The sequence below is a fragment of the Heteronotia binoei genome, chromosome 9 (genome assembly GCF_032191835.1).
Source record: "Heteronotia binoei isolate CCM8104 ecotype False Entrance Well chromosome 9, APGP_CSIRO_Hbin_v1, whole genome shotgun sequence".
In the NCBI taxonomy this organism is placed as follows: Eukaryota; Metazoa; Chordata; class Lepidosauria; order Squamata; family Gekkonidae; genus Heteronotia; species Heteronotia binoei.
Window position 1 is genome coordinate 1,035,024 of NC_083231.1, and position 288,358 is coordinate 1,323,381.

Below are 288,358 nucleotides of genomic sequence, written 5' to 3' on the forward strand. Positions count from 1 at the left end.
TGGCATGGTGGGGGGGAGGGATCTAAGCCATGCTTTTCATGCAAGCAGGCAGGTGGGGGTGGGGGGAGGGGGTTTAGACAAGCCTAGAACTGTAGGTGCACATTTAGATTTGAAGCTTTATTGTGTTGACAACATTTTTTTCAACTGTTCCTTGTTTGCTTATTTAAGGACCTGTCCAGACACATTACAGAGGCTCATTACATTAACTCTCCAATCAGCAAAAGTGGTGAGAACCCTGCTGGCCAGCCTGTGGCCCAAGCTTTGGGGTAGGCAGCATGCTTAGACCAAAGCGAGGAGGATTTTGTGGCTCTGGTAGACCCACTTTTCCTCCAGTGCCGTTGCTAATGCCTGGTCCCATTAGCAGGAAACTAGATGCCCCAGCAGGTAGGTGGCCCTGCAAGAACTTCCAGAACACTTGGCCACCACTGAGCTAAAGCACGGAGTTAGGTACTAATCAGCCTTTTGTTCATGTTCTGAATGTGATCTTTCCCAGTGGTCATGTCAAAAGTTTCATTATTTCTGCAGGCACACACTTGACAAAAATAAAAAAAGTCATTTTCTTCTATTTGTAGTAGAACAAACATGGTCAGTTCCACTTTCGGCTCACATTTCATTCAGATATATTTCAACATTGTAGCCTGCTCAGAAATGCCAATTTCCCCGCCCCCCCCCCCCCATTTAGAAACCTTTAATATTGAGCATAGTTCTGTGTCGAAGAAGTCTTTTTAAACAATGCTATCATTGCTGTGTGGAATGCATAAAAAGCAATAAACTATGTGCCAAATTTTTCTTTTGCATTAAAAAATTAGTTCAATCCCATATAAACATGTAAAATGATACCATGTTTGTATTTCCTAGTAGACATGTACCTTATTGAATGTAAACTCACATGTAACTTTTGACATTTTCACTCTAAAATAAAGAACAAGAAATCAGGTGATGCTTCTTAAACTTAGTTTTTTTGCAAGCAGGGTACCTGCAAGAACTTGCGGGGGGGGGGGTCTCATTCTCCCCCACACACTATTTCTTCTTTCCTTTCCCTGAAAGCCCCCATAGCTTCTCCACTTTTCCTGCTTCCTTCTCTCCTTCCCACCCACCAGCCAATCTATCTTTCTCTGCCTCAGCTTTCTTGCTGTTTGTCCTCCAGCATCCTCTACCTGAGAAAACTGCAGCCAAGTTGCAGGGTGCTGGCCACTAGATCAGGCCCAACTGTGTTGGGGAACCTGCAAGGACTTACAGGGAGAGTCTGATTTCCCCCATTATCACCTTCCGCACAATATTTCATCTTTCCCTCCTCCTGGCTGTGCCCATGTCCTCACCTTTCCCTGTTTTTTCCTTCCCATTCACCACCCTGCCTGCCCCAGCTACATTTATTACCTTTCCTCCCTCCACAGTGCAGAGCAGCTGTCATTCTCCATTTTATCATCACCAGAACCCTGTGAAGTGCGCCAAGCTGAGCGAGTGGCAGTGAGCTTCCACAACAGAGTGGGGATTCAGAGCTCGGGCTGACATTTTAACCCCCATAACCACACCGGCTTTTGAACAGCAGCAAGCAGCTGGGTCTGGGTGGGAGAGGGCATCAGGACTGGGCTGGCCCTGTGGCAGAAGGCTCTGTCTGGCTTGCCCAAGGTCCATAGGAGGCAGGGAGGTGTTGCTCCAGCCTCAGGTGAGGTGGCACCTAGCAAATAGGGGGGGTGCTTGGCCTTGGGGGGCAGGGCAGGCAAACTGTCTCTTCCACTCTCCCTCCTTTGGGGGGGGCCATTTTCCAGGACCTTTTTTCATTCCAAGTCTGCCCCGCCTCCTCCTTCAAAGGTCAAAACTGCCTGCACAGGGCCCAGTTCTTTCCTCCTGCATTTGACTTGAAGGCTGGCTATACTGTGTGGTTGCCAACCAAGCAGTGGCTACTCATGGCATTTATTTCTTAAAGCTACAGGTCCTGCTGCTGTTATTGGGGCGGGTGGGTAACACACTGCTGTACTTTTTCTAGATTTCAGATTTTTCTGCAAATTTGGGGTGTTCAAGTTTATAGAAAGGTCTATCTCTGCTCATGGCTCTAATCTCTGGATTTAAGTATCCACAGATTTGGCTGTTAAGAATTAGATATATTGATGTATATTACATGTTAAGATGACAAGTCAGATTGCAGTCCATCACTCTATTAACACCACCCACCCTTCCATTTTTCCAAAGTTTATTTCTAATGATGATGACTGGATTCGAGTACAGTTTACTAGTTCCTTGTGATAAGAGGTTCTTCCTCCTAAAAAAGAGAGGGTGGAGGGAGCACCTTTGGTGTCTGTGGAGCTGCTGCCTGTGAGTTGTCTCTTTCTCAAGGTTCAAGCTTCACACAATGCAAGCTGGGACTGACTCTGCTCCCCTGAGGACTGCCCGCTTGGCTCCCAACTTTAAGCACTGGCAGGCTGGGTCACAGGTCAACACTGATTTTAGTGTGCAACACATTTGGGTTGCACTGCACTACAGCAGTTCAGTCCCTTTCCACTAAAACATTGCAACCCACAATAGGTAACCTTTGCATACAGTTGACTATGCAGCCTCTTGCAACAAATGTCAGTGGAACCAGGGACCACCGCCATGATTTGAGTGCTGCTGTGGAATTACTAGCAGCAGCCATCCCCCTTTGCTTTGAATTGACTGGAAGACTACGGAATTAAAATCGGTTTCACAAAAATGTTGGGAAAAGCTCTTTCTGGTCACACTTTGTGACAGTTTCCTTTGCAAGCTCCCCAATCATCTTCATAGCTCAGCAAGAAAACAGGGATTGCCACTGCATGAACTTCTTGCTGTTCTATCAATCACACAGTTTAACTTTTAAGGGGGTATCTTGCTTTAGCACATTTTTAAGTTGTGTCAAAAATAAACGTGACTCAATTATTCCACACAAGCAAACAAGAATGCATGTCTCTGAACAATATATTTCCATCATCAGGATGCACAAAGTACAATGTGTCTTGCTTTGCAAAGAAAATATCTTCAGCCAGTGGTCAGTCAAAGGTGGCTTCTACTGGCTTCAGCTGTGGTTTACAAGCACAACAAATATGCCCAGGTTAGCTGCCATACCAGTCTAAGAACAGCAGAGAAAACGAACACATCACAAGGAAGAAGAGGATCCACACACGAAACCCGGCATTATTCTTGATGGCCTGTAGACAAAAAAGTTGCTGTTAGCATTTCCCACAGCATCACAAGCAGGCAAAAGAAGCACATGATGAGGATGACCCTGCTTTCTGCTTATGCTCTCTTGGGTTCCCTCAACCCAATCTCCACAGGAAGTAGCTGAAGGCTTCCTGCTTCCGGAAGCCTCTGATCCAATTCCTGTTTGTCCTGAGGTCCCGGGGGGCGGGGCTGGGCAGTCTGGTCTGCAAGTCTTCCCTGCAGTTCAGGATGGGGGGCTTCCAAGAGCACAAATCCCTCAGTCATGCTCAGCAGGAATTAGAGTCCAATGGCTCTTCATATCAGAGTCCGATGCTCTTAACCACTCTATCCACATGGGCTCTCCAGTGGCACCTTTAAAACCAACGAAGTTTAATTCTCAATATAAGCCTTCATCTGCCTGCACGTGAAAGCTTCAACCCAGAATAAAAGGTGCCACCAGACGCAGTCTTTGTTCTGCTGCTTCAGACCAACATGGGAACCTGCCTGAACCTACACATATATCTGTGTGCACATCAATGCTGAAGGTTTCTAGATTGGTTCCTAAGCACTAGTCAACTACAGTGAATGGGGAAGGGACCAAGAGGTCTGTGACGTCCTCCTGAGATGGCATTAATAGTAATGTACAAAATTCTTTTCAAGGAGAATATTCCTATTACAATCAAGAACAGAACATTTTCAAGCTTTTGCCTTCTTAAACATTACATCTAGTTGATTATCCTTTGCATCATCAGGATGCACAAAGTACAATGTGTCTTGCTTTGCAAAGAAAGTATCTTCAGCCAGTGGTCAGTCAAAGGTGGCTTCGAACTCGAGCCAGTGCATTTACATTACAAAATACAACTAGCTGTTTTAGTGTTTATTGCTTATTATGCGATATTTAATTTTACAACAAAGTACATATTTGATTGTTTTAAAGTTCAATGTGGAGTGGGGGAAGTTTTTAGCCATGGACTGATTGTCCCCCCAATTTTTTGAGTTTTAAAAAGTTTGCACTTTTAAAATAAAGTGAATAATAACATATATATGGCTTGCATTTATTTTTTAGACACATGGATATTTTTAATGGATTTAAAAGAGATGTGTCTGAGATGGCTACCAACTCAAACAATAAAAAAGGCACTGCAGACTAGCCAAACCCAACCAGTCCACCTAAGCCAGGGGTTCCCAACCTTTTTAACCCTGTGGGCAACTTTGGAATTCTGACACCGTGTGGTGAACACAGCCACAAAACGGATGCTGCAGGAAGCAGAGCCAGTCGCAAAATGCACCTTCAGTCACACAATGGAAATCTTCATGTTATGATGGCAGCTGATGTCAAAAAAAGTGATTCTAAGAATCTGCATAGCCAATCAAATCTCCAATGGCCAATCAGAAACCTTGTTGGGGAAAAGCCCCATCTTTCTGCTGGTGGGCACCAGGAAAAGTGTTGAACGGTGTGCCATGGTTGGGGACCCCTGATCTAAGCCATCCAAGATGAATGGCTCTACCAGCCTGCAGCTGAAGACTGGCAGCGCAGGTGGGGCCATGCCACCCGTGAAGCCTCCCCACCCCTTCCCCCCCTAGAATGTTTCATATGTCTTCACCTTCGTTTTCCTATTTGGGGCACACTGTAGACATTTGACTCTCACAGAAAACCTACTTGACCAAAGCAGAAAGCCAGACTTGCTTTTATGCAGTGTGCCAAAGGAAGCTACAAAACATAAATACTTGTAAATATTCCCTGAATATTATTATTATCATCCAAGTTGCTTTCTCAGTTGCTGGAACTGTACAGATGTAAACTGTCACATAAAAATGAGAGTTTTTATTTCCTATTGTAGAAAAAGCAGACCAGGCCAGCTAAGGTACAACATGAAGCTGTTTTTAGACACCTAGATAGCAAAACCCAAGAGCACAATATACTTAATACCCTTGTCAGAACTTGTAACTTCTGAGTTCGACGAGGATGGGAAGTGATCCAGGAAAACCTGGAGAGGGCCAAGGAGGAATACAAACGACAGTTTGACAAAAAGCACTCCCCCCAGTGGGAATTCAAGGTGGGGGAGAGGGTCTTTCTATCAACCAAGAACCTCCCCCTACCGCAAGCTTGTCGCAAATTAGCCTACAAATACTTGGGTCCTTTTACAATAAAGAGAGTAATCAACAGCGTGACGGTGGAACTGGAACTGCCAAAACTGTTGAGTAAGATCCACCCTGTTTTTCATTGCAGCCTTCTTCGCAAAGATTTTGGGGCTACATCCTGGCACTCTCGCCCTCCTGAGCCACCTCCCACACGAGTGAAGGGCCAGAGCCACCATGAGGTCCAGGAGATCCTGGACTCCAGGGTCCAACGGGGGGTTCTGTACTATCTGATTCGTTGGAAGTACTTCCCCCCGAACTGCGACGAATGGGTCAAGGCTAGCAATGTGTCTGCCCCGCAACTGCTCAAGAAATTTCACCTGCTGTACCCACACAGCTTAGGGCGAAAAGCTTAGGGGGGGCAGTATGTCAGAACTTGCAACTTTCCTGTGGGCTATTAGCTTAAGCGACTCCATATTGAAACCAAACACTAACCCAGGCAGCTTTGCTCAAGCAACTAACCAGCCTACCTTTTGTGTATGCCTATGCATTTCAAACAAACTGTGATCACTGAAGGGTGACAGATAGCCCAGGGTCAACATCTGCAGATGGCCTTTGAAGCCAGGCCGGCCTGAGCTTTCTCAGCGGGATTCCATCCTCCCTGCCTGATAACAAACCCTGAGAAACACTGTTGTCTCCACCCGTGTGAAAGATCGTTTTATTGTTGTCAACAGAATCGCATAAAGTGTATCCAATGCTAGCTTTCATTATCAGTGTTATTCTGTACCTTCAGCTCTGTAGTTCTCAATAAACGCCTATACTTTTGCAACTAAGTCTTGGGCCTTATTTGAAGTTCTGCCAGTTCTGACAACCCTTTATTCGGACCAATGAAATGACAGGTGTGCACACTGCTGAGTTCTCCAGAACTCTTCTTGGGTCTGGATGTTACATGAAGGGAGAATGCCTCAGAACAGGTGAAGGAGCAGAGCTGGTCCAAACACAGCTGGCTTCAGATTACTTCAGGCAAAAGGTAATAAATTGTTACACTCCATAGGAAAACCAAAGTCCAGCTACAGTTAGATTTGAATCCAGCAGTGCCTTTGAGGCCAACCAGAGTTTCAAGTTGAAAGCTTTCAAGAGTCAAAGCAGAGCCGGAAGCTCTTGTTGGCAGGCCCGGCCTGAGCCCTTCCCCCACCCTTGACAGCACAGCTGCGACAGCCCCGATTCCCTGCGCCTGCCACCTACTCGCAAGTAGCCCTGCGCCTGCTGGCCAAAAGGCAAGCGCCCCCCTGCCCTTCCCCTCCCTTCGCTTGCGGTGAGGAGGCTCAGCCATACCGGTCGGAGGTCTGCGCGTGTTTTGAAAAGACCTCTGGAGGAAGTTTCCCCCCCCCCCCACTTTTTGGAAAGGAGGGGGGAGAAATTTCCTCCAGAGGTCTCTTCAAAATACACACAGACCTCGGAGCCAGTATGCTGCGTGTCCTCGCGGCGAGCTTCTCGAGGCCGGGCGGGAGCTGGCTGCGGCGGCAGGGCAATCTTCAGGGACGGGGTGGGTGACGGCAGGGAGAGCTTCAGAGGGTGGGAGGGAGAGAGCTGGCTGTGTCAGCGGTAGGGGAAATGTCAGGGCGGGGTGAGCTTCTGGGGTGGCGGGCGGGAGCGCGGCAGGCGGGAAGGAACTGGCGGTGGTGATGGCAGCAGGGGGGAGGGAGGCAAATTAGGCCATTGTCTAGGGCACTGGGAGGGAGCCCAATTCGGTGCCCTCTTGCTCTTGGCGCCCTAGGCACCTAGTTTGCCTAGTGTGTGAGCCAGCCCTGCTTGTTGGTGCCTCTAAGGTGCTGCTGGACTCACATCTGAGGGTTCCGCTGCAGCCCAACATGCCTCCCCTCTGGAATTACAGTCCAGCGAAGGTTTCTAACAGCCCTCTAAACTAGGGGTGTGCACCCACACCCACACACAACCATTACTTCTCAGATCTTGGTATACTGAATCCAAAAAACCTGGAATTTCCTGAATCCCAATATCGGTATGGCATTAGTAATGTTTGGGCTTGTGGAACTTTTTTGGCTCCAGTATATTGTATAGCCCCATAGGCTTTAATGGAGAATCAATCTGGGGCTCAGTGACCAGAGGGGATGACTGTTTTTTGAGATAGAGGCATCACATTTGCAGCATAGCTGCTGGTGCCTCTCCTTAAATCTCCCTCCCCCAAAAAATATTTAAAAAGATTGGACCAGGAGGTCCAATCCAATGGGACCTAAAAGAAGATGGCCCCATCCACAATTGTTTCAAATGGAGGGGGGCAATACTCCCTCTAAGCTGTGGAGTCTTATGAGCAAAAATTCTACTTTGTGAGCTACTGGCATTAAAGTTGTGAGCTATTGCATAAATTAGTTTGCTCTGGGGCCATTTTTCCTGAACTAAGACAAAAATGTGTAAGCTGGAGGCTAAAAAACTGGGAGCTAGCTCACACTGACTTAGCTTAGAGTGAACACTGGAGGGGGGGTAAGACGTTTAAAGGGATGTGGCCCCTTTCACACCAAAGGCATTTAAAGGGTCTGAGAGCTCTTTGAATGCCCTGTAACCAAGTATTTTCAGGATTTTTCAGGCCAGCCATTTTCAGATAGCCCAATCACTAGCCCCTTCAGTGATCAGCTGAGAAAATACCTGATAAATACCAATAAGGTATTTATCAGTTTTGGGGGGGTTTTGGCTCAGTTTATACCAAGCACAAATCTCTAATCAAAAGCAGTGAGACTCAAAATCTCTTTCTGGAAGAGAGAGCAGAAATGGCCATTCCTTGCCCAGCACAGAGGCATGTATCTCCCCAGGAAACTCAGAGGCTTTTCGGAGAGATCTTTGTTTCAAAAGAAAAACCCAAAATCTATATGTCTTAGTAGATTAAGAGCTCTTGCAGTAGACATAACCGGCAGTGCCTTTTGAATCTCTTTCTGGGCAGGCTGCTAAGATGTTTCTTCTTTATGAAGACACATTTGATAGTACACACACAAAATACTGTTTCCATTACCTCTCGTATGTCTTCATTGCCTTCCTTGATGTTCTCTGTTGCACCCACAACCAGCTGATGGATAGTATCAATTTCAGCTTCCTGAAATCAGATATGTATATCAAAAAACCGCCCACATTCAAGCTACATAATGTAAAAGACCAAAGACCACAGGAAAAAAATTGTTTTCACTTTCAGCATCTCTCACTAGACCTAAGCTCATATTGACCTTTAGCTTTCCTGACTTTCTCTGTACAAGCACTGGTTATTTGTTTGCAGTCATCCTTGCTTATAAGGCCCTCCTTCCACTTCCTAAAAGCATGTTTTTTATTTCTCAAGTCCTTAGAAAACTGTTTATGGGGCCACCTTGGCTTCTTTAGGATCCTCCCATTTTTTCTTCTCATAGAAATTGTTTGTGATTGTGCCTTCAATATTTCACTTTTAAGGAATTTTCACCCCTCTTCAACACCCTTCTCCTTGAGTATTTCTGGCCAGCATAACTTTTAAGTCTGTCAAAATTTGCTTTCCTGAAGTCCAACCTATATGTCTGACTACATGCAGCTTTTCCTTTCCCAAAGATCATAAATTCCAAAATTACATGGTAACTACTACCCAAGGTGTTCACTACTTCCACCTCATCAACCAGTTTTTCCCTGTTAGTCCAAGATACCTTGTTTCCCTCTCCACCTTTTTGGAAAATGAAGCTGTCACCTGGACAGAGTTGGACTTCCAACAGATACCCAGGTAATTGAAATCTCCCATGACCACTGTGTCACGTCTCTTTGAGAACTTTGTAAACTGTTGTAGGAGTGTCTAATCCAATTCCTCTGCCAGTCTTGGTGGTCTATAGCAGACCCCAACCATAATATCACTGTTATTTCTTGCTCCTTTTATTTTTACCCAGAAACGCTCAACTGAGCTGCCATGCTCACAAGTATACCTCTTTCATATATAATGATATGCCTCTGCCTTTCCTACTTGTCTGTCCCTTTTAAAAAAGTTGCACCCCTCAGTCCTAATATTCCAATTGTAAGTGTCATCCCACCAAGTTTCAGTAAGGCCTATTAGGTCATAGTCCCCTTTCTGTATTAGGACTTCCAGTTCCTCCTGCTTGTTTCCCACACTCTGTGCTTGAGTGTAGAGACATAGGAATCCATGCTTTATGCTCCTTGAGGTTTTCATTTCAAGGAAGAAGAGAAAGTTTTTATATCCCACTTTTCTCTACTGTAAGGAGTCTCAAAGTGGCATACTATCACCTTCCCTTCCTCTCCCAACAAATTGTGAGGTAGGTGGGGCTTAGAGAGTTCTGAGAGAACTGTGACTGGCCCAAGGTCATCCAGCAGGTTTCATTTGGAGCAGTGGGGAATCAAACCCTTTCCCCCCAGTTTAGTGTCCACGGCTCTAAACCACTACACAATGCTGTCCTTCAGTGAGCTCTAGTTCACCAAAGCTTATGTTAGAATAAAATCTATAAATTGAAAGATGCCAAAAACATCTAGCAAGATGTCATCTAAAGATGTTCACTGGGGATGGGCATGAACTGGGAAAATGAGGTTTGGTTCTTGGGTGCACCATGAATGACATTGGGTATTTACCGTGAGGATAGGAGGCCACCTTGTGGGTGATTCCCAAACTATCAGGAGGGAGGCAGGACTAATTTTCACCTTCCTGCTTCCGTTGGGAGTCGCCCACATTTCAGTTCGGTAATTCCTGAAGCAGTAGAAACCTATTCTCTAACTAGAAACATAACTGTCAATAAAGAACAGAAGTTGAACATAATAGAACAGTAAAGATACAGTAAGAACATGGAAACAGGAAGTTTTAGTGATATTTCACAGATCATAATTATTCTGGGTTGGGGTTTTTTTTGCATGCACTGAAAATCGTAAAGGTTCTGTTTGCTTTGATAGTTCTGAAGAATGTCGATGGCGGCATAAGGGGAAGGGTCAAGGTGGCCTCCTATCCTCAGAGGAGGAGGACCCCTCACGGTAAGGACCCAATGGTCGTTCTCCCTCTGAGGCGGAGGCCACCTTGTGGGACATCTTAAAGCAGTGTCCCTAAATTCTGGGAGGGACCTCTCCATCGGCACCCCCCAGAACGTGCTGAAGTACTTTTCTCCCAAAAGCAGCATCAGCCGAGTCGTAAGTGTTAATCTTATAATGTCTTATGAATGTAGGCAAAGATGACCACATAGCAGCTTTACATATTTGTTATACTGAGGCTCTGTTAGAAAAAGCTGCGTTTGTAGCTGTGCTCCTTACTGAATGTGCCATCAAACCTTGAGGAGGGATCATCTTTTGAGCTTTATACGCCTCTGATATGCACAAGCACAAGATTTTGCTGATTGCAGCATTCGACATTTACTTGCCTACCTGAGGAGGAACAACGTTTATAAATAGTGACTCTGTTTTCCGGCAGCCTCTAGTCCTATCAAGATAACATCACAATGCCCGTTTGACGTCCAATTTGTGCCATATCTTTTCCTTGAGATGCGAAGGGTGTGGACAAAAAGACGGAAGATGTAGTTCCTGTGCCCTATGAAAACTAGAGTCCACCTTAGGTCTAAAGGTTGGGTCCGTCCTAAGGACCACTTTGTAAAGACAGTGCTCCCAATTCGGAAACTCTTCTGGCCGAGGTTGTGGCGATCAAAAAGATAACCTTCATCCTAAGGAAAGACAATGGTATCTCCTTTATAGGTTCAAAAGGAGACCTTGTTAGAGCTGTGAGCACTGTATTCAGCTTCCAAGTAGGAAATCTGTGAGTCTGAGGTGGAAGCAACAGTGTAGCTCCTCTTAAAAATCTAGAGACATGTGGATGCCTAGATAAAGAATTCTTCTCTCCTTTTGACAACACTGAAGACAGAGCTGCCACCTGATGACGTAGAATGACTGCCTTGAGGCCCGATGCCAATCCGTCCTGCAAAAATTGAAGAATCTCTTTCATTTCTGGTTTCAACTACCTGTTTTCTCCTGCACCAGCGGACAAATGCTTTCCAAGTTACGTTGTAAATACGTACTGTGGATGGCCTTCTGGAAGCTAGTATCGTCTGTGTCACATGCTCCAAATACCCCATCTTTAACAACTTTGACCTCTCAATTTCCATGTGGTCAGTTGCAACCAATCTGGACGGGGATGAAAGATTGGCCCCTGATGTAGCATGTCCACAGACACTGGTACAGTTAGAGGATGATAGGTCGATAGCTCTTTCAGATCTGCGAACCAGGGTCGTCTGGGCCAATATGGAGCTGCCAGTATTACCTCTGCTTGCAATAGCCTGATTCTTCTTATCACTTTTGGTAAGAGAGGAATCGGTGGGAAGGCAAACAGTAATGTCTTCGGCCACGGTGCTGTCAATGCATTCGTTCCCTCCACCTTCGGGTAAAAAAATCGTGTGAAGAAATGTTGCAGCTTGTTGTTGAGATGAGATGCAAAAAGGTCTACATCTGGCCAGCCAAACTGGTCTACTATTATTTGGAAAACATCCGTGCTCAGCGCCCACTCTCCTTGACGAATCTGTTGGCGACTGAGCCAGTCTGCTTGTACATTGGAAATGCCCTTCACGTGCTCTGCTTTGATGGATGTGATATGAACTTGCGCCCATGTCAGTAGAAGTGAAGCTTCCTTGAGAAGCAGGGTAGATCTGGAGCCCCCTTGCCTGTTGACATGTGCCTTTGCAGAAACTTTGTCCGTCCATGGCATTTGTTGAGTCTGGAGGCCAGTCTGATAGCTCTTAATTCCAGCACACTGATTGGGAGCTTGGATTCCTTCTGGCTCCAGGTGCCCTGGACTGGAATGCTCTGACACATGGCTCCCCAGCCTGATAGATTGGCATCTGTATATATTTGTATCCACTCACTTATCCAAAATTGTTTTCCCTGAATCAAGTTGGTGATCCTTGTCCACCAACGAAGGTTGAATTTCAGCTTCAGTGGAACCTTTAAGGAACAATCTATCTTCTTTGATATACGATACTGAAAGGGACGGAGAAAGTTTTGAAGTGGTCTCGCATGGAACCTTCCCCACTGAATTACATCTATTGTAGAAATCATCAGACCCTGCAGTGTAGTAGCGCCATCAATGACGAAGTCCCGCTCTTGATTATTGAAGAGGCTGCCTCTCTTATCTTTTGAGCTTTCTGAAGAGGAAAGTATAGATGATTTTGACTCGTGTCTATAATGACTCCGAGATGTTCGAGGCGGGGGGAAGGTTTCAGGGAACCCTTTTGTGTGTTCACCAAAAACCCATGGCTCTGAAGTGTGTTGACGGTTTGATTGGTGTCCGTCCAAGCTCTCTCCTGAGAAGGTGCTCTTATTAGGATGTCATCCGAGTAAGGGTGGATGTGTATCCCCTGCTCTCTCAGAAGAACCACTAAGTTTACCAGCACTTTAGAGAACACTCTTGGGGCTGAAGATAGTCCGAAGGGAAGTGCTCTGAATTGGAGGTGCTGATTGAGATAACAAAAATGAAGGAATTTCCTGTGACCAACAAAAATCGGTATGTGGAGGTATGCCTCTGTTAGGTCTGTTGAGGTGAGTAGCTCTCGAGGCTGCAGGGCCTCTGTTATTGACCGAAGTGTTTCCATTCGGAACGTCTTTGGGAGGATAAAGGTATTTAAAAATTTTAAATCTAATACTGCTCTCCAATCTCCTGACCTCTTTGGGACTGTGAAAAATATAGAATAGACTCTCTTCCTCTGCTCCTCCGAGGGAACTGATTCTATTGCCTTTATTTCCAAAAGATGCTGAATGGCTTGAATCGTATGTTCTTTTTTGATTGGATTTGTGTGACTTGGTGAATGCACAAAGTGGTTGGGTGAGATCCATAGGAATTCCAACTTGTAGCTGTCGATGACTATCTCCTTGCACTAAGCGTCTGTTGTTGCGTCCTGCCACTGATCTTGGAAGTGAAAGAGACATGCGCCTACCGGAATTGATTGGAAGTCATGCTTTGTTTGGTTTGTTGTCCCTGTCCGTATTTTCTGATTACGAACATAAGAGAAGCCATGTTGGATCAGGCCAATGGCCCATCCAGTCCAACACTCTGTGTCACACAGTGGCCAAAAAAAAATTATATATATATATATACACATACACTGTGTCTAATAGCCACTGATGGACCTCTGCTCCATATTTTTATCTAAACCCCTCTTGAAGGTGGCTATGCTTGTGGCCGCCACCACCTCCTGTGGCAGTGAATTCCACATGTTAATCACCCTTTGGGTGAAGAAGTACTTCCTTTTATCTGTTTTAACCTGTCTGCTCAGCAATTTCATTGAATGCCCACGAGTTCTTGTATTGTGAGAAAGGGAAAAAAGTACTTCTTTCTCTACTTTCTCCATCCCATGCATTATCCTGTAAACTTCTATCATGTCACCCCGCAGTCGACGTTTCTCCAAGCTAAAGAGTCCCAAGCGTTTCAACCTTTTTTCATAGGGAAAGTGTTCAAACCCTTTAATCATTCTAGTTGCCCTTTTCTGGACTTTCTCCAATGCTATAATATCCTTTTTGAGGTGCAGCGACCAGAACTGCACACAGTACTCCAAATGAGACCACACCATCGATTTATACAGGGGCATTATGATACTGGCTGATTTGTTTTCAATTCCCTTCCTAATAATTCCCAGCATGGCGTTGGCCTTTTTTATTGCAAACGCACACTGTCTTGACATTTTCAGTGAGTTATCTACCACGACCCCAAGATCTCTTGGTCAGTCTCTGCCAGTTCACATCCCATCAACTTGTATTTGTAGCTGGGATTCTTGGCCCCAATGTGCATTACTTTGCACTTGGCCACATTGAACCGCATCTGCCACGTTGACGCCCACTCACCCAGCCTCAACAGATCCCTCTGGAGTGCCTCACAATCCTCTCTGGTTCTCACCACCCTGAACAATTTAGTGTCATCCGCAAACTTGGCCACTTCACTGCTCACTCCCAACTCTAAATCATTTATGAACAAGTTAAAGAGCATGGGACCCAGTACCGAGCCCTGCGGCACCCCACTGCTTACCATCCTCCACTGCGAAGACTGCCCATTTATATTCACTCTCTGCTTCCTATTACTCAGCCAGTTTTTGATCCACAAGAGGACCTGTCCTTTTACTCCATGACTCTCAAGCTTTCTAAGGAGCCTTTGATGAGGAACTTTATCAAAAGCTTTCTGGAAGTCAAGGTAAACAACATCTATCGGGTCTCCTTTGTCCACATGTTTGTTCACCCCCTCAAAGAAATGTAACAGGTTAGTGAGGCAAGATCTTCCAGGACGGTAAGCAGTGGGGTGGGGTTTAGATAAAAATATGGAGCAGAGGTCCATCAGTGGCTATTAGCCACAGTGTGTGTGTATGTATATATATATGTAATATTTTTTGGCCACTGTGTGACACAGAGTGTTGGACTGGATGGGTCATTGGCCTGATCCAACATGGCTTCTCTCATGTTCTTATGTTCCTCATCCAGACGATAGCAGCTTTCGCTATCATGGAACCGATTGCCAATGCCTTGAGAGCCTTGGCAGAAGCCTCATGTGTCTTCCTTAACGCGAATTCTGCCTTCTTGTCAATGTGGTCCTTTAGGTTGCCCTGACCGTCTTCTGAGACCAAGCCATATCTATGCAGCGCTGATACAGGAGCATCAACCAGGGGAATCTGCAAGAAGCTATTGGTAAATGAATAAAGCTGATACAGTTTCTTTAAAAAAACCTGGGTATTGTTTATTGGCAAAGGTTTTCTCCATTCTGCCCTCACTTTCTTTCAAAATATTTAGGAAAGGGAAAGGCTTTTGTATAAGATGCCTTTTTGAGAAAAAAATCTATGACTCCTTCCTTGTGTTTAACTTTTTTGCTTTCTTCCTCCTCATCCTCCACATTTGGATCATCGTGGAGATCTAGTGCTGTAAGTGTTCTAATGAGTAAATATTGAGAATCTTCTGATTTAAAGAACCTCTGTGCAGGTTCTGGTGCAGAATCTTCCTCATTGGTGAGGAACTCCCCCTCTTCCTTATCACTAAACTTATCAGATTGATCATCACCTTCTGAGAGGTCTTGATCTTGTTCCCCACTTAAGAGAGGTGTTTGTGTCAGAACTTGTATCTGTTATGTATACTGAGCTTGGTAATGTTAGCCTAACTGACTCCATATTGTAACTGCCTACTAATCCCATGTCCTTGTAGCTAGGCCTACTAACTAAATACTTTGCATTTCAAACAAACTGTAACCACTGAAGGGTGACAGATAGCCTCTGGAAAACATCTGCAGGTATCCTTTGAAGCTAGCCTGCCAGGGCATCACAGCAGGGCTCCTTCCTCCTCCATGGAGATAAGGGACCTTCGGAACAGACAACTGTCTCCCAGAGTGTGAGAAATGGTTTTATAGTTTCTGTTACAACTGCATAAAGAATGTATCAATCGCTGAGCCCGTTATCAGAGTCAACTTGTGCTTTCCCTGAACACAGTTCTCAATAAACGTCTTATACTTTTGCAACCAAGTAATGAGTCTCGTTTGAAGTTCTTCAAGTTCTGACATTTTGACTCTGATCCATTTTGGAGCTTATCCGAACTGGCAACTTAGCTGAATGGCAGCAAAGGCTCCAGATAACGGAGAGCCCAGCACCCCACCAAGGGAGCGACCGGAGTGACGGTAGTGAGGCGCAAGGTGAAGGAACCGGCGTACTTCTCCACACTCATCTTTACCCCGAGGAGCTGGAGCCCGCAAAAGTCAACTACGCTCATGGACGCAGCAGACGAATGCTACAAGACGAGTGGAAAACGGCGTTTAACACCCCCATGGGACAGTTTGAATACCTGGTGATGCCGTTCGGGCTACAGGGGGCACCGGGGGTGTTTATGAACTTTATAAATGAAGTGCTAAGAGAGTACCTGTACAAGGGGGTGGTGGTGTGTCAGAACTTGTAACTTTATGTGCTTTGCTAAACTGACTCCATGTTGTAACTCTGAGTGCCTGACAGCGGTCATTGACCCAGGCCCCTTTGCTATGCAAAATATTTAGGGTGTTAAGACAGGCGGCAGAAAGTCTCTGCTCAATATCCACAGGTGCCCTTTGAAGCCGGGCCGTTTGGCCTTCGCAATAGGGGGGCATCCTCCTTTGCTGATAACGAAGGCTGGGAAGAAGAGACAAGCTCTGTGAGCCCATGTGAATTATCGTTTTATTATGCTTTGCTGTGGGCATAAAATGTAACCAAGTGCCCAGACTTGCCATTACTGTTATTTCGTTTCTATAGTACTGTTGTTCTTCAATAAAGATCCTAATTTGCAACAAGTATTGGACTCGCTTGAAGTTCCTCCAAGTTCTGACAGTGGTGTACCTGGATGACATCATTATTTACTCAAAGGACTTAGAATCACATGTACCCCTGGTTAGGAAAGTACTAACAACCTTGTACCAGAACAAACTGTATGCTAAGTTGACCAAATGCGAGTTCCACCAAACGGAACTAGATTAACTAGGGTTCCGGGTGTTGGGGGAGGGACTGGCAATGGACCCCGCCAAAATTCAAGCGGTGCTGGATTGGGAAGCACCCCGAACCCGACGGCAGCTACAATCTTTCCTGGGGTTCGCAAATTTCTACCGCAGGTTCATAAAGGGGTTCGCCAGGGTGATGTTGCCCCTCACTGAATTCCTCAAGACCAAGGGGAAGGGGGAGGAGGATAAGAAACTCGGGGCCCGCCTAGACTGGTCGCCCAAATGCCAAGAGGCGTTCGATGAGTTGAAAAGGCTGTTCACGAGTGAGCCCGTGCTAGCCCACCCCAACGAACTTAAGCCGTTCGTGGTACAATGCGACGCCTCCGACGTCGCTGTTGGGGCAATACTGATGCAGAGGGACGAGGAGGGGGGATTGAGGCCCTGCGCGTACATCTCCCGCAAATTTTCCAATGAACAGCGGAATTGGTCAGTATGGGACAAAGAAGCATTCGCCGTCACCTTCGCCCTGAAAACCTGGCGGTCATGGCTAGAAGGCGCGCGGGTCCCATTTGAGATCTGGACCGACCACAAAAACTTAGAAGCGCTGACCGGGCGGCACAAGCTCACAGCCAAGCAGATCCGGTGGGCGGTTTTTTTTTGCCAAATTCGATTTCATGCTGAAGCACATACCCGGAACCAAAAACTTTTTAGCTGACGCCCTCTCCCGCATGCCCCAGCATGAGAGTCAAAAAGAGGAGGTGATACACTCGCTCATTCCGCCCTCCCAGGTTGCGGGAGGGATCACCACCTGGTCCGGGAAGAAAACGGGGGCCCCGGAACCGAGGGAAAAGGAACGCCTAGTGGCCGAGTCAGAAGCCGAGGGAGGAGAAAGACCCGAGGGCATGGAAAAGGGGGAGGGCGGACTTTGGTATTACAACGGGAAGATATATGTACCAAAATGCTTAAGGGGGGAGATCTTGACGCAATGCCACTCCAGCCGCTTGGCGGGGCATTTCGCCTACGTAAAGACATTGCACTTAGTAGCGCGTCAATTCTGGTGGCCACAGATGAAAAAAGACGTTTCAGAGTTTGTGAGCTCCTGCCCCACTTGCATCATGGCCAAACGAAGGGGGAGGGAAACCACCTGGGCTCCTCCAACCATTGCCGACCGCCACGAGACCATGGGCGGTGGTTTCGATGGACTTTATAGTAGAGCTGCCACCCTCCCAGGGAAAAACCGTGATCCTGGTGGTAGTAGACACTTTCTCGAAGCAGGCCCACTTTGTTCCATGTAAGAAGTTGCCCACGGCTAAGAAGTTGGCCTATTTGTTCTTTCACCACGTGGTCCACCTTCACTCATTCCCGGACAAGGTAATTAGTGACCGCGGGCCTCAGTTCGTTGCCAACTTCTGGCGGGAGTTCTGCAAAATCACAGGCATGGAACAGGGGCTCAGCTCTGCCTACCACCCTCAGACTGATGGACAGACAGAGAGGGTGAACGGGTTACTGGAGCAGTACCTCAGGTGCTACATCAACTACCAACAGACTAACTGGGTGGAGCTCTTGCCCTTTGCGGAGTATGGATACAACAACAGCCTGCATAGCTCCACCAAGACCTCCCCTTTCCAGATCGTCAATGGCTACGAGGGGAAACCCTTCCCACTCTTGCCAGCGCCGCCTGGGACCCCGGAACCGACCTCATGCCAGCAATGATGGGAGGGGATTCGGGAGGGATGGAAGGTGATACAGGACAATTTAGAGAGTGCAAAAGAGGACTATAAAAAACACTTCAATCGAAAGCACTCCCCCCAGTGGACCTTTAAAGAGGGGGAAAGCGTATTCCTCTCAACTAAGAACCTTCCCCTCCACCAGACATGTCGGAAACTGGCGTACAAGTACCTAGGCCCCTTCAAAATAAAACGGGTGATCAATGAGGTTACCGTAGAATTGGAGCTACCCAAAATGTTTAGTAAGATCCACCCTGTTTTTCATTGCAGCCTTCTTCGCAAAGATCCTGGAGCTACGTCCTGGCACCCTCGCCCTCCAGAGCCACCACCTACTCAAGTGAAGGGCCAGAGCCACCATGAGGTGCAGGAGATCCTAGACTCCAGGGTCCAACGGGGGGTATTGTACTATCTAATAAGGTGGAAGTACTTTCTCCCTAGCTGCGACGAATGGGTCAAAGCTAGTGATGTGTCTGCTCCGCAACTACTTAAGAAATTCCACCTACTGTACCCGCACAAGCCCCGGGCGAGAGCTTAGGGGGGGCAGTATGTCAGAACTTGTATCTGTTATGTATACTGAGCTTGGTAATGTTAGCCTAACTGACTCCATATTGTAACTGCCTACTAATCCCATGTCCTTGTAGCTAGGCCTACTAACTAAATACTTTGCATTTCAAACAAACTGTAACCACTGAAGGGTGACAGATAGCCTCTGGAAAACATCTGCAGGTGTCCTTTGAAGCTAGCCTGCCAGGGCATCACAGCAGGGCTCCTTCCTCCTCCATGGAGATAAGGGACCCTGGGAACAGACAACTGTCTCCCAGAGTGTGAGAAATGGTTTTATTGTTTCTGTTACAACTGCATAAAGAATGTATCAATCGCTGAGCCCGTTATCAGAGTCAACTTGTGCTTTCCCTGAACACAGTTCTCAATAAACGTCTTATACTTTTGCAACAAAGTAATGAGTCTCGTTTGAAGTTCTTCAAGTTCTGACAGTTTGCTTCTGAGCTGCCTTAGTGGGCCATTTGCCCTTTTCCTTAGGCCTTCTTGGTGGGGATTGCGAGGAAGAGGAAGAGAAATGCGATCTATGCCTCTTTTTGCTGCGTTTTTTACAAAACTGCTGCATCTCCTCTCTCATCAGATCTCTCAGTACTGAGAAAAAAATTTTGAGGCAAAAACATAGGCACCATATCCTCCTGGACATTACCTTGAGCAGCCACCAGGGGGTCTACTCTTGAGGAGGGTGTAAAAGGGGAGCTATGGCCGACCATACATTGGGCCCCTGTACTCATTGTTTTTTCCCTTCTTAAAAGGCCCGGCTTGCATGTCTCACCCTCTCCAGTGCTCAGTGGACAATCCTGTCTGTGTGTGCTCTGCATACTGCTGTGGGCCTGGATGTCGTCAGTGAAGCGGTCTGTTTTTGGCGCGCTTTTTTGTCTGGCCACGAAATGGCGGTTTCATCGGGGAGGTCCATGCAAGCCTCTCATGGGTCTTACCAGCTCCACTGGCGTCCTGGGCACTTAGGGGCTCGCAGTCTCCTGCTGACAGGAACCCGTCATCTTCTGAGTGCCTCATGTGAAGCCCTCGCCTTTATCGGCCCCGGTAAGAAACTGACCCGGGGCAATAAAATGGTGGTCGGGACACCTTCAGGCGATCCCTCACAGCCCAGTAGTGAGGTAGGCCCAAAAGTGATAGAAATAAGAAGAAAACAGACTAAGAGTTGTTAGGAATGACTAATAACAAAGTAGTAATTAATAGAGGTTTAGAATATGTAAAAGAGTAGATATGGCTGGCTGAATCCTAAGTTCGATGCTCTCCCTACAGAGGCAGATAAAGAACTGAAATGTGGGTGACTCCCAATGGAAACAGGAAGTTGAAAATTAGTCCTGCCTCCCTATTGATAGGTTGGTAATCACCCACAAGGTGGCCTCCACCTCAGAAGGAGAACTGAACAAAAACCCAAACCAGGAGGTTTGTTTACAAAGTGAACTGGTTCATGGCCCCTGTGGTGCCCTTCAGTGGGGTTTGCAGAAAGCCCCAAAAACAGCTGAGCGACAAGGAGCAGCTTGCTCTCCACTGCTCAGTCGTTTGGGGCCACATTGTCCCTTTAAACTGAAAAGGGACTGCAGAAGATGCAGCTCCCACTGCAAAGCTTTTTTAAGGGATTGCACAAGACAACTTGAAACAGGTGAGTGGCAAAGAACACTTCCCTGTTTTTGAGGCTGTCATGGGGAACAGAAAGCAGTGGTTTAGAGAGAGTGGGAGTCCCTTTAAATCCCTGCTTTCTGCTCCATCCATGAACTACTTTAAAAATTCATGGAAATTTGTGACAGTGGACCTGTCAGGAGCGAGTTTGATGTAGTTGTTAAGAGTAGCAGACTCTAATCTGGGCGAACCGACTGGGTTTGATTCCCTACTCCTCCACATGGACCTGCTGATGTGATCTTGGGTCAGTCATAACTCTCAGAGCTGTTCTGCTCAAGAGCAGTTATGGGAGAGCTCTCTCAGATCCACCTACCTCACAGGGTGTCTGTTGTGGGGAGGGGAAGAGAAAGGAGATTGGAAGCTACTCTGAGACTCTTTTGGGTAGTGAAGGGCAGGGTATAAATCCAATCTCCTCCTCCTCCTCCTCCTGTCACAGACTTCTGTTCATGAACCACGAACAGGGCAAAATTTGTGACACATTTTGCTTCATGGTTCAGTTTGTGCCCATCCTTAATGTCCACCTGCGTCAGGATAAGACCAGGATACAAATGAAATTTTATTTCAGTAGAATTTCAGTACTCCTATAAATATTTGCCAGAACAATAGGAAAATATAGTATCTAGCTTTGAATAAATCACTGTTCCTTCAAACGTTATGCTGTTCTTATAACTGAAGATAGCATAACTATGTCAACTGAAGCCCTGACCTGGGTGCCTGATGTCATCAGTGCTCAGAAGCCAGGTTAGTATCTGGATGGGAAGGCCAGGGGACACTTGGACTCCTCGCGAAGTGGGTGGGCGGGCAGGAGTGAAAAGGTCAACAAACCACCTCCCCTTGGGGCTTTACCTGCTTCAAGACATTTTCTGTAAATATCTCTTGAAGTCTAGATATTTCAACCACTTTTCCTTCAATTTGCCTACAAAACCAAAAAGAAAGGCCATGGTAAGTTAAGCACAATTCATGCTCCCCCACTTTGTAACAAGATGTGCATAGAATGTGGTACCTGACTAACAAACTGCATATAAAAGAAAATGGTTTAAAATATTTTAATTCAACAATAAATTGTTTCCATAGAGGGAACTCACAATAGCTTATTGTGCCTGTATACAAAGAGGCCATAGCAATGGGGCTGGATTCTGTCCAAGAGCTGCTACAGACTCCTTTCAACAGAAGTCCGAAGTTGATTTTATTTATCCTAAAATATGGGATTTTGGAATGGTCTCTCCCCCCCCCCCCAAAAAATAAATAATACAATGCAAGTCTCGAAGATACCCTAAGCTACCACACAAATAGCAGCAACATAGAGATTTGTAAAAGAAATCCATCCTGAGTTATTCTGCCAACATCACAAAGGACCAAGTCCCATCCTGGACAAGCCTCTCTTACTCTCTCAGTCCCTCCCCCCGCCCCGGTGCACCATTTCACTCTTTTAAGGGGCGGGGTAGAAGTGCAGCATCTGCTTTGCACCAAAAGGATCACAGAGTTGGAAGAGACTTCCAGGGTCATCTAGTCCACTCTAGGCTCAGTCTCCAGATTCTGCAGTTTGAAGAGATCCAGGCAAAAGGAGGCCTTTGGGATCAGTCAGTGAAGAACAACAGTCTTCAACTGACACACTGGAATTTGTGAGCAGGTCCCCCCACCCCCAGCTGCAGAAGGATCACCCTCCAGCACTAGTTTTGTTTTGTGTTTTGTAACCCACACAAGGAAGGGAAAGAGACAGCTAAAGGCAGACCATTACAAATACCAAAGGATCACATTGTGCAGACTGTGGCAAAAAAAAGAATCACTCTCAGTATGGGGGTACCTGACTCTCCATAAAACATTTCTTAAGGACAGCAGCAGCTGCAGGATGGCTCTAGTCCTATGGTGGGAATCTGAGTCGCCTTCACTCTTCTCCCCCATGGAAGAGCAGAGCACTTGGGGCTGCCTGAAGAACTGCAGCCTGTGGAAGGACATCCCTCCCCTCCCCCACGCCCTCTGGGTGGCCTTTGCTGAGGCTTCTGGGAACTGCATCTGGGTGAATCCCGGCAGCACCCGGTGAGGCACCCACTGGGGCAGCATCAGAATCAAGCCCAGGCCTGGCAGGAGCAGCATCATGGAAAGAAGGCCATTTGCATGTCATATCTGGTTGTTTCAAAAGCATGCCAGGCCACCCAGGGTGAAGACAACTGGGAGAAAGATGGGCCATGCAAATGCTTTCCTCCTCAATCACACACACAGAAGATTAAAAAAAAAGAAGGCGGGATTTACTAATTCCAGTTTTTACTCTCACCTGCTGGAAGCAGACAGCAGGAAGGCTAATGCACATTACCTGCACTAACTGAGTGGTCTACCTGCTATGGACCACTGCCTCCAGGAGCACAATTATGTAAAAGTCTCCAGTTTAAAAAACCCAGATCCCATTAGCATTTCCACATATAAGGAGTGGGTGCTCCAATTAAAACAACCCACGAGAGACAAGGAATTAGAAGAAATCTGTACCTGACTTCATCAAACAGGCTGTTCATTTCACCAACCAGGCGCTGGTTTTCTTGCTCAAACTAGAAGAAGAAAGATGGCTTAAGGACCTTAAGAAACATGTATCATCCAGCTTTGTTAAAGCAAAAAGAGGTACCATTCAATATATATCCAGATTGCTTTAAATCAAGCAATATCTATCAAACTTTTCATTTTACCTTTTGAGGAACTCCAGGCGCAGAGAGTTTTTCCAGTTTATCATCAGAACAACCCTCTGAGGCAGATTTACTTACTTATTTAAGCCACTCTCATGGATTTAGCTAGGAATATTAGGGCAATGTTGCTGAATTTGACCAAAAAGGTAACAAAAGATGTTTCTGTACACAGAAACAGAGCTAGCCTCTCAGTTAATCATCCTGAAAAGGCACGGAATAGCTTTGGAAAAGGTCAAGAAACAAAGTAGTAACAGAATCACATGGCCTTGTACAGACTGCAAGCTGCCTGACCTACATCAATAGGTTTTATTTGTGCAGCAGCCTCTGAGAAGAGCAAGAATGTCCAGAAACAATGACATGATTCAAAGATGGCTGAAAGGCCTACAGATATTAATATTACGATAAACCTGTAATCATTATTTTTAAATAGACTTTGTTATGATGAAAAGTAGCAAGAATTAATTAACACTCCTATATTTTAAGAAGACATTTTTAAATGTAGATAATTATGTCAACAAATTTGGAAAGCGCAACAGTGGCCACAGGATTGGAAAAGGTCAGTTTATATTCCAATTCCAAAGACGGGCAATGCCAAAGAATGTTCAAACTATCGCACCAATGCACTCATTTCACATGCCAGCAAGGTCATGTTAAAGATCCTACAAGCTAGGCTTCAGCAGTATGTAGATTGGGAACTACCGGAAGTTCAAGCTGGGTTTCAGAGAGGTAGAGATCAAATTGCCAACATTCACTGGATTATGGAGAAAGCACGGGAGTATCAGAAAAATGTCTATTTCTGCTTGATTGATTACGCTACAGCCTTTGATTGTGTGGATCACAACAAACTGTGGCAAATCCTTAAAGAGATGGGAGTACCAGACCACCTCACATGTCTCCTGAGAAACCTGTATAAGGGTCAAGAAGCAACTGTCAGAACGGGATATGGAACAACTGATTGGTTTAGGAAAAGGAGTTCGACAAGGATGTATATTGTCACCCTGCTTATTTAATTTATATGCAGAGAACATCATGCGGAATACTGGCCTGGATGAAGCAGAAGCCAGAATTAAGATTGCCAGGAAAAACATCAACAACATCAGATATGCAGATGATACCACTCTAATGGCAGAAAGTGAGGAGGAACTAAAGAACCTCTGGTTGAGGGTGAAAGAGGAGAGCACAAAAGTAGCCTTGAAACTCAACATCAAAAAACTAAGATCATAGCATCTGTCCCCATCACACCTTGGCAAATAGAAGGGGAAGACATGGAAGTAGTGACAGACTTCACATTTCTGGGAACCAAGATCACTGCAGATGGTGACTATAGCCATGAAATTAAAAGACATTTGCTCCTTGGGAGGACAACTATGGTGAACCTGGGCAGTATAATAAAAAGTAGAGGCATCACCCTGCCAACAAAAGTCTGTATAGTCAAAGCAACAGTATTCCCAGTAGTAATGTATGGCTGTGAGAGCTGACCATAAGGAAGGCCGAGCGCAGAATCACAGAGTTGGAAGGGACCTCCAGGGTCATCTAGTCCAACCCCCTGCACAATGCAGGAAACCCGCAAATACCAATTCACAGGATCCTCATCTAGCTTCTGTTTAAAAACCTCCAAGGAAGGAGAGCCCACCACCTCCCAAGGAAGCCTGTTCCACTGAGGAATCGCTCTAATGGTCAGGAAGTTCTTCCTAATGTTGAGCCGGAAACTCTTTTGATTTAATTGCAACCCATTGGTTCTGATCCTACCTTTCAGGGCCACAGAAAACAATTCAACACTATGCTCTATATGACAACCCTTCAAGTATCTGAAGATGGTGATCATATCACCTCTCAGCCGCCTCCTCTCCAGGCTAAACATCCTTCAACCTTTCCTCATAGGACTTGGTCTCCAGACCCCTCATCATCTTCGCTGCCCTCCTCTGGACCTGTTCCAGCTTGTCTATATCCTTCTTAAAATATGGTGGCCAAAACTGAACACAATATTCCAGGTGAGGTCTTACCAGAGCAGAGTAAAGCGATACCATCACATCACATGATCTGGACACTATACTTCTGTTGATACAGCCCAAAGTTATTTATTTATTTATTACTTTAAATTTCTATCCAGCCCTCTCCGCAAGTGGACTCAGGGCGGCTAACAACAATTGCATTTGCCTTTTTAGCCACTGCATCACACATTGACTCATGTTCAGCGTATGATCCACTAAGACCCCTAGATCCTTTTCGCACTTACTACTGCTAAGACAAGTCTCTCCCATCCTATAACTATGCATGGGATTTTTCCTACCAAATTGCCGAACTTTACATTTATCCCTGTTAAAAATCATTTTCTTGGTTTTAGCCATTTTCCAGCCTGTCAAGGTTATCCTGTATCCTGTTTCTGTCTTCTATTGTATTTGTAACCCGTCCCAATTTGGTATCATCGGCAAATTTAATAAGCATTCCCTCTGTTCCTTCATCCAAATTGTTTATAAAGATGTTGAACAAAACAGGTCCCAGGACAGATCCTGGAGGCACTCCACTTGTCACTCCTCTCCAAGAGGATGAGGAACCATTCACAAGCACTCTTTGGGTGTGATCTGTCAACCAGTTACAGATTCACCTAACGGTAACAGGATTCAAACCACATTTTATCTACTTGTCAGCAAGGATAGTATGTGGAACCTTATCAAAAGACTTAAGAAATCAAGAAGAACAGATTCTTTTGAGCTGTGGTGCTGGAGAAGGCTTTTGAGAGTCCCTTGGACTACAAGAAGATCCAATCAGTCAGTCCTAAGGGAAATCAACCCAGACTGTTCCCTGGAAGGTCAGATGCTGAAGCTGAAGCTCAAATACTTTGGCCACCAAATGAGAAGGGAGCATTCCCTGGAGAAGATCCTGATGCTGGGAAAGACAGAAGGCAAAAGAAGAAGGGGACGGCAAAAGATGAGATGGTTGGACAGTGTTACTGATGTAACAAACATGAATTTGGAAGACAGGAGGGCCTGGCATGACTTTGTCCATGGGTTCACAAAGAGTCAGACTCAACTGTGCAACTGAACAAAAAACCTTATATGGTGCTTGAAGTTGTAAGAGAATTAGTTAGCTGAGAATGTGTGCCCATCAAGTGGAACAGTTAGCTGTTGTTAGGGAAGGACTTAAAAATCCTATGCTAATGGGAAGCTGAACTGATAAGACGGCTTCTTCTCAGAAGGGGCTTCTTGCTTGTGACCTGCTTAGCTTGGGGCAAGAAGCGTTTATGGGCTCATGCAATTGCTCCCAGTCGGAATCCCCATCTTGCTGTGGAAGTTCACTGGGTGATTTTGGGGCCAGTCAGATACTTTCAGAGTCATCGACCGCACGGGAGTGATTGCTTGTGGAGAGGAGACTGTCAGCTGCTTTAGTCCCCACTGAGGAGAAAAGGGGGGGTATAAATGAAGGAAATAAATAATAAATAGAGCTGAATAATAAATACAGCTGAAGATGGAAGGCAAATAAAAGCTAAGTTGATGAATGGCTAAGGAGGAGAGAATGAGGCAGGTAATGGGGAAGAGCATTTGGTGGCCCTGAGGCATGCAAAACACACACCCCACTAAGCACAGCAGAACAAAATGGAGGGGAAGGTATAGGGAGTTGCATCACAGGGAGTTGGGATTGATCCTGCATCTGGGACGGTTGCCAGCACACACAGTCTCCTGCATCATTCAAAATGTGGATGAAGCACAGAAGCCCATTTGGGCCCACAGTTCTCACTTGATCAAAGCCCAAGTCCAGTCAGGCATCTTTAAGACCAACCAAGTTGAATTTTGGGTAGAAGCTTTCATGTGCACACAAAGTGTGTATGCACATGAAAGCTTCTACCCAGAATTCAACTTGGTTGGTCTTAAAGGTGCCACCAAACTCAAACCTTGTTCAGACCAACATGACTACCCATCTGAAGTTCTCACTTGATAACTGATGGGACTGAAGGGGGGGGGGGGTGTCAAGTCGGCAGATTCAATAACGAGTCCTTGTAGATAACAAAGTAGCTAGTTTATTGATATCATGATTCTCGACTACAGCGAAATTGAAAGACTAAAAATCATACAGTAGAAGGCCATCATATAAGGTGTACTTCAAAGGGATTCTTGAGGGAGGGGTACTATGCAGGGCACATTCACACATTGATGTTACAATTTCTTTCTCAGGCCTGGTTTGGCCTTGAGCGTCTCTCGGCTCCAACCTCCCCCGATGCCCAGCCTGAGAAGGTCCGATAAACTCTTTCACATATTCCCATTTCAAAGCAAAACTACATAACAAAGGAAAGGAGGGGGGTGAGGAGAGTTCAAGCTAGCAGCATTGGAATACATTGGAATACAGTATGGCTTTACCCAGGATGCTTCTCTCCTGAACCAAATATTGAGTGCAGGCCTGACCAAAGTTAAAGCAGACTTGACATACTGCCCCCCCTAAGCCCCCTCCACAGCCTGAGGCAGTGGGAGAGGTTGGTTGGTCTTAGAGTCCTGGACTTCGTGGACTGAATGGCTCTGGTTCCCCCTCGGTGTTGGGAGGGATCCTGGTGGTTGAGGATGCCAATTTGAAGAGCCGAGGTCTCGACGGAGCAGGCTGCAATGAAATACAGGGTGTATTTTACCAAGAGCAGATGGCAGGTCCAACTATACCGTCACTGGATTAATGACCCTTTTGATTCTGAATGGTCCCAGGAATTTATAAGCCAGCTTCCTGGAAGGCTGGGAGAGAGGAAGGTTCTTGGTTGACAGAAACACAGAGTCCCCAACTTTGAAATCCCAAGCAGGGACATGGGATTTATCATAGTATTTTTTGTAAGTCTCTTTGGCAGCTTCTAGGTTTTCTTGGATGATCGGCCAGCTTCTGCTCGGTCCCTGCCACCATTGTTCAAACGCAGAGGGAGTCCCCTGGTTTTCCCCCCCAGGCAGTAAGGGGAGGGGCTTCCCCTCTATCTGAACACGGTTGAGAAGGGGGAGGCTTTGGTGGAGCTATGCACACTATTGTTGTAGCCATATTCGGCGAAGGGGAGAAGATCAGCCCAGTCTGACTGGTGCTGGTTGATGAAGCACCTTAAGTACTGCTCTAGAACCCCGTTCACCCTCTCCGTCTGGCCGTCTGTCTGGGGGTGATAGGCTAAGCTCAAGCCTTGTTCCATCCCCACCAGTTTACAAAACTCCCACCAGAAGGTGGCAACGAACTGTGGCCCGCGGTTGCTAATGACCTTGTCAGGGAATGAGTGTAGTTTTACCACGTGATCAAAGAACAAGGCCACTAATTTCTTAGCCGTGGGTAGCTGTGCACACGGGATGAAGTGGGCTTGCTTTGAGAACGTGTCGACCATCACAAGGATCACTGTTTTCCCCCAGGAGGGGGGTAGTTCTACTATAAAGTCCATAGACACCACCGACCATGGCCGTTTGGCCGTTTCTAGCGGTTGCAGGAGCCCTGGCGGCTCCCCCCCCTCCGTTTAGCCATGATGCACACCGAACAGCCAGCCACGTATTCCGACATGTCCTTCTTGAGGGACGGCCACCAGAACTGCCGGCTGACTAGGTGCAGTGTTTTTACGTAGCCGAAGTGCCCGGCTAGTTTGGAGGAGTGGCAGAGCTGCAGGATTTCCCTTCTTAGCCCTTCAGGGATGTAAAGTTTCCCCCCCTTGTACCAGAGTCCATCTTTTCCTCTTAGCACTCCCTCCGGCCGGGCTCCTCCCTCCCTCTCCATTTCTACTGCAATTCGTTAGCGGCTAACCCCCTCCAGCTTCCGCCTATTCTGTGATCGGGTGGTGACCATGGCCGCCACTTGGGAGGGCGGAATTAAGGAGTCCACCACCTCTTCCCTCTAACTCTCGCGTTGCGGGAGCCGGGAGAGGGCGTCGGCCAGAAAATTCCTAGTTCCCGGGATGTGCCGCAAGGTGAAATCGAATTTAGAGAAGAACCCCGCCAATGAATTTGCTTTTCGCTCAGTTTCCTTTTCCCCGTCAGGGCTTCGAGGTTCTTGTGGTCCGTCCAAATCTCAAACGGCACCTTAGCCCCCTCGAGCCAAGACCTCCAAGTTTTCAGGGCAAACATGACCGCAAAGGCTTCTTTGTCCCACACTGACCAGTTTCTCTGTTCCCCCGAGAATTTCCGGGAGATATAGGCACAGGGTCGCAATTTCCCCTTCCCGTCTTTTTGCATGAGAATGGCTCCTACGGCCACGTTGGAGGCGTCACATTGCACCACGAAGGCCCGCGGCTCATCGGGGTGGCTTAGGACCGGTTCACTAGTGAACAAGCGTTTTAGGTGGTCAAACGCCTCCTGGCACTTCGGGGTCCAGTGTAGTCTGGCTCCCGGCCCCTTCCCTTTGGTCTTTAGGAGTTCGGTCAGGGGCAGGGCAATCTGGGCGAACCCTTCAATGAAGGCCCTATAGAAATTTGCGAAGCCGAGGAAGGATTGGAGCTGTCTACGTGTCCTCGGGGGGGGCCCACTCCAACACTGCCACACTTTGGCTGGGTCCATTGCCAACCCCTGCCCCGATACCCGGAACCCCAGACAGTCTAGCTCGGTTTGGTGAAATTCACATTTAGACAGTTTGGCATACAGCTGGTGCTCCAGCAGGGTGCTGAGCACCTCTTTCACCAACTTCACATGTGATTGCTCGTCCTGGGAATAAATAATGATGTCATCCAGGTACACCACCACCCCCTTGTACAAAAATTTTCTAAGCACATCGTTTATAAAGTTCATGAACACTCCCGGAGCCCCTTGCAACCCGAAAGGCATGACCAGATATTCAAACTGTCCCATGGGGGTGTTGAATGCCGTTTTCCACTCATCCCCCTCCTTGATGAGTACTCGGAAGTACGCGTCCCTCAAGTCCGGCTTAGTGAAAATTCTCCCCCCCCCGAAACTGTGTTCAGTAGGTCCCGGATGAGGGGAATGGGGTAGGCGTTGGACATGGAAATCGCGTTTATCCCGCGAAAAGTCTAAGTGAGCCGTCCTTCTTCTTTTGGAACAGTACTGGGGCAGCGTGGGGGGCCGTCGCCGGTCTAATGAACCCCCGCGCCAGATTCTGATGTAAGAATTTGCGCAGTTCCTTTTTCTCTGCCCACCCCATCTGGTACAGTTTGGCCTTCGGCAAGCTCTCTTCCGGGATCAGTTCTATGGCGCAGTCCGTGCTCCGATGGGGGGGCAGTTGGTTGGCCTCACGCGCACTAAATACCCCCATCAGGTCGCAGTAGACGCTTGGGACGGGGTGCGCCTCCTCCACTGACACGCAAGCCCTTTCTTTAGCCACGGGCGTGCGTGGCCCCCACGCCGGGTCCCATAGGTGGCCTTTGCACAGGGGGTCTAAAAACCGGATGGTCTGGGCCCTCCATCGGATGCTGGGCTCGTGCTTCTCCAACCAGCCTACACCCAGCACTACGGGGTGGGAGCACGAGGAGGCAATGACAAAGATCTCTTGGTCCCAATGTTTCTCGATCCCCAAGGGGCAGGGCTGGGTTGCTAAAGTGCATGGTTCCCCGCACATTACGGACCCGTCCATCTGCTCAAACAGCATCGGGTGCAGTAGCTGTGAGCTCTCAAGCCCCAACGCCTCCACTACCTTGCGGGAAATTAGTTCTCTGTTGCACCCCGAGTCCACTAGAGCCCAGATTTGCAGGAACCTTTTCAGCTTGGGGTTCAGCAACTTCACCGTAACAAAATATAAATGTCCCGTTACTCTCACTGTCAGTGGTGCCTCTTCTCGCTCAACCTGCTGGTTGACACCGTTCAGAGCAGGCTGGCCTCGTTTCCCGCCGGTTCGTCCCCCCAGGCTAGGTCGGCTAGCTCCGCTGACAGCAACACCTCCTCGTCCAGCGGCTCCTTGGCCACTACCGCGCTGCTCTTCGCTGCATCCTTAGGGCAGCTGGTCGCCTTCTTGGGTCCCAGGATGCCGGGCTTGGGGCCCGCCTGGGGGGCTCGGGCAACCGGGGGTTGGGGACAGTTGGAGGCGAGGTGGTTCGGGTCCCCGCACCTGAAGCATCTGTGGGGTCCCACCGGCACCCCCCTGGCGGGCTTCTTGGGCTTCCGGCTTTCTGCTTTCACCGGGGTGGCTTTGGACTGGCCCTTGCCCGACTGGTGTTGGCGTTAAATCGCCACCCTCTTCAGGTTGGTCTCCACTTCCCCCGCCAGCTGGATCCACCCCACCAGGGTGTCCGGGCAGGCTTGAGTGAGAGCCCGGTCCAGGATACTGGCATTGAGCCCTCGGGTGAAATGCTCAATCTTCATCAGCTCGCTCCAGCCCCGGACCTTGGCCGCATTCGCTCTGAACTCAGTCCCATACTCGCGGATGGATCGGGCCCCCTGTTGCATGTCACGGAGGGCCACCAGCGCACGGGTCTCCTAAAGCGGGTCTTCGTACTTGGTCAGCAGGGACTGCAGGAAAGTATGCACATAGTCCAGATCAGGGCTCATCGCCTCGCACAGGCTCACGTACTGCCTCTTGGCCGCCCTTCTTAGCTTCGACCCCAGGTAGTCCACTCTGCTGAACTCATCGGGGAAGGAGTTCCCCCAGTAATAAATGTAGCTGTTCGCTTAGATAGCAAAGTAGTTCACCTCCTCAGGGTCCCCGTCGAAGGTGGCATCCAGTTCTCGCCCCCTTCCTCTGTCGCGAGGGGCCGGTGGAATCGTGGGAGCCGCGCCTCTTGCGGGGGCTGCCGCCTGGACCGGTTGGCTCGGGCGGCCTCGGGTCGTTGGTTGGACTCCGGGACCCGGTCACCCCCAGCTCTCTCCCCAGTTGGACCGTCAGGGTCTGCATCTCGTCCTTCAGGCCCTGCATTGCCCCGTCAACCTCTCGGCGCACCATCGAGCGGAACATTTGGTAGTCCTCATCGTGCATGTCTTTTGGTCGCGGCTCGCCGCTGTCGCCCTCACTGCACTCCGCTCCCTCGCCCTCATCTTCCGGCACGTGGACGACGATGATGCTGTCCACCTCCCCCGGCTCGATGGTGCCCGGGTTGGTGGCCTCTTGCTTGGCCATTCGGACCCTTCGGGTGTGTCGGGTCATGATGGCCTCCCGGTGGATCGGTGCCTAATCCATTGTGGTGGTTGAGGTCCTCGGTTGGTATTGCCGAGCGGTGATCACCAGCTGGAACTGGGGAGGGAACGCTGCGGTTCTCCTAGAGTCGAGGATGTGCCACGGAGTCTTGTTGGGAAACTCCCCGTTGTCTGGAATCTTTTCAGCCATCAGGTTTTAAAGTTGCCGGAACGGTTGAGCTTCGAAGGGGAGTCTTTCAAAATGTCAAGTCGGCAGATTCAATAATGAGTCCTTGTTGATAACAAAGTAGCTAGTTTATTGATATCATGATTCTCGATTACAGCGAAATTGAAAGACTAAAGATCATACAGTAGAAGGCCATCATATAAGGTGTACTTCAAAGGGATTCTTGAGGGAGGGGTACTATGCAGGGCACATTCACACATTGATGTTACAATTTCTTTCTCAGGCCTGGTTTGGCCTTGAGCGTCTCTTGGCTCCAACCTCCCCTGATGCCCAGCCTGAGAAGGCCCGATAAACTCTTTCACATATTCCCATTTCAAAGCAAAACTACCGTATTTTTCGGACGATTAGACGCACCGGACCATAAGACGCACCTTTGTCTACGTGCGCAAATGGCCATCTTCGGTGATGCGGGCGCCATTGCAGCCTTCGGGCCGCCTCGGCCGGGGACCGCACAGCCGGAGAAAGGCACGCAGGCGCAGGAGAAGCATGCCGGCGCCTGTGAAGTGCTGGATTTGTGGTGAGGGCGATCTCACCACTTGTCTCCCAGCCAGGCACGCAGGCGCGGGGGAAGCACGCCTGGCTGGGAGACAAGCGGCGAGATCGCTCCCTCCGCCCCCATCGCAAACCCAGCACTTCGCAGGGAGTGATCTCGCCGCTTGTCTCCCAGCCAGGCGTGCTTCCCCCGCATCTGCGTGCCTGGCTGGGAGACAAGCGGCGAGATCGCTCCCTGCGAAGTGCTGGGTTTGCAATGGGGGCGGAGGGAGCGATCTCGCCGCTTGTCTCCCAGCCAGGCATGCTTCCGCTGCGCCTGCATGCCGGGCTGGGAGACAAGCGGCGAGATCGCTCCCTCCGCCCCCATCGCCAACCCAGCACTTCGCAGGGAGCGATCTCGCCGCTTGTCTCCCAGCCAGGCACGCAGGCGCAGGGGAAGCACGCCTGGCTGGGAGACAAGCGGCGAGATCGCTCCCTGCGAAGTGCTGGGTTGGCGATGGGGGCGGAGGGAGCGATCTCGCCGCTTGTGTCCCGGGGGCTGCAGGCCCCTCCCCCCTCATCTTTTAGTATTCGGACCATAAGACACACGCACTTCCCCCCCCACTTTTTTTTTGGGGGGGGGAGTGCGTCTTATGGTCCGAAAAATATGGTACATAACAAAGGAAAGGAGGGGGGTGAGGAGAGTTCAAGCTAGCAGCATTGGAATACATTGGAATACAGTATGGCTCTACCCAGGATGCTTCTCTCCTGAACCAAAGATTGAGTGCAGGCCTGACCAAAGTTAAAGCAGACTTGACAGGGGGAATCTAGGAATCTATTCCCCAAGAGGGCAGATTTTTAATTGTTTTTTCACAGAAGAGAGGGGTCCTAAAGATTAGCATCACATACATTTAAAAAAACCCTACCAAAAGGTGAAATGTTTTCCCTTCCTTTTTGTATGACGTAGCAGGACCTAGACGAGGCCTCTCCATGGACCCAGTTCCAAATATCTTCAGTCTCTACTACAGTATCCCCAAATGAGGCTTGAAGTCATTTCAGACAAAAAATAAGAACCACACAGAGAACTATTGTGAAAGCAAACTTTATTCACAAATGGCTGTCATTCACTCCCAGGAATGCTTGTGGGCTTCCTTGGGGGTGGGGGAGGAAAAGATATGGAGGAAAGATATGGACCACAGTCTAAGCTGAGCAGAATAAGAAGCTACAATGTCATTATTTTGGAATTATGTTTTGGGATGTTAGTAAACCTTTTGCTGAAGAGGACTGAAATATCAATTCATAAGCAATCCAAAACAATTCCATATCTTGAAGAAAAGTTAGAGTTGTTGTAATGCAGTTTCCTGCAAACATAAATGGCTTATCGTTTGGTGAGGAATTTTAAAGAGTTAATGACAATACAAATTAGGAAAGTGAATGGAAAAGTTTACAGGTGTTTTGCAGCTAACTAGCAGAAAAAGCAAATTGTACAGGATGTTTTGTATTTATTTGGTTCCCCTAGATATGATTAGCAAGGAATGGGGGCAGAAAAGATCATTACCATTTGGATTTCTTCAGGGGAAAGCTCGTCTTCTCCTTTGCCATCTGCCCAAAGGCCAAAATTATCATGGTCTTCCATCACATTCTTATCTGTAAGGAGGAAACCGACCAGTCTCAGCAGAAAACCAAAACTTTCCAGAACTTTTTTAGTCTCATCCTATGTGCATCTCCAGCCCCACTCATTGCACTTCCAAAGCCCCAAGAGGCAGAGGTCTCCCGTGGGGTAGGTGCTCGTGTCTTCAGGTAATATCTGTCAGCAGAGCAACAGGAAGTGTGAGGGACTCCCGTGTCTATTCTGCGCCAGGCTCACAAAAGCCATTCATGCACCAGATTAGGAACTGAAGAATATCAGCAGGAGCCTGAGCTTCTGTTGTGGCATCTTCTGAAAGGCTGGATCTTTGCATCACTTGGAAGTGCATGCTGATAGAGGGCATGGCTCCCTGGATCCTGGTCCTAAAAGAATGGAACAGGGCCCCTTTTTGAAACAATAGGAACATCCCACCCATTCAAAGTAGCCTTGGCGAGCTGCACTGTCAAAGAGCCCTACAAAATCACACTGTGTAGTTTAACGGCGGATACGTTCACATCTGTGTAAATTATACTGACACTTTCTGGTAGAAAAAGTCAATCTGGTTTTAATGTTAGATATACAAGATTTCACCCTCTCCAAAAAAAGAATAAAAGGGAAAACAATCGGCTTACAGACCTAATAAGAAAGAAACTCTGAGCCTTCCATTTATTTTCCCTTAGGAACCAATTACTTTTAAGAACTGCTCTTGTTAATGAGATGCAGCGATTCTGTCAGGGGCTCCCATCGTTAGGCAAATACATCCAGGATAACTGCAGAGGGGGGACCAGAGGGACCTGCTTCTCCTTGACTCCCAACATAGCTTGTGGGTGCCTTTGGGCTTGCAGAAACCAGACCTGGCTCTGCTTTGCAGAAAGGCACCCGTTTGTTTTGAACAGTTCCTTGAAGGCTTAGAATAGTTAACCCCCACCCACCCACCCCATGTCTGATTCAGAAAGAAGGCTCCATATGCAGAGGCTTCAGGGGAGAGGCAATGCCCCTCATCACACAAAGCTCCCTCCCCACTCATGAGGTCTCTTGGAGGAGGCTGCCTAAAGCCTGTTTCCAGGCAATACAGTCTCCGGGGGCAGCACCGGGTTTGCTGATCAGAGTTGACTGCACTTTTGTGGGAAGACAGGAAGTCCTCAGAGTGCTGGGCCTGCCCTCCGCTTCAGCTAAGCATGGTTCCTTGGGGGAAGCAGATTTTACACCTCCTAAGTATGTGGCCCTGACCTGAACAGCTCAGGCTAGCCCGCTCTTGTTAGATGTGGACAGCTAAGCAGGGTCAGTCCTGGCTAGTTCTTGGATGGGAGACCCCCCAGAAAGCCCAGAGTTGCTACGCAGAAACAGGCAAGGCAAAACCACCTCTGACTGGATGCCCAGGCTAGCCTGATCTCAGAAGCTAAGTTGGGTCAGCCCGATGGGAGGCCACCCAAGAAGTCCAGGCAGACAAGGCAAAACCACCCCTCTGTATCTCTTGCCTTGAAAGATCGATGGGGCTGCTGTGATTCGGCTGCAGCACAACCCTTGACAGCTGAGCACAGCCGGCTTGGCTGGAGAAGGAAGGAAGCCAACAAGGCAGAAAGCCGGGGGGGGGGGGGGGAAGGAAGAGGAGGCAAAGGAACACAGAGACTAGCAGATGGGGGCTCTGTGGAGCAAGACAGAGTAGGAAGTGGAGATCCTTTGTCAGCACTTGTGAGGGGGGCATGAAGGAAAATGAGAATAAAACTTCAGCCAAGCAGGAAAAAACTAAACGCAGTTGAAGTTTCAAGTTAGGAGGGATTTGTGCTCCTGATCCTGCTAGAGGTGGATACGGCGCTGCATGGTGATGTCCATGGTCTGGATGTCAGGGCACCAAAAGCCCTAGCTGGACCATTGGGCTTCCCCTAGTTCTGTGCACACTGCCTGTCATGCTCCCTACCTTTCCCTTCTTTTATAGCTTGGCAAAATCCCCCAGTTTAGGACCCACATTTGGAGCAATACACTAAGTTCTAACTAGCTCTCAATCTTGGCCTTTGCTGAAGTTCCACGTTTTGACACCACCTAGTCTGGGTACAAGATAGGAAGAAGTCTATTGAGGATCCCTGTTTCTAAAGTGAGTGGCAGCACAGACCCAGCTTAGCAGGCAGCTACTCCTCAGGGTAAATAACTGGAGGGTGGCGCGGGAGCAGAAGCAAAACGTCACCTTTGTTTTCCTCGCCTGAGAGCCTGCCCTCTTGTTCTTCAGATGCTGTCTGAACAGTTCTTTCCAGAGAAGAGGTTCTGTTGGCTTTTTTGCTCTGCTCAGGCTCAAGTCTGGATCTGAAGAAACAAAGCCGCAACAATAAATTGTCAAATCTCAAGAACAAAAAACATCCTGAAGATCACTTGCAGATCAGCGGCAGTTTCTCTCAATTGAAACTGCCTCGAAAGACACTTTGGTGGGATGAATAACCTCAGTCCATAAAAAGTGCATAAAGCAAAACATGCCCTGGCCCTCTGGAAGGTTCCTGAACAAGGCTATGGGCTTTAATTGCTAAAATCAAATATATTGTGGCTGGTTTGGGGGCTGCACAACTTTATTCTCCTCATCTTTCTCAGTTCATCCCTACATGGGAAGGAATCTCAGCTTGCTTTGTGTGCACTTCTGAGCTTCTGAAGAACTTCTGGAGAAGTGAGCAGTGACTCACAAAAGCTCCTCCCCTGCTACAACTTTTGCTATTCTTTAACGTATTCCTGGACTCTCACTCGTTTCCACAGACAGATTAACATGGCCACCCATCTTGATCTACCATTTTATACTGTCACTCATCTTGCACTGAACAGACAAGGCAGCAGCCCCCAAACATCTGGGTGGGCATAATTACATCCCATACAGCAGGAGAAAGAAGCTGGCCCTTTTCACAGGCAAAAGACATAAAAGAAGTAACATGAAAACTAAAATACAATAATTACACAGCTCTGAGGCTGATGCGAGCCAGCTCTGTAAGACAGTAAATAAATTTTCAAAACGTTCAAAGTTCTCAAACAAAAGCCAAGGAAGAGCTTTTATTAAAAACAAGGAAAGGAAAAAAGCAAAGGTCCCCTGTGCAAGCACCAGTTGTTTCCGACTCTGGGGTGACGTTGCTTTCACAACGTTTTCACGGCAGACTTTTTACGGGGTGGTTTGCCATTGCCTTCCCCAGTCATCTAGGCTTTCCCCCCAGCAAGCTGGGGACTCATTTGACCGACCTCAGAAGGATGGAAGGTTGAGTCGACTTGGAGCCGGCTACCTGAAAACCCAGCTTCTGCTGGGGATCGAACTCAGGTCGTGAGCAGAGCTTAGGACTGCAGTACTGCAGCTTTAACACTCTGTGCCATGGGGCTCTTACCATTAAGAACAAAGTGAGTACCAAAACCAAAAATAGTATGTGAGCTTTCAAGTTTTCCAGAGCTTTTCATCAGACTGAATGTTAAAAAACAAAAGAAAAAAAGCCCCACAATCTTCAGACTTTTTAGCTTTCTCCCTGGGAAGAACCCCAGGTCAGTCTGAATAGAAAAAATGGTGCTTTGTGGAGCAGGCATTATGTTGTACTTTTGGCAAGAAGAATGGGTCATGGCATTTGCCAACTGGAAATACGCATGCCTGTTGGTTTGCCCTATTTTGTTCCACCCTAGCAAAAGGTATTGTGTGGCTTTTGCTTTTGGCTTGGACCAGCGACCTCTGACTTGGTCCTTCTATAATGATGCCATGGCCAATAACACCTACACTTTCTAGTAAACAGGCTTAAAACTAGACATACCATTTTCTTTCTTGAAATGATAGGGAAACAATTAATTTGCACATTAAATTAATACATTTGAAACAAAAATCAAAGTATATGACTTACAATCTTTTCTTATCAATGACTCGTTTGACCCGGATAGCTCTTTGTTCGGAATACAGCTTACACACCCCTGGTCAAACAAAGAAAGGCTAGTCAATAAGAGTCACAAGGAAACATCAAGATTTCCTACATCAGACTGCAAACCTTTGATCTGGGGTCTACTTAATTCAGCGTTCCAACACTGGTCTCCACGGGGAAGCTCCCAAGGCAGGCAGGCGTGGGGGGGGGGAGGAACCAGCAGCTCTTAGCCGAGGGGCTGGAGGCCTCCCCTCACACCAACTTACCCTGATATGTCCCGCTTCAGGATTTCTAACGCTACCACCAGCTGGAGGCCTCCCCTCACACCAACTTACCCTGATATGTCCCGCTTCAGGATTTCTAACGCTACCACCAGCATTCTCTAGACTGTTCTCTATCCCCACCAGTTAAGAAAAAGGCACTCCTTTCAGGAGTATTGGATCTCCTTCATTTTGACTGAGGGGTCTGTACAGATACCTCTCTTGCTTTTAAAATGCATCTTTTATGAAAAATGATAATGCCTGGCTTGACAAACAGGGGAGGCTTCCACCAATCTGGGAGAACCGGGTTTGATTCCCCACTCCTCCACTTGCAGCTGCTGGAATGGCCTTGGGCCAGCCATAGCTCTTGTAGGAGTTGTCCTTGAAAGGGCAGCTTCTGGGAGAGTTCTCTCAGCCCCACCCACCTCACAGGGTGTCTGTTGTGGGGGTAGAAGATAAAGGAGATTGTGAGCCGCTCTGAGACTCTGAGATTCAGAGTGGAGGGCAGCATACAAATCCAATGTCGTCGTCTTCTCCAGGAGAAGACTTTTCCTCCTTCCTCCATTAGCACAACAGATCCCTGGGAGTTAATGCCACCTTCTGGATGACCTCTTCAGTCCTGACCATAGACTTAGGACCCACCCCCCATATTTTCAATGTTCCCGTAAGTTTGTTACATGCTCAGTATCCATCTACTCCTTTCCTCTCCAGCAGCTGAAGAGACCTCTTACTTTCAAGACTGATCATGTTGGCAAAGAAACACGAAGCTCTATAATTTTTAAAGGGAAATGATCCAACAACTAACTCCTGGATCCATTAAGGTCCCAGAAGTCTACCATGGACTGGCACTTGCAACTGGGGGGGCACTTCTGAAAATGCTACATTAGAACAAACTCTTTTCAGGCTTAGTTTGGAAGTATAAAATAGCCACAGCAAGACACCCGCGGTGCTCTTCTCAGCCTAAGCACTGGACTGCACCATGAAAATATTAAGCTCCTCTCATTCCAAAGGGAAAATAAGCAATACTTTTCAAGTAGTCTTCAATGAAATCCAAAACTGCTTCTCGGTGCTGCTTCACTTGTGGGGAATGGATGTCCTTGTGGGCTGAAATGGAAGGACAGGGAGTCAGAGACGGCCCTTCTCCACAAGCTCTTCCAGTGGCCCTGGGCGCCTTGCCCTTGAACAGACTTGCCTTCTGTCCGGAGTTGCTGAATGGCCTCAGCGCAGGTTCGCATGAATATCTGGGCGTCTTGATCAATCTGGTCCCGCTCCGTGTCTGTCATCCGCACATATTCAGACATGACATGGCTGCAGAGAAAAAGCCAAAATGCTATTTATTTGCTGTGAGCTCCACTGAGAAAAAAAAATGCACCTCATCCACTTAGACTTCCTTCCCCTCCCTGAGGGAAACGGCTGGCCTCTGCCGGCACCTCTCCACAAGGTCACTCCCACCTTCTTCCCATCTGTCACTAATGAGGAAGAAAGAGAGATTCGTGGGAATGCAGGAAGATATTTGGACTTATTTGAACTAAAGCAGGGGGGCAACCTTTTAACCCAGTCTCAACCCCCCCCCCCCCCCCTCCAATGAGGCATGGAAAAAGAGACCTGCTGGATCAGACCAATGATCCATCTAGTTCACCATCCTGTTTCAGAATGTGGAGGTGGGCAGAGAGACAGTTCTCCCACTGCATGGGCAGAGCAGCCCAGCTCCTTGCAAACCCCTTCCTAAAGCTCCATTATGCATTACCGGGGGGTGGGGGGCAGAGGTCTGGAGAGGCACACTGAAAATGGGCAGCAAACCAGCACATGGAGGTGGGAGGGAGGCTCGGCATTGCCAATTTGCTGGCTTGCTGCCTGCCAGGAGGGAATTCAACTGAGAGTTCCTGCCTGCACCCTGACACTTTTGCTGCCTCCTCCCTCTGTATAAGGCACAGAAATGGCTCTAGTCACTGCTATCCCCACATAGGCTCCACAGCTATGCTTAGGACAACAAACAACTGCTTGGACTGCCACAGCATCATTGTCGTTCTATCCTACAGAATGGGGGTCCTCAAACCTGTGGGCATTTTGGAGTTCTGGCACAGTGTGGTGGGCGCAGCCAGAAAATGGCTGCCTTAGGTGGAGCCAGCCACAACATGGCTGCAGCAGCTTACCTTCGGTCATGCGGTGAAGATCCTTGGGCTGGGGTGGCACAAAGCAGCATTTTGAAAAATCTGCTCAGCCAATCAAATCTCCAGTGGCCAGTCTTGTGGCCTTGCTGGGCAAAAGCCCCCCCCCTTTCCGCAAACACTTCATGGGTGCCCGGAGAGGTGTCAGTGGGTGCCAGGGCACAATAGCAGGGCCCCCCTCCCCACTACAGAACATGGAAGAAAGTGCTGCCGCCATCACAAGGCACACAAGAGCTGCCTCCAGCCGGGCCCAGCACGCCTGCCTGACACTGGCCTCCCCGATCATCTCGCTCAGCATGCAGGGTTATTGCTCCACCCCCCCACCCCCCAAATGTGCCAGCAATGCGAAAGAAGGTGATGGCTGTGCTTGTGCTTTTCTTCTCCCATGGGATCTGCACAGCCAGCAACTGGCCAGAAGCAAACCTAGACAGGTCTAGCCCCAGTCCTCCTTCTCCCTCCGCCACCTCCCAGCACCCAGGCAGCTTGCCTCTTGAACCAGAGAGCACTCAGGGAAGTTGGTGGGTAACAGGTTCAGGACAGACAAAAGGAAAAACTTCACTCAGTGAGGAAATACATTGTGCAGTTTGCGGCCAGTGGATGTAGTGAAGGCCGTGAGCACAGATGGAGACGAGGGGAGGGTCATTAAGGTGGTGAACCTCTGAAGCCCATTGCTAGGAGGCAGCATCAGAGGATGACCCTCCGGGGCAACTGGCTGGCTGCCGCCTGAAACCGGATGCTGGACTTGATGGGCCTCTTTCCCCACCCACCAGGCCATGGGAGCTCCCTTCGCAGGGGCATCCTCTTCCTGGCTATGCTATACCCAAGTGTGGCAGCAGAGGGCAACAGTAACCTTTGAGGCCCTCTCGCCAGCAGAATCAGGGCCAGGAACTGGGAACACGGAGATGGGTCTTCTCTTTGCATGGTGAGAGCTACAGAAAGAAGCTGCATCTCTCAGCCTGCCAGCAATGCTCCCTCTAAGCTGTGGAGTCTTGTGAGCAAAAATTCTGCTTTGTGAGCATTAAAGTTGTGAGCTCCTGCATAAATCAGTGTGCTCTGGGGCTATTTTTCCTGAGTTAAGGCAAAAATGTGTGAGCAACTTCCGGCCCTCGCGATCAGGAGGAGTAGGATGTCTGGATGGTTTGGCTTTAGTCGCTGAGTGCACGATGATCAAGTTTGGAGCAGGATGGGAGGCTAAAAATTTAGAATCAGGCGCATGTACTCTGTACAGGGAGTTAAAGTGCTTCGAGGTAGGTGGAATCGAAGCAGGTTTGTCCCAGGCCTCACGCAGCCCCTCCAAGTGCACTGGCAACATCGGTAGGAGTGACCCCGCTGGGAAATCTGCCTGAACCAGATCGTGTACTATGTCAGAAACCTTGGGTGAGTCGGAAGGAAGAGTAACATTCCAGGCTTCAGCCATGGTAGTAATCAGGTTAAGGTAGGTCTTGGAACCATCTGATGGAGAAAGACGGGCTGGATGTGTGGAATCTGAGGCAGGAGAGCCAGGAGGATCTTCGGAGTCAGAAGAGCCGGAGCTGTCTCCGTCAGATTGGGATTCCTTGGTTGCGGGAGAGATCAGAGGCTTGGTAGGTGCAGATGTGGAAGCACGTTCCTCGGAAGGTTTAGACTGTACTTGTAAGGCAGTCAAAGTCATGGCCGATGTAGAAATTGTGGCCGGAGCAGAAGATATGGTGGCGGAAGCTGTGCGAGGTATAAAAGATTCTCGGTACCGAGGAGGTTCACGGACTCAAAGGGCTTCACGGTCTTGAGAAGAGAGATACTCTGGGTCTCGGGTTCGAGAAGGCCCACGGTACTGAGGGGATTCGAAGTCACAGATTCGTGGTGTTGATACATCATGGCTGTGGAACGCGACCTCGAATTCACGGTACCGAGAGCAACGGAAACCCTCATTCGAGGGGGAATGGGAGTAGCAATGATAAACCCGGCGTGTCTGGGAGATGGCGATCTGGAGAGTGAAGAATATTCATATCGACCGCTCTGGTAGTAGTCCTGATACTCACGGTAGACTGGAGAGCGTGAGTGGAAATCATGACGTCGAACCGGTGAGCGGGATCGGACATGTTGGGTGGAAACCTGTGTCGACGACTCTCTGTAGAGAGGAGCGACTCCGATGTCTTGAAAGGATCCAGCCTGTAGCAAAGACCAGGGATGCTCCTGAGAGAAAGTAGGATCCGAATGGGGGTTGGGTTCAAGGATGTCAAACAGCACCACGCTATGGACCGAGGGCGAATGAGATCGGACCGGTATAACTTCGACTGCAGCTGGGGAGTGAAGAGTGAGATGAGGCATGTCAGAGATGATGTCAGAAGGCGCCGAAAGCTCTGGTGGAACAAGAGATTGGATCAGAGCTGAGTGTGTGGAAACCAACACCAACGATGTCGCTATAGTGGTCGAAGTGGTAGCCCTCGGGGAAGTCGTCGGAGTCGACCTTGTCAGATCACGAGATTTCTTCGGAGCCGAGGCTGACGGATCGGTATGGCGAGACTTCTTCGAAGCCTTGTGGCTGGTGTTGGAGTGCTTGGATGATCTCTTGTCGGACTTATGCTTTTTATGGAGTTGAGGAGCAGCCGACGCAGCCGAATCTCCCGCTCAGTGTGGGGGAGGCGGCGAATCAGAGCTGGGCATAGCCCGGAGAGATTTTTCGAGCAAGAAACTTTGAAGTCTGGTCGCTCGATTTTTTCGCGCCTGTTTACCGAAGTTGGCGCAATGAGGGCAAGTATCTACCCGATGAGCTTCACCCAAGCAGAAAAGACAGTAGGAATGTCTGTAGGGATTTTAGATCCATACCTCCAACACTTTTTGAAAATAATTTTCCCTTCCATACTCTCTGGACAAGGGAGGGGAAAGGAAAGTGCAGAAACAAGGGCTTTTTTAATTTTATAAGGACGAAAAATGATAGAAGAAAAGAGATAAGAGAAAAAGAGGAATACGATACCAAACAGGAGAAGATGAGCTGAGGAGAGAGGAACGCAGCAAGGTAGGTGTTGTCCGGGTGGCGGAAAGGAAGAAACTGAGTGGGAGGGGCGCCTCCTGCTTGCTCCAGGCATGTGCAGTCGATGCCTGCCCCCCAGGGCGAGCGGAAAGCGCGCCAAAAAACGCTCTAGGTGAGCTATTGGAGACTCCGAGGTATGGATCCGTTGCCTGCGGCAAGACCCATGTGTGGGACTGCACAGAGACCACGATGAAGATCTGTGAGCTAGCTCACACTAACTCAGCTTAGAGGGAACATTGCCTGCCAGCGAGGAGAAGGGCAGGGATGGAAGGAGACAGTCCTTTCCCTTCCATAATGAAAGAAGAGGAGAATTTTATTCCAGCATTTGTGTATGTGTGTGTGTGTGTGTTTATATATTTGGTAACTGAAACATTATAAACATCTCTCATCATTCTTGACTCTCTCTCTCTGCATAGTTATTTGGCGGGGGGGAGGGGGAAGGAGTCTAGATAGGAGTTTTGAGGGTGGGAGGAGCAGGAGGTATTCTGTTGGGGAGTGGGACAAGCCAGGGGAGGGGGTGGAGAGGGTCAGACATTTGAAGGCCAACATTGAAGGCCTTTCTTTTCTCAGCCCTGAGAACTTCTATGGACAGTCAGTTTCCCTCCCTCCTGCAGATTCTGGCCTGTGCCTGGAGGGTCTACAAGAAGCAACTGCTGCTGATCTCAGAGGAGGGGTCAGGCCAGGCCTGGCAGGGCTAACTGGTTCGGCTGCTTCCCACCAGGTCCTTGGTTTCATATCCGCAAAGGAGAGATCCTGCAAGAACTCGTCTTTTCAAAGTACTTTCTTATTCTTTCCTTTCAACAAAATAACCGAAAGTGCCACAGCTGTGCCTCTTGCTCAGTAGCTGCAAGTCCTGTCCTTGAGGTATTACCGTGTTAGGCACCGTGTTTAGGAAATGAAGGCCAGTCTTAATTTCTGGCTTGTGCACACACTGCCACCTAGTGGTACACACAAATCATTCCTGAAAGATATTGTAAGGCAAGTGCTGATCCCATGGTGGCTTCAAAGGAGTGGGAGGGGAGAAGATGGGAAGGGGAATTTGGGTAGACAGGAAGACAAAAATGCTGTCAGAGAACCTGGCTGTTCCCTGGAGCTGGCATTACATGCAGAGCAGCAAAACCAAAGGCCCATCTGGATAGGGATGACCTGAACGAGAGGATGAGATATGAACCTGGGATCCCCTGAACACAACACAGGAGTGTGGCTGCTGACCGATGAGCCCCTCACACTGAGCTGCAGAACATCCACATACCTTCCTCAGCACCTCCCCACTCCCCCACTGTCAAACATACTCAGGCTTTAGCCACAGGCAGATGCAGAAACCAATCTTTTCAATGCTCCTTATCACCACAATTGTTTTAATGTGTCATCCATATGGGCTTCCTATTATGTTCAGTGACCAGACTGGAAATTTGGCAGGTACATGAGTCTCCCTGCCCGCCCGCCCCCCCGCCCCCCATGCCACAAGTTTCCAATTGTCCTCACACAACACTTACCTGTAGGCATTAATGTAGTCTTTCCGGTGCTGCAGAAGAAAATCTTTCAGTTTCCCAATGTTATTGACCTAAGCCAGAAAGGAAAAAGCAAACATTAAGATTTGGACGAAGAGAAGCATTTCTAAGTGTCTGAATGGCAACAGGGAGATCTCAAAAGGGGCATTAGGACAACTGATGAAGACGACTCCCTCTCTCATGACCCACTCACTGCACTGAGGCCTCCCTTCCACTCACTGCTGCACAAGGCCCGGCCCCTTCTCTAGTGTGTCTCTAGCCTGCTCTGCAGACAACTTCCTCTGAAAGCAAGAGGGTGTTCCCTGCAGCCAGAGCCTCCAATGGCCAGCCTGCCCCCTGGTTACAACTGGCACCAGAGCCCCTGCCTTCCAAAGAGAGGGTTTTACCCAGCAGTCTGATTCCATTATGGCAACATGCTTGATGTGGGGCTGCCCCAAGAGCAACATCTGAAGAGCCACTGTCTGCCTTACAATCTCATGCCCCCTGCAATCCCCTTTGGAGGCCCAGCTGATGGAGGCACCCTGGGAGAGCAGGGCCTTCTCAGTTACAACACCAAAACTCTCCACAAGGAGATTCATCTGTTCCCTTCTGCTGCCATTGTCCACCAATGAGTGAAGCATTTTTGGTTTCATTTGGCATGACCTCAGTGACCCCTCCTTCCAGACCAATGCTTTAATTGTTTTAATATATACCCTTGTATTTTAGCTCTGTTTTCAATTGTTTTAATTATGTGTGTGTAGTTTTGGGGGTGGGGGTGTGATTTTACTGGTTTTAAAATGTAATTGCCTCTGTCTTGTCAAGGCCAATTTTAACTTGTTTGCCCTCAGGCATTTTACAACAGCGATTGGGCACTGATTCAGGACCTCTAGAGCATCACTGGGCGACTTGGACAATGAAATACAGACCTGGGTGTCATCAGCATATCACTCACTGCCTACTCCAAAACCATGGAAGATTTCTCCTGCGGGCTTTCCATAGAGATTGAATAACATGGCATATAGTAGTAGTAATAAATGTATTGTGTACAGCCATTGGCCATTACAATTACAGCAACTTACAAATTAAAAACAGTCAGGGTCTCTAAAATTAACACATTCAAATTTAGATTATTCACAATCTTAGTTACACATAGTGTCCCCATGATTCCATAATAAGGTTCTAATTGCCCAGTTAACAACAACATTTTACTGTCAAACTGATTTTGCCCTGATTTTGCTAGCAGCCAAAGCAAAAAGTGCTACCTTATGAGACCGTAGAGTAAGTTTCTGACAACAGAAATATTAGCTTATCCATATCAGAAATCATATACAATTGATCTATTATTTCAGGCAGAAACTTGCGCCTAGGTTCTGAATACAGTGGGCAAACCATAACATAATGGAAGAGGTGTCAGAACTTGAAGAACTTCAAATGAAACTCATTACTTTGTTGCAAAAGTATAAGACTGTATTGAGAACTGTATTGTGTTCAGGGAAAGCACAAGTTGACTCTGATAACGGGTTCAGCTATCGATACATTCTTTATGCAGTTGTAACAGAAACAATAAAACCATTTCTCACACTCTGGGAGACAGTTGTCTGTTCCCAGGGTCCCTTATCTCCATGGAGGAGGAAGGAGCCCTGCTGTGATGCCCTGGCAGGCTAGCTTCAAAGGACACCTGCAGATGTTTTACAGAGGCTATCTGTCACCCTTCAGTGGTTACAGTTTGTTTGAAATGCAAAGCATTTGGTTAGTAGGCCTGACTACAAGGACATAGGATTAGTAGACAGTTACAATATGGAGTCGGTTAGGCTAATATCACCAAGCTCAGCATACATAACAGATACAAGTTCTGACAAGAGGTCCTCCACAGAGGTTTTGCATATATAAACATGCTATTCCTGAGGTTTTAGAGTATCGCCCCAGGAGATATTCTGTTGGCATGGTCTGAAACCGCAGAACTGTAAATGCTGATCTAACTTTGCACACAGTAGTATTTGCCAAATATGCGGATCTTAGGTGGTCCTTCTTTATATTTTTATACCATGGGGCAGATCTTGTCTGAACAGTTAGCAGATACCGTGGGGAATAAGACCAAGCCTTGTGGTACCTCTTCCCCAGCAGCTCTCTGAATCCTCCCCTTCAGGCATGATTTGAATCAATCCAGTGGACAATTTACATTAACCCCTTTTTCTACTTCCTGATGCCTCGGCAAGGTGGGATGGTCCAGAGGATCAAAGATCACTGATCAGTCCAGGTGGAGCCACCAGGAGGCACAGCCATTGTCTACATTCAAGCACTTTCTACCTCCACTGCAGTGGCAGGCAGCAAAGCAGACCTTCAGTGGAATCGGGACATGCTTGTTTGAGTGTTCCTTCTTATTCAGTTTTGAGATTTTAAAAATAGAAATCAAAACAGGCAGCAGCACAAACAGGAATCCATTTCAAAGGAGGAATGCTTCCTGAAGTGATAGGCCTTCCTGGAGTGCTTTGATAACTGGCCATTTTAAGCCTCTGGCTTGAAACAGCCACATCCTAGAGTTCCCTTTTAGGACTTCAGTCCATTGCGAAAGCTTCTGCCATAGGAAAATGCAGGTAATACTGTTAGGATTAGAGTGCTAACCAGTACTTTACAAATGCTACTGCTGGTTTACCAGACCAGCTGTGGGACTTCCCTGCTCAGAACAAATGCCATCCCGCAACAACTACATCCTGAATTCTTGAGATCCGTGGCGGGGAGCAGTTGGGAGTTCAGCCCAGAGATTGTCTCCTCATATGGCAGTAGCCGCACCAGGTCGAAGGCAGTTGTATCCTCTGATAGGAAAGAAGGCACCCCCTGCAGAAGGCCACATGTGTGGCAGAGGCCCCACGCCACCCAGCAACCAGGAGAACCAGAAATCACCGGCCCTGACCTTGCCTTGGAGCCCCGAGCCAGCATGAATGTGGCTGCGGTGGCCACCAGGGAGGCTGCCACTGAAGCAAAGGGTAAACAAGGTTGTTCTGCCATGCTGAAGCCACAATTAGAGGGGCTCCACCCACTTTTATGATTGGCAAGTAACACTCAGGTAGACTTCTCTTTCACAAAGGTGGATGAAGCTTTGTAAGTGATTTGTTACAAGCATTCTCTCCCCTAATAAGGCCTTGCTAGGAATAATGAATGCCAAGCAAACTGTTTTATAATAGCCCCCCACTCCCTCCCCTTGCCTACACCCAACATTCTTGTCAAAGCAACAAAAGACATTATTCTTTAGATCAGGGATATCAATCTCATTTGCTACGAGGGCCAGATCTGACATAAATGAGACCTTGTCTGGCTGGGATATGTGTGTAATAAAACATAATGTGATCTAGAGGAGATATAAGCTTTATAAAGGATACAAACACAATTAAATTTTTTTAAAAAAAATTAAAACAAAATGTGCTAAAAGGATTAGCACTTTCGATATTTTATTCAACAGTTTCTGATAACTGACACCTCTTGCTCTGAATTATTGCATCAAAATCTGGACACAATGTCTGTGCTGTAGCAATCTTGAGTATGCTGTTCAGGTATGTGTCTGTAAGTTGCAAACCTACTTTTGATTTATTGACATTCATTACAGAAATCTCATGGTCAATACGATAAGCCTAACACCCAGGGGAAAATATGAAATGGCTGGGCATGGCGAGCTTTTGTACATATGTTGCCCAAGTTTCATGTGTTGGACTTACTACAGTCTGAGACAAACCCAAGGCTGTCATGGCAGCCACAAAGTCTTGAACTTGACCTGACAAGGTTGCCTTGGAATGTCTGTTGAACTCCCCAAGGATGTTCGTGCTTGAGATCCTTAGCACCAAGTCTGATGCCACCTTGATCGTCTCAGCCAGGGACCTTGCTGGTAAGCTAGGTGAAGGGAACACCAGCAGGGTCCCTGACCTGTCCCTGGTGCTCAAGACAAGGCACACACAGCCAGTCTCTGTCTGTATCAGGTACTTAGTGAAGGGGAGAGGAATGCTACTCAACCCCAGCCCACCATCCTTCCGTTCAAGGTTGGTGAAGGACCCTATACCCAGCTGGCGTGAGCTGTGTCAAAGTGACCATGTCAGCATCATCCAGCCAAATTTCAGCCAAGCAAGTCAGGTGTCAGGAACAAGTCCCTGACAGTTATAGCTTGAGATGGCACTGCTGATTGTTTTGCTGGTATTATTATCCTTGCTCATTAATGATCCATTATTATCATGTTATTGCCACTGCATTTATATGATGTACTAACCACACATTGTAAGTGTATTCATGAATACGAACCCCATTGATTTTTGTAGCCATTTAGTATTTTGTGTGCTGTGGGATATTCCAGATCTGGAGGTGGAAGAGGAGCATGGGGAGACAACTCTAGTCTAGTCTCCCCGGGTAGCACTGATAGGAAATAGCAGTAATGGGAAGGGTGTGTGGAATGTGACCTTGACGGGAGGTAAAACTGAGGCCTTAGAATGGACTTTCTATTAATTCAAAAGACCTTTGGCAGGTGAGGGAAAGAGGGGAGCCGTTATTTTGTAACCTATAATTGCCTGGTAACTTTCAATTCATTTCAGTCTGGCAAGACCTGGTCTTGTGAATGCATGCCATTAATGTTTGCTTCGAGCTTCATCATTAAAAACTCTTTTGAACCAACCTAAGGAGCCTTGTGATTGAACTTGGGCAAAACCTTACACCAGGTCCGCCTGTTTTTCACAGAGCAGGTCACAAGTTGTTGAGATCTGGAAGGCACTCAAGCACATATGTCTGATTTTTTACAGGATAAAGACCTTACTAGCAGCTATGTTTTTTACAGTGAGGAAGGGGGGCTGGCAGGGGGTTGGACAAATAGTCTGTATGGCCCCTTCCAATTTTATGATTCTATGAGTTGATGTTAGAATTCAAGCATTCAGCAACATATATATGTATTTAACTTGCAAATTTATTACGTCACATATTTTTAATCCCAAAGGGAGCCCCCCCTCAAGACTGTAAGATACCTGTGATTTATACCAGATTCATCACTCCTACTTAAACATACAAGTTTGGAGTCTGACAGGCAAACTAAAAAGAAATAAATACCATACCACATGTTCCGGGAGAATAGCAGCTATGAAGAGTATTGCCGAGTCGAGCTGAATGCTTATTCAAAGGTCCTGAAATGTTGCATTATGATGGGTTCAAATAGGATTTATTTCCACTATTTTTTTTAAAGCATTAACCGATAGGGGCTTAGGGAGAAAAAAGCAACGTATGTCATAATGAGAACAAACCTGTTTTTTCAGATGCTTTCTCTCTTGAGGGTATACATTTGGTTTAGGTTTCCACTGCAATATTAATGTTTTAAAGATCAGTCACACAGATCAATTGCTATAGTAACGTGAAACTCTAAAAAGCAAGCAACATCTAAACAAGATAGGGATGGAAGCAGAAAGCAAAGGAGACAGTCAGCCTGGCTGCCCCCGTCTCAGGAAAATGGCTGCCTTCTTCAGCTTCTGGTTTACATCAGCAAATGTGACACAGAAAATGAACATGGATATTCTAGAAGTGGAAGGCAACTTCAGACACTTTTAGTAAGAAAGGCTCATTTGCACACCACACATTCATTCAGCAGAGAGAGAGAGAGAGAGAGAGCGCAAAGTTTAACAACAAGGAAATTCAAGGGCAAATCCTATGGGAGAGGTTTGCAAACTGCATCAAAATTCAGTTTATGGTTCCCTCATTGTCCCATTCTAGTTTCTTCATAGGAATAGAAATATCAAAACGCAGAAATATAGATTGTTGCATTTTTGTATTTCTGGCTTCCTGTTGAATACTGCAATAGATCTGATGTGGGGAAACACAGAAACACAGTTTCAAGACAGAAATGTAAAAAGGTTAAGAGTATTGTAACTATGCCGTTAGGCTAAGGAGCCAACCCAAATCTAAACAAAATGCCTTCATTTGATGTACCCATTGCAGGGATTATATGACCCCATAGACTGTGCAGCAGAGAATGAATTTCCGTGGAGTAAAACAAGTAATCTTTCCCCCAATCACATCACAAGACAACTGACTCCACTGCAAAAAAGCAAAGCACAATCGGCAGGGAGAGCCTATTTCACCTTACTTTTGTTACTGTGCAAAGACTCCCTTGAGAGTAGTTGTGAGGGAGATTGCCTCCTCTGAGGCTACTCTCAGATTTCATAGTTCAAAATGTCCCTCTTACCCCTGTGTGCTTTTCCCAGGACATTTCTCTTTCCACCCCTCACAACCAGTTTCACCAGAGCTCCAAGCAGCGGCACTCGCAGGCCCGAAAGACGACAGCTTGGCTAGCAAGGGAGATGTAGCCACCCATGCATGCCTGCAAGACTGGGTGGAAAAGTAAAAGACAGAAATCCCACTCGACCTGCAAGACCCCCTTCTACCCTTCCTCATTTTGATGCCAGAACAAAAACAAGACCTTCCCAAATCACACTTTAGAGATATGGGACAATCTGGAATGAGGGACACTCCTTAAGATAAAGGGCACTGCGCAAACATTTGTTCACAGTTCTCAATTGTACAGCTCAGGGGAAAACCCCACAATTGCGTTCTTTCATGTTTGAACAGTTTTGAAGTTTCATTCTTCTAAAGTGTAAGGGAGGAGATATTCAAATCCTATTCCTTCCAGGGACATGCAAATCATAATGTTGTCTGAAGGAAAAAAATGTTTGTTTTAATAATGAAACAAAATTGTACAGGTCAGAACATGTGTACACGTCAGTACTCATATTGTGCAGCATGCCTCGTGCCATCTGCCGTCCTACTAATCACCATCTAAAGGCCCATGTTGACAGAGATCATGGGAAGAGTTGTTATCTTGTGCCTGATTGCTGTCTAATGACTTAGCCCGGGGTGGCCGAACTGTGGCTTGGGAGCTACATGTGGCTCTTCCACACATATTGTGTGGCCCTTGAAGCCCCCACCACTCCATTGACTAGCTTGGAGAAGGTATTTGTCTCTTTAAATCACTTCTCCAAGCAAAGCCAGCTGGTAGTTTGGAGAATACATTTAAAGTTAAAGTTGCTTTCTTTCCACCTCAACCCACTCCTTTCATCTATTTGCTTTCTTTCTACATTTCTTTCCACCTTTCTTTCAACCCTCCCTCCCTCCCAGCTCTCAAACATCTGACTAATGTTCATGTCTGTGGGTCTCAAACATCTGATGTTTATTCTATGTGGCTCTTACGTTAAGCATGTTTGGCCAGCTGTGGACTTAGCTATCTGATGGTTGTGTAAACGTTAGTAATAGTGTAATTGTTTTATTATTTTAGAGAGCTCTGTGGCGCAGTGTTAAAGCTGCAGTTCTGCTCACGACCTGAGTTAGATCCCTGGCGGAAGATGGGTTTTCAGGTAGCCGACTCGAGGTTGACTCAGCCTTCCATCCTTCCGAGGTCAGTAAAATGAGTACCCAGCTTGCTGGGGGGAGGGGAGTGTAGATGACTGGGGAAGGCAATGGCAAACCACCCTGTAAAAAGTCTGCCATGAAAACAATGTCACCCCAGAGTCAGAAACGACTGGTGCTTGCACAGGGGACCATTCCTTTTCTTTATTATTTTAACTGTCATACTTATCATTGTAACCCACCCCAAGCCTTGCTGTGCAGAAGAGGGCAGGCTAGAAATCAAATTAATGAATTAATTTTTAAAAACTGCATACGGGTTCAAAGCTTTCTTTACTTTTTTTTAAATAAGACACTATATTATTATAACATCTGATCTCAGCATTCTCCCAACAGTCCTTTGCTATATTATTAAATAAATTATCTTAAATATATTTTATATATATATATATATATATATATATATATATATATATATATATATATATATATATATATATATATATATATTAAATAAATTAAATAAAGAGGTACAAGGACTCCTTGAAGAAATCCCTTGGCACCTGTCGCATCAACCATCACCAGTGGTCTGACCTAGCCTCAGATTGCAAAGCATGGAGACACACCATCCACCAGGCTGTCTCTTCCTTTGAGAACGCACGCATAGCTGGTCTTGAGGACAAAAGGAGACTGAGGAAGAATCGCACTGCTACAGCACCAACCCTAAATCAGACTTTTCCCTGCAGCCACTGTGGCCGGACCTGCCTGTCCCGCATTGGTCTTGTCAGCCACCAGCGAGCCTGCAGCAGACGTGGACTATTGCACCCTTCTTAAATCTTCGTTCGTGAAGCCAAGCCGAGAGAAAGAGAGAGAGAGAAATAAATTATCTGGGATATAAATCATTTGGGGATATTTGGGACTGTTACCCAGTAGTTTGGCTTGGATTGAAAGATCCTGAGAGGGGACTCAAGGGCACTTCTGCTCAAGTGAAGGAGAAGTTGTCCTCCAACTAGCTCCAGAGCACTTCCCAAAGCTGGTCCAGAGAGCCACAGGAGCTGCAGATGAGGAAGGGACTGGCAAACAGCCCCCCCCCCACACACACACACAACTGCCACATGCCATGTGTTTCGTTTGCTGAAACAAAAAGCTTTCATAATGGAGACATTTTCACAGCTTCAGATGAAACACACACTTCTTCGCAAACCAACGGAGCAGGACTTCTAGGCCAGCCTCAGGAAATGGGTTTAAGAGTCTACATAGAGAATTTTGGTAGACTGCTCCAAAGAAGTGAACCAAATATTTTCTTAGCTTTAGCCATATACAAGAAGTCCCTTTTTCTTAGCTATATACAAAATATACTCAACTTGCAAACAAGTTGCTTTTCAGAAGTCTGCTTCTAAGTCAGGTGTCTGGGAGCATGCTGTCCCACACAGAGGCATAGAATAGATGATGCTGAGATTCCCATGTATGTGTGTCTGCAAAACATTTATTTATTTATTTTAACTTATATTCCACTCGATCCCACAAGTGGGCTCAACGCAGCTGACAATATAGCAAAATCTCAATAAAACCAATAAAATCTAACAGTTAAACCATTTAATCAATTTAAAGTAAGACTGCACTAAAATACCAAGTACCCCAAGTCTCCTTCAGTATTTTACAGACAATGGTAAGTAGCCTGAATCATAGCAATGTTTTTGTCGGATGGTGGGGGTACCCTGTGGTACAGCAGTGCAGCGTCTGGGCACTAAGCAGGTACCAGAAAGCAGAGGAAGCTGAGACAGTTCAATGCCCACCGCCTCACCCAAAGGCCTGGCAGAGCACTTCCGTCCTACAGGCCCTGCGGAACTGTTAAGAGATGAGCAAGGAAGTGCTAACTTCAAGATGAATTAATGCAAAAACTAACACCCAAGAGCATTAAAAAAACACAAAAAACCTGGTAGCATCTTTCAGCACACTTAATGCATTATTTTAAAGCAGTAACAGAATTAATGAATTCCTTACCCATCTGAGCGTATTAATAAATCCATGCAGGCTGGAAAGAAGTTGTTTATGTGACTGAACCCCAAAACATGACAGGCCCAACACAATATCTGACTGATCTGTCACACTGACAAAACAGAAACTCCTGTTGCACAAGCCGAACAAAAGCACAGTTCTGCGGGAGTGTACATTTTCTCTTTCAACAAGAGACACAACATCTGACTTTAATAAAAACTTCCCCTTTTTTCTTATTTTTTTGCCAGCCTCTAATCATAACTTGCTTTAATATTTAGATTTTCACACAAACCATCCCAAACTTCTCTGACTACGATACAAAAGCCACAACAAGAGGTGGGGAACATTTCAGCTGGGAAATAAAACCAAATTATTCAAAATACTGAAACTGACCTTTACAATTTTTGCTGATGACAACCCTCTCGACTGCCTTCAGCAGTTTTCCCTTCTCTTTGCTCATCTGGCCTCAGTTAATGATAGCTCTCTTTTTCATTATCCTTTCTCCTCAGTAATTTAAAGATATTTTTTTTTACATTGGTGAACTAACACTGAGAGTGACCGCTTAGTGCAGTGGCCTCCTCAGCAGAGCTTTTTCTCTTTTTTTTTACACAAGCAAGATCCATGTGGGAAGAAGATGACTGGAGCACATAGAGGAACGAGAAAAACACCTCCCCTGCTTGTACCATTTCATGTACAGTATTCTTCACACACACACACACACCCCAGCTCCCCCAGTTTCATAACAGTCATGTTTGACCTAAGAACATAAGAGAAGCCATGTTGGATCAGGCCAACGGCCCATCAAGTCCAACACTCTGTGTCACACAGTGGCAAAAAATTTTATATACACACATACACTGTGGCTAATAGCCACTGATGGACCTGTGCTCCATATTTTTATCTAAACCCTTCTTGAAGGTGGCTATACTTGTGGCCGCCACCACCTCCTGTGGCAGTGAATTCCACATGTTAATCACCCTTTGGGTGAAGAAGTACTTCCTTTTATCCGTTTTAACCTGTCTGCTCAGCAATTTCATCGAATGCCCACGAGTTCTTGTATTGTGAGAAAGGGAGAAAAGTACTTCTTTCTCTACTTTCTCCATCTCATGCATTATCTTGTAAACCTCTATCATGTCACCCCGCAGTCGACGTTTCTCCAAGCTAAAGAGTCCCAAGCGTTTCAACCTTTCTTCATAGGGAAAGTGCTCCAGCTGATTTGTTTTCAATTCCCTTCCTAATAATTCCCAGCATGGCGTCGGCCTTTTTTATTGCAAACGCACACTGTCTTGACATTTTCAGTGAGTTATCTACCACGACCCCAAGATCTCTCTCTTGGTCAGTCTCTGCCAGTTCACACCCCATCAACTTGCATTTGTAGCTGGGATTCTTGGCCCCAATGTGCATTACTTTGCACTTGGCCACATTGAACCGCATCTGCCACGTTGACGCCCACTCACCCAGCCTCAACAGATACCTTTGGAGTTCCTCACAATCCTCTCTGGTTCTCACCACCCTGAACAATTTAGTGTCATCCGCAAACTTGGCCACTTCACTGCTCACTCCCAACTCTAAATCATTTATGAACAAGTTAAAGAGCATGGGACCCAGTACTGAGCCCTGCGGCACCCCACTGCTTACCGTCCTCCACTGCGAAGACTGCCCATTTATACTCACTCTCTGCTTCCTATTACTCAGCCAGTTTTTGATCCACAAGAGGACCTGTCCTTTTACTCCATGACTCTCAAGCTTTCTAAGGAGCCTTTGATGAGGAACTTTATCAAAAGCTTTCTGGAAGTCAAGGTAAACAACATCTATTGGGTCTCCTTTGTCCACATGTTTGTTCACCCCCTCAAAGAAATGTAACAGGTTAGTGAGGCAAGATCTTCCCTTGCAGAAACCATGCTGAGTCTTCCTCAATAACCCGTGTTCATCAATGTGCCTACTCATTCTGTCCTTGATAATGGTTTCTACCAACTTTCCCGGTATTGAAGTCAGACTGACTGGCCTGTAATTTCCCGGGTCTCCTCTGGAACCTTTTTAAAAGATGGGGGTGACATTTGCTACCTTCCAGTCCTCAGGAACGGAGGCAGATTTCAATGAAAACAGCCTGTTTTCACTGAAATCCTTTACATCATCACATGGGAGCAAGTTTCCGCTAAGTCATTGGAGCTGACTCCCAAGTGAGGTTGTTTGGGATGACAACTGGACCACCTAATCCTATAAAGGGACAAGGTGTGTCCAATTCCCCTCCAAAAGCACAACCAGACATGCCTCACAGTTTGCACAGGAACAAGCTGCAAGACAGCCTGTTCTGAGGCGACTTGTGAAACATCTTGAACTGCGTTGCACCACCGAACACCAATTCTACCTCACTTTCAACACATTAAGCTACACTTTTGTCAAATAAGCCTCATACAGATAAGCCTCCCCCTCCCCTCAAGCTTTATACCCCAAGTACAGTATTCCTTGAGCCTATGGAGATACATCAGGGTATAAATAACTTAAATGAGGAATTTATTTATTTGTAAGTGCAAAATTTGGCATAAGGGCCTAAAACATAAGGTGCATATATTTTCCTGTAACAAAACCACTACAACAAACTGTACCCAGACCAAATGAACTTCTAATTTGTTACACTGTTTTGCCATGTGACCCTAGCTTTGTATCAGTTTGCACTCTTAATCCAGCAACTACATGTATTTCAGTCCACTGTACCTTATTCCCTCGTCTGAAGAAGTATGTCTGCATATGAAAGTTTATGTTCTGAATAAAACTTTGTTGGTCTTAATGGTGCAACTTGACTCCTACTTTGTTCTCCTGCTTCAGACCAACACGGCTGCCCACTTGCTGCCCACTGTAGACAAAGGGGCATCTGTATAAAGTTACTTACTCATATACAAAAGTTACACACATGAACCAATATTCTCATTCATCTCCAAGAATCGCTATTTAATACGGCAGAACAAAGTCTGCGTCCAGGGGCACCTTTAAGACCAACGGAGTTTTATTCACAATATAAGCTTTTGTGTGCAAGCGCACACTTCATCAGATACACTGAAACAGTTTCCTCAAGCCTTACTTAGAGGGCCCTGAGGAAACTGTTCAGCGTATCTGATGACTTGTGCTTGCACACAAAAGCTTATACCGTGAATAAAACTTTATTCCTCTTAAAGGTGCCACTGGACTCAAACTTTGTTCTGCTGCTCCAGACCAACATAGAACCATAGAGTTGGAAGGGACCTCCAGGGTGATCTAGTCTGACCCCCCTGCACAATGCAAGAGATTCACAAATACCCCCCCACAAACACAAATACCTCCCCCCACACCCCACTGAGCCCTGCTCCATGGCCCAAAAACAAAACGAAAAACCCCTCTAGAATCCCTAGTCAAACTGGCCTGAAGAAAAATTGCTGACTGACTCCAATGGCAATCAGCATTTCCCTGAGTGTGTAAGAAAGGGCCACAAGAACAAAGCACTGATGCTACCCTTCCTGCCCTCCTTCTCATGACCTTTTCACAGAATCAGCATTGCTGTCAGATGCCAACTAGCCTCTGCTTAAAAACCTCCAAAGAAGGAGAGCCCACCACCTCCCAGAGAACCGCTTTGTCATGGCTACCACACCTGAATCTGTTTAATATGGCATTATACATCTCTTTGCGTGTAGTATATTTTGAGACTCACAGAGAAAGGCAAACTATAAATAAAGTGAATAAATCAATAGATGCTGTCTAAAACCTTCATGTCCTCTAATGTTAAGGAACCTCTCCTTTTCCTAATTTTTCAAAAACCATTTCATAGCAAGGGTTCGTAATAAACTATGTTTTGGAATGATCCAAGAATTTCAACAAAGCTAGGAATTCCTGACATAATAGCAACTATCATTTCCTATGCAGTGTCGTATTATAAAACCGGGGTGGGGGAGGGTGGAATTAATCAAGTTAAAAAGTCCCTTAAAAATAAGACCTACTTAGGAGCCCTCCTGCCAAACAAGTCAAAAAGCAAGTAGGGCCTGGTTCCTCAATTCTGGGGAACACTCCAGGAATAAATTATCTAAACTTCCTTGAGCTGAACTGCTTCCATATCTCTTAACTGACTAGTTTTCTAGGATGGTTTAGCTCATACATCATTGGTTAAAAGTACCCCAAAACATTTTGCTGATAAAAGCATTCTATTGGGAAACAAAACTTGCGGTGGCTTTCATTTCTGGGCTGTGACAAGCAAAACAGAAATGCAAACAATTTTTTTCAAGGAAATCACAAGGAATTTGCCATCTCTGACTATACATTCAAAGATGAGAAATTTAAAGTAAGGCCCTCATTTAGGAGGAAGTTGTCAGTGAACAAGCTTTTCAAAAAGTAAGCTAGAGATTTATATCCATTCGTAACCATAGAAATTAATCTCAAGCTTAGACAAAATAGCAGAAAATACCATTTGTTTAATGAAAATCAGAGACCTGTTAAAGCAAATGAAGCCCTCTATATGCAGTCACAGAACTGTATTTGATGGACCACTTCTTACAACTTAATTACTCTCACTGATCCATTCTCATTCCCCCCCCCCCCCATAAGCTTTCTCTTCAATTTAATTTTATACAAGGGGTGCCATTCTGAATGGCACACTGGAAATCAATGCCATCTTGCTTAGGCCATTCTTAATGCTTTCGCGTATCAAGGGGGAAAATTACTATTTCTTTGCAAGGCCATTTAGGAAGCAGATAGACGTTCAGACTGAAAACACACCACAGGGAGAGATTGACTGCTGCAGAATCTCACGGAAAGTAAAACGACTGCCTCATTTTGGGTGTGTGAGCAGACTAACATGGCAGTCCTCCACACGACTGCTCCCTTCCAAATCCACTAAAGCCTCTGGGCTTAGAAGGGTGTGGCCTTGCTTAGGAAGGCATTGGAAGTACGATAAGAAAACAGGAACATTTTTTATTGCCACAGGAGGACTGCAAGATTCCGTTATGCACTGCTTTAAAACCAATAGGGAAATGCAAGGTTCTGACAAGAAGGCAACTGCAACTGCAATAGGCAACTGTTGACTATTCCCGGACCGAGAGAGGTGAAGCTGCAAAGTACCCGTAACCGGGCCTTCTCCTCTATAGCCCCGAGCCTATGGAACCAACTTCCAGAGGAAATGTGGGCCCTGCGGGACCTTGAACAGTTCCGCAGGGCCTGCAAGACCTTCCTCTTCCGACTGGCTTTCGCTGATGAAAATGGAAATTGCTAAGGAAACCGCCATCATAAACATAAACAGCAAACATAGCATTAGCACTTTACTAATTTTAATTTAATTAATTTTTAAAGCTTAAGCAGAATTTTAATTAAAATGTTTATAATGTTTAAATGTATTTTTATCTATTTCTGTATAACTAAACCTGAATTATGTTGTTAGCCGCCCTGAGCCTGCTCCGGCGGGGAGGGCGGGATACAAATAAAATTTTGTTGTTGTTGTTGTTGTTGCAAGGGTAAAGGACAGATACACCTAAAGCACACTCAGGGTCAACAGCTAACACGTAACTGCGACCGTAGCCAGTCCACCAGAGAGCTGTGCTGCAGTTGCTTGTTTGTTTTCTGTATTCTTTTTAATTAAACTTTTTAAAATGATATACAAGTGCAGTTAATATTCACAAAATCTTAACTCTTTAAATCCCCCCTCTCCCCAGACAAAAACCTGTAACCACCATTATTCTAGGATCAGATTCAGACAGGCAAAGTTCAAGAGGAAGATACAACAAGACAATATGATCAAAATAAAAAGCTGCAGCATAAACTCCCTCCGTAGAGAATAGGTGCTGCAGTTGCTCTCACAGCAGGAAGCAGAAGCAGCCCTGGGCAAACCCAAACAGCCTGCTCTTTGTGACTGACCCCAACTGCTCTAGGGGGCCATTTCTCCTTCTCAGTAGCAGTGGTATCTTTAAGACCAACACCTCATGCACACAAAAGCTTATACTCGGAATTAAACTTGGTTGGTCTTAAAGGTGCCAGTGACTCAAACTTTGTTTTGCTGCTTTAGACCAACACGGCCACCCACCTGGGGTTTTTTTCCCTGTACAATTAAAACCATACATAAAGGAAGCAGCCATTTTCTGTGGGACAGGTCAGTGACATCTCATATATTAAATTTAAATGGAACAAAGTAGGAGTCCAGTAGCACCTTTAAGACCAACAAAGTTTTATTCAGAATGTAAGTTTTCATAAGCAAGTCTCTCTTAGTCACCCTGTTGCCTTTACACACTTATATAACCTGTCATTTTATCACCCATCCTTTGCTCCTCCAATGGAAAGGGATGGGGCAGGGCTTGGTTTCATCACTTCCAATCGTTCCTCTTGGAGATGTAGCTGAATTTTTGACTAGGGGTCTCATCTCAAGTTGACATTTAAGCAGTGGGGACCTCAGCTTCTTAGGAATGATCAAAACATGTCTGTTCTGGAGCATCCACTGACATTGTACAGTAAAACCCAAGCCACCTACACCTTTGCATCTCAGTACTGCTGATAACGGCATTCAGCTTATGAATTTAGCAATCAATATCTCCTTGAAGAGTATCTTGATGGATTTTTATAATTATTTCTGGTGTGACTAAAAAATATCCCTTCGTGTTGCTTTGGTAACCAGTACCTGGCCACCAGCAAATAACAAACTCCATTTGGTGGGACCAGTTAGTGCGGCTGCAAACAGCGTCAAAACATCTACACAGGTTGTACACACTCCAAAGTTCTGCTGTATGGGGCAATGCTAAAGAACTATGGGATTTTGACCCCCCTCCCAAAGCCCTAAAAGCTATATCAAACAACAACAAAGAGACACTTGAAAACTGTTGTTAACAATTATTTCAAACCATAATTCAATATAAAATATATACTAAAGACCACAGCATTAACAAAGAACTGTTTTTTTTTTAAACATAAACTGAGCAATAAAAATTCTGGCTGCTCCCCAAAGATGTAAAATTCAAAAGGAGGGTCTCAGAACAGCAAGATCTTTATCCTGTGAACTCCCAACTCTGTTTCTTTCTTGGGGAAGGGGCATGTGCATCACAAAGGACTTTGGCAATTATCAAGCCATGGGATGGAGAGTCACGGCTTCCAGGATCTGATAGCTAAGTAACAAAATGAATCTTTTAAGAGTTATCAAACTGAACAAAATAAATACAATTAGATATAAATCCCCATTTTAGACTGTGGTCAACAGAGGTCTAGACAAAACCCCACGCTTGTTCACTGCTTAGTCTCCAGACTGCTCCAAGTTTGAAAAGGTAATTGAACTTGGTCTGTAATTACTGGATTAGACACAGATGGGCTCTATAAGTTTCAGGGGGAGAAGCACGGTTTGCATTCATTTTATGATTGCCTGTAAGGTCAAACTTTTCAAAATGTACTTTCATCTGTTAAATGGTTTCTTAAATTCCCCAGGGTTGATCTTCAATAACTGATGTTTTAAGCAATTTGAGCCTATCAGATCCTGTCTTTGAATGTAATAAGCTACCCATTTTCTAGAATTATAAATGTACATGTAGGTTAATTGCTACATCTCGTGCATATTTTCAAAACTGCTTTTTTAAAAAATTGAATATTTCATCCAATTTATATATATACATTCAGTCAGGCAAATACTTTTATTATTTTTTTTAGCATGAGGACCATCTGCCTAATGATGAATTACTACAACCACAAACTTTCTTATTGCTTTAAGTAGTTTTGAGAAAAATTAGCACTCCCACAGTGCAATCCTAAACAGACTTGTAATCTTCTAAATTCTTGGGGCTTAGAAGGGTGTAACTGCTCAGGACCTTGTTTTATGGCATACAGAAGTGCCAAATGCTGCCAACCAACATGTCTACCTGCAAAGGTGCTACTTGATAAAAAGAGTATGATTCAAAACTCTCACAACTATAGCTAAATTTGTAATCACATTCCAAAGCCAGCTTTAGATAGGGTTGCCAGATACCAGGTGGGACCTGGGAGATCTCTTGGAATCACAACTGTGCTCTGGGCAACAGAGATCAGTTAATCTAGGAAAAATGGCTGCTTTGGATGGTGAACTCCATGGCTACTACCTCTTCACTACCACTACCATTCAGAGAGGCCATTACCTTTTCAAACTCTGCTGTCCCCAAGTCCCATCCCCAAATCTCTAGGATTTCCCAACCAGGAGTTGACAACCTCACTTCAAGTAACACTGACATGGTGAGTGCAGATCCACTGGGGATCTTTCTCTCAAGTTTGCTGTTAAGGATAAGATGATATATCGCCTCCACCCCACCCCACCCATCCACAGTCCGCTGCATTTTCACCATGTTCCTTGAAGAAAGGCCAAGACACCAAAAACAGACTTGGGCCTTCAAGTCTTTGAGACCCTTTGGGAGGAGATTGCTTTCCACATGTCTTAAACATTAGAAACAAAGGGCCCATTTCACACTGATTGTGCTACCACTTGAGACTACGCAAGACTAAATGTTCCTCCTTACAGAAAAATAACCTCTTCACATGGGAAACTAGAAGTTACAGAGAAGAGCCTTCTCACTGGCCTCAAGCTTTTTATATTCCTGTGTATGGAGAAGCATTCAACCATAAAAGTTCCCCTACGTAAAGGTTTTTTTTTTTTAAACAGCACTGATCAAATACACAGAGATCTCCTTGGTCAGTTCTCAGACACAGTTTCAGCCTTTGCTAGAGTAACTCAAAAATCAACTGGGTTTGCTCTTGCCCCAGACACTGTCATGGCCAGATTAACAGAAAGGGGAGGCACAAAGTGACATGGGCCCTTTTCACACTTACCAGTGGAAACCGGAAGGGATTGTGCCGCTTGCAGTAATCCGAGACAGGGATGGGAGTTTTCAGACACATGTTTTTTTTTTCCGGTAGGGTTCCGTGATTGAAGCGAGCCATTTCACACTGTTCCGCTCTTATCTCGCTTCCACCAGCGCCAGCCGTTTTTGCCTGCCGGCTCGCGATCTCCAACTTTTTTTTTTGGAACGTCGGGCTAAGATCGCTATAGCACTATAGCGCCGTATCACAACAGCAGCACCATAGAGATGGCTAGCCTCTATTGAGATAAGTTACCAGGTTTCAGCGGTGGCAATATCTGGCATCTTAATGGAGCCCAGGCATCCCTATGGTGATGCTGTTGTGATACATCGCTATAGCAATCTTAGCCCGACGTTCCCCCCAAAAAAAAAGCCGGAGATCGTGCGTGCCGGCGGGCGAAAAAGGGCGCGAAAACTGCTCCCGGGTTAGATACTGGACATTTCACACAGCACCCCATAGGGATTTCAACCCGGAAGGAGGGGTTGAAAAGTGGAAGAAGCTGCTCTTTGTTTGTAACGACTCAGGCACGCCTCACTACCGGGACAGCCGCGGGAGTGTGTGAAAAGGTGAGAGTATTCCGGTAGCAGCCAGTTACTGAATCGGGTCTGTCTGAAATGCCAGCAGAAACCCATTACTGTTCAGTAACTGACCAGCTTCCATACCGGAATACATAGACTGTGTGAAAAAGCCCATGGACTCACTGTGTGATTTTAGGCTGTCCGATGAGGATTCCCAGTAAGGGGGGGGGGAGAAAAAAGGGAAGACCACACACGTGTGTCTGTAGGACTGAAACATAAATAGTCTTATTTCCCCCGTGTGTATGAGAAATGCACATACGTTTCCTATTTATCTGGTTTTCAAAATAACGAATGAGATACACATTTAAAAACGTAAGGAAAAACAAAAATCTTCACTCGTAATTTATCCTCGATAGATAGCGCAAAAAAGGGTATTCCACAGTAAACCCATTTCAACCCGCAGAACATTCCTAACGGCGACTGCCCTTTTCCATTCAGGGGTAACATAATGTGATACAACCAGGCCCACCATAATTATACCATGGCAGGGAATAATGGTTTCAAACTGTCCAAGTATAGTATTGATAGCCAAAAAAAGCCCATATAACTTTAATTGTTGATGCTGCTTATTTGGCTGTCTATATTCAACCTATTTACAGTGATGGAGAAAGTAGTGGAGAATGCCTCAAATTTAAACAAAAAATTGGATTATGATCATGTATAATTGGATAAATTCTTCTTAATGTATGGGTTCAAGTAGCTAATTTCAAGATAGCTGTTTACCAAGGGGTAACTTAGGATGGTGTGTGGGTAGCCATGACAGTCATCCACAATAGCCAGACTGGTGTGGAAGATATTTGGATTTCACCACATATTTGGATTTCATGAGAAATGGTGGAAGGTTTCATAACTGGTCCTTACCCTTAGGACAAGAACCAAAGAATAGCAAATCTAGCTCTGCAAGCCCAAGGGAGCTTTTGATTTGTGCTTCTAGAGCAGCAGACTCCCCCCACTCCAGGTATCACACACAACAGATGACAAGCTATACAAAAGCATTTTGCAATGTGGCATGTGAGGGAAGTGAAAAGCCAAAAACTCCATGTAGCTCCTTGTACAAGCTGAAGACACCTTTAAGAGCCCAGCCTTGCATTCACTGTCAAAATAGAGATGGCACCCCCCCTCCAAAAAAAGAGATAATAATCCCAACTCTAAATCCCAACTCTGAGTCTGCGTGTGGAGAGGGCGGGATAGAAATTTAAAGTAATAAATAAATAAATAAATTTTGATGAGGTCTGAATTTGCTGAGATAAAGGCTGCATGTCTTGGGGTTGTAGTAGAAAGCTCAGTGAAATCTCTGACTTGTGTGGTAGCAGCAGGCCCATAGCCATGGGGTTGCATTTTGGCATGACCACCCCCAATTGTGCCATGTCTGCTCTAGGAGATTGTTTTGAACAATCTGACTGGACTCAAGGTTTGTGTTATGTTATGACAGAGGAAATTTGGGGTCAAATACACAATCAGCTGACAATTCCCAATCTACAAATTGTGTCTGTTAGTGGAGAAATAAGAGAGCAATACTTTAGGATCCATGATAGGGGAACACAGAATTTGTGGGAGAACACAGAATTTGTGGGAGAAGTCATCTGAACCCTCCACAGAACTAAAAAGATGAAAGGCATTTGGAATAATTTACTTCTAGTCATTTTCTTTTGCAAATGCTTCCCAGCTTTCACGCCAGCCTAGAAAAATATTCTTTTAGTATCTCTTCAGCTGTTTATGCAAAAAAAAAAAATCTGTATTAATAACAGTGAAAATAAAGCCACTGGTAGCCAATTATTAATATAAAGCAAAAACATACTGAATTTGCCATTAGGCATTCCAAAAAAACTCCTGTGATTGATCGTGTCATTTCCTGGTTGCCTTATGTTTAAAAAGGAAGCAACATTGTAGTGAACTAAACTTCAGTCTAGGAAGCCTAATGATTTTCTATTCTCTATTGCAAACTATTTCCAGCCAATACAACTGAAAGTGGACTGAATCCTGCTCTTACATACACATCAGTCACACCAACAAAATACCAGCTGCACTGCAAGTCAGAATTTTGCCTAATGACCATCGACCGTTAATTTGGATTATGGATACCATTTTAATTCTATCTGCTCATAAATAAATTCAGCGAAGGCCTCATTAACGCCTCAGTATTTAAGGGAACTCAACTGGAGCAAGAGATTCTAAAGCAAAAGTGAGTTGAACTTTAATAAAAAATCATGTAGCTGTCTTTTTTTTTTTTAACCCTGGCAACAAGGTCTTGAAAGAAGACTATCCCAAGAACACACACATCTGTTTAATATTACAAGCCAACTGTCAACATCCTAAGTGAAGTTTTAATTTAATATTTTTCCTTTCTTGATGTTTTACCTTTAATCAATGCCTTGTGAGAGTATCAGCTTTCTATATGAAACTGTTAAATATAAAGAAATGTTATTGCAGCATGTTTATAAAATCATAGTTCGAGAACTTTGTATTTTTCTAAAGCCCAACCACAACTTAATTACGTGCAGGACATTCCAAGCTTGCAAACGTAAGCTCCAGTTCCCAAGCAATTTGGAATCTCTACTGTACAGGACATTGGGCTTTCCAAAGACCGCAATGTGGTTCGGTTTCCAAAAGTCAGCATCGGTGCTTTTAGGCATGGCTTTTATTTTCATTAAATATTCGTTTCGGCGCTAATCGTTAGATTGTTTTCATGCTGCTCTTTCATGTTCCCTTTGCTGTACTCAATTATTTGTTTCACCACAAAAGCCAGGGATCCCTTGTGAAGAGGGGAGACACATCACCACAGTTGTAGGGCTAGCGCAAAGTACAGCATGTCCAAATTGGGAACCTGCCTCCACCTCAATCAAGAGGCATCTCATTCAAGAACAATTAACAACCTAAAGTGAAGTCTCAGAAAACACCATTAAGTAGGAATTTAAAAACAATCTAGCATGTACTGTGTCTCTTAATCCTGAGCCACACTATTCCTTTCAGGGAACTTCAGCCTAAGCTTTTCAGTAGGTAAAAACCACTCAGACACTTCTGAAGTAATCACACTATTTGGCTTCTGAAACTGAATGAACAGATCAGTTCAATATTCACTCAGTGGGACCAGTGGCTTCCACAGTTAAAATGAGGAACTTGAGGACATCTTTATCAGATGTTGATGGCATCAGCCATTTGGGTTCATTTAACTACTGGGTTAAGAGCCCCGTGGCATAGAGTGGTAAAGCTGCAGTACTGCAGTCGGAGCCCTCTACTCACGACCTGAGTTCGATCCCAGTGGAAGCTGGTTCAGGCAGCAGGCTCCAGGTTGACTCAGCCTCCCATCCTTCCAAGGTTGGTAAAATGAGTACCCAGCTTGCTGAGGGGAAAGTGTAGATGACTGGGGAAGGCAATGGCAAACCACCCTGTAAAAACTCTGCCATGAAAACGTTGTGAAAGCAATGTCACCCCAGAGTCGAAAACGACTGGTGCTTTAACTAATGGGTTTAAAATAAACTTAGCTAAAGTTTAGCGTCTTTGAGCACATGAAGAATGCTTGGATCCTTGACAAGTCTGACTGGCATTTGTATGAGAATAGACTGGAAGGACAAGTCATGGGCTTTTGTCATGGCACTCAAGGCTGGTAGTTTGCCATGTGTAAACAAAAAAAATTTTTTTGCACAAAAATGTTCTAGCACAGGGGTGTCAAACATGCAGCCCAAGAGCTGGAGCAGGCCCCTAGAGGGCTCCTATCAGGCCCATGAGCAACTCACTGTCATCTGCTTCCTTCTCTCTTGCTTCCTTCTGCATCACAGCTTGCTTTGCCAGGCTTACTTAATCACACAGGAGCTACAGAACAAAGCCTCTATTTTCTCCATTGGCTGACCAGCTCACAAAGCAACATGTACAAAAGGTTTCAATGCCCAGCCATTTCATGTTTTCTCTTGGGTCTTAGGCTCAAAACATTGAGCATGAGATTTCTGCAATGAATGTCAATAAATCAAAAGTAGGTTTGCAACTTACAGACACACACCTGAACAGCATACTCAAGATTGCTACAGCACATTGTCTCCAGATTTTGATACAGTAATTCAAAGCAAGAGGCGTCAGTTACCAGAAATCTGTCAAATAAACAAAATATTCAAATATTGCCAATCTTTTAAGCATGTTTTAAGTTTTGTGGGGGGGTTTTAAATCTTTAATTGTGTTTGTCTGTGTCTGTCAGAACTTGTATCTTTACTGCTGGTTCCCTATAATGTGACCAATGCTGCAATGTATTTTTACTATGACTTAGAGCTGCTTTGTTACTGAACCAAACTGACTCCATGTTGTAACCCTTGCTTGACCCAAAGTGCTTGAATAGTAATTAACCTTGCCCCACTGGTATCCAAAATATTTGGGGTTGTAGAATGAGTTATGTTATGTCTCTGCACATTCTCACACTGGGACCCTTTGAAGCCGAGCAGCATGGCCTTCGGAGTAGGGAGGCATCCTCTCTACTGATAGTGATGGTGAGAAGACAGATGTGCCTGTAACGGTGTGAATTGTGGCTTTGTGAGATGTTTGTTTTACGTGTATAAAATTGTGCTGGTGCTGGCTCTCGCCATCACTGTTATCTTGCCTCTTCCAGTGCTTAGTTCTCTTCAATAAAATCCTAACTTTGTAACCAAGTATGGGATCCGTTTGAAGTTCTTAAGTTCTGACATTATAACAGTGATCCCATTGTTCGTGGCTTATCTGTACTGGAGGCTTGGCCCGATGGCGGCAAAAGTGCCAGACGACGGAGAGCCCACCACCCCAACAGAGGACCCGCCGCTCGACCCAAATGTGACGGGGGTCCGGCGCAAAATTAAGGTCCCGGCGCCTTTCTCGGTCGACGCCGCGTTCCCAGCCCCGCGAACCTGGAGCCCACGGAAGTCCACGGCAGCAATCGACGCCGCGGAGCAGCGGTACCGAAGCATGCTGGGCGAAGGGGGAGCCGGAGACGGAGACGGCGACCAAGAGGAGGGCCCGGAGCCCCGAGGGGGAGACGACCAGATCCGGACCCTCCGCAACGACTTATTCGACTGGGTTCGGGAGATACACGACGACGTGCATCGATCCCGCGTGACGATGGCCGAGGAGTTGCAGCAGAACCTGGGCGCGATCTACGACCAGCTCCGCACCTTGCAAACTGCGGTCCTGGGAGTCCCGATTGGAGGGCTACCGCTGGGGCAACTGCCCGTAGCCCCGCCGGCTCCGCCGGCCCCAGCTCCGCAAGCTCCGGCCGCCCCGGCCCCGCCAGCTCCGGTTGCCCCGGCTCCGGCCGCCCCAGCCCCGCCGGCTCCGGGCGTCCCGGCGCCGCCAGCTCCACCTGCCCCGGCACCACCAGCCCCGCTGGCCCCGGCTGCCCCGGCGCTGCCGGCCCTGCCCGCTCCAGGGGCCCCAGCGCCCCCCGCCCCGATCCTGCCGGCTCTACCGGGCCCCGCGCCGCCGCCGGGGGCGCCGCGAGCCCCAGGGGGGGCCGAGGGTCGAGGAAGAGAATTGAAGATTACTTTCGATGGGAATCCGGAGGACGTGGAGTATTTTACCATACAGTGCGACACGTTCTTCACCCACTGGGGTGCGGATTACCCGACCGAAGCCAGCCGAGTGTACCACATCGCGTCCCGACTGAGAGGCGCGGCCCGCAAGTGGTACGTCGGGCTTTTTATGGGAAGAAAACCCGAGCTAGCTACAGTGGCGGGGTTCCTGCACGCGATGCTCCGCCAGTATGGCGATCCCCTGCGGGAGGAGAAGGCTGTCGCCGCCCTTCAGCGCATAGAGCAAGGCAACCGCTCCACCCGCGAGTATGCCACCGAGTTCCTGGGGTACTGCGCGGCGGCGAGGGGATGGAACGAGGTCATGAAATATACCGCAATCATCAATGGTTTGAACCCGACAATCCTCGACCGCTGCTACAGTCAAGGGAGACCCGACACGTTGGTCGGATGGATCCAACTGGCCGGAGAGGTGGAGACCAACCTCCAACATGTGGGGATGCGACGGCAGCAGCTGGCGAAGAAGGCGGCGAAGCTCACACCGACTAAATCCGAAGGGAGGAAGGCACCGGCGGCCTCCACCCCGTCTCCCGCTCGCAAGTGCTTCAAATGCGGAGACCCAAATCACCTCGCTGCCAACTGCCCAGTGAAAGTGGGTTCCACCCCACCCACGGCGAAGACAACTACCCCGGGGCCGAAGAAGAAAAAGAGCGGCCGCTCGAAGGAGCCCAGCCGGGGCTCTGTCGCCACTTCCTTGGCGACTGACGAGGATTTTACCACCGACTTGGCTACAGTGGAAGAATCGACCGAAGAATCGGACGACACCGAGTCGGCGGGAAACGACAGCGACCTGCTTTAATGGGTGCCGCAAAGCAGGTCCAACAACAGCCGGCACTCCTCACGGTGAGAGCAACAGGGGGTTTACTATTTATGGCCGTTACCCTCCTCAACCCTACCCTAAAGAGATTCATGCACGCCCGAGCGCTGATCGACTCCGGGTGTAACAGGGAACTGATCACCCCCCGCCTAGTTGAGGCGTTGGGATTAGCCACCTCCCCCCTACCACAGCCGATGCAGTTCCAGCAGATGGACGGGGGGCCCATGAGAGGGGAACCATGTGCGTTAGAGACTCAGGCAGTCCCGGTGGGAACCGAGGAGCATTGGGGGATTGAAACTTTCGTAATTGCCCCCTCTTGCTCTTTTGACGTGGTGGTGGGCTCGTCTTGGCTCGCCCGCCACCAACCAGACATAAGGTGGGAGGAACAAATCGTCCGGTTCCCGGATTGGAGGTGTGAGCATCACCACTGGCGCCCCGAATGGGGACCGCACGCTCCCCCCCAAAACATGCGGGCTTGCCTCACTCTCGAGGAAGTCGCCTCAATCCCCAAGGAATACCAGGATCTGAGATTAGCGTTTAGCGAGAAGGAAGCGGACGAGCTACCGCCCCACCGCCCTACGGACTGTGCCATCGAGCTGATCCCAGGGCAACAGCTTCCCAAGGCGAAACTGTACTCCATGGGTTGGGCGGAAAAAGCTGAACTCCGAAAGTTTTTGGACAAGAACCTTAAGCGCGGCTTCATACGGCCGGCCACTGCCCCCCATGCCGCCCCCGTCCTCTTCCGAAAGAAAAAGGACGGGTCTCTTAGGCTCTGCACAGATTTTCGTGCTATAAACGGGATTTCCATGTCCAACGCCTACCCGATCCCGTTGATAAAGGATTTGTTGAACACCGTAGCAAAGGGCAAAGTATTTACAAAGCTTGATCTCCGAGACGCGTACTTCCGCGTCCGCATCAAAGAGGGGGACGAGTGGAAGACAGCATTCAACACCCCCCTGGGACAATTTGAGTACCTAGTCATGCCCTTCGGACTGCAGGGAGCCCCTGGTGTTTTCATGAACTTTATCAATGAAGTGCTACGGGAATTCCTGTTTAAGGGGGTGGTGGTGTACCTTGATGACATCATTATCTATTCACAAGATCTAAAGTCTCATGTACCCCTGGTCCGAAAAGTGTTACGCACCCTTTGCAAACACAAACTGTACGCCAAATTGTCAAAATGCGAGTTCCACAAGACCGAATTGGACTATTTGGGTTTCCGAGTGTCGGGGGAGGGATTGGCCATGGACCCCGCAAAGGTCCAAGCGGTACTAGACTGGGAACCCCCTCGAACCCGCAAACAGTTACAAAGTTTTATCGGGTTCGCTAACTTTTACCGCGACTTCATTAAGGGGTTTGCCACAGTCATGCTCCCCCTCACGGAACTCCTCAAAACCAAAGGGAAGGGTGAAGAGGCGAAAAAGCCAGGCGCACGCCTAACGTGGACGCCTGAATGCCAAAAAGCTTTCAATGAACTAAAACGCCTCTTCACCTCCGAACCCGTGTTGGCTCATCCCGACGAGCGGAAACCCTTCGTGGTCCAATGCGACGCCTCCGACGCCGCAGTGGGAGCCATACTGATGCAGAGGGGGGGAAATGGGGTGCTCCGTCCATGTGCCTATATCTCAAGGAAATTTTCCAACGAACAAAGAAATTGGTCGGTCTGGGACAAGGAGGCGTTTGCAGTCATGTTTGCCCTGAAAACCTGGCGCTCCTGGCTCGAGGGAGCGAGAGTGCCCTTTGAAATCTGGACCGATCATAAAAACCTTGAAGCCCTCACCGGGCGCCGCAAAATGACTGCAAAACAAATCCGGTGGGCAGGTTTCTTTGCTAAATTTGACTTTGTGCTGAAACACATCCCAGGCTCAAAGAATTTTTTAGCAGACGCCCTCTCTCGCATGCCACAACACGACAGTCTCCGGGAGGAGGTAGTGGACTCATTAATTTCCCCCTCAGCCATCTCGGGGGGGGGGGGTCACTACCCGCTCAGGCAGGCAGACCAGCCCTCCGGATTCAGATCTGCTGCCTCGATTCCTCTCAGAATACAACCAGGAGACCGACCGCCCACCTAACTTGGTTAAAGCCGAAAACGGGCTCTGGCTGCACAATGAAAAAATCTATGTGCCCGACCCCCTCAGAAAAGAGGTCTTGGAGCGCTGTCACTCAAGTCGCCTGGCCGGCCACTTTGGCTATGTCAAAACCCTCAACTTACTCACCCGCCAGTTCTGGTGGCCGAAAATTAAGAAAGATGTATCTGAATTTGTTCTTTCATGCCCCACCTGCCTCATGGCAAAAAGAAGGGGGGGTAAACCCCCGGGCCACCTGGTTCCCCTCCCTACAGCCACCAGACCGTGGTCGGTAGTCTCCATGGATTTCATTGTCGAACTCCCACCCTCACAGGGCAAAACAGTCATCCTGGTCGTGGTCGACACATTTTCTAAGCAAGCCCATTTCATCCCGTGCAAGAAACTACCCACGGCCAAAAAACTCGCCCAGCTCTTTTTCACCCACATTGTACGCCTACACTCATTCCCAGACAAGGTCATTAGCGACCGCGGGACGCAGTTCGTTGCCAACTTCTGGCGGGAGTTCTGCAAACTCGCTGGCATCGAGCAGGGGCTAAGCTCTGCCTACCACCCCCAGTCGGACGGACAGACGGAGAGGGTTAATGGTCTTCTGGAACAGTACCTCCGCTGCTTCATTAATTTCCAACAGTCCAACTGGGTGGACCTCCTCCCTTTTGCAGAGTATGGCTACAACAATAGCCTCCATAGCTCAACCAAAACCTCCCCTTTTCAAATTATCAATGGTTACGAGGGCAAGCCGTTTCCCACTCTCGCCCTCCCCGCCAGCCCGGCCGAACCCACATCCTGTCAACAATGGTGGGAGGGCCTCCGTGAAGGCTGGAAGGGTATTCAGGAAAACCTGGAGGAAGCGAAAAAAGCCTACAAAAAGCAGTTTGACAAAAAGCACTCCCAAGAGTGGGACCTGAAGGTGGAGGATACAGTTTTCCTGTCCACAAAAAACCTTCCCCTTCCCCAGCCCTGTCGCAAACTCGCACTGAAGTTCCTTGGCCCATTCAAAATAAAAAGGGTAATAAACAAAGTGACCGTGGAACTCGAACTGCCCAAATCTCTAAGTAAGATCCATCCTGTTTTTCATTGCAGCTTGCTTCGGAAAGACCCTGGTGCTACGTCCTTCCATCCCAGGGCCCCACCGCCCCCTCCGACGACAGTGAGGGGTCAGAGTCACCATGAGGTCCAGGAGATCCTGGACTCCAGAGTCAAAAGGGGGAAACTGTATTATTTGATCAGGTGGAAACACTTCCCCCCGAGCTGTGACGAGTGGGTCGAATCTCAGAACGTAGCCGCTCCGCAACTGCTGAAAAAGTTTCACCTACTGTACCCGCACAAGCCCAAGGCTGGCCCCGTGGGAGGGGGCGCTTAGGGGGGGCAGTATGTCAGAACTTGTATCTTTACTGCTGGTTCCCTATAATGTGACCAATGCTGCAATGTATTTTTACTATGACTTAGAGCTGCTTTGTTACTGAACCAAACTGACTCCATGTTGTAACCCTTGCTTGACCCAAAGTGCTTGAATAGTAATTAACCTTGCCCCACTGGTATCCAAAATATTTGGGGTTGTAGAATGAGTTATGTTATGTCTCTGCACATTCTCACACTGGGACCCTTTGAAGCCGAGCAGCATGGCCTTCGGAGTAGGGAGGCATCCTCTCTACTGATAGTGATGGTGAGAAGACAGATGTGCCTGTAACGGTGTGAATTGTGGCTTTGTGAGATGTTTGTTTTACGTGTATAAAATTGTGCTGGTGCTGGCTCTCGCCATCACTGTTATCTTGCCTCTTCCAGTGCTTAGTTCTCTTCAATAAAATCCTAACTTTGTAACCAAGTATGGGATCCGTTTGAAGTTCTTAAGTTCTGACAGTGTCCTTTATAAAGCTTATATCTCCTCTACCAGGCATTATGTTTTATTACACACATGGCCCAGCCCAACAAGGTCTCATTTCTGTCAGATCTGGCCCTCATAACACGTGAGTTCAACACCCCTGAAGACAGCTGGTTGGGGCTAGCTATTGGAAGCATTCAACCCTGATATTACAGCAACTACGCTGGCTTCTGATCCACTCCTCAGCCCAAAAGGTATTGGTTTTGATCTTTAAAGCCCTGCTCAGAGGTGTCAAACATATGGCCCACAAGCAACATTTGGGCCCTGGAGGCTTTCACAGGTCCATGAGCCTGTAGGAGGCTTTCACAGGCCCACAGGCTGTATTATCATATTTCCTGCTTTGCAGAGGAGAGAAAGTCAAGCCTCCCTTCCCTTAACTGGCAGAGGGCTCCTCCCCGTCTTCCTCCTCCAAGAAGGGAGGAGGAAGGGGAGAGGGAGAGAGAGAGTGTGTGTCGCACAGAAATTCTGAGAAGGCCAACAACGTTTTATTCCAAATATAAGTTTTTGTTTGCCAGCACACTTCTTCAGAGAGAGAGGGGGAGGGAGGAAAAGAAAGAACCAGAGAGACTGTGGGTGTCCTGTAGCATTTTTAAGAAGACCAACGTTTTATTCCAGGTATAAGCTTTTGTGTGTTTGCACACTTCTTCAGAGAGAGAGAGAGGGAGAGAAAGAGGGAATGAAAGAGCCAGGGAAAGAGAGATGGAGTCCCATGGCACTTGGAGAGATTCCCCTTTCCAGTTCTAACAGGTGGGTGGGAAAGAAACCTAAGAGCATAGCTTGCATTCTTTATTAATGAAAGGGAGCAACAGTCCAGTAGCCCCTTAATAATAATAATTATTATTATTATTACCTTTAATTTGTATCCCACCCTCTCCTCAAGTGGACTCAGGGCGGCTAACACTCAGTTCAAAACTTCAAACAATAAATACAATTAAACAGTTCAAAACTTCATACAGTTAAAACATTTAAAAACATTTTATGGAGTATTTTGTTGTTTTGGGCACCACATTTTAAGAAGGATATAGACCTTCTTAGAGGATGGTGTGGAATTGTCTCTAAAGATATGCCTTACAATAGCTTTCCTCAAGGTCAGGGACAGAGAGGGGTGCTAGAGGAGAGGTTCTCCTCATGATTCTCATTGGATCGCGAAGTCCTTCAGGGAGCGATTCTTCCCCCAATATTATTCAACATCCACATGTATCATCTTGCCCAGCTGATCTGGGAGTTCCGGCTTGCGTGCCATCAATATGCTGATGACACTCAACTATATCTGTCAGTGGGCAGACACCTTGGACCAGGCACTGAGAACTGTTGCTGGTTGATTGAAGCAGAGTTGGCTGAAGCTGAATCCACTGAAGATGGGAGTTCTTGGACCTGAGTCACAGAGATTTAGGTGCTTCTGGCCTTGGATGGGGCATATCTTGGCACCCAGGATTTAGAGTCAACGTGTGATGATGGATGTCTAATTATCAATAGAGGCCCAGGTCACAGTGGTTGCTAAATCAGCTTTTTCCCATCTTCAGCCGGTTCAGCAACTAGTCCTCTGTACCTGTCCTTCCATGACTTGGCTACAGTGATACATGCAACAGTCATTTCCAGACTAGACTACTGCAACTCACTCTACACGGGCCTACCCTTGTGCCTAATCTGGAAGCTGCAGTGAGTGCAAAATGCAATAGAGCACCTGTTGTCTCTGAAGCCTGTGTGGGTTAATATTCAGCCAGTCTTGTGCAGACTGCACTGGCTGCCAATAAAGTTCCGGATCCAGTTCAAGGTGCTGGTTTTAACCTTTGAGCGACCAGGTACCAACATATCTGCGGGACCGCCTCTCCCTTTACCCAACAAGCCTTACAATCTGCTGGTAATCTCCGGTCCAAAAGACATCCATCTAGCCTCAACTAGAGCCAGGACCTTTTTGGCTCCCACCTGGTGGAATCAGCTCCCCATAGAGATCAGGGCCGTGAGACCTGCTACAGTTCTGCGGGGCCTGAAAAATGGAACTGTTCCACTTAGGGTTGCCAAGTCCCTTACAGCCTCTGGCGGGGGACTCTGTTCATGTGTGTCTTGCAAGCGCAGCATGATGACATCATCCAGAAGTGATGTTATTGCACCGGTGACATTGTGCAGCGGCCACTCTAGACGTTTCTGGGAAAACTACAGTCTTCACGGATGCTTTAGCCATCTGGGAGGGGAAAACTCTATGGTACCTATTGTACCATAGAGTTTCCCCGTCCAAATGGCTAGAGCATCCAGGAAAACCATAGAGTTTTCCCAGAAATGCCTATTAGAGTGGCCGCCGCACAATATCACCGTGTGATGACGTCACTTCCAGATGATGTCATTGCACTGGCGACATCAGGGGAGGTTCCCCCTGCTGGCCGGTGGGTTGGGAACCTCCCGAACAGAACCCCTGCCCGGACCGGGGGCTTGGCAACCCTAGTTCCACTAGGTTATTAACTGAGGCAGCAAATGTCTAATATGATCGTCCCCTCGGACTCCAGCTGCCTGGTAAACTATTGGCATAAATTGCCAGGAAAAGGTTGTCTGACTCTGATAATTTAAAATCCCACTGATTAGACCTGATTTAATAAGACTTTAAGCAGATTTTGGGACAATATGACACCATTTTAATGTTTAGTCCTGTTGGTTTCTGATGTAATTACCGTTTTTTAGACATGGTGATATCAACCCTTCTGTTGTAACCCCTCCCTGAGCCCACTCTTGTGGGAAGGGCAGGATACAAATTGAAAAAATAAATATGTATCATTAAGGATCAGAAAGAAAGAAAACTGTCACCGGTAGCATTATAGGCCTACCTTATTTACACACTTTGGCCAGAAACCACCAGAACAACAAAAGAGAGATGTTTCATTTTAGTGTTAATAAAAATTTTACAGAATCAGCAACGGTGCTTTCCAGACAAGAGAGCGCTGGCATGTGAGGCAGTGCTTGTCAATAGACTAGCAAGTATTTAACTGGTTTGATATTTTGTGGCTGCCCCACCCATTTGTGCAGGATTCCAAAGGTGCCCGTAGGCTCAAAAGTGGCTCGGGACTCCAACCTCAAATTTGGCACAGGTCATGAAAGAAGAAGAGATGACAGTGGGGAAACATGGGAGCAGCCAGCAGCTCTTCAAGGACCAGAAACAGCCAGCGGAGGAGCTGCAGCAATGGCACAGAATTCAGCCTGCCTTCTGTTTGTACTGTAGAAATGCTCTTCTTTTGTTCTGAGCTTGACTTGTTACATTTAAGAAAGAAATCTGCCCCATACTTGAGAAGGGACAAGGGCAGAAAGTTCAGATCTTGACAATATAAGCTTTGTGTTCCAGCCCTTTTTAACCTCAGAGGAATGTCCTTGTAGATGGGGCATTAAGAGAGAAGCCATGCTCTCAACAGCCCTGCTTCAGCAAACTCTCAACTTTAATATATCCAGACTGGTAAAACAAAAACCTACTGGGCTGAACTGTAACCTCATTTCCAAAGGCTTGTCCCACACACACATCCTGTTACTTTGGCTGACTCCAAAAGTTCTCCCCCTCCCAAGGACCAGTTCTTCATCTGGAATCAAATCTATTATTAAATTAGGCCTGCTTTTATTTCTGGATTTGGTTCTGGCACAAATGTAACTTGCCATTTTCTGTCCATTAGAAAAAAAGAAAAACTTCACCAGCTGAATGTTGATAACTATATCAGAAAGCCTTGGATATTTTTTATTATACAGATTAAATGTGTGATATGGGAATTGCTCCAAAACCCAAAAAAGATGGGTACATAAAAACAGCCATATCAGTGAGAGAGCTGTAAAAAATGATTGTTTAATGAGGGAGAACAAGTGAGACTTTCTCCTCATGACCTTAACTATGAAAACAATTTATGAGAACTAGCTTCTCATTAAAATCACAAACTGAAAACCATTTCAGCTCCCAGACTGAAATGGTATTAATTTCTCCAAAGAGCAAGTTAGTACTTCCCAAACCCACTAAGTGTGAGTCATTGCAGACAGGCAAGTTCACTTTCCAATCATCCTAATGACTGGACAAAACTGAAAAATTTAAAATAGGATTCAATTAAAATAAGCATGGAAACTCAGCTCCAAGATCTTAGCTCTTCTGCAAGGAAAGATGATCAAAATAAGGTTTGAAAATTTAAACTGAAATGAATTCTAGTTTACTGTTGCAAGAGTTTAGCTTCCCCATATTCATATCTCCACTTTTGATAAGAAAAAAGTGTTTCCTGACAAGGTAACTATCAAACACCAGTGAGATTTCAATAGTGTGCAATAGTCACCATGAGAAATTAAGTTTAAAACATATGCCAATAACTACCACACTAAAAATGCACATGGTAATCTGCCCCTGATATCATCTTGTTTGGCTTCCTATTAGGGATGTGCAAAAAAAAAAAAAAATTCGGATTTACACGGATTCGGAAGTATACAGGGGGGGGAAATTCGGAATCCCTGTATACTCCTGAATACCGCATTCGGAATAGCCGCATATACGGTAGATGCACGGCTATTTCCGAATATACGGCCCTATTGTACCCTATGGGCCATTGAAATCAATGGCAAATAGGGTATATTTGAAGCCACCTGGAGGGGAGGGGGTTTGAGGGAGAGCCCCCAAATTTGCAGGAGACCTGCAGGGGACTCTCCCCTCCAACCCCCCAAGTCCCAAAAAGATTGGGCCAGGGGATCCCATTCCAGGGGCACCCAAAGAGGGTGCCCCTATTCCATCATTATACCCTATGGGCCATTGAAATCAATGGCAAATAGGGTATATTTGAAGCCACCTGGAGGGGAGGAGGTTTGAGGGAGAGCCCCCAAATTTGCAGGGGACCTGCAGGGGACTCTCCCCTCCAACCCTCCCCCCCCAAGTCCCAAAAAGATTGGGCCAGGGGATCCCATTCCAGGGGCACCCAAAGAGGGTGCCCCTATTCCATCATTATACCCTATGGGCCATCCCTCTATCTACTCTATGAACCCTGCAGTGCAGGCCTGGAACCAATATAAACCCAGTTGCCAATGTCACTGCCACACAAAACACAATCTGCTCAAGGTCTGCAGCAAACCCAGATGCCAGCTCTCCAGCCCTGCCCCAAACAACACGGGGAGAGCTGGCCAACCACAACAAGCCTGCTGGTTCTGGGTCTCTCACGCAGGTGCCAGCTTCCCTGCCACAGAACACACAATCTACTCTATAAAAACAAGAAAGTGACCCAGCCCACACACACCCTCGCCAACCCCCACACCAACCTGAGGTAATTTAAAAAAAACCAAAACAAAACCAGCAGAATCACAAAAGCCAAGTGTTAAAAAAAAAGTGGCCTTTTCACCAATAAGAAAGCTCAGGCCAAATCAGTCAACAACACCCCCCCCCCTAAAACCAGAACCAGGAAAAGGGGGACAAAAGTGGCCTTTTAAACAATGGAAATTAGTAACAGCAGCAGCACAACACAGCAGCAACAAATCAAACACTGAATACTTTTAAAACAGTAAAAAAATTAACTTTTAACAATACAGAAACTTTGCCAACCCCTCCCCCCCAAAAAAACCCTTCACCCTAACCCCCAAGAAATCCAAGCCACCCAAATCAGGAGAAGTAAAACGACACTGCACTTTTAAAAGTCCTCTCACTAAATTAAGATATGGGCAAATTGGCAAACCCCCACCCCACCCCAGGCCCCCTCCCCAAGCAGAAACCCCTAACCCCCTAACCCCAAATAAGCTACCCCACGACCACCACTACCCAAATCTGGATAAGTAAAGGGACTCTGAGTCTTTAAAAGTCCTTTTACCAACAATAAATAAAAACAAGAACCCCAATACTGTCTTACCTTGTCTTCTCTAGTCCAGGGAAGTCTGGTAAGGCTGAGTGAGAGAGCAGTAGGCAGCAGCTGAAGCCAAGGGCCAGCCAGCCAGCAGCACAATCTCTCACACCAACCAACAAAACAGCAATGGAGGAGTCCAGCCAGGAAGACTCCTTAAAAAGCCCTGCAAAGCATGCATTTGCAATGCATTTTGCAAATGCATGCTTTGGATTGGCTGCTGGGGCTCCTCTTCCCCCTCCCCCCCTCCCTGATCCCAGGGAGGCTATGGAAAAGGCAACTAAAGGCGGGAAAGTAGGCAAGCAGCTCCTTTGAGGCTGCAGAAGCTACTTTCCCGCCTTTTGAATTGACAGCCGTATACTTACGAATAGCTATTCGTAAGTATACGGCGAGCCGTATTCGGCTGCTGTATAATGGGCGCCTATGGGGATCGGCTGCAGCCTATTCCATATACAGCCGAATCAGTGGTGATTCGGCTGTAAATACGGTTCGGCCGAACCGAATGCACATCCCTACTTCCTATGACAATCCATTCTGAATCACATACAGAACTAGTGATGAAGGAGCAGTCTCTCCCATATCCCCAGATGCACTTCCACCACAAAGGGGACCAGGAGGTGACATTTCCCAGTGATTTGGTGTTAGCTACTTCGGACTCTTGTGAGGAAAGTTTATAAATGTTTTAGACTAAAATGAATGGTCCCCTCTACTCCACAAATAGTGGGATTATAACTGATCATCAGTCTTTAGAGATCAGTTCCCCTGAAGAAAACGGCAGCTGGGGGGGACTCTCTACCCCACTGAGGTCCCTCACCTCCTCAGCCCCACCCTCCCCAGGCTTCACCCCACATATCTCCAGTAATTTGCCAACTCAGAGTTGGAAACCCTATCCATGGGGGACCTGAGGCTGCACATCCACACAACTCAGACTGAAACCCTATTTAAGAGCTCTGCTCCTTTAGAAACCCTGCACTGAAAACAGAGATAGGGAAGGCCTGGAGCTGAACAGGGAGAAAAGCATTGTCTGTCTGCTTAATTCCTTTGTGATGAATTACTATGAAAACCACAAGATCAGAAAAACAGGCACAACTATTAAACTCAAGACAGCAATTTGAATGTAGTTATGACTTCAAAGGAAGCAGGGCAAGTGGTAAAAAAGGGAGACTTAATTCCACGGTGAGCAAAATCCAGCCCAATAGAGGGGCCTGCCTACAGCCATGGCATGGACCTCTGAAAGTAAAGGAGAGCTGTAAACATGCACAGAGTTCTTTTCTTCATTGCTGACTATTCAGCCTCCACCAGGAGTGAAAGTCACTGTCCCTGCACCCACATTTCGGTTCTGCCATCCAGGGTGTGGCTCTTGCTTCACCCTGGGTGAGATTGTGGGCCAGTCACACTCACAGTGGCAGGGTGGTTGGGGACATCACAGACACCATTCTGAGCCCCTTGGAGGAAAGGTGGGATAAAAACATACCAGAAAGATCTTTCACTCCTCGAGGCTGCTTTAGGGCTCATGGTATATACTGTGTCTCATCTGGCTTGGAGCAGGGGCTCAGGGCCAGGTAACCCACCTCTCTGTTGAGCGTGGCCAGTACCCTCATTGGACTCCCCCTCCCCCGGGCTTCAGCATAGTAGGAGAGCAGATTTAGCAGCACCCACACTGTTTTCCTTCTTCTGACCTTGGATGCCAGGAGCAGCCTCCTCAGCCACAACCTGACCTGGCTTGTTTTGGAAAGCCCACAGCAAGTCAGTTGAATCCAGAGTGTGTGTGTGGGGGGGGAGTTATTACAGGGTGTCAGGCTAGGATTAAGGAGAACCCGGGTTCAAATTCCCACTCTGCCACAAAAGCTTACGGGGGGGCACACACTCCTAACCTAACCTACCTCACAGGATGATTATTGTGAGGAAAAAAGGAGGAAAGGGGAATGTCAGCTATACATGAAGTGAACACATAAATAAGTCCCGCAGGTCTCATGGCCTCTGGCGATACGGCTACCAGCCTGTCAAGCTGAGCCCCACGGGCACCTACCTCGGGCTGCTGCCTGCATCAGCAAAGCCACAATGGCTATCTAGGGGATGTGCCAGCTGCCATGTGCCCTGGGGCCCCATGAGCTGAGAGGTACTGATGGAGGGAGCCTCCATCACCTACTGTGGGCAGCATCTCAAAAGCCAGCGTGGGTCAGGCCTTGGCCATTTCCTTACTAGCACAATGTAACTTCCAATGCCAATGTGCTTTCACCTTCGGCCTCCCCGTGTCTGGGAACAGGAGAACGGCTTTTGAAGTCAGGCAACATGAGATTTGACCCAAAGACCCAACATTCCCCATTGCTCAGTCTTTACGGACACCCCAACCACTGGTTTCAAAGTTCAGTACGAATCATAATTATACACTCTTACTTGCACCTGGCTAGCATTGCAGCTATGCAGCCCAACTGGAAACACATTTACTCTGCACTCAGTCACAGAACAGGATAAACTAAAGATCTATTTAAGCCTAACATCCCGTTTCCAATAGTGCCCAGTTAAATGCAGGCAACTGTTGTTGCACACCCTCAACACTTCACATTGAAAGATGCAGTATTTTGGAACATTTAGCTATTACTGGTTCAATGATGCATGTTCCAGTCTCAACTAAATACACATAATATTTTGCAGCCTAGTGAACCAATGCACAAAGCATTCTTCTACTGATCAGCCCCATGATTTATCCAGCAGTAGCTCTCCAGTGTCCCCTGAAGAGGCCTTTCATATCACCTATGATCTGATTCTTGTAAATGGTGATGATGATCAAACCTGGGGCCTTTTGTGTGGCAAGTGGATACTCTACCACTCAGTCCCAATGATGGGGTTTTCTCTCTGGGCAAGTACACTTAGGATTTGCAAGCCAACCATAAAACATGATTATTTTTAAGTAAGCCTATTTTTATGTTCCATTAGGACTTAACCCCAAGTAAGCCCTATATGGCCGAGGACCTGCCTACCTTAGGGACCGCCTCTCTCCATATGTTCCCCAGAGAGCACTGAGATCTAGTTCTCAAAACCTACTACAAATCCCTGGACCAAGAGAGGCCAGATTGAAGGCAACTAGGGAGCAGGCCTTCTCCACAATGGCCCCCAAATGGTGGAACCAACTACCAGAGGAGGTGCGAGCCCTGCGAGACCTAAATCAATTTCGCAGGGCTTGCAAAACCACCCTCTGTCAACTCGCATTTAAGATGGCACCCGGAGATGACACCAAGCCATCCTATACACATTCTGAACTGTGGCACCATTAACCATTTTAATTGTTTTTTAATGTATTGATGGATTTTAGTGTGATTATGGTGTAAACCATGTCATGTGAGCCACCCTGAGCCCGCTTCGGCGGGGGAGGGCGGGATATAAGAATAAATTTATTATTATTATTAATTGTGCACCCTCACTGTTCGATCCTTAGCGCATCTCAGAAACAAACCATACTAAATTCAATGGAAGTTACCCCCCTCCCCGCAAAGGATTTCCATCTCAAGTAACTGCATCTAGAAGGTTGCAGTCCTACAACACAATCCCGTGCACACTTGCCAAGGAGTAAACTAGGCCCACCAACTCAGGGTTGCAAAATTCTTATGAAAGCTGGGGGAGGACAGGCTTGGGGGAGAGGAGGCACCTCAGTGAGGCCTAACACCATAGTGTTTACTTTCCAAAGCAGCCATTTTCTCCAGGGGAGCAGATTTTTTTAAATTGGCAGTTTAGTTGTAATTTCTGAAGGTCTCCGGGGCCCACCTGGAGATTGGCAATCTAGGCTCACTGAATACAGTGGGCCTTGCCAGCATGGCGTAGTGGCTAAGAGAGGCAGACTCTGATCTGGAAGAGGGAGTTGATTCCCCACTCCTCCTCCTTCTAGGCTTCCCAAACCTCCCGCTCTGGCGGGAGACTTCTGGGTTCGCAGCCTCATCTCCCGCTCTTCAAAACTCTGGAAGCGAGGTGGGGGGTGGAGGGGGGGGAGAACATACCTTTAGGCTTCATGTTGTAGAGCTCCTGAGCCGTTTGCAAAATGTCTGCCCCTTTAAGGCTGGGCAGGAAGCAGAAAGGGCTTCTGAGAACGGCCCCTCCCTTTCTTTTGCTTTCATTTTCACAGGAAGTAGAGTTGTCCGGAGAAAGATCTGGTAAGTGTGTGTGTGTGAGAGGGAGGGGGCAGGGGATTCCCTAGTTTGGAGGCCCTCCCCCCCCTTTAGAAAGCGTGGGGGGGGAGGGAAATGTCTACTGGGCACTCTATTATTCCCTATGGAGAACAATTCCCATAGGGAATAATAGGAAATTGATCCGTGGGTATTGGGGGCTCTGGGGGGGGGCTATTTTTTGAGGTAGAGGCACCAAATTTTTAGTATAGCATCTAGTGCCTCTCCCCAAAATACCCCCCAAGTTTCAAAATGATTGGACCAGAGGGTCCAATTCTATGAGCCCCAAAATATGGTGCCCCTATCCTTAATTATTTCCTATGGAAGAAAGGCATTTTAAAAGGTGTGCTGTCTCTTTAAATGTGATGGCCAGTACTCCCTTGGAGTTCAATTATGCTTGTCACATCCTTGTTCTTGGCTCCATCCCCAATGTCTCCTGGCTCCACCCCCAAAGTCCCCAGATTTTTCTTTAATTGGACTTGGCAACCCTACCTCCTTCCCATGAAGCCAGTGGGGTGACCTTGGGCCAGTTCTCAGTCACAGCTATCTCAGACCTACCTGCTTTGCAGGAAGGGGAAGGGAAGAAGAAGATATTGGATTTATATCCCGCCCTTCACTCCGAAGAGTCTCAGAGCGGCTCACAATCTCCTTTCCCTTCCTCCCCCACAACAGACACCCTGTGAGGTGGGTGGAGCTGAGAGGACTCTCACAGCAGCTGCCCTTTCAAGGACAACCTCTGCCAGAGCTATGGCTGACCCAAGGCCATTCCAGCAGCTGCAAGTGGAGGAGTGAGGAATCAAACCTGGTTCTCCCATATAAGAGTCCACACACTTCACCACTACACCAAACTGGAATGAGACTCAGTAAGGTAGAGAAAAGTGGGGCATCAAAATCAACTCTTCTTCTTAAATGGACCTGGTATGGACAGAAGGGGAGACCTCTGGACATCAGGTGGTGGCGAGCACTGGTTAAGAGCAGCAGACTCTAATCTGAGGGGGGGGGGGGTCCCCACTACTACTACTCCCCATGGAGCCAGTTGGGTGACCTTGGGCCAGTCCCAGTTCTCTCTCTCTGCCCACCTCCCTCCCTCCCTCCCAAGGTGCCTCCCGTGGGGAGAAGCAGGGACAGGCAGTTGTGAGCCGATTTGAGGCAGAGAAAAGCGGGGCATAAAGCCCAACTACTCTGCTTCTTTCCAGGGAGGCGACGAGGCTCGCGTGGCAGGCCGGCCGACCCCCACCCCACGTCGCGCATGCCCAGTCTCGCTGGCCCCCGCTTGGCCGGGCCCCTGTTTCCGCCCGGGGCCTTTGCCGCGACACACGCCGAGGAGCCACCCCCTAAGCGCTCCGCCACTCGCTCACCACTTCGCGGGCGCGGCCGGAGAAGTCGCTCTTGGGCCTGGCGCTGCTGGCGCGCTTGAGGAGGAGGGGCTCGTCGCCGCCGCCGCCCCCCAGCGGGACCCCCAGGGCCTTGTTGCGCGTCTTCACCGTCTTCACGCTGGCCTTGAAGAGCAGCGTGATGTCCGCCGCCATGGCCCGTGCGGAGACTGCCGGCCCTGCCCTGCCCTCGCGTCCCACCCCCAAGGCGCTCCGGCTCCCGCGCCCGGCCCGGCGCCCAGGGTTCCGCCCCGGCAGCTCGGCTCTCTCGCTCGAGGGGCGGCGGCGCGGGAGTGGGGAGTGCGGGGGGAGATTCCCAGCCGGACCCGCGGCCCCTTCCAGCATGCTCCCCAGAGCCCCCTTCGGTAGTGCGTACTGCTGTCTGAAGGAGGGAGGGCAAGAGCCCTTGGAAGGCCCTTGCTCTTGGCTGCTGGCTTAACCTGGTGGGCACCAAGTAGGGTTGCCAGCTCTGGCTTGGGGAATGCCTGGAGATCATGGGAGTAGAACCTAAGGAAGGTGGGGGGTGGGACCTCAGCAGGATATAATGCCACGGAGTCCAGCTTCCAAAGCAGCCCTTTTCTCAAGGGGAAACTAGTCTTCGTCGTCTGGAGATCAGTTGTAATACCAAGAGATCTCCAGGTGCACGTGGAGTTCAGCAACCATAGCATCAAGTTTTGTTTACATCTCCTTTTTTATATACTGTATTGCTTATAACTGTGTTTGAAATATATTTTTGTAAGTCACTTTGGGGATTTGATATAGCAGTACACTAAATAGAAATATAAGCAAAACCAGAAGAATGAGCAGTGGGAGGCTTGTGGTGCTTTGTTGCCATTGATAAGATGGCCACCCAGCTAACATGAGTTGAGATACTTGCGTAGATCTGTAACCTGAAAGAGAAAAGAATTCCCTTCCAAACTGTCATCTTTTCCACCCTACGAGGGTACAAAACCTTGTCTACTCTCCAACGTAGAAGTATCTGTCAGTGCTGTAAAGTTAAGAAATGTTATATTAATTGAACTGAGAGTTTCTAAAGAGCAATTTTGGGTGGTTGTGGTTCTGAGTCACATAGAATTTATCTCTTCCTGTTTCTATCCATCATTCCTCCCCCCCTCCCCTTCCTATTGTGATGAAAACTGCCATCAAGTCACTGCCAACTTAAGGGAGATTTTGTAGGATTTTCAAGGCAAGAGTGTGGCAGGATTCTAGGCCAGATGGGGCAGTTCTGTACAGCAGCCTGAATTCACTTAGGCCTCTGTATGATTCTTTCCCACAAGGTATTACAGGAGGCTCTTCAGCCTGACAATGCATCCTGTACTTCTCCGGATGAACTGTTTAAATTCTGAGTTCCAGCCTCAAGGCCAAAACATATAAATAAATAAGAACATAAGAGAAGCCATGTTGAATCAGACCAATGGCCCGTCCAGTCTAATACTCTGTGTCACACAGTGGCCAAAAAAACCCAGATGCCATCAGGAGATCCATCCGTGGGACCAGGACACTAGAAGCCCTCCCACTGTGCCCCCCCAAGCACCAAGAATACAGAGCATCACTGCCCCAGACAGAGAGTTCTGCTGTGGCTGTAGCCATGGATGGACCTCTGCTGCATATGTTTATCCAGTCCCCTTTTGAAGTTGTCTATGCTTACAGCTGCCACCACCTCCTGTGGCAGTGAATTCCATGTGTTAATCACCCTTTGGGTGAAGAAGTACTTCTTTTTATCTGTTCTAACCCGAATGCTCAGCAATTTCATTGAATATCCACGAGTTCTTGTATTGTGAGAAAGAGGGAAAAGTACTTTTTCTCTGCTTTCTCTATCCTATGCATAATCTTGTAAACCTCTATCATGTCACCCCGCAGTCAACGTTTCTCCAAGCTAAAGAGCCCAAGCGCTTTAACCTTTCTTCATAGGGAAAATGTTCTAACCTTTTAATCATTCTAGTTGCCTTTTTCTGGACTTTTTCCAATGCTGTAATATCCTTTTTGAGGTGCAGTGACCAGAATTGTACGCAGTATTCCAAATGAGGCCGCACCATTAATTTATACAGGGACATTATGATACTTGCTGATTTGTTTTCAGTTCCCTTCCTAATATGGCATTATCCTTTTTTTATTGCAGTTGCACACTGTCTCAACATTTTCAGTGAGTTATCTACCACGATCCCAAGATCTCTCTCTTGGTCAGTCTCCACCAGTTCACACCCCATCAACTTGTATATATAGTTAGGATTTTTGGCCTCAGTGTGCATTACTTTGCACATGGTCACATTGAACCTCATTTGACACGTTGACACTCACTCACCCAGCCTTGACAGATCCCTTTGGAGTGCCTCACAATCCTCTCTAGTTCTCACCACCCTAAACAATTTAGTGTCATCCGCAAACTAAGCCACTTCGCTGCTTACTCCCAACTCCAAATCTTTAATGAACATGTTAAAAAACATCAGACCCAGTATTGAGCCCTGCAGTACCCCACTGCTTATCACCCTCCACTGTGAAAATTGCCCATTTATACTCACTCTCTGTTTCCTATTCATTAGCTAGTTTTTGATCCACAAGAGGACTTGGCCTTTTATCCCATGACTCTTGAGCTTACTAAGGAGCCTTTGATGAGGAACTTTATCAAAAGCTTTCTGGAAGTCAAGGTAAACAACATCTATTGGGTCCCCTTTGTCCACATGTTTGTTCACCCCCTCAAAGAACTCTAACAGGTTAGTGAGACAAGATCTTCAGACTTTTGTTCATCCATGTGCCTACTCATTCTCTATTTAATAATGGTTTTCACCAACTTTCCCAATATTGCAGTCAGACTGACTGGCCTGTAATTTCCTGGATCTCTTCTGGAACCCTTTTTAAAGATGGGGGTGGCATTTGCTACCTTCCAGTCCTCAGGAACGGAGGCAGATTTCAATGAAAGATTACATATTTTTGTCAGTAGATCCACAAGTTCACCTTTGAGTTCTTTCAGAACTCTCAGATGTATGCTATCTGGGCCTGGTGACATCAGTTTTTAAATTGTCTATCAGTTGTAGGACCTCCTCTCTCGTCACCTCAGTCTGACTCAGGTCTTTCAACACCCCTCCCAAAATCAGCAGTTCTGGAGTGAGCAAACACTTCTCATCTACAGTGAAGACAGGCAAAATATTTGCCTCCAAGCTCCTGCCTTCACAGGGAGGGTGTTTTTAACCTAGTGATGCAGTGGCTCTGGTCAGTGTCTTCGAGTCAGAAAAGGGAAGGGTCTTGGTTTTGTCAGAACCATCCAATTTCTTGATTGACAGCTGATCTGGATTCTAAAGGTATTTAATGCCAGTGTTTGAGATGTTAAGGGCCCTCTGCCAACACCATGGTTAGATGCTGCCAGAGCAGCCAGGGCGCATTCCTAAATAATAATTCTTAAACTAATAATAAATACACTGTTTGTTTATCGGTATTGGTTTGTCTTTTCTCTTCTATGAGATGAATACTGACATGGCTTTTTGCTTGAAAATTTGTGCAATTTGTGCAGCCGGGTGGGGATGGGATTCCCAAGAGAAGCCCCTGGACTGTTATTTTCCCCAACAAAGAGACAGACAGAGGTGCTTTGCCATTGCCTGCCTTTGCGTAGCAACCCTGGACAGAACCCTGGTGATGTGATGTGATGAGACTGGGCTAGCCTGGGCCATCTCGCTTAGGGCCCCCTCTCTATTAGTAGCCCTTAAAAGAGCAGTTCAAGAAACGAATACCATAACATGTTGTGGAGAAACACCATCTTAGTTAATGGTGGTGCTTGGTTGGGAGGGAACATGAAACTGCTAAGGCAGGCTTTGGGGCCTAGCCTTCCCTTCACTCCCTCCTCCCTTCCCGAGTTAAACCATCAACTCTAGGGGGAAAGCCTCCTAGAGGGGCAGGAAATTCTTTTGTTTTATTGGAGTGAGACGGGAAAAGTTCAGTTCTCAGCTGGCCCTCAAGGAGAGAGGTTGTCAGTCTGTGGGCTCCTGACTGTGGGAGAGGCCTTCTCAAGAGGGAGAGGACTCCAGGCAGTAAGACCGAGTAAGTCATCCACAAGGCAGGGCAAGTTTAGACCAGGGACGGGAGGATGCGTTTAAATCCACCTTTTATTTGTCCTTCTGGTTGCTGTTCGGGTGCTGTGCTAAACTTTTACATGCAACTGCTTTTGTTTTTTTCTTTTCTTTTTCTCTTCTAATTAAATATTTTTACTGTTTTGAATGCTGGCAGTCAAACTTTGTACCACATAGATCCCCAACCGCTTTAGACCATGCTGCTTTATGAAGGGGGCCCCAGGGAAAGGGGGAAGGCATGTAGTTGGATAAGGTGCCAATCCTCCAGGGGTTCCCCGAAGAAGTGCTGTGGTCTCTGTGATACCCAAGTACAGGGTGGCAGAGGACCTTGAGGCCTGGCCTCAAAGCTGGAGAGGGGGATTGGGAGTCCTGTTCTTCTCAGTCCGAACCCCTAGACTGAGCAGGTGGTGGTAGCGAGCCCAAGTGGCTGGAGGAGAAATAGCTCTCTCCAAAAAGGGGAACGGGGTCTGGTAGGCAAACCAGGGCCGTTCCGTCACACATGTGATTTCTGTTATTGACATAGAAGCTCCTAGAGCTGGAGATAGAGAAATGCAGGGTATAAGAGCCTACTCTTCTTTTTCTACCTTCTGATCTGCTTTCTCCCATTCCTGCCCCCTTGGGCTCCTTCCCAGCCAAAAGAATACAGATCTAATCTGGCTGGTTCAGATCCAAAACAAGGAGGGCAATGTATTCAGGTTATTTACCCTTCTATCTGGGTCAGATTTGGATTCTAAGACATTTCAAATGTACATCTCTGTTAGACTTTTGCTATTGAAGCTTGTCAATATATGGCACCAGGTGTGTGGGGGGAGGGGGGTTGTGTACATTAAGGGTTATGTGTATTTATTTATTTGGAGAGGTGCATGTGTTTTCCCTTGGAGTCAGAAGTTTGCCAAATGCCCCTCTTCACAGTGAACTCTCACTTTCCTATATGATAAAGGCATATTCATTAAAGAGGAAGTTAAGAGCAGCTCTTTCTGGATGCTTAATTGGTTGAGATCTGTCCAAGGAGCTGTGGCAGGACTTAGGCAAAATGGAGGACCACAGATATTACATTCATTTGCAGAAAAGGCCACATGCCCCTTCCAAAGCTTATGTTCCAAAGACTACCAAAGCACCAGCAGTCCTGTGCTTTACTGGCAAGCAGGGCGGTGCTTAATTCCGGTCTCTTATTTCATTAGCCAGAAAAACTCTTTAGTTAGCGTAGCAGAAGAAAAGTTGCTTTTAACAAAAATCATCCCATGGAAAAGACTATTGAAGTGATCTGCCTTATTAGGTCTGTAATGCTTTCAGCCCCCCCCCCAACACCAGATAAATTGATAGCTTTGAACCCTGCTTCAAAAAGTGCTGCTAGAAATGGGGGTGGGATGCATTTGAACTTGATCTTTGCTTCCTGTGCATAGTAAATGCATTTATGTGGGCCTATTTACACATCCACAGGCTCCTTGTTTTGAAAGTTTAAAGCTCAGGCTAGGTTTCAGGAGTACGTTAGAGCTTCCTTTATAATGGTCTTTTTAAAAAGTCTAACTGTGAAATTTGAGCTTTTCAGTTTGGACTCTATTTCTACAACAAACACACCCACACAAAGAACTATATTCTTTCCGCCAAAGCTCTGCAGGTAGATCTATAATCGTGTCTCCCCGGAGATCTCAGCTACAATGCTGTAGCGACAACCCCAGATGTTCAAAAGTCATGAGTCAGACCAGCTGAAGTTGCTCTCCTTTTGCACGTGCTTCCTGAAACAAGCGTAATTTGGCTCGAATCCATAATAAAACCTCCATCAGTATATTTTACTTGTTCCATGAATTTGTGTGTGAGAAGAGCTACTCACATATGTTGAATGCTAATGCTGAAAACATTTACAGGCAGTTTAATTGTATGCTGTTGACTGTCATAGGCCAGGTAACTCATTGTCTTTAAAAACTGTTGTGCTCAATAATATCAGATATGTTCTTTGGCCTTACCTCTGGATCAACTCAGCAAATTTATAGATGAGAAGAAAGAAGCCCTATTAATGTTTGGAGAGAATTGGCTCACTGAAAATATGTGCAACGCATGTTTGAAAGTCAGGAGGGAAAGACTCCCCATTATCTTCATAGGAAAAGTCTGACAGCACAGTCCTAAGCAAATATAGTGCTTCTGGGACCACTGGCTTCAGTGAACTTAGAAGGGAGACACCAAGAGCCCCCCAGCCACCAGTGCGGTATGAGGGGAGGAGGGGTTGGATGGCCAGAATCAGGTTTGGGAAGTCCTGGAGGTTTGGGGATGAAGCCTGGGGAGGGTGGAGACCCCAGTGGGGTACAATGGCAGAAAATTCACCCTCCAAAGCATCCCTTTTCTTCTGGGCAACTGATCTCTGTAGTCCGGAGATGAACTGTAATTCTGGGGGATCCCCAGTTTCCACCTGGAGGCTGGCATTGATGCCATCTACAAGGTAGAATTCTGCAGAAGACTGTGCCCCTTGTTTTTGCTGCAGGGACTAGTTTCAGAGGTAACGATGGTCCATTAGAACATGATACAGGAGGAGTGACTTGTGCAATATGGTGTCAGGTAGTTCCAAAGACTTTTGCCAGTTTCCATTTTAAAAGTTCAGTACAACCTTGTCCTTGGAAACTTAGATTATTGGCTGCATCTTTGGACAGACATTAAACATCTGGAATACTACACCAGGATTTCATGGAATGAGATGGGAAGTTTTACCATAGGATGAAAAGAAAGACTCTTGATGCTATTGCTTCCTTTTCTATCAAGGACTAAACGTTATGGTTGTTTTGTAATTTATGGTGGTGGAATTTGTGTTTATTTTTGTTGACCTTGTATAATTTAATAATAGAAGCTGGTTTTCACGGTGGGTTATGTACCTTTGATTTTTTGTCCTTTTGCCGTGTTACTCTCTCTGTGTTGTATAGTTTCCATTTTAAAGCATCAGGGGAAGCAGCCTGAAAACAGGCAACAGAGTAAGTATTTTCTTCATGTGAGAATTGGCCCAAATAAACTCAATTGTGTGAGGGTGAAGAATTCTCCATCTCTAAATCAGTTACATGCTTTTAAAACATCCACAGGAAATGTGCAACCACTGTCCTTTAACTGAGCCAATCTTCCTAGAGTAGCAAAAAAAGGATGAGGTTAAAATACTCCAGCTGCTTTCATGGGGATCCTATTCACAGATCCTCCCCCGCCCCCCCCCCCCCGAATGTAGATCCGGTTCTCTATTGACAACAAAATAACAATCTCCAGAATAAGAAAGGTCTCCTGGCACCTCAATGACCTAACAAAGGTATTGTGGTTTGTGAGCTTCTGTTAGCTGCCTGGTGCTCACTGCATTGGATGCAAAACGCTGTTCCTTGGAAGCATTTTTAGAAAGCTTTTGTGAATGGAGGACAGTGAGTAGAGGTAACTGATAAAAGAAACACGGAAAGAAGAAAAATGAAATGTGAGAACAAGATAGGCAACGAGATGGTCAGGTCAGCTCCTTGCTACAAATGCCTTCAATGATGAGTTGGAACTGCAGGGAAAGATGAAAGGGGAAACCAAAACTGGATTAAACAGGTGACAATGCCATGTGGCTGAAGGGAAGACAAAGAACACCCACATAGGATCAGAGGCTATGTGGGATTCCTGGCTTGCAGCATCTAAAGACTGTTGGGCTTTTGCAGTTTCTGCTCATCACTCACAGGATCTTTAATTTTTGAAAGATGTGTGTCTGTGGAGAAACATACAAGCATGCTTTGCAAGTATTATTATGAGATAATGTGTCTGGTATTCTGATCCGTAACAGAAATGAATAACAGTTAATATATCTAGGTGGGTCACCATGTTGGTCTGAAGCAACAGAACGATGTTTGAGTCCAGTGGCACCTTTAAGGCCAACAAAATTTAATTCTGGGGGTATGAACTTCCATGTTCACACACAGTTTGTAGGCTGGCTCTCTGCTGTCTGTGCAGGAGTAGTAGATAGGGTACCCTATAATCATCAAGCCGCATACCAAAGTGACAGCTGCCCCTCCCACACACACAAAATGAATACCGGCTGTTTCCTATGGGGGACTGAAGCAAGTTCCCTGATGGGAGGCTTGGGATCCACCCACCCATCAAATGCCAGATGTTTTCTATGTGGGGGGAAAAGAGGGGTGCTTTTGGTGTAGCCTGTTTCATATTGCTTGGGGAAAGAATGTTTTGCAACACAGACGTTATTTAGAAAATTGTGGAGAAGCAACTGTTCTAAGCTGACATAGTTTGGAGAGGAGACATATCCAATGGATAAAATGATGGCTTTAAACTGAACACAGCTAACCTTATACCAGTAACATGTCCCTTTAACATCAGGTTGTGTGTCGATACAACTCTCTGGGGACTCAGTAATGCCATAGAGTTTTGCATGAATCCTAGATCCTCGGTTTGCCAGCCCCCACAGTTATTTGTTGAGAGGATGCTGATGTGTGTGTAAAATGGTAGCTATTTTTTGCACTGGTTTGTGTTTGCAACAGGTGAGCTTTTCAAAAACAGGTGCGTTGTAATTCTAGGAGATCCCCACCTGGAGGTTGGCAACCCTAATGCTGGGCATCTGTGCAAAAGCTGTGCTTTGGGGAAAAAACTATGTTGGGGGTGTTAAAGGTTTTTCAGTGTCTCTCTGTGTGTTTTACAGGAGGGAGAGGGGGGAAAGTGTTGCAAGACCAGCATGACTAGTTCTGCCATCCATTCTAATAACACTGTCTTCATAATCATCTGAGAACAGGCCGCTGAAGATGCTAGAAAAATAGGATTTAATGTTGGAAAAGTGTGAATAAGAAACTATAGGTGTTTGCAATTAATAATTAATGGGGCAGTGTTATTAGAATGGATGGCAGAACTAGTCATGCTTGTCTGGCATTTGTTGGGTGGGTGGATCCCAAGCCTCCCATCAGGGAAGTTGCTTCAGTCCCTCATAGGAAACAGCCGGTATTCATTTTGTGTGTGTGGGAGGGGCAGCTGTCACTTTGGTATGCGGCTTGATGATTATAGGGTACCCTATCTACTACTTGCAGGGGTGAATCTGTCTGTCTGTTCAGGTTCTACATTTAGTTCTGTTGTACAACAATCAGGCTTCTGTAGACGCTGCTTTCCTCCATTCTGTTTAGGAAGCCTTTAAGAGAGCTGGTATAGTAGAGTAGTAGCTGGAGTGTTGGACTGGCGTCTGGGGGACCTGGCTTCAAATTTCCATTCACCCATAACATTCATTGGCAGTGCAGTCTTGAGAACACATTCCTGAGAGTGTGCCCCATTAAGTGTACAGGGTCGATGTGGCAAAGTAGATGTGCTGTCTAGGTGACCTTTCCCTCAATCTCTGTTTCCTCACAGGTTTATTATGATAAAATGGGAAAGGGAGGACCAGGTCTGGGGCCCTGAGCTCCTTAGACAAAAGGGACAGATGAAAATATGCTCCATAGGATAGACAGCCACACTCTTCCGGAAAGCAGCTGTACTTATTAGAGCGCTAATGGGAACTGGGTGTACAAGCAGCTACATGGGCTTTCCCTTTAGATCATGGACTCCAGCATGCAAACCTTTTCATTATCTAAAGGGAATTCCGATGGGAGAACCTGCACAATATCATTCTTAAAAACCACCAAAAGCGCAATATTTGATTACAAACATCAGGCTGATTGTCTATGCATTTGCTCTTTTCTTAAACGATAGGAATGTAGATCAAGATGGATAACCATGATAGTCTGTCTGTAACAGTAGAAAAGAGCAAGAGTCTAGTAGCACCTCAAAGACTAACCAGATTTGTGGCAGGGTAGGAGCTTTCGTGAGTCATAGTATTCTAGAATCACAGAGTTGGGAGGAGTCACATAGGCCATGTAGCCCAACCCCCTGCTCAATGCAGGATCAGCCTAGATTGTCCAGCTGCTGCTTAAAGACTGCCAGTGAGAGGGAGCTCACCACCTCCCTCAGTAGCTTTACACTGCTGAAGACCTCTTACTGTAAAAAAGTTTTTCCTAATAGCCAGCTGGTACTTTTCTGCCCTTAATTTAAACCCATTATTGCAAGTCCTTTCCTCTGCTGTGAACAGGAGCAGCTCCTTACCCTTCAAATACTTCAAGAGAGCAATCCTGTCCCTCAACCTCCTCTTCTCTAGACTGAACATTCCCAAGTCCTTCAGCCTGTCCTCCTATGCCTTGGCCTCCAGGCCCCTGATCATCCCCATTGCTCTCCTCTGCACCCACTCCATTCTGTCTTGAAGTGAGGCCTCCAGAACTGCATGCAATACTCCAGGTACCAGGAGTTCAGTTGTAATCTCTGGATATCTCCAGCAAGCACCTGAAGGTTGCCTGTCCTATTTCTGTTCTACCTCATTGTCTTGCGGCCTGCCCAGTAGACTAGTGCTTTGGATGTCAGAGGGTGGGGGGTGCCAAGTGTCAAGCACGGTAGAATTCCACTGGTAATTAATTGTTTTAGGGTCCTCCATAAAGCTGGCCTGTGAAATATCATGGAGGACCAAGATCTATTAACTCTGTTATTCTTTCCCCCCTCCCCCTTCTTGCTTTATTGCTTGCAAAGTAGAGTAGAGAGAAACGAAACTAACTTGAGAAAGAGTAATCAGCACCTTCCCATACATTCCTGTTAGATAGTGTGGAACATCTGGGGAAAGCAAGGACGGAGTTCTGATAAAGCTATGAGAATGTAGACATTTATGATAGTTTATGTGTGAGAGCGCATCCCTCGCTCCCACCTTTTGGAATCCTTCTGATGTATGCCTTAAAAGTATTGTATCAATGTATCTTTAGCATCACTCTCAAGAATCTGTTCCAACAGAAAGTATCGGGCTATCAATAAACGTAGTTTTGTATCAAACTTGATTCGTCATTGAAACCGCATGCTTGACATTTTGAGAGTGATTCCATAAGAAGTTTAACGGCCCTGGCAACTTTGTAACCGGATGGCTGAAAAGATTCCAGTGAGCAGTGAACTTCCAGAACCCGAAGAAGGGGCGAGAGCACCAACCCCACCGTGGCATGTGCTGGACGCCCGAAGAGTCGCTGGACAAGGCTCCCCCCTCCACATTCAACAACTCTCAGTCACCCCTCATCAGTGGCAACCACGCACCTTGACCACCACGATGGATGAGGCCCCGCCGCGCAGAGAGGCCATTCTAACCAGGCACATGCGGTGGGTGAGAATGACGGTGGGCACAGACGAGGCGATCAAGCCGGGAGAGGAGGGGAACATGGCAGCAGCAGGCACGGAGGCCAACCCTCCATTATTAGAAGTGGAGGCGGCCGGATTCCAGGAACCAACGAGTCCTGGGGACGAGGAGGAGATATCCTGAGAATTCCGCTCGATGGTGAGAAAGGAGGTTGAAGAGGTCGCCAAGGGGTTGCGGGATGAGATGCAAGCGATGACCACCATGATGGCCGGAGAATTCAACAGGCAAGTCAACCGTATCCTGAGAACGGCTGACCTGCAAAGAGCCCCACAACCGCCCGTGGATAGACCCTTGGCAATACCACCCCGAGCTCAACTGGTAGCGCCTCCACCCCTGCGAGAGAGCGGTCGACAGAGGGAATTAGAGGTCACCTTCAATGGGGACCCCAAAGAGGTGGAGTACTTCACGATCCAGGCCAATAGCTACATGCACTATTGGGGTAATACCTTCCCTGATGAATTTAGCCGTGTGGACTATCTGGGGTCGAAACTGAAGGGAGCTGCTAAGCGATGGTACGTGAGCCTCTACGAAACCATGAGCCCAGATCTGGATGACGTGGCTAGCTTCCTTCAGGCGGTGCTGGCCCAGTATGAGGACCCCCTACAAGAGACCTGGGCGTTGGCCGCACTTAGGGACATACAACAAGGGTCGAGGTCGATCCGTGAGTATGCAGCCGAATTCCGCTCCAACGCAGCTAAAGTGAGGGGGTGAAGTGAGCTGATGAAGATTGAACACTTCACCCGAGTGTCCTGGATCGCGAGTGTCCTGGATCGCGCCCTGCAACAAGCAAGGACAACCACCCTGGTGGGATGGATACAGCTGGCGGGAGAGGTAGAGACCAACATGAAAAGGGTGACCCTACAGCACCAGCAGCAGAGCGGGAAGACAGGCCGTGACCAGAAACCGGGGGTGAAGACAAAGGTGAAGAAGACCCAAGTGGGGGTAGGAGCGGGGAAGTCCACAGCGACCCGCAAATGTTTCTGTTGCGAGGACCCGAACCACCTGGCCAGCAATTGCCCCAATCCTCCAAGGCCGGCGTCAACCACCACCAACACAAGCACCCCAACTCCAAAGAAGCAGACCAGCCGCCCTAAGGATGCGGCGAAGAGCAGCGCAGCAGCGAGTTCGGTGCTGGACGAGGAAACCATCGTCATCGATGAGCTGAGTGAGATGTCCTGGGAGGATGAGCCAGTGGGAAACGAGGACGACCTGCTCTAAATGATGCCAATCAGCAGGTCGCCAATGAACTGGCACCACTCAGGGTGAGAGTGACAGGGTCGCTATATTTTGTACCAGTGATTTTGTTAAACAGCAGACTCAGAAGGTTCATACAGGTGAAAGCCTTGATTGAGGGACATAAACTGGTGGACGCTTTAGGGCTCCCCACGGTGGCTTTGCCGCATGCCATCCAATTCGAGCAGATGGATGGGTCAGTGATGAGGGGGGAGCCATGCGTGTTAGAGACTCAGTTGGTGCTGGTGGGCATTAAAGACCACTGGGACCAAGAAGCGTTTGTAATAGCTCCTTCCTCCACTTATGATGTAGTCCTAGGAGTGGGGTGGCTGGCAAAGCATGAGCCAGACATCCACTGGGGGGACCAGACAGTAGAGTTCAATGATGTGAGGTGTCAAACCCATCATTGTTATAAGGAGTGGGGCCCCAGTCCGCCGCCCCGGAATTAGAAGGTTTGCCTGACGATGGAGGAAGTTCAGGTGATCCCTAAGGCATACCGAGACTTAAGTAGGGTGTTCAGTGAACAGGGGGCTGATGAACTCCCACCCCATAGGGACACAGACTGCCATTGAACTGAACCCGGGGCAAACCCTGCCCAAAGCAAAGCTGTATTCAATGGGGTGGGCTGAAAAGGTGGAATTGAAGAAGTTTTTAGATAAGAATCTGAAGAGAGGTTTTATACGACTCACCATGGCCCCCACGCAGCCCCCGTCCTTTTCCGAAAAAAGGATGGCTCGATTAGACTTTGCACTGACTTTCATGGGATTAAATGGATTTCAACGTCTAATGTATATCCAATACCCCTCATCAAGGATTTACTCAGTACAGTGTCGGAGGGGAAGATTTTTTACTAAACTGGACTTGAGATATGCGTACTTCAGGGTGCGCATCAAGGAGGGGGACAAGTGGAAAACAGCGTTCAATATACCCATGGGACAATTTGAGTACTTAGTGATGCCGTTTGGTTTACAAGGAGTGCCTGGAGTTTTTATGAACTTTATCAATGAAGTGCTGAGAGAATATTTGTTTAAGGGGGTGGTGGTGTACTGGATGACATAATTATCTATTCCCAAGACCTCCAGTCACACGTGAAGTTAGTGAGGGAAGTTCTCAGCACGCTACTAAAGCACAAACTGTATGCTAAGTTGTCCAAATGCAAGTTCCACAAAACTGAACTTGATTACTTGGGTTTCAGGGTGTCTGGCCAGGGACTGGCCATGGACCCAAGTAAGGTTCAAGTGGTACTAGATTGGGTTCCCCTGAGGACACGTAGACAGCTCCAATCATTCCTCGGGTTCGCCAATTTCTACCATGCCTTCATACCAGGGTTTGCTCAAATAATGTTGCCCCTCACTGAATTGTTGAAGACAAAGGGGAAGGGTTCTGACTCCAAAAAACCGGGAGCAAAGCTAAATTGGACGCCTAAATGCCAAGAGGCGTTCAACAAATTTAAAAGACTGTTCACCAGTGAGCCAGTCTTGAGTCATCCCAATGAGCTAAAACCCTTCATTGTGCAATGTGACACTTCCGACGTCGCCGTCGGAGCCATCCTCATGCAGAGAAATGAGGAAGGGAGATTGAAACCCTGGGGCTACATTTCTAAGAAAATTTCCCAGGAACAAAGAAATTGGTCGGTGTGGGACAAAGAGGCTTTTGCCGTGACCTATGCTTTAAAAACCTGGAGGTCCTGGCTAGAAGGTGCCAAGCTGCCATTTGAAATTTGGACCGACCACAAAAATTTGGAGGGGCTCACCGGCCGCCGTAAACTCACTGAGAAGCAAATTAGATTGGGGGGGGGGGGTGTTTCTCTAAATTCGACTTCGTGCTGAAGCACATCCCAGGAACAAAAAACTTTTTGGCAGACGCCCTTTCGCGCCTTCCCCAGCACAATAGCCAGAAAGAGGAGGTAGTGGACTCCCTGATCTCCCCATCCCAAGTAGCGGCCATGGTGACCACCTGGTCCAATCAAAGCAGAATCTTCAGTCAGAAAAGTGGGGAGGTAAACGACTGGCCACCAAGACCGAAAATGAGGGGGATGATCGGCCGAGTGAGGTGCAAAAGGGGGAGGATGGGATTTGGTATAAAGATGGCAAACTCTACGTCCCCAAGAGCCTCTGCTCAGAGGTCTTGCAATTTTGCCACTCTAACAAACTGGCCGGGCACTTTGGGTATGTGAAGACACTGCACCTAATTAACAGGCAATTTTGGTGGCCCTCCATGAAAAAGGAAATTTCTGAGTTTGTGGCTTCTTGCCCTATTTGCTTGATGATTAAGAGAAGGGGGGGAAACCCCTGGACTGTTGAAACCTCTAGAAACAGCTACACGTCCTTGGTCCGTAGTATCAATGGACTTCATAGTCGAACTACCAGTTTCACAGGGAAAGACTGTAATTCTGGTAGTAGTGGACACCTTTTCTAAACAGGCGCATTTCATTCCTTGTGCGCAATTGCTAATGGCCAAAAGGCTAGCTTATTTCTTTTTCCACCACATCGTGAAAATCCACTCATTTCCAGATGAGATCATTAGTGACAGAGGCCCACAGTTCATTGCCAACTTCTGGCGGGAGTTTTGCAAACTAATGGGTATAGAACAGCGTTTGAGCTCAGCTTACCATCCACAGATGGACGGTCAGACGGAACGGATGAACACGCTTCTAGAACAGTATTTACGGTGTTATGTGAACCTGTCAGATGATGGAGGTTCAAAGTAAACGGACTTCCATTTGTTGCAATGTTAAGATGTTTATTTGATATCTCAAGGTTCTGGACAAAGGAGCATTGGAACTGATACCAGTTGGGTGGAAAAGCAAGACTTTAAGCAGTGTACATCAAAGGGCTTCTAAACAATTCTTCATTCTCACACTTCTAAGATACATGTAACACCTTCCCTTCCCCTTATCTCTTGTGGTTTCTCTTCTCACGGAGGAGCCCTGCTGGCTCTCCTTGAGGCATGCTATCTTCAAAGGGCTGTTGCTTTTGATACGCAAGGCCTCTGTTTCATGGTTAGTAGTAAATGCTCAAAATGGAGTTAGTCAGGTCAAGCTACACATTGCATTTCAGTAATATTTATCATAACACAATATTAAGATTCTCCAGTGTCTGACATACTGCCCCCCCTAAGCTCTTGCTCGGGGTTTGTCTGGGTGCAGTAGGTAAAACTTCTTCAGAAGAGAGGGGGCCCGCAGGTCGGTTGACTTGACCCATTCATCACAACTAGTAGGGAAATACTTCCAACGGACCAGGTAGTACAACACCCCTCTTTGGATTTTTGAGTCCAGCACCTCCTGCACCTCATGGTGACTCTGACCTTTCACTTGAATAGGTGTGGGCTCTGGAGGGCGGAGGTGCCATGACGTAATTCCAGGATCTTTGCGAAGAAGACTGCAATGAAAAACAGGGTGAATTTTACTAAACATTTTAGGAAGGTCCAATTCTACTGTCACTCAGTTTATTACTCGCTTTATTTTAAACGGGCCCAAGAACTTGTAGGCCAATTTTTTGCAAGTCTGTGGTAAAGGCAGGTTCTTGGTTGACAGGAACACACTCTCCCCCACTTTGAAGTCCCACTCCGGGGAGTGCTTCTTTTTGTTTTAACGATTTATTAATAACATATGGTTACAATATTTAATTGTCTTTTTCTATATTAACCCATATGATATTTCCTCCCCCCCTCCAATATTTGACTTCCCCGAAGTTATAAATTTAAGTTCAATTATAAAGGTACCACTAATCTATCAAAGTTCAATACTTTTCTTTTCTCATTAATACTAAAAAATTGTCCAATGTCTTTTAATGTTCCACTCTTTCTCCATATATCCTTTAAATTTCTTCCACTCCTTTTTGAATATATGTAAGTCATAGTCTCTTAAAGTTTTAGTTAATTTGTCCATCTCACTCCACGATAAAACTTTCACAATCCAATCCCATTTCTCTGGTATTTTTCCTTGTTTCCACAGCTGCGCATACAATGTCCTAGCAGCTGAGAGCAAGTACCAAATTAAAGTCCTGTTCCGGGGAGTGCTTCTTGTCAAAGTACACCTTATAGTCCTTTTTAGCCATCTCCAAGTTCTCCTGAATGACCGCCCAGCCTTTCCTCACTCCTTCCCACCATTGCTGGCAAGAGCTAGGTGGCGCTGTTCCCTCGGGAATGGGCAGCAAGGGGAACGGCTTGCCTTCGTAGCCGTTCACTATTTGAAATGGCGACATTTTGGTGGAGCTGTGCAGGCTGTTGTTGTACCCGTACTCTGCAAATGGGAGCAGCTCCACCCAGTTGGACTGCTGGTAGTTTATATAGCACCTTAAATACTGCTCAAGAAGACTATTTACACGTTCCGTCTGTCCGTCCATCTGGGGGTGGTAGGAGGAACTCAGCCCCTGCTCTATCCCCGTCATTTTACAAAACTCCTGCCAGAAGTTGGCAACGAACTGTGGCCCGTGGTTGCTAATGACCTTGTCGGGGAACGAGTGTAGCCTAACCACGAGATGAAAAAATAAATAAGCCAATTTCTTAGCCGTTGGTAGTTGCTTGCAAGGAATAAAATGCGCCTGTTTGGAGAAGGTATCTACCACCACCAGTACTACTGTTTTCCCCTGGGAGGTGGGGAGTTCCACTATAAAATCCATTGAGACCACTGACCACGGTCTGCTGGCAGTGGGGGTAGGTTGCAATAACCCCGGTGGCTTTTCCCCTCTCCGTTTGGCTATGACACATATGGGGCATGATCCCACGAACTCAGAAATGTCTTCTTTCATTTGCGGCCACCAGAATTGGCAATTTACCAGATGCAGCGTTTTTACATAGCCAAAGTGGCCCGCCAGCTTACTGCGGCCCACCAGCAAAACCTCTGCTCGGAGGGTCTTTGGCACATAAAACTTTCCCTTGTAGTACCAAAAAAAACCCTTCTCCTTTCAGAATGCCCGGTTTTCTTCCCAGACTGGATGGTCACCCCCCCAGCCACTGCGGAGGGGGGAATGATTGCGTCTATAACCTCCTGTCAGACTATGTTTCATTGAAGTTACCTTTGCTTTCTTCACTTATTATTTACTGCTTACTAACATGAATGCTTAATAAATTCCTATGTTACTAACCCAGGTGCCCTGCATAGTAAAGGGGGGGGGGGTGAGAATGGATGTTACCAAAGTTCCAAAGGCTAGCGAGGCCTTTGAAGTACAGAGTGCTCAGCTAACCTTCCTGGTGCCTCCTGAGCAAAGCAAGGACATCACCAGGAGGGGGATGTAACCATCAACTGTAAAAGATAAGCAGGCATGTGAAAGTGTTACTTGCAGGGACAGACTGTAGCTTTATTATGGGAAATAGTTTAAAGCCCAAATCCTTTGAAGTGTACTCATAAATGCCAATGGTTCAAGCTGTCGGTTATCAGTTCCAATGAATCCATGCTAAGAGTAACATTGTAGTTATCAATAAATGCAACTTAGTTTTTTAACAAAGACAAGTCTGATCATTTTGGAACTTCAATGAACCCTTTGCTGACACTTCCTCCCTCTGACTCTCATGCTGGGGAAGGCGTGAGAGGACATCTGCTAAGAAATTCTTGGAACCAGGGATGTGCTGGAGCACAAAGTCGAATTTTGCAAAGAATCCCGCCCACCGGATCTGCTTAGCTGTTAATTTCCTCCGGCCGGTTTGGGCTTCCAGATTTTTGTGATCCGTCCAGATTTCGAACGGCACCCTGGCCCCTTCTAACCAGGACCTCCAAGTCTTTAGGGCATATGTTACAGCGAATGCCTCTTTGTCCCAGACTGACCAGTTGCGCTGTTTGTGTGAAAACTTGCGTGAAATGTATGCGCAGGGTCTCAACCTCCCCTCCTCATCTTTCTGCATTAATATGGCTCTTACGGCCACATCGGAGGCGTCGCATTGGACCACGAAGGGTTTCAGTTCGTTTGGGTGGGCTAGCACTATTTCACTAGTGAACAGCCTTTTAAGTTCATTGAACGCTGCCTGGCACTTGGGGGTCCATGGTAGTTTTGCCCCTGGTTTTTTGGCCTCCGGGCCCTTCCCCTTGGTCTTTAGCAAATCGGTCAGGGGTAACATTACTTGGGCAAACCCCTGTATGAACCCCCTGTAGAAATTTGCGAACCCGAGGAACGATTGGAGCTGTTTACGTGTCCTCGGGGGTTCCCACTCCAGCACCGCTTGTATTTTGGCTGGGTCCATCACCAACCCCTTCCCGGACACGCGAAACCCCAGGTAGTCAAGTTCCGTTTGGTGAAACTCGCACTTTGACAGCTTTGTGTACAGTTTGTGCTGATACAAGGTCAATAGCACTTTTCGTACTATGGGCACGTGAGACGCTATTTCTTTCGAATAGATAATGATGTCATCCAGGTACACCACCACCCCCTTGTACAGCTATTCCTGTAGTACTTCATTTATAAAGTTCATAAAAACTCCGGGCACCCCTTGTAGGCCGAAAGGCATCACCAGATATTCAAATTGCCACATGGGGGTGTTAAACGCTTTTTTCCCATTCGCCCCCCTCTTTGATCCTAACTCGAAAGTACGCGTCCCTCAGGTCTAGCTTGGTGAACACGGACCCCTCCGACACCGTACTTAACAAGTCTTTGATTAGTGGGATGGGGTAGGCGTTTGACATCAAGATCCCATTTATCCCGTGAAAGTCTGTGCAAAGTCTCAGACTCCCATCCTTCTTCCGGAAGAGGACCGGGGCGGCGTGGGGGGCGGTTGCTGGCCTAATGAATCCCCGTTTCAAGTTTTTGTCAATAAACTTTCACAATTCCGCTTTCTCTGCCCACCCCATCGAATATAGCTTAGCCTTCGGTAACTCTTGCCCCGGGATCAACTCAATAGCACAGTCTGTGTCTCTGTGGGGCGGCAGCTCGTTGGCCTCCTCCTCACTGAACACTTTGCGGAGGTCTTGATACTCCTTTGCGATGGAGCGGACCTCTTCCACTGACACACACATCTTTTCGTTCACCGGGGGTGGTGTTGGCCCCCATCGCCCCTGCCAGCGGTGGTAGGTGCACCGCCGATAGGTAAAGTCTATCGTTTGGGCCCCCCATTGTATGTCCGGATGGTGGAAGGCCAGCCATCCCACCCCCACCATCACATCAAAGGATGAGGAGGGGGCTATGACGAAGACCTCCACCTCCCAGTGTTCTTTTATTCCCTCTGGCAGCCCCTGGGTTTCTTCCGTGCAGGGTTCCCCCCTCATGGCCGTCCCATCCATCTGCTCGAATTGGATTGGGTGGGGAAGGGGGACCCTAGACAGTCCTAGGGCGTCTACTAGTCTCGGGGTGATGATTTTGCGGGTGCAGCCCGAGTCTAAAGCTCGGGCATGCATGAACCGCTTCAGTTTCGGGTTCAATAAAGTCACTGGTACAAAGAGTAGAGCCCCCATTATTCTCACCCATAGCGGTGCCGTCAAATCCATGACCTGTCGTCCGGCATCTCTCAGTGCAGGTCGCTCTCGTTTTCCGCCAGTTCCGGCTCCCACGATTCTTCACCTGAATCGTCAGTTATTATAGAATCCTCATCAAGCGCCAAGGATGTGGCGACACTGCCCCAACTGGGCTCCTTGGGTTTACCCCCCGTCTTCTTCAGACCAGCGGCCATCGGTTTTGGAGTCGGGGTGGGGGGGCCTCGGGGCTTCTGTGTGTAGTTGGCGGCCAAGTGCCCTGGGTCGCTGCACCGGAAGCATCGACGCCCAGGGGTAGATTTCGGCGCTCCCCCTGAGTCGCCACCTTCTTGGGTTCGGTTTTAGTCCCTGCTTTGGCCTCGCGCCCTCCTCTCATTCCCTGCTGCTGCTGCCATTGCAGGGCTACATGTTTCAGGTTGGTCTCGACTTCCCCGGCCAGTTGTATCCAACCCACCAGGGTTGTGGGTCAAGCCTGCTGGAAGCATCGGTTGAGGATGCTCACGTTGAGGCCCCGATGGAAGGCTTTGTACTTCATCCTCTTGTTCCACCCTCGAACCTTAGAGCAATGGGCTCTGAAGTCGACGGCGTACTCCCTCACTGTCCTCACCCCCTGCTGTAGTTCTCGCAGGGCGGTGAGGGCCCGGACTTCCTGCAGCGGGTCGCCGTACTGCTTCAGCATGGCTTGTAGGAACCCCGATACGGTGGTTAGCTCGGGACCCCGGGTCTCGTACAGGCTAACAAACCACCGCCTTGCCACCCCCTTCAGCTTCAACCCCAGATAGTCCACTCGGCTAAGCTCAGTCGGGAAGGTGTTTCCCCAGTGGGTCATGAAGCTGTTGCACTGAATGGCGAAGTACTTCACTTCCTCCGGGTCACCATTGAATGTGATTTGCAGCTCTCGGCCCCTGCCTCCCCCACAAGGCAAGAGGGGTTGCAGGCTGGCGGGGGCCATCAGCCAACCTTGAGGGAGGGCTGGCACTGGTGGAGCGGCCAGGCCCGGGGCTGGCGGTGGTCCCACTGGGACCAGTGGCCCTGCTAGCTCCCCAGGTAGGCCCCTCGGTTGATCTGGCTGTGGCGCCGGCCGATCCGGTGGTGGCTCGGCTGGCTCTCCTGGTGGGCCCGCTGGCATCTCTCGCATCTGATCCAGTTGTCTCTGCACCTCGTGTGCGATGTGCACGGTTTTTGCCTGGATCTCGTTTCGGATTTCTCGTATCCAAATCCGCATCTCATTCCTCAGCAGCTGGACATCCTCTCCCCCCCCTCGGGGTCCGGCCTTCGTCTTCCCCCGGGCCGCCGCTTCGGTTGTCTCCGGCCAGGGCGTCTTCTCCTTCACTCCCTGTTTCAGTAAACAGGTTCCCAAAGCGCCTGGCTGCCTCGTCCATAAGCTCAGATGACGTGCGGGGCTGCCACTTCCTCGGGGTGAAGAGTAAGGTTGAGAAATGTAGCGGAGATCCCCCCTTCCGTCTGTCGACTGTGACACCCGGTAGGATCCCCGGCTCCTCTACGAGTTCGGTGGGTTCTCTGTTATCCAGAACTTTGGCGGTCATCCAGCTAGCAAGTTGCCGGTTCGGATAGACCCGTATTGGATCAGTTCCAAAATGTCAGACGATGGAGGTTCAAAGTAAACGGACTTCTATTTGTTGCAATGTTAAGATGTTTATTTGATATCACAAGGTTCTGGACAAAGGAGCATTGGAACTGATACCAGTTGGCTGGAAAAGCAAGACTTTAAGCAGTGTACATCAAAGGGCTTCTAAACAATACTTCATTCTCACACTTCTAAGATACATGTAACACCTTCCCTTCCCCTTATCTCTTGTGGTTCCTCTTCTCACGGAGGAGCCCTGCTGGCTCTTCTTGAGGCATGCTATCTTCAAAGGGCTGTTGCTTTTGATATTCAAGGCCTCTGTTTCATGGTTAGTAGTAAGTGCTCAAAATAATGCTACACATTGCATTTCAGTAATATTTATCATAACACAATATTAAGATTCTCCAGTGTCTGACAGAACCACCAACAATCCAATTGGGTAGACCTTTTGCCGTTTGCCGAGTATGGTTACAATAACAGTGTGCATAGCTAAACCAAAGCTTCCCCATTCCAAATTGTGAATGGTTATGAAGGCAGACCTGTCCCATTGCTGTCGGGGCAGTATGAGCTCAAGACCCCACCTCTTTCGAACAATGGTGGGGAAAATTGGAGGGAAGCTGGAAGGGAATCCAAGAGAATCTGGAAATGGCCAAGGAAGCTTATAAGAAACAATATGATAAATCTCATGTGCCCGCGTGGGATTTTAAAGTGGGTGATTCGGTGTTTGTGTCAACAAAAAACCTTCCACTGAATCAACCTTCAAAGAAGTTGACTTATCGGGTTTTGGGTCCATTCAAAATAAAAGGGGTAATCAATAAAGTGACAGTAGAACTGGAGTTACCCAAGATGTTTAGTAAAATACACCCTGTCTTTCATTGCAGTCTTTTTGCGAAGAGACCCGGGTGGTACTCCTTGGCACCCTCGACCATCAGCTCCACAACCTATTTATATTGGCAATCAGAGTCATCATGAAGTAGAAGAAATTTTAGATGCTAAAGTGAAGCATGGAGTATTGTACTATCTGATTAAGTGGAAGCATTTCCCTGCCAGCCAGAATGAATGGGTAGCAGAGCAAAATGTCTTAGCTCCTGATTTAGTAAATAAATTCTATAAAGCATTCCTTCAGAAGCCCTGACGTTGATGTTAAGGGGGGCAGTATGTAAGCATGGTAGAATTCCACTAGTAATTAATTGTTTTAGGGTCCTCCATAAAGCTGGCCTGTGAAATATGGAGGACCAAGGTCTATTAACTCTGTTATTCTTTCCCCCCTCCCCCTTCTTGCTTTATTGCTTGTGAAGTAGAGTAGGATGAAAGAAAACTAACTTGAGAAAGAGTAATCAGCACCTTCCCATACATTCCTGTTAGGGAGTGTGGAACATCTGGGGAAAGCAAGGACGGAGTCCTGATAAAGCTATGAGAATGTAGACATTTATGATAGTTTATGCGTGAGAGCGCATCCTTCGCCCCCACCTTTTGGAATCCTTTTGATGTATGCCTTAAAAGTATTGTATCAATGTATCTTTAGCATCACTCTCAAGAATCTGTTCCAACAGAAAGTATCGGGCTATCAATAAACGTAGTTTTGTATCAAACTTGACTCGTCATTGAAACCGCATGCTTGACACCAAGAGGATGCAAGTTTAACCAGAGGAATGGCAGGCAGGAATCGGATTGCAAACCTTCAGGTGGGGCCTGAAGATCTCCCAGTATTACAATGGACCCAGTTCCCTCCCTCAGAGGCCAGATTTTCCCTCCATTTTTTCAGACCCCTCACAGACTGAGCAGCCCTCATAATGTGTATTCTCTCCTAAAGAAACTTTGGCTGTCCCACCCTTTGTTTGTAAGATATAATGGATATTTGCTCAATCCAGGAACCTGAGGGAAGGGGTAGGATTGCCCTTTTACTTAAACCCTTTAAAATGGCACTTGAGACACTTTAAATTTCAAAAATAACAAAAGGTTTTATTGAACATTCAGGGGAAGGGTCAGGAGAAATCAGGAGCTGAAATTGCAGAGGTAAAAGTAATAAAAACAGACACAAAAAAAGACTTTTGTCTTATGTATTGGAATAATGAGAGGTTCTTAAACTCTTCGGGTACTTATAGCACAATCTGGGGTGGGGTGGAGCGGAAAGTCTTTTGGGAGCAGACGAGCTGCTACGTGGGCACAGGAAGGGTTTGCACCAACATATGACCGACGCTGTCACAGCGGAGGGGAGTTACGTGGGCGGGGGACCGCCCGAACTCCGCTCCGCCTGAGGGCAGCAGCACCTGAGGGCTGCGCCCGAGCGTGGGCAGAAGTGAGGCGGAGCGTGGCGTTCAGGTGGAGGAGGGGGGTGGAGTTGGGGACACGGCCAGGCTTAGGCGGATTCCTGAGCAGTTTGGCCCGTGATGCCCCCCCCCCCCCGAGATGTGCAACGTTACGCCATAGGCACTCATTGAAACCAAAAACAAAGGTTGCCTCCGCCACTGCGGAAGTTTGCAAACCCCTTAGGGAGTGGCGTGATATCCTCGCCAATCCCCTTGGGCTGATGAGCCCCCTCCCCAGCACCCAATCATGGTCTCACCCCTCATAGAAATATTTCCGCTCTGGCCTCGCACAACTCAGTTGTTAGGGAGAGGAGTGCTTGGCGTAAAGCTCTGCCAGCGAGCTCCCAGCCATACAGACTTAGAGTGAGGGACAGGCAGGCACGTTGGTGATGGGTTTTGCACTGCGCGGTTGCTTTGACAGTATCTTTGACTTGCGAGGGGGAGAGAGTGGTCTCTCCCCAGGGCTAACTGCTCTTGTTTCCAGGTCTCCACAGTTCCTGGGCTCCCAGAGGCTCTGCATGTGAGGACTGTCACCCATGGCTGGGTAAGTTCCACTGCCCCCCCCGCCTCCCCCTCCCTTCGCTCTCAACCACTTCATGTGCGAGAGTCTCTGGAACTTGAACCAGGCAGTGGGCTCTGGCAGGGGGCATTTGCTGACCCCGCTCCCCTGTGCTGCCGCCTGCTCCCTTCCCTTGGTCTGCCTTCTGCCGTGTTCCCAACCCCTGGCAGGGCACGGTGTGTGTGTTTGTGGCAGCTGCCCCGTTGCAAGGAGGTGGGTCAGAGACTGTCCCTTTAAGAGACTGCCCGGCTGAAACGCAGCCTGCTCTTCCAGCCGCCCCCCCCTGCAGGTGCTCTTGATCTCTATCTCCGTTTTGCAGGTGGGACTGCAACACAGAGGCTTCTGCATGTGTCACTCCACTGCCCCCCCTACTCCCTCAGCTGCTTTTGCCCACCACTCTGAATGGAGTACTTCCCACAACGAGACTGCCCAGTGCACGCCAGGGAGACTGTTGCACTCTGTTCCGGAAAAATAAAGTCTGAGCTGTGCCCTCTGTTGTCTCTTCAGCTTGGCATCTGCTGCACATTCCCTGGGCAACCTGCCCCCCCCCCCTGTCAGTGGCCTCTCTGAAAGAATGCCTGGGAGGGTGGGCAGACTTGGTTTTTGGGAGGGGGACGGTCTATGAGCCACCACACTGCCCCCCACGTGGCTGGACAGGGGAGGGGAGTGCTGCCCCTCAGCCTGACCAGGCTGACAGCCTACCCAACCCCACAGGGTTGTTGTGCACAGGGCACTAAGGGGGGGGGCTGATGAAATGGATTAAGAGTTCTATGACATGCACTTACATTCTGAGTTCCGCGACCCACAGGGGAGGTGTTCCGTGCACATGGCAGGGGGCGTCAGGGCAACACGGGGTCTCTGGGTGGGGGGGGGTGTCTGCTGCTGGGCTGCTCACTCCCAGACACACATTCCAGCCGCTGTCTATGACAGCAAACTCCTGCACTTGATACTTCCTGCTTGTCTGCCTGCCATTGGCAGAGTCTCTAACAGCGGGAGCGTGTGAGGGGATTGACGGCTTCTCCGTGGTCCCGTGTGGCCCTGTCTCACCCCCGCCTCGCCATCAAGCCAGGCTTCTCATGCACGCATGCCCAGCCTCTTTCCTGTTCCCTCCCTGTGTTTCTGGGACGTGTCTCCTTTGCCTTTGATGGTCTGCCCATCATTGGCTCTGTTCTCTGTTTGGGGGTGGGTTGAAGATGGCTATCAGCCTCTCTGAGGCTGCCTCTCCCCATCCCTGACTCTCATGAGCCACGGCGCATGCACCAGGACTGGCCAATGGGGGGTGGGTGGGCTGGCCCTCCCCTCAGACTCCCTACGCCTCCCTTGTGTGCCTACACCAGTGGCATTGCCATGGCAACCGTCTCCCTCACAGCAAGCTACGCCCCTCCCCATGCTCCAGCGTGCCGAAGTCCTCAGGAAGTCTACTAGCGGTGTGGCAGCTATGCCACGGCTGGCCGCTACTTATGTCTGGATTAGGCTGTCAGATTTTTATATTGAGAGGCTTTTGTTCCAGTGTTTTCCCAAACACTCTAATTCACTTTATTTGCATAATCACTTACTCTTTTGGCTGCCCAGAAGGCTTGTACCCTCTTCCAAGTACCCAAACCAATACTTTTCTAGAGTTTTTGACTGACTTTTAAGGCCTCTACAGATAGTTTCTAATCACACCAGACTAGGGATCTCTGTACTCCTCAGAGATAACTCTCCCTGTTTGACTAGGTAATCATAGTATTCTAGAATCACAGAATTGGGAGGGGTCACATAGGCCATGTAGTCCAACCCCCTGCTCAATGCAGGATCAGCCTAGGGCATCCCTGACCAGTGTTTGTTATCTCTCTGGAAGATTTATCCCGTTTTCTTTGACCTGAATGGGAGTCTTTGCTACTACCCAAGCTTGCTTGCCAAACTCTCCCCCAGTTCTCTGTCTGTGTCTCAGCGAATGCTGAGTTCAGACTGTGTCCAGTCAATATAGAAATCTGACTGTGTCAGCACTAAATCCTTTTTCTGGCAGGGCTGTTCTCAGATGGTCTCAATACACATCTCTTCTCAGTCAAGGCAGAAATCCGACTGAATCTCTCCTCAGCATGAGTTCTCTCCAGACCAGTCCAGATGCTGACCAATCAGATTGCTTAGGGCAGCATGTCACTCAAGGATCTCTGTTTCTGTGAAAAAACAACTCTTCATAATTCTTTAGTTGTTGGTACAGCACTTCTAAGCCTCTTAAAAAGTGCAGTCCACCACATACCCATCACCCCCTCCAAAGAAAAAGCCCCGGAAGGTCAGAGGAATACCTCTTCTGTTCTTGTAGATGTTGAATCTGAAACCTTTGATGGCATTGCCATATTCTGTGCAGTTGCAGGTGCCAGAGTCTACCATGGTGTAGTGTTAATTCAATTACATGTATTTTTGTCTGTTTGTTGGATTGTTTATTCTGATAACCACCCTATCACTATATGCCTAATTCTGCTGGTCCATGACCATAATAAAGCATTGACTGATTCCTCTCAGGTAATGAATGGGGTACTGTAATGCTGACTGTAATATGGAACTAGCAAGTGGTGCTGTGGAGAGCTACAAAGAAAGTGAGGAAGTGTTTGTGAATTTCCTGCATTGTGCAGAGGGTTGGACTAGATGTCTCTGGGGTCCTTTCCAACTCTATGATCTCCAGTGACCTCAGTGGAAGAGAGTCACATTCCCTTGAAGTGGCCCAATGGCCAAAGGAGGACCTGGAAGTCCCAGGCAAGAAACCTACGCTCTGCTTGCTGGGCACTCGCAGCCGCAGGTACCTCATGGAAGGTAGAATGGAGGGGAGTGGAATGTCAGTCTCTTTTGGTCCCCCCTGGGGCAAAAGGTGTGGTATAGATTAAGTGAATCAATCTATCAGCCCATGCCCAGGGCTTCTCAGGTGAGCTAAAATAGGCATGTGAACAGTTTTCAGGGCATTTGGCTTTTTTCTATTATGTTAAACAATGTAAGAGAATTACCTGCTATTTTTGTCTTTAACCTTTTATACAAGTATGGTTCTAATTTTTAAAATCTGCATAATTTTAAAAATCTGTTTAAAATTTTGAATGTGTTCAAATCTAACACTTGATTAATTTTTTTATAATCAAATATTGTAGTTCAAGTATTTGTTGCTATAGGGACAGGAAATTAATATGGTGTACTATACAATAGCGTGTTCACTAAATATATGTCAAAATACATATGCTAAGTCAGATCACGCTCATTTAGGGCATAAAAAAAATTCCAATTCATATTTTTCTGGGAAACTCTTCTTTCTGCTACACTGTTTGGCAAAAGCTCTGTTCAAAAGTTACAGTGAACATATGTACAAACTGTCTACAGTGTAGACTTGATTTTTTTCATATATGCATTGAGTAGTTCTCATGTTACATTCAATGCATTTATAGCTGAATATGTGATTCAGACCTCACAGGAACTGGTCCCCGGTTTCATTAGTAAAGTTAACATCCATTAGCTCTTTCTTATAAATGCATCATGTGCATGTAGGATATTTGTGTGTTCATTGTAACATATGAATGGGACTGGAGTGTATTGGGTGTCTGAGTATATGTCATACTGCAGCTGGTGTGTCATGCTGTCCTTCATAGTTGGAACCCTGCTCTCTCTCTGTCCCTGTCAAGTGCACTTATTTCTGTGATATAATTGGTTCTCAGACAAAGAGCAGGTCTCCCGCTCTATACTGCTCCCCCCTTATTTACAACCATGGAGCAAGTAATAAATCCATCTGTCCCAAGGATGTTTATGCTACAGCCTGGCTGGTACCACTTTCAAGTCGCCTCTTCCACAGGTTCACACAGACAGCTTTTATTTTCTGCTGGAGAAGTGTGAGAATGGGAGATGTTTTTAGTAGCCTAAATTCCTTAGTAAGAAAAGAAATAGTGTTTAGCGACCTTTGAACCTGTGACTCAAGTATGCATCTGTAATGTAACCTTTGAAGATATCCTATATAGCAACTGTGTAACTCTGTACACCTCATTATTCCCAAGGCTCGTGTCCTTGGTACAGCTTCTGAGTTTCTAAAATAAAACAGCTTTGATTTAAAACAAAAGACTGCTTATTGAGAAATATCGACGCTTGACAGTCCCCCTAACTTGGCAGCCCGCCATGCCTGGTTCCAGTTTTTAGAAGGCCCTGGGCAGAGAGTTCCCAGCCCCCCTGCAATTCTCCCCACCACCACCAGGTGTTCCTGCCTTCCTCCCCTCCCGCCTTTTTGTGTGTCCTCCCCTTATCTGCTCCCAAGCACTAGTCTCTGTGCCCATGCTCCCAGCCGCCTGCAGACCATTCCCCAGGGACACTACTAGCAAGTGAAACCTTGGACCCTGGCAGCTGCCTCACCCCTGGATATGCTGAAGCTGGTTCACCCACTTCTCAGACATTGGAGCACACTGCACAGGGACTGATTCCTTTTCACCTCTGGAGAGCTAACTGGGGACTTTGTTGGTGAGAAGGGTACCTAGTACCCAAAAGGAGCTCAGAGAGCCTGTGCACACATGAGGCTGCCCTAGGCTGAATCAGGCCACTGGTCTACCTGCACTGAATGGCAGTGGCTCTCCAGGGCCTGAGGGAAAGAAAGCCCTTTCCTAGCATCTGCTACCTGATCTTTTTCAACTGGAGATGCAAGGACTGAACCAGAGACCTCCTGCATGCCATCACTCAATCCCAGCCTAGGCTAATGGAAATGTAATTGCTGCAGGTGAGCAGAGTGGGAGAAAGATGGTACAGGGCTCAACTCCAATTCCACATTAGCCTTTGTCCCGGTCTCGTTCTCAGCTCTTAGATGGGGCAGGGACAAGTAGGGAACATGCAGCCCCACTCCAGAGATGCCAGTGAAGAATGCAGAAGAAAGAGCTACCCTAAGGAGCTCCCCACAGAAGGGAGGCAAGGGCTAAGCGCAGACTTAATTAAATAAAGGTGAAAAGAAACCAGAGGAACATTGGTGAGGCCACTAGAGGGAGCCAAAGGGAAAGGAAGAGGGAAGCTCCCACCCGCCCGCTGCCTCCTGAAAGCCGCGTCATTTGAGTGTTCTATATATCCTGCAATATTTCTCAAAACAAATGGACTTTGCCTATTAACATATTTTGTAACTAGAGTGTCAGTTTTTCTTGCAAAAAACAAAACACAGAGACAAAAATTGTTGCAGAACAAAATTTGAATCCAGTGGCACCCTTAAGGCCAACCAAGTCTAACTCTTGAGTGCATGCACATGGAAGTTTATACCTAGAATAAAACTTTGTTGCTCTTCAAGGTGCCACTGAACTCAAACTTTGTTCTATTGCTTCAGACCAACATGGCGACCCACCTGAACCTAAAAATTGTAGCTGTTGATGGAAATGAGACCCTCCACACAAGGGTTGCCTGGATGGGGACAGGGCTGCCAAAGCCAGGTTGGGAAACTCCTAGAGTCTGAGGAGGACAGGGGCCTCAGAATGCCAAAGAGTCCACCCTTCAAAGCATCCATTTTCTCCAGGGGAACTGATCTCTGTTGTCTGGAGATGAGATGGAATTCTAGGGCACTCAAGTCCTACTGGGAGGCTAGAGAGGTCAGCCTGGAGATCTCCTGCTTTTACAACTGATCTCCAGCTGGCAAAGATCAGCTCCCCTGGAGAAAATGGCTGCTTTAAAGGGAGGACTCTATGACATTGTATCACACTGAGGCCCCTCCCCTCCCCAAACCCTGCCTTCTCCTGGCTCCATCCTCAAAGTTTCCAGGTATTTTCCAACACAGAACTAGCAACTCTCTGTGAGGCTGACACTGAAACCATCTCAGGTCCCCAGCTCTTGGGGCTGTCAACCTCCAGGAGGGCCTTGGATTTCTCAGGAAGTTTGAATTGATCTCCGGACTACAGTGATGGGTTCCCTGGAGGAAATGGCAGACTCAATAGTGGAGGTCCTCCCCCTCCACAAACTCCACTCTCCCCCGCCCTGCATATAATTCACCAGGAATTTCCTAACTGGAAGTTGGCAACTCTATGTCCTCCTGTTAATTTCTCATAACATGAAATGCGACATTGCTGTCCTGACTGCCTCATGCTGGAGGAGGCGATGAGGCAAGAACAGGGCTGCTTTTGCTGGGAGCCATACATCTCCCATAATGCCTAGCTGTGTGTTTAAGAGGCACACAAAAGAAGTAGATTTTCATTTCATTGGGTTTTTCTGGGGGAGGAGGTAACAGTTTTGCAAAATGTCTGGAGGATGTTTTGGTGGTTTTCTCAGATACAGGCGGGGGGGGGGGGGGGAGGATAAACCATTGCTTTTGCCAGTCATGGATTTGTTCATAGACATAGTAACAACAGCAGTTCTCATTAGAGACCTTATACATAACAGAGGCAGGGAGTGGAGTCTTTCCTCCCCTTTAAATGGATGTTTATGTGAATTCTTTTGTTTCTGGTCACTTGGCTTCTTTCTCTGAAGTATGATACTTCATCTAAACCATTGGAAGAGGGTTGTGAGAGCATTTTGGCAAACTGTACTTATACATCCCCTAGGAAAATACAATCATTGTTGGTGAAGGCAACATAATGAGGTGGTGTCTTCTTACATAATTGAGGAGACAATGTCTTTTATAGGCATTTCAGTTCACTTTTCACACTAAATTAATCTTAATATGCATCTGCTTTGAATAAAGGGAGTTTTATGATAATTCAACCATGACCTCTCTGGAAGTCCAAAGGATTTTGCTTCACTTTCTCAGACTGAATTACTCTTTTGAAATGTGCCCTTTTTACTGTATGATAATCAGTGTGTTAACATGAACTGATTAATCCCATCAGCTCGGCTCTGATATTGTGGCTCAAGTGGATGTTTTCCAGCTAGCCCCTGGCCCCAACACCCACAGCTAAAGGAATTCGGGGGTGTTTGCAGTCAGTTTGGAAGCTAAAAAGAAAACCACACAAAACAATGTAGGACACTTCTTCACCTAATGGATAGACAATGACGCTGTTACCAGCAACGGGGTCGGCGGTAGCTGGGTGTCCACATGGCCCTGGACTATTTCATGCCTTGGGATGGGAAAGTTCACACATTAGATGAAATCCTGGAGGGTGGGCCCCATGAAATTCCATGGCACTCCTGAATAAAATGATGTGGGTCTTTGTCACTTTAATCTTAAACTGTTGATGCTGGATCAGACCAGTGGTCCAACATCCTGCCTCACACAGTGGCCAGCAAAAGAGCTGAGACCTTCCCTAGTGTGGTCTTCCAGCGCTGCAATTCAGAGGTTTACTGCCTCTGAATGTGGCAGTTCTCTTTAGTCACCATCCCTAGTACCTGTTCTCCATTCGAAGAGAGCTTTGACTTGAACGCTTGTATGCCCAAAATCTTGTTGATGTCTCTAAGTTACTACTGACTTCAAATCTAGCTTTTCTACTGCAGACTAACACAACTACCCTCACGAGACTATCTATTTTCCATGAATCTATCTAAAGGTCAAGACCCAACCAAGATGCTTTGGGGAGCGAGGGTCAAAATCCAGATGGCACCCCCATAATTAACATGGGACAGTGTGAGCTACATTGAAATGAAGGGAAGAGCAGGACCTGGTGCACCCACAGGTCATATCTCTCCCCCCACTTCTGCTGCCCTAAATGGGGCTCCAATTGCCTACCACAGGAAGCTCCGCCATCTTTGTGAGAGGCGCCATGGGCATAGCTGGCCATTACAGGAAGCCCAGAGGGCAGGCTAGCCCAGCCTCGCCAGATCTGGAATTTAAGAAAGTTTGGCCTCATCAGTACTTGGAAGGGAGACCCCCAGGGGCAGGATGGATGTATTTGGCTTCTAGCCCACCCTCTTGGGCAAGCAGGCTCAGGGCGGGTGACAACAACATATACACAATATAATAATAATAATAATAATAGTAATAATAATAATAATAATAATAATAATAATAATAATAATAATAATAATAATAATAATAATAATAATAATAATAATAATAATAATGGTCGTCCCCTGTGCAAGCACCAGTCCTTTCCAACTCTGAGGTGACGTTGCTTTCACAATGTCTTCATGGCAGACTTTTTACGGGGTGGTTTGCCATTGCCTTCCCCAGTCATCTACACTTTCCCCCCAGCAAGCTCATTTTACTGACCTCGGAAGAATGGAAGGCTGAGTCAACCTGGAGCCGGCTACCTGAACCCAGCTTCCACCGGGATCGAACTCAGGTCGTGAGCAGAGCTTAGGACTGCAGTACTGCAGCTTTACTACACTGCGCCACAACATAATACCAACCAATTAAAACATAATAAACAATTTAAAATTCAGTATCTCAATTTGCACTGAACTAATAGTCTGTTGTTGATGGCACCAATAATACTTCTACTCCTGGGCTCCCTCTGTGTGTGCAGGGAGATGTAATTAAAGCGGAGCCCAAGGATCTCAGCGGCACTAGCAGAGCATCACGTGGGGCTCTCATCTGGGGCCCTGGCCACAGCCACAAGGACAATTAGGCAGGGGGTGTAGAAAATGAGTGGAGGCAACTTGTCCTCTTTCTCCCTATACACTGGAGCTTAAACTCCATGGCCAATAGGTTCAGGACAGACTAATAAATCAAATTTATAATGGAAATACTTCTTTACTCACCCAGTAATAACAAACTGTGCAACTCACTGCCAGTTGATTAACAGATGGTGCTGAGCATAGATGGCTTTAAAAGAGAGCGATCAGGACGGGGAGCTGCTGTGTGAGTCTATCTGTAGCTGAAGAAAAGAGCAAGAGTCCAGCAGCACCTTAAGGAAGCAGAAGATTTGTGGCTGCAGGGGAGGAGGAGCTTTCACGAGTCACGGCTCCTGTTAGATCCATGGAGCAGAGGGCCATCAATGGCTGTTGGCTGTGGTAATGGAAGGAAGCCTACAGGCAGCAAACCTTTGAATGCCAGTCCTGGGATGAAGACTTCGAGGAAGGCCCTGCCTGATGGCCCTCCACAGGGAAGTGGTTGCCCCCCCATGAGACAGGATGCTGTACTAGATGGACCATACTGGTCTGATCCAACAGGGATCTTCTCTGGGTTTTATGATATGAAGCCCACACCAGTTATCATGACAACTTGCAACCTGGCTCTGAGATAAGGTTGCCAACCTCCAGCTGCACCTGATCTCTGGATGACAGAGATCAGTTCCCCTGGGAGAAAATGGCTCCTTTGGAGGGTGGACTGCATGGCATTGTGCCCTCCCCTTCCCCAAGCCCCGCCCACCTCAGACTCCACCCCCCAAAAAATCTCCAGGCATTTCCCCACCCAGGTCAGCAGCCGAGGTGTGAGCTGAGCAGCTCCAGGCTGTGGCAAGAATTGCTGAGGTTTCTGCCCACCCCTGCCAATGTATGTAGGCCACTTTTCACCCCACAGATGGCTACAAGTGTGTGCTCAGGCTTTCTTCACACCCATCAAACCCAGGGACATTCTCTGTGTGGATATAGAGTGGCAGATAGGCAGCAATGAGGCTCTGAAATGAAAACTGATCTTTTAGCTCGTTAACACAGTGCCCCTCAGCCTCTTATTAGCAAAGCAAACACAGCCCTTGTTTGTGGGGCTGATGTTGTTGGATTTCCCCTCTCTCTGATTGACCTTTTGTCGCCCCTGCTCTCCCCACCCCCACCCCACAACGCTGCACTCAATGACAGGAAGGGTGTTGCAGCTTCTCTGCCATCTTCAGCCAGTCAAGCTCAGTCCCCACTCAAGAGTTTTCCAGGGAGGAAGAGTCACTCTCTGATTCCTCTCCGACCCAACATCCAGCGCAAGGCCTGTGCTGCTATGAGACGGAAGGCTTGGGCCAATGAAAAGGCACAGAGCAAGATAGATGGCGTGGGCTGCGATCAGCAGGCCACAGCCTCCCACCGTGGGGCAATCTCTTCCATTGTGCAGCCCTCTGGGTACCAGACTTGGCAGAGCCCTCTCGGCTCTCAAAGGAAAGCAGGCCTGGCTTTTGTTGGCCTGTAAGCATCTGCAAAGTCTTCTGACACATGATCTCCCCTCGCAGCAAGAGCACTCATTAGGCTCATTATCACTTCAAAGTCTGCATTATCATCCATCTCTAAAGGCAATTAGGAATGGGTGGCTTTGAGGATCAGGCGCTGGATGACACTAAGTGACTCATCTTTATTGATTCTTTTGTCCCGGGAGACAGTGATGGAGATGATCGGATTGTGGCCTACCTGCCCCTTTGACTGGTAAAGGCTGGAGGAGAAAACGGTGTATAATTAACTGACAGTTAATATAGGTTCCACTAAGGGTTCCAGGGGAATACAATAGGAGAGGCTGCCCCAAAAGGAACAAAGTAACGAAAACTCCTTTGACAAGTTAAACTCTAAAGGCAACTGTGTAATTATCTGACAGTTCTTAAAAGATGGGGGCAAAAGAAGACCTTCTTTCCTATTAATGAGACCAAAGGCATTCCATGGTGTGTGCACAATAAGGGGTTACAAACAATAACAAGAATTGTTGAAGGGGGGTGGGTGGGAATGTTTGTATAAGTCCAGAGTGAAAGGAGCATTTTTTGTGGAACGGGAGATTAAAAGAAGGAAATGTAAGCGAGAGCAAGGAATCAATCTAGGATTGGCCTACAACCAGGATTAGATTCAGTACTGGCTTTTTCATGGTCTCCTCTTAGTCCTGTAAAATACATCTGTGTTATCAGTCTTGTCTGCAGCACAGAGGAAAAGTATAGGACTCCCTTTGTGGTCAGTCCTGCTCCTGACAATTTAACAGTAGTCAGATATAAGCCCTATCTATGACTTAAGATCAGTTTCCAAAAACAAACCAGTCTGCTTTAGGGCCAACCAAAATGACACAAAACCGTTTCCTGTTCATCAGGCTGGATGTTGCAATTTTAAAAAAAATGCTACAGGGTGAGAAAAGCTGTGGGCCTTTTCTGAACAGCATCGCTGTGCTTATGGCTGGCCTTCCGTTCTTCCTCCCTCCAGCAAGGCTGGCGTGTGCAGCAGCAGGGCTTTTGCATTCATGTCCTTGTTTACGTTCTGTGCAGCCTGCCTTTCTCACTCCAGGCAGGTGACTCAGTCAATACAACTGACAAAACGGGGCATTCACTAAGCAGGGTGTTCAGACATCAGAAGTCTGGAGCCACCAGCAGGAACTGAAGCAGAGCATGGGCATTCACATGATGATCCACAGAAATGGTATAGCAGGATCTACTTAGAGTAAGCTGTGCACAGCAGGAGAGACCACAGTCCCTGATCATTTATCCAAGCAGGCTTGTAAAAGCATTTTGTGCAGTGCAACCCAAATACCTGCCCATCCTACCTGCCCCTTGCTAGCATGACTGCCTGGCAGTCCGGACAATGTCATTTGCATGCTATTTCATCTCAGTGTCTCACAATCAGCCCCCTGAGTGGTGCAGTGGTAAAAAGTGGTGGGTTCTAATATGAAGAACCAGGTTTGATTCCCTCCTCATCCTCCACATGCAGCCAGCTGGGTAACCTTGGATCAGTCATAGTTCTCCCAGGTTTATTCTCTCAAGAGCAGTCCTTGAAAGAGCTCTCTCAGCTCCACCTACCTCACAGGATGTCTGTTGTGGGGAGAGGAAGGGAAGGTGACTGTAAGCTGCTCCAAGACTCTTTCGGATAGTGAAGAGCAGGGCATAAAACCTTGCAGGGACATAAACCAGAGGGACAGTGATGTAATATCAAAGTGACTTGTTTGCAAGAGCAACACATGCAAAAAAACAAATTTAAAAGGAATTAATATGGGCACACAAGCTATGAAAATAAGAATGTGGAAAGGCGCCTTTTCATGTTACACCAATGGCAAACCTTTACAAGTCTAATGCCTTCTATATTTTTTCTCTTTAAAAAATTTATTTATGATCGAAAGCATTTACAAAGCAATTAAAATCATTAAATAACATAAAGTACAGGTGGAACATAAGTATAACATATCTGTGTATAATAGAACCAGTTGATCTAAACAAACTAATATGCTATGCAAATACAATTTCCTGTGAAGAATTGTCATGTAGCAAGTAAAGTGTTGCGATTTTGATCATTCTTGTGAGTGTTCATATCCTACAGATGAATAAGGCATACAACTTTGCACCATTCCAAGCCTAGAAAAAGAAAAAGAAAATAACCATACTTTTTTTTAAGAGGACAGGAAATCTCTCTTCTGCAAGAGCCCGTCAGAGCTAGAAATTGGCCCCTGCTTCCAAAAGACATTGGAGGACTTAATCTGAATGCTGCACATTATAGCAACTGCTTTGAAGCATCAGATCAGGGTTCCCCAACTCTTTTGCGTCTGGGGGCACCTCTGAAATTCTGACATAGGCTGGAGGGTGCAACTACAATATGGCTGCCACAAGGTGGAGGCAATCACAAAATGTCAGGAAGCCAGCTTGCGTCCCTTCAGCAGTTTCAGGCAGAGGCTTTGCTTAACAAGATGCCTTTTAAAATGAACTTATTTTGAAGTATTTTCTTGCTGACACACAGCAGACCTTCAGTCATGCAATGAAAATCTTTGTGCTGTTGGGGCAGCTGCTGCCAAATCTGCACAGCCAATCAAATTTCCAGTGGCCTTGCTGGGCAAAAGCCCCCTCTGGCCCCACCCACTTTCTAAAAACTCTTGGTGGGCACCAGGAAAGGTGTCAGCAGCAGCCAGGCTGGGGTGTTGTTCCAGATTGGGGGGGGGCAAAAAACAATCAGTAGTATATACTATAGTATAACATAATATGACATGTGGGTTACAGAAAAGTAAAAGTAAAAATATGTTATTTCTTCCCCATTTTCCTTCCCTTCCCCCCCATTTTTCTTCTTTTTTCTTTCCTTCCCCCTTTTTTCCAAATTTCCCAAACCTCAACTGTTTACCATAAGTATAAAACAGAAATAGCCTCTGGAATCTCATTCTGCTTGTGTAAATATTCTAAAATAGGGAATCAAATTGCAACAAAGTTACTAGATTCAGAACCTTCATTTGTTTTAGACAGATCGGTTAATTTGGCCTTATATATAGGTTCCACAGCTTAGAATGCCATGTATTCAATGTTGGGGCAGCTTCTGCAGATGAAACTGTTAGCAGTTATTCTGACACAACTAAGAAAGCACTGGAGTTACCCCCAGACTTTTTTCTTCTTCCTCAGTGAATCTCAGCTTGCCCATAGGTGGTGTGGTAGGGTGGTTAGAGTGTCTGATGAAGATCTGGGGGACTCAGGTTCAAATCTGCACTCTGCCATGAAAGGTTGCTGGATGACCCTTGGGCCAGTTATAGACTCCCAGCCCAGCCTTCTTCACAGGGTTGTTGGGAGCATAAAATGAAAGAAAGGTGAGAAATGTAAGCCACTGGGCTCCCATCAGTAAGAAAAGTGGGAGATAAGTAAATAAATAAAATTTCTCTTCAGCATGCAAAGCATCTGCTGAAATAAATTATGTTAGTCTTTCAGGCATGATCAGATCCTGTTTTACTATGTTGCTACAGACTGACACAGCTACACGTTCTGAACTTTACATTCACTAACCCAGGAGTCCCCAGATTTTTTGAGCCTGTGGGGACATTTGGAATTCTGACATGGCATGCTGGGTGCAGCAACAAAATGGCTGCTGCAAGAGGTGGAACTGGCCACAAAATGACCTCAGCCACACAGTGCAGATCCTTGTGCTGCAGTGGCAGCTGTTGCCAAAGCAACATTTTAAAAAATCCACACAGTCCATCAAATCTCCCACAGTCAGTCAGCAGTCTTGCATGACCCCACCCATTTCCTAAGAGACTTGGTGGGCACTCGAAAAGTTGTCACCAGGTTCCGCAGTGTTCACAGGCATTATGTTGTGGACCCCTGCACTAACCCTGCATGTGGCACCAGACCTTGGTTGTCAAACAGTGCAGGTGGAAGGGGAGGAGAACACGCACAGTCCATTGTAAAACAAGTCAAAATGTCTATCAGGATATCAGAGGAGAACCTGCAAATAATCTGAGGGTGTGGGTCAGTTGGAAAGACAAGGCTATTCATTTGTGATGTACAGCAGGCTATTTCTGGACAGTCGTTTCACTGTGATCTCTCTTTCTGTGATCTCTCAACTTGTCTACTGCTTTGTTCTATTGCTTCAGACTGACACAGCTGCCCACTTGGATTTATCTTTGTTTACTGCGGGTATCTTGTTTTTCAGTTGATTCTGTGTTCAGAGACTCCGTGAACAAGATGAAAACCATTTGCTTATCATTTGTTTAGGTCAGATGAGGTCACAAACCAAGAAAAGTGGAGAAAGGGAAAGTACCCCTAAAGGCTCTGAGCATCCTGGTGAGCTCATGAGATATGCTGCAGAAGGGTAGAAGAAGGGTCATTGGTTTGCTGAAGTTAAAAGTTTTATTTGGCTGGTCCTTGCCTGTAATACATTATTGACTGATTGTTGAAGTACTTGACTGATTGCAGTTGCTCTTTGGGTTACCAGATGATTTCAGCAAAAAATACTGGACATACCTGATAAAAATTTGTTGACACATGTATTTATTTTATTTTTTATTTATTTTATTACATTTCTATCCCTCCCTCCCCTGACGGGCTCAGTCGGCTGACTCTTTTAATCGAAAGACATCTTGAAATCAGTCATGGAGGCTTTTCATGGCATGGAGGTAAATAAGATCATGCAAGGTCTCTATTAAAGTGGCAAGATCTTTTCCTCCAAGCAACTGACCAGGATCTACCCAGTCTCAGGCTGGATTCAGATGGACAATTTGGGGTTTCACAGGCAACCCCCACAAAATGGCACATCCATATGCACACATCTGGGCCTCTCCTTGCTCCCACCCTTACCTCATTGCCTGCCCCCTCTCTGCCACTTCAAAAAGCCACCAGGTACTAACTGGTGACTGATCTCCAAAGCACTATCTGCCATCTGAATGGCTGGGGCACACCAGGGAAGCGTCTCCCAAGTTTAGGAGTGGTGTGATCAGTGTTCCTCTGGGACGCATGCAGCCTGTCCCTCTCCTGGCATCTGGACATGCACTGCCTGAGTGCCCCAGGGTGCCTCAAACTGTGCCGGCTTTTTTCTGATCTGGGAGGCCGCCACCCCAAGCTGCCGGTCTGAATGCAGCCAAGTCTGCTGTGCTAAGCACCACTCTGCCACCATTTCCCCCCATCAAAATACAGACAGGCATTTCTGGGTTCTAAATTGTCGTGCAGCAGATAGAAATTCAACAAAGTCAATAATAGGTTGTTTCCTTTATAGTGCTATTTTATAGCTTCCTGATCAGCCACCAGCGAGCCTGCAGCAGACGCAGACTACTGCACCTTTCTTAAATCTTCGTTCGCGAAGTCAAGCCGAGAGAGAGAGAGATCATATTATAGTCCCCAAGAGAGAAGTAACAACATGTAAGTGTATGTTGAAGCATTTCACGTGTTGTTCTGCAGCTGCTGGGTCAACTCAGTGAAATAATTAGAAGGGAGTAAATCTGCATAGGATTCCACAGAGAGTCTCGAAAAAGACATTTTAGATTCAGGTGGGACCAAGCTGGTCTGAAGCAGCAGAGCAAAGTCTGAGTCCTGTGTGGGGTTGCCAGGTCCAGTTCAAGAAATATCTGGGGACTTTGGGGTGGAGTCAGGAGACTTTGGGGATAGAGCCAGGAGACACGGGTGGAGCCAGGAGCAAGGTTGTGACAAGCATAATTGAGCTGCAAAGAGAGTTCTGGCCATCGCATTTAAAGGGACCGCACACCTTTTAAATGCCTTCCCTCCAATGGAAATAACGGATAGCGGCACCTTCTTTGGGGAGTCACAGAATTTGATCCCTTGGTCCAACTTTTTGAAACTTGGAGGGTTTTTTGAGAAGAGACACTGGATGCTATGCTGAAAATTTGGTGCCTTTACCTCAAAAAACAGCTCCCCAGAGACCCACAGATCAATTCTCCATTATACCCAGCAGTCATTTCCCTCCCACCCACTCCGCCTTCTGATGACCCTGAAATGGAGGGACTCCAAATCGGGGATCCCTTGCCTCACCTGGGGATTGCAACCCTAGTCCAGTGGCACCTTGAAGACTAACAATGTTTTATTCAAGGCAGGAGCTTTCACGTGAATCTGAAGAGGTGCACCTGCACACAAAAGCTTACACTGAATAAAACTTTGTTGGTCTTAAAGGTGCCCCTGGACTCAAAATATATTTTATGCAGTATAAGAGGGGCATAATAGGAGGTACAATCCCCCCAAAGCTAAGCATTCAAAAATCCCTTTTGTCCTGTAAGTAAAACAATGTATGCTTTAGAGCCCTATCCATTTGAGCCATTGAATATATTCCTTTACTTTCTTCCAGGAAAGCCCCCACTTGTTCCTAGAGGCCACCACTAGGGACAATATTATAAGGCTGGAATTCTGCCTGTCACCTCTGACAGTGAGATCTCAAAGACCCAGAGAGAGGCAGTTTGCCTCTCCTACCATGGGGCTCCCTGGCAAGGCACAGTTCCTTCCTGCCTTCCCCTCTTCTATGCATTCTGGGGCTTGTGTATGACCCAGAAGCCTCAAAGCAAATATGGTGCTTTCCACCTGCATCTCAATCTCCAGATTTTAAAAAATGATTTGCATCCCTTGCCCCTCCCATTTAAAACTCCATCAATATCAGTGGCAACTTTGCAGATGTCATAGTTATATTATTGGACTACTCCTTTTTGAGTACTCCCTCCCAAAGGGAGGCCTGGGTTCGAATCCCCACTTGTGCCAATAAATGCCATGGAAGCTTAGTGGATAGGGGTGCCAGGTGAGGCTTACAAGCTGGTGGAGGACTTATCAGGAGACTCCAGGACTGGGGAAAGAAGAAGCACGATAGAACTTTGAAGGAAGTTCTTGGTGAGCTGCTGTTATGTTTAAAGGGACCATGTTCCTTTTAAATGCTTACTCTCCACTGGAAATAACAGAGGATGGGGGCACCTTTTGGGGGCTCATAGAATTGGACCCCCTGGCAGGCCAGGTGCATCCCAGTAGGCCAGGTAGGTGGATGCCTAGGGTGCCACCTGGCCACAGGGGTGGGCATGGGCTCCCCCTCCCCTGGTGGGCTCCTCGAAGCCTGCCCTCCCTTACTGTGAAAGTCTTCTGTGCCAAGGTACCAACAAGTACATGTGCCCCCTGCCCTCACCTTCCTGGGTCTGCTGGGGTGGGGCCAGGACCTAGGGCTCCATGTTCAGCTAGGCTGCTATTGGGGCTGCCCAAGCGGGAGAACATACAGCCAGCACTGCAGGAACTGCACTGGCTACCAATAGTGTACCAGATTCGTTATAAGGTGCTGGTTATTACCTTTGAAGTCCTATATGGCTGAGGACTCATTTACCTGAGGGACTGTCTGTCCCCACACATTCCCCAGAGAGTACTAAGATCTGGATTGCAACATCTCCTAGTAATCCCCGGGCCGAGGGAGGCGAGACTGTCGACCACCAGGGATCGGGCTTTCTCAGTGGCAGCCCTCTCCTGGTGGAATCAACTGCCAGAAGAGGTTAGGGCCTTGTGGGACCTCGCGCAGTTCTGCAAGGCCTGTAAAACTGCTCTCTTCCAGCAAGCCTTCAGTCGACTGTAGGAGAATTCTGGAACAACTGTCATCCTGAGAATGAGTAACATCTAATTTCTTAGCACCAATTGTATATTGTTTTAACTTATACTGTTTAATCGTTTTATTGATTCTATCATTGCGATCATAGTATACTATGATTTTGATGTAAGCCGCCCAGAATCAAATTAAACATAAGCATAAACACGGGGCGGGGCCTAGGGCTCCAGAACCCCTGGTCCAATCTTTTTGAGGAGAGGCACCAACACCTATGCAGAAAATCTGGTGTCTCTGCCTTGAAAAACAGCCACCCCCAAACCCCAGATACCCACAGATTGATTCTCCATTATACCCTATAAGGATCAGTCTTCATAGGGTATAATGGAGTGCCCAGTGGCCATTCCCTTCTTCCAGTTCCTGATAGCACTAAAGTGGGGGGAGGGGCTCCAAACTCGGGGATCCCCTGTCCCCCACTGGGGAATAGCAGCCATATCTGGGTTCCCTCGGGTGAGTCACACTCTCTCATCTAAGCTGCCTCACAGGGTTGTTGTGAGGATAAAATGGAGGAAAGAAGGCCAACACGGTCCCTTTAAATGTGATGGCCAGAACTCTCTTTGGAGTTCAATTGTGCTTGTCACAGCCTTGCTCCTGGCTCCACCCCCAAAATCTCCTGGCCCCACCCCCAAAATCTCCTGGCTTCACCCCCAAAGTTCCCAGATATTTCCTGAGTCAGACCTGGCAACCCAGATATAGTTTTCCATCTATCTGTTGTGGCTAATAACTACTGATGGACCTCTGCTCCATGAGTTAGCACAGCCAATGAGATCTAATTTTTACTTTGTAAGTGTGAACAAAACACTATGCAATCACATTCTTTTCCATGGTGTAACAAAATACTGTCCAGTAATTGCCAGCCTTTGCGCTCACTGGTTTGCCTTCAGCATGTGCTATATTTGGAACTGAAAAGGGATTAGTGAGAACCACTTGGTGATCTTGTTAGAAATGGATCTTTGAAGTTAGGTTAAAATTCATCACTCAGCCTTAATCTTGGCTCACTGTGTAATCTCGACCAGGTCATTATAACTTCTTCCAATTGACCTCTCAGGGTTCTTTTGAGATATTTATTTACTTGCTTCATTTGTTCCCATCTTTCTTCCCAGGATGGACTCAAAGTGAGAAAAGGGCCCCAGTTAAATTGCTTGAAAGGCCTTTCAAGCAGTTTAGGTCCATCAGTGGCTATTAGCCACGGCATATTGCTGGAACTCTCTGTTTGGGGCAAGTGATGCTCTGTATTCTTGGTGCTTGGGAGGGGCAACAGTGTGAGGGCTTCTAGTGTCCTGGCGCCACTGATGGACCTCCTGTTGGCACCTGGGTTTTTGGCCACTCTGTGACACAGAGTGTTGGACTGGATGGGCCATTGGCCTGATCCAACATGGCTTCTCTTGGTGCTTGGGGAGGGCAAAAGTGGGAGGGCTTCTACTGTCCTGGCCCCACTGATGGACCTCCTAATGGCACCTGGGTTTTTTGGCCACTGTGTGACACAGAGTGTTGGACTGGATGGGCCACTGGCCTGATCCAACATGGCTTCTCTTATGTTCTTATGTCTGGAGCAGTTATGCTCTGTATTCTTGGTGCTTATGGTGGGGGGCAAAGTGGGAGGGCTTCTAGTGTCCTGGCTCCACTGATGGACCTCCTGATGGCAACTGGTGTCAGCGTAGGGTTCATGGACGCTCCAACAATGGACAGACTCTTTCCATTTGAAAATAAGTTTCATTTATTGGATACATACATGTTACTGCTACGAGAGTTCTTTGAAAGTGATAAGGTACACACAAACTAGCTGGCCTTTATGGCCCAGGTTCAAAGCTAGGGGGTTTAAATCATTCTCACAATACCGTTGCATTCTACTTCTAAGAGGTGCGAGGTTCACACACTGATATCTTGCATAGCTAGCCGCGTCCGTTCTCTCTCCCCCACAGGCGGCCTTGCAGCGGCTGAGAGCTGGCCACATAGTTTGCACTTCAAACACCTTTACAGCTCTTGGCGCCAAGCTCCTCTCCCCCCCCCCCCCACTCCTCCCGCTCTCACAGCTAAATTATAGTTACAGTTCACAGGGTTAGTGAACAATACAACAGTTTAGGCATTCTGGTTAATATCAATTTGAACACAAGCTGACATACTGCCCCCCCTAAGCTCGCGCTCGGGGTTTGTCTGGGTGTAGTAGGTAAAATTGCTTAAGGAGCAGCGGGGCGTTCAGATCCGTGGCTTTCACCCATTCATCACAACTAGGGGGAAAGTAACGCCACCTCACTAAATACTGCAGCGCATCCCGGTGCAGTCTGGCATCGAGAATCTCCTTCACTTCATGGTGTTGTTGGCCCTGCACCTTGATAGGAGTTGGCTCGGGGCCCCGAGGATGCCATTTCGACCCCCCCCGGGTCTCGACGAATCAGACTGCAATGAAAAACAGGGTGCACCTTACTAAACAGCTTGGGCAAGTCTAGTTCCACGGTCACCTTGTTAATCACTCGTTTTATCCGAAATGGCCCCAGGAACTTATAGGCCAACTTCCGGGAGGTTTGGGGGAGCGGTAAGTTTTTTGTGGACAGGAAGACCGTCTCCCCTACTTTAAAGTCCCACCCCGGGCTGTGTTTTTTGTCGAATTGGGCTTTGTAGTCTCTCTTTGCCTCTTCTAGGTTCTCCTGTATACTCTTCCAAGAGTTTTCTAATGTTTTCCACCATTGATGGCACTCGGGGGAGAGTGAGGGTTCACTACCCCCTGGTAGGGTAGGTAGGGGCTTCCCCTCGTACCCGTGGACCGCTTGAAAAGGGGAAACCTTGATGGAAGCATGGAGGCTGTTGTTGTAACTCTACTCCGCGAAAGGGAGCAAATCCACCCAGTTGCTTTGTTGGAAATTTACATAGCACCTTAAATATTGTTCCAAGAGCCCATTAACCCTCTCGCTCTGGCCGTCCGTCTGGGGGTGATACGCTGAGCTCAAGCCTTGCTCCATGCCCATTAGTTTACAAAACTCCCGCCAGAAGTTGGCGACGAACTGTGGCCCGCGGTCACTAATGACCTTGTCAGGGATCGAGTGTAGGCGGGCCACGTGGACGAAAAATAGATGGGCTAGCTCTTTTGCGGTGGGGAGCTTTTGGCAGGGGATGAAGTGAGCCTGTTTGGAGAATGTATCAACCACCACCCAAATTACGGTTCTCCCCCTTGACGGGGGTAGTTCCACTATAAAGTCCATGGAGATGACCGACCACGGCCGTGTCGCGGTGGGGAGGGGTTGCAGTAATCCCGGAACCTCCCCCCCCCTTCGCTTTGCCATGAGGCAAGTTGGGCATGTCTGCACAAAATGGGAAATGTCTCTCTTCATTTGTGGCCACCAGAACTGTCTGTGGGCCATGTGCAAAGTTTTTACGTAGCCAAAGTGTCCAGCCAGTCTGCTAGTGTGGCAGTGATGTAGCGCTTCCGCCCGGAGGATTTCGGGGACATAGAGTTTTCCCTCGTGGTACCAGAACCCCCCTTCTCCCTTGGTCAGTCCCTCTGGTCGCCCTTCCCCCTCCGCTTCAGTCTCGGCAATCAGCTGGCTTCCCCCCCACGGGCCCGCAGCTGGGGTTTTGGACTTCGATCGAGTCTGCACTGCCCCCGCCACTGCCTGCAGGGAGATCAGTGAGTCTATAACCTCCTCCTTCTCGCTTTCATGTTGGGGTTGCCGGGACAGAGCGTCAGCCAAAAAGTTTTTGGCTCCGGGGATATGGCGGAGGGTGAAATCAAATTTGGCGAAGAACCCGGCCCACCGGATTTGCTTCCCTGTCAGTTTCCGCCGCCCGGTTAGGGCTTCTAGGTTCTTGTGGTCTGTCCAGATCTCGAATGGGACTCGGGCTCCCTCTAACCAGGAGCGCCATGTTTTTAGTGCAAACGTGACTGCGTAGGCTTCCTTGTCCCAGACCGACCAATTTCTCTGTTCGCCGGAGAATTTCCGCGAGATGTAGGCGCACGGTCTTAGGTGCCCCTCCTCGTCTCTCTGCATGAGTATAGCTCCGACGGCCGTGTCGGAAGCGTCACATTGCACCACAAAGGGTTTGAGTTCGTTAGGGTGCACTAACACGGGTTCGCTCGTGAAGAGGCGCTTTAGTTTGTCAAACGCCTCTTGACACTGGCTGGTCCAATTAAGTTTAGCGTTTGGCTTTTTTGCCTCTGGACTCTTCCCTTTCGTCTGCAGCAGGTCGGTGAGGGGAAGGGCCACCTTAGCAAATCCCTGTATGAAGGATCTATAAAAATCGGAGAATCCGATGAAAGATTGGAGCTGTCTACGTGTCCTCGGGGGTTCCCACTCTAACACTGCCTGGACCTTAGCCGGATCCATGGCCAACCCCTTCCCCGAGACTCGGAACCCTAGGTAGTCAAGTTCCTCCTTGTGAAATTCACATTTTGAAAGTTTGGCATACAGTTTGTTTTGAAGTAGGGTGCTCAGCACCTCTCGGACCAGTTTCACGTGGGAGGGTAAGTCCTTCGAATAAATAATGATGTCATCCAGGTAAACCACCACCCCCTTATACAAAAATTTTCGAAGGACCTCATTGATAAAGTTCATGAACACTCCCGGGGCCCCTTGAAGGCCAAACGGCACTACTAGATACTCAAACTGCCCCAGAGGAGTGTTGAATGCCGTTTTCCACTCGTCCCCTTCTCTTATCCTGACTCGGAAATAGGCATCGCGCAGGTCTAGTTTGGTAAAAATGGACCCCTCCGATACTGCGCTTAGCAAGTCTTTGATTAGGGGGATGGGGTAGGCATTTGACATGGAAATCCCGTTTATCCCGCGAAAATCTGTGCAAAGTCTAAGACTTCCATCCTTTTCCCTTCGAAACAGTACCGGGGCGGTGTGGGGGGCCGTCGCGGGTCGGATAAACCCCCGTTGGAGGTTTTTGTCTAGAAATTTTCTCAATTCAGCCTTTTCCGCCCACTCCATCGAATACAGTTTGGCTTTTGGCAGTGGCTGGTGGGGCAGGAGCTCTATCGCACAGTCAGTGGCCCGATGGGGGGGGCAGCTCGTCCGCCTCCCGTTCGCTGAACACCCCCTTCAGGTCTTGGTACTCCCTAGGGACGGTTTTTACCTCCTCTATTGTCACACAAAGTTTCTCATTTTTGGGGGGAGGTCGGGGGCCCCAGATCTCCTTCCAGAGGTGAGTGACGCACCTCCGATCCGTAAAGTCTATGGTGTGCTCGCCCCACTGGATGTCGGGTTGGTGTCGAGCCAGCCAGCCCACCCCTAACACTATGTCGAAGGAGCAGGAGGGGGCTATTACAAATACTTCCATGTCCCAGTGGTCCTCCACCCCCATTAGTATCTCCCGGGACTGCTCCGTGCAAGGTTCTCCCCTCATCCTAGTTCCATCCATCTGTTCGAACTCAAGGGGCCGGGGCAGTTTCTCTCGCCCTATCCCCATTAGGTTCACCAGCCGCGGGGTGATTAGTTCCCGCGTGCACCCCAAGTCTATTAAGCCCCGGGCGTTGATAAACCTTTTTTCCCCAACGTTCAACAAAGTCAATGGGATATACATTAGTTCCCCTGCTATTCTCACTCTCAGTGGTGCCGGCTTCTTTCGGACCTGCCACGGGGCACCGTCTAGCGCAGGTCGGTCTCATTTCCCGCCGGCTCCAGGTCCCAAGCCTCCTCCCCGAGCTCCTCCAGTGTTGTATTATCCTCGTCTAGCACCGTCGACAGCGCGGTGCTGCTTCGACCCGACTCTTTCGGATTCCCTGCTCGCTGGGTTTTGGGCGGGGGACCCTTCGCAGTGGGCGCGGGGGCCCGGGCCCTCTCCGGGCAGGTAGAGGCCAGGTGGTTGGGGTCCCCGCATTGGTAGCACTTCCGCGCCCGAGAGGGGGGCTTTGGGGTTGCTCCCCCCATCTTCTTCGCCTCCAGCTTGGCCGCACTCTTGGTCTCTCGGCTGGGCTTCCCCTGTAGCTCTTGGCGCTGGATCGCCACCTCTTTTATGTTGGTTTCGATCTCTCCCGCCTGTTGGATCCACTCGACCAGGGTGTCCGGCCGGACCTGCTGCAGGGCCCGGTCGAGGATCCCGGGGTTCAGCCCCTTTCGATACGCCCTGATTTTCATCGCCTCGCTCCAGCCTTTGATTTTGCGGCTGTGGTTCCTGAACTCCAGGTAGTATTCTCGGATGGATTTGCTCCCCTGGTGGAGCCCTTCGATCGCGGCGATGGCCAGGGTCTCCCGCAGGGGGTCTTCGAACTGGGATATCAGCACCTGTAGAAATCCGGCCACCGTAGTTACCTCTGGGCCCCGGGTCTCGAACAGGGTTACGTACCACATCTGCGCCTCGCCCTCCAGCCAGGAACCGAGGTACGCCACACGGCTGTGCTCGTCGGGGAAGGACGTTCCCCAGTAGCGCATGTAGCTGTTGGCTTGGATCACGAAGTATTCCACCTTATCTGCGCTCCCGTCAAAGGTGGCGTGTAGCTCCGGGTTTTGACTTTTGATCCCGGGGGTGGAGGCCCTGGGGGTCCGGGTGGTGGCCCCGCCGGCCCTGGGGCCGGTGGTGGTTGGATGGGGAGCAGCGGGGTCGGGCTTCTCGGCAGCGGCCCCGTGGGGGGTGCGGCCAGTTTCCTCTCCATTGTCGCCAGGACCCGATCCACTTGCTTCGCCACTTCGTTCAGGGTTAGATTCATGTTGCTATGCATCTCTCGGCGGAGATCACACCCTAGAATCTCCATCTCCCGCCTGATTTCTTCCAGGGGGTCGGTTTTCGGGGAGGACGCTCACGAGTCGGCCTCGCCCTGGGAGTCTTCCCCATTATCGCCGTCACCTCCGCCGGCTCCGCCGTCGTTGGGTACTCCCCTCTCGCCTTTCTCCGGCTCGCCCGGGTTGCCGCCGCCTTCCGGGTCCTCCGGTCCTCCGGGGTTGCGGAGGATATTCGCATGCCTTTGCGCCGTCTCGTCCATCAGCTTGGTGGAGGCCCGGGGCTTGCACGGTGCCTTCGGGGTGAGGAAGATAATCTGGCTGCTCACTCTCTGAGGTCTCCTCTTTTTGGTGATGTACCACGCCGGTGACCCAGGCAGGCCGGGGATGCAGGGCTCTCGGTCGTCCGGTGCTTCGGCCATCCACCAGAAGTAATCCTTGCCGATAAGTCCCGCTAAATAGGGATCACTTTCTATCTATCTAGCCAGAAAAGATGGCGGCGGTGGAGGAGCCCTAGCGTTAGAGCTCCTCGAGAAACAGCTCTCACCGCCATACAAACTAAGCCAAGCTACTCGCTTTCCACCTTAGACGGAGGGACAAGCAGCTGAGAAAGGGAGGTGAGGAATTTTGAAGACCATTAAACTGTCCTCCCTCCCTGAAACGAATTAACTTGCCTGTGGAGCCCGGGCCGAGTCGCGCCGCGGAGTAGAGTGGGAAGGCGGCGGCGACGGGACCTGCTGTGGGCGGTGTGCGTGCCGTGGGAGAAGCGAGCTGAGTCGGTCGGGACCGTAGCCGGGCATAACTGAGGCGAACGAGGAGGTGGAGGAGCTGAGCCGACCGGACCGTAGCTGGATATTTTGAGGCGGTCGCGGAGGCGGAGGAGGCGGAGGAGCGGAGCGGGGGCTGGAGGAGCCGAGCCGCGAGTTTGAACTGTGAGCCGGAGGAGACAATACCAACGCCGAACTAGCTGAGGGACTTATCCCCTTACCCCCCCTCCCTGTATGGGAGTGTGACTTTGACTGGGGGGAGTGTGGGACTGATTGGCGACTGAAGGGTCTGGAAGAACATTGGAAGGGCCGAATTGAGTTGCTGACAGGTGGATTAGGGCGGAGGCCGTGGGACGAAGGGGACGCGGAGGGCTCATACCCTCCGGGCCCCCCGAGCCTGCACGGAGAGTTGCCCGAGTCTGCCGATCGGCCAGTCGGCCACATAACCAACATAAGAGCATTTCAATGACCCTTACCCAGCTATTTACTTCTTGGCAATTCCCCCCTCCCCTCTTACCGCTCTACAAGAAGCAGGCTCCATATGGATACCAGTACGCCAGAAGGAAAGGGATAAGAACACGGCAAAATAAGAACACTGCACTCATAGGCACTAGCACTTTAAAATCATTGCTTATCACTCAACTGTTTACATCCCCCTGTCCCCATCCCCCATCCCATCAGATCTGAACTGCCACTTGAGAGATATTATTTATTACTAGAGTGGGTTATAGGCTATTTAAATTGGAAATTATTTATTGGCTAAAGTGAGAGTTTGAATTATAGCGAATTAATTAAGGAAGAATTTATTGGGAGGGTTTTTTATGATTAAGGAGCTTCTGAAACTAAAAATTGATCTGTGGCAAATTGATTAAGGAAAGATAATTATTGGGGAGGGTTTTATAATTAATAAGCCTTTAGATTAAACTAATTTAAATTTTAGCTAATAATTGTTGGGGAAGTTTAGAGAAGATTTAGTTAAATAGCTAATTAGTAAATGGCAGATTAGTTAAAATAGATAGATCAGCTGGGAGGAGGGGGCGGAAGAGAGGGTAGTTGGACGGTTCCACCAATTTAGGGGGACATTAATAGGAGATGATTGGCCTGGGGATTCCAGTGCTCCTGGGGAGAGGAAGATATGACGGTGGGACGAGGCAGAATTACAAAGGAAGGAGATCGAGACACAACAGTGCTCGACCCCCTTCCAGCCTTCGTCCCATCCCGACGGTGACAGGTAGTGGGGCCAGGTTGAATTACTCGCCTCCGTCACTGGTGTTATGCAACGCCAGGTCCATTAATAATAAGACCTCTGTCCTGCAGGAGTTCCTGATCGAGCAGGATATGGACCTGGCTTGCGTGACCGAGACCTGGGTGCGCGAAGGGGAGACGGTAGCTCTCTCCCAGACCGTTCCCCCGGGATACTCGGTCTTTCACCAGTCACGGACTAGCGGGCGGGGGGGCGGGGTGGCGCTTTTCATACGAGAGGCTTACTCCTTTAGGGCTCTTCCGGCTCCAGAGATCCCAGGCGTTGAATGTGTTGGCCTGATGTGGGACGTTGGGGAGGGGTTGGCGATCTGGCTGGTGTACCGACCGCCTAACGCACCGGCCGGCGCCTTACCATCACTGGTGGATGCCGCGGCGGGCTGGGCGTTGGAGCACCCAAGGCTTCTGGTCTTGGGTGACTTCAATGTCCATGCCGACGACGCGGCATCCAGCCAGGCGATGGACCTGGTGTCATCCATGGCGACACTAGGACTCTCCCAGGTTGTTACAACACCCACTCATCAGGCGGGACACGTTAGACCTGGTCTTTGCGGCCGGAATATCAGTGACTGATATTGCAATGGAAGCAGTGCCATGGTCAGATCACTTTGCCCTTAAGGCCCGTATGGAGGTATCACCCAAAACCCGTTTAGGCGGAGAGCGTATTTTAGCTCACCCGCGGAGCCTGATGGACCCGGAACGGTTCCTAACGGCTCTACGGGATACCTGGCCCGCTGGCGATTCCCTGGATGGTCTGGTAGAGTCCTGGAACGATGGGCTCTCCAGGGCCATCGAGGAAATCGCACCCAGGCGCCCTCTGCGCCCCCGCCTGAAACCGTCGCCTTGGTTTAACCAGGAGCTGCGGCAACAAAAGCGGGGGCTCAGACGACTAGAGAGGCAATGGCGGCGTACTCGAGACGAAGTGACCCGAACATCTTATAGAGAGAGTTTGAAGGCCTATGAGATGGCAATCAAATCCGCAAAGAGAGCATTCTTTGCGGCTAAGATTGCGTCCGCAACTTCGCGCCCGGCACAATTATTCGACGTAATTAGAGGACTTACCACGCTGCCGCAAGGCAGGTTAAATTCTACTGAATTGGAAATAGGCTGTGAGGCTTTTGCGAAATTTTTTGCGGATAAAGTCGCGTCACTCCGCCCCGACCCCCCTGCCAGTTTGGAGACAGTTAGCGAACCTGAGGCCCCGAGCCTGTCCTCGGATTATACTCTGGATGGCTTTGACCCCCTCAGTCTGGAGGAAGTAGACAGGATTCTTGTATCTGCTCGCCCAACAACTTGTAAATTAGACCCTTGCCCTTCCTGGCTTATTAAATCTTGCCAGGGGGATCTTAGATATCCCGTGCGGGATATCATAAATAGGTCCCTAACGGAAGGGCACTTTCCAACGCCACTTAAAGAGGCTGTGGTCCGACCCCTCTTAAAAAAGCCATCTTTAGATCCGGCCCAATTGACGCACTATCGGCCGGTTTCAAATTTGCCCTTTCTGGGTAAACTTATTGAGAGGGCAGTGGCAAAGCAGTTACAGACCTTCCTGGATGACACTTCCGTCCTTGACCCATTTCAGTCCGGCTTTCGCCCGGGACACGGGACGGAGACAGTGTTGGTTGCCTTAGTGGATGACCTTCAACGGCATCTGGATCGGGGTGGCTCGGCGGTGCTGATGTTGTTAGACCTGTCGGCTGCGTTCGACACGGTCGACCATCGGCTACTGACGTGCCGCCTCGCCGACGCGGGGATTCAGGGGTTGGCCTTACAGTGGCTTTCCTCTTTCCTGGAAGGTCGGGGACAGAGGGTCGCAATTGGGGGGGAGCTATCCCGGAGGCGCTCACTCGATTGTGGTGTGCCTCAAGGGGCGGTTCTCTCCCCGATGTTATTTAACATCTACATGCGGCCTCTTGCCCAGATTGCCCGAAGGTATGGGTTGGGATATCACCAGTATGCTGATGACACCCAGCTCTATCTACTGATGGATGGCCAGCCTGTCTGCGCCCCGGAAAATCTTGACCAGGCACTACGGGCCGTGGCTGAGTGGCTCAGACTGAGCGGGCTGAAGCTAAATCCTACGAAGACAGAGGTCCTTTGCTTGGGTCGCCGCGGCCCGGGTGGGGGGATCCCCCTGCCGGCTTTTGATGGTGCGCCACTGATGGCGGCGGACAGGGTCAAGAGCCTGGGGGTGCTATTGGAGCCTTCCTTGAAGATGGAGGCTCAGATAGCAGCCGCTGCCAAGTCCGCATTCTTTCACCTTAAGCGGGCAAGGCAGCTGGCCCCCTTTCTGGAGCGCGACGACCTAGCAACAGTGATCCATGCTACGGTCACCTCAAGGTTGGACTACTGCAATGCCCTCTACATGGGGCTGCCCTTGTCTCGGACCCGGAAACTGCAGCTGGTGCAGAATGCCGCGGCCCGGCTGCTATTGGGTCTCCCAAAGTGGGGACACATCCAGCCGGGTCTCCGGACTCTGCACTGGCTTCCAGTGATATACCGAGTCCGGTACAAGGTGCTGGTTATTACCTTTAAAGCCCTATATGGCCTGGGACCTGCCTACCTGAAGGACCGTCTCTCCCCACATGTTCCCCAGAGAGCACTGAGGTCAGGAACACAAAATCTCCTAACTATCCCCGGGCCAAAAGAAGCCCGTCTGAAAGCCACCAGGGAAAGGGCTTTCTTTGTTATGGCCCCCGTATGGTGGAATCAGCTGCCGGAAGAAGTGAGGGTCCTGCGGGACTTGGCGCAGTTCCACAGGGCCTGTAAGACGACCCTCTTCCGGCTAGCCTATACCTAACTGGCCAGCCATCTGTTTAGAGGAAACTGACTTACTCTGTTTTTAATGTTTTAATCTGTTTAAATATTTAATTGTTTTATATTTGAAATTGTTTAAATTTTATGTTGATTAACTGTTGGAAGCCGCCCTGAGCCATTTGTGGGAAGGGCGGGATATAAATCCCAAATAAAATAAAAAAATAAAAAATAAAATGTCAGCGTAGGGTTCATGGACGCTCCAACAATGGACAGACTCTTTCCATTTGAAAATAAGTTTCATTTATTGGATACATACATGTTACTGCTACGAGAGTTCTTTGAAAGTGATAAGGTACACACAAACTAGCTGGCCTTTATGGCCCAGGATCAAAGCTAGGGGGTTTAAATCATTCTCACAATACCGTTGCATTCTACTTCTAAGAGGTGCGAGGTTCACACACTGATATCTTGCATAGCTAGCCGCGTCCGTTCTCTCTCCCCCACAGGCGGCCTTGCAGCGGCTGAGAGCTGGCCACATAGTTTGCACTTCAAACACCTTTACAGCTCTTGGCGCCAAGCTCCTCTTCCCCCCCCCCCACTCCTCCCGCTCTCACAGCTAAATTATAGTTACAGTTCACAGGGTTAGTGAGCAATACAACAGTTTAGGCATTCTGGTTAATATCAATTTGAACACAAGCTGACACCTGGGTTTTTTGGCCACTGTGTGACACAGAGTGTTGGACTGGATGGGCCACTGGCCTGATCCAACATGGCTTCTCTTATGTTCTTATGTCTGGAGCAGTTATGCTCTGTATTCTTGGTGCTTATGGTGGGGGGCAAAGTGGGAGGGCTTCTAGTGTCCTGGCTCCACTGATGGACCTCCTGATGGCACCTGGGTTTTTTGGCCACTGTGTGACACAGAGTGTTGGACTGGATGGGCCATTGGCCTGATCCAACATGGCTTCTCTTATGTTCTTATGTGACAGAGTGTTGGACTGGATGGGCCATTGGCCTGATCCAACATGGCTTCTCTTATGTTCTTATGTGACACAGAGTGTTGGACTGGATGGGCCACTGGCCTGATCCCACAGGGCTTCTCTTATGTTTTTATGTTATACTATCTCACCCAAGGCCTACAAAAACGTAAAATCATCCCTGCCTGGAAGACCCTAATTTAATCGTGACTCATCTGTGGAGCTTGCTGGGTGACTTAGGGTAGTAGCACCCTATTAGCCACATCTACTTCATAGGGTTGCATGAGGATCAAGCAAGGGGAAAGCTATGAATGCTGCCCAAAGCACCTTGAAGGAAAGGTGTGACTAGAAAGTCATTGATCAACTTAGTTATACTTAAACATCCCATTGAAATCACTGGCCTTCCAAGCTGTGGCTGGATTGCTCCAGGTACCTTCTGCTGCAGAAGAAGGTGAGAAGGCAATGGCTTTTGCTTCAAGTTGTGCTGAGCACCAGCACCTCCAGCTCCCGTCTCTGCTTGTGTGCCAAGGTAACAGCCCAAGCTTGACCTGAAGGTGTCCATGTCTTTGAAGGGCTTTACCTTTAATGACCAGTTGCTGGAGTACAAGAGGATGCAGTTTCAGCTCTGGAGCTGTGTCAGGAGAGGTCTGTGACCTTGGAGCCTTTGAGCTGGACAAGCCCCAATCAGGAGCGCCTGCCATGGCCAGGTCCACTCAAAGCATCTGTGGGCGCTCAAGCAGCAATTTCCTCCCCTGTAATCAGACAATTATTATGGGGGGGACGCTCTCTCTCTTCCCCTGATCTTGGTGCCTTTTCCAGCTTTAAGCTGTTAGAAGTCTGGCTTCTGTAGTCTGCAGGGAGACAGAGACTGATACATTTCCTTTTGATCTATTCTGTATCTGGAGGTGGGGGGCACAACTCCACCAGGGGAAAGAAAGCAGGATTTGTAGGTTTGTTGGAGGGTGGAAGGTGTGAAAAGCATAAAGCACACTCCCCTGCTTAGGATGACTTTAGTTCCCATTTCAGTGATCAAGATGCATCTCAAAGCAAAGAATCACACAGAGATTCCCCCCCCCCCCCCCCATATAACTGCTTTCTTTCAAGTATTATTCCTGTTGCTCAGAGTGCGAGCCCAATTCAGTCGCTTATTTTAGGTCAAAATGACTGAAAGTTTACCTTAATTATGGAGGGAAATATCAGCACAGATATCATCCATCTGTGCAGAATAGAACTGCCAATCTTTGGGGGGGGGGGGGGCGGTGAGCTCCCAGAATGACAACTGGTCTCCGGATGATGGAGATCCATTCCCTTGGAGAAAATGGTTGTTTTGGGCAGAGATAGCAACCCTAGCCCCTCCTGGCTGCTGGCAACCCTACTTCTGGGGAGCCTCCGGCAGGACAGGACATTGCCCAGAGTCACATTTAATCTAAACAAACAACTACCAAGGCTCTTTTTGGATTTTGCTCCATGATCACAAAGAGGCCATACATTCTCCATCCTATTGATCTGCACAATGGTGACTTTCAGAGCTTTTCTGTGTGGTGACAGACCTTTTCAATTCTGGTCCCAAAAGAGGATTTGAGGAACCCTTGATGGCTCCATAGGAACATTTCGTCAAATTTCCCGTGGACAAAAATCTCTTGCATCCTAAAAAGTCATCTTCTGAGGCATCTCTCCTCATTCCAGTTATGATACAAGAATGATGGAGCTCCTTTCCAGGGAAACACAGCTGGCTTCTTCTTTCATGGGAGTCAGACCTCTGATTACACCTCCCATTACACAAGATATGGTGATATGGCTGTTTTTAATTTTTTTCTCTCTAAAGGTAGTTTGTTGAGCCTGAAAGGGTGCACCCATTCTTACTCTTTATCAGGTTCTTTGTTGCCACAATGTGGGCTTTTCCACATCCTCATTTCCCTTACTTTTGTGTTCCTGTTTCTTCAAGAAGGGTGGTTTGTTCTGTGTGGTTGATTCAATATTATATTGCTTTATGTCCAGTGGTGGCACTTGGGTGCTGGCCCAAAGCTGGTGCCCCAGACAAGGTGCCACTGTTGCCCTGCCCCACTGCCAGCACCAGCGAGGGCAAGTGCAGTGGCAGCGAGGCTCCCGGTCATGTGTTTGCAGCCACTGTCCACTGCCACTCATGTCTTTGACACGAGAGGCAGAGTGACAGCGGGCGGCGGCAGTGCACATGCTGAGATGGGAGCCTCACTGCTGCTTCTGAGAAGACTATTTCTGTCTGCTTACAGCTGGGGAGGGGTGCAAAGGCCAAAACCGGCACCCTCTCCCCAGCTTGGCACTCCAGGCAGCTGCCTACAGCTGCCCAATGGGCATGCCGGGCCTGCTTATGCTCAGCTTACCTTGCTGCAGATTTAAAGTGCAGATTTTTATGCCAGATATAATTCAGTGTAATATTGAATCAACCATTAGAAGGAGCAAAACACATGTAGAATAGGGGTGGGGGTGGGGATCCTGAAGTTACAAGAACTTACAAGCGAGGAAAATGAGAATGTGGAAAAGCCCAAACTGAGGTCTGCAGAGAACTGGAAACTTTACTTTTGTACCACTCACTTCTTCCCATTCCTGCCACTGACTTTTCCATTGAAGAGTTGAGTGGGACATCTCTGTTCATTTGCACCTAAAGACATGTCCTGGGGCCTTGGTGAGTCTAGTCCTATTACATTGTTCATTGGCTGCCTTCTCCATGGAGTCTGATCACATGGGGCTATGTATTTGATCATCTTCCTTGAGTTTCAGCAAAAAAGGTGAGCTGTACATGAAGTAAATAAGTAAAATAAAGCTTTTCTGGCCATTATGGCCCATTGAGGAATCATCCATCACTGAACAAAAGACAAAGGAACTGACAGTTACTTCCTCTGACGCAAGGCAATAACATTTCTGTTACATCATAATTAAACTTAAATTTGGAAGCACAGATTATTACTCCTATCAAAAAATTTATAGGAACATGACAGAGAAAATTGCACAATTTAAACCTAATGAGAAACACTTGAGAGGCAGGCACACATGTTTGCATTTTACTAGCCACGGAGATCATTGGCATGTTGCAACTGAGTTCTGTGGGCTGATTTAACACCATGTTCTGTTGCTGCTGAAGAGTGATGAGCCACAGGCTGAGTCATAAATAGCATGAAATGCACCACTAACCAACCTGGCGGGTGTGTGTGTGTGATTTTTAAGCTACTTACAGAATCTTCCTCATCAGTTAAAGGGAAAAGGTATTCCATTTTTCACGATATGATTATTCGGAAGAAAATTTAAACAATGATATCCATCTGTGTGGAGGAAAAGCAAATGATAGAATTACTCAAAGCAAAGCCAAACAATAAAGATACAGCTGCCAGCCTCCAGGTGAGACCTGGGGACCCCCTGGATCACAGCTCATCTCCAGACTGTAGAGACCAGTTCCCCTAGAGCCAAACTCTCTTAACATAAGAGCCACATAGAATAAATGTCAGATGTTTGAGAGCCACATGACAGGAATGTTAGATGTTTTAGAGCCCCAAGACATGAACATCACATGTTTGATAGACTCAGAGAAGGAAGGAAGGAACGACGGAAAATAGATAGGGAGAGGGAAGGAAGGAGATTAGAGGGGGGAGGGAGAGGCACCTGTAACTTTAAATGCATTCTCCAAGCCACTGGCAGATTTGGTTTAGATAAGTGATTTAAAGAAAGAAGTGCCTTCTCCAAGCTGGCTGATGGGGGAGGCGGCTTCAAGAGCCACACAATATGTGTGAAAAAGCCATATGGGGCCCCTGGGCCTCAGTTTGGCCACTCCTGCCCTAGAGAAAACAGCTGCTTTGGGTGGTGGACTCTGTGGCACTGAGGCCCCTGCCCCCCCCCCCCCCCCCAGGATCCACCCCCAAATCTCCAGGAGTTTCCCAGCCTGAATCTGGAATTTCCCTCCCCTGCGTTGGTGACCCAGATGACCTTGTGATCCTAAATAAAGATGGAGAGCCAGTTTGGTGTAGTGGTTAAGTGTGCGGACTCTTATCTGGGAGAACCAGGTTTGATTCCCCACTCCTCCACTTGCACCTGCTGGAATGGCCTTGGGTCAGCCATAGCTCTGGCAGAGGTTGGCCTTGAAAGGGCAGCTGCTGTGAGAGTCCTCACAGCCCCTCTCACAGGGTGTCTGTTGTGGGGGAGGGAGATAAAGGAGATTGTGAGCCGCTCTGAGACTCTTCGGAGTGGAGGGCGGGATATAAATCCAATATCTTCTTCTTCATCTTCTTTTAGATGAAAGAGTCACTTGGCTTAGGTCATATTATGTGTTCATTTAGATGCTTCTTGCAAATGTTGGATACAATATGGACACATTTCAGTTCTAATTTATTTCATGGTACATTTAAGACCAACAAAGTTTAATTCAAGGTACAAGTTTTTGTGTGCACGCACACTTCTTTAGATACAATGAAACACACATATAGGTGGAGAGTGAGCAGTAAATTATGAAGATGTTTGACAGATTCAAGGACCAAACAGGAATAACAAGCTTAGACCAAAACTTTAACTGCACCAGTCACATACTGGATGCTAAGTACAAATCTCCAAATGTATCTTGGAACCCAGATTCCCTGCCTGGCCTGGCATTTGTTGACTGGAAGGTCCAGGACAGCTGAATTGCCTCATTTTCTATTTCTGGTGAATCCACTTTATTCACCAGCAAGTCTTCCTGAGTGCAAAATCTAAAGTTTCTCCTTTTATACCCACAAATGAAATATTCACTTGAAATGTCTCAGTGGAGGATTTCATAATCTCTTTCCTCTCTTCTTTCTTTGACTGAGGTTCAGACAATTATGAATGAGAAATATATATATATATATTTCAAACCACATGATTGTTGATGGCATTTTTGAAATGTAAATAAATTCATATTTAAATAATTTAATATAGATAGGAATCTGTATTACTGGCCTGGGACTAGGTTCAGATGCGCCCCCTATCCAAGAAGCAGAGAAGTCCACACCCCTGCCTCCCCTAACCCCAAAGGAGGGATGGGTGTGCCGCCAAGCCTTCCCAGACATCCTCCATCCCTGCTTTCATTCCTTGTTATGGGCCAGGATTTAGAATAACTAGTAAATTACAAAATAGTGTCACAAGATTAGCATCACAAAATGATCACAAACGACAGTACAAATTTGTAGAATTCAGCTTTCACCCTAAATTATTTATTTATTTGCAAAGCTGATTCTACATGGGAAGGGAGGCATGAAAACACCCACATCCCTCTAACAGCAGCAGGAAATGGTGTGGGAGCATGCCGTGTCCTTATGCCACTTGATGCGGCCACTGCCTTCCCCACAACTTTCCCTTTTCCTCCGGTGTTTTCACAAAACCAGAAAAAAAACAAAATGTGACAGCCCCACCCCAATCCCTTCCCTTCCATTCCCCAGCTGTTCAGTACATTGGGGCAGACCTTCCATTTCTTAAAAAAAGAATCCTCTACTTTTTATAACTTCCTTGACTTGCATTGTTAACCATGCAGGCATTCTTTTAGACTTGGCAATGCCTTTCCTAACCTGAGAAATGCATTCTATCTGGGCAGTTCTGACTCATTGCCTCACTGATGCTAGAATCCGTAGGGTAGTCTTACAATGAGTCAGGGGCAGAGGGTGGCGTTGGAATGGACAGTGTCTCCAAGGTACCCGCTGGATTGTGGTGTCCCTCAAGGAGCACTTCTCACCCCAATGTTATTTAGCATTTATATGAGCCCCATTGCCCAGCTAGCACCAAGTTTCAGTATGCTGATGACATCCAGCTATTTATGTTGATGGGTGGCTAGTCAGATGCTGCCCCGTAATTTAGCTGAGGGCTGTCTCCAGATTTTGATGCAATAACTCAGAGCAGTTATCAGAAATGGTATTGAAGAGTGGTAAACTTTTAACCATGTTTTGAGGTTTTTTTAAAAAATCTTTAATTGTATTTGTCTTTAATTGTGACAGCCAGTTTGGTGTAGTGGTTAAGTGTGCGGACTCTTATCTGGAAGAACTGGGTTTGATTCCCCACTCCTCCACTTGCAGCTGCTGAAATGGCCTTGGGTCAGCCATAGCTCTCGTAGAAGTTGTCCTTGAAAGGGCAGCTGCTGTCAGAGCTCTCTCAGCCCCATCTACCTCACAGGGTGTCTGTTATGGGGGGGAATGTAAAAGGAGATTGTGACCACTCTGTGACTATAAGATTCAGAGTACAGGGCAGGATATAAATCCAATATCATCATCATCTTCTTCTTCTATAAAATTTATATATCCACTACCTGGGATTACATTTTATGACCACATGGCCTAGCCTGACAAGGTCTCATTTATGTCAGATCCAGCCCTCATAAAAAGTGAATTTGACACCCCTGCTCTAGGGAATGAACTTGCTCCCTGATAGCCAAGAGCTCCATGCAGCACGCAGATACCCACAATTTCAACCCAGTGGGTAGATAATCATATATTTGACACTCTCTGGAAAACACTGGCTAGCTCCTGCTGCCCTGCTGGCTTTCTACCTTTCTTCTGCCAGCTACTCTGCACTTCCCCTTTGAACCAATTCAAAACAGATCCTACTTCTTCTTCTTTGATCTGATTTAAAGGGGAGAGAGAGCCCAGGTGGCTGATGAGTCCTGCTCAGAACGGCTGTGAACACTCTCATTGAAACTGGAGGCTTCCTGCATTTGATGTGTGGACATAGCCCATGTTGAGAATATTCAGGCTAAGGGTCCAAGAAGGATTTCTGCTTTCATCTAACTTGGTGTATTTGAAGTGGCAGGATGCTGAATGGCATCATCCTATCATTGAGGGTGTTGGGCAACCATACTTGCCGAAGGTGGAGGTTGCTGTTGCCCATTCATGCTTTTAGTTATGCAGGCCTTATTCTTTCAAATTACAGCGTACCGTGCAATTACTGTTTGAATGCCATCTGCAACTACATATCTTATTTCCCCCTTTATTTATTTATATTGCTTATACCTTGCCTTTCTCCTGAATGGGGATTCAAAGCATCCAATATCCTCCTCCTCCTCCTTTTCTCCACTTCATCCTCACGACTGCCCTGTGAGAGGATGTGGCTGGTCCAAAGTCTTGCAAGGTGGGAGTCAGAGACACCAGCTTGGAAAGAGCGGGCGCCATGCACTGCTGCCCTGCAAGAGGCATAATTAGCTCTTGCAAGGTGGGAGCATGCAGCAATCATTCTTTCCAAGTGGCTCCCACCGGCTCCCACCTTGCAAGAGGCATTTTGTGTCTTGCAGGGTGGGAGCACACCCCCCCCCCGCTTCCCCCCAGCCATTTAAAGAGAAGTATAAATTGTTAGAGAAAAGGGGTGTGTGTGTGTGGAAGCTGCATAGGGAAAGTGTTGACATCACTCTATGTCATGTCATCGCATCAGGGTGGCCACACCCCTCCCTAAATTCCCCCACCAGGGACAAAATTGAACCTGGAAACCTTATGTTCAGTCTGGTAATGGAGTTAAAAGAACATTATTATATATTTTTTTCCTGGAAGGATTCCTGAATACTTTTTCTACCAGAAGTTTATTTCCAGTTACTTTATGGTTGAGTTTTGAAAACTTGGTTTTTGAAAAGATGTGTGCTTCTCTGAGCAAGGTCCAACTGCATTTGGTTTTGAGCAACTTGCCTTGACAGATCCACATTCACCCCCCCCCCCCGGGAGGTCTCAGGATAAAACCTGGGCTGTGAAAGAATACTTTGAAGTGCCAGTAAGGTTTAGCAACCTTCCATTAATAGTTTAAACTATAACCTGCATGTTTATTTACCTTTTAAATTAATATTAACATTTCTCTTGCTGGTGGCTTAATTGTGTTTCTTTTGGATCCTGATGGAATAATTGCCTCTCCGGAATTCACTTTCTTACTGGTCATGCCAGGAATAACACATTTCCTTTGCAAAACTAAAAACAATGTAAATCACTTGCTAATGAGGTAAGTTTAAATTATACATAAGGAAGGAAATAATTTAGGGTTGGTAAGATACTATTTTATTACTTTCAATTTGCCCCCTCCCTTCCAGTTCCACAAAACTGAAGTCATTAAAACTATTATACTTGAGCCAATTTTGTTCCAAATTTAATTAATTTTAAAGGGTCAAAGCAACCAAGACTATTTGTTATTTTTTATTTGCTACCACCCTGTCCCAAAGAGTGGGTAACAACATTTATGAAAAACGAATTGTAATGTCCAGTGCACATGAAATATAGGGAAACACTTAATCCATGGAGTAGAATCCACCCTTCAAAAGTCCAGGGAGGAAATGGATCTCTGGGAGAACTTCAGTCCCCACCTGGAGGTGGCAACCCTAGAGTCACACTGCACCTTCCTTGACTTATCTGATTTTAATTTTATCCACACACCAAATGCAGTTCTTCGAACAGAATCAGGGCAATTGTCACTTGGTGCCCAGTTGGCACCAAGCAGTACGCTTCTGACTCAAGCTAAAACTTAACCCAACTGGATGAACCCCCTTAATTCTTTCAGATAGCTACTGCTCAGGCTTGGTGGAGGTGGTCAAGGATAAATTACAACTCCTGGGCTTCTCCCCATTAGTGATTTGCCACCTTGAGTTAAAAAAAAAAAAAAAAAGCTTAAACAATGAACCGGGAACACAGCTCTTCAAGCAGATAGAGCTAAGGCACTCTTAGCTGAAACTTTCTGCGCTAGAATTCCCCAATTACCACAAAGCTTTCACCTTGGCCCACTTTAATCAGCTGCCCTCAGCGCTGCTGGAAAGGAGATACTTAGACACCCCCTTCTCCCAACACCTGTGCTCCTGCCAACTAGACACACTTGAAACAGTGGAACACATGCTATTATACTGCCTACTTTACAAGAACATTCGTCCCACATAACTCACCCCGTTCTATCCAAGTTCCATATGAAGATCTAATACATTCTATAACTATCTCCTTCTTGGGAACTGGTCTAATGAGACTACTAAAGTGGCCAAATTCTGTCCTGAGGATCTAGCTACAAGAAAGCAGATATTCCAAACCTTTATATAACTTTTTACCTATAACCATTTATATATATAAGGCTATGCATTTTAGTCTTTGTGGCTTCCGGGTTTCAGTGCCTCGAGCTCGGTGGTGGTCCATGGAGTTCATCTCCAATGACCCCCCCTCCCTGAATTGGGCAATAAGAGGGGTGCTGCAGTTGCGGCATCTCGAGGGGGACCCTGGAGGGGTGTTCTGACAGCAAGGAGGTTCTACAGGAGCCAGGGAAACAATGGCAGCTGTTCCCTGTTCTTCCTGGCTGCTCCAGTGCTCTGCCACCATGGTCGCCATTATGGCAGCAAGAGGTGAATGCCCGACTGCTTTCGTCTCTTAACAAGCTTTGATGTATCATTCTTCTACCTTAATCACTGAAATTCTACCTTGCAAGTAAGTCTGCTTTCTACCGCTACTGAATAATGGATCTTTTAACAAAACACCAATTGGGACTGTTCAAAAAGAAAGGGGAAGAGGAGGATAATCCCCCCCTTCTCCACAAGGGAGGCTTCAAAAAGACAAAGAACAAACTTGAGAATTTTCAATAACTTAAATTGAACATAGATATTTGAACTGATTTGGTTTACAATTAAACAAGTTATAATGAGATCATCACTTGGTTACAATACGGTCTGAATAAAAATGGGATATACCTTTAAGAGAAATGTATGTGATGCTAGATCGGGATGGAAACGACTACAATTGAAATGCAGGAGAAAAGCACATGGCCGGAGGAGATTTAGAAAGATAGACTAACTGGGACTTTGAGCCACTTTTTAACTTTTATTATCAGACTGAGTTATTCAGTGGAGAAAATGGCGCTACAAATTGAAGCGTTTGATAAAAAAGATGTTATGACTACCATAATCTCCTTAAAGAAGGAAATTGGTATGTTAACAGAGTTGATACAAAAGCAGATGGAAACCTTTATTCTGAAATACAGTGAAACTGAAATTTTATATGAGCAAAGTGGTAAAGAGACCCCAGTGATGTCTGCTAAGTTGAGAAAAATGGATAAAGATTCGTTGGGAAAGGTGCCAAAGCAAATCAAAATGGAGACAACGTGCGCAGTTACAAAGAAGAGGCAGAAATCAAGACTGACCAAAGTTTTCACAGGAGGAAGTGACGGCATGGGGGCCTTATCATTTTCAGCAAAATGGATGAATGTGCCAAAGGGAGAAGAGGCAGATTTCAGCAAGAAGATCAAGACTTGGAAAGCCTTCAAGAAGAAGGGATCATGACTTCTGGGGGTTGGAAAATGGAGAGCTGAACTGCTTCTCACAAGGGGAGCAGCCTGAGACCTCTGTTTGGGGTAGAAAAGGTACATTAATGCCTACTGCCTACTTTTCTCAGTCAGAGAATAGTCCAAGACATGCTCTGGAAACTCTGAGGAGATTTACTTTGGCTGAAAAGAAGTTCCTAAGGGGGCTTCTTTGAAGCTTTGAAGGATCTCCGGTAATGGGTTGCATTCCAGTGTCTACAGAGGATCTTCAGAGTCATTCAATTGTCTTAAACTCTCCAGAATCCAAAACTTCTTTGTTTTATTTAACATCTGAATTGATACAAGGACAGTGCCTATCTGGATAACTATAGTAGAAGGTACAGATTGCTATCTATCGTTCCGGGACTAAAATAAGAATTATATGAGAAAAAACATAAGGTGGCAAGCGGAGTATATTATGTTTATATAAAGAAGAAAAGGAGGGGTGAAGTTTGTCAAGCATGGTGAAATTCCATTGATAATTGATTGTTATATGGTCCTGCCTAAACCTGGCAGTACCATATAATTGATTGTTATATGGTCCTGCCTAAACCTCCTGAAGTATTATGGAGGATCCAACTTTGCAGTCACGTTTGCCCTAAAAACATGGCGGTCGTGGTTAGAGGGAGCCCGTGTCCCCTTCGAAATCTGGACTGACCACAAAAACCTAGAAGCCCTGACCGGCCGCCGAAAACTGACTGCAAAACAGATTCGCTGGGCGGGTTTTTTCGCCAAATTCGACTTCGTGCTGAAACACATTCCCGGCACCAAAAACTTTTTAGCCGACGCATTGTCCCGCATGCCCCAGCATGACAGTCAAAAGGAAGAAGTGATAGACTCCCTCATTCCCCCCTCAGTAGTAGCCGGAGGAGTCACCACCCGCTCAGGGAAACAAACGGGAGCCCCCGAGCCCCCACAAAAAGAGCGCTTCGCAGCGGAAGCAGAGGCGGAAGGGGATGAGCAGCCCGAAGGGCTTGAGAAAGGGGAGGGGGGCTTTGGCTCCACAACGGCAAGATTTACGTACCCAAAAGCCTGAGGAAAAACATGCTGGAACAGTGCCACTCCAGTCGCATAGCCGGGCATTTCGGTTACGTAAAAACACTGAACTTAGTGAGTAGACAATTCTGGTGGCCCAAGCTAAAAAGAGACGTGTCGGAATTCGTCATCTCTTGCCCTACTTGCATCATGGCCAAACGCAGGGGGGGGGAAGCCGCCGAGTCACTTGGTCCCCCTCCCCACGGCGGCCAGACCCTGGGCGGTCGTCTCTATGGACTTTATAGTAGAGCTACCGCCCTCCCAAGGGAAAACCGTCACCTTGGTGGTCGTGGACACGTTCTCAAAACAAGCCCACTTCATCCCGTGCAAAAAACTCCCCACGGCTAAGAAGCTGGCTCAACTATTCTTTAACCACGTGGTCCGCCTTCACTCATTTCCGGACAAGGTCATTAGTGACCGCGGGCCACAGTTCGTTGCCAACTTCTGGCGGGAGTTTTGTAAAATTGCAGGCATCGAGCAGGGGCTTAGCTCTGCCTACCACCCCCAGACAGACGGACAGACGGAGAGGGTGAACGGACTTCTGGAGCAGTATCTCCGCTGCTATGTCAACTACCAACAGACAAACTGGGTCGAGCTGCTAGCCTTCGCAGAATATGGGTACAACAACAGCCTACATAGCTCCACAAAAACCTCCCCCTTCCAAATAGTGAATGGTTACGAAGGGAAGCCCTTCCCGCATCTCCCTCTCCCAGCAGCGTCCCCCGAACCAACGTCCTGTCAACAGTGGTGGGAGGGGGTGCGCGAGGGTTGGAAGGTGATACAAGAAAACCTGGAGGAAGCGAAGGAGGAGTACAAACGCCATTTTGACAAAAAACACTCCCCCCAATGGGAGCTCAAGGAGGGGGAAACGGTGTTCTTATCGACCAAAAACCTCCCTCTGCCTCAAGGGTGTCGCAAGTTAACCTCCAAGTACCTTGGTCCCTTTAAGATCAAAAGAGTAATCAACAAGGTAACCGTAGAATTAGAGCTACCCAAGTTACTGAGTAAGATCCACCTTGTTTTTCATTGCAGCCTTCTTCGCAAAGATCCTGGAGCTACATCTTGGCACCCTCGCCCTCCAGAGCCACCTCCTACTCGACTGAAGGGCCAGAGCCACCATGAGGTGCAGGAGATCCTGGACTCCATGGTCAGACGAGGGGTGTTGTACTACCTTATTAGGTGGAAATACTTCCCCCCGAGCTGTGACGAATGGGTCAAAGCCAAAGATGTATCCGCCCCGCAATTGCTCAATAAATTCCACCTACTGTACCCACACAAGCCCAAGGCGAAGAGCTTAGGGGGGGCAGTATGTCAGAACTTGTAACTTTCCTATGTGCTGTTAGCCAGACCAACTCCATGCTGTAACCTGATACTAACCCATGCTATGCTGTATAAACAATGAACACAAGATCCCAGGGCCTGGCAATATTCTGTGATCACTGAAGGGTAACCGATAGCCTAGGGTCCACATCTGCAGGTGGCCTTTTGAAGCCAGGCCGCTTGGCCTTCACAGCAGGAGAGCATCCTCTCTTCTGATAACAGGGCCTGGGAAGGAGACACTTGTCTGCAATCCGTGTGAAAGATGACTTTATGGTATCTCTTCTGACTGCATAAAATGTAACCAAATGCCAGTACTGGCATTACTGTTATCTCGTACCTCCAGCACTATAGTTCTCAATAAAGATCCTATACTTTGTAATGAGTTTGGGAATCGTCTGAAGTTCTTCAAGTTCTGACAGTTAGCTTTCTTATTCTTTCCCTTCCCTTGTTGCTTTATGGCTTAGAAATAGAAGTAGTGAGAATTGAAACTAAGTAATCAGCACCTTCCCATACATTCCTGTAAGAGAGTATGAGACATCTGGGGAAAGCAAGGACGAAGTCCTGATAACACTATGGGAACGTAGACATTTATGATGGCTTATGTGTGAGTGCTACCCCGCACCCCCATCCCTTGGAATCTTTTTGAGGTAAGCCTTAAAAGTATTGTATGAATGTATTGGCAGCATTACTCTCAAGAACCTGTTACACAGAAAGTATCGGTCTATCAATAAACGTAGTCTTTGTATCAATTTCAACTTGTCATTGAACCTGCATGCTTGACAAAGTTGAGAACTTTAAATGTTAAAGGACAGTGCTAGAAATGGAAAAAAACAACTAATGTTTTGAATACTTGCGGTTTTGGAGGAGAAATACCATAGTCACAGAGTTGTTGATGAAGCAGATTCCACAGGAAATGATGTTATAAAATATCACGAGACTTCCTAGCCATAAAGAACGGGATTTGGCGGCAAGCAAAGCAGGAAGTAACCATCGAAAGAAGGAAAAAGTGGAGTCAGCCAGCCTACTCTAGGTTTGGAAAATCATAGAAAAACATCGGCGGCCATTAGAAGAAGGTCAAAGTTTAAGAATTAATTCAAAACATTTGAGACGTTAAAAATTTGTGGAGCCAGCAAAATTGGTCATTGCAAGGTGGGCATTATTGATTAATATTGATGAAGATAATTTTAGTAGCCTAGAAGAAAGTAGAAAAATTTTTTAAAAGAGGGCAGAAAAACCGCGGGCGCCATCTTGGATAAAATAAAAACTTTTAAAATTAATATTTCAAGGTAGGAAGCTCCAGGATTGGCAATTTGGGGCTTATTGAAGAGAGCAAGCCTTGCTCTTCAAAACCTTATACCTAGAACTTAATTTGGTGAGATCAGTTTTCTCGGCATACCTTCATGCCAGACTCAAAACCAGCACGTACTAGGGCTGCCTCATTGGAAAAGATGCAGGAGCAGCTGGAAGCAATAGAAGCAAGGATGATGAAAGGGATGAAACAACTAATAACTGCATCCAAGAAGGAAATAAAGATATTGCAATATGTACAACAGCTTTGAAGAAAGAAATTGAGGATCTTAGAAATGAGACTGTGGCAACATCAAAGAAAATGCAAGAAGTGGAAGGGAAAATGAAAGAACAAGATTCCACCTTGAAAAAAGTACAAGAAAAAGTAGTTATGCATGACTGCAAACTGATGGAGAACCAGATACGCCTGAGAAGAGTACCTGAAGAAGATCAAAATGACTTAAAGGAATATATAACAAATATTATTGCTGAATTTTTGGAAGAAGATCCAGAGGTTTCCAGAAATATATATGAGGATGCATATAGAGTTAATGTCAAGCATACATTTTATTCTCAGGAGAAAGCTGTACTGTTTATTATCTTACTGTTCTGTTGCATAGAAAAGCTATGTAAGCAACCCTATAATTCTCACCTACTGTAACAAATGTAGAAATGCCAGCTTTGAAGATAGTGCCTTCCTGAGTTAGTTTCCCAGGCATGAGCCTGGGATCCAGGATGTTTGTAACCACAAAAGATAGCCAAACCTGTGATTGTAGCTTTTCACATGCATATGCAAGAATTCCTTGCATTCTGTTAGTATCTCTTTGATGTATCCTTTAAAGTCAACTATTGTGTATCACACTGGTTGCTCCATGAGCACCATGGACTTACTTCAATCTGGTTGCTCCATGAGCACCATGGACTTACAATAAACCAATACTTTGTTTCAAAATCATTGTTTGGTTATCTTAAAGTCTGTATGCTTGACAATTTGAAAGTGAACCACATAAGTGTTCATCTGACCTGGCAACTTTCGAACCGAATGGCTGAGGGAGTTCCAGATAACAGAGAACCTTTTAATCCACTGGAAAGAGGGCTGGAAGATAGAATTGAGGTGTGGACCTCCCTGTGATACATCTTGGATGCAAGGAGAGTCACAGGGCACGGGTTCCCTCTGCATGTACAACTTTTCATCACCCCACGGAAGTGGGAGCTGTGGACTTCAACCACCCTTATGGAAAAAGCCCCAGACCAACGAGAAGCCATCCTAATGAGGCATACCCATGGAGGTAGGGGTGGTGGAGCCCCGGGAGGTGAGCGAGAAGGCAACCCACCCGGGGAGGATGAGGACAGAAGGTAGCCCCAACCGGATGACAGTGGCAGGGCGCCAAGAGGCTCCGATTCTGAGGACGAAGACCGAGGCAAGGGACCAAGTGAGCCAGAAGTCCTTGAAACGATGAGAGGGAGATGAATGAAAAACCGCGTTCAATAGACCCATGGGCCAGTTTGAATATCTGGTCATGCCTTTTGGATTACAAGGGACCCCGGGGGTATTCATGAATTTCATCAATGAGGTCCTGAGGGAATACCTGTACCAAGGGGTGGTGGTGTACCTGGATGACATAATTATTTATTCAAAGGACATGAACTCTCATGTGAAATTGGTGAGGAAGGTGTTGTCTACCTTATATGAACATAAGCTGTATGCTAAGTTGTCCAAGTATGAGTTGCACAAACGTGAACTGGATTACTTAGGTTTCCAGGTGTCCGGAAGAGGATTAGCGATGGACCCGGTCAAAATCCAGGCAGTACTAGATTGGGAACCCCCGAGACAGCTCCAATCATTTATCGGATTCGCAAATTTTTATCGTAGCTTCATTCAGGGGTTTGTCCAAATCATGTTGCCCCTCACAGACCTTCTGAAAACTAAAGGGAAGGGTCCAGAAGCTAAAAGACTGGAGGCTAAGCTAACAAATAGAAGGACTGAAGAGGAAGGGTTTTACTTATAAATACAGAGCATCTGCAGATGATGTAATGTTTATAAATGAAAATCCTATACAAGTAACACCATTGTTATTATGCAAGATACAACAATATGGAGAACTGGCGAGATTTTGCATTAATAAAGAAAAATCAAAAATGTTATGTAAAAATATGCAAGTGAACAAACAAAATAAACTGCAAAGACTAACAGTGTGAAGTCACTTCTAAAGTAAAATATCTGGGTGTGGACATTACAATGAAAAATACTGATCTCTACAAAAATAATTATAAAAAGCTATGGCACAAAATAGAGGACGATATGCTAGAATGGAATAAGCTCAATTTGTCATTGTTGGGTAAAATAGCTGCAATTAAAATGAATGTATTACCAAGAATTATGTATTTATTTCAAACAATTACGATAGTGAAGGACAATGAACAATTTAGAAAGTGGCAAAGGAAGATTTTAGAGTTTGTATGGGCTGGAAAGAAACCAAGAATCAAAATGAAAATTTTAACAGATGCAAAAGAAAGAGGTGGATTCCAACTACCAGATTTAAAGCTATACCATGATGCGGTATGTTTGGTGTGGATAAAAGAATGAGTGGTGTTATTAAATAGAAAACTGTTAGTATTGGAAGGCCATGGAAATTTATTTGGTTGGCATGCATATATGTACTATGGAAATATAAAATGGATGGCTTTTTCTTTCATCACTATATAAGAAGAAATCTGTTAAATACGTGGATGAATGAAAAATACTGATCTCTACAATGAAAAATACTGATCTCTACAAAAATAATTATAAAAAGCTATGGCGCAAAATAGAGGACGATATGCTAGAATGGAATAAGCTCAATTTGTCATTGTTGGGTAAAATAGCTGCAATTAAAATGAATGTATTACCAAGAATTATGTATTTATTTCAAACAATTACGATAGTGAAGGACAATGAACAATTTAGAAAGTGGCAAAGGAAGATTTTAGAGTTTGTATGGGCTGGAAAGAAACCAAGAATCAAAATGAAAATTTTAACAGATGCAAAAGAAAGAGGTGGATTCCAACTACCAGATTTAAAGCTATACCATGATGCGGTATGTTTGGTGTGGATAAAAGAATGAGTGACGTTATTAAATAGAAAACTGTTAGTATTGGAAGGCCATGGAAATTTATTTGGTTGGCATGCATATATGTACTATGGAAATATAAAATGGATGGCTTTTTCTTTCATCACTATATAAGAAGAAATCTGTTAAATACATGGATGAAATACAAAAAATATGGAGATGAGAGGAAGCTGTTATGGATTGTGCCAACAGAAGTAATAAAAATATCTGCGGAGACGGGTAAAGAAAAGTGGCTACCATATAGCCAATTGTTAAAAATACAAGGTGGTAAGATAGAATTAAAAACGTCCGAAGAGCTAAATAATAAGTTTGACTGGTTTCAAATGCAACAAATTAAGAGTTTAGTGGAAAATGATGTTAAAAAGGAAGGAATAAGAAAAGATCAAACTGAGTTGGAAAAAGTACTGCTGGGAGATAACGATAAACTGATTTCAAAAGTATATAAGTTATTATTGAAATGGTCTACTGAAGATGAAGTAGTAAAATCTCAAATGATGAAGTGGGCAATTAATGTAAATAAAGAAATACAGATGGAATCTTGGGAATACTTATGGAAGAACTCTATGAAGATTTCAACTTGTTACAATATTAAAGAAAATTGCTTTAAAATGTTATACAGATGGTATATGATGTGACAGAATTGGAAGGGTTAACAGACAAGCTAAGGACTCAGGGAGTCTGAGTCCTGTGATCTGAGGGTGGGGGCCGGAGTGCTCGGAACTCTCAGGATGAGTGAGTGACAGATAACAGCTGGAGAGTCAACTGTCAGCAACTGTCAGAGGGAGACAGTGGAAGTGAGCAGTAGATGGTCAGCAGGAGAGCTGAAGAGAGAGCTGATACAGAGAGCTGTGAATAGACTTCTGGTGAAGTGAAGCTCGCTGTTAGCCTGCCTTGGCGGGGAGGGCGGGATATAAATAAAAATTTATTATTATTATTAGCTCTGTGGAGACAGCCAGGCGGCTGAGAGTGACAATCGAGTGTCACAGTGAAAGACTGGAGTGGTCACAGAAATATTTACACTACTCTTAAGAACTAACAAGGTTGCTGAGGGAGAGATGTGGGTCTGAGGGAGTCAGGAGGGCTGGGAGCAGACACACCAGTCGACTCAAGAGACCAGACACATAAAGCCCAAGAGGCCAACCTAATTAGAGTTTGGAGAGTGAAGAAAATAAGAACTATGGCCTCTGAGATAATAATAATAATAATAATAATAATAATAATAATAATAATAATAATAATAATAATAATAATAACAACAACAACAACAAGAACTTTATTTTTATATCCTGCCCTCCCCCGCCGAAGCGGGCTCAGATACCTCAGTGAACCTCTGTATTGTAAAGCCTGAACTGTTTAGCAACTGTTATTCATCCAAGATACAAAATAGCCTATGTAAATACATCCCTTCCCCCCAGCTGGAGACTGTGTGTAAATAAAAATCTGTGGTTAACTGTTAATTTCTCTGGTACCTGAGTATTTGGAATCAGCAGCAAATCAGCAGTGGTCCCCTACATACATAGTTATCCGTCTATCTGAAAATAAAAGAAAACCCCGAAGAGACTAGAAATCCTTATTATACCCACCCCCTTTTACTCAGTAGTCATGAGGTAAAACCAGTCAGGAAGAAACAAAGGCTGAAAGAGGGGCTGGGGTCACCATAAGTCGCCTTAAGGGGTGCAAGGCGGTAAAAAAAATGGCAAAAATGAATAACAAGATGTCAGATAGGTGTTAGAAATGTAAAAAGTATGAGGGTTCTTTCTACCATATGTGGTGGATTTGTGAAAAAGCAAAACAATTCTGGCAGATGATTCAACAAGAGATTATAAAAATATTAGGATATGATTTTAAGAGACTTCCAGAGACTTTTTTAATTGGGATTACAAATGGAAAAGTTTCCAAAGGAAGATAAAACTTTAATTTGGTACTTACTTTCAGCTGCAAGGACATTGTATGCGCAGTTATGGAAGCAAGATAAAATACCAGAAAAATGGGATTGGGTTGTTAAAGTTATTTCATGGAGTGAAATGGATAAACTTACAAGAATCTTAAAAGACTATGATTTGGATAGCTTTAAAATGGACTGGGGAAAATACAGAAGATATATAGAAAAAAAATGGAAAATAAAAGGATATTGGGCAATTTTTTTGTGTTTTAACAATTTATTGATAACATATGGTTACAGATCTTAATTATAAATTTTCAATACTAACCCATATGGCATTTCATAGCAAGTACCAAATTAGAGTCCTGTCTTCCTTTGGAAATTTTTCTAATTGTAATCCAAGCAAGAACGTCTCTGCAGTTTTCTTGAAATCGTAACCCAAAATTTTAGAGATTTCTTGTTGTATCATCTTCCAGTACTCTTTCGCTTTTTCACAAGTCCACCACATGTGAAAGAAAGAACCTTCATGTTTTTTACATTTCCAACATCTATCCGACATTTTCTTACTCATCCTAGCCAGTTTTTTCGGAGTCATATACCACCTATACATCATCTTAAAACAGTTCTCTTTTATACTCTGACAAGTTGAAATCTTCATTGAGTTCTTCCAAAGGTGCTCCCATGCATCCATTTGTATTTCTCTATTCACATTGATTTCCCATTTGACCATTTGAGACTTTACTACTTCTTCTTCTGTAGACCATTTCATTAATAATTTGTATACTTTTGATATCAATTTTTCATTGTCTCCAAGCAGGACCCTTTCCAGTTCTGTTTGTTCTCGTCTGATTCCCTCCGATTTAATATCATTTTCCATCAAGCTTTTGATTTGTTGCATTTGAAACGAATCATACTTATTACTTAACTCTTCTGAGGATTTTAATTTGATTTTGTCTCCTTGTATCTTGAGCAGTTGATTATATGACATCTCTCTTTCTTCATCGGATTCAGCTGTTATTTTTGTTGGAACTCAGTCCTAAAATGGCTGACTGACTCCATCTTAGTAATAGTAATGTTGTTTCTGCAATGTCATGCTGAGTCATGCTGCATCATGGTCCAGCTGTTACATGTTACTGAGGTAAGGTGGAATGACCTCACCTGTAATTAGGCTTTGTGCTGATTCACAGAGCTGATGCAACCTCTGGTGAGCTTGCATGATTGGTACGTGTACTTAGGGAAGCTCAGTGAGCCTGCTCTGTCTGCCTGTAAGGATTGTGGGTACTGAGAGGCTCATTGTCCGGGTGGCAGCAAACACTGCTGGTGTTGGATCCTATGCTACTGTGCTTGGATCGTGCTGTGTATATTTACTGCTGTATACTGTTATCTACTGAAGTGTGTACTGATTACTGTGTATGACCTTGGCCTGGCAACGACTCTGAATATTGGATACTAGTCCTGGTAAATATATTCTACCACTGAATACAGTTATCTCTCTTGTCTATTAATTCCTGTGTTTGCCTGTCCCTCTCCTTCAGCTCTTCTGCTGTGTGCAAAATTCTCTAACATTGGTTCTGGGCCCAGAGCTCCCAGTGTTTCTAGAGGTGGTGCTGTTCTGTTCATTGGTGTATGTAGGTAGTAGGTAGTACCACACGGGTGGTACATACACGTTTATTGGAACATAAGAGCAGATTAAAACATAAAACTGAATCAGCTCCTTTGGTGGAACATTTCACAGCAAAGAAATATGCTCCTGAGTCTTTAAGATTTTGTGTTATAGAAAAATTCAACTCCAATGTTTATAATAGAAATGATGTTACCAAGTGGCTACTACAACGTGAGGCATTCTGGATTTTTAAATGTAATTCTCTCCAACCAAATGGTTTAAACAATGAATGTGACTTGTCCTGTTTTATATGAGTGTTTGCAGTATCAGTAGACTTGATGTGGCTCCTTTAAATGAGTATGGTAACTTTGAACACCTGTAAATGTGTTTATATTGTATGCATGTATAGTGGGTTTTAATGGTCGCTGGAGCACCACATTATAAACATCACTTACATTGCATTTGAAGGATTGAGTTCCATTGTCAATTTTGTAATTTTTTTGCATTAAGGTAAAATGGCTCATTTGAACATTTGTAATTATTTTTGGAAGTATTATTTGTATATTTAGTTTGTATTCTTCTTCACTCAGCCTGTGGAAGCTTCTGAGAAACGGAGGCAGAGAGGCGCCGCCTTCGTAGCTGTCTGCTACTGTTGGCTTTTTTTCTACAGCAGTTTGATTCGTGAAGAAGACTTTATCTTGCCAGTTCTTGGTTGTAACCATTTGAAGGAGTACTGGTCCCAAGAAAGGCTGTGCATATTGTTGTACTTCACCTATTTTGTCCTTTCTAAGGACCATGCATATTGTATGATTTCATCCTATGTACAATTTATTGCTCTAAGTGTTTGTTTATGTTTATGTTATAAACTTTAATGAAAATTTGTTGAGCATATTGGAGGCTGGTTTAGTCACAGAACCCTTAGGGGCTCCCCTGCTAGTCATTTATCTGTGATTCTCTATTGTTATTGAATCGCCAGGTGGGGGCAGGAGATCCCCAGTCTGGAGGCCCTCCCCACGCTTCAGGATCGTCAGAAAGCAGGGGGAGGGGAGGGAAATGTCTTCTGGGAATTCTGTTATTCCATATGGAGATTTATTTCCATACAAAATCATGGAGAATTGTTCTGTGGGTATCTGGGGCTCGGGGGGGCTGTTTTTTGAGGTAGAGGCACCAAACTTTCAATATAGCATCTAGTGCCTTTCCCCAAAATACCTCCCAAGTTTCAAAAAGATTGGACCACGGGATCCAATTCTATGAGTCCCAAAAGAAGGTGCCCCTATCCTTCATTATTTCCTATGGAAGGAAGGCATTGAAAAAGTGTGCCGTCCCTTTAAATGTGATGGCCAGAACTCCCTTTGGAGTTCAATTATGCTTGTCACAGCCTTGATATTGGCTCCACCCCTAATGTCTCCTGGCTCCACCCCCAAAGTCTCCTGGCTCCACCCCCAGAGTTCCCAGATATTTCTTGAATTGGACTTGGCAACCCTATGAATCTCCCCCCTTTATTTTTGCTTCTGTAACCCCGCATTAGTCTTTCTTTTTATATCCAAACTTAATAAAAATTTGAAAATTTGAATTTTAGTCTTTGTATATTATTTTATATCTGTATGGAAATTGCATTGGTAAACTGTTTTGCTGATCTTCAATTGCAATAAATGTTGATGATGTTGAATTTTATCCTGTTCTGTTACCCTACTCCCTCTGTTCTGTTGCTTATAATTTTAAGTATAAATATGATTTACTTTATTTATTTAATTCAGTTTATGTGGCGGAACCGGCTCGATTCTGCCTTCAGACCCGGTCCCATCAACTCCCTTTTGAGTTGCCAACTCCTGAAGAGAGCTGATCTTCTTCCCACCCACTAGGGCACACTGCCACCACCTGCTCAATTTAGGGGTTCCTGACAGAGAGGAACAGGACTCCCAGTCCCCCTTGCCAGTTCTGTGGCCTCAAGGTCCTCTGCCAACCCAGCACCTGGTTAACACAGAGACCACAGTTCTTCTTTGGGAGACCCCTGGAGGACTGGCACCCTTGCCAACAGCATGCCTTCCCTGGACTCGCCTCTAACAGTAGCGTGGTCTAAGGCGGTTGGGGAACCTTGGTGGTACCTTTTTAAACAGACAAAATATTTATTTAAAATTTATAACTATATACAGGCATTTTTAAATACAGGGTGAACAGAAGTAATAGATGAAAGTACAGATAAATGCTCCTTCTTTCCCTAATATATAAATGGCGCTGACCATACCGTGCAGAACCGACTCACCAGTCTCCAAGACTCCAATCAAATTCCACTGACTGTCAGCTTCCCCTGACAACTTTTAACTGCTCATTCCCCCCCCCCAAACCCTTAATATAAACCCCAGTCCCCCCCCCACCCAGGAACTGGTTTTCCCTCCTGCAGCCTTCTGGGAGACCAGCCTGAAAGACTTCCTGTCTCTCTCGGGGGCCTCCTCAGAAGTGCTGCTTCCAGACCGGAGGGGAGGGGGAAGGAGGAATAGGCTAGACCAAGGCCTTGCCTAGAGTTTTATAGACTCCTCTAGCCAACTCCCAGACAAGTATAGGCCTAAAATGGTGTTTCTCCACAGTTTATATCCCATCCTCCCTGCAAGGCAGGCTCAAGGCAGGTTGCATCAGAAATAAAACAATTAAAATTATGAAAAGCAGGTTACAATTCCAATATGGAATGGCTAAAAATACAGACAAAACTAAAACCAGATTTAAACTAGACTTAAGAAACACTGCCTCAACAGTAATTACCCATTGGTCCAAAAGCCCATACCGATCCTAATCGCTAGAATGAAGGGGGGAGGTCTAACAAAAAGTGATGCCTGCTGCCTCAACTAAAGGCCTAGCAGAAAAGCTCTGTCTTACAGGCCCTGTGGAACTGGAGCAGGGCCCACAGGGCCCAGATTTCCAAGGGCAGCTCTTTCCGCTAGGCAGGGGCCAAGGCCCAAAAGGCCCTGGCCCTAGACGAGGCAAGGTGGACTTCTCTGGGGTCAGGGACTGTCACATGGGTCACTGTGGTCAGGTCATGGGGGTGAGATATAGGACCAATTGCCTGACTCATCACATATGAAAAAAGGCCTCCATAGTCACAGAGGCATCCAGGAATACTCTAGGGTTGCCAAGTCCAATTCAAGAAATATCTGGGGACTTTGGGGGTGGAGCCAGGACAGAGACATTGGGGTGGAGCCAGGAAGAAGGGTGTGACAAGCATAACTGAACTCCAAGGGAGTTCTGGCCATCACATTTAAAGGGACATCACACCTTTTTAAATGCCTTCCTTCCATAGGAAATAATTAAGGATAGGGGCACCTTCTTCTGGGGCTCATAGAACTGGACCCTTTGGTCCAATCGTTTTGAAACTTGGGGGGGTACTTTGGGGAGAGGCACTAGATACTATACTGAAAATTTAGTGCCTCTACCTCAAAAAATAGCTCCCCCAGAGCCCCCGAAACCTCCAGATCAATTCCCCATTATACCCTATGAGAAACGATTTCCATAGGGAATAATGAAGACGTTTCCCTCTCCACACACACACATACACACCTTCTCGCAAATGTGGTGTAGGGGATTGCCTTCTCTACTCACCAGCCAGCTTATTTCAGCAACAGACCCAGACACAGAAAGTTGAAGCCTTTCACCACCTCCGGAGGTGCAAAGGCACATGGTCCTTTGGGGCGGGGCAGGAAGCAGCCTGGGAAAGCTTCGGCTACTGCGATAGAGCTGGGTGGGAAGGCGAGGGGCAAAGAGAAGCTGCTGCAATCGAGGTGAGAAGGGAAGGGAGGGGAGGAGGAGAAGCATTGGGGATCGGTGGGAACGGGAGAGGAGAAGCTGCTGGGATCAGGGCTGGGTGGGAAGGGCTACTATTCCCCCCGCTTTCTGAATTTTTGGCCAGCGGGGGGAGGAGGCTCCAAATCGGGGGTCCCCCGCCCAGGCAGGGGATTTGGGAAGCCTAGAATACTCCCAGGCGCAGGACCTCCATCTTTGATGGATTCACTTTCAGTCAGCTCTGTTGCAATCATCCAGCCACAGCTTCCAGTGCTCCACCCAGGCAGCCATCCATTAGCAGAGTGAGCTGGGTGTCATCTGCATATTGGTGACACTCCAGCCCATATCTCTGGATGACCTGGGTGAGGGGCACATGTAGATGCTAAATTGCATGGGGGGGGGAATTGCTCCCTGTGGCACACCACATTTTTAATGGGTGCCACTGGGACATTCTCCCCCGAGCACCACCCTCTGTTCCCGACACTTGAGAAAGGAGATCAGCCACTGTAAGGCAAGCCCTTGTATCCCCACGTCAGTGAGACAATGGGCCAACACATCATGGTTGACCATATCAAACACAGCTGACAGACTGAGAAGTTTCAGCAGTGCTGAACCACCTTGATCTAGATGTCTCCAGAGATCATCCACCGAGGTAACCAACACTGTCTCCATCCAGGCCTGTAGCTACGGGGGTGGGGGTGGGGGCTGGGAGGGTCCAGGCTGCTCCATGTAAATTCCCCTTCCCTTTGTAGGGCCCCTCCATTCCCAGGCTATTCCTCCCCCATGAGAGAGTACAAGAGGGAGCGAGAGAGAAAGACGGGGGGGGGGGCATAGGCCCGGGCAACCAGGAGGCTGGTCGTCAGCCTCTTCTGGGTGGTGGGGCTAGAAGGGCTGAGTCCCATGTGCCCCTCCTCAGAGGGTGGCCTCTCCACTCCAAGGGGTGCTGGCAGGCATGCACCCCAGTGCAAAAAGCCTGGTTTCTCTGGTGCCTCTTCCTGCCTGGCTAGCTCAGGGGGCCGCGGCGTGTTTTCGACTGCTGTGAGTGGGCTAAGAGAGCGAGTAGGACTGAGCAGGCGGCAGCAGTGGCTGTTGCTCTTGCTGCCGCCTGGCTCACCTCCAGCACAGGACACCAGGGAGGGCTTGGCCCGGCCCTCCTGCCAGACCCTTCCACTCTCCCCCAGCTCACCTGCCTGCCTGCTACACCCCTGTGTGCCCCAGGACCTGTGGGCTCCTATTGGGAACCCTGGGAGAAGAGTGCATGCTGGCTTTTGCTGCCTCCTCCCCCTTCTTCCCCACCCTCCTCCCCATTCTTTGCCTCCTCTCCAGCGACAGAGAGAGAGCTGGCACGTGAGAGAAAACACAAGAGAGAGAGAGCTGGGGCTGCTGGAAGAAGCAGCCAAGCCCCATGGCCCTCAACCCAAAATTTTATCCCTTGCCCCCCCCCCCCCTGCTTAAAAAAATTTCTGGCTACAGGGCTGTCTCCATCCCATGGGTAGTGCGGAAGCTGGACTGGCAGGGATACAGGATGTACACGCCATGCATCTGATTAAATAAATTCTGGCTCACAAATTCTGGCTCACATTTAATTTTCAGGTGCTATTGAACAACTGTTTGAGTCTACTTAATTCTGGACCCCACATACTAAGGTAAACAAAATAAAACAAAACTCCTACATGGCTTCCATAAGAGCCAACATTTGACTTGCTTTGGTTGCTTTGGTAACATTAGTACAAAAGAACCCTGTGGGCAGTGTTATTTATTATGTTTTACTGGGTTCTTATTGCCTGAACTTGAGGCAGGCACTCATTGCAAACCAGGATCCTGAAGCCTTGATGAACTGGCCAACAAGATGCAAATGAAGGATCCTGGAGAGAGCCAATAGGAATAACTGTTGCCTGCTGGGGGGGGGGGGGCGTGGTTAACTATGGCCAGATTGTATATAGTTCTCTGTGTTGCCAGTGTTTCTGTGTGACTGTTTCTTCTTGCAATCAAGTGTTCTTGGTTGATTCAGAGCTGGCTGAACTCATTTTATTTCAGATGGGTTGGAAAGGAAGAAGCCAACTCACACACCACCACCGCCCCCACCCCCCAGCAGCTCATCAAAGCATCCTCCCAGAAATAATGTGGAATGGGGACGGGGTGGGGGGGAGGCTGCCCCTCTGCTCCAGGTAAATGTGGATTAGCTAATGGGACCTGAGCATTGCTGACTCTCCTGGCAATCAGAGGCCCTTCAGTGTGTCCTTGGTGTTTATAAGGTTCACAGTAGCTAAAGTTGGTTTCACTAAACTGTCCAGCATTTCATTTGTAAGTTTGACAACTGGTTATAATACAAGAAGTTTTTGGATATTAAGGTATTGGAAAGAATTTGGCCCCCACGTTCAGGGCCTGGCTGGATGCTTCAGCTTTGGATATCAGCTCAGCCACCGGACACACCTTCAAGGGAAAATGCAAAACACAATGCATGGGTTGGATCCAGATTAAATTGGCAATTTCCTTCAATTCCCCTTTCCTGTTGCAGGCCCCACCCATGTCTTCCTTCAGGGTCCCTGATCCCCTAAGAGCAGCACTTCATGGGGGAAGGGATGAGTCAGTGTTTAGCTTATGGCCCTTTCTTATATGGCCCAGGTAATGCTACTCACCACTGTGGGGTCAGGAAGGAATTTTCCTCCAAGGCCAGATTGGCCCAAGGACCCTGCAGGTTTTTTGCCTAGAGGGGGGGGGGGTTTGCCTTCCTCTGGGCACAGAGCAGGGCTCACTGGGGGAGTTGGGGGGGGGGGTGTTGTGAATTTTCTGCATTGTGCAGGAGGTTGGGCTAGATGATCTTGGAGGCCCCTTCCAGCTCTGTCTTTAGGGTTTGTGGGGCTGTAGTGGGAAGGACAGGGAGGTAAATTCCACTCCACCAATGGAAAATTTAGTCTGAATATGTGGGAAAAAATCAGGAGACACTGGAAGAGAAGGTAGTATGAACTATCAGGATAGCTTTCCATGTTTCAAGTATTGATCTTGAATCAAAAAAATTGGCTAAGATGAGCAAGAAAATGTCGGATAGATGTTGGAAGTGTAAAAAACATGAAGGTTCTTTCTTCCATATGTGGTGGACATGTGAAAAAGTGAAAGAGTATTGGAAGATGATACAACAAGAAATCTCCAAAATATTGGGTTACGATTTTAAGAAAATTGCAGAGACATTTTTGCTTGGATTACAATTAGAAAAATATCCAAAGGAAGATAGGACTCTAATTTGGTACCTGCTATCAGCTGCTAGGACATTGTATGCGCAGCTTTGGAAGCAAGAAAAAATACCGGATAAATGGGATTGGACTATGAAAGTTCTATCGTGGAGTGAAATGGATAAATTAACTAGAACATTAAGAGACTATGATTTGGAGATATTTAAAAAAGAGTGGAGGAAGTTTAAAGAATATATAGAGAAAGAGTCGAATGTAAGAAGACATTGGACAATTTTTTAGTAATAATGGGGGGGGGGAAACGAAGAAGCAAGAAGGGGGGGGGAAATATTTATATAACGAATTTTGATTAGTCAGATGTATCTTTAGTACTGAATTAGAATCTATAACCTCGGGGAAGTCTATATTGGAGGGAGGGGGGATTGAAAAGTCATATGGGCTAGTATTGAAGCAACGAAGGGAAATTAAGTTCTGTAACCATATGCTATCAATAAATTGGTTAAAAGTATTGATCTTGAATCCAAACAACTTTATCTGGGTCCTTTGAAAATGAATGGGGAGAGTGAGCAATTATATTTTAATCTTGTCCTCCCTCCATAGAAGAAGAGAAGCTGAAATCTAGCAGTTGGCTTTGGAGCTGACCCAAGGCTATCTCAGATTTTGATCTGGGAACCCTGGGTTTGACTCCCCACTCCACCCAGGAAGTTCAATGGGTGACCTTGGGTCAGCCCCCCCTCCATGGCCTCTCACCTGCTCCATGGGGTTGTTGCTGTGAAGATAAAACAGAGGTGGGGAGAGCAGTGTTGGAAGCTGCTTTGATTCCCTAATGGAGAAGAAAGAGGGTTTCAAATATCTAACTACATAAATATAAAAAATAGGCATCAGAACATTATAATTTGATAGATACTTGTGTTTCAGGATTCTGGCCTGCCCAGACTTTTGAGCTTGCTGGTGCTACTGTGCTCTCTGCCTTCCCTCTCCTTGTTTTCTCTGTCTTCAATCCACGTCCCCGTAGTGCCAAGAGGAGGGGGGGGAGAGAAGGTGTTTAGGTGATTATTAGCACCAAATTCCATTGTGGCAGCACTTATTTTTTGTCGGCTGCTTGCACAGGAAAGCTGGCGCCACAAAACTGACCACCAAGCCCCAATTCTCCTGGCAGCATAATTTCACTGTTTATGAATTGGTAATATGTTAAAGCACAATTTTAAGATAACTAAAAATAAGATTAAAATAAAGTCAGCACACCAAAGTAATTCCACATGGGAAAGATCACTGCTGATTACAAGGTCTGGAACCCGTGCAAGGCAGATAAAATGCAGCGTCGCCAGAAGAGGCTACTGGCAGATGAAACGCTTTTATCTTTCCCAGGGAGATAAACATGCACGCTTGGTTAGTAGTTATTATTTACAAGAGCAAATTAAATCAGTTTTAACACTTAGCCATTCATGTAAAGCACATGTTTGCTGGTAATTGCTTGAAGCCCTCCTCCATTTTCAGTTTTGTTTTCTGGAACTGTTTTCATGAATGTTAACTTTCATCTGAATTCATATGGATTTTCTTCAGAATGGCCAAGTGAGAGTTTGTCTGAAGTGTTGGGATATGTGCTGGGCTTCTGCTACTCTAGTTAGAATGCTAATCCAATGCTAAATGTCACACTTACCCAAGTGTGAAATTTACGGTGGCCAATCCTCAGGTGCGGCAGGAATAAAAGTATAAACCTCCGTGAAAACCAGTCTCAGAATTTATACAAATTATTTACTAAGACTATTGTCAGTAAAAAAAATCTCTTGAAAAATTCATAAACAAATTCATACAAAATTAGACTCTAAGGAGCATCACCAAACCACCCATAGTCATTCATCAACAAGCTGTACATAAATAGTAAACAATAAACCATACAATACATACTTAAACATACATTGTGAGGTAAAACTCATTTACACAGACCAATACCTTCCAAAAAATTACTTCATACTCCAACTGCTGTCACTTGTAATACTTTCCAATGGTATGGTCAATTTCCTGAATTGCTTCCGAGTGATTTTCTTTTTTTAAAAAAACCCATAGGTATACTCATTTAAAGTTCCTTAAAGGTACAGCATTATACACTACAGTTGTTCACTCTCAGGATACACAAATTGATATGCACATTTTTGCAAGTAACATGAAAGATCCCAGTCATTATTTAGACCCTTAGATGTGAAAGTCTGCAATAAAAATATCCAAAGCATTTCACGCTGCAGTAATCATTTTGTAACCTCGACATGATCCTGCAAACTAACAGGAAATTTCTCTAACACAAAATATCTTAAAGAATTAGGGTCATGTCAAAGGTCCCTGAAGTGCTCTGCAAGATGGGCATCAATTACCACATTTTTGATGCGGGGCCTGTGTTCAAGCACACGTGTATGAATTACACGTGTCATTCTTCCCAAATAAATTTTTGGACATGGACACAGTATAACATAGATATAGTGGCGGGTTGCACAGGTGGTGGTATCCTTTAAAACAACCTTAAAGCCTGTTTCTGGATGGACAAACTCCCTCAATTCTAATGTTAAAGAGCAGGCTGAGCAAGCTCTGCATTTATGGTGGCCGCCGCTGCTGTTAATCTGCAGGATCAGCCTGGAGTAGTCAGATCTAACAAGGGTATCCCCCAAACTTCTGGTTCTTCTATATCCAATTTTTGAGAACCTCTGGCACCCTGGTAAATCCCTAACCAAAAACCAATTTTTTCCCAAAATATTTTGAATAGAATAAGATAAATGAGAGTATTGAAAGGCACAGGTAGGACCTCCCAACAGTGCAGATTTGTCCTTAAAGGACTGCCGGTCCTTGCCAATCATGGCAAAACTTGGGACTCTACTAATGCGATCACAAGCTGCTTTTATCGTAGACACAAGGTGCCCTCTACTCCTAAACTATTCACTAATCCGATCTTGTTCTTTCTTAAAGTCCACCATTCTTGTTGAATTGCGTTTAGCACGAGCCATTTGGCTATAAGGAAGACTTCTTTTTAGATGACAGGAATCAAAATGTAGAGGCACACTCTTATCTGTAGGTTTTTTATAAGGCTTGACAGCCAAGATATCCTCACTTGTTTTGAACACCAATGTGTCCAACAATGCTATGGCATGGGTATCTGCCTTGTAGTTGAATTTTATTGATGGATGTACCTGATTCATCCAATCAACCAAAGGTACTACCAGGGTAGCATCAGATAGAACAGCTATTATGTCATTAATGTATCTATAAAACCATAGAATGGAAGACCAGAAAGGACATCGCATTACAACAATGCTTTTCTCCAGATCTGCAATAAATAGACATGTCACATCTGGGGACAACGAACTTCCCATGGAAACCCCCTTGATCTTGGAGGTAAAACTGTTCATTGAATTTAAAAAAGTTGTATTCCAACACAATGTTCAGTAGTTCCATAAGAAAATGTGTTGGTGGAAACCTGTCCACCCTAGAATCAGAAACGTTCTGTATCACGTCCCTCGCCTCCTCATGGGGGCTATTAGTATATAGAGCATTAACATCAAGAGAGATCAGAACTGCTTCAGATGTTACTTTAAGACCCTCAATCTTGTTTATAAAGTCTGCAGTGTCTTTGATATATGTTGGTATCTCAGTCACAGAGGGCTTTAAAAAGAAATCAAGATATTGACTCACTGGCTCCAAAACTGATGCTGAGGCAGAAACAGTGGGTCTCCCAGGGGGAGGAAAACCACTCTTATGAATTTTGGGCAAAACCTTTAGAGAATGATCCAACTGATAAGGTGTGTAGGCTCATAAAAATTGTGATTACTGAGGCCAATAACATGGGTTTTATTGATGATAATATTAGTGAATGTTTATACACTCAATTTCCTAGAACCCCTACGTTCTAAATTTTGCCCAAAATTCATAAGAGTGGTTTTCCTCCCCGTATTAGATCCCTAATATAGAAGGGGACTTAGATTTTCAATGGGAAAATGTAACTAATGGGGGAAGTCCCTGTTTTCATTATTGCTTTATTGTATTTTATGATTTATGCTTGACTGAATTCTAACCGTGTAACTTTTTTCTGTTTGCTTTTCCGTTCATATATTTTAAGCCTTCTGTCTAAAGGAACTGAATGAGCAGCTGTAGTAATGTAATCTCTTGTTTTGCCTTTCTAACTATATTTTAAGATTCCATCTAAAGAAGAAACTTGGAGTCTAATAAACTGTTTTGCTTTGAGAAATTTGGAATCTAGTAAAGTTTATCTACGAAGTCTTAAAACTTATTAGTGAGTATGTATTAGACTTCTGATAACTACAGGTTTTTTCTGATAACTGCAGGGTTTTGATTTTGTGGTTTTCTGTTGTTGGGGATACAATAGAAATCCCCCAACAAATTTCTGTGCATAAACAGAATTCGCCAACACTGGCACTTGTGTGCACTGTTTCCACATCCTGCCAGTCACTGAACCACCAGGAGCTTGAGGAAAAGAAGACGACGACTGCAGATTTATACCCTGCCCTTTTCTCTGAATCAGAGCCTCAGACTAGCTTACAATCTCCTATATCTCCCCCCCCCCCACAAAAGACACCCTGTGAGGTGGGTGGGGCTGAGAGGGCTCTCACAGCAGCTGCCCTTTCAAGGACAACTCCTGTGATACCTTGACTGACCCAGGGCCATTCCAGCAGCTGTTAAAGAGAGGAGTGGGAAATCAAACCTGGTTCTCCCAGATAAGAGTCTGCACACTTAACCAATACACCAAACTGGCTCTCTTCTGGTTTTATATAAGCACAAGTCCTATTTGCATAATCCATTTCCCTTTCTGGGATTCCCTTTCTGTTAGTCAGCCAGAGAGGCAAAGCTTTGTTAACACCCACTGGCAGACAGGCAGGGTTGTGTGACTAGGAAGAGGTATAAAGGAAGAAATTCTGGCATTTTCCCCATCTCTCCTCTTTTTGCCACCTGGGAGTGAGCAGGGATAGATGCACAAGTTTCCCATGCTATATTTCCTTCCATGAGATATGCCAACAAACCAAGAAGATATTGGAAGAAGATGTTGATTTTATATCCCGCCTTGTATCCCGCCTCTGAATCTCAGTGTTTAAGAACAATCACGATCTCCTTTACCTTCTCCACCCACAACAGACACCTTGTGAGATAGGTGGGGCTGAGAGAGCTCTTACAGTAGCTGCCCTTTCAAGGACAACTCCTGCAAGAGCTATGACTGACCCAAGGTCATTCCAGCAGCTGCAAGTAGAGGAGTGGGGAATCAAACCCGGTTCTCCCAGATAAGAGTCCGCAAACTTCACCACTACACCAAACTGGCTCTCAAGAGGAGGAATGCAAAGGGATGGCTTGCATGTACTGGAAGGCAGGCCATGGGAGAAGCAAAGGCTGCATTCCACTCGTGCGACGGACCTAGTGCTTTCCATGGCAGCACTGGGACTTTCCCAATATGTAACAGCGCCCACACACCAGGCTGGGCACACACTAGACCTGATCTTCGCGGCGGGAGTAACAATGGGTCAGATATCCGCTGAGGCAGTGCCATGGTCTGACCACCAGGTCCTGAAGGCCCGTGTGGACATACCACCTCTGTCCCGTTTAGGCGGTGAGCAGATTTTGGCTCGCCCGCGTAGTCAGATGGACCCATTGCGGCTTCAGATGGCTATGCGGGACCCTTGGCCTACCGGCGACTCGTTGGATGGACTGGTGGAGACCTGGAACAACCGGCTCTCCGAGGCCATTGACGAAATCGCCCCCAGACGTCCTCTTCGTTCTCGATCACGATCCGCCCCGTGGTATACCCCGGAGCTGCGATCGATGAAACGACGATTAAGACGACTAGAGAGACAATGGCGTCGCGCTCGTGACGAAGCTACGAGAACATCATATAGGCCATTTATGAGGGCCTATGAGATGGCTATTCGGACTGCAAAGAAGGAACACTTTGCATCCAGAATCGCATCTGCGACCTCGCGCCCAGCACAATTGTTTAGTATAATTCGGTCATTAACAGAATTGCCACAGGGCAAACAAAATAGTAGAGAATTGGAAATAGGCTGTGAGGCTTTTGCGAGCTATTTCGCAGATAAGGTCTCGTCACTCCGACACGACCTACCCGCCATAATTAATACAGTAGATGAACTTGGGGCACCGAGCACGTCTTCTGGTTCAATTCTGGATTCCTTCAGTCCACTCAGTCTGGAGGAAGTCGACAGGACCCTTGCAGCTGTACGCCCTACGACCTGTAGGTTAGATCCGTGCCCGTCTTGGCTTATAAAGGCTAGCCAAACGTGGCTACGTGAACCACTACAGGATATCATCAATAGGTCCCTGATTGAAGGGATCTTTCCCACACCTCTTAAAGAGGCAGTGGTCCGTCCCCTCTTAAAAAAACCATCAGCAGACCCGGCCACATTGGCGAACTATCGGCCGGTGTCAAACCTTCCCTTCCTGGGTAAGGTCATAGAGCGGGCGGTGGCGACTCAGCTGCAGGGATTCCTGGAGGACACTTCCGCACTGGATCCATTCCAGTCCGGCTTTCGGCCAGGTCACGGGACGGAGACAGTTCTGGTCGCCCTCATGGATGATCTTATGCGACATCTGGATCAGGGCGGCTCTGCAGTGCTGCTGTTATTAGATCTGTCAGCCGCTTTTGACACGGTTGACCACCAGCTACTGACTGACCGCCTCACCAATGTGGGGATACAGGGATCTGCCTTGCAGTGGCTGACTTCCTTTCTCCAAGATCGGGGACAAAGGGTGGTGATAGGGGAGGAAGCATCCCAGAGGCACTCCCTTAGTTGCGGGGTGCCGCAGGGAGCGGTCCTATCCCCGATGTTATTTAATATCTATATGCGCCCCCTTGCCCAGATTGTCAGGAGGTATGGACTGGGTTGCCATCAATATGCGGATGACACCCAGCTCTACCTAATGATGGGTGGCCAGTCTGACTGTACCCTGGAAAATCTAGACCTGGCATTACAAGCCGTGGCCTCTTGGCTCAGACTGAGTCGGCTGAAATTGAATCCGACGAAGACGGAGGTTCTCTACCTGGGTCGGGGCGGTCCGGGGAGAGAGACCCAGCTGCCGGCCCTTGACGGGGTGCCACTAATACCGGTCCCCAAGGTCAAGAGCTTAGGCGTGCTCCTTGAGTCCTCCCTTACAATGGAGGCTCAGGTGGCAGCCACTGTTAGATCTGCCTTTTTCCATCTTCGGCAAGCACGGCAGCTGGCCCCTTACCTGGACCGCAGCGACCTAGCGACGGTAATCCATGCTACGGTCACCTCAAGAATAGATCACTGTAATGCTCTCTACATGGGGCTACCCCTGACGCTAACCCGGAGACTACAACTAGTGCAGAACGCTGCGGCACGGCTGTTAATGGGGCTACCACGACGGGGGCACATTCAGCCAGTGCTGAGAGAGCTGCACTGGTTGCCTGTTGTGTTCCGAGTTCGCTTCAAGGTGTTGGTATTAACCTTTAAAGCCCTTTATGGTCAGGGACCTGCCTATCTACGGGACCGCCTTTCCCCATATATCCCCCAGAGAGCACTGCGATCAGGGACAAAAAATCTGCTGTCTGCCCCTGGCCCAAAAGAAGCCAGACTATGCGCAACAAGATCTAGGGCCTTCTCGGTGGCAGCACCAGAACTCTGGAACACCCTCCCAGAAGCTATAAGGGCCCTGCGGGATCTGTCGGCGTTCCGCAGGGCCTGTAAGACCGAACTGTTTAGACAGGCATTTCTGGTTGACTGAAAATGAGCTGCCACCGGACATCCTACAGAAGCTGGTGGTCATAGTCTGAACCCAATACCGCCAGACTGGATCGAGATAGCGTAATAGTTTTAAACTGATAAATGTATTATGGTTTTATATGTTTTATGGCATGATTGTTTTTATGATACTGTAAGCCGCCCTGAGTCCGCTTGCGGAGAGGGCGGGATATAAATGCAAAGTAATAAATAAATAAATAAATAAATTCCTTCCAGCACAGTAGTCTGTCAACAGGGGCAGGGCTCTTTTTGCAGAAAAAGCCCAGCAGGAACTCATTTGGATATTAGGCCACACCCCTGGTGCCAAGCCAGCCAGAACTGCATTCCTGCTCCAAAAAAACCCCTGCACAGAGGCCTGGGCAATCCATGGTTATTAGTCATGATGGCTGAGTGGCCCAGCGGCAGTGTACCTGGGAAGGCCAGTGGGCACAGAGCACCAGCAAGGGTGGTTTCAGTCTTGATGCCCTGGAGTGGAGTGGGAGGGTTTAAGAATATTTGGTTGGTCACAGGATGCATTTTAAAAACATCCTCTAATTTATAAACTGTGAGTGAAAAGAGGTCTTATTTTATAGTTTTATTGACATTCCATGAAGGCAACAAACAGGCCTGGAGTTCACAGTTTCCTCTTTTGAAATTTTACTCAGCTGCCAGAATGATGCTCTTTTAAAATTTCTGCTCTCATCAACGCTCCAGTTTTAATGCCTTGGAATTTTGTTACTTTTGAGATCTCAATCATGGTATTTATTGACAGAGCATTTGTAACGTTGGGTGGAAGACCCACGAGAAAGTTTCCCTGCTGCACTTCAAGGGGCAGCCCTGCAATTAAGGAAGTTTTCTCTAGGGACATGTGCTATGGCCTCCTTAACACATATATTGTATGTATTATGTTCCCAAATGTAAATAATTACTTATTCTGTATTGTAGTTTACAACTTGTAATTGTTTGAAAATAAAAAAGCTTAATTAGAAAAATAAATGTGCTTGCTTCAGCAGCAGATGTGGACTCAGGTGGGTCACTGTGTTGGGTATAAGCTTTCATTGGCACACATGGAACCCCCACGCTTTGGATAACATTTTGTTGCTCTTAAAGGACTCAGACTTTGTAAATAAACATGAAACGTGGTTACCAGGCAAATGGGGGCCCGATTCAGATCAAGACTGTGGCTGACGGAGAAGGGTGCCAGCCTCCCCCCCCCATGGGATTTTCTCATCCTGAAATGGCCCCAAAGAGCTGCTACTTGCCCCAGTGATTGGTACCCCTAGAGCCGGTGCGAGGCTTCCTGGTGCCCCAAGCGCCCCCCCCCCATTATTAAAAAATATAGAGAAAATGAAGAGCACAAAACTTGACACTTTTCACATTTTTAATTTACTGATTTTTAATTTTAATTTTTTTTAAAAAATGTGATATGTTATTAAAAAATTGTGAGAATAAGTGCTGTCCGGCCAAGCCAGGAAGGGAGGGTGGTGGGATATCAAATAAATGTTGGAAGTGTAAGAAAATAAAAGGTACACTGTTCCATATGTGGTGGCAATGTGGCATAGCAAAGAAATATTGGATCCAAGTATCTATATGGATACATAAGATATTAAAAAAGCAAATCCCTCATTTACCAGAATTATATTTGTTAAATGTTTGCAAAATTGAGACAACCAAAGCGGAGAGAAAGCTTTTATTACACATGATAACTGCTGCCAGAATATTATATGCAAAGCATTGGAAAACAGGGGAAGCACCTAATAGAAAGGAATTTATTGTTAAAATAATGGGAATAGCAGAAATGGATCTGCTCACTACCAGATTACGAGAAGGAAATGTTACAGAATGTGAGAAAACATGGGAACCAATGTATAAATGGGTGAAACATTTTGAAATTGTAAAATAGATTAAGATATAAGTATTAGATGATATCCTAACGCTTCTTCCCAAGATTGCCCTGTATGGCGAACTCTCCACCGGCCATCGAAATAGAGGGGCACCAAAGAAGAGGTACAAGGACTCCTTGAAGAAATCCCTTAGCACCTGTCACATCAACCATCACCAGTGGTCTGACCTAGCCTCAGATCGCAAAGCATGGAGGCACACCATCCACCAGGCTGTCTCTTCCTTTGAGAACGCACGCATAGCTGGTCTTGAGGACAAAAGGAGATTGAGGAAGAATTGCACTGCTACAGGACCAACCCTAAATCAGACTTTTCCCTGCAGCCGCTGTGGCCGGACCTGCCTGTCCCGCATTGGTCTTGTCAGCCACCAGCGAGCCTGCAGCAAACGTGGACTATTGCACCCTTCTTAAATCTTCGTTCGCGAAGCCAAGCCGAGAGAGAGAGAGAGAGAAAAAAAAAACACGCTTCTTTAGATGTTAGATGTTGTATGTGATGTTTGTGTTATGTTTGTATTAATATGTCTTAAATGTTTGAATGTTTGTTGATTGTTAAATGTTAATAAACAGAAAAATTTCAAAAAAATTTTTGTGAGAATAAGTGCTGGCGGGCCAAGCCAGGAAGGGAGGGTGGTGGGATAGGATGAGGTGGGAGACCAAGTGGCACATCGGGGCTTTGTTGAGGGTAGCTTGGTGATGGGAGAAGACAAGGTGACAGTGGTCAGGAGCCAGAGTCATGTGTCTGGGAGGGGGCACCCAGTGGTGCCCCCTAGGCCAGGTGGTGCCCTAGGCGACTGCCTACTTTGCCTACTCCCACGCACCAGCCCTGGGTACCCCTGTGCCCCAACCCTCCAACAGAGGCTGTCCTGTGCAAAGGAGCTGAAAGGACTACTTTCAGGTATAAAGCAGAGTCTTCAGAATGAGGCTGTTACCTGCTCTGCACCCATCTAGCAGAAGCCTTTTGATCTCCTTGGAAGAAGCCCGGAATCTGTTCGCCCTCAATGGATTTCAGACCCTGTTCAATAGCCCCAGGAAAAGGAGATCTATAACCTGAAGTCACCACCACCTCGAGGTTTTGCTGTTGTTCAGTTGCACAGTCAAGTCTGACTTTTTGTGATCCCATGGACCATGTCATGCCAGGCCCTCCTGTCTTCCACCATCCTCCAAACTCCACTCAAATTAATGTTAATTACATCAGTAATGCTGTCCAGCCATCTCATTTTTTCCCGTCCCCTTCTTCTTTTGCCTTTTGTCTTTCCCAGCATTAGGATCTTCTCCAGTGAGTGCTCCCTTCTCATTTGGTGGCCAAAGTATTTGAGCTTCAGCATCTGATCTTCCAGGGAACAGTCAGGGTTGATTTCTTAGGACTGACTGATTTTATCTTCTTGCAGTCCAAGGGACTCTTGAGATTCTTCTCCAGCACCACAGCTCGAAAGCATCTATTCTTCTGCGCTCAGCCTTTCTTATGGTCCAACTCTCACAGCCATGCATTACAACTGGGAATACCATTGTTTTGACTATACAGACTTGTTGGCGGAGTGATGTCTCTACTTTTGATTATACTGCCTAGGTTTGCCATAGTTGTCCTCCCAAGGAGCAAACGTCTTTTAATTTCATGAGGATAGTGAATGCCAAATCCTGGAATAGCTTCTTTCAGCAGTTTCAGGTTTGAAGGATAGACTTTATGGCATGAGGCTCCTCAGCAGTTGCCAGTCTCCAGGTGGTGGCTGGAGATCTCCTGGGATTACCACTGATCTCCAGGCAACAGAGATCAGTTTACTTGGAGAGAATGGCTACTTTGGAAGGTGGACTCAATGGCATTATACCCAACTGAAGTCCCTTCCCTTCCCAAACTCTGTTCTCAGATTTCACCACCAAAATCTCCAGGTATTTTCTGACTCGGAGCTCACAACTCTAAACCACTCTCCACTGAACTCTCTTCCCTCCCCAAACCCACCCTCCTCCCCAGGCTCTACTCGCAAGTCTCCAGGGATTTCCCAACCCAGGGTTTGTGATGCTACATTCTTTAGGCAAGGGATAACAGAGTTCTCTAGCCTTCAGTCAATGGCTCCAGGAAGAGGAGACACAGAGCTCAGAGCAGACCCCCTTTCTAACCAATTATTCCTTCCTTGTGAAGACTGTAGGAAACGGTGAACACAGAGATGCTCATTGATGCCAATGCTCATGCCAGTGTTGGGGACCATGCCAAGGAGGCATACAAGTGCTGAGCTTCTCTCCCTCTTGCCCTCCCTTCCCTCATCCCTTCTCTTCCTCAGGACATGGAAAGATGGGCCAGGGCAACCAAAAAGCCAAGACTGCAGCAATGCCAGAGGAACAGCCAGATCTGGCCTGGCTGAGTCAGATCCAAAAGCAGAAGGAGGTCATCCATTTAGAAATTGTTTGTTCTCTGAATAGGGCAAGACCAATTGGATCTGGATCATTACAGTCTGAATGTACCTCCCTAAGAACACTGAAGAGTTTTAATGGTGTATTTTTTCATTGCATGGAATGTGTGGTATGCTAAATGGGAACTGTTGCTTATGAAAAATAAATGCCACACAGTAAGTTTTATTAAGACCAACCAAAACAGCACAACAAAGCATGAAAGCTCTTCGTCAAGCTGGATGCTGAAAAACAAGGCAGAAGGGGAGGCTCTTCCACTGCCCTTCCGGCTCCTTTATGTGCCACCTACGGTGTTAATTAATCTCCAGCACCATTAATACAAGTCTTGCAAAAATGGAGTTGTGCTTCTTTGTTGCCTGAAATGCCTAATTTTTGTGCCCCAGGTAAGCTAATACAAAAGAAAGGCACCCTTGGCAACAGGCCTGTCTGGTCCTACCAGCATCATTCAGCTCTGAAGTAAAAATGGCTTCCTTAGTTGACTGCGTAGCATCTGTTGATACATCTGGTGCTGGGAACATTCATTCAGGTTCTCCTCACATTTTCCTAGCAGAAATGCAGAGAGTATAGCCATTCCTGTGGCAATGCCTATCCGTTTTGCTGGGGAGAAGACTCTGTCCTCCCTGTTTTTCTATGCCTGGAGTGAGTGGCCTTTGTCTTCTCTCTCAGGGTATGTTTTCATTGCTCGTTTAGATGACTTTCATTTACAACACAATGGACTTGCAAATAAGATTTCTCAAGGAGACACTGAGTGAACTTTGAGAACCTGAAAAGGTTTTTCTTTATGAAGCTCAGCAGGACAATCAAACATGGATTATATATAATGTAACTGAAGAGCTGGTTCACGAGAATGATCTCATGGAGACAGATTGACAGGATGTGAATTTTCTAACCCTTTTACCGAGTTAGCAGTTTTTACAACAATTACAGCGTGTTAGAAAATCCTGATTGAATCTTTTCATCAAAGATCAAAACCCCAGTGTGCGCTGGCTTATGAAAATACTCTCCATTGTTATTAGCAGACTTTAATTGCACCAATATGGTTTGCAGGCCTAAGAGAGGCCTTTGTTCTTCCTAAGCAGTAATGCCATAGTAATGGCAACACTTTAGTGGCTTTTTCTGCTGGGATGCTAAATAACGGTCCCTAAGCTTGGAAAATCTTCTCTCTCAGAGATACCATCTTTTGCCTGGAGCAAAGAGAATCAGGGGGTATTTACATGATTTAAAGCTAATTTTATTACATATTATATTCCTCGCTTACCCCAGATTTTTTTAAAAAAACCTTCAGGATTTGAGTTTTTAAATGTAAATATTGGTAGAATGTAACAAATTTCTATATTAAAATAATATAAAATTACTTATTTTTAAAGGTGGTCATTAGCTAGAATAAGCGCTGTTGGAACTCACCTCTTTAAAGGGTGGAGGTTGGGTGCATTAAATCTAGAATACACCAGAATTTCATAGGCTTGTGCGTTGCTGCTATCAACACGGGATGCCCATGAGTCATGCCCAGGGGGCTTGGCGGAAAGTGAAGGCTGGCAAGGCTGGGTGTGGTTCCTGAGCCTCAGTTTGGCCACCCCTGATCAAGCCTCAGCTAGAGCCAACTAGGCCCTTTTTGCTCCTGGCCCAGATCTGGTGGAATGAACTCTCCATAGAGATCTGGCCCTGCTGGACTTGTTCCACTTCTTCGGGGATTGTAAAATGAAACTATTCTGCTTTTAGTTGACAAACAAGTGTCCCCTTGGTTGATGGTAGATCCTAAGCAGGTACAAGTATTGAGGAAAATAGTAATGTTATTAACAAATATATATTATCATCATGGAACAATATCAAAATACAAAACTCATAGCATTAATGCACTACAATTCCAATAATATACAATATTCAATCCTAAATCTACACGGGGACAAACAAGGTCTTTCACCATGAGTCCAGAGGTGAACAAAATTAAGTTCTAGAAGTATCAGTATCCAAGATCACCAGACACAAGAAGACCAGAAAATGAATGCAGAAGACATTGATGTTCGATCCCCCGACTCTTGTTTCAAAATTCGATTAAGGGCTGGGAATCTGTGTACAAAAAATAAAGACTGTCTGCAAACAACTGATCTGTAATACAATCATACCTACAAGTTATAAACAAGAGGGAATAATGACTTACATTCGCCTCAATAATTTATCATATGCAACAGTCAAGCTTTCTTCATTACAGATTGGTAGAATTTCACACCTTATCCAATCAAAATACAGCTCTCTATCTCAAAAACCAAACTGCAAATCCAGTATTTATTGAAGACGCTCACCTTAACATTGAAAACCAGTTAAAGGTATAGTCCACTATTTCACCTGCAATATGTTATTGGTTATTATAATTATTTCATAATTATTTTCTAATTGGTATTATAGTTGTTTTATTAATTAAGCCTATGTTAAGAAAATTTATGCTTTGGAGAAATTTGTATAAACATTTTTTTTAAAAGTCATTATACCAAAATACGAAAAATAACATGCTAGAAATATATAGAGAGACAGTTCGTTAAAATATATAAATATGTTATGACAACTTCATTTAATTGAGCCAATAATCTATCCTTAATCTATGTAATGTCCTTGATACACGTAAAAGCCTTAGACAATTAATAGACAATTAATCTTTATATCCCCCCCCCCCAAAAAAAAAGGTTTTGGGAGACATTACTTCAGTGTCAATGTATCTGAAGAAGTGTGCACGCAGAATTAATCTTTGTTGATCTTAAAGATGCCACTCACTGGACACAGACTTGAACAGAGAGGCCCAGTGCCACAATGCAAAATGCTTGCTATTTCTCAAGTGAACACAAGAGGCTGCAAGTAGATTCTCTTGCCGGGGAAATCATTTCAGAACAGGGCCACTAAACTGTTCTGTGCTCCTCTGTTGACATGATGCTGATGTCATTCTATGACATCAGGATTTCCCTCCTTTTAGACCAACCCCTGCATCATATTTATTTTAAATTCTGATGGCCAAAGAGAGGTCTGAAGTGCTGGTTTTGTGCTGTACAGGCACCAATGTCCTAAACTAAATTCTAATGAAACAAGATTTGAGTCTAATGGCACCTTTAAGACAACAAAGTTTACTTATAGCATGTTTTTAAAGGTGCCACGGGACCCAGACTTTGTTCTGTTGCTTCAGACCAACCCAGCGACCCACCTGAATCTAAATTCTCATACATTTGGTCAAGGTGGTTTGTTGTGTTTGCCTGTAGCAGTCCAGGAGCACCTTAACGACTAACAAAATTAGACAGCATTCCCCAGATAGCTGAAGAAGTGAACTCAGGCCCTCCTTTTTGTTAGTCTTTATGGTGCTGCTGGACTCTTGGCTCTTTTCTGCTAATAAATGTGAGTTTGTGTCATGCGGCGGCAGGAAACAGGATTGACCTGACATCATTTATCCTGCAAATGGCGCTGCTGAGTCCAGTGAAGATCCTCAAGTGTCTTGTAAAGATACCTGCAGCCACATCATGGGAGTGGCTTTTCTGGGACCTCCCTGCAACTGTACCCACCCATCATCCTCCAAAGAGTTCCCGGTGGCAAACACAGGCTCTCTCCTCCATTTTATCCTCACAACAACCCTGTGAAGTAACTGAGTCTGAGAGAAGGAGAGTGACTGGCCAGAGGTCACCCAGCAAGCTTCTGTGGCACAAGTGAAGAGTCAAACATAGACTCCCCAATTCTAGTATGACATTTGAACCACTAATCTGTAGCAGAGGAATGTGCTGGAACGGCACAACTTCGTGGGCAGGATGCCAGTTCCAAGGGAGAAAGTTCATGTCAGAAACAAGACATGAATCAAGGGGTCTGCTTCATGCCCTGTGCAGTTTAGACATTCTTTAACCTTGGGGGGTTGGGATTGGCAGGTAGGCATGAAATGTTTGGGTGCCTGTTGTGAGGCAGCATTCCCCAGACCTTAATTCCTGAAATTTAGTTGCCCTCCCTCCGGAGTCCTGCTCAAAGCACCAAACAAGTAAAAACAATGCCTCTAATAAATTATCATGCATTTGCAATAGGGGTGTCCTTGTGGCCCTCGTGGGCTTGAGCCACTGAATTCAGTGAGACTGGAAGAGAGAAGTGCGGCTTCAGACTAGCACCAAGATGTGTATCACTCAGTGTCCCAAAGACTAATTTTGCTGCAAACATTTTAGCATGTTTCACATCAGCCCTTTTCAAATGACATCCTTTGTAAAACAAGGGGGAGCCCCTGAGGAAACACAAAAGTGAAGATAAAGGATTGGGGGGCAACCCCAATAATGCAAGATGGCTCAGCTGCCAACTCACCTGGCCTGTACAGGAGTCTCTGCAATAAGGAGCCCAAGAGTGGCATGCAGGAAACTGTTCCCTGAGCCCAAAACCTGAACAGTGCTGTGCAGCGTGGCAGGAAAGGGGACATGATGCTGTCTTCTGCTGAGTCATCATGCCACTGATTTATCATCAGGTTCAGCCTGGGCTCTTCTACCTGGCAGCAGCTCCTCAGGATCTCAGGCAAAGGTCTTCACAGCACTTGTTCCCTGATCATTTTAAGTCACAGTAGCAGAGACTGAACCTGGGATGCTCTACCACTGAGTGATGGTCCACTGTGGCTTCCCCTCCCCAGGCTGTATGCAGCACCATCGTGCCTATTGTCAGCGTAGGGTTCATGGACGTTCCAACAATGAAGAGTTTCTTTTCATTTGAAAATAAGTATCCTTTATTGGTTACATCTATGTTACTGCTACTAGAGGTCTTTGAAAGTGATAACATGCAGAGGAAAGCATTGGCATTTATGGACAAGGATCAAAGCCTGGGGATTCTCACAATACAGTTACTTTCTACTTCTAAAGGGTGTGAGGTTCACACGCCGTTATCTCAGTTAGCTAGCCATCACTGTCCCTCCTTCCTGCTGCTGGCCTTGTAGCAGCTGGGAGCGAGCCGCATAGTTTCTGCACTTCAAACAACCCTTGGTGCCGAGCTCCCCCCTCTCCTGCTCTTCCTCCCTGGCACAACTGAGATACTGTCACAAGTCAACTGGGTTAGTGGTTAGCAAAACAGTATAGGCAATCTGGTTAGTATCAATCTGATTAGGATCAATATGAACACAAGCTGACATATTGCCCCCCCTAAGCTCTTGCTCGGGGCTTGTCTGGGTGCAGTAGGTAAAATTGCTTAAGGAGATGTGGAGCGTTGAGGTCCGGGGCTTTCACCCACTCGTCACAGCTAGGGGGGAAGTAACCCCACCTCACTAAATACTGCAGAGTCCCTCTGTGTATCTTGGCATCAAGAATTTCTTTCACCTCGTGATGCTGCTGGCCCCGCACCATGATGGGGGTTGGCTCGGGGCCCCGAGGATGCCATTTCGACCCCCCCAGGTCTTGACGGATAAGACTGCAATGGAAAACAGGGTGAACCTTACTGAATAGTTTTGGCAAGTCCAGTTCCACAGTCACTTTGTTAATCACCCGCTTTATTTTGAATGGCCCCAAGAATTTGTACGCCAGTTTCCGGGAGGTTTGTGGCAACGGGAGGTTCTTGGTGGAAAGGAATACTGTCTCTCCTACTTGAAATCCCCCCCCCCCAGACTGTGTTTTTTGTCAAACTGGGCTTTATAATCCCTCTTCGCCTCCTCTAAGTTCTCCTGTATGACTTTCCATGAGCTCTCAAGCGTTCTCCACCACTGCTGGCACTCGGGGGAGATCGGAGGGTCGCTGCCTCCTGGCAGGGTGGGCAGAGGCTTCCCCTCGTACCCGTGAATGGCCTGAAACGGGGAGACTTTGATGGAGCCATGTAGGCTGTTGTTGTAGCTGTACTCCGCAAAGGGCAATAGATCCACCCAGTTATTTTGCTGGAAATTCACATAACACCTCAAGTATTGTTCTAAAAGTCCATTAACCCTCTCGCTTTGACCGTCCGTTTGGGGGTGGTAGGCAGAGCTTAGACCTTGCTCCATGCCCATAAATTTGCAGAACTCCCGCCAGAAGTTGGCAACGAACTGTGGCCCGCAGTCGCTAATGACCTTGTCGGGGAACGAGTGGATCCGGGCCACGTGCACAAAGAACAGATGGGCTAGTTCTTTTGCGGTCGGGAGCTTTTTACAGGGGACAAAGTGAACCTGCTTGGAGAAAGTATCAGCCACCACCCAAATCACGGTCCTCCCTCTAGAGGGGGGTAGTTCTACAATAAAGTCCATGGAAATTACCGACCACGGCCGCTGCGCGGAGGGGAGGGGCTGCAACAACCCTGGCACTTTGCCCCCCCTTCGCTTCGCCATGAGGCAGGTTGGGCACGTTTGCACAAAGTCTGAGATGTCTTTTTTCATTTGTGGCCACCAGAATTGCCGGTGCGCTATGTGCAGAGTCTTTACGTAGCCGAAGTGGCCCGCTAGTTTGCTAGTGTGGCAATGGTGGAGGGCTTCCACCCGGAGGGATTTGGGGACGTAAAGTTTCCCATCATGGTACCAGAACCCTCCTTCCCCCTTTTTTAACCCCTCTGGCCGGTCCTCCCTCTCCGCCTCGGTTTCCGCAATCAGCTTGTTTCCCCCCCCATGGTTTCTTGGCTTGCGCTTTGGTTTTGGAGCGGGTTTGCACTGCTCCCGCCACCGCTTCAGGGGAATTAATGAGTCTATGACTTCCTCCCGCTCACTCTCGTGCTGGGGTTGTCGGGATAATGCATCGGCTAGAAAATTTTTTGATCCAGGAATGTGCCGGAGCGTAAAGTCATATTTAGCGAAGAACCCAGCCCACCGGATTTGTTTTCCGGTTAGTTTCCGCCGTCCGGTTAGGGCTTCTAGGTTCTTGTGGTCCGTCCAAATCTCGAACGGGACTCGGGCCCCCTCCAGCCATGATCGCCATGTTTTTAAAGCGAACATGACCGCATAGGCTTCTTTATCCCACACCGACCAATTCCTCTGCTCGCCCGAGAACTTTCGGGAAATGTAGGCGCACGGTCTCAGGTGCCCCTCTTCGTCCCGCTGCATAAGTATGGCTCCTATGGCCGTGTTGGAAGCGTCACATTGCACCATGAAGGGCTTAAGTTCATTGGGGTGCACTAGCACAGGTTCGCTTGTGAAGAGGCGCTTTAGGGTGTTGAACGCCTCTTGGCACTAGCTATCCATTTGAGCTTAGCACTTGGCCTTTTCGCTTCGGGGCCCTTCCCTTTCATTTGCAACAAGTCAGTGAGGGGGAGGGCCACCTTAGCGAACCCCTATATGAACGTTCTATAGAAATTAGCGAACCCGATGAAACTTTGGAGCTGTCTACGTGTTCTCGGGGGCTCCCACTCTAGCACCGCCTGGACTTTCGCCGGGTCCATGGCCAATCCCTTCCCCGAGACCCGGAAGCCCAGGTAGTCTAGTTCCTCTTTATGGAACTCGCATTTCGACAGTTTGGTGTACAGTTTGTTTTGGAGCAGAGTGCTCAGCACCTCCCGGACCAGCTTTACGTGGGAGTCAATGTCTTTGGAATAAATAATGATGTCATCCAGGTACACCACCACCCCCTTGTACAAGAACTTCCGCAAGACCTCATTGATAAAATTCATGAACACCCCCGGGGCTCCCTGGAATCCAAAAGGCATCACGAGATACTCAAACTGCCCTAACGGTGTGTTGAACGCCGTCTTCCAATCATCTCCCTCTTTTATCCTGACTCGGAAGTAGGCGTCTTGTAGGTCCAATTTTGTGAAGATGGACCCCTCCGACACTGCGCTCAGCAGGTCCCTGATCAGGGGGATGGGGTAGGCGTTTGACATGGAAATCCCATTAATCCCGCGAAAATCTGTGCAAAGCCTAAGATTGCCATCCTTTTTCTTGCGGAACAGTACCGGGGCGGCGTGCGGGGCGGTTGCCGGCCGGATGAAACCCCGCTTAAGATTTTTGTCTAGGAATTTCCTCAGTTCCGCTTTTTCTGCCCACCCCATTGAATACAGTTTCGCTTTAGGTAAGGGCTGGTCGGGCAGGAGCTCTATGGCACAGTCGGTCACCCGGTGGGGCAGCAGCTCATCTGCCTCACTCTCACTGAACGCCCCCTTCAAGTCCCGATACTCCCTAGGGATGGTTTTCACTTCCTCTATAGTCACGCAGAGTTTCTCGTTCTTGGGCGGGGGTCTGGGGCCCCAGACCCCTTTCCAGAGGTGTGAGACGCACCTCCGATCTGTAAAGTCTATGATGTGCTCGCCCCACTGGATGTCCGGTTGGTGCCGGGCCAGCCAGCCCACCCCCAGCACGATGTCAAAGGAGCAGGAGGGGGCGATCACAAATATTTCCATGTCCTAGTGGTCCTCCACACCCATGAGTATCTCTTGAGACTGCTCCGTGCACGGCTCCCCCCTCATTCTGGTCCCGTCCATCTGCTCGAATTCGAGCGGCCGGGGCAATTTCTCCTGGCCTATCCCCAGGAGGTCCACGAGTCGCGGGGTGATTAACTCCCGTGTGCACCCTGAGTCTATTAGGCCCCGGGCGTGGACGAACCTTTTTTCTTTAACGTTTAACAAAGTCAATGAAATATACATCAGTTCCCCTGATATTCTCACCCTCAGTGGTGCCGCCTTCTCTGGGACCTGCCGCTGGGCACCATCTAGCGCAGGTCGGTCTCCTTTCCCGCTGGCTCCGGTTCCCACGCTTCCTCTCCGAGTTCCTCCATCATTATAACATCCTCGTCAAGCACCGCCGACAGTGCGGTGCTGCTACGGCCCGACTCCTTCGGTTTCCCTGTCGGGGGAGCCTTGGTGGGTGGCCCCTTCACGGTAGGAGTGGCGGTCCGTGGCTTCTCTGGGCACTGGGAAGCCAGGTGATTGGGATCCCCGCACTGGTAGCACTTGCGGGTCCCGGAAGGGGTTTTTGGTATCGCCCCCCCGTCTTCTTCGCTTCCGGCTAGTTTCCCCTGCAGCCCCTGGCGTTGGATCGCCACCTCTTTTAGGTTGGTCTCGATCTCCCCTGCCAGTTGGATCCACTGTACTAGGGTGTCGGGGCGGACTTGCTGCAGGGCTCGGTCGAGTATCCCTGGGTTCAACCCCCTTCGGTACGCCCGGATCTTCATCACCTCGCTCCAGCCTTTGATCTTACGGCTATGGTTTCGGAACTCCAGGGAGTACTCCCGGATGGACTTACTTCCCTGGCAGAGTTCCTCTATGGCGGCGATCGCCAGCGTCTCCCTCAGGGGGTCTTCGAACTGGGACAGCAACGCTTGCAGGAAGGCAGCCACCGTGGTCACTTTGGGGCCCCGGGTCTCGAACAGGGTCACGTACCACATCTGAGCTTCGCCTTCTAGCCGGGAACCCAGGTACGCCACTCGGCTGTGCTCGTCAGGGAAGGAGGTCCCCCAGTAACGCATGTAACTGTTGGCTTGGATCACGAAGTACTCCACCTTGTCAGCGCTCCCGTCGAAGGTGGCGTGAAGCTCCCGAGTCTTCACCTTCGCCCCTTGGTTAGGGGGCCCCAGCGGCCCCGCTGGGCCGGAGGGCAACGCCGGCTGGCTCGGGACCGGCTGGACCGAGTTCGTTGCTAGCGGCCCAGGAAGTGGGGCCGCTGCCCTCTTCTCGAGGTTGGCCATTACCCAGTCCATCTGCTTTGCTACTTCGAGCAGGGTCAGGTTCAGGTTGCGGTGCATCTCCTGCCGAAGGTCGCACCCCAGCATCTCCATCTCCTTCCGGATCTCCTCCAAAGGATCGGGCTTCGGAGAGGATGCTCGTGAGTCGCCCTTGTCTTCGCCCTGGGAGCCATCTCCCGCCGGTGAGCCATCTCCCGCCCTGGGAGCCATCTCCCGCCGGAGCCATCTCTCCCAGGGCCACCGCTCCCGCCGGTTCCGGCAGCCCCGGTCTCTCCCTCGTCTGGCTCCGGCTCACCGGGGTTCCCGGCCTTCTCCAGATCTTTGGGTTCCCCTGGGTTGCGGAGGATGTTCGCGTGTCTCTGCACCGCCTCACCCATCAGCTTGGTGGATGCTCGCGGTTTGCACGGTGCCTTCGGGGTGAGAAAGAGCACCTGGCTGCTCACCTTGCGGGGCTGTCGCTTCTCGGTAATGTACCACACGGGTGACCCCGGTAGTCCGGGTATGCAGGGCTCTCGGTCGTCCGGTGCTTCTGCCATCCGCCAGAAGTAACCCCCGCCGATGAGACCCGTTTAATAGGATCACTTTCAAAATGTCAGCGTAGGGTTCATGGACGTTCCAACAATGAAGAGTTTCTTTTCATTTGAAAATAAGTATCCTTTATTGGTTACATCTATGTTACCGCTACTAGAGGTCTTTGAAAGTGATAACATGCAGAGGAAAGCATTGGCATTTATGGACAAGGATCAAAGCCTGGGGATTTAAATCATTCTCACAATACAGTTACTTCCTACTTCTAAAGGGTGCGAGGTTCACACGCCGTTATCTCAGTTAGCTAGCCATCACTGTCCCTCCTTCCTGCTGCTGGCCTTGTAGCGGCTGGGAGCGAGCCGCATAGTTTCTGCACTTCAAACAAGCACCGAGCTCCCCCCTCCCCTGCTCTTCCTCCCTGGCACAACTGAAATACTGTCACAGGTCAACTGGGTTAGTGGTTAGCAAAATAGTATAGGCAATCTGGTTAGTATCAATCTGATTAGGATCAATATGAACACAAGCTGACACCTAGGGTCCCAGATATCGAGAAATGCCAAAAAGGCAAGACGAGCCTCCTCTGCTGGCTTGAAGGGAAACTTGGTGTTCATTGACTCCAAGAATCTCCAGATCTTATCTATTTTTATTGTTTTATTTCTCTCTATTGAAGGAACAGGAGCAAAGTCATAGTTCACCTAGGGCTCCAAAAACCTTTGGCTGACTCTGACTGCATGAGAGAACTGAGGTGGGGAAACTAGGCTAGTAGGGCTGCCAACCTCCAGGTGGAGCCTGGAGATCTCCCACTATTACAGTTGATCTCCAGATGACCAAGACCTGGTGAAAAGGGCTGCTTTGGAGGATGGCCATTATATGACACTATATCCTGCTGAGGTCCCTCCACTCCCCCCCTCAAACCCTCCTCTCCCCAGGCCCCATCTCTCAAATCACCAGGTATTTTTCAACTCAAACCTGGCAACCCTTGATCTCCACAACCAGGGCTTTTTTTGTAGCAGGAACTCTTTTGCATATTAGGCCACACACTCCTGATGTAGCCAATCCTCCAAGAGCTTACAGGTAGGGTTACCAATCCCCAGGTGGCGGCAGGGGATCCCCCTGTTTGGAGGCCTTCAGGGTAATCAAAAAGCAGGGGGAGGGGAGGGAAATGTCTGCTGGGTACTCATGATTCCCTAAGGAGATTTATTCCCATAGAAAATAATGAATTTATTCACGGGTATCTGGGGCTCTGGGGGCCCTGTTTTTTGAGGTAGAGGCACCAAATTTTCAGTATAGTATCCAGTGGCTCTCCCCAAAATACTCCCTAAGTTTCAAAAAGATTGGACCAGGGGGTCCAATTCTATGAGCCCCCAAAGAAGGTGCCCCTATCCTTCATTATTTCCTATGTAAGGAAGGCATTTAAAAGATGTGCGGTCCCTTGAAATGTGATGGCCAAAACTCCCTTTGGAGTACAATTATGCTTTTCACACCCTTGCTCCTGGCTCCACCCCAATGTCTCCTGGCTCCACCCCCAAATTCCCCAGATATTTCTTGAATTGGACTTGTCAACTCTACTTACAGGGCTCTTTTTATATATTAGGTGTGTGGCCTAACATGCAAAGGAATTCCTGCTAAAAAAAAAAGCACTGCCCATAACTACAGTTGACTTCCAGGAAACAGAGATTAGTTCCTCTGGAGAAAATAGCAGCTGCTTGGGATGGCAGACTCAATAGCATTGTACCCTGCTTAAGTCCTCCCCTCCCCAAACCTGGCCTTCCCAGGCTCCACCCCCTCCCAAATCTCCAGCTATTTACCCACCCAGAGCTAGCAACCCTACAAGTCAGATACGCACCCCACACAATGCATGCCCACAACCATCCTGTGCTGTGAGCTGTTGGGAGCTCTGCTAGTTTTGTGGCTGAAGGAGTCCTGTGGTGTGTGATTACTTAGAATTGGAAGAAACACTTCCTCTCCTTCTTCCTATCATCTTTTTGCTTCAACGGGTTCTTGTGTTCTTCTGAACTAGGAGAGGGCTGCAGAAGCATAAAGCTTCCTGGAGATGTTCCAATGAAACGCAGTCATCAGAGGCAGAGCCTGCTGCCGCAATCCTGCTCCCCACTCACACATCTCAGACCATTCAAGGCTTGGAGGTGTCCTGGCATCAGCCTCCTGCCATGGCAGTCTCTCCTTTCTGCATATGCTTTGATTAATCTTTTCTCATTGCCATCTGAGGTGGCTTCAGATGGCTCTTCAGTCTGCATGCATTGCTTCTGCTTGAGCATACAAATTGTGAGCTCTGGCCACCACTGATGCCCCAGGTTGGCCACGTGGTGCTTTAAGGTACCTAGTTAGGTTTGCCAACCTCCAGGTGGGGCCTGGAGATCTCCTGGAATTACAACTAATCTCTAGACTACAAAAGTTAGTTCCCCTGGAGTGTGGACTCCTTGGCATTTATGCCACTGAGGTCCCTCCCCTTCCCCAAACCTGCCCTCCCCAGGTTGCACCCCAAATCTCCAAGAATTTCCTAACCTGGAGCTGTCAACCCTAGACTTGGCCCTCTGCTCCTTCTCATCACTGGTGGCAAGGATGAGGCGGAGGGGTGTGAAGGGGACTGCTGCTGCGAGTTTTTCAGCTATGGAGATTTCTCTGTTCTCAGGTCTCTCTTCCTTCAAGTCACTGCTAGCAAATTCCTTCCTCCCATCAGCACAGAGCAAATTCTTTCCAGTGTGGGATATTCATTTCAGGCTGCAAGAAAGAATCAGTTCTCCAGCTGTAGAGAGGGCACCCCAGCCGCTTTGAAGTGCTGCCCTCGGCAACATTCCTTGGCCCCAGATCGGCTGCTTCGTTCAGTGGCACAATAGGAGAGGAAGCTTTGGGGCTCTGGGATCCCAAGGCCAATGTTTAGACAATTGCTTTGGCTTGTTTAATAATGGAGGCAGCGGAATCACTACTTGGCCCCTTTGTCAAACTCTCCTTTGACAAAGCTCACTTGACACACAGTCTGCTTGCTGCTGTGTTCTGGTTGCCCTGCTCAGGCGAATCCCAGACCTCTCTGGAAGCCTTCTGAAAGGGGAAACTTGAATCTACTCCATGCCTGGTGGCACAGACTCTCTAGCTTTCATATAAATCCATATGTTCATTTTTTAAAAAAATGTGCAACATGCCACAGTCGAACAGTAATGCTTGATAAATCTTTCACACTACTGAAATCTATGCCTATCACCATTAAAACGTCCTGCTTTTTAAAAACAAAACAAAGAAGCAAAGATTATACTGCAGTAATGGGCAAGGAAAAATGGATCAAAGCTAATAATTGGTTTTTACGACAAACTCCTTGGAGCTGATAGGACATAATCTATGCACGGCAAAGCCGGGCTCCTGAGTCAACACAAGGAAGACAAGCCTTTCCACACCATGTGCCACAGCCAAGTAATCCAGAGTTCCATCAGCAATGACAGAATGGTATTGTGAGCTGCAATTAATTTCCTTTACAATAGCATGGAAAACTTCATGGCTCATTAGGCTGATGATTTCATTCGGAATTGTCGGGACTTGTGTAATCTTGTTTTCTCTTCAGCTGGCTTCTCAGGGTCTCATTGTCATGGCTGTGAAGTTTCAGTAATTCAATATAAATCCCTTCATCAATCTGATGCCTTTGAATAGCTAAGCTTTGTCTCCTCAGATACAAAGTACAAAAAACATTGTTCTGTACAGTGGTCCCAAAATTATCTGCTTTCTAATATGATGTCTTGCTGGTATCCTTCCATGAACAGGATCTCTTCTCCCACCCCTACTCACACAGACACACATAAACAATACAGCCCAACTCCTTATTGATGTTTTAGGCTTTTCACAAGACCAGTAAATCTAATTTTGTATTACATATATTGCACATATGTGCCTAGGGGGTCAAGGTCTCAAAACTAATTTGTGTTCTTCCTCATGACAATCACCCTGTTTGATGGTTTCAGTTCTCCACTGTGAATATCTGTCCTCCATCCTTTGAAGCTGGCCTTTGATTTTAAGGATGGTTTGGCCTCTGGCCCTCAGGTGAACACAGAACAGTATTTTAAGTTAGCAGTGTGCCCCCATATAATTCATATCTCCAACTCAAGAAAGATCAGTCCCTTTAAGAATGCTCTAGGAATTACAAAACTCTGTCATAGGGATCCTGTCCCACCATTTTACATTGCAGATGGATTTTCGGCAGCAAAGGTGGAAGTCCTTCAACTTTGGTGGCCAAATCCCATGTCCATGCAGGACTGAAGTAAAGATAATGACACAGCAAGAGTTTTTATGTTAGTTCAAAGGGGGGAGGGAATCTAGATACTCCATATTAAGGAAGGATCAGGATTCCAGTTATAGCTTCTGGTGGTATGCCTGTAGAAACCGAACACTAGAGGAAGGCACTAGCTTAGCAGGCTCCAAGAGAGACAAGGTAGAGAAGACAACAGGAAATCCAGGACTTTCTGTCTCACTGTTTTACAATGTGAAAGTAAAAGCAGAAGGAGGAATTGAGAGCTACAGAACTGACTTGAGAAAGATGGTCTCTAGTAGGGGTGTGCAAAAAAAAATATTTAGAATTAATTGGATTCAGAAATATATGGGGCCAAAATATTCAGAATACCGTATATTTCCAAACACCAGTATTTGGAATAGCCGTATATACGGGAGATATATGGCTATTTCCGAATATGCAGCCCAATTATACCTTATGGGCCATTGAAATCAATGGCAAAATAGGGTATATTGGAAGCCGCCTGGAGGGGAAGGGATTTGAGGAAGAGCCCCAAAATTGGCAGGAGACCTGCAGGGGACTCTCCACTATGAACCCCCAAAGTCCCAAAAAGATTGGGCCAGGGGTTCCCATTCCAGGGGCACCCAAATAGGGTGTCCCTATCCCACCATTATACCCTATGGGCCATTGAAATCAATGGCAAAATAGGGCATAATCAGAGGCTACTGGGGGGCAGGGGGTTTGAGGGAGAGCCCCCAAAACTGCATGGAACCTTCAGACTCCAAAAATAGCTCTATAAAAACATGAAAGTGACCCACTCCACACAGCCAACACACCAACCCCCTCACACCAACCAGAGGTAATTAAAAAAAACCAAAACATGACATAAAAAACTTAACTTTTAAACGCCCCCCCCCCAAAAAAAAACCAAACCAGGAAAACGGTCAACAGGACAGAATGCAAAACCAACAACAACAGATCCAAACAAATCCGAGAAAAGGCCAACAAACTCAACTGTTAAAAAAGTGAACTTTTTAACAATGAAAATTAGGCCAAACAGCCCCCGCCCCCCCAGGAACCAGAACCAGAAGAGAAAAGGAACAACAGCAGCACAGCACAGCAGCAACAAATCAAACACAGAATCCTGTATTGTCTTTTAACAATACAGGAACTTAACCAACCCCTCCCCCCCAAAAAACCTTCACCCTAACCCCAAGAAATCCAAGCCACCCAAATCAGGAAAAGTAAAAGGACACTGCACTTTTAAAAGTCCTCTCATTAAAGTTAGATATAGGCAAATTGGCAACCCCCCCTAGACCCCCACCCACAGCAGAACCACCTAACCCCAAATAAGCTACCCACCCACCCAAATCTGGATAAGTTAAAGGACTCTGAATCTTTAAAAGTCCTTTTATTTTTATCCTAACTAAAATAAAAACAAGAACCCCAAGACTGTCTTACCTTAGATGTCTTCTCTAGGCAGGTCAGGCAAGGCTGAGAGAGATCAGCAGCAGCTGAGGCCAAGGGCCAGCGCAATCTCTCTCACACACCAACACCAACACAGCAGCAATGGAATGGAGTCCAACCAGGCGGACTCCTTAAAAAGGTTCTCTGGCCCTACACAGAGCATTTTCAAAAAATACCACTGCTCTGTGATTGGCCAGAGAACAGTGTTTACTTGGATACCCAAGTAAACAAAAGAACAACAATGTTGCTGATGGCTGGGGGATTAGCCCAGCCATCAGCTACACAACAGCCCTGCAAAGCATGCATTTGCAATGCATTTTGCAAATGCATGCTTTGGATTGGCTGCTGGGGCTCCTCTCCCCCCCCCCCCCGATCCCAGGGAGGCTATGGGAGAGGCGGGAAAAAGCTTTCAAAGGCGGGAAAGGAGGCAGGCAGCTTCCCTGAGGCTGCAGAAGCTTCTTTCCCGCCTTTTACATTGAGCTCTGTATACTTCCAAATATTGAAGCTGTATATGGCTCCCGTGTAATGCCTTCTAATTGGATTCAGAAGTATACGACGCCGTATACTTCCAAATCAGGGGGTATTCGGCGGTCTATTCGGTTCGGCCGAACTGAATGCACACCCCTAGTCTCCAGCTCTTTGCCTGAGGCTGTTTTCCAAATATCAACATAAATCACCTTCCTGCCATTATAATTTGCCCCCTTGGGGAAATAGAGACAATTCCTCATAGGACAATTCCAGATTAAAGGATGAGCCTCTGTCATCCCAGTTAGGAACAAAAAGGTTTCTCTTTCCCAATACCACATCTTCTGACAAAACTGGGACATATTGTAGTGGATAAAACAGGATTATCCTATATTGTTCACACTGAATCTTCTTTGAAGAATGGCTGACATACAAATATATTTGGGTGATAAACGAACTACTAACATTTTAAAATTCATGGGCTTTGCTACAAATGGGCATGAACGAGCTCACGAACTAAAGTTTGTAATGAATTTTCACCAGTGTGTGCTTTATAAAGTCAAGTTCATAGCAGGTCACCCAGCATGAATTTTTCACAAATGTTCAAGTTGTTAATGGAGCTTTGTGTTAGTTCATGGGTGGAGATGTTCCCAGGCAGACTGTCTCATCCACTCAACAGCCCCATAGCCATTGGGCTGCACTTGGGCACAATGCCCCTTCCACCAAGATTATGCTGTGTCTGCTCTGGAAGGAGAAAAAAATCCCTCTTGTACCTAAAAGTTGTTTTCATTTCCTTGCTAGATGTCAGCTTCTAGGTGTCAGCAAAGGGTTCATTGAAGTTTGAAAATGATCAGACTTGTCTTTGTTCAAAACTAAGTTTCATTTATTGATTACAACAATGTTACTCTCTACATGGATTCATTGAAACTGATAACGACAGTGGAAACCATTGGCATTTATGAATACACTTCAAAGGCTTGGGCTTTAAACTATTTCTCATAATAAAACTACAGTCGGCCCTGCAAGTAACTCCTTCACACGCCTGCTTATCTGTTAACGGTGATGGCTCCACTATCCCCCCTGGTGATGTCCTTGCTTTGCTTGGGAGGTGCCAGAGAGGTGAGCTTGGCGCTCTGCACTTCAAAGGCTTTACTGGCCTTTGGAGTTTTGGTGACTTCCATTCCCACCCCTCCTCCTTCTCTTGCAGGGCACAGATATTAGTGGCATAGCATTTTATTCAGCAATGGGGTTAATAAGCATGAAATAAACATGATCAGAAAGCATCAATAACTTCAATTTAGGGAGATGATGGTGGCTCAGTGGTAGAGCATCTGCTTGGGAAGCAGAAGGTCCTAGGTTCAATCCCTGGCATCTCCAAAAAAGGGTCCAGGCAAATAGGTGTGAAAAACCTCAGCTTGAGACCCTGGAGAGCCGCTGCCAGTCTGAGAAGACAGTACTGACTTTGATGGACCAAGGGTCTGATTCAGTATAAGGCAGCTTCATATGTTCATATGTTCAATGAAACATTGCCTGACATACTGCCCCCCCTAAGCTCTTGCTCGGGGTTTGTCTGGGTGTAGCAGGTAAAATTGCTTAAGTAGTTGTGGAGTTTTGAGGTCAGAGGACTTCACCCATTCGTCACAGCTGGGAGGAAAGTAGCGCCAGCGGACTAAATAGTGCAGAACACCCCCTCTGGATTTTAGCATCAAGGATCTCCTTCACTTCGTGATGTTTCTGACCCTTCACCAGAATAGGTTCGGGTTCCCGAGGATGCCACTTCGAACCACCCGGATCCCGACGGATAAGACTGCAATGGAAAACAGGGTGTATTTTACTGAACAGTTTGGGTAGTTCCAGTTCTACAGTCACTTTCTTAATCACCCTCTTTATTTTGAAGGGGCCCAAGAATCGGTACGCCAGTTTTCGGGAGGTCTGAGGCAATGGGAGATTCTTAGTGGACAGGAACACAGTCTCTCCTTCTTTGAAATCCCACCCCGGACTGTGCTTCTTGTCAAAGTGGGCTTTGTAATCCTTTTTTGCCTCCTCCAAGTTCTCCTGGATGATTTTCCAGGATTTCTCTAACTTCCCCCACCATTGTTGGCAGTCTGTGGAGGAGGAGGAGTCGCCTCCGCCTCCAGGGAGTGAGGGGAAGGGCTTTCCCTCGTAGCCGTGCACCGCTTGGAAGGGGGACATTTTGGTGGAACTGTGGAGGCTGTTATTGTATCCGTATTTGGCAAACGGCAAAAGTTCCACCCAACTGGATTGTTGAAAGTTTATGTAGCACCGCAAATATTGCTCCAGGAGCCCGTTCATCTGCTCACTCTGCCCGTCCGTTTGCGGGTGATAGGCAGAGCTCAGTCCCTGTTCCATGCCAGTGAGTTTACAGAACTCCCACCAGAAGTTGGCAACGAACTGTGGCCCACCGTCGCTAATGACCTTGTCGGAAAATGAGTGGACTCGGACCACGTGCAGGAAGAATAAATACGCTAGCTCCTTTGCCGTGGGGAGTTTTCGGCACGGGATGAAGTGGGCTTGCTTTGAGAAAGTGTCCACTACTACCAATATCACCGTTCTCCCTCTAGAGGGCGGCCGGTGCGGCAGGACCGGCCGGCGCAGCCCGGTCGACAAGGGCCGCGGGGTAGGGCCCGGTCGATCTGCTTTTGCACTTCTTGCACCATCAGCGATATGTTCGCTTTCATCTCAAGTCGCGGTTCATGGTCTCCATCTCCCGCTTGAGGTACTCCACTGGGTCTTGCTTCGGGGAGGGGGACTTCGAGCCGTCTTCATCGTCTGGTTCTGACCCCGATGAGAGGTCGTCCGGCTCTGGGCACCCTCGTTTGTCGTCATCCCCCAGGGGACAGTTCCCCTGGTCCTCAGGGTCGTCTGGGTTCTCCTGCTCTCCCGGGGTCTGGAGGATGTTCGCGTGCCATAGTGCTGCCTCGTCCATCAGGGTTGTCGAGGTGCGGGGGTGCCACGCTTTTGGGGTGATGAATAGTACTTGGCTGCTCACCTTCTTGACTCTCTGGGGCTCGAGGATGTGCCACGCCGGAGTCCCCGGTATTTCAGTAGGCTCAGAGGGCTCTTGGTCGCTGGGTGCTTTTGCAGCCATCCGCTACAAAGTAACTCGCGCCGATAAGCCCCCATGGGGATCAGTTTCAAAATGTCAGCAAAGGGTTCATTGAAGTTTCAAAATGATCAGACTTGTCTTTGTTCAAAACTAAGTTTTATTTATTGATTACAACAATGTTACTCTCTACATGGATTCATTGAAACTGATAACGACAGTGGAAACCATTGGCATTTATGAATACACTTCAAAGGCTTGGGCTTTAAACTATTTCTCATAATAAAACTACAGTCGGCCCTGCAAGTAACTCCTTCACACGCCTACTTATCTGTTACCGGTGATGGCTCCACTCTCCCCCCTGGTGATGTCCTTGCTTTGCTTGGGAGGCGCCAGAGAGGCGAGCTTGGCGCTCTGCACTTCAAAGGCTTTACTGGCCTTTGGAGTTTTGGCGACTTCCATTCCCACACCTCCTCCTTCTCTTGCAGGGCACAGATATTAGTGGCATAGCATTTTATTCAGCAATGGGGTTAGTAAGCATGAAATAAACATGATCAGAAAGCATCAATAACTTCAATGAAACATTGCCTGACACTAGGCAGAGGTGTGAACGGATTTGTCTCTGGCCAGCGGGGTCATTCACATTTCTAAAGTGTTGTTGAGTGTTTCTTTCTATGCTAAAAGAAAAAAAAAATAAGAATGAAGGAGACAGTTTTGAAAAAAACCAAACTTCCAAAGTAGTAAGTAGAACCTGTTTCTTCACAAGTAAAGTTAATATGAAGTTTCCTATAAATGTGGGATAGATATGTGATAGCTATTAAGTCAAAACAAAACCTGAGTAGCTTAAGAACATAAGAGAAGCCATGTTAGATCAGGCCAATGGCCCATCCAGTCCAACACTCTGTTTCACACAGTGGAATTTTTTTTTTAATACACACACACACACACACACTGTGGCTAATAGCCACTGATGGACCTCTGCTCCATATTTTTATCTAAACCCCTCTTGAAGGTGGCTATGCTTGTGGCCGCCACCACCTCCTGTGGCAGTGAATTCCACATGTTAATCACCCGTTGGGTGAAGAAGTACTTCCTTTTATCCGTTTTAACTTGTCTGCTCAGCAATTTCATCGAATGCCCACGAGTTCTTGTATTGTGAGAAAGGGAGAAAAGTATTTCTTTCTCTACTTTCTCCATCCTATGCATTATCTTGTAAACCTCTATCATGTCACCCCGCAGTCGATGTTTCTCCAAGCTAAAGAGTCCCAAGCATTTCAACCTTTCTTCATAGGGAAAGTGTTCCAGCCCTTTAATCATTCTAGTTGCCCTTTTCTGGACTTTCTCCAATGCTATAATATCCTTTTTGAGGTGCGGCGACCAGAACTGCACACAGTACTCCAAATGAGACCGCACCATCGATTTATACAGGGGCATTATGATACTGGCTGATTTGTTTTCAATTCCCTTCCTAATAATTCCCAGCATGGCGTTGGCCTTTTTTATTGCAAACGCACAGTCTTGACATTTTCAGTGAGTTATCTACCACAACCCCAAGATCTCTCTCTTGGTCAGTCTCTGTCAGTTCACACCCCATCAACTTGTATTTGTAGCTGGGATTCTTGGCCCCAATGTGCATTACTTTGCACTTGGCCACACTGAACTGCATCTGCCACGTTGACGCCCACTCACCCACCCTCAACAGATCCCTTTGGAGTTCCTCACAATCCTCTGTGGGTCTTACCACTCTGAACAATCTAGTGTCATCCGCAAACTTGGCCACTTCACTGCTCACTCCCAACTCTAAATCATTTATGAACAAGTTAAAGAGCATGGGACCCAGTACCGAGCCCTGCGGCACCCCACTGCTTACCGTCCTCCACTGCGAAGACTGCCCATTTATACTCACTCTCTGCTTCCTATTACTCAGCCAGTTTTTGATACACAAGAGGACCTGTCCTTTTACTCCATGACCCTCAAGCTTTCTAAGGAGCCTTTGATGAGGAACTTTATCAAAAGCTTTCTGGAAGTCAAGGTAAACAACATCTATCGGGTCTCCTTTGTCCACATGTTTTTTCACCCCCTCAAAGAAATGTAACAGGTTAGTGAGGCAAGATCTTCCCTTACAGAACCCATGCTGAGTCTTCCTCAATAACCCGTGTTCATCAATGTGCCTACTCATTCTGTCCTTGATAATTTTTTCTACCAACTTTCCCGGTATTGAAGTCAGACCGACTGGCCTGTAATTTCCCAGATCTCCTCTGGAACCCTTTTTAAAGATGGGGGTGACATTTGCTACCTTCCAGTCCTCAAGAACGGAGGCAGATTTCAATGAAAGATTATAGATTTTTGTTAGAAGATCCACAAGTTCAACTTTGAGTTCTTTCTAAACTCTTGGATGTATGCCATCCGGACCCGGTGACTTATTAGTTTTTAATTTGTCTATCAGTTGTAGGACGTCCTCTTTTGTCACGTCAATCTGACTCAGGTCTTTCAACACCCCTTCCAAAATTAGTGGTTCTGGGGCGGGCAAAAAGTTCTCATTTTCCACAGTGAAGATGGAGGCAAAAAATTCATTCAGCTTCTCAGCCATTTCCTTATCCTCCTTCAGTAATCCTTTTACCCCATGGTCATCCAAGGGCCCCACTGCCTCCCTGGCTGGTTTCCTATTTCTAATATATTTGAAGAAATTTTTATTGTTGGTTTTTATGTTTTTTGCAATATGCTCCTCATAGTCCCTTTTTGCCTGTCTGCATTTGATTTGCCACAGCCTGTGTTCCCTTTTACTAATCTCACTTGGACTGGTTTTCCACCGCTTAAAGGAGTCCTTCTTACCTTTTACAGCTTCCATTACTTTGTTTGTTAACCATGCGGGCCTTTTCTTATGCCTTTTTTTGCCTTTCCTAACTTGTGGTATGTATTTTATCTGAGCTTCTAGGATTATAGTTTTAAATAGTCTCCAAGCTTCCCCAAGGGTTTTGACCGTATTTACCTTTCCTTTCAGTTTCCTCCTTACATGCCTCTTCATCTCAGTGTATTTACCCCTTTTAAAGTCAAATGTGGTTGTGGCGGTCTTTTTGGGCAACTCCCTATTTATACAAATGGTGAAATCAATAACATTATGGTCACTGCTCCCAAGCGGTGCAATCACTTTTACATCTCTCACCAAGTCTTGGGCATTACTTAGGACCAAATCCAGGATCTCCCCACCCCTGGTAGGTTCTGAGACCATCTGCTCCATAGCACAGTCATTGAGAGCATCAAGAAACTCAATCCCTTTCTCTCGACCAGAACACATATTGACCCAATCAATCTACGGGTAGTTAAAATCACATATTACGACACAGTTTTTACGTTTAGCCATTATCTTTAAGCCTTCCATCATATTATAATCGTCCTCTCTCTTTTGTTTTGGTGGGCGATAACAAACTCCGATAGTTAAATTTCCTTTTGGGCCCTCTATTTCAACCCAAAGCATTTCTAAAAGTGAATCTAATTCTCTGACCTCTGTCTTACTGGACCGTAAATCCTCTCTGACATACAGAGCCACCCCACCTCCAACCCTTCCCTCCCTATCCTTCCGATATAACTTATATCCAGGAATCATCGTGTCCCACGGATTCTCCTCATTCCACCAAGTTTCTGAAATTCCCACAATGTCTATGTTTTCTCCCAACACTAAACATTCCAATTCACCAATTTTACTTTGAACACTTCTAGCATTTTTGTACAAACATCTATAATTTCCCAGGCAAGCTAGGCCTGCCTCCTTCCTCCTGCCGCCTCAAGACTCTGGCAGACAGTCCATACTGTTTGTTACCATCACAGTGGACAACTCTGGTCCGTTACCCGGTAGAAAAATAGCAGCCAACCCTTCATCTCTTTGAGACGATTCCTCCCGAACCAGAGACATTTCATCTCCTGTTGGCTTTCCCCCAAGATTTAGTTTAAAAACTGCTCTGCCACCTTTTTGATTTTAAGAGCCAGCAGCCTGGTTCCATCCGGGGACAAGTGGAGACTGTCTCTTTTGTACAGCTCCCGCTTGTTCCAGAAAGCATCCCAGTGCCTAACAAACTTAAACCCTTCCTCCTTACACCATCGTCTCATCCACACATTGAGACTTCTAATTTGTGCCTGTCTCTCCTGCCCTGCACGTGGAACAGGTAGCACTTCTGAGAAGGCTACCTTGGAGGTCCTGGCCTTAAGTCTCCCGCCTAGCAGCCTAAATTTTTCCTCCAGGACCTCACGATTGCATTTCCCCACATCGTTGGTGCCAACATGCACCACGACCACAGGCTCCTCCCCAGCACTGTCTATCAGCCTATCTACTACACGCGTAATGTCCGCTACCTTCGCACCAGGCAGGCAAGTCACCATACGGTCAGTATGCGGTTTCGCCACCCAGCTGTCTACTTGCCTAAGGATCGAATCACCAACTACCAAACCTCCCCCTCTCCCCCTGCCCAGGGATGGTTGTCAAGTCGGCTGGATTCAATAACAAGTCTTTGGTTGAAACAAAGTTACTAGTTTATTGAAGACAGTACTATAGACCATGATAGAGATTGAAGGACTGGGGTACATAGATATTAACCAAGCATTTAAGGTATAGATCAAAAGGATTCCTGAGGGAGGGGCATTCTATGCAGTGTACATTCACATCAGGATGTTACTACTTCGTTCCCAAGCTGAGGCCTTGGCGCTTTCACACTCCCATAGATACCCTGCCTGAGAAGGTTCCACTATCTTGTTCCCATATCACCTTTTCAAAGCAGGCTACACAACAAAGGGATGGTGAGGGGGGTGAGGAAAGTTAGCTAGCAGCATTCGGTGTTCAGTGTGGCTTACCCAGAACCCTTTACTTCTGAACCAAAGTTAGGATAATGCAGTTTGACCAAAATACAGCAGACTTGACAATGGTTCCTTGGCGCGAAAGGATTTCCGCTCACCAACCGAAGAAGAGGTCCCTTCTGAGGGAGCATTCCCCTTATCCTCAGCATGATGCCCTGTTCCCTCTCGACCCTCATGCTCTCTGGCAGCAACGTGGCTGCTACGTTCAGAGCGGGGCTCATCTGGGCTTCTGGTTTGAGCAGAAGACAGAGCTGCTGCCCTCTGAATAAGGGAGATTTTTTCCCCTTTGTTTAGGGCATAAAAGATCCTTTTGGGTGTCCCTGCCCACTAATCTCAATCAGAGATTAGACAATGATGACGTCAAAATACCTTTAGTTGTTGATTTAGTTCTGGTCGCCGCACCTCAAAAAGGATATTATAGCATTGGAGAAAGTCCAGAGAAGGGCAACTAGAATGATTAAAGGGCTGGAGCACTTTCCCTATGAAGAAAGGTTGAAATGCTTGGGACTCTTTAGCTTGCAGAAACGTCGACTGCGGGGTGACATGATAGAGGTTTACAAGATAATGCATGGGATGGAGAAAGTAGAGAAAGAAGTACTCTTCTCCCTTTCTCACAATACAAGAACTCGTAGGCATTCGATGAAATTGCTGAGCAGACAGGTTAAAACGGATAAAAGGAAGTACTTCTTCACCCAAAGGGTGATTAACATGTGGAATTCACTGCCACAGGAGGTGGTGGCGGCCACAAGTATAGCCACCTTCAAGAAGGGTTTAGATAAAAATATGGAGCACAGGTCCATCAGTGGCTATTAGCCATAGTGTATGTGTGTATATAAAATTTTTTGCCACTGTGTGACACAGAGTGTTGGACTTGATGGGCCGTTGGCCTGATCCAACATGGCTTCTCTTATGTTCTTATGATTTCGGCTGAAATTAGACAACTAAAGTTGCCTTTTTGAAGGCTTGAGATCCGACGCTTGAGAGAGTCCGTCTTCCATCATCTACAGAGGATTAAAAGCCAATAAATTGGCTTAAGCCTGTCGGAACTCAGACACTTTAAGGACTGATTTATAATTGCAAGATAAAAGAGAAGCCGAAGTGCAAGAGCATAACTGATAAGGTACCTGACTGATATTTTCTGCTCCGGAACTCTTTTAAGCTAATCTGAATGGCCTTGCAAATTGAAAATGGACAGAACTGAAGCGAAATAGCAGGAAGATAATAGCCTGCCAAATTTGAACTTTCTAAAACTAAAGACTTTAATAGAATTTGTGAAAGAAGGAAGTTGTTTAGAATACCTGTGGCTTATGATGTAGGCTTCTTTGTCCATCGTCCCACATCTCCACATGCAAGTTTCAAAAGGGCGATACTTGGTGAATGAGATCTGAGCAACTTGAACCAGGAAGTAAAAGGTACTGGCCAATGAAGTAAAGTCTACAAGGATTACAAAAGCTGTGACATTTGAACCAGGAGGAATTAAAACCAAGACCAAGAAGGACCTCTCTAGGAACTATGTTTAACCATAGGGAAAGAACGATTGACATTTTAAAAGGGGGGGGGGAACAGCCAAATTTGTTAAAAATCAATATCTCAGCCCAGGAAGCTAGGAGAAAAACGAAATTACGGTAGTCTTATTTTAAACAGCATGTTCTAAACTATTGGACTTGCTGTTGAATTTTGATTTGGAGACCTTTTAAGTTTTGGTGAGTTTTTTATGTCAGAAGGGAGAGTAACCCATGAGGGGCTCATTCTTCTGACAAGATGCAAAGTCAATTTGACGCCTTAGAAGCCAAGATGATGAAAGGGGTGGATAAAATGTTAATAGCCCTCAAAAAAGAGATGAAAAAAGATATTGGAGGGCTTCAAAGATGAACTGGGAATGGTCAAAAATAGAGTTAAAGGAGTTGAAGAGAAAGTGGATATACATGCTTCTACTCTGTTAAAACTCCAAGAGAGAGTCACAATCCATGATTGCAGATTGAGGAAACTGATATAGTGGATTATATAGTGAAAATCATTGCTGAATACTTAGAACATGATCCTGAAAAATTTAGAAGTATGTTGGATAATCTCTACAGAGTCAACTCAGCATATGCAAAAGATAAAGGCCTACCAAAAGACATTGTTATAAAATTAAGGTCTAAAGACATAGCGGGAAAAATTTTAAATAAAGGCTTTCAAAAAGCTTGGATAATAGAAGGGAGCAAAGTTAAAATAATGAAAGCATTACCAAGACAAGTGATGAATGACAGGAAAAAATATAAGAGGCTAACGGAGAAGCTGCGGGCAGAGGGCACAAGATACAGATGGATACCACCTGAAGGTCTTGGCTTTGAACAACATGGAAGAAGGATTACAATAAAGAATGAACAAGAGATGTACAGCTTTTTTGAGGAGAATAAAGAGTCTGCACCATAATGGAGTACAAGTTATTAACTTGGAATATAAATGGACTAAATTCACCACAAAAAAAGAAAAGCAACATTTCATTGGATTAAAAAACAAAAATGTAATATAATTTGTCTACAGGCAGTTCATATACAACAAAAAGACTGTAAATTTTTGTGGAACAGAAATTTGGGATTGGAATTTTTTTCATGGGCAGAACAAAAGAAAAGAGGGGTAGTCTTTTATATTAAAGAACAATTAGAACCTAAATTGATAATTAAAGATAAAGAAGGAAGATATATTGCAGTAGAAGTGACGATAGAGGCAAAAAAACCATTGTTACTAGGATTATATGCGCCCAATGAAGCGAAAGACAAGATTTTTTTTAAAGACATTAATCGGCAGTTGGATGAAATGTCGTATGACCAGATTTTGATGATGGGAGATTTCAATGGGACAGTACAAAATAACATTGACAGATCAAGCCAAAAGAAGAAAGACGAGGAAGGAAAATTACCAAATTCTTTTTTTGAATTGGTTAAACAAGAAAATTTGGAGGACATTTGGAGAAAATTTAATCCTGAAGTAAGAGGCTATACCTTCTTTTCAGTGCGACATAATTCTTTTTCCAGAATAGATATGTTATGGGGCTCCAAAAGTTTGGGCCTAATAACTAAAAAAGTAGAGATTCTACCAAAGGTTTGTGCAGATCATAATCTAATATGTTGGACTACAAAATTGCAAAGGAAAATAAGAAGATGGAGAATTAATGAGGACTTATTACAAGATAAAGACATTGTGACATTTTTTAGAAAAAAAAAACTGCAGCATTCTTCCAAATAAATGAAACTGATGATGTGGAATTTCAAACAGTTTGGGATACTTACAAAGCAGTAATGAGAGGATTATTAATCACATTAAACAATAAAGATAAGAGGGCAAAAGAAGAACAGTTGCTAGCTTTACAAAATGAAATAAAGAAAAAAGAAGGTGAACTGAAAAAAAGGCCAGGGAAGAAGTTAATAAATGAAATTACAGTATTACAATCCCAAGTAAGACATTTGCTGAATAAAGAATTAGAATGGAATTTAAAAAGTTTGAAACAGAAATCGTTTTAAGGTGCAAATAAACCTGGGAAGTATTTGACCTGGCAATTGAAGAAAAAGAAAGAAAAGAAAACCATTAATAAAAAAATGGAAAAGAAATAGTAGATCAAGATGGAATTAAAAGAGAATTTTTTAAAATATTATGCAAATTTATTTAAAGGTGTGAAAATTAGAAAAGAAAAAATGGAAGAGTATCTACGAAATATTCAAATAGCACCCCTGACTGAATATATGAAAAAGATCTTAAATGACCCTATAGAAAAAATTGAAATCAAAGCAGCAATAAAAGCAACGAAGGAAGTTAAGTCTCCTGGGCCAGATGGATTTACATCTAAATTTTAAAAAACCCTTAAAGACGAGATAATACCCAAACTGCAGAAATTGTTGAATACGATAAGAGAAAAAGGGAAAATTCCAAATACTTGGAAAGAAGCTGTAATTTCATTGATTCCTAAAGAAGATAAAGATGTCACAAACGTAAAGAACTATAGACCAATTGCATTATTAAATAATGACTATAAGATTTATACAAGAATTCTGGCAGAAAGATTGAAACAATATCTGATAAATTTTATAAAAAAAGATCAAGCTGGATTTCTTCCTAAAAGGCAAATAAGAGATAATGTAAGAGCTGTTATTAATGTTGTGGAATACTATGAGAAGCATCCAGAAAAAGAAGCGGCCTTATTTTTTGTAGATGCAGAAAAAGCCTTTGATAATTTGAACTGGGACTTTATGTTTGCAGTAATGGAAAAAATTAATTTAGGGGAACATTTTGTAAGAATGACGAAAGCATTATATACAGAACAACAAGCAAAATTGTGTGCAAATGCAGATCTTACAAAAGAATTGAAGGTAAGCAAAGGTACAAGACAAGGATGCCCGCTATCACCATTGTTGTTCATAATGACTCTTGAAATTTTATTACAAGTACAAAACGATAAAGAAATAGAAGGATTAAAAATCAGAGGATTCTCTTATAAATATAAAGCATTTACAGATGATATTGTGTTCATAATAGAGAATCCAATTCAAGTAACACCGTTGCTATTAGCCAAGATAAAAGAATATGGAGAGATAGCAGGACTATATATAAACAAAGAGAAGTCGAAATTTTTGTGTAAAAATATGCAACCAAATAGACAGAAAGAACTGCAGGCTTTGACGGGATGTGAAGTTACCTCTAAAGTTAAGTATCTTGGCTTAGAAATAACTATGAAGAATATTGACTTCTTTAAAAATAATTATGAAAAGCTATGGTGCAAGATGGACAAAGGTTTGATGAAATGGAACAGACTTAAGTTGTCTTTGCTGGGCAGGATTGCTGCAATTAAGATGAATATTTTGCCAAGAATAATGTATTTGTTCCAAACTATCTCGATTGTGAAAGATAGCAAACAATTCAATAAATGGCAAAGGAAGATCTCTGATTTTGTATGGGCCGGAAAGAAACCAAGGATCAAGATGAAGATTTTAACAGATGCTAAAGAGAGAGGAGGCTTTCAGCTCCCGGATTTAAGACTGTATCATGATGCAGTCTGCTTGACATGGATTAAAGATTGGATAATGCTGTTAGATAAAAAAACCTTTACGGTTAGAAGCTCATGGGAATAAATTTGGCTGGCACGTGTATTTGTATTATGGAAAAAATAAGATGGATGGTCTTTTTTCTCACCACTATATTAGAAACAGTTTACTAAATACTTGGATAAAATATAAGAAATATGGTGATGAGAGGAAGCCGCTTTAGATAGTGCCAGCAGAAGTAATAAAAATAACAGCTGAATCTGAGGAAGAAAGAGCATTGTCATACAATCAATTGCTAAAGATTCAAGGTGAGAAAGTTGAATTAAAGTCTGCAGAAGAACTAAGTAATAAATATGACTGGTTTCAAACGCAACAAATAAAAAGTCTGATGGAATTAGACATGAGCAAACAAAACTGGAAAGGGTTCTGCTTGGAGACAATGAAAAATTAATATAGAAAATATATAAATTATTATTGAAATGGTCTACAGAAGAGGAAGTAGTAAAATCTCAAATGGTCAAATGGGCAATCAATGTGAACAGAGAAATTCAATGGATACTTGGGAGTACCTTTGGAAGAACTCGATGAAGATATCAACATGTCAGAATATCAAGGAGAACTGTTTTAAAATGATGTATAGGTGGTATATGACTCCGAAGAAATTGGCAAAGATGAGTAAAAAGATGTCGGATAGATGTTGGAAATGTAAATATCATGAGGGTTCTTTTTTTCATATGTGGTGGACTTGCAAAAAAGCGAAAAAGTTTTGGCAGATGATACAACAAGAAATCTCTAAAATTTTGGGCTATGACTTTAAGAACGTTGCAGAGACTTTTCTGCTAGGATTACAAATAGAAAAATTTCCAAAAGAAGACAGGACTTTAATTTGGTATTTGCTCTCAGCTGCTAGGACATTGTATGCGCAGTTGTGGAAGCAAGAAAAAATACCAGAGAAATGGGACTGGATTGTGAAAGTTTTATCGTGGAGTGAGATGGATAAATTAACAAGAACTTTAAGAGACTGTGATTTGGATGTGTTTAAAAATGAGTGAAAGAAATTTAAAAGATATATAGAGAAAGAGTGGAACGTAAAAAGACATTGGACAATTTTTTAACATGAATGAGAAGAAAAAGACACTGAACTTTGATTGGTTAGGGGTACCTTTTTAATTGAACAGTCCTCTTTAAATGCTGTTTGTTTAAGTGGCTCCCCTTCTAGAGGGTCAACTTATCTTATTGGGAGAACAAGGAAATCAGGGATCTGGGTTCCTGGTCCTTAGAGAGCCCCTAGGCGAAGAGCCACAGGCCAAGAGCCCTTTAGCTTCTCCATTCCTTTGAACAGCTTGATCCTCCTAGAAGGTTTCCTCAGAAGTAAGCTCCACTGTGCTAAACTGCCCCCCCTGCCTGCACCCCAAGGAAAAAATCTGGCAAGGGGCACAGCCCAGCTAAGAGAAGCAAAGGGCTCTGGAAGCCCCTCCCTCTCCCCAAACTCCAAATAAAAATGTTCTGGATATGGGACTGGCTGACAGGTGGTTATTTTTACAGGTGCAGGTTCAAGAGGTTCAGGAGTGTACAGAATGGATCCTGTGCAAGCTAGATACACCAAACTCACAGAAGATATGTGGCTGACTCTCCTCTACCTGCCCTCCAAGTTTGGTGACAGGTGGGGTTATGGGGCCCAAGTTATGCCTCCCCAAAAAAGGTGCCCCCAGGAAAGTGCTTTCTAGGGAAATGACTGCATTTTCCTGGTTCCTGCCCATCCCTACTGGAGAACTGCTGCCAGTCTGAGTATACAGTACAGACCTTGATGGACCAAAGGCCTGATTCAGGATGAGGTGGCTTCATGTGGACCAGAAGTGAATCTGACAGAGCAAGCTGCAGAGTTCAGTGCAAGAACGATGAGGAACTGATGACAGGGCCAAACAAATCCTGTTTCTCTGCTATCACTGCATCCACCGGTCCACGCCCAGCTCATTTCTTTAAAAAAATGTATTTGGGCACTTATTAACCTCTAAGTGGAAAGTCTTTTAAATCCTTTGGACCAGTGATTAGTTAGTTTGCAAAGATTTTTTTTACTGATAAAATCTCTCGGATATGTTTCCATTTGATAACAGTTGTCATTTACCTGAGAAAGCAGCAATGGCCAGTGAACCATCTAAGGAACATTTAGATCCATTTACTATGATGGATGGGATGGCTTTAGATAATGATCTCCATTTGAATGTAAGAAAATGTCTGTTTGTTCTTCTTACTGGATCCTTTCTACTATAGGCCAAGCTATACTGCTGAGACACAGGCGGCAGTGGTAGGTGGACTAAGAGATGTGCTCTGGATTAGTTCAAACAATTCCTTATGAAGGAGATGCAGACAAGATTTGCTGTTGGAGACCAGTATTCATCAGTGTGGGATTTGTCCTGTGTGGTTCCACAAGGCTCAGACTTACCCTCCATGTCATATAATCACTAGATTAATCCCTGTGGAGAAATGATTTGCATTGTAGAGAAAATGTTGATAACACCCAGTTCTATATTCCTTTATCCTCATCCTCTCGGAGAGGAGTGACAAGTGGAGTGCCTCAAGGATCTATCCTAAGACCTGTTTTGTTTAACATCTTTTTAAATGGTTTGGATGAAGGAATATAGGCAATGCTTATTGAATTTGCAGATGATATTAAATTGGGAGGGGTCGCAAATGTGGTAGAAGACAGAGCTTAGATACAGGATGATTTGGACAGCCGGAAAACTGGCTAAAACAAATAAAATAACTTTTAATGGGAATAAATGTAAAGTTCTACATTTAGGTAGGAAAAATTCAGTGCATTAGTATAGGATGGGGGAGACTTATCTTGGCAGTAGTATGTGTGAAAAGGATCTAAGGGTTAGTAGACCATACACTGAACATGAGTCAGTAGTGTAATGCGTAGCTAAAAAAAGCAAATATGATTTTGGGCTGTATCAACAGAAGTATAGCGTCCAGATCACGTGAAGTTATGGTATCACTTTGCTCTGGTTAGACCTCACCTAGAGTATTGTGTTCAGTTTTGAGCACCACAATTTAAGAAGGATATAGACAAGCTGGAACGGGTCCAGAGGAGAGCAACAAAGATGGTGAGGGGTTTGGAGAGTAAGTCCTATGAGGAAAGGCTGAAGGAGCTGGGGATGTTTAGCCTGGAGAGAAGGTGGCTGAGAGGTGATATGATCGCCATCTTCAAGTACTTGAAGGACTGTCATATAGAAGATGGTGTGGAGTTGTTTTTTGTTGCCCCAAAGGGTCAGACTAGAACCAACGGGTTGAAATTAAATAAAAAGAATTTCCAGCTAAGCTTTAGAAAAACCTTGCTGACAGAGCAGTTCCTCAGTGGAACAGGCTTCCTTGGGAGGTGGTGGGCTCTTCTTTGGAAGTTTTAAAACAGAGGCTAGATGGCCATCTGACAGCTAATCTGATTCTATGAATTTAGGCAGAATTTAGGAAGGAGGTATGAACTTAGGGGGGAGTATTTGTGAGTCTCCTGTATTGTGTAGGGGGTTGGACTAGAAGACCCTGGAGGTCCCTTCCAACTCTATGATTCTGTGAAATTGAATCAAAATGCTTCAAAAAACCCCCTCCACAATGGTTTGATTAACACTGAATGTAAGGTCTAACTGCAGGCTTCACAAGAAACTGTAAGTGGTTGCTAAAATGGGATTCTAAATCATGGTTTGGACCTGACTTATCAGCTATGGTTTATTGTGATGTGTGGATGTTGAAGAAATGTTTGTTTAGTAGCACTGCTTCCTCAGTATCCAGCATACAGAGATGGAAGCACCAAAAAAGACAAAATGTTGCTGCTCCAGATGCACTCGCCTACAATTGGTGCATTCAAGGGATATTTCCCCTTTGCCCTCATTCCAGCACTTCCCCCTCCCACAGTGATGAATGGACTGCAAAGACCGGGTTTAAACTTTAGGGTGGAAATGTAAAAGGAAAGATGGGAAGTCTTCAAAGATCTCCCTTTTGTTTCAGAATGCAGTAACCTACTGGTGCTTGGCTTGTGTATCAAGGACTCGAACCTAAGATGCCATCGTTGATAGGCTGTGGCTCAGTGGCAGAGCATCTGCTTTGCATGTAGAAGGTCTCAGGTTCAACTCCCAGCATCTTCATTTAAAAGGATCAGACATCAGATCTCTACCTGAGATCCAGAAAGCCTCTCACCATCTGAGTAGATAAGACCTTATTGACCTCTAGTCATGCAATAACTAGAAGGTTGAGGAGCAAAAATGTAACTTAAAGTCAAATCTACTCTTTAAAACCAATGTAATCTAAATAAATGAAATATTGTGTAATAATTTATCAAAATTATCTACAGAACAGCTCTACTGTCAACAGTATAAGAAAAAAGCATGTTTTGATGTATAAAGCTTTAGAAATCAATAATTCTTTGATAAAATACATGCAACCCCCCCAATATATATAAGAAGCTAAAATCTCAAAAGTGCAAGTAAATGGTGAGAATCATGCCCAGCCAGACATTCTTTACAGGTTTATTTCTAAATACATATGTCTCCTAAAATTAATAAATAAAATACAGCCAGACTGAAAAGTTTACCCATAATAAAATAACATCTCCAGTAAACATCAGTGGGTTAAAAATCTTGCAAAGACTAGTCTAGAATTTGTTACAACTCCTATGCATCAGGCAGGGCACATGTTAGACCTCATCTTTGCGTCCGGGATTTTGGTGAACGATATCGCGGCAGAAGCGGTGCCATGGTCGGATCACCTAGCCCTCAAGGCCCATATGGAGACGCCGCCTCAACTCTGTATGGGTGGAGAGCCTATTCTGGCTCGCTCCCGGAGCCTGATGGACCCGGAACGGTTCCAAATGGCTCTGCGGGATCCCTGGCCCCCTGGTGATTCCCTTGATGACCTGGTTGAGACCTGGCAAAACCGGCTATCCAGGGCTATCAACGAGATCGCACCTCGATGCCCTCTGCGCCCTCGTGTGAGGCTGGCTCCATGGTATACTTCAGAGCTGCGACAGCTGAAACAAGGGCTCAGATGGCTAGAGAGGCAGTGGCGGCATACTCGTGATGAAGCGACGAGAACATCCTATAGAACATTCATGAAGTCATGAGATGGCAGTCAAGGCCACAAAGAAAGATTACTTTGCGGCTAGGATTGCGTCTGCAAATTCGCGCCCGGCACAATTATTTAGAATAATTGGAAATCTTACTACACTGCCTCAAAGCAGACCAAACGTGAGAGAATTAGAGATAGGCTGTGAGGTTTTTGCGAAATTTTTTGCAGATAAGATCACGTCGCTCCACCAGGACTTGCCTACCGCATTGGATACAGTACATGAACTTGAGGCCCCGTGCCTGTCTTCTGATTTAGTTCTGGATCGCTTCGACACACTCAGCCTGGAGGAAGTTGATGGAATTCTCTCGACTGCACACCCAACAACTTGTGATTTGGACCCTTGCCCTCCTGGCTGATTAAATCTTGCCAGAGGGAGCTTAGATGTCCTTTACGGGACATCATAAATAGATCCCTCTCGGAGGGGCGTTTTCCAACACCCTTGAAAGAGGCTATGGTCCGTCCCCTTCTGAAAAAGAGTACAGCAGATCTGGCCGAATTGGCAAATTACCGACCGGTCTCTAATTTACCGTTTTTAGATAAAATTATAGAGAGGGCAGTGGCATTGCAGTTGCAGGGCTTCCTGGATGACGCTTCCATCCTAGACCCCTGCCTGTCCAGCTTTCGCCTAGGCCATGGGATGGAGACAGTGCTGGTCGCCTTGGTAGATTACCTCCAGCGGCATCTGGATCGAGGTGGCGTGGCAGTGCTGATGTTGTTAGATCTGTCGGCTGTGTTCGATACTGTCGACCATCAGTTACTGACCTGCCGCCTTGCCGACATAGGGGTTAGGGGGTCAGCCCTACAGTGGCTTTCCTCCTTCCTCAAGGGACGGGTGTCAAGATTGACTAAAAACGACTTAAGATTGGGGGATCATGGCCTAAGCAATAGGCCCTGTTAAAATCATAATGGATCCACTGCTACTAATGTTCTACCTTAGTTGCTTCCCTTCCCCCCTTTTCGTATTTTGATTTGTAACTGGTGTGAAGGAAATAGTCGGCGCCTTCTCAGGGCCTGAGGTGGGAGGAAGCCTTGTATAACCATTCAAGGGCATTTGCTAGCTATCGCCTTGAGGAAGTATCTAGTAGTTGTGTGTGAATGTTGCCTCCTATAACCTCCCCCCCTCGTGGGAATGTTTTTGAAGTGTATCTTAAAACCCATGTATCAATGTATTGGTTTCATTCTTAGCAAGCTAGAGGCTTGCACCAGAGTACCGGTTATCAATAAATGAAGACTTAGTATCAATTTTGACTCATTCTTGAATCCGTCGACTTGACAATAGGGACAAAGGGTGGCAATTGGGGGTGAGCTGTCCCAGCGGCGCACACTAGATTGTGGGGTGCCGCAGGGAGCAGTTCTCTCCCCGATGTTATTTAACATCTACATGCGCCCCCTTGCCCAGATTGCCTGGAGGTATGGGCTTGGGTGCCATCAATATGCAGATGACACCCAGCTCTATCTGCTAATGGACGGCCGGCCTGACTGCGTCCCAGGGAATCTGGACCTGGCATTGCAGCTGTGGCAGGTTGGCTTAGGCTGAGTGGGTTGAAGCTGAACCTGACGAAGACAGAGGTCTTTTGCATGGGTCGCGGTGCTCTGGGAGGAGAAATTCCTCTCCCGGTCTTTGATGGTCAGGAGCTTAGGAGTTCTACTGGAGCCTTCATTATCAATGGAGGCCCAGATAGCAGCCACTGCCAAGTCGGCATTTTTTCATCTGAAGTGGGCAAGGCAGTTGGCCCCCTTCCTAGAGCATTGGGACCTAGCAATAGTGATCCATGCAATGGTCACCTCAAGGTTGGATTACTGTAATGCCCTCTACATGGGGCTGCCTCTGTGCTGAACCCGGAAGCTGCAGCTGGTGCAGAATGCAGCGGCTAGGCTGTTATTAGGGCTCCCTAAATGGGAGCACATACAGCTGGGGCTACGCGGACTGCACAGGCTGCTAGTTGTATACCGGGTTTGCTACAAAGTGCTGGTTATTACCTTTAAAGCCCTATATGGTCGAGGACCTGCCTACCTGAAGGACCGTCTCTCCCCATATGAACCCCAGAGAGCACTGAGGTCAATGGGGAACAACCAACTGACTATCCCTGGGCCGAAGGAGGCAAAATTAAAGAATACTTGTACACGGGCCTTCTCCATTGCAGCTCCACACCTGTGGAACCAGCTCCCGGAAGAAGTGCGGGCACTGCAGAGCCTTGAACAGTTCCGCAGGGCCTGCAAGACCTTCCTCTTTAGGATGACCTTTACCTGACTGAATGACTGATGGACTCGTCTTAAGTGATTCCGCCATCATACATACTTGCATCTAATAGAATAGCACCAGAAATGTTAATTTTAAATTGGAATGTTTTAAGCTGAATGTTGATTTTAAAATTTGTTGTATAACTCATCGTACAGACTGATTATGTTATTAGCCTCCCTGAGCCTGCTTCGGCGGGGAGGGCGGGATATAAATAAAATATTATTATTATAGAATTTTTCTAAAAAATTATTCAACCACACACATTTTCTGCTGCATCTGTATATCTCTGAGGATATAACTAGACTAAGCTGCTCCTTGCAGTGTGGCTTGGCACTTTCTTTCTGCACTTCCAAATCATTTTGTGCAAATATGGGGGTCTCTGGAAGCAGAAGAGCTCTTTGCCTGGGCATCTTCTTTACTGATGGCTGTAGCACAAGAGGGAGGGAGGTTTAATCACACTGAAGTGTGTGTGAGAGAGAAAACTAGACTAGCTACCTGGGTGCTCAGAGGAACACAAAGCATTTGTGCAGCTGAGGACTGCCAAGCCATGGTATCAAAATACAGTCCTTGTAATTACATCTAAAAATGTGGGATTTTCATGAATGGGTATTGCTGCTTGGCCAGTCTGGCATTACTTACTATGCCAGACAATCAAAATGATGGATCAAAAGGTTGGGAAATGAAAGGGAGGAAACATCACAAGGGTTTCAAGAAAGATGTGGGGGGTATGGGAAAGGATAACATAACATCTTGATGAAGAGAGATGAAAGTGTTTGGGAATGTTTGTGGCAGCTGTTCCTTTTTAAGTATTTTGTGACGTTGCAAGGGAGATGTGTGATGCTCATTTGCAGACAGAGCATGTAAAGCTTGACTGTTGCCTGCCTGAAGGTGTGTGGCCATTTTGGCTTGGTCGAGTAATTTGTGCATGTCATTGAATGTGACTGGATACTCCCGTGGTTCTCATTTTTGCCTTCAAGAGCTCTTTATGAATAACTTTCAGTTTGCAGCCTCTGGCCAAGATACCCAAGGGGGTGCTTGGAATACTAAGAGTGCTGCCAGTGCCCAGAGGGGCTGAATTCACTCCCAGCCTCTGCAGCATGAGAGGTAACTGGTATCACTTTACTTATGATATTATATCCCACTTTTCTTCCCAGCTGGAAACCAAAGTGGCTTACATTCTTCACCTCTCCATTTTATCCTCACAGCAGCCCTGGGAGGGAGGTCAGGCTGAGAGGATGTGACTGCCCCAAGGTCACCCAGCAAGCTTCTAGGGCAGGTGGAGGATTCAGACCTGTGTCTCCCAGATCCTAGTACAGCTTTCTAACCATTACCTAACACTGGGCCTGCAGCACTGAGCTTGCAGGATGTTACTGAAGGAGTTGATTTGGATGCAGCTGGTATTGGCACAAAATGACAGCCATGCCTTGCTCGGGGCAACAAAATGCCTCAAATAATTAAGAACATAAAAGAAATCATGTTGTCGCAGGCCAATAGCTCATCCAGTCCAACTCTGTGTGTCACACTGGCCAAAACCCAGGTGCCATCAGGAGGTCCATCAGTGAGGCCAGAACTCCAGAAGCCCTCCCACTGTTGCCCCCCCCCCAAGCACCAAGAACATAGAGCATCATTGCACCAGATTCTATACCTTATGGCTAATCCACTCTTGAAGCTGTCTATGTTTGTGGCTGTGAATTCCATGTGTTAATTTTTTTTTGGGTGAAGAAGTACTTCCTGTCTGCCATAGTACTTCCTCTACATTCTTGAGGGTTTGGGGAAAACATTTTAAAGAAGATCTTCTGGACAGTAGCAAAGCAGACAAAGTAACCCCTAAACAATAGAACCTGGCTCTTGACACTGCCATAAGAATTGTCCTCTTCTCTCTAGAAGGAAAGATCTCCAATAGACAGGCAACCTATCTTTCTGTTTCAACCTTGTCCACCATAAATGATCTTCTCAGTGATGAATCCTGGTAAGTTTCCATTGATCTTCTACAAAAGAAAGGCTGTAGACATCACCAGGCTTGTCCCTTTCATCTGTTTTCAATGATCGGGTTAAACCCGAGTCTCACACTACTACATAACTATAGAGAATTTCCACACATCTGAGACTTACAGAAAGTTTCCAGACTCTGGGTTTGCCATCTATTGCATTAAAATAATTGCTAATCAGGTGGGTTCATTGGATGGAGTCAGGTATTGAAGCCCAAATACTTCAGAGGGAGCCCATAGGCCAAGCTCATCAATTTGGGGACACATCCCATTAGTTTTGACTAATACCATTTGCACTAGAAGCAGTAAAATGAGGCCTGGGGCAGACATTGTACTGGAATGTGCTGTTTTTCAGCTTTGCCCTTCTCTATTTGCCCCAAAGGACTTTACGTTCAATCAACCACCATCTGTTGGTTGTTCCTGGCCCAAAGGACATCCGCCTTGCCTTGACTAAAGCCAGGGCATTTTCTGCCCTGGCTCCGGCCTGGTGGAACATGCCCCTGCTAGAGATCTGGGCCCTGCCTGACTTACTACCTTTTTGTAGGGCCTGTAAGTTCCACCAGGCCTTTGAGTGAGGCAGCAGGCATCCATAATACATTGAACCTGGCCTCCCTTGTTGCAATATTCCATCTTCACTCGGGCCTATTTTTGCAGCATCGACTCTGGCATTCTCTGTATTATAGTTCGACTAGTTTGTCTACCACCTGAAATGGAGCATTTTAGCAGTTTTATTGCTTTTACCGTTTAATTGTTTATATTTGCTGCTACTGTTATTGTTTTATTGCTGTTGTTCAATCTTCTTGTACTCTATCCTGAGCCTGCTTGCTGGATAGGGTGGAATAGATGATAGATAGATAGATAGATAGATAGATAGATAGATAGATAGATAGATAGATAGATAGATATAGATAGATAGATAGATAGATAGATAGATAGATAGATAGATAGATAGATAGATAGATAGTCAGTCCACAGGTCAGCCCACGTTAAGCAGAGTGAGTCTGCCAGGATCTCCATTCTGATCTCCTTGGAGTGCCCCTAGTCAGGGCAGCGTCGCCACATCCATGGCGCTTGACGAGGATTCTATAATAACTGAGGACTTGGAAGAGGAGTTGTGGGAGCCAGAGCCAGCGGAAAACGAGAGCGACTTGCACTGAGAGGTGCCGGACAGCAGGTCGTGGATTTGACGGCACCACTATGGGTGAGAATAACAGGGGCCCTACTCTTTGTACCAGTGACTTTATTAAACCCGAAATTGAAGCAGTTCATGCACGCCCGAGCCTTAGTAGACTCAGGCTGCACCCGCAAAATCATCACCTCGAGGTTAGTGGACGCCCTAGGACTGACCAAGGTCCCGCTTCCCCACCCGTTCCTATTCGAGCAAATGGACGGAACGGCCATGAGGGGGGAGCCGTGCACGGAGGAAACTCAGGGACTGCCAGTAGGGATCCAGGAAGACTGGGAGGTGGAGGTCTTCATCATTGCCCCCTCCTCGTCTTTTGATGTGGGGGTGGGATGGCTGGCTCGCCACCAGCTGGACATACAATGGGAAGCGCAGACAATAAACTTTACTGACCGGCGGTGCACCCACCACCACTGGCAGGGGAAGTGGGGGCCAACACCACCCCCAGTGAATGAAAAGACATGTGCGTCGGTGGAGGAGGTCCGCTCCATCCCAAAAGTGTACCGGAACCTCCGCAAGGTGTTTAGCGAGGAAGAGGCTAACGAGCTCCCACCCCACTGAGACACAGACTGTGCGATTGAACTGATACCGGGGCAGGAACTACCCAAAGCCAAACTGTACTCGATGGGGTGGGCCGAGAAAGACGAATTGCGGAAATTCATCGATAAAAATCTGAAGCGGGGGTTCATTAGGCCAGCAACTGCGCCCCATGCCGCCCCGGTCCTCTTCCAGAAGAAGAAGGATGGGAGTCTGAGACTTTGCACAGACTTTCGCGGAATAAACGGGATCTCCATGTCCAACGCCTACCCCACCCCCTAATCAAAGACTTATTGAGCGCAGTGTCGGAGGGGTCGATATTTACCAAACTAGACCTGAGGGACGCTTACTTTCGTGTCAGGATCAAGGAGGGGGAGAAGTGGAAAACAGTGTTCAATACACCCATGGGACAGTTCGAATACCTAGTAATGCCTTTCGGCTTGCAGGGAGCCCCCGGGGTGTTCATGAATTTTATAAATGAAGTGTTGCGGGAATATCTGTACAAGGGGTGGTGGTGTATCTGGATGACATCATTATCTACTCGAAAGATCTAAAGTCCCATGTACCCCTGGTACGAAAGGTGCTAACGACCTTGTATCAGCACAAACTGTATGCAAAATTATCGAAATGTGAGTTCCACCAGATGGAACTCGATTACTTAGGGTTTTGAGTGTCCGGGAAGGGATTAGCAATGGACCCAGCCCAAATCGAAGCGGTTTTAGACTGGGAACCCCCGAGGACACGCAAACAGCTCCAATCTTTCCTCGGGTTCGCAAATTTTTATAAGGGGTTCATACAGGGGTTTGCCCAGGTGATGCTGCCCTTGACTGATCTCCTGAAAACAAAGGGGAAGGGGCCAGAAGCCAAAAAAACGGGGGCGAGACTACCATGGACCCCTAGTTGCCAAGCTGCGTTTGATGAACTTAAGAGACTATTCACCAGTGAACCCGTGTTGGCCCATCCAAACGAGCTAAAGCCCTTCGTGGTTCAATGCGACGCCTCTGACGCGGCCGTAGGAGCCATATTAATGCAGAAAGATGAGGAGGGGAGGCTCCGGCCTTGTGCCTACATCTCGCGCAAGTTCTTTAATGAGCAGCGCAACTGGTCGGTCTGGGACAAAGAGGCATTCGCTGTAACATATGCCCTGAAAACCTGGAGGTCCTGGTTAGAGGGGGCCAGGGTGCTGTTTGAAATCTGGACCGACCACAAGAACCTAGAAGCCCTAACAAGCCGGAGGAAACTGACCGCCAAACAAATCCGGTGGGCGGGGTTCTTTGCTGAATTTGACTCTGTGCTCAAGCACATCCCGGGCTCCAAAAACTTTTTGGCCGACGCTCTTTCATGCTTGCCCCAGCACAAGAGCCGGAGGGAGGAAATCATAGACTTGATCATCCCCCCTTCCGCAGTGGCTGGGGGGGTAACTACCCGCTCCGGGAAGACAACGGGGCAACCAGAGCTGTGTGTGTGTGGGGGGGGACAGGCTCATTGAAGAGACAGAAAAGGAGGGAGACGGGAGGCCGGAAGGTATTCTGAAGGGAGAGGGGGAATTTTGGTACTACGAGGGGAAATTCTACGTGCCAAAGTCCCTCCAATCAGAGCTCCTGCAGAATTGCCACTGCAGCAAATTGGCCGGCCACTTTGGCTATGTGTTTAGTAAATCACCAATTCTGGTGGCCCCAGATGAAAAAGGACATTTCTGAATTTGTGAGTTCATGCCCCATCTGTGTCATGGCTAAGCGGAGGGGGGGGAAACCCCCCGGGACTGCTGCATCCGATCCCCACCGCAAACCGGCCCTGGTCCATGGTGTCGATGGACTTTATGGTGGAACTCGCGGTCTCCCAGGGAAAAACGGTAGTGCTAGTAGTAGTGGACACCTTCTCCAAGCAGGTGCTACCGACAGCTAAGAAACTAGCCTACTTGTTTTTCCATCACATGGTTAGGCTCCACTCATTCCCCGACAAGGTCATTAGCGACCACAGGCCGCAGTTCGTTGCCAACTTCTGGCAGGAGTTTTGCAAAATGGCAGGAATAGAACAAGGACTGAGTTCCGCCTACCACCTCCAGACGGACGGACAGACGGAACGTGTAAACAGTCTTCTAGAACAGTACCTAAGGTGTTATATAAACTACCAGCAGTCCAGCTGGGTGGAGCTGCTCCCATTCGCAGAGTACGGCTACAACAATAACTTGCACAGTTCAACCAAAGCCTCGCCATTCCAGATAGTAAATGGCTATGAAGGCAAACCATTCCCGTTGCTACCCAGTCCCGAGGGAACACCGCCACCTAGCTCTTGCCAACAATGGTGGGGAAAAGTAAAGAAGGGCTGGACAATCATCCAAGAAAATTTAGAAATGGCAAAAAGAGACCACAAAGCCTATTTTGACAAGAAGCACTCCCCCGAATGGGACTTCAAAGAAGGGGAGAGTGTGTTCTTGCCCACTAAAAACCTTCTGTTACCACAGACTTGCAAAAAATTAGCGTATAAATTCCTAGGTCCATTTAAAATCAAAAGGGTGATAAACAGAGTGACCGTAGAACTGGACCTTCCTAAGATGTTTAGTATGATTCACCCTGTTTTTCATTGCAGTCTTCTTCGCAAGGATCCTGGAGATACGTCTTGGCACACCCGCCCTCCAGAGCCCCCACCTATTCAAGTGAAGGGTCAGAGTCATCATGAGGTGCAGGAGGTGCTGGACTCTAGGGTCCAAAGGGGGGTGTTGTACTATTTGGTTCGTTGGAAGTACTTCCCTACCAGTTGTGATGAATGGGTTAAATCAACTGATCTGAGACCTCCCTCTCTGTTAAAGAAATTTTACCTACTGCACCCAGACAAACCCTGAGCAAGAACTTAGGGGGGGCAGTATGTCAGACATTGGAGAGCATTACTGTGTTATTATGCTGAATGTATTCTGTAACTTGTACCTTGACATGACTAACTCCATTTTTGAACTCTTGTTACTAACTATGAAGCAAAAAACCTTGCATATCAAACAGTCTTAGAAATGTTACTAACCCATGCTGTGAATTCCTCTGCATAACACTAACAAAGCAAGCCTCAAGGAGAGCCAGCAGGGCTCCTCCGTGAGAAAGGGAGCCGCAAGCGATAAGAAGTAGGGAAAGTGTTACTTGTAGTACTAGAGTGTGAGAATGTAGGATTGTTTAGAAATGCTTTGATGTAAGGCCTTAAAACCCATGTATGTTTCAATACTTGCTATCAGTTCCAATGACTGCCTATTCAGAACTTTGAGATATCAAATAAACGCCACTACTTTTGCAACAAATGATGGTCCATTTACTTTGAGCTCCAACGTCTGACATCTCCTAGAGAGTCTTTAGATCTCAAACACCCACAATCAAATGGGGGGGGGGCACAAGCTTTAAATTACAGATTGGTCACATGTAAGCTTTGTGCTCTCTACAGATCTGGAAACCTGAAAAACCAAGGATGTTCTTCTATGTGAGGCAGAGACCCCTGCTGCTTAGTGTTTTGACAAAACACAGATGGAGATGAACAACAAAGGTTTATTTAACAAAAAAAATAAAGTATTTAATTAGGAAATATGATGAGTGGATAACATAAAGCTGGCTCTCAAATAAAGCAAGTAACTCCTGAGAGGTGATTTAATTTGAACTTACTTCAGCAAGTTCAATACCACTCTTTCCTCTTCCAGAGCACACCTTTCGACAAGACCCACACACTAGGGCTGCCCAGCTCCCATGGGGGGTGGGTCTCCCCCAGTTTGGGTGCCCCCACCCACCGGCATGCAGCTGGCCCATAGGGGGATCCCTAACCCCAAACAGCTTTGTCAGTGCGTGACATGCCTAATGCAATGGTGTCACCCGGAATTGAAGTTATCATGCCAGGCACATCGCATGGGGGACTCTCTAGCATTTGGGTAAAAACTCTATGTCTTTTATCAAGGTTTTAAAGCCTAAATCCCCCGCATGATGTGCCTGGCGTGATAATGTCACTTCTGGGTGACATCATCATGCTGCATGCCCAAAGCGCGTACAAAACGACTCTCCTGCCAAGCGAAAGGTAAGACTTGGCAACCCTCCTGCACACACACCAGTTAGGAAGGACAGGATGCTTATTTGTCACACTAAAATAAGTTTTCTTCTCTAAGCTGATCCCCAGACCATAACCAAAAAAGCCTGGCAAAGGTGACGGTCCTTTCTAGAGTCAGCAAATCTCCTGTATCAAAACTGGGGCAAGGAGGAGTTTCTTCCCTCCTTTCTTCAACTGCTGGCTCAGTCCCTCCCATCCAGTGGAATCCAGTGATCCCCCAGGTTTGGGGATCAGTTTAGGGAAGGAAGCTTATTTTTGTATGACAAATAAGCATCGCTGTTCAGGGCCTGTCCTTCCTACCTGGTGTGTGTGCAGGTTCCATGGAAAGGTGTGCTCTGGGAGAGAAAAGAGCAGCAGCTGGGAACCTGCTGGGGAAACCACCTGTCCAGGGAAGGGGAGACCGTATCAAAGGGACTATTTACTTTATTTGCAAGCCAGTTTTACATTATATCTTGAAGTCATCCACACATAAATATTTACCTTATTAATTACTTTATGTCCTGTTTAATAAATCTTAGTTTTTCATCTCTATTTTCATCTTGTGTGTTGAGTCAAACATTTAAGAAAAAGTGAACTTTATTTACTTCACAAATAAGTACCTCCTCGGTTTTGCAGTTTTCCAAATAAGAGCTCTTTAGCTACATGCTACCTCTCTTTATTTTAAAGGTTGTGTCCCCCTTTTTATTTGATTGTGGGCAGCTGGGTTTAAAGAATTCATGGGAGAGGCTGAGGTGGGGGGGGGGGTAGGGTGTGTGTGGGGGGGTGGACATTCTTCAATCCAGAAGGCAGATGCCTCAGAGTCTCCCTCCCTCTTCCACACGGTTGCCTTGAAGCAATGGAAGCCTTGATTCCTAGTCAAATATCCTTGCTTGTTTTTTCTTCGGGTTTCTGTATCTAATTGTGGACACAATCAAGCTCATGTGAAATATAATTTACTACCATTTCCAATAGGAAGGATTTAAAATGTGGCTAATTCTAACACTGACAGCAAAGAGACTTTCAGTTGCTTAACTCTAGTGGGACTGAGCCTGATATTTTCAGTCACAATTTCTGTACAATTTACAAAAATAATAAATGGGGATTTTATTATTTTAGGACCAACGTAATGATTTTATAACTATCCATCATTATATTAGTAAGTCTAGACAGCAAAATAGAATTTACATGCTGTTTTCTTGGGATCTGGGGATCTCAAATTACATTCTCCATGGAATACAGTCTTCAGAATTTGGGACTAAATCATTATCCTCACCAGCAAAAAGGAACTTACTTTTCACATTTGATGGGTCTGCATTTTGACTTTTAGAAACCATGGATGAAATTACACAGCTTGATACCATACCAAAAGTGGATAATTTTTCTACCATAAATTGCAGGTATTTTACACTTTCTTTGACTATATGCCTGAACCCTGTTACAAATGAAATCCATCAACAAACTTTCTGGCAAGCTGCAAAAGGGTTGGCACCTTGATTCTAGATACTTGCATTTGGAAATTAACCCAGTTGACTTTAACTATTTTAATTTTACTTCCAAGAAAGTGTATTTGGGACTATAACCTAATCTATTCTGGACCATGTGCCAAAATGACAATTTTTCTTGGCATAAACCCTTTTCATAATTTCTTAAATTAGAAGCGCTTTAATGTGTGTTTTATTGTCCCAATAAAATCAGAGGGATTTGCAATTACTGAACTTTGGCTAGATCAAGCCCAATATTTAAGCACTGTATTTTGAAAGGATCATAAACACTTTAACATTCAAGATCCATATATATCCTCGTTTGGAGAGTCCAAAGCTCTTCCTATCTGTGATAGCAGCAGCTCACCAATATTATCTGAGACTGTTGCTTGCACAGGGGACTACCTTTAGGACAGTGTGGAAGAGAAAAGGCTAAACAGCCCCTCCTATAGGGTTGCTAACCTCAGTGTAGTAGCTGGAGATCCAGGTGACAGAGATCAGTTCTCCTGCACAAAATGGCCATTTTGAAAAATCAACTCAGTGGCATTAGATCCCATTGAAGGCCCTCCCATCCCCAAACTCTACCTTCCTTGGGCTCCACCCCCCAAATCTCCAGGTATTGTCTAACCCAATGGCAACCATTAATTTATCATCCTTACAGAAAAAGAGCAAAATGCTGTGTGAGAAGCTCCCTTTTAATGTATAATACAGAGATTCTGCACTCCCACTAATGACATCTAAATTTACTTTACAATATATTCACACATAACATACACTAGTAGGCCCTTTCTGTGCTTAGACCACAAACTGGGTTTTCTCTGAGTCTGACTTGCAGCCATTTACCTTGCTCATTACTACAGCATCTGTATACGCAGAGACAACTGTGAGGCAAAACCAGGCTGACCCCAATTAAATGTGGAAGCAAAAAAAAATCCCTGAGATAAAAACAGGGGTGAACTCGAGTGTGGTGTAGAATGTCAGCTCAAGGACAGGGCTGAACCAGGATCAAAGGTCTACAGCAGAAAGACCTGTAGACTCAAACGGTGCCCCCCATGCACCAGTGCATTTTCAAGTACAACACTACAGCCCTTGATGGATTAAGTCTTTGCAGTCCAATGAAGTACATGAGTATTCCTCAATGAAATGATGCTCTATATCAGGGATGGCCAAACTGTGGACATTAGGAAGACGTTCCTGACTGTTAGAGTGATTCCTCAGTGGAACAGGCTTCCTCCATGGGAGGTGGTGGGCTCTCCTTCCTTGGAGGTTTTTCAACAGAGGCTAGATGGCCATCTGACAGCAATGAAGATCCTGTGAATTTAGGGGGAGGTGTTTGTGAGTTTTCTGCATTGTGCAGGGGGTTGGAATACATGACCCTGGAGGTCCCTTCCAACTTTATGATTCTATGATTCTAAGGAAGGAAGGAAGGAAGAGGGGAAGGGGGAGAGAGGTGGAAAGCAAGCAACTTTAACTTTAAATGCATTTCTTCCCAGCAGCTAGCTGACTTGGCTTAGAGAAGTGTTTTAAAGAGACAAATGCCTTCTCCAAGCCATCTGATAGGGCTTTGAGAGCCACACAATATGTATGAATTGTCAAGAGTGCCTCTTGACATGGTTTCAATCTTAGCCCATGTATGACTTCATGTAACCCTTCAGGGTCCTGCTTGTTATCAGTATGCTCTTGCTTGCTTTGCCTGCTGTCTCTGTACCTTACTAAGTAACTGTTTCAACCCTGGGAAAGGGAATGCAATGGCACCAAGGCCACACCATGTTATCTGACTCCCAGAGAATGTACACTTTCATTTCCGCACTGTGTTCCTGAACCAAACTGAATCCCAGTATGCTTGGGAATGTTCATTTGCTGATGTCACCTAAGTCTGAGCGTTGGGTTCGGAACCTCTGACTTGACTAATTTCACACTCATCATCTCGTTTGAATGTACCCAAGTAAACCCTTAGGAAATGTAATCTCAGAGCACCTGGTATGTTTCAAGTTGTCCAACATTTGTAAGGCGATTCAGCACTTTACCTAGAGGAATTTTTCGAATCCAACTGAATTCAATATCCTATATGAAAAAGTCCAGCAGTACCTTTAAGTTTCCTGCATTATGCAAGGGATTGGACTAAAATTGGGGGGGGGGGAGTGGGCTCCCTCCGGGTGTCCTACCCCCCCAGGGAAAGTGCATGCGCAATACATCGCCTCTCCTTTCCCGGTGTGGTGAACGCTGCGTGGTCACTGTCTGGCTATGCCTGGCAGATGGTCACTGCAATGGCCTCTCCTATGTTACTGCATCCGTGGCAACACCTTCTTGCTGGTCCCCCCCGTTTTCACAGAGTTTGCCACGTCATGGTGCGACCGAATGTCCGGCGGTATAACCGGATGGGCAGGCTGGGCTCACCAACCTCGCCAGCCAAGAGAAGGAAAACTCTAACATCAAGCCCGGGCAGACAGAGCTCATTAATGTAACATCTACCACCTGGAGGACTTGCTGCCGGCGTCCTGGCTTACTGGGCCATGGCAGATGACCCCATGGTGAAAGGGTGGAGCCAGTACTGCGCACACTGCGCTTCACCTAAAAATTCCTCTGCGCAGGCCTGAAGGGTATCCACATCCACAACCCACAACATACCAAGTCCTGCAGCGATGGGCAAGGGGCGAAATGGCAGGTGGAAGATGCCACTGGAAGCCGCAGTCCCGATCCTTCATGTAGGCGGTTCAGGGTATTGGTCACCTGATGCTGACCCGGAGATGAAAGCATTTTTTCGGCAGCACCCTGAACGAACAAGCAGCCTTATTTAGGGACAGCACTGCTTGCTCCGTATGGAGAGGGGCCTAGAAAAGGTGACCTAAACAAAGCTAGTCTCCTCCCCCCCCCCAGTTGGCTAGCCGCGGTCAACGGGCATCCTTACTTGCGGTCGAAAAATAACAACAAAGAAAAGGCATGCACCTGCCTCACAAAGTGTGCAAAGACTAAAGCTTGCGTGTTGGAACATCAGAACCATGCTTGACACAGTAGACAGTGGTTGCCCTGAACGACGCTCTGCTCTAGTTGCCCATGAACTTCTCAGGTTGAATATCGACATAGCAGCTCTCAGTGAGGTTCGTTTCCCTGAAAAAGGTAGTCTTCAAGAACATGGTGCTGCCTATACCCTCTACTGGTCGGGTAAGTCAAAGGCTGAGAGCCGCCTTTCTGGCGTTGGCTTCATGGTCAGGAATTCCATTGCTGCTAAACTCGAAAACCTGCCAACAGGTCACTCAGATCGCATCATGTCTATGCGCCTTCCCCTTCAAAGCAAACAGCATGCAACACTCTTCAGTGTGTATGCCCCAACCCTTCAAGCAGATTCTGCAGAAAAGAATAAGTTCTATGCTGATCTACGCAACCTCGTACGGAAGACCCCTACAGAGGACAAGGTGATCATCCTTGGCGACTTCAATGCCAGAGTAGGTAAAGACTCGGAAGCCTGGAAAGGAGTACTTGGCAAACTCGGCATTGGCAACTGCAATGATAACGGGCGCCTCCTGCTAGAATTCTGCACAGAGCATCAGCTCACCATTACCAACACTATCTTCCAGCAGAAGAACAGTCTAAAGACAACCTGATTGCACCCACGGTCCAAGCATTGGCACCTTATTGTCTACATTCTGGTGCGCCAGAGATACCTTCGAGATGTCTTACACACCCAAGTAATGCCCAGTGCAGAATGTCATACGGATCATTGTCTTGTACGCTGCAATCTCCGTCTTCACTTTAAATCTACACCCAGGAGAAGCGGTATCCCCCGGAGGAAGTTTCAGGTTGGCAGCCTTCAGTCAGCCAAAGTTAGAGCTGCCTTCCAGGCAAAACTCCAGACAAGAATTGAGGACCCCAGTTGCCTCACAGATCCTTCTCCAGAAGCACTCTGGGAACACCTAAAAACTACCATCCTGTTGACCTCTGAAGAAGTCCTTGGGTTCTCCGCAAGGAAGAACAAGGACTGGTTTGACTAGAACAATCAAGAGATCCAAGAATTACTGGCGAAAAAGAGATCTGCCTACCAAGCACATCTTGCTCAGCCCTCCTGTCCCGAGAAAAAAGCAACCTTTCACGCTGTATGTAGCAACCTCCAGCGCAAGCTTCGAGACATTCAGAACGAGTGGTGGACCAAGCTTGCAGACACCAGCTGTGTGCAGACACTGGTGATTTAAGAGGGTTCTACGAAGCCCTGAAGGCAGTATATGGTCCATCATATCAGGCTCAGAGTCTCTTGCGTAGTGCAGACGGCCAAGTGCTCCTCACAGACAAGGCATCCATACTGAACCGGTGGTCGGAGTATTTTCAGGTTCTCTTCAGTGTCAATCGCGTAGTTCAAGATTCAGCAATCCACCTCACCCCACTTCAACCAGTGAAAACAGAGTTGGATGAGATCCCCACCCTAGAAGAGACTGTTAAAGCCATCAAGCAACTGAAAAGTGGCAAGGCAGCAGAGTTGATGGAATCCCACCAGAGATCTGGAAGCATGGGAGCATAGTACTACATAGCACACTTCACAAAGTACTTGTCACCTGCTGGGAACAAGGCAAACTACCACAGGACTTTCGCGATGCATTTATCATTACTCTACATAAGAACAAAGGGGAAAAGTCAGATTGCTCCAACTACCGGGGGATAACCCTGCTCTCCATCGCAGGCAAAATCCTTGCCAGAATACTCTTGAACAGACTGGTGCCCACCATTGCAGAAGAACTCCTCCCAGAGAGCCAGTGTGGCTTCAGAGTTAACAGGAGCACCACCGACATGGTATTTGTTCTCAGGCAGCTCCAAGAGAAATGCAGGGAACAGAACAAGGGTCTCTATGTGACTTTTGTCGACCTTACCAAAGCTTTTGATACCGTTAGCAGGAAAGGCCTGTGGCAAATCTTGGAACGTTTAGGATGTCCCCCAAGGTTCCTCAGAATAGTCATCCAGCTACATGAAGACCAGCGAGGCCAAGTTAGACACTGCAACGATCTCTCGGAGCCCTTCCCAATAGGCACAGGTGTAAAGCAAGGCTGTGTTCTTGCGCCAACTCTCTTTACGATCTTCTTTAGCATGATGCTTCAAAGAGCCGCAGTAGATTTAGATGATGACGATGGTGTCTACATCCGCTATCGCACCGATGGTAGCCTGTTCAACCTGAGGTGACTAAAGGCCCACTCCAAGACAATGGAAAAACTTATCCGAGAGCTACTGTTTGCTGATGATGCTGCACTTGTCTCCCACTCGGCATCAGCTCTGCCCCATATGACGTCCTGCTTTGCAGAGGCTGCCAAGCTATTCGGCCTAGAAGTTAGTCTGAAGAAGACAGAAGTTCTCCACCAGCCTGCACCCCAGGAAGATTATCACCCTCCTTGCGTCACTGTGGGTGAATCAGTTTTGAAGACAGTCCAGCAGTTCAGCTACCTGGGGTGCATCATCTCCTCAGACACCAAGATCGACAAGGAGATTGACAATAGACTGGCAAAGGCAAACCGTGCATTTGGCCGACTGAATAAAAGAGTGTGGAGCAACAAGCATCTGAAAAAAGGCACAAAGATCAATGTTTACAAAGCGGTTGTGCTGACAACCCTCATCTACGGCTCCAAATCGTGGGTATTATACCGTCATCATCTGCGACTCCTTGAGCGCTTTCATCAGCGCTGCCTTCGCACCATCCTCAACATCCACTGGAGTGACTTTGTGACCAACACTGAAGTCCTCAAGCGGGCGGAGGTTACCAGCATCGAGGCACTGCTGTTGAAGACGCAGCTGCGCTGGGCAGGGCATATCTCCAGGATGTAAAACCACCACCTTCCTAAGATTGCCCTGTATGGCGAACTTTCCACCGGCCATTGAAATAGAGGGGCACCAAAGAAGAGGTTCAAGGACTCCTTGAAGAAATCCCTTGGTACCTGTTGCATTAACCATCACCAGTGGTCTGACAGCCTCAGATCGCAAAGCATGGAGGCACACCATCCACCAGGCTGTCTCTTCCTTTGAGAACGCACGCATAGCTGGTCTTGAGGACAAAAGGAGATTGAGGAAGAATCGCACTGCTACAGCACCAACCCCAAATCAGACTTTTCCCTGCAGCCACTGTGGCCGGACCTGCCTGTCCCGCATTGGTCTTGTCAGCCACCAGCGATCCTGCAGCAGACGTGGACTACTGCACCTTTCTTAAATCTTCATTTGCGAAGTCAAGCCGAGAGAGAAAGAGAGAGGACTAAAATAGTTCAGTTCAGTTCAGACCTTTATTGGCATAAAGAACAACAAAGTAATAAAACTGGGTACAGAATCATACTGTATCTCAAGCAGCGGTTCCCAAACTTTTTGGAGTGGGACCCACTTCTAACATGTTTAGCCTGGAGAGGAGATGGCTGAGAGGTGATATGATCTTCATCTTCAGGTACTTGAAGGGTTTCATATAGAGGATGGTTTGGAATTGTTTTCTGTGGCCCCAGAAGGTAGGACCAGAACCAGTGGGCTGAAATTAAATCAAAAGAGTTTCCGGCTCAACATTAGGAAGAATTTTCTGACAGTTCCTCAGTGGAACAGGCTTCCTCAGGAGGTGGTGGGCTCTCCTTCCTTGGAGGTTTTTAAACAGAGGCTGGATGGCCATCTGACAGCAATGCGAATCTAACGTCAGCTTGCTTCAGAGATTTTTAGGCCACCAAAGCTTACCCCAGCAGGGAAAATCAGACTGGACATGTTTTCAGTCTACATGTGCAAACATAGCCTTCATGCCTATTGCATTTAGAGCCTTAAGGATAAGAAGCAGCACACTGCATTGTGCCTGGACCAGTGGCGTAGGGAGGGGGGGCGGGGGGGGGCGGGTCATCCCAGGTCTGGGGGGTCCCCGCATTGGCAAGGGGGGCCCCCAAACAATGGCCGTGTTGCTGCGCTACAAGGGGGGGAGAAAAAGAATGGAGGCGCCCCGCGCCCGACAGCGAGGGGGAGCGCGCGCGCACGGCAGAGGAAGGGGGTGTGGTGGAGAGGGGCGCGCGCGCGCACGTCGGGGCTCCTCATTCCCTTCCCTTCCCCCCTCCCCCTTTTTTTTCCCTCTCTCTCACGCAATCGGGCTGAAAGCGCGGGAAAGGCGCGCCACTTTTTCTCCTCCCTCGCCTCAGAAGGCGCGCGTGCGCACCAGCCTCCTTCTCGGGCATCTCCCGCGGCGGGGGGAGGGGAGTGGATGGCAACCGCCGGCCTGACTGGCTGACTGACTGACTGGGGACGGGCGGCCGCGGGACGCACCTCCTCAGCGCCCGCGCGCGCCCTGGGGCCCGAGGCGCAGTTGCTGCCCCACACGCATGTCCCCAAGATAGGGGGCCCACATAAATCTTGGGCCGCCCCGGGCCCCCAAAGCCCTAGCTACGCCACTGGCCTGGACCTAGGCAGGCAGGCAGCCAGCCAGCCACTGTAGACCTTCCAGCCTCAGGGTGATCCGATTCCTGCTTTCTCCCCCCTGTGAGACCCACCCAGCCTGCCATTCTCCTCTCCTTCTTTCAGAACTCTGAGCAGAAGAGACCTCTGGAGACTCCACTAGAAGCCTCTTGAGCAAGTCTGAAATAATTCCACAAAAGTTTTGGCCTGATGTTGCAGAATGCATTTGGTCTGTTGTTTTAATACAGAAACATCAGAAAAATCATATCTCATAAACACTAAAAGTACCAGGCAGATTTCTCTACTCTCACTTATTTCCATCTGATGAAAGCATTGAATAAAGATATTTGAGAAACCTCCCAGAACCCAGACAGTAAATGGATTTGTTCTTAAAGCAGATATTTGGGGAACATGATACAGATGTAAACATATACCTACATGAAAGGAAACAAGACTATGTAACAGCACTATTCTTGGGGTAAGGGAAGACTGGCTTGTATTTCTGAAATATATTTTGTCAGCAGCCTTGATGCTGTTTCAGAGATACCCTTTAGCCATTATATAAAATATTTAGAGCATATTGTCTACTTTAAAAATGCTGAGCAGCTTCTTTTGCATCCAATGAATATTCATTGGGAAGTTCATTGGTGAATGCCTATTCAAAAGTAAAAGATCAAAAGGGAACTGTGTCAATTTTGTTCTTTTCTAGGCTGACTGCTATTTTTTATGTAATAAATTGCCAATTTTGAAGGGGTAAAGAACAGAAATGGAAACACATATGCCTTTCAGGAGACTTTTGACTGTGCCATTATGAATAGTCTCCCCACAAACCGTTCTTGCAGGCCATTCAGATACCAGATAGACATCCAATTGTGAAGCATGCAAATCACCATTTCCAATGGTCAGACAGCTGCGAGCTGGCGTTCGGAATAATTAGGATCCACTGACCTGCCCGTGTTTTTGTGGCACTCAGTCAGGTCTACAGTTGGCTTGGCCCTGCTTTTTAAAAAACCGTGCTAACGGAACATGTTTCATTCAGTCATAAAATTCTTATAAGACTTGGTTCTCATTGCTCCCACATGTTAGATACCAACATATGGAACTGAAAGCAGGTCTGTGACTTGCCATTTTATCTAAACTTCATTGCGGGGTGGGGGAGAGAATTGCTGTTCTTAATGACCAACATTATCAATTTCTTATTTTAGAAATAGCAGTCAGCTCTGGGAGAGTCATGAAATTAGTATAGATCCTTTTCTATTTTTTTCAAGGTTTTAATAAACAAAACATCTTCCAAACTTGGTGATGCTGACAGAGTACGTTTTGTGTGCCACCTAGAAAAGTATGACCACAGTAATTTCCTATCATTGTGGTGTAGCAGAACAGCCTTACAATACAAAAGGATACAATAGTGTGTATTTGTTGGATGCTTAAGAGTATTCAAATTGGTTCAGGTACATTATACTAGTAATTCTGCATACTGTAACTGCAGCCCTACAAGGTAGTGTCAAGCATGGCTAATTCTGATCAATAACTGATGGGTTCCTGGTCTGTCGCAAGCAGGCCTGGGTAAGATCATAGAGAACCAAATGCTGCTAGTTTATTATCCTTTCCTGGCCCCTCTTTGTTTTATGACTGTTAATTACAGAGATCAAAGCAATCAGCACCTTCCCATGAATCCTTCTGCGGGAGGAAGCGCAGGAAGTGCATCTGGACGATGCAAGGCCGAATGCCTGATAACCCCCTGGGAATGTATGTAGTTTTGATACCTTATGTGTGAACGCTCCTTTACTTCCCCTTCCCGTAGGAATCCCTTTGAAGTGTATCTTAAAACTTGTGTATCAATGTATTGGTTTCATTCTTCTCAAGCCAAGGCTTGAGCCAAAATAGCAGTCTATCAATAAATGTAGTCTTTGTATCCACTCTGACTTGTCATTGAATCCGCCTGCTTGACATTTTTAGAAGAATCCTTTTGAAGCTTAACCACCCTGGCTACTTTGTAACCGAATGGCTGAAAAGATTCCAGGAGGCAGTGAGCTTCCCGACTTTGAGGTCGGGCCGCCCGTGCCATGGCATGTACTGGACTCCCGGAGAGCAGCAGGCTCACCTCCTCAGATCCAACAGCTCCTGGTCACACCCCGACAGTGGCAACCGCGGACCTCCACCACCACGATGGATGAGGCATCGGCATGGAGAGAAGCCATCCTAACCCGACACATGTGCCGGGTGAAGATGGCCAATGCGAGGGCCGGCAACCCGGGACTGATGGAGCCAGAGGAGATCGATACCATCGTGGTCATTCCCCTACCAGATGGAGATCCCAATTTGGGGGAGAGGGATCTAGAGGCCCTGACCCCGAAGGAGGAGGAAGACGAGGTGGCCCGCGAGTTCTGTGCGATGGTCCGCAAAGAGGTGGAGACCGTGGCCAAAGGGCTGAGGGACGAAATGGAGGCGATGACCACGCGAATGGTGGGGGAGATCTCCAGGGAGATCACCAGATCCCTGGGATTACCTGGACCTTGGAGGGTTCAACCACCCCCGCTGGCCCAGCAGCCAGCAGCCCCGGGGGCCCCGGCTGCCCCACCACCAGCGGGACCAGCACCAAGGCCAGCTGCACCCCCAGCACCAAGGGACGGCAGCCGTGGACAAGAGCTAGATGCCACATTCGATGGGGACCCGGAGGAAGTGGAATACTTCACGATCCAGGCTAACAGCTACATGCACTACTGGGGGAACACGTTCCCCGACAAATTTAGCTGAGTGGACTATTTGGGTTCGAAACTGAAGGGGGACACCAAGAGATGGTACGTGAGCTTGTACGAAGCCATGAGCCCGGAACTGGACTATGTCGCTACATTCCTCCAGGCTCTGATGGCTCAGTACGAAGACCCTCTCCAAGAGACCCGGGTGCTAGCGGCTCTGCATGACATGCAGCAGGGGTCGAAGTCGATTTGAGAGTACGCTGCAGAGTTTCGGGCCATGCCGCAAAAGTGAGGGGGTGGAGTGAGCTGATGAAGATCGAGCACTTCACTAGGGACCTGAACGCAGGCATACTGGATCGGGCCCTTAGCCAGGCCAGACCCGCCATGCTGGTGGGCTGGATTGAATTAGCGGGTGAGGTTGGGACCAATATGAAGCGAGTGGCCATGCAACGCCAGCAGCAGAGTGGGAAGGGGAATCGAGATCTGAAGACAGTGATCAAATCGGAAGTGAAGAAACCTGCAGGGGGAGGTGGCAGCGGAAAAGCTGTGGGGCCTCACAAATGCTTTCAGTGCGGAGACCCCAACCACCTGGCCAGCAATTGCCCTAACCCTCCGTGGGCACCACCAAGCGCACCCAAGCCGGGCACCCCTGCTCCAAAGAAAACACTGGGCCACCCTAAGGAAGCAGCGAAAGGCAGTGCAGCGACCATCAGGGAGCCAGAGGAAGACACCTTCCTAGCGGATGAGCTGAGCGAGCTGGTGTGGATGGATGAGCCGTTGGGAAACAGGGACGACCTGCTCTAAAGGGTGCCAACCAGTAGGCCGTGGAGGAACCGGCACCGCTCAGGGTGAGAGTAACTGGGTCGTTATATTTTGTACCAGTGAAACTGTTGAACCCTAGACTCAAAAGATTCACGCAGGTGAGAGCCGATTGATTCAGGATGCAATCGGGAGCTAATCACCCCGAAGTTGGTGGACGCCCTGGGGTTGACCACCACGACCCTCTCCTTTCCCATACAATTCGAGCAGATGGACGGGATTGTAATGCAGGGAGAGCCCTGCGTGCTAGAGACTCAGTTGTTACCGGTAGGGATTGAAGGGCATTGGGACCAAGAATCGCTTGTGATTGCTCCCTCCTGCTCTTATGATGTAGTCCTGGGAGTGGGGTGGTTGGCGAAACATGAGCCAAGCATCTGATGGGGGGACCAAACCATAAAGTTTGTAGATCCACTATGCGAGACCCACCTATGGAATTTGGACTGGGGTCCACAGCCTCCTCCTTCGAAGGAGAGGGTCTGCCTGACAATGGAGGAGATCCCAGCTGTGCCGAAAGCCTATCGGGACTTGATGGGGGTGCTTAGTGAGCAAGGCGCGAACTAACTTCCCCCCCACAGGAGCACTGACTGCGCCATAGAACTAATACCCGGGCAGTCACTACCTAAAGCGAAGCTGTACTCTATGGGGTGGGCCGAGAAAGTGGAACTACGCAAATTCTTAGACCGGAACTTGAAATGGGGTTTCATCAGGCCGGCAACGGCCCCCCATGCTGCCCCGGTGCTGTTTAGGAAAAAGAAGGACGGCTCAAAGACTTGTTAAGCGCTGTGTCCGAAGGGAAGATTTTCACCAAACTGGACTTGATGGACGTGTACTTCAGAGTGTGCCTAAAGGAGGGGGATCAATGGAAGACAGCCTTTAATACTCCCATGGGACAATTTGAGTATTTAGTGATGCCGTTTGGACTACAGGGCACACCGGGAGTGTTCATGAACTTTATCAATGATGTATTGCGAAAATTTTTGTTCAAGGGGGTGGTGGTGTACCTGGATGACATCATTATTTACTCACAGGATGAGAAGTCTCATGTAAAATTAGTGAGGGAGGTGCTGAGCACTCTTGGAGCACAAGTTATATGCCAAACTGTCCAAGTGCGAGTTCCATAAGACCGAACTGGACTACTTGGGGTTTCAGGTATCTGCGCAGGGGCTGGCTATGGACCTGGCCAAAGTACAGGCCGTATTAGATTGGGCTCCCCCGAGGACACGTAGACAGTTACAATCTTTCCTCGGGTTTGCAAATTTCTACAGAAACTTCATAGCGGGGTTTGCCCAGATCATGCTCCCCCTCACGGAGTTATTAAAGATGAAGGGGAAGGGGCCCGAGGCCAAGCGGCCAGGGGCCCATCTAAATTGGACACTGAAATGCCAAGAGGCATTTGACAAACTCAAATGGCTGTTTACTAGCGAGCCAGTCCTGAGCCACCCCGATGAGTTGCGGCCCTTCATTGTGCAATGTGACGCCTCCGATGTGGCCGTGGGAGCCATTCTCATGCAGAAAGGCGAGGAAGGGAGGCTAAGACCTTGCGCATACATTTCAAAAAAGTTATCTGCCGAACAACGAAACTAATCGGTGTGGTTTAAAGAGGCATTTGCTGTGACTTATGCTTTGAAAACCTGGCGGTCGTGGTTGGAGGGGGCCAAAATCCCTTTCGAGATATGGACAGACCATAAGAACCTCGAAGCCCTTACTGGCAGGAGGAAGCTGAGTGAAAAACAGATCAGGTGGGCGGGGTTTTTCTCCAAATTCGACTTTGTGCTGAAGCATATTCCCGGCACCAAGAATTTCTTGGCTGACGCGCTTTCCTGCCTGCCCCAGCACAATAGTCAAAGGGAGGAAGTTGTAGACTCCTTAGTGTCTCTCTCGCAAGTGGCCGCTGTTGTAACAACCCGGTCCCAAACCAAACGAAAATCGGAGGGGTGGGGGACCGAAAGGATGGCTGTGGAGACAGAGAAGGAAGGAGACGACCGACCAGGGGAAATTCAGAAAAAGGAGGATGGGTTATGGTATAGGGAGGAGAAACTATACGTCCCCAGAACTCTGAGGGCAGAAGTTCTACAATTTTGCCACTCAAACAAACCGGCAGGTCATTTTGGATACATGAAGACGCTCCACCTCATTAGTCGGCAGTTCTGGTGGCCCTCTCTAAAGAAAGATGTATCTGAGTTTGTATCTTCCTGTCCCATATGCATAATGGCAAAAAGGAGAGGGGGGAAGCCTCCTGGATTGCTGAAACCAATAGAGACGGCTAATTAGGTGGAGCGTCTTCACGTACCCAAAATGACCTGCCAGTTTGTTTGAGTGGCAAAATTATCTTCATCGCCCTCCTCTGGACCCATTCCAGCTTGTCTATATCCTTCTTAAAATGTGGTGCCCAAAACTGAACACAATACTCCAGGTGAGGTCTTACCAGAGCAGAGTAAAGCGATACCATCACATCACGTGATCTGGACACTATACTTCTGTTGATACAGCCCAAAATTGCATTTGCCTTTTTAGCCACCGCATCACACTGTTGACTCATGTTCAGCATATGAGCCACTTAGACCCCTAGATCCTTTTCGCACATACTACTGCTAAGACAAGTCTCCCCCATCCTATAACCATGCATTGGATTTTTTTTACCTAAATGCAGAACTTTATCTTTGTTAAAATTCATTTTATTGATTTTAGCCCAGTTTTCCAGCCTGTCAAGGTCATCCTGTATCCTGTTTCTGTCTTCTTCTGTGTTTGCAGTCCCTTTAGTATAATCTTGAAATTTAATAAGCATTCCCTCTATTCCTTCATCCAAATCATTTATAAAGATGTTGAACAATACAGGTCCCAGACAGATCCTTGAGGCACTCCACTTGTCACTCCTCTCCAAGAGGATGAGGAACCAAGATGACTGGCCCAGGGTTACACAGCATTGCTGAGAGGAGATTTGCACCTGGTCTCCCAGGCCCTAGACTGACAACTTGGACTACTACACTGTGCTGACTAATAGTCTCAGCTCCATACATGATGCCAGTTCCAGGGTGGACAGTTTGCTGCCACTCTTCCTGCAGCTGGAGGGAGCAAAATAACATTTTTTAAAAAGTAGTCAGAGAAAGTGTGACATAATTTCCAGGCAAAACCCAGAAGCAATGTCAGCACAGTCTAGGAAACACAAGAAACATTATGATTTTACCATAGTGTTTCCAGAGATTCTTAGGCATGATATCCAGGGCTTTTATTTTTAGCAGGAATGCACACAGGAATGCAGTTCTGGCTGGCTTGGTGTCAAGTGGTGTGGTCAAATATGCTAATGAGTTCCTGCTGGAAAAAAAGCCCTGATGATATCACTTCTGAGAAAAATGTCACACACACCCCCAACTCTGCCAGGTGCCTGGAAGCCTTAATCCAAGATATTTTGCAGTCTTACTGTGATCAAGATTTTCTCCGCATTGTTTTATTCTTCACACACCAGCAAAATTTAGGTTAAAGAGGACGTTCCACAGGACACTATTTTACTTTAAAAAGCAGCATTGGAGACTGTGATTGTAAGTGGAGTTCTTCTCCCCATCTGCTGTTTTTCTTTTCAAAATCATTCCACAAAGAGGGGCAAAGTTTTGGGTTCTTGTTTGGGGGGGGAACTTCCACGTGCTGGGCTACCGCAGGAACTTGGGAGAGTCTGCAGTATATTCTGAGATCTGAACTCCTGGTGTGAATCAAGGAGCAGTTCTGGTGTGAAGCATGACTGCTGTGATTTGGTATAGGGGGGTGGTTCTAGGTATGTATATAAGCAGGGCCACAGCCCAACCATTTTGTCTTGGTATGTAGTCATCAATAAAACATGGTTCCTGTTTTACTCTGATGCATCGAACCCAGTATTTAACAGTTTTCCACAGGGTTATCATTTATTTATTGGAAGTGGAAAATTTCCGACCTCCTACTGCCCTTCAAGCTTCTAGCAGAAGTGGGGAGAAATTAAATCGCTAGTGCAAAGGCATTGCCTCACTTTCAGGGGAAATTCAGAAGTAACATCACAGCACTCTAGGAATCACTAGAAACGATATGGTTTTTACCACAGATGTCACTTCTAAGTTTTCAGTGGGAGTGATAAAATGGTGTCATGCCAACGGTACCCTTCTATGCCCCCCCCCAAACTTCTGCCAGTTGCTAGCTGTTAGCAATCCTAAATATTTTCCTGTTTCCCTCTTGCAGGATAAACTCAGCTTTGGGCAGACAATTTTGAGAGAAATTGAGAAAGAGAAAGGTTTAAACATGCTCTCCTCTTGCATATTCCTCTACTGAAAGTAGCACCTTCCCAAAGATGATTTTCAAAAGCATTGCAAGGGTTCATGCACAAGCATTCAGTCAGGCCCTCCATGTTGTCCTTCACTGCAGAGATGCAGGGCGTGGGAGTAGGTCAAGTAGGCACCACCTGGCCTAGGAGTGTGCTTACTGCTGTGCCCCCCGACCTTGCCAAGGTTTCCTGAGGGAAGTCCAGATGGCAGTGAGCCGGGCTCTGAGCACACCTGCTGTCTTCCTGACTCGCTGAGCCTCAGGAAGCCTCAGCAAGTAGAGGAGGCTCTTTGTGGCGCCCCTAGGCCAGGTGGTGCCCCTAGGTCACCACCTGCTTGGCCTACTCCTGCGCGCCAGCCCTGGTGGGGGGCACAGGCAGAGCCCGGCTCTGAGCATGCTCGCTGCCATCTGGACTTTGCCAAGGCTCAGGAAACCTTGGTGAAGTCAGGGGCAAGGTGTGGGCCAAGCCGTGCATTCTTGAAAGAACGCACCGCTTGGTCTGCCCGCTTTAGAGGGAGCCGGGAAGAGGTCTTTCCTGCTCCCTTTGAAGGGAGAGCGGGCCAAGCACAGGAGTGGGCCAAGCACTTGCACCCCCAATGACACCACCAAAGACACCTGGGGGGGCAGGGTTTGGCCTGGGGTGCTGGAACCCCTAGCACCGGGCCTGCAGAGATGACACTAAAATTCTTGACGCAGTTCAGATTTTGCTGTACCATTTTCTTTGGAAATAATGATGAAATATCTTAGCTTAGAGAAATTATCTAGATGCCCCTAAAACAAAGTACCCAACATTCACATTTTAAAATGATCACCTCAGAGTGGGCATGAACCACAGGTGTAATCTGACAGATCCCTGATCTTTTCCTATTTCCCCCCCCCCCCCCCCCAGTTGGAGAGTTGGGGATAGTTCCAGTCAATAAATGACAGAACACCTGTGGCATACTCAGGGGTGGAGTTCTAGCAGGAGCGCCTTTGCATATTAGGCCATATCTCCCTGATGCAGCCAATCCTCCAAGAGTTTACAAAGCTCTTTTTTGTAAACTCCAGGAGGATTGGCTACATCAGGGGTGTGCGGCCTAATATGCAAAGTTGCTCCTCCTAGAATTCCATCCCTAGGCATACTCATCAATAATGAAATTGCTTCAGAAATATTCAAAGTAGTGCCTCTTTCAATGTAATGTAATTTATCATAAACAATCTTACAACTGCTGGCATATCTAAAACATAAGTGCTGTGAACCTTTGTAGAGATGTCCTTCAGAATGGACTCCTGGAGATTAGGGAACACAACTTGGGGAGGGGCAGCAGGTCCCCCTATAGTGTCCACCCTCCAAAAGAGCCATTTTCTCCAGGTGAATGATCACTGTAAAGGGTTGCCAACCTCCAGGTAGTATGGAGAACAAAGCCTCCATGAATAGCCATCCTCTATGCATAAAATGAAATATACAACACTTATGTGAAATTGACAATATCTTAAATATATTCAGAATTAGATTCTCACATGAACATCTACTACTCAATGGGAACAAGCCAAAAATATACAAAGGGGAACAAAGAATTCCAATACATATATTAAAATTCTTAATGATTCATATGATTATAATTTCACACAGATAAGAGTCTTCTGCTCCTATTCCAAAGGATGCAAGTCCAGTTCAAGGTGGATCATAAATTCAGCTTGCATGGCTGTAGCTAATGAGCCAGTACTCTATATCTCCTTTCACTAGAAGATTTTCTAAGCTGTATAATAATAAGATCCACTGTAATACAAAGAATGTTCATTGCAATACAAAAATATTTTTTAAATTTTTTTAAAAATTAAATCATTATAACATTATACATAATTTTCAAATGCACCTTTTCATTGACAAGACAAAATTACAGGCAAGAAATGCTCAAAACCACAATCTGCTTCTCTTCTTAGATCACACACATGTGGTTCTTCCTGCTCACCCCCCCACCCCCAGCTTCAGTCTCGCTGAGATTTAAAGGCACACACATCCCTTCCAAAAGAGAAGCAGTTGCAAGCTTCTGAACCTGCCTGAGATTTAAAGGCACATGGTGGCTGTTGGAGCGGGGCTTCCCCTACTGGCCAGCTGGCTGGAGGCAGGCTGCCCGGATCTGGGGACTGGCAAGCCTAGTTGCATAGCACCACGTTGTCAACTTCTGGCTACAAACCTAGAACTGATGTTATTGCAATATGATACTTTGGATTTTCTGCAGTTCCCACAGCATTGTTGTGTTGCACCAGAGAAGTTCCATTTTCCAACCAGAGGTGAAGTTGCAGCATTGGGCAACACTATTCCCTACCCCCACCCCCTCTAGTAAAATGGCAGGAGAAGAGGAGTGCTGCTGGTAGGGAGTTGCCTGCTACAGGTGGACAAATGGCAACCATCTCATTAGACTACTGGAGTTGGTGGCTACAACTCAGATAAGGCTGTGAAAGCACACAAGTGAAATAACCTTGACAATAGCATGAATTTAAATGGCAGTAAATCTTTAAAAATACACTGTTAATTTATTTCAGGAGCAAATACCTCAGCTTCACATCACTAGTCAATTTGTCTGCCTTTGTATGTGTCGCTCTTGGCAGTTGGCAGATTGAGTTCCACCAAGCTCAAGGTTGCCAGGTCCAATTTAAGAAATATCTGGGGACTTTGGGGGTGGAGCCAGGAGCAAGGATGTGACAAGCATAATTGAACTCCAAAGGGAGTTCTGGCCATCACATTTAAAGGGACCTCACATCTTTTAAATTCCTCCCATCCATTGGAAATAATGGATAGGAGCACCTTCTTTTGGGGCTCATAGAATTGGACCCCCTGGTCCAATCATTTTGAAATTTGGAGCGTGTTTTGAGAAGAGGCACTGGATGCTATGCTGCAAATTTGGTGCCTCTATCTCAAATAACAGCCCCTTCAGAGCCCCAGTTACCTGTGGATTAATTCTCCATTATACCCTATGGGAATCGGTCTCCATAGGGAATAATGAGTGCCCAGCAGACATCCCCCCCTGCTTTCTGAGGACCCTGAAGTGAGGGGAGGGCCTCCAAACTGGGGATCCACTGCTCCATTGGCAACCCTAACCAAGCATGATTATTCACTGTCTGGTGTCTGTTTGTGGTCAAGACCCAGGGCAGGGGGCTGTCCCCTAACTACTGTCCAAGGAGGAGGGGCAGGGCGTGGTGGGCGAGGAGGCAGCATTGCTGAGGCCGTGCAAGCAACACATTTTTGGTAGGACCCAAAAGCCCTGCTGGTGCATGACTTCTAGGGGTGCCAAATGTTTGCCTCTGCCTATTATGTTGGTGGCCGTTGTCCTGCCACTGACCACATTCTCCTCCCCTCAGCAATGGGCTGGGTAGCTGCCACCACCTCTAGAACCCCCTCATCGGCTGCCTAGGCCAGCTGCTGCCACAAGAAGACAATTTCCATACAGAAAGCCTTGCATGATTCCACTTGCACTTTTTGTTTTAGACTCGACTGATAACAGAGAACTTTGCCAAAGAGCAAAAACGCAGCCAAAACAGCATATCTGAAGTCACTCCTCTAGAGCAGGGTTTCCCAAACTTTTCTTTCCCGTGGCCCAGTTATTTTTCTTTCTCCTTCATGGCCCACTAAAATTTGGGGGTGGAGCCAGGAGACTTTGGGGGTGGAGCTGGGAGACAGGAATTATGTCATTTCCTGTGGTGTCACTTCCAGGTCAAGGGCCAAGAGATGTTTCAAGAAAATCTTTTGACAGCTATTTTTCATACTTTTCCTTGACTAAAACACTGGGGAATTCCTGTGAAAGGTAGCAGAGAATTGTACTGCAATTAATGAATTAATTTCAAGTTATATAAAGTTCATACAAGCTTTTCTGCAGTTATCCCAAAAAGGATATTTATGAGGGGCTTGCAGCTTTTTACTGGCTGTGTTTCCCATGCCTTTAAAAGCAACCTTTTGTGCAGAGATTTAGCCAGTGAACATCTTTCATCCTTTTTAATATTTACAGGAGGAGTTTAATTTTGGTGTCAGACAGCTGTTAAAAGCAGGACCAGTAAAATGGTGCCACGTTTATAGTACCATCACTTCCAGGACTGTTGAGATATACACCAGTAATCTTCAATAATCTCTTTCTGACCCACACTTCTCACTCTCACTCACACACAGAAATCTCATAGAAAAGCCAGCTGGCTACAACTGGGGGTGCCAATTTTTCATTGACAGATCTCCTATGTCTGCAACAACAGTATGATGAACAGAAAAGTTTCATCCAGTAAAAATGGAAGGAAAGAAAGAAAGGGAAAGAATGAAATGGAAGGAAAGGAAAGAAAAAGAAAAGAAAGACATGGAAAGAAAGAGGCCATGTTGGATCAGACCAGTGGACCATCCAGTACAAAATTCTCTCATACAATGCCCACTCGTGGGAAGGGCGGGATATAAATCTTAAATAAATAAATAAATAAATAAAAAGCACCAGAATGTCCACCAGTGGGGCCAGGGCACTAGAAGCCCTCCCACTGTTGCTTCCCCCCACACCCAGCACCAAGAATACAGACAGAGCATCCCTTGTAGATGGAAAAAGAAAGAAGGGGGAACAAAGGGGGGAAAAGCCTTACTCACCATCAGATTACCCCAGCCAGCAACAATTCTGCTCAGAGGTTGTTCAGTAAAAAAAAATAGCTACTGGAATGCCTACTACCCGCCCCTCCCAGCTGAAAAAAGCACACACCCCTTCTTTGCCACCCAGGCCTCCCGGGAAATCTCCCCAAAAGAACATACTGCAAGGCACATGAAAGCTCATACCTTGAAGAACACTTCATGGGCCTAAAGTGCCAGTGGACGCCAGCTTTTCTCTCAAACACTGGGAGAGGGGGAGAAGGAAGGAGAGACAGCCCAGCTCCTCTCTGCACAACACAGAGATGAGGGAAGGAAGGAAGCCAAACAGAGCTCAGGCTTTGCAGCCTGTGTCAGTCTTCAAGGCTAGCTTTTCTCTGCACAACACAGAGACAGGGGAAGGAAGGAAGCCAAATGGAGCTCAGGCTTTGCAGCCTTCAAGGCTAGCTTTTCTCTGCACAACAGAGAGATGGTGGAAGGAAGCAGAGCAGAGGTCATGCTTTGCTGGGGGCGGGGCTAGCTTTGGTTTTTCTTGTGACCTGGTAGTGAGGCTTCCATGGTCTGGTACCGGGCCCCGACCCTGCAAATGGGAAACAGTGCTCTAGAGGATCCAGCCTGCATTCCTCAGCCAGCATCACACGGCCCATATAGTACAGTTTCCTTTTTATTTTCTCTATATTAGCCAACAACACCTCCTTGTGAAACTCTGAATCAGAGTTTGTGCATTGACAGCTGCAGCTGCAATCTGGTTTGTATTTAGTGTAACAAATTATGCAAAGCACACCAAATAAGAACCATTTAGAATTCCAGTGGGCCTTTCTGAAAACATTTTAGCAAAATGTTTGCTTTACCATGTCCCTCGTGCTCTCATTAAAAACAGCGATCCACCAAACAAAGTTGGTTATTTAAGAGCCGTCACCACAGGGTTTCTTTTAGGTTGTATTTGCTGCCTGCATCTGATACAGGATGGGTGTGGGGGCTTGATCTTCATAGAGCCAATAATCAATGTTCTACAAATTGCTTAGCATTGAATTCCACTCTGGTTTGCTGCCCTCAGTTGTCTTTAAAGTATGCAAGGCACTTAAAAATGGCACTGTTGCAAACTGTTTACACCTGTGCACCATCATTTGACCCACTTTGAGAGCTTTGTGATGTCAGACAGATGTATTATTTCTGGTTGCAGGAAACACACATATGACAGCATCAGGACCAGCAGAATCCTGATACAAACCTTGGGCCTTTCCACATTCCCATTTTTCTTTATTGTATGTGGCATATCTCCCTGCAGATATAAACTGCAGGTTTTTATGTCAAACGTAAAGTGATGCAACATCAAATCAACCGCTAGAGTGAGAAAAACACATGCAGAACAGAAACCCCACTGCCAAAGCAACAGGAACATAGAAGGGAGAAAAATGAGAATGGAGAAAACCTCTTTGACCTCTAAAGGCTACTGGACTTAGGCATGAACTCAGCAGTCCTATAAAGGTGTGGAGTTGGTGACTTAAGTCAGGAAACGTTTCTGTCTGAGCCATTCAATCGTCTCATAATTTGATGGGAAATGAGCTAATTCCTCATTTACTTGTATGACAGGCTCCTCCAAACAATCTTTGAGTTTGATCCAAGGAAACCTTCATTGACTCACTGACCTTCAAGTCAACAAAAACTATGGTAGCTGTAATTCAGTTATCAGCCCAGTCCCAACAACGGTTTAGGAAAAAGCTGCCATCTCACATCTTCCCCTGGGTTTCTCACAGGCAATCTGTGGTTTGCTAGTTTGGCTTTGCATGGACTTCTTATCCTCATGACTGAACAGCTTTTCATCAGCCATGCTGCATTCCTGTACATACTCTCTTAAGTTGATCACTCCACATGCTCATGTTTGTCATAGGATTCCCAATCCCCAGGTCCCAGCGGGAGATCCCCCAGTTTTACAGGCTTCCCCCCCGCCCCCAGCCAGCTGGCCAGGGGCGGAAGCTCCTCCCCCACAGCCACCATGTACCTCTAGATCTCCGGCAGGATCTGTAAACAGGTCCAGTTTTAAAATGTGTGTGTGCCTTTAAATTGGAGCAGGAAGCAAGGAAGTACTTCATGGGGAAAAGTTAGCAACAGCAGACCTCGTCAGAGTGCAGCCCCTCCATTTATATTGCTTTCATTTCAGACAAGTGAGTGTGTGTGTAAAAGAGAGCAGTGTAGCCCCTGTATTTTCCAGACCTCGTTGTGGAGGCACCAGAGAAAGTTAAGTGTGTGCGTGAGTGTGTGAGAGAAAGCGGGGGGAGGGGAGGGAACTCTATTATTCCCTATGGAGCCTTATTCTCATAGGAAATAATGGAGAATTGATCCGCAGGTATCTGGGGCTCTGTGTGGGGGCTGTTTTTTGAGGTAGAGGCACCAAAATTTCAGTATAGCATCCAGTACCTTCCCCCAAAATAACCCCCAAGTTTCAAAAAGATTGGACCAGGGGGTCCAATTCTATGAGCCCCCAAAGAAGGTGCCCTTATCCTTCATTATTTCCCATGGAGGGAAGGGATTTAAAAGGTGTGCGGTCCCTCTAAATGTGATGGCCAGAACTCCCTTGAAGTTCAATTATGCTTGTCACACCCTTGCTCCTGGCTCCGCCCCCAATGTCTCCTGGCTCCACCCCCAAAGTCCCCAAATATTTCTTGAATTGGACTTGGCATCCCTAGTTTGTCACATGTTCACTCTTTAAAAAGCAAGGAGTTGTTATATCTGCAGTTGGTGACATTCAGCATTGCCAAACTCATTTGTTACATGGGCCAGATCTGACACAAATGAGACCTTGTTGGCCTGTGTGTGTTACAAAATGTAATGCCAGGTAGCAGAGACATAAACTTTATAAAGGAAAAAGACAAACACAATTAAATATTTTTATAAAAAAAACTTTAAATAAAACATGCTTAAATGATTGGCAGTTTTAACAGTCTCTGATAACTGAAGGAAGCAAGAGAGAGGGAGAAGGAAACAGACTTGCTTGTGGGCCTGATAGGAGCCCTCTGGGGGCCTGATTCGCCCCCGAGCTGCATGTTTGACACCTCTGGCTAAATGCTCGACTGGTGCTGAGAATTTACTGGATTGCCAGAGCTGGTGGGAACGAAGTTGTTCTGCCCTTCCACTTCAGGAAGTCACAAAAACTACAATTCCATTAATATTGGCAGGAAGTAATTGGGAATGATTGTGGGAGGAGTAATTTTTAGGAACAGTAAGTCCTGGTTACTCTCCTCACCCACTGTGTGGGATCTGGGATTTTAGAAACACCTGCTTAAGTGCTAGCCTAGGACTGGCGGGTGCTGTGATTAGAACTTCTGACTAGGATTGGGGAGATCTGGGTTCCATGAAGCCCACCGGTGACCCTGAGCCAGGCTCTCTGTCTCTCAGCCTAACTGATCCCTCAGCAGATGCAAGAGACTCTTAAAGAACCTGGGAAACATCTACAACTGTGGTGGGAGAAAGGACAAGATGGTGGTAAAATGCCTGCAGGTGTTTAGAACACACAGCTCACTTGGGTTATCTTCTGTACAAGCTCCACTGAAGTCTTCCACTGGATCTTTTGTTCATCTTGATATGCAAGGAGAAGTTCCTGCTAGAATGTGCCCGGTATGATTAGGAGCACCCATTGGAAGGTCAAGGCAATCCTAAACCCTGGCAGGATGCTATGCTGCAATCCTTTGACATATGCTGGGGTGACTTTGAGCTTCACTGGCATAGTGTTTGGTGTAGTGTTTAAGTGCACAGACTCTAATCTGGGAGAACTGGGTTTGATTCCCCACTCCTCCTCCACATGCAGCTGCTGATGTGTTCTCTCAAGAGCAGTTCTCTCAGAGCTCTCTTGGCCCCACCTACCTCACAGGGTGTCTGTTGTGGGGAGAAGAAGGGAAAGGAGATCGTTACCTGCTATAAATCCAATCTCCTCTGCCTCCTCGAAGCAAAGGTTTGCCAACTAACCTCTGGATTGTGCTGTTAATCACCTCCAGCCCCTTATGGTACCTCAAGACTTTAATGGGCATTGCTGCAGGTTTAAGGTCAACTTCTCTCTCACTCCCTGCAGCACCAAGGGACGGTTTTCCTGCTTCCTTCCACAAGGCCTTTTTCTTTTCCTTCCAAAGGCAAGGCCAGTTGTTCCTATTGAAGGGATTAATGGTTTGCATTTAGACTACATTGGAAGGAAGACGCTGAGGGGGAACTGGGTGATGAAAGGACCGTATTTGTCTACAAGTCCACAGGCTGCTGTTTCCTATTTGTAATGCTGGATTCACATGCAAGTCAGATTTAAACAATAAATGGTGGTGCCTGGGAAATATATAGTCCAACCGCCTAAAGTAACAAAATACTTTTATCAGGTCACCAGATGGCCCTCTTTTGGGGAAAAAAATCACCTAAAGAACATAGATTTTAATGTGTCTACACTTCAAGGAGCACCCAGGATCAAGAATCTATTGTGTGTGGCGTAAAGCCTTGAGCAGCAACTGACTAAGCCAGGGGTGGGGTGGGGGGTGTACAGAATGCTGAGCTGCTGCTCTTGGGACAAAGCGGTTTCCAGTCTCGCTTCTGTGAGGGAGGAAAGATTGTCATTTCAGCTTGGTGGCAGCAGACTGGGAAAAAGCTTGGGGGGGCATAAGGAAGGGAAGGGCCATGGGTCTCACTACAAGGGATTTTAAAATTTATGTATATCTTAAGTTCTACTTTTACGCTAAAGGTAAAGGTAGTCTCCTGTGCAAGCACCAGTCATTTCCGACTCTGGGGTGACGTTGCTTTCACAATGTTTTCACGGCAGACTTTTTATGGGGTGGTTTGCCATTGCCTTCCCCAGTCATCTACACTTTCCCCCCAGCAAGCTGGGTACTCATTTGACCGACCTCGGAAGGATGGAAGGCTGAGTCAACCTCGAGCCGGCTACCTGAAAACCCAGCTTCCACTGGGGATCGAACTCAGGTCGTGAGCAGAGAGTTCAGACTGCAGTACTGGGAGAGGCGGTCCCGCAGGTATGTTGGTCCCTGGCCACTAAGGGCCTTAAATGTTAAAACCGGTATCTTGAAATGGATCTGGAATTCTATCAGCAGCCAATGCAGTTGATGTGCCCCCGGAGATGTCACTGTCAGCATGTACATGCTACATTCTGCACTAGCTGCAATTTCTGGGTCAGGTACAAGAGTAGACCCACAGAGAGTGAGTTACAATAGTCCAATCTTAGCATGTAGCTAAGTTGCAGGTGGAGAGGTATGGAACCAGTTGCTGCACTTGGCAAAAAGCTGATTTGGCAACCACAATGACCTGGGCCTCCTTTGTTAGTGAGACATCCAGGATTAACCCTAGAATCATAGAGTTGGAAGGTACCTCCAGGGTCATCTAGTCCAAACCCTGCACAATCCAGGAGACTCACAAATACCTCCCCCTAAATTCATAAATACCTCCCCTAGGCTATGAACTCTTGACCCTGGTGTCAGTAATGCCTCACCCAGTGCTGGGAGCTGAATTTCCATATCCAGTCCCCCATGGCTCAGGTACAGGACCTCCATCTTTGCTAGATTTAGTTCTACTGCAGCCAACCAGCCACAGCCCCCAAACCCTCTCCAGAATACCCGGGGCCAAGTCCGGCCATCCATTCGTTAACAGATAGAGCTGGGTGTCATCAATATGTTGTTGACCCAGACCAGGCCAAACCGCTGGAGATGTTACATTTATAAACCTTGGCACATATAAAGAGGTATGATTCTAAAGATTAGTAAGATATGTGTGTATAAACTGATTAAAGTAACTGATGTATTGGAAGGAACACCGGAGTGTTTTCATATATTTTGTACTTAAATAAAAACTGCTCTGATGTAAAGTTGCTGATTTCAGTAATTCCCTTTTAGTACAACAAACAGAGTTAAAATCTGGCATAAAAACTGCTGCATACATTGAGACATGTTCTCTCTCCCCCTGTCTCTCTGGAAAAGGGAGAAGGGAAATTGCAGTTCAGTGCTGAATGTTTCTTTGCATATAAGCACAAAAAAAGAACCTCGGACTGTTTAAGATGTGCCAGTAGGTCAAAGAGCTTCCAGTTTCTGTAACTGCTTCTTAATAAAGTTGCAACTGTTTAGGGATTTGAAAAGTCTCTTGGGTCAGGTAAAATATACATTGAAGCAGTCCTGGAGCACGCCCCGCCCCCTTGGCCAGTTTACTCTTGAATCCTTGCTGCATGATCCAAAAGGGTCTCCTCCTCCCAGAGTCCTGCTCCAGAGGCTTGTTTCAATCTGGAAGACTGGAAGGATTTCCCAGGACTGGAAGAAAAAAGAGCTGAAAAAGAGACAGCAGCATGAAGAGCAAGAGAGACCAAAGATATACAGGGAGACAAAGCAAAACATTACAAAACTACAATTACAACTGCATCAACCTAATGTTATCGCAATATATAAAATAGTAAAAGCAGAATATATTATTTAATATATTGATATCTGCTTCTTAGCAATTATTTTCCCATTGCAGCTTCCAAATTAGTAATTTAAAATGTATTTATTTGCTTCATTTATCCACCCCCCCCCATGGGGAGATCAACAGCAGCTTTCAGGGGTGTCAAACATATGGCCCATAGGACATAACTGGGCCCACAGCTCCTTTCTCCCCCCGCCCCACTCCTGTCCTCACCCTGTGATGCTTCATGGCTGCTGAAGTTCCTTGCTCTTTCTGCCCTGTCTTTGCTGGCTGCGGCAGGAAGCTCTTCTGAGAAAGAAAATGTGGAAATTGTAGTTCTATGCTGAATGTTTCTTTGCATATAGGTACAAAAAAAAGAGCTTCTGGGGCTGTTTAAGATGTGCCAGCAGGTGGCACAAAATGTGGATCATAACATAGAGCTTGACCAATGGTCAAAGATATGGAAGGTTAATGTAAAAATAACTAAACAGGTTTCTCTTAAAGAAAACCTGTATGAAATGTTTTATAGATGGTATGTAACGCCAGAAAAAAATAGCTAAAATGTTTCCAGGAATGTCAAATATCTGTTCAAAATGTAAGAGTAATAAGGGTACCTTCTTCCATTAACGACCAGCCCGGGGACCCCAGTACTCCTGGGGAGGGGAAGGTATGACAGTGGGAACGGAATGTAAGGGAAGACAGCTGAGACGTGAAGATGCTCGACCCCCTTCCAGTCTGCGTCCCATCCTAACGGTGACAGGTGGTGGGGTCAGGTTGAATTACTCGCCTACATCACTGGTGTTATGCAATGCCAGGTCCATTAATAATAAGACCTCAGACCTTCGGGATTTCCTGTGTGAACAGGATATGGACCTGGCATGCGTGACTGAGACCTGGGTGCGTGATGGGGAGATGGTAGCCCTTTCCCAAGTAGCCCCCCCAGGGTACTCAGTCTTTCACCAGTCACAGACTAGCTGGTGGGGAGAAGGTGTGGCCCTATTCATACGGGAGGCTTACTCCTTCCGGGCTCTCCCGACTCCAGAGATTGATGGCATTGAATGTGCAGGTCTGAAGTGGGATGTTGGAAAGGGTTTGGTGATCTAGCTGATGTACTGACCGCCTAATGCACCAGCTAGCGCCCTATTGTCCCTGATGGAAGCCGCAACAGGCTGGGCACTGGAACACCCAAGACTTTTAATCTTGGGTGACTTCAATGTCCATGCCAATGATGTGAACTCTAATCAGACGACGGACCTAGTGTCATCTATGGCTACGCTAGGACTCTCTCAATTTGTAACAACACCCACACATCAGGCCGAGCACATGCTGGATTTGATCTTCACATCGGGGGTTACAGTGGCCTGAATTACTCTGATGCAGTATGGTCGGACCACTATGTCCTGAAGGCCCATATGGATGTGCCACCCCAAACTCGTTTAGGCGGTGAGCGTATTTTAGCTCGTCCGTGGAACCTAATGGACCCAGTACGGTTCCAGAGGGAACTGTGGGATTCCTGGCCCCCTGGCAACTCTCTCGATGACCTGGTTGAGTCCTGGCAAAATCGGCTCACCATGGCCATTGATGAGATTGCTCCCCGGTGCCCTCTGCGCTCTCGTTCAAAGATGGTGCCGTGGTACAACATGGAACTGCGGTTGATGAAATGGAGGCTCAGACGGCTAGAGAGGCAGTGGCGGTGTACTCGTGATGAAGCGACCAGAACATCTTATAGAGGGTATATGAGGTCCTATGAGATGGCAGTCAAAGCCACAAAGAAAGCTTACTTTGCGGCCAAGATTGCATCTGCTAATTCACGCTTGGCTCAATTATTTAGTATTATTTGGACCCTTACAACTCTGCCACAGGGCAGACCAAATTGTAGGGAATTGGACATTGGCTGCGAGGCTTTTGCAACCTTCTTCACAGATAAGGTCTCATCACTCCGCCGCAACCTCCCTGCCACAGTTGAAACAGTATGCGAGCTCGAGGCTCCGTGCCGGTTTTCCGGATCAGCTTAAGACAGTTTTACAACACTTAGCCTGGAGGAAGTTGACAGAATCCTCTTTACTGCGCACCCAACAACATGTGATTTGGACCCTTGCCCATCCTGGCTGATTAAAGCGTGCCGGATGGAGCTTCGATATCCTATATGGGATATTGTAAATAGATCCCTCTCTGAGGGGCTTTTTCCAAGACCCCTCAAAGAGGCAGTAGTATGCCCCCTTTTGAAAAAACCAACATTAGACCCAGCCGAATTGGCACACTATTGGCCAGTCTCGAATTTACCCTTTTTGGGTAAAATCATTGAGAGGGCAGTAGAACTGCAGTTACAGAGCTTTCTGGAGGACGCTTCCATTCTAGATCCACACCAGTCCGGCTTTCACCCAGGTCATGGGACGGAGACAGTGCTGGTCACCCTGGTAGATGATCTTCAGCGGCATCTGGATTGAGGTGGATCAGCAGTGCTGATGTTGTTGGACCTGTCGGCAGCGTTCAACACGGTCGACCATCAGTTGCTGGTCCACCACCTTGCCGACGCAGGGATTCAGGGGTTGGCCTTGCAATGGCTCTCCTGTTTTCTCCTCGGTCAGGGACAAAGGGTGGCGATCAAGGGACAATCGTCTCAGAGGCGGTGCTCTCCCCGATGTTGTTCAATATCTATATGCGCTCCCTTGCCCAGATTGTCCGAAGATTTGGGCTGGATTGCCATCAGTATGCTGATGACACCCAGCTCTATCTGCTGATGGATGGCCGGCCTCTGCCCCAGAAAATTTAGTCCTGGTGCTGCAAGCCGTGGCAGGGTGGCTCAGGCTGAGTCATCTGAAGCTGAATCCGATGAAGACAGAGGTCTTTTGCCTGTGTCGCGGTGGTCTGGGAAGGGAAATCCCTCTACCAGCTTTTGATGGGGCACCACTGATATCGGCGCCCAAAGTCAGAAGCTTGGGGGTGCTACTGGAGCCCACATTGGCAATGGAGGCCCAGATAGCAGCTACTGCGAAATCCACCTTTTTTCACCCTAGGCGGGTACGACAGTTGGTCCTCTTCCTGGACCGCAGCGACCTAGCAACGGTCACCTCAAGACTAGACTACTGTAATGCCCTCTACATGGGGCTGCCCTTGTCTCAGATCCGGAAACTGCAGTTGGTGCAGAACGCAGCAGCCAGGCTGTTATTGGGTCTCTCTATACGGGAGCACATACAGCCAAGGCTGCAGGAACTGCACTGGCTGCCAATAGTATTCCGGATTCGCTACAAGATGCTGGTTATTACCTTTAAAGCTTTATATGGCCAAGGACTTGTCTACCTTAGGGACCGTCTCTCCCCACATGTTCCCCAGAGGGTACTCAGATCTGGGTCGCAGAATTTACTGTCAATCCCTGGGCTGAGGGAGGCGAGACTGAAGGCTACCAGAGAAAGAGCCTTCTCAATTGCAGCCCCCCACTGGTGGAACCAACTCCCAGAAGATGTAAGGGCCTTGCAGGACCTTGCCCAGTTCAGCAAGGCCTGTAAAACAGTTCTATTTCGACTTGCCTTTAGTTAAATTACAGTTATAAGTAGATGCCCAACATCGCTGAATTTAATAGTACCAACACTAGCACCAAAATTGTTTTAGATCTTTTTAAATTGTTTTAACTTGTTTTAAATTCTTTGATCAGTAATGATTATTGTTAATTTTAATTTTGCTATTGTTTTATTGTCTGGGTTTGACTGTTGTTAGCCACCCTGAGTCTGCTTCAGCAGGGAGGGCAGGATATAAATGCAAGAAATAAATAAATAATAAATAAATAAATTCATGGTGGTCCTGCAAAAAAGCCATGAACGACTGGAAAATGATACATGAAATGTTACAAAAAATGTTATTGCTAACATTGCCATTTAAACCTGAATTGCTTCTATTGAATATTTTGCCTGAAACAATAGATAGAAATGCTAAACATTTGATTCTATACATAATTACAACAGCTAGGATAGTATTGGAAGAAAACAGAAATTCCTACAAGAGAGGAACTGTTGGTGAAAATCCTGGAAACAGCAGAAATGGACATACTAACTGACTTACAAAGAGAAAATTCCAAGATATAAAGGAACATTGGACACCACTATATAATTGAATTAATACAAACAGTTGAACAGAAAACATTTTATTGCTAATTTGTGGAATGTTTAGAATAAGAGGGATAATTTCAAATAATGAAAATATTTAGCCATATAGGGTTATGCGGCTAAAACTTTTAACAGCAGGAACTCATTTGCATATTAGGCCACACCCCCTGACATTATCATAGTTTCACACAGGGCTTTTTTGGTAGAAAAAGCCCAGCAGAAATTCATTTGCATGTTAGTCCACGCCCCCTGACACCAAACCAGTCAGAACTGCCTTCCTGTGCTTTCCTGCGCAAAAAAGACCTGCTTTTAACAGACCTGCAGACGACACTGTAACTTTTAATGAAATTATAATATACAAGATTAGAAATGTTGTGAAACTTTATATAATCATGAACATATGTAAGTCCCCACTTCCTTTCCCCTTCCTTTTCCTTATCCTAATTAAACCTAATAAGAATAAAAATAAAAAAATTAAAAGATGTGCCAGCAGTCAAAGACTGCCAGTTTCTGTAATCGCTTCTTAATAAAGTTGCAACTGTTTAGGGGTTTGAAAAGTCTCTTGGTAACATAAGAACATAAGAACATAAAAGAAGCCATGTTGGATCAGGCCAACGGCCCATCAAGTCCAACACTCTGTGTCACACAGTGGCAAAAAATTTTATATACACACATACACTGTGGCTAATAGCCACTGATGGACATATATATATATTATATAACATATATAACATATATATATATGTTATATATATATGTTAACATATATAACATATATATTGAAACAGTCCTGGAGCACATGCGCCCCACCCCCCAGTGTTTTCCTCACAACTTTGTCTATGCTACAATGTATTTCAATGGAGTGGCGTTCAAGTAGTTTCCAGAGTTTATATGGCCAGTTGGAGCTGTTGCTTCCTGGAGTAGTCTCCTTGAAAATAAAAGGTTTGTGCTTTGTGCCAGCTTGTCTCTGCTGAATGGACCTGAGAACTGGTGCCCAGTGAGGGCTCTAACCTGGGAATGCAAAGCAAAAGGGGAATATTACATTGGAGAACCATTGCCATGGAAGGGGAGAAGCTTGCAATGCCCAGCCATTTCATGTTTCCCTAAGCATTTTATATTTTTAGCTTATATTTCTAGTTTCTGCTGTGGGGTTTTTTAATGTTTTATTTTTTAAATTGCATTGCCAAATCCCACTATTCCCCCACCTTTCAATTTTGGCCCAATATAGTTGCTTTCCCCTAACGGATTAAAAGGGCGTGGTCACACAGCCACACCTGGCAGCCATTCCCAGTTGCATTCATCCTGTCATAAGATGTGTTGGATATGGAGTAAACAGACAGTAGTTGAATTCTGGTGCTAACTGATCCCTGTGCATTCATCCTGTGTTTCCAGAAGTGTGAACTCCTCTGGTGCATGCTTAAACTGGTTTGGAGGTATAGATTTTTAGTTCTAGTTTTGCCATTCTGTTTTAAAAAATGGTAGAGCACATGTGCACTCAATAAATTGGTTTTTTAAACGTCAATGTTGTTGTTTTTAAATGACCAGACACACAACACTAATCTGAATGGTCAACCATGGAAGAAGCACATGGTGCGACCAGATCAGAATGGGAATCTGATGGAAAATCTCCCTCACAAAATGCAACATACTCCTGCCTCCAAAGCACCCCAAACTGCCAGTTTGACTGCAGCCTATGTATGTGTATTCTGAGTTTATGTCATTGGGAGCAAGATGAAGAAGGTCCTACTCCATTCGGAACATCTCAGCTGGACAACTTTGTGGAGGAGTAACAGCGGCACAGGAGAAAAAGCACTCCTCCAGCTCCAGAGAACAGGCTCAAAAATGTGCTCTAATCTCTATATTTGCTGTGTTTACTGTGAGTTTTCTTCCATCTATGTTCCAGTCAGTAAGTTACCACAAATGCTCTTATACATGCGCTGACCCCTATTGGACAGCAAGCTTCATCCACATGTATAGCCAGGACACACGTAGATCATCCGTCCACGTCTTGATGTTCCATGAAACTGACCGGGGGTGGTTTTTGATTTCTCAATCCCAAAGTTCTGGTCTGCCCTCTCTTTTCTCTCAGCAGCAGGCCATAGTGATCATTTCTGAGCACCTTCATAAATCTAAGAAACAAAAGAATCCACAAAAGCAGCAGATATAATTCAGGAAAGTAATATTTTATTTTGATCTCATTCTCTATTCTTTGGACTGGGAAAAAAATCCTGTGGGATAGACAAGCCAACGTAATTTATTACCTCTGTTGGTTGAGGTGGACAGTGGCAGGGCCTTGTAATAAGGATGTGGTAATATACCACAAGGAATCTGTAGACTCATAAAAGTTGACCTTATAAATTTCTGTGTTTATCAATCCCAGACAGCAGCCACTCCCTGTGGTGGAAGTTTCAGACCAATAAACCTGCCGTTGATAACCGTACAATTTATCTTTGATATTTCCCCCCCAAGCAAACTAATCATAGTACATTAATAACCCTTTAAAATTGGGTGTAATCTAAAAAATGATCTTCTAGAAGATCATTCTTATTATAATGCATACAATTATAATATTCAGAAAACCAATTTACGCTTTGTAAAGCATCATAGGTATGTCCCATTTTTTATACATTGGCCTTAACTGCATTTACTGTTGTCTGTTTACTTAAATGGTTTAGCCTTTGAATCAAGACTGCTTAATGTTATTTCATAGATGGTCATTAGGGAAAGAAGTAAAGACAAGCTTCATTTGTGTTGCAAATATGTGATCTATTTAAAGGATGCCCAGACATTAACAAATGGTGTGTTACCCAGACATTAACAAATGACTTGATTTTCTAGTCTTAAACATAAGCTGCCAAGTTTATGTGATGATATAGATACTTTTTAAATTTTATATATTTAGCATGATTTAAAAAAATTAAAGCAGCAGCATAAATATAGGCCGCTAAAAATATGGTAAGAACCACTCAAAGTAATCTTCAGGAAAAGGAAAGGTCCCTGTGCAAGCACCAGTTGTTTCCGACTCTGGGGTGACGTTGCTCTCATGTTTTCACGGCAGACTTTTTACAGGGTGGTTTGCCATTGTCTTCCCCAGTCTTTTACACTTTCCCCTTGGAAGGATGGAAGGCTGAGTCAACCTCGAGCCGGCTACCTGAACCAGCTTTCACTGGGATCAAACTCAGGTCGTGAGCAGAGCCTAGGACTGCAGTCTCTCTTGGCTTGGCTTCGCGAACGAAGATTTAAGAAGGGTGCAATAGTCCACGTCTGCTGCAGGCTCGCTGGTGGCTGACAAGACCAATGCGGGACAGGCAGGTCCGGCCACAGTGGCTGCAGGGAAAAGTCTGATTTAGGGTTGGTGCTGTAGCAGTGCGATTCTTCCTCAATCTCCTTTTGTCCTCAAGACCAGCTATGCGTGCGTTCTCAAAAGAAGAGACAGCCTGGTGGACGGTGTGCCTCCATGCTTTGCGATCTGAGGCTAGGTCAGACCACTGGTGATGGTTGATGTGACAGGTGCCAAGGGATTTCTTCAAGGAGTCCTTGTACCTCTTCTTTGGTGCCCCTCTATTTCGATGGCCGGTGGAGAGTTCGCCATACAGGGCAATCTTGGGAAGGCGGTGGTTTTCCATCCTAGAAATATGCCCTGCCCAGCGCAGCTGCGTCTTCAACAGCAGTGCCTCGATGCTGGTAACCTCCGCCCGATTGAGAACTTCAGTGTTGGTCACAAAGTCACTCCAGTGGATGTTGAGGATGGTGCGAAGGCAGCGCTGATGAAAGCGCTCAAGGAGTCGCAGGTGGTGACGGTATAAAACCCACGATTCGGAGCCGTAGATGAGGGTTGTCATCACAACCCCTTTGTAAACATTGATCTTTGTGCCTTTTTTCAGATGCTTGTTGCTCCACACTCTTTTGTGCAGTCAGCCAAAGGCACGGTTTGCCTTTGCCAGCCTGTTGTCAATCTCCTTGTCGATCTTAGCATCTGAGGAGATGATGCACCCCAGGTAGCTGAACTGCTGGACTGTCTTCAGAACTGATTCACCCACAGTGATGCAGGGAGGGTGATAATCTTCCTGGGGTGCAGGCTGGTGGAGAACTTCTGTCTTCTTCAGACTAACTTCTAGGCCGAATAGCTTGGCAGCCTCTGCAAAGCAGGACGTCATTTGCTGCAGAGCTGATACCGAGTGGGAGACGAGTGCAGCATCATCAGCAAACAGTAGCTCTCGGATGAGTTTTTCCATTGTCTTGGAGTGGGCCTTTAGTCGCCTCAGGTTGAACAGGCTGCCATCGGTGTGATAGCGGATGTAGACACCATCGTCATCATCTAGATCTACTGCGGCTCTTTGAAGCATTATGCTAAAGAAGATCGTAAAGAGAGTTGGCACGAGAACGCAGCCTTGCTTTACACCTGTGCCTATTGGGAAGGTCTCCGAGAGATCGTTGCAGTGTCTGACTTGGCCTCGCTGGTCTTCGTGTAGCTGGATGATCATGCTGAGGAACCTTGGGGGACATCCTAAACGTTCCAAGATTTGCCACAGGCCTTTCCTGCTAACGGTATCGAAAGCTTTGGTAAGGTCGACAAAAGTCACATACAGAGCCTTGTTCTGTTCCCTGCATTTCTCTTGGAGCTGCCTGAGAACAAATACCATGTCGGTGGTGCTCCTGTTAGCTCTGAAGCCGCACTGGCTCTCTGGGAGGAGTTATTCTGCAATGGCGGGCACCAGTCTGTTCAGGAGTAGTCTGGCAAGGATTTTGCCTGCAATGGAGAGCAGGGTTATCCCCCGGTAGTTGGAGCAGTCTGACTTTTCCCCTTTGTTCTCGTATAGGGTGATGATGATGGCATTGCGAAAGTCCTGTGGTGATTTGCCTTGTTCCCAGCAGGTGACAAGTACTTTGTGAAGTGAGCTATGTAGTACTGTGCCCCAATGCTTCCAGATCTCTGGTGGAATTCCATCAACTCCTGCTGCCTTGCCACTTTTCAGTTGCTTGATGGCTTTAACAGTCTCTTCTAGAGTGGGGATCTCATCCAACTCTGTTTTCACTGGTTGAAGTGGGGTGAGGTGAATTGCTGAATCTTGAACTACGCGGTTGGCACTGAAGAGAACCTGAAAATACTCCGACCACCGGTTCAATATGGATGCCTTGTCTGTGAGGAGCACTTGGCCGTCTGCACTACGCAAGGGACTCTGAGTCTGATATGATGGACCATATACTGCCTTCATGGCTTCGTAGAACCCTCTTAAATCACCAGTGTCTGCACACAGCTGGGTTCTCTCAGCAAGCTTGGTCCACCACTCGTTCTGAATGTCTCGAAGCTTGCGCTGGAGGTTGCTACATACAGCGCGAAAGGTTGCTTTTTTCCCAGGACAGGAGGGCTGAGCAAGATGTGCTTGGTAGGCAGATCTCTTTTTTGCCAGTAAATCTTGGATCTCTTGATTGTTCTCATCAAACCAGTCCTTGTTCTTCCTTGTGGAGAACCCGAGGACTTCTTCAGAGATCTGCAGGACGGTAGTTTTTAGGTGTTCCCAGAGTGCTTCTGGAGAAGGGTCTGTGGGGCAACTGGGGTCCTCAATTCTTGACTGGAGTTTTGCCTGGAAGGCAGCTCTAACTTCGGCTGACTGGAGACTGCCAACCTGAAACTTCCTCCGAGGGATACCTCCTCTCCTGGGTGTGGGTTTAAAGTGAAGACGGAGATTGCAGCATACAAGACGATGATCCGTATGACATTCTGCACTGGGCATTACTCGGGTGTGTAAGACATCTCGAAGGTCTCTCTGGCGCACCAGAATGTAGTCGATAAGGTGCCAGTGCTTGGACCGTGGGTGCATCCAGGTTGTCTTCAGACTGTTCTTCTGCTGGAAGATAGTGTTGGTGATGGTGAGCTGGTGCTCCATGCAGAATTCTAGCAGGAGGCGCCCGTTGTCATTGCAGTTGCCAATGCCGTGTTTGCCAAGTACTCCTTTCCAGGCTTCCGAGTCTTTACCTACTCTGGCATTGAAGTCGCCAAGGATGATCGCCTTGTCCTCTGTAGGGGTCTTCCGTACGAGGTTGTGTAGATCAGCATAGAACTTGTTCTTTTCTGCATGATCTGCTTGAAGGGTTGGGCATACACACTGAAGAGTGTTGCATGCTGCTTGTTTTGAAGTGGGAGGCGCATGGACATGATGCGATCTGAGTGACCTGTTGGCAGGTTTTCGAGTTTGGAGGCAATGGAGTTCCTGACCATGAAGCCAACACCAGAAAGGCGGCTCTCAGCCTTTGACTTACCTGACCAGTAGAGGGTATAGCCAGCACCGTGTTCTTGAAGACTACCTTCCTCAGGGAAACGGACCTCACTGAGAGCTGCTATGTCGATATTCAACCTGAGAAGTTCGTGGGCAACTAGAGCAGAGCGTCGTTCAGGGTGACCACTGTCTACTGTGTCAAGCATGGTTCTGATGTTCCAACATGCAAGCTTTAGTCTTTGCACACTTTGTGAGGCAGGTGTATGCCTTTTCTTTGTTGTTATTTTTTGACCGCAAGTAAGGATGCCCGTTGACCGCGGCTAGCCAACTGGGGTGGAGGTGACGAGCTTTGTTTAGGCCACCTTTTCTAGGCCCCTCTCCGTGTGGAGCAAGCAGTGCTGTCCCTAGATAAGGCTGCTTGGTCGTTCAGGGTGCTGCCGAAAAATGCTTTCGTCTCCGGGTTAGCATCAGGCGACCAATACCCTGAACCGCCTACATGCAGGATCGAGACTGCGGCTTCCAGTGGCACCTTCCACCTGCCGTTTCGCCCCTTGCCCATCGCTGCAGGACTTGATGCGTTGTGGGTTGTGTATGTGGATATGCCCTTCAGGCCTGCGCAGAGGAATTTTTTAGGTGAAGCCCAGTGTGTGCGGTACTGGCTCCACCCTTTCACCTGGGGGTCATCTGCCATGGCCCAGTAAGCCGGGACGCCGGCAGCGAGTCCTCCAGGTGGTAGGTGTTACATTAACGAACTCTATCTGCCCAGGTTTGATGTTAGAGTTTTCCTTCTCTTAGGCTGGCAAGGTTGGCGGGCCCATCCTGCCCATCTGGTTATACCGCCGGACAATTCGGTCGCACCATGACGTAGCAAACTCTGTGAAAAACGGGGGGGACCAGCGAGAAGGTGTTGCTACGGATGCAGTAATGCAGGAGAGGCCATTGCAGTGACCATCTGCCAGGCATAGCCAGACAGTGACCACGCGGCATTCACTACACCGGGAGAGGAGAGGCTATGTATTGCGCATACACTTTCCCTGGGGGGGTAGGATACCCAGCGGGAGCCGACCCCCCCACCCCCCAGGACTGCAGTACTGCAGTACTGCAGGACAAAATACATAAAAGAGCACAATAAAAGCAGATACTCTTCCTTTAAAAACACAAACTCTATTGGCAGAGTAAAAACAGTCATGTCTTTGTGGAGAAACGCCATCTTAGTTGGGAGGAAACATGAAACTGCTAAGCAGGCTTTGGCTTAGCCTCCCTCCAACCCCCCCTCCCTTCCAGAGCCAAACCAGCAACTCTAGGGGGAAAGCCTCCTAGAGCGGCAGGAAGTTCTTTTGTCCTTTGCATTTGAGTTAACCAGGAAGAAAGGCAGTCCTCAACTGGCGCTCAAAGGAGGAGGTTGTGAGCATGGGGGCTCCTGACTGTGGGATAGGCCTACTCAGGAAAAGGAGGCCCCCAGGCAGTCAGACCAAGTAAGTCATCCTCAAGGCAGGGCAAGTTTAGACCAGGGACAGTAGGATGCGTTTATAACCACCTTTTCTTTGTCATGCTGTGTGCTGTGCGGGTGCTGTGCTAACCTTTTACAGGCAACTGTTTTCGTTGTGCTTTTCTTTTCTTTTTCTCTTTTAAATAAATATTTTTGCTGTTTTGAATGCTGGCAGTCAAACTCTGTACCACATAGATCCCGACCGCTTAGACCACGCTGCTTTATGAAGGGGGCCCCGGGGAAGGGGGAAGGCATGCAGTTGGATAAGGTGCCAATCCTCCAGGGGTTCCCCAAAGAAATGCTGAGGTCTCTGTGATACCCAAGTACAGGGTGGCAGAGGACCTTGAGGCCTGGCCTCATAGCTGGAGAGGGGGATTGGGAGTCCTGCTCCTCTCAATCTGAACCCCTAGACTGAGCAGCTGGTGGCAGCGAGCCCAAGTGGCCGGAGGAGAAATAGCTCCCTCCAGGAGTTGGCGACTCAGCAGGGAGTTGACGGGATGGGTCTGAAGGCAGAATCGGGCCGGTTCCGTCACAGTCTTCATGGAGATGGGCCACATCTTGCCAATCAAGGAAGTGTGGGTGCAAACCAGCCCAATTTGATGAAAGGCATAACATGATGCAAAGATCCAAGAACCACTCTGAGCTGAAAAACTGATCCTTACAGGAGAATGTGGCCCCCTCCAGAACAGACTCACTCCTCAATCTCAGAATGGTTTTATTATCAGCTAACAGTACCTCAAACAAACTGGGATGAAGCTTTATGTTCTCATTGTCTCAATTGGATATGAGGAGTGGAGTTGAGTATCACTTGCTTGTTAATGACACTCCAAACCAAATCCCTACACAACCTCTCCCAGTGGTTTTACGTAGATAACATGATGGACAAATGCCAAGCAGTTGTTTCCCAACACCACCTCCTAGAACTGGTCAGTCAGGTAGGATCAGAACCACTGAAATGCATTCATCCCCACCTCAGTCAACCAGGACAGATGGAAGCCATGGTTGATGCACCAAAAGCCATTGAAAGGTCCAAGAGAATCATGCTCCTTCCTCATGGAGAACTATCAGCAATCAGAGCAGAGATATATATTTGCTGTTTTTTATGAGAAAAGATGCATGTTGTGGCCATTTGGAAGCATTCTTATTGAATTTTAAGGCTGTCCAAAAACAAAGTACAAGAGCTTAAACTTTTACATTGTGTATGTTTTTGCAATTTTAGATATAGCATTCCTAACAGGCTGTAGTACATTTAACAGTATATTATCAGAGTTTATAACAATTTTTTCAAAATTAGTTCTCTCTCCGGAATTAGTATCTTTTTGCCTCCTGTCTTTGAATGGTTGATTCCGTATATAATGAATTTCACTTAGAACTGGTTTATTTTAATCTCTCACAATAGTTGGAAAAATTCTGGAGTGAAATCATCAGGGCCCAGAGACAATTTATTTTTTTATTTTTAATAGCTAACAAAACTTATCCCAGATAAATGCTAGAATCTATATAGGCTTCGTTTTAATCATTCATTTATGGTGTGCTTACTTTCAACAAATTTTATCTGTTTGGTTTCTCTGTTCTGGGATGAATTCCATGTGAAATATATTCCTCAAATGTATCTTTTGTGAAGATAGCTATCAGTCTTACTGTAATTCTAACTAAAACAGGAGTCTCTTTCTTCCTTCTTCATTTGTCTACTTGCCATAATTTTTCCATGTTGTTTTATCCTTCCTCCTGTCTATAGGTACACCAGCAAGCACAGCAGTTTGAAAATATGTTTTATTCGGGGAATCTAGTCTACCTTATCACAGATGTTTATAATCCAGCTGAGAGCAGGCCAAGCTGCACATGGTGGATAACGTTAGGAGGCCCATTGACTTTTCATGTCTAAATCAGATTTATATTCAGAGGAAGGTGCATTTCCAATAGCAGCCAAGAACACCCATGCTTCAAAAATGCTTCCCAAATGTAATTAAATTGAGGGTAGGTGGGAATTGTCTTGCACTAGGGTTGCCAGGTATCCAGTTTTGAACTGGAAAGTGCAGTAGTTTCCTCTTCTGTCCAATTAAAAAAAAAAAACCCTGAGAAAATATTGGATATAAATATACAGTATTTTCTATTAAGTAAGCCACCATGACCCGTCTCCATGCATGTGCTCTTTCTTTTCCCTGTGGCTCGATAAAATGGTGATGCTTGTTTTCCACTGTAGCTAGTAAAGTTTGAAAAGGTTTGAAATCCACTGCTCAGCAACCAGGCAGGAAGGATACTCCCATAGTGATCCTATTGGCTCACTGAAGGAAGCTGAAAAGAAAAAGACATTTTACGCTTCCAGTGCTGGTTCCAGCTGGCTGGGGGAGTAGATGGCAGGGGGAAAGAGTGAAGTGTTTGGAGGCAGCAAGTTGCTTGGAGGGTGGGATGTGTACAGAGTGCCTGCCTTACATTTTTATCATAGAGTTGGAAGGGACCTCCAGGGTCATCTAGTCCAAACCCCCCCCCCCACACACACACACAATGCAGGAAACTCACAAATACCTCTTTTGCATGGTCCTTGTGATTGCAGGTGCTTTATTGCTATCAAGTACTTTAAGGCTGCAAGACTAGTACATGAAGTGCTGCTATGTCACACTGGCTGTTGAAGGGAGCCCGACCTTGGCAGGGTATAATGACACAGAGTCCATCTTTTTCTTCAGAGGAGCTGATCTCTGCCATCTGGAGAGCAGTTGTAATTCTGAGTGATCTCCAGTCCTCACCTAGAGATTGGCAACAATGGTTGTGGCTTGTTTGGAGAGTGGCTTGTTTGGAGAGTCTATGACATTGTACCTGTCTGAGGTCCCACCCCTCCTAAAGCTCCACCCTCCCCAGGTTTTATCCCTCAAATCTCCAAGGATTTCTCAACCTAGAGTTGGCAACCCTATCTCCGTCCTAGCCAACCATCAACCTACTTTTATCTGCCCCTCTGACTTCAGCTTTCCATCTTCTCCCCTCTCCCTGCAGCCTCTACTAGGAAAAGCACAGTCTTTCTCCACAGTAGGAACCAAAGCAGCTTACATCATTATTATTCCCCCTTTGATCTGCACAACAACCCTGTGAGGTAGGTTAGGCTGAAAATCTGTGACTGGGCCATAATCCCCTAGTCAGCTTTCACAGCAAGAGCTAACTGCTATGTCACACTGGCTGTCATAGAGGGGCTGCTGATTTATTCCTTTCTAATTATTTCATTGATTTCAGTAGGCTTAGACTGCTGTAACTGCATAGGATTGCACAGTATATGATGATGATTATTAATTGTTATACTTAAGTATTAATTATACACAGTACAATCATAATGTTAGACCGTTTAGATTTAAAAAAAAAATAGAAATGTGTAACTACAAAGTTACAATAAATTTGTTAGGCTTTAAGGTGCCACAGGATTCTCCGGCCTGGTTCTCACAGATGTTGTAAACCTGGGGGTGGATTTACCACTTTCATATTAAAAGTGGGATACTCTTTCATATTCCCAGTGAATTTTCAAAATTTACTCCTCTTATCAGCCTTGGGCTTCCTCTGTGTGTGTGGCTGGCTCTGCCCCCCCCCCCACGTGGCCATGTTGTGGTTGCACCCAGCACCGGAGTCAGAATCCCAAAGGTGCCCACTGGCTCAGAAAAGACCATGAACCCCTGACTTAGTATGTTGGACTGGGACTGGGTAGAATCTGTTAGGGTTGCCAGTTGCCTGGACAAAAATATCTTGTTCAGGGCTTTTTTTGTAGAAAAAGCCCAGCAGGAACTCATTTGCATATTAGGCCACACACCCTGACATAACCATTGTTTAACACAGGGCCTTTGTGTAGAAAAGGCCCAGCAGGAATTCATTTGCTTATTAGGCCACACCCCCAACATCACCATTGTTTTGCACAGGGCCTTTGTGTAGAAAAAGCCCAACAGGAACTCATTTGCCTACTAGACCGCACCCCCTGATGTCAAGCCAACTGGAACTGCTTTTCTGCTAAAAAAAAGCCCTGATCTTGTTCCTTCAGTACAAAGCAGATCTTACTTACCTCCATGCCATTAAAAAGTTCAGCATCTCATTTCTACTCATAATTGTCACCCCCAAATCTCCAGGAATTTCCCAACCAGAGTCAACAAACCTAGACCAATTTTGCACTAGGCTTGTTCTGGGCGGAGAACCCTTTTGCTCCCGGTGCCTCTCTCTGTTTTTGCACAAGCTGCCCCAGAGTGCTGCTTTTCCACAGCAAGCAAGATCCTCTTACAAGTGGTCTCTGGTTGCCACGGAAAAGCAGCATGCCAACTTGCAGCTCCAGAGCAGCTTGTGTGAAAACAGAGAGAAGTGCCAGGGGCAAAAGGACTCTCCACTCAGAACATGCCCTAGTGCAAAATCGATCCTAGTCATTATTATAGGGACAGGACATTTTCCCTTTTTCATTTCATTGTGTCTATATTTAGCCAACCAATTTTTGTCAGTTGTGCCAGTACTGTTGCTGAAACTATTTGGCAGCCCTCCTTGAACATTCATAGGGCTTGGGGAGAGGGAGGTGTCCAGATTTTAGCAGGCACTTTCTGAGAAGCTGGACCCCTGCACCATAATCAGTTGCTGTCATGAAAAAGTGAAAATGCAGCATCTGTGCAAGCTCTAGTAAAAGCACAATGCATACACAAAATATCTCCTTTGTATATCATAGTGCTTAAGAATAACTCGAATTTGATACTCACAATTGCTAACAAAGGTTAGGGTCATTATTTCATCCATGGAGATAGGAGATATGTAGTGCGAGCCTATGCATATTGACTCTGAAGTAAGGTTCACTGAATGCAATAGGACTTAGTCTCCATTAAGTCTACAGAACTGGACTCCAGCATTAGTCTGTCTGATTTTCCTCCAGTGGATAAAGATGGGGGACCAATGCCGACTACATTTTAATGTCCATTCCAGGCCAGTTTTCCAGTTCTCTCAAGAGATCAAGGATAGGTTTAAGAATGCAGGCATGGATCAGAATTGAGAACACAGGGATTTTTCTGACTTTCCATATTGATATGTCTGGGGAAAAAACCTCATGCCTCTTGTTGATTTTTTGCAATTTGCTTCAAGGAGGATGCTGACTGCCCTGATTGGGCCTGGCTCACCATTACTCTGCATGAACCAAAAGGATGCTGCAGGATACACTCCATCTTGCCCTGTGGCTGTCCATGGCAGAACAACTATTGGTTATGGTGAGAAGTTGTCTTTCAGGGAAGCTTGTCCACCGACTGAGGGAGATAAGTGTCTAGGCACCCCCGTTGTTTCCTGCAACAAACTTGTCATTGGTTCATAGACTGAGGTGAAAACAGTATTATGCTGGCACAGGGTAGGCAAAAATGCTGGCACTTATGCTGGCACAGGGATGCATGGCTAACCGGACAACCACCCAATCCTTAACACAGTGACAAGTTGTTAAGTGGAAGAGGCAGGGCAGATTCTGAGTTTCTGGGGCAAGGTGGAATGCATTGGTACCTTATGGCACCTAATGACCCACTGTTCATGTCAGATATTAAGCTGCAAGTACCTTCTTTGGACACCTGGACTGGTTGTGCTGAAGAGCAAGCTATGGTTCCCAGCCAATCTCTTTTACTGTTGGTCAATGTAGCTCAGTTGGTAAAGGGCTGGAGTCTAGCTGCCAGAGAGGACTGGTGCCAAGAACTCAGTCTTCATGAGTCCATTTAAATAGACCCAAATGCCAAACTAAATAAAGTGGCTTTTTGGCTGCTTCAAAAAAAAACACTAGGCCAAGCACTGGATTTAGAGGAATGTAAAGCATTAATTATACTGAGTCTATTTTTTCCAAGACCTGCATTTTATCCTGTTTTAATTAACTAATTTCTAACCTTTCAAACTTACACAAAAATTATTGGAATTTCATTCCTTATTGTTTCCTTGGGAAGGCAGCCTTGTAACCTTCTTGAAATGTATTGTGAAGCCATTGCTTAGCAACATACTTTGGCATTTATAAGCCTTTGTCTTGACCATCTCTCTATACCCAAAGGCCTGCATTTACATTTACAGCAAAGAGATTATGAAAGCAGACATGGGTTTAGCCACAAGACCCAAATGTTAGGCTGCCTATAATTGATTTAATTATTTGTAATTGCTCTTCTGGGGATATGTGTACTTTGGTGTGATTAAGGGGGACCATATGAAGCAGCAGCTAATGGCATCTTCTGTCACAATTTACAGCCATGAAGCCACTGGGGCAATATGTATGGGTATGATTTGGGCTGGGCTTGTAAAGGAGAGATGCCCTGTGGACGCTGCTTCTGGCCACTATCAGGCTTATAATCTATTCTGATTTAGAATTGTAATTGATTTTGAAGATGAAAACTCTAGACATATTAACTAAAAGGGTGATTCTAAAAATACTCCTCTTTCCCCCCTGTTTCTGTAAATGAAATCTATCCCCTGGTAACAACCCAAAGAGTTCTGTCTGTCCAATTCCATTGTGATCTAATCTCCTCTTATTGTTTCCAGAACAACAACCTCATTGGACATGCAGCAGAAAGTGAGATTTCCTCTAGAAAATACTGAAGCCCTGATTGTTGGGAGGGTGTGAAAGAAGCTGTGGTCTATATTATGCATGTTGGTGATCATTCAGCTCCAAATATGTTTTCAGAAAGGGTTTGAGGCAAGCCATTTTTGCCAGGCTGTTCTTTGGAAGCAGTTGCAATAAAAAAAATAAATATCTGCCCATTGTCTTCTGTGGCATTTTTTCCAGGCTATGCTTCAGAAACAGTTGCAGTAAAATACAAATAGCTGCCCACTGTCTTCTTTGGCACCTTAGTTGCTGCTGAAATCTAAACAACAGTGTTAAACTATGGAGCAGTGTCTCTTTTGGAAGGTCCGGTTCATTTTATACAAAGATGAATGAGAAGAACTGGAATAAAATAAATTAACTTGAATCAGGAGAATTCAATTCTGATTTTTTGGAAAATGTGTTTAAATCTGAGGTTGAGAGATCAAGAGAGAAGTGAATGAATTTACCATTCAGGCAGGGAAACAATCAAAAAGTAGGAAGGAAAACATGCTGCTATTAGAAGCGAGGAGGCATTCCTTGGGATAAATCCTAAATCCTGAGGACGCAGCACCAAGGTCATGGAATTATTTGCATTTGGAATTTCCATATCCTAACATCTCTAATCCTTCCTATGCCATAAAAAAACGGTTTTCTTCTCTGCAGCTTCCAGAGGTGGAATTTTGTATTGGGCTCAACATACAACATTTAGAGCTGAAATGTGTTATTAGAGGATGTGCTGAGCTATTTATTTAAGCTGGTTCTGAACCAGAGAAGCCTGACACAAAGCCAGAGCCAGCAAAGCCTTGAGAAACGACTGACAATAAGCAATTCTTCATGGAACAAAACTATTACAATAGGGAGCCTTTGATCTCGCCTGTCTCCTGTTGCCAATTGAACTTTGTCACCATGCACTGTCATCCACAAGGGAGCACTTCTGAATTAAGCAGTCTGCAGCAATTTCGTCTGCTCCAGCTTTGAAGTGCCAACATCAGTCAGGCCAGTAGAAACTTTTTTTCATTAATTTTTCCCCCTCAGAGTTTTCTCAGGAGTTTTTGCAGTCTGGGCCATTCAGATAACTAAAAGACAAGAAACTCCAAGGCAGGAAGACATCAAAAGCCCGGCTGGGGGAGGGGAGGCTGTCCCACATACCAAGATAGGCAATCATTGGGCCTAATGGTGCACTTCATTAGTGACCGCTTCAAAGCAAAGGTTTTACTGACTTTGGGAATTGACTAATTTACACATTGTGGGAAATTGCTGCCAGCCAGGCATGTAACCACTAAATGGTGCTGGAATGCACAGGAATGCCCCCTTCCTTCAGACATCATGCATTACAACGTGACCTTTTCATTGCAAGGAAGGCCCTCCAATTGGGGCCCATGCTTTGGGCATCAATCATGGGGGGGGGGGGTTGCTGTGTTCCTGGCCCACTTAATTGTTGTTGCTTGATCACACAACCCACCCCCGGCATCATTTCCTGAGGAGTGGGGGGTTGATGGATTGCCAACTCCAGGTTGAGAAATTCCTGGATATTTGGGGGTGGAGCCTAGAGAACCCACCCCCTATATGGCCGAGGACCTGCCTACCTAAGGGATGGTCTCTCACCATATGTTCCCCAGAGAGCACTGAGATCTAGTTCGCAAAATCTTCTAAAAGGAGGCCAAGCTAAAAACAACAAGGGAGCAGGCCTTCTTGATAATGGCTCCCCAATGGCGGAACCAGCTGCCAGAGGAGGTGTGGGCCCTGCGGGATCTTAATCAGTTCCGTAGGGCTTGTAAAACCGCCCTCTTCCAACTTGCCTTCTAAGATGGAATCTTGGCAATGATACCTAGCCATCTTTATATATGTACTAGAACTGCAGCACCATTAATTTATATCGGTTTTAAATTATTTATTTAACTTAAATTTACAAACCTGTATTTAACTGTATTTTATTGTATTAATTGTATTTTATTGTTATATCACGGTATATCTATCATGTCTTGTAAGCCGCCCTGAGCCTGCCTTGGCGGGGAGGGCGGGATATAAATAAAAAGTTATTATTATTATTATTAGAGAGGGTGGGGGTTGGGGAGGGGGATCTCAGCAGGCTATGATGCCATTGAGTCTATCCAGGGCTTTTTTTGAGCAGGAACGCACAGGAGCACAGTTCTGGCTGGCTTGGTGTCAGAGGGTGTGGCCTAATATGCAAATGAGCATCTACTGAGCTTTTTCTACACAAAAAGCCCTGTGCAAAACAATGATGATGTCAGAGAGTGTAACCTGATATGCAAATAAGTTCCTGTTGGGCTTTTGCTACAAAAAAAGTCCTGAGTCTATCCCTCAGAGCAGCCATTTTCTCCAGGGGCTACAATATAAGTGACTGGTACCAATGTACAAATGGAAAAGTTACAAAAAAATCACCAGTCAACAATACATATTCACACTCTCAGATTTAGTGCAAATATAAGACAAAAAAAAGACAAAGGAACAATAAGGTATTTGTACTCCCCCAAGCCATGCACTTTAAAGTTTCTATATAGGAACCAACCTTAACCAAGTTCATAAATAAGTGCTGTAGGATGGAGTCCCTAAAGGTTCCGCTTGTGATGTTGTAATGGAGAGAAAAAGGAGGAACCGTATAGAAAGGAGTCCTCACGGTTTCACTTGTTGCATACTTTGTCAGCCTCTTTTCTCACTGTTTTCCAGAGCCACAGTAACTTTGTTTCAGACATGGATCAACACATGCTCTAAACCTCTGCTGCTGGCTTTTCTTTGCCCACCCCTGACAGTGGTTGTATTACTGGATCAAAGATCTCCATCCTTGGCCTGAGCATCATTCATATGAACAAAGCAGTGTCAGCTTTTGGTTTTACATGGTGAATGATGAGCAGCATGCAGAAACCCAAGTCATCGAGAGAATCTGAAAGGCCCTATGGCCCTGCCACCTGAAGCCAGATGTATTTCAGGAATTTGCCAGATTTCTTCTTCAGCTCCCTGCCCTGCTGGGTACAAGCTCATCTGTCATCTACCTTCTTGTCCCCTTTCCTATCCATCCACATTTCTGCAGAGAAATATCCATCCACATTTCTGCTCAGTCAGACACACCTCTTTTTGCATGACTGTTCTTCAAGCACTACAACGACCTTGCTCTTCTGGGCTTTTCACTGCTAGATGATGCTCCCCTCCATAGTCCTCGACATCACTCAATCCTTTCACACATGACTCAGAAGAAAGCCTATATTCGGCACTGTGCACTCTCAACAAGGAGCAGTAATCAAGGATCCCTGTTTGATACATGAACTGCAAACATTGCATTTATACTTTGAATGCATTGCTGATATAATGATGACCCTAGAACCTGAAAATTTGCTCCCTGTGCAACCTAGCAGAACGTAGCCATTTTTCTTGCATTGTACTGAAAGGTGACTGTGAATGACCAAGATCACAATGAATTGGGGGATAGATTGGTTGATCAGTGTACTGAGTTTAATCCCAGTCAGCTGAAAGAATGTCAAATATAACTGGTTTTAGACCTGACCTGGATAGCCCAGGCAAGCTCAGTCTCATCAGATCTCATAAGCAGGGCAAACCTTGGTAAGTACTTGGATAGGAGACCTCCAAGGAATACCAAAGCCGGGACACAGAGGCAGGCATTAGAAAGCTACCTCTCTGAAAAAGTCCAAGCCCTGGTAGGGATTGCCAGAAGTCAACCATGACTTCCAGGCACGCATGCACACATGATACATACATGTATGGTTGACTTCTGGTGAGACTCTCTTTCCTCCCCCTCCCTTCCTCCCCAAAAGAGGAAGAACAGCCCCAGAGAAGGAAGCAGAAGCTCTCTCTCTTTCTTTCTCTTTCACCCAAAGGATGATTAACATGTGGAATTCACTGCCACAGGAGGTGGTGGCATCTACAAGCACAGACAGCTTCAAGAGGGGAATGGATAAGCATATGGAGCAGAGGTCCATCAGTGGCTATTAGCCACAGCTTATTGTTGGGAATCTCTGTCTGGGGCAGTGATGCTCTGTATTCTTGTGCTTGGGCGGGGGGCACAGTGGAAGGGCTTCTATCCCCACTGGTGGACCTCTTGATGGCACTTGGGTTTTTTGGCCACTGTGTGACACAGAGTGTTGGACTGGATGGGCCATTGACCTGATCCAACATGGCTTCTCTTATGTTATCTCTCTATGTTGTTTTCTGCATGTATTACCCTAATGATGTAATATCATTTTTCTGAATTTTGTGTCTGCATTCTGTAACATAGAATCATAGTTGGAAGGGAACTCCAACCCCCTGCACAATGCAGGAAACTCACAAATACCTCCCCCTAAATTCACAGGATCTTCATTGCTGTCAGATGGCCATCTAGCCTCTGTTTAAAAACCTCCAAGGAAGGAGAGCTCACCACCTCCTGTCAAAGCCTGTTCCACTGAGGAACCACTGTAACCGTCAGGAAGTTCTTCCCAATGTTGAGCCGGAAACTCTTTTGATTTAATTTCAACCCATTGGTTCTGGTCCTACCTTCTGGGGCCACAGAAAACAATTCCACACCATCCTCTATATGACAGCCCTTCAAGTACTTGAAGATGGTGATCATATCACCTCTCAGCCACCTCCTCTCCAGGCTAAACATACCCAGCTCCTTCAACCTTTCTTCATAAGACTTGGTCTCCAAACCCCTCACCATCTTCATTGCCCTCCTCTGGACCCATTCCAGCTTGTCTATATCCATCTTAAAATTTGTCTAATATGTGATGCTTATTCAGGTTGCTGCAACGCCAGTCCTAATGTATTGCTTCTTAAATTACTCTTCATATTGATTGTATAGATTGTGTAATTCACTTTGAGTCTCCGTGAGAAAGATGGACTTTAAATATAAGAAGATGAAGAAGAAGATATTGGATTTATATCCCGCCCTCCACTCCGAAGAGTCTCAGAGTGGCTCACAATCTCCTTTACCTTCCTCCCCCACAACAGACACCCTGTGAGGTGGGTGGGGCTGGAGAGGGCTCTCACAGCAGCTGCCCTTTCAAGGACAACCTCTGCCAGAGCTATGGCTGACCCAAGGCCATGCTAGCAGTTGCAAGTGGAGGAGTGGGGAATCAAACCCGGTTCTCTCAGATAAGAGTCCACACACTTAACCACTACACCAAACTGGTGTAGTAAATAAACAATCTTGCCATCACTATCTTATTTTTGCTGATATAATACCACTTTCTGCATTGTATCTGCATTCTGTGTCCTGTCTAATACTCTACGCTGCCCCCAATTTTCTGTACTCCTAGTCCTAATACATTGCTTATTAGAAGTCTCATCCTATTGATTGCATTAATTAACACTCTAATCCATCTTGAGTCTCAGTCAGAAAGGCAGACTATAAATGTAATAAGTGAATAAGTACCTGATTTTTTGTGTGCAGGCAGTCCAACTGTACAGTTGGAGTTGAGTGACTTGATTAGAGTCTTAATCAGATAGCAGAACTCCCAACTAAAGCAGCCTTTCATTGGAATTATTGGGCAGCCATAAGCTTTACCAAACAAACTTCTTGGAAATGCATAACCATTACACAGAAGTTGGCTAAAATCTGGAAGCTAGGCTGGAAATAGATATGATAAAGAAAATAGATAGGAAAATATAATTCCGCTGCTTTACATTTCAGCTAACTTCTTTAATTGCCCATAATTTTGAGCAATTACTTCCTCTTCACAACATTTTAATAAAAAAATCTGCCTTCATGCCTAGCAGGGAATCTGACTTGCCATGGGCAAGTATCAAGGGGGGGGGGGGGAGCCACTTAGCAAACCACAGATTTCAGAGCCCTGGCCACATCTGTGTTTTATCAGCCTTTTCCGGATAGTATTACACCAAACAATTGTCTGCAGATCGGTAGACAGCTGAGACTTTAAAGTGCTGAATTACTGAGAAAATGCTGGAGATAAAAAACAGCACATGTATCCGATCAATGTAATGAAACCAACCTGCTGCTAGCGCCATCCTGCCTTAGTTCTAAGTACCCTGTAGAGGAACGGAAGGCTCTCATTTAACTCTTAAGAGGAAAGCAAGGGAAAGAAGACTAAAGGTCACCCCATACCAGCCTTAATCACTGAACAGAAATAACTTTCAGGTACATGAAGGAGGGAATGTTTGGGGTTCAAAACGAAACCTCAACTGCAGGCAGCAGAGATGTGTCTGATCACATCAGGACCAGCATTTCCTGCTGGGAATTTCCATGCCCTGCTCTGCTGTCCCTGGGAAACGAGCAACAAGAGAGTATCACAAAAGATGGGATTTAATGAAGATGGCTCTCTTAACTTCATGGCCATTTTTACTCACTGAGTTGGCAAGCCCAGCTCTACTTCTGAGCCAGCCTGTACCTGTATGATGGCATCAGGGTATCAAGAACATATGTCATGTCAACATTTTACCATTTTAAGTATACTCTTCAAAAGGCCTTGGTACATAACTAAGGTATAAAGTTGGAAGAAGTCCTCCATTCAGTCAGTTCACTAAATATTAAAATCATAGAATTGGAAGGGAACTCCAGGGTCATCTAGTCCAACCCCCTGCACAATGCAGGAAACTCACAAATACCTCCCCCTAAATTCACAGGATCCTCATTGCTGTCAGATGGCCATCTAGCCTCTGTTTAAAAACATCCAAGGAAGGAGAGCCCACCACCTCCCAAGGAGGAAGCCTGTTCCACTGACGAACCGCTCTAATGGTCAGGAAGTTCTTCCTAATGCTGGGCCAGAAACTCTTTTGATTTAATTTCAACCCATTGGTTCTGATCCTACCTTCTGGGGCCACAGAAAACAATTCCACACCATCCTCTATGACATATGACAACCCTTCAAGTATTTGAAAATAATGATCATATCACCTCTCAGCCGCCTCCTCTCCAGGCTAAATATGCGCAGCTCTTTCAACCTTTCTTCATAGGACTTGGTCTCCAGACCCCTCACCATCTTCATCACCCTCCTCTGGACCCATTCCAGCTTATCTATATCCTTCTTAAAATGTGGTGCCCAAAACTGAGCACACCTTTCATGAATGAGAAACTTTTTTGCATTCCTGGGCTACTGCTATTTCTTGCATGACATGGAGGGCAACTTGGGATAGCATCAAAGTGATCCTTCAACAAAGTACCCTAGCCAATCAGAACTTCCTGAGGAGTCCACTTGAATGATACATTTGCCATATTTACACATTACATTTTAGGCATACCTTCACAGCATCTTAGGCAGCATGCATAAAAATATTGTACACAAAGCAGCTGTTCCTAGAGACCAAACCTGTGAATAGATATACCACCCAGTAAATGCTGTTTTGCTGTTTCTACAGAAGACAGGACCAGAACAAGGGAGATTTGGAAGGATTGGAGATTCTCTCTCTCTCTTTCTGCATGAAACATAAGAGAGGATCAAATTTTGGAGATCGCTTCATCTCTTTAATGAAAAAGCAGCTTTCAGATCACCTGAGAGCAAGTGCAGTTTGATTGTTGCTATCAATTATGTAAATGATGATAATAATGATGCATCAATAGCCAATGATAGCATAATTCCATGGAATACTGGAAGTTCGGGGGTTTTTGGTCACTGATCTTTTCCCATTTCTGTGAGCATCTTTGACAGCTTTTGACCACCCCAGGCCCCATTCCTCTTCAGCAAGCCACTGGTTAGAAGGTTTCTAGATAGTCCAATTGCATTGGGTTTCAATATTTGGTCTGTGGTCACTTATTGGTCAAAATTGTTAGGTGATTGTTATGCAAATTTTGTTATGTAATTTTGTCTGCATTGTAGCTGATACATCTACAACAGTACATCACAGATTTTTCTCAAATTGTCTTTCCTCAGGAAGACGAAGAAGAGTTGGTTTTATACCCTGCCCTTCACTGCCCAATGGAGTCTCGGAGTGGCTTACAATCTCCTTCCCTTCCCTTCCTCTCCCCACAACAGACACCCTAGGTGGGTAGTAGGGGGAAGATTAAGGAGTGGACTTTTGCCATCTGGGCAGCATTGAAGTAGTCAAGGGAGAAAAGTGGGATGTTGTGATGGCAGCTCCAGACTTGAGAGGTATTTCTGCCTGTCTGCTTGAAGGGCCTGCCTGAGGAGGCCAGGGAAGCTCCCATGCTGCTGCTACCATTCTTCAGACTATGTCAGGAGAGGGAATATGGGGGCTATACCATAACAGAATGTTTCAGGAAGGTGCTTTATAAATTGAAAATCTATTTCACTTATGAAGAGACATGGACAACTTCTCTATGTGTTATCTGTTTGTTGCATGTATTACACTATAGTCATGCCATCCTTTTCTAGTGATATAATACCCAATGACATATATGCAGGGCTTTTTTGTAGCAGGAACTCCTTTGCCTATTAGGCCACACACCCCTGATGTAGCCAATCCTCCAAGAGTTTACAAAGCTCTTAGTACAGGGCCTACTGTAAGCTCCAGGAGGATTGGCTACATTAAGGGTGTGTGGCCTAATAGGCAAAGGAGTTCCTGCTACAAAAAAAGCCCTGCATATATTAATATGGGTGAATAAGATGAATACATGTATGTTACCCACATCTTGTATGTTTGCTATGGGAAAAACCAGCATGCACAAAGCAAATACCTCTGGAGAGCTGTTCCAAGCCTTTTCCTGTTCTAATGAAGGATTTTCAGGAGGCCTACACTGTTTGTGAGCCACCAAGCACTGGAACCTAATGGTGGGCAGGAACCCCTGTTTTCAAAGCCAAGCCTTGGTGATGCATTGATGATCGCCACTTGGGCAAGGCCATTGTTATCTGCTCAAGAGCTGGTTGTGCTGCATTCAAAGGGAAGGTCAAATCATTTGATGAGGCAGCATCACAGAGTCTTGTCCTTGTCTTATAATTTAGGGGTCATCAACAAGATTCTTCAATCAGCTCCATCAGTGAATAAACAGCGATGGACATTTTGTTTATGGAGATGGGATTTCAGATGTTTCCTACAAATCATACATGTCATTCACTCACTGTTCTAATTCCGTTTTCCTTTAATGTTGGCTGATTAAACAAAAATTGCTCCTAATTCAAAACCTGTTTTCATTTTAGTTTTCATCTTTCTGTCATGTTCCAAATGAGATGAAATTAAGTTATTCATCAGTATAAACAAAAAAGGGATTGTTTTTCCCTCCTTCGTTGATCCCCCAAGGGTTTCCAGTTAGGGCTCATACCTCTTCCCCAAGGAATTTTCTATGCCAGGAGGGTGTCCAAGGATCAGGAGATCTTTCTCCAGCATTCTTTTTATTCTCCAATCTTAATCTCATTTTTTTTCTTTCCAAACCAGTATTCCCCCATCCTTTGAGCTTTTATGGCACAAGGGAACTTGCATCTGAATAGATGGCTTCTTGGTCCGTAAGGAAGTTAGTCACAAGCCTATCTAGTTATGATGAGTGTGTGTGCGTCTTAATGTGAGACTACTAAAAATGAGTGACAATAACAGTCTTTTAACTAAAATTGCTCACCAGTGGAATTTTTTTCTGTATTTTTGGATTAGATATTTATCCTGTATCCCCAAGGTCCCTATATCTCATTCCTTGGAAATAACAGAAAGACCTCCTCCTCCTCCTGAAATATTTAAGGAGAAATACTTAAGGAGAATAGAGTCCAAAAGGGGTGGGAGTTTCACTCAGTTGCTTCACCAGTCCATAAATGGGTTGCAGACAGGAAATAGTCTTAAATGCCCTGCAGAACAAATAGGGTGGTTGTTTTTTAACTGATTACCTAAAATGCAAAAGTGAAAAAGACCTTGCAGACCTTCTTTGCCTTTCATCACTGCAGCATCACTACTAGAAATGCTCTCATCTCTGGACTGCCACTGGCTGAGCTTTCCTGGAACATGGAATATAAAATTTTCTCATACTTCGAAGCAAGCAGGAAATTGGCTGGGTGCAAGGTTTTGCCAGTTGCTGATCCAAAGTGTCCAAGCACATATAAGTATGGTCAAAGTTTATTGGAAATCAGGCACAGAACAATGGCCTTCTGCTGAAGGGCCATTGCTGGTGATTATTATAGGAAACAAAAAAATGCATGCAAAAGTTAAGCTCCCCCCAGTGTCCACTATAGTTCCCAGGCTTTGGTGTAAATGCAAGACATATTCTCTGGGTCTTCAAAGTTGCAAAGCATTCCCCCTTTGCTATTCTAAGTAATTGCCATAACTGCCAGATAAGCCAGTTCCCCATGATAGCCTGCACAGCTTGAAAAAATATGGTTACAAGCAAGCACCCAAGGCAGACACTACAACACCTGTTGGATAGATTTGTGAATACATGAAAAATATAACTCATTGTCAGGGAACCTGACACTGGGGGCTGGTGCAGCTGCTACATCACCAATGTGCACTACCTTCCAGTCCCAGACAGGAAGTGAACACCTCTGTTCTTGAGAAGCTGCATTATTTATAGCCATTATGATGGCTTGGGCCAGGATTGGGCAGAGCACAGGCCATCTGAAAGGTAGAAAGGGCTCCCACCCTTCTGTCCCCCACCAGTGGAGAACTGGACAACGGCTAGTCTTCTATGTTCTCGAAGGGAAACTTTTAGATTCATGTTCAGTTTGGAAGGAGAATGCCTTGTACAGTTTTCCCACCATCCTCCCGACTTAATTTATGAAGGGACTGTAGACAAGGTGCTTCTGGGTTTTGATGATGTTTCTCTCTGCATTATTTTCAGTAAAGGAGTGCACCACAGTTTCTCAAAAGCAGTAGCCTACACCATCACAGTTACATGTGAACAGCTTCACATGTTCACTTGCAGAACAGGTGAGAGGCCTGGAAGGTAGAATAAATTAGAAGGGTAAATTCTGGCCCAGATGCTATCACAAGACTTCTTGAGTGTATGCAGAAGAATCTTTTATTGAAAGATCAGCTAGCAAACACTATTAGCATGTATTCGCAAGGCTATGAAAATCAAAAGTTACAATTCACATATAGTCTACCAGTCAAAGGTTTTACATCTTTTCCATTAAATCTTTGAACTATATTCCCAGGCCTCAGTAGCACTCTCTGTCAAGGCCACATTCCAACTGGCCAGACGTCTCTTGTTGGTATAAGTCTTAATCTCCATGGAGACGAGATTAAGCAAGGCTGTCTCCCAGCAGCTGGTTCTCTTTCCCTTCAGAATGAATATACAATACAAACCATTATATCTAAATTACTTACAAAACTAAAAGGCTATGGATATAAGTATAATGAGATAATGACCAATATTCATGGATATACCTACATATATATGCACTCGTGACAAAATAATTGACATAATAAGTAATGACAATACCCATAAGAAAATCAATATAGTACATGACACCACCGTTGTGAAATATTCCAGGGACAAGAAGACTCTGAGAAACCTAAATTCAGAGAAGTAACTAATGGAAGTCTTGCCAGCATGAAGCATCATGACCTAAGTGAGGAGCATGGCATCTTGTTGCTTTGTGAATCCCAAGCATTGTTACTTCCTGTGGCGATATGCATTTTGTTTCAAGTCCCAGTCTGTGCAAGACCTCACAGTTTAAAAGTTTTCTTGGTTAGCAGGGGACAGGCAGGAAGGGGGAAGTCAACTGCTTCCAAGCATCATCCATCTTGCCAATAGCTCTAGCAAGTACCAGCCATCAAGCAAATGATTCACACCTTGGCAGGAATCTTGTACATAGAAAGGACACAGAGACCAAGGTGGGGGTGCAACAGGCTAGATGTCATCTTCCTGGAGTTTTCAGAGGAGTGGGATGTTATGACTTAAAAGAGGGTGGGAACTCAGAAGAGAGAAAATCCCTTGGCACTGATGGAGAAGAGTCAGTTTTGGCTGATTCCATGTGGAAGGAGGAGCTATCACATTCAAACTCCTTCTTGATGGCTTCCATTGCCACGTGAAGGAGACAAAGATATGACCTCTTGGACAAAGATTTCAAAGTAATGAGAAATCTTTAGATTGCTGTAACCCCTAAGGTAAAAGAACCTGCCATAGAATAACACCAGCTAGGGTTTGTATCAGGAGAGGGACAGGGAACTGCATGTTTGTGCCTTTCTTTACTCAATCTGTTGCTATGCTGAGAGTATGTATGTGGACTTACTCAATCTGTTGCTATGCTGAGAGTATGTATGTGGACTTTTTAGTTTATTATTATTATTATTTTAAATGATGACAATTGTTCTCTGTGCCAAATAATGTGGAGAGAACCACAAAATAACAGCCAGGCACACGGTTTAGCTTAAGAATAAAAGCAGTTTACTTTACTAATGGGGAAAGGGATGACTGGGATTTCTAGAAAACAAAGAAAGGATTCAATATCTTATCTAGCTTCTTAACTACATCTTGACTCTCTTGAGTCTTAACATCAGCTGCATGGAGATCTAAGGGTTTGGAACGAGGGCTGTAAAACTGACCAAATGTTCTCCCCTAAACCACCACTCCAATATATGAATTAGCCAATTATGGCTCTTCCTCAATGGTCACTATGCATATTGACACCTAACCTTAGGAGGGAAATACGTGCAAACACTCTCATTGGCTCTACCAACTCACTGGCTAAACATCAGCAGGCACTTCATTAACTCATGACAACAGGAATTGAAATTGCATCAAAAGCCCAACAAAACCATCCCCATGGTAACCAGTTGCTGGGTAGTGGGAGACAGAGATAGTAGGTGGAGCCCTTAAACAGCAATATGGCAGGGAAGCTGGTTATATAGAATAAAATAGTGGATCAAAATAGATGTAATAGCTATACTAAAAAAAACCCCCAAATTATCAGTGAACAAAATGAGCCAAATCAAAATTCTACACACTCCCCAAATCTTCACTATGCAATCGGATACTTCAGAATGAAGATAGCTATGTTCTTGAGAAGGCTGTGGGTTTGGGGTTTTTTTTTTGTTTTGAACTGTTTTCTATATTCAGATGTCCACTCAATGTGGACTTCTAGAAGTCTGGTTAGCAAAAGGAACAGACAGAAACAAATAACATGCACACTGCTGTTGTTTCTGCTGGCCTGTGCTCATTGTTTTCACCAGTGTGCTTTCATATACATCAGTTTGGCACCTTGTTGTGCAAATACAGTTAGTTTGGCACTGTGTGGTGAAAAGACTATTAATAAGTTTTAAAAGGAGCAGCAGATGTTGAATGTGACTAGGAGGGCAGCTTTTACAAAATCCAGCACTATGATATAGTCTGCTGCTTTGTTGTAGAATTTTAATAAGATTTTATTCTCTGGAGCACAATCAAGTAGACCTCAATGTCTGGTCCAGCAAGGTGATTACATTTGTAGCAGTAGCAGAAGCCAGAACAGGAAATATGTCCTGTGACACTCAAGTGGCTTGCAGAGATTTCCTTGAGTAATGCTTATCTCTGCTTACTAGCCAATGGTAGCTGAAGCAAAACAATGATTTACTCACATTTTGCAGTCTTTGTGACTGAATACCATACTGTGAACTATGGTGCTGAGTTTCAAGTTCACCTTATGGATTTTTTGTTTTTAACCACAAAGAGAAGAATTAATCTGCAAGCTATTGAGCAATTTTTTTGTGTCTAATTGAACTAAATTTTAGATCCTGTCTTGGAATCTGTCTTGATGTAATTTCCCCTCTTCCCTCCTCCCCCTTGATGATTTTAAGATCAACACAACACAAGAACAACAAGAGAAGTGGCTTGCAATAGCTGTATAACTCATTCCCCACTTCTGCTGCTAACTTCCCTACTGGAAGTCCCCAGACCTGTGCATATTGTATCAGGTGGAGAACATGGAAGGAGCTGCACGGATAGGTGAAGAAAGGCTTACAGGCAGGGACGGCACTGGGGTTTTTGCTGCCCCAGGCAGGCTCTGCCCCCCCCCCCAATGGGGGAGGGCCCCCAGCGCTGGCCTAAATTGGGCCCCTTTTCCATGGAAGACTCCTCTTGAGGAGCCCTCCATGCAAATGCCCTCCCCCCAGCTCAACCTTCCCACAGTGTGGGAAGGCTAAGCAGGGCCAGATGGCCGTTTGCACAGAGGGCTCCTCTTGAGAAGCCTTCCGTGCAAATGTCCCCCCTCCCCCGCTTGATCTTCCCACAGTGTCAGAAGTCCAAGCAAGGCCAGATCACTCGACCCTCCCCTTCCCCAGTGCCCTCGGAGGACGCTGGGGAAGGGAAACTCTGCTCTTTAAGCTCTGGGGGATTGGGGAGCTCAGAGGACATTGGAGGAAGGGAAACATCACTTTTTCTCAGCTCTGAGGGATTAGGGGAGCTACTCCAATCCCTCAGAGCCAAGAAAAAAATGAGGCACAGTAGCAGAAGGACTGCAGAGCTGTCAAAAAGGAGCCAGTGCTTCAGCTACATGCTTTGAGCGCATGAGAGAAAGACAAACAAAAAAAAAAGTGCTGCCCACCTGCTCTGTGGTTACCGCACAGCAATAATCTGAATGGTCAACCATGGAGTGAGCACGCAGTAAAGCAGGTTAAGGGTGGCATGTTTGGACAAACCTCTCCAGAGCAAATAATGCTGGATTAAATAGAGGTGTTGCCAGACTACACACAGCCTATCGTCTGTCTGCAGCCATAGTCTCCAGATCAAGACCATCTGGATAGGGCCTCCACCTCTTCAGAGGATATACAACTGTACATCTAAAGTTACCATTGTGACCATGGCAAAAAACCCCAAACTATTTAAAGTCCTTCTCCCAGTCCTCATGCAATCTTCCTGCTGCCCAGAATCAAGATGTGCCCTGCTGCCTGTGTTGGCCACATATCATCTGGGACAGATCAATGGTTGTAATGTTAGACATCAAATCCCAAACCTCTCCAAACAAGATGAACTCATCAAGGATGTTGTTCAGAAGTATGTAGCCACCCCATTCAAAGGTGTTACATGGCATCTACAGAGTTTCCACTGGTGTCACAGAGAATGACATAGGGGCAGGGTGGGAGAGTTATAGCCATACAAAATTTATTTGCTTCAGAATGTGAATCCAACTTTATTCAGTATTCTAAACCAAAAAGGGTAATCCATTCCAGTTATGCAGTTATATCCCATATTAAATGTCCAAATGGATGGAAGTGGGAGTATGTGGCTGCCGACAATTCTGACAAGTTTTGTGAATGTTCAAAAATTCTGTTGAATCACATGACAAGGATTGTCAGCATTTACCAGCATACATCTCAAACATAGGGAAATACATAACTTTTTAAAATTGGGAATTGTCAACTTAATGTGTGTGTCAAAATCCAGGCACTACTGATTGTCAAAATGGTGCTATAGTCACTCCTTCCTTAACAAGAATCCACCTAACTGTCTTCTTGAATTGCAGTATCCTGTTGAGTATCTTTTTTTCCTCCTGGTAGATTACAACCAACTGCCTAATCAAAATGCATAAGCAGAATTTCTCTCTCACCCCGCCTCCACCCATTCAATTTCTACTCCTATCCTCTGCTTGGGTGCTGTTTAATTACTTTGGACATAATTTACTGCTTACTTGGTAATGCAGCATTTCAGTCCCTGATAAAAGCCATATCAAGTCTCCACACTGGGCCGATGCTTGAAAGGCAGTATGTATAATCACTTAAAAAAAAAACATTATGCAGTGCCATATCATCTTTGCTGGGTGAGGGACAGCAGAGTAATTGCTGTCAAGTGAGCCTGGCTCCAGAAAGGGAGCTTTACCTCCCACCCTGCCTACCATTCTTTTCTGTTAGCTTATGAGCAGGAAAACTTTCCCTAACTGGAAGCAAATGGAACATACCAGCTGTAACATTTGCCACAGAAACAGTCAAGATCTAAGTGACAAGGGCTGTTAACCAGTTAAAATGCTTTAGCTGACTAATCATCTGTATATAAATCAAGCACACAAATTATTAGTTCTAGTGCATTTCAATATATGGAAAGAGAACTTATGCTTCAATAAACAAAACTTAGAATAAGTATCTCTAATTCTGGACAGGGTGCCAGATTTAAAAACCCGTACAATAGGGCCAGGTACATAAAGGGGAGATATTTCTACAGATTGGGGGGAATACCCAGGTTTGCAGGGGGGGGGGAGTCTTTAATTAAAATCAAATAAGTGAAAATTCTATATCTCACATGGTTACTTCATGAAATCTTATCAGCCATTTTGGATTGCCTAGGCAACTGTATGCATGTTGCCTGTGGTTGTTTAGGTAACCTAAAATGGCTACTTGAGTTTCCTTTTAAATCTGAGGTTATTTGAAGAAGAAAGATGGCTTGGGCAGTCAAGAAAGATGAGAAGGAAGATGAACGGGGTGGGGGGTGGGGGGGTGGAAGTATATCAGACTGGAGGGAGGGAAGAAAGAAAAACTGAGCAAAATGGAGGCTAGAAGCAAGGAAACAGGTAAAGGGGGAAAGTTATGAGGGAAAGGAAGGAGGCAAATGGAGGAGGTCAGAAAGGCAGGCAGGTGGGAAAGAAGAAATGAAGCAAGGAGGAAATACGGCTAGTCCCGTGGTGGGGAGAGAAGCCGAGAGAGTGGGGGATGAGGGCTGAGTTCTCACTGGTCCCTGGCTTCAAAGCACTTCCTCTTAATGGAAAAGCCACCCTATGACAAATACAGCAGAATCAAACTAACCTTGAAGATAAACAGCATGTCTTTAACACATAGTCATATCACTTAAAATTTGGCTCCCACTGACTAAGTAATAAAAGGTTTGGCTGAGCAATTGTTTTGTACCTTCCCAAAAACAAACCCCAAACCAGCCTTTCAGCTCAGAGGTTCTGGGTGCTGAAAGGAGAAAAAATATTATTAAATTATGAAGGTAGATAAATGCAAGAATGTGTCATTTTTTAAAACAACTGCGTTTGATATTCCTGTGGTGAAGTTCTCTTTTCATATTGACAAGATAAGGGACCTTCTGCTTCCTCTTGATGAGTTCCAAGTTCCAGCCTGTGCTGAAGGGTGCAGCTTCCCTCCTTATTGCAGGTGAATTGTATCCCACACACAGCACCTGATCTATGGGATTCTCTTTGCTTCATGTCAGGATGACACAGATTTGCAAGAAAGCTTATTTTGGGGTCGCTTGCTCTTAGTTCCTCTATGGAATGAGGAACTCCACTCATTGAGCCTTAAAAGGGGTGAGGCAAGAGCTAGAAAGATGGCCAGGGCCACAGATTCTGTTAAATAACCAACCCCTTCAGTCATGCAAATGAGGTTAGCTGTTGTTGAGCCTCCATAATAATTGATGATGGCGTAAGAAGGCCTTAATGCAGTAGGAAAGAACACTGGGCTGGAGAGATTCTATTTTGTTAATCCAAGATATGAGGTTTTGTTTGTCATCTGTCGGGGGTGGGGAGGGAGGAATGCTAATTCCAAGTCACACACAGGTCTCCCCTCCCCCCCAAGACAGAACAAGAAAGCAGACTTCAGTTGACCTTCCAGTGAAAAAAAGAAAACGCAGCCTGAAAGTGCTACTTGAAAGTAATGTTCCATTGCCTGCGGTAAATATGGTCTAAAGCAAAGCAAAGCCCTTTCTATTGCAAGCAATTACAATTTACCCACAGCTGGCTGGGATTCCGCCATCTCCACAATGAAGTAAATGGCCGTTGGGGCTGGGAAGCTGAAAAGAGTTTTATGTGCGGGGTGGTGCCAGCCAATTTCCAGTTGACAAGCAGTTCGATGTTACTGTAGACAGGTAAGCATTCATGCCAGCTGGCTTTTAAATGTTGAAAAGTCCAGGGGCTGTCCTTTGATGTGGTAAAATGGTCTACTTTAACTCTGGCAACAAAGTAAAGGTCAGCATTTAGCACAAACTACGACTGCATAAAAAGAGACAACAAGCATGACAACAGAGTTTACAGTGCATGAAAAGGTAAAATAATCGGTGCTCGGCAGTAGATAATCTCCTTTTTTTACTCAGGGAGAGAAGGAAACAAAGATTTCTTACAGCTTGGAGTCAAGAAGCCAAAGGAGCTTTACAACAAAAAGTCTTTTTTGCTACCTCCTGAAAGTTAAACTCCTAAGATCTACATTGGCATCTCTACCCTTAACGCATAACTCAGGACCCTTGACAATCAAAATCATTGCCTCTAGGAACCTTGCCTATTCACAATCAAAAAGAGATAAATAGCTTGCTCGGCTTCAAATACAGCCGGGTCCTATTCAGACATGAGAAAGTTGTTAGAATGCTGTCGGGCTGGAGGAGCCAGAAAATGAAATTAAGCCTGAAGCTCTCCCTTATCATTGCACTTAGGGATACAGCCAGGGTTAATCCAGCAGGTTCACTTTCCATTGTGAATGCTATAATTATCTTGTACCCACCTTCTTCCTATTTAACTTCCATGGAGAGAAAAAATATTGGTGGCTGAATGCACAGGCTCTTGTATGAGTTACAGAGTAGGGCTAAGACTGGGGATGCACACTCGAACTCCTGTCTTGTAGCAAGTAAGAAACAGCACCCACATTTTGATACATACTCCCTTGTGTGTGCAAGTTATACCCACCATTCCTAACACCAAAGAGATTCAAGTCCATTCCTATAGATGTTCAAGGATCTGAAGAGAAGGAAATAGA

The 288,358-nt window shown here is 46.5% G+C and overlaps 1 protein-coding gene across 2 annotated transcripts; it reads right to left on the reverse strand.

The window, feature by feature from the left end:
- Positions 1-2,913: 2,913 nt before the first annotated feature.
- On the reverse strand, positions 2,914-232,579 carry STX18 (syntaxin 18). Of its 2 annotated transcripts, none has more exons than XM_060247282.1 (12): positions 232,576-232,579; positions 85,779-85,972; positions 45,376-45,443; positions 39,894-40,009; positions 39,728-39,805; positions 38,427-38,493; positions 36,764-36,879; positions 34,513-34,601; positions 23,059-23,117; positions 21,424-21,493; positions 8,255-8,335; positions 2,914-3,161 (listed from the first exon to the last, which is right to left on the reverse strand). In XM_060247282.1, the coding sequence occupies exons 2-12, from the start codon at positions 85,947-85,949 to the stop codon at positions 3,066-3,068; spliced, it is 1,011 nt and encodes a 336-aa protein (XP_060103265.1). In that variant the 5' UTR covers positions 85,950-85,972; positions 232,576-232,579; the 3' UTR covers positions 2,914-3,065. The 2 variants fall into 2 exon arrangements, with proteins under 2 accessions (XP_060103265.1, XP_060103266.1); XM_060247283.1 differs by having other exon boundaries at positions 39,728-39,797; positions 39,886-40,009.
- Positions 232,580-288,358: the final 55,779 nt, after the last annotated feature.

What these genes read in the sequence shown, in the direction of transcription:
- STX18 (XM_060247282.1), bottom strand. Translation starts at nt 85,949, where the DNA reads ATGGCGGCGGACATCACGCTGCTCTTCAAGGCCAGCGTGAAGACGGTG. An exon ending in TCAGCAACTCCGGACAGAAG is followed by an intron (nt 39,806 to 39,893) that starts GCAAGTCTGTTC and finishes CTTCCATTTCAG; the next exon opens with CCCACAAGGACATCCATTCC. An exon ending in CTCAGGCGAGGAAAACAAAG is followed by an intron (nt 34,602 to 36,763) that starts GTGACGTTTTGC and finishes TCCTCCTTACAG; the next exon opens with ATAAGAATGTGATGGAAGAC.